The sequence below is a fragment of the Somniosus microcephalus genome, chromosome 1, assembly GCF_052327205.1.
Source record: "Somniosus microcephalus isolate GS21.2 chromosome 1, FLI_Smic_1.0, whole genome shotgun sequence".
NCBI lineage: Eukaryota > Metazoa > Chordata > Chondrichthyes > Squaliformes > Somniosidae > Somniosus > Somniosus microcephalus.
In genome coordinates this window covers 390,278,484-390,566,841 of record NC_140987.1, presented here as the reverse complement: position 1 = coordinate 390,566,841, position 288,358 = coordinate 390,278,484, and the positions used below count along the sequence as shown (strand labels likewise).

Sequence of the window (288,358 nt, the reverse complement as noted above, 5' to 3'; positions counted from 1 at the left end):
AAACAGGAAGGGGTATCATTCATTGAATGTAATGATATTATGTGATGCACACCTCAGGATCCTAAACGTGAATGCAGGGCACCGGGGAAGTAATCGTGACTCCTTCGTCCTCCGTAACTCTAAATTGTATGATGCTCTCAGCAAATTGCCTACAGGATCCGCATGGATATTGGGCGACAAGGGCTACCCGCTAAGACCATGGCTGATGACCCCCTACCGCAAGACCAATAATCAGTCTCAGGAGAGATACAACCATGCACACGTGTCCACACGTCAAGTGGTGGAGAGGACAATAGGACTTCTGAAATCACGCTTCCGGTGGCTGGATAGGTCAGGGGGGACCTTGCAGTACTCTCACCAGAAAGTGGCAAGGATTGTGCTGGCCTGTTGTGCTTTGCACAACCTTGCCCTGCAGGAAGGACTGACCCTTAACACTGCAGAACAGCTGCCTGTTGAAATGGAGGATGAAGGCGATGGCAATGTGCATGTTGCCAGGCCTCATGGGGAGGAGCCAAGTGCCGCCGAAAATAAGGCTGCTCGGGAACTGCTGGTAGCCAACACTTTCACGAGGTAGTGTCACCTTGTACCTACCCCTCCCCCCCGCAAGACAAAGACAGGAGCAGACACATATTAAAGTGAAACAATGACCTTTTATTGCATCATAAAACAGTTATCAGGGTCAGTTTTGATGTAGATTGTTTATAACTTTTAAATGTTAACTAGCTATTTCCTACTTTTCAAACATTTGTAAACATGAATAGTTCAGAAAAAAATGTGTTAACAGGTTAAAGTGACTTTTTCTGCGTTCTTACTGCAATAAAGACATTCAAGGTGGAAACTAGCTATGTTCTAATTTTCAAACAGTTGTAAAAATACTTTGGCTACAATAAAAGTTGCAAATTTTTTTCAAAGTGACTACAGGCTACACTGTTAAAAGGAAAAGGTTACATATCCTTTCAGTCACAAATAAACATTTCAATGAAAACAGCAAACAACATTTTACATGTCAATAAAATGAAAAATTTAACAATTGAACGATTTGCCCCCTCGCATCTGCGACTGAGGGTCCAAGGAGGTGCATTGCGCAAGAGGTCGTCGTCGTACATGTCCTCACACTGTTCCCTTTGGGGAACTGTATGAAGTGGTGGAAGGATTTCTGGCCACATTAACGCTCCTTCCATGACCGTAACCATCTTCATACCGGCCATTAGGGTGGTTAGTCCTATGGCGGGAGGGTTTTACGGGCTCCCACAACCCATACGGGGGGTGGGGGGCACCCACACCCACGGACGCAAGTATCCCGCTGGATGTCCAGCCAGAATTTATAGTCAGAGCTCCCACTCCACTTGCCGGGTCTGTCTGGAGCGGGGTTCGAAACCCTACTCCTTCTGGCCCAGCGGCGGGGATGCTTACTGCTACACCAAAGGCCCACTCCGCGCACAAGATGACACCCATACGTTTCCTGCGCCTTTTCCCTCCCCATGACTGGAGCCCTATGCTGCCACTTGAAAGACCAAGCTATCATCTGTCCTTTTCGCGGCGCTTTGGAGTTCTCATTCCCAATGATGCGCAGGCGCTGCGCCTCCACCTCGTTGAGGAAATTGCTGAGGTCATCATCAGTTAAATTGTGAGTTCTTTTAATGACGTGAATTGTGCTCATTCCAGCCATTTCACGTTGCTAATTAAATAAATTGAATGAAAAAATGATTTCAGGGCTTCTATAACTCTTTAAATTGCTTTAATTCTGTTTAAAACTACTTCAGACTCTTCAAAATAATGTAAAAGTATTTAAAAGTTTATAAAAGTTACCAAACGATTCATAAAAATACAAAGAACCTATTTAAAATGCTGCTTGGCCCATGGTCAGGGACAGAAGGGTGTGACTACAAGCAAGACAGGTATTGGGATCCAGGAGGTAGTGGTGGAGGAGCCTCAGCCCTTGGCCTTGTTCCAACAGGTACGAGATTCTTGCTCCTTGTGTGGATGAGGCCAGGGACTGCAGGGAGGATGAGCAAACTGACTACAGCACCGTGGTATGGGGAGCCATTCAAGTGGGGGGAGCAAAAAGAAATATTGTAGTGATTGGGGACAGTATAGTGAGGGGGATAGATACTGTTCTCTGCAGCCAAGAGCATGAGTCCCGAAGCTGTGTTGCCTGCCCAGTGCCAGGGTTAAGGACATCTCCTCTGGGCTGGAGAGAAACTTTGAGTGGGAGGGGGAAGATCCAGTTGTCATGGGATTGGGGGCAAAGTATTAACGTGGATAGAGAACTGGCTGGCGGATAGAAAACAGAGAGTTGGAATAAACGGCTCGTTTTCGGAGTGGCAGGCAGTGACCAGCGGGGTGCCGCAAGGATCTGTCCTGGGACCCCAGCTGTTCACAATATATATAAATGATCTGGATCAGGGAATTGGATGCAATATTTCCAAATTCGCTGACGACACTAAACTAGGAGGAGGGGTGGGCTCTGATGAGGATGTCAGGAGGCTACAGTGCGATTTGGACAGGTTGGGGGAATGGGCGGATACGTGGCAGATGCACTATAATGTGGATAAATGCGAGGTTATCCACTTTGGGGGTAAAAACAGGAGGGTAGATTATTATCTAAATGGCAATAGATTGGGAGATGGGGAAGTGCAGAGGGACCTGGGTGTTCTTGTGCACCAGTCACTGAAGGAGAGCATGCAGGTGCAACAGGCGATTAAGAAGGCAAATGGTATGTTGGCCTTCATATCAAGGGGGTTCGAGTATAGGAATAGGGATACCTTACTACAGCTGTACAAGGTGCTGGTGAGACCGCATCTGGAGTATTGTGTACAGTTTTGGTCGCCCCATCTGCGGAAGGATGTTCTTGCCATGGAAAGAGTGCAACGGCGATTCACCAGGCTGATACCTGGAATGGCGGGAATGACCTACGAAGAGAGATTAAATAGTTTGGGCTTGTACTCACTGGAGTTTAGAAGATTGAGAGGGGATCTCGTCGAAACATATAAAATTATGGCAGGCCTGGACAGGCTGAATTCAGAGAGAATGTTTCCAATGGCCGGGGAGCACAGAACCAGGGGCCACAGTCTAAAAATAGCGGGCAAATCATTTAAAACAGAGATGAGGAAGAATTTCTTCACTCAAAGAGTGGTGAGCCTGTGGAATTCCCTGCCACAGAGGGCTGTGAAGGCTAATTCAATAAATATTTTCAAGAGAGAATTGGATATATTTCTGAAGGCTAAGGGGATTAAGGGTTACGGAGAAAAGGCGGGGACGGGGTACTGAACTGGTAAGATCAGCTATGATCTCAGACGAAGATCAGCCATGATCTCATTGAATGGCGGAGCAGGCTCGAAGGGCCGAATGGCCTACTCCTGTTCCTATCTCTATGTTTCTATGTTTCTCTATGTCATAGTCTGTGTAGGTACCAATAACATAGGTAGGACAAAGAAAGAGGCTCTGCTGAGAGAGTATGAGCAGCTAGGGGCTAAATTCAAAAGCTGATCCACAAAGGTGATAATCTCTGGATTACTGTAAAGTCCGCGCCTCAATAATACACGGACTTCGGGAGAACAGTTTAACAGGTACTTTACTGAACAAGAGGCAGCTTGAAACTGAAACTACAGAAGCCTGCTAGGGCCTTTTATGCAGGGGTGGTCACTGCCGGTACTGCAGCCTGAGACCAGTTATTCTCTTAAAGGTACATACACAACAATTCCTCCCCTTTTAGATAAACAGTACATAACATTCATTTAACAACTAATGATAACTAGTTACAATTACAATTACTGTTGCTAGGTACATTGGTTAAATTTAAGCAATTATATGTTCAGTCTTTGAGGAGGCTTCCTGATTCTGTCTGGATAACGCCTCTTTGGGGTATCAGGTTCTCCTGGCAATGTTGAGTCGGGATCAATGTCGTTGTTTGGTTCATCTGCTTCCAATATTACCGGTTCTGCGGTAGCTGCAATTGGAACGTCGATTTCATTACCAGGTGTATCAGATCGTGGTGTGGAGTTGACGTTTTCCAGTGACTCTAGAATCTGGTCAGCATGGCGTCTTACAATGCTCTCCCCAATGTCCACGGTATACATGAGAGGTCCTTGTCGTGTACAAATCGTTCCTGGCTGCCATTTCTCAGTGCGGTAGTCCCGGGCCAAAACTGGTTGACCTATCTTAAAACTCCTGGTCGGCCTTTCATTCATATTCTGAAACTGCCTGTTCTCCACATCTCTTCGGACGTTTGGCTTAACCAAATCCAAGCGGCATCGTAGTCTTCGATTGAAGAACATCATGGCTGGAGTTTGGTTGGTAACCGCATGTGTCGCATTCCGGTAGGCAAACAAGAAGTTGTCCACCTTGTGTTGTAGGGGTATATCTTCATTACACATTGCCTTGATAGCCTTCTTGAATGTTTGGACAAACCTCTCAGCCAATCCATTAGTGGCTGGATGATATGGGGCAGATGTGTAATGCTTAACACCATTGTTCTTTAAGAACCTCCGGAACTCTTCAGACACAAACTGTGGTCCATTGTCAGAGCAAATCTGTTCAGGCAGCCCATTCCTGGCGAATATGGTTCGTAAAACTGTGATAGTTTTTTCCGTGGTGGTTGAGGACATTTTTATTACCTCTGGCCACTTTGAATGTGCATCCACCGCAATTAAAAACATCGAGTCCATGAAGGGACCAGCAAAATCAATGTGCACCCTTTGCCATGGAGATAAGGGCCACTCCCATGGATGCAGAGGAGCTTGTGGTGGGGCGTTTTGGACCTTCTGGCATCCTGCACAGCTCTTGGTCATCTCTTCGATTTCTCTATCGATTCCCGGCCACCACACAAACGCTCTGGCTAAGCTCTTCATTTTTACCCCACCCAGATGACCCTCATGAAGCTCATTGAGCACTCTATCCATCAACTTAGGTGGAATTACTACTCTGGATCCACACATCAAGGTTCCTCTGCACACTGACAGCTGTTCTCTTCTCGGCGAGAATGCTGGCAGCAGTGGTTCGCCATGTGCTGGCCATCCCTTCACTGTTAAATCATAGACCCGTGATAGTGTCGGGTCATTCCGTGTTTCCTTTTCTATGTTTGCATTCGTCACAGGGAGACATTCGACTATGGTCGAGTGGAATAACTCCATTGGATCCACTGCAAGGTCTTCTTCTTCCACCGTCGGCAACGGTAGGCGTGACAATCCATCAGCATTTCCATGCTGTTTAGTTCCTTTGTACTCGATGTCATATTGGTGTGCCCCTAGGAAAAGGGACCATCTCTGCAGCCGTTGTGCTGTCATTATCGGTACGCCCTTCTGAGGGTTGAAAATGGAGACAAGAGGTTGATGATCGGTTAGTAGAGTAAATTTTTGACCGTGCAGGTAGTGATTGAACTTCTTCACCCCCCACACTAGGCTGAGGGCCTCTCTGTCAATCTGGGCGTAGTTACGCTCGGCAGAAGTTAACGAGTGTGACGCAAAAGCTATCGGCCTCTCTAAACCATCAAGGAATTTATGTGACAGTACCACCCCAATGCCGTAGGGAGACGCATCACACGCCAGCCTGATTGGCAGTGCTGGGTTGTAGTGAGCCAATACTTCCCTTGAAGTGATTAAGTCCTTACCCTTCTGAAAAGCACGCTTACAATCATCGCTCCATTTCCATGCTACCCCCGTTCATAGCAGGGCGTTCAGTGGGTGCAGAATTGTCGACAAATTCGGCAAAAACTTATGATAGTAATTCACCAATCCGAGGAATGACCTCAGTTGCGACACATTTTCAGGCGCTGAGTCCTTAACAACCGCTTCAATTTTGTCAGGGGACTTATGTAACCCCTCTTCATCAATCACGTGGCCACAATATGATAGCTGTTTCTTAAAAAATTCGCACTTGGGGCGGTTGGTTTGCAGCCCATGTTCCCGTAGTCTAGTGAGCACCTGTTCTAGGTTGTTAAGGTGTTCACTGTCATCTTCACCTGTTACAAGGATGTCGTCCAAGTAACACTGAGTCCCCGGAATCCCTTGCAGGACTTGTTCCATCACTCTTTGCCATATCACCGTAGCCAATGCTACTCCGAATACCAATCGATGATACTGGTAAAGACCTTTGTGAGTGTTTATCGTGAGATACTTCCTAGAGGACTCCTCAACCTCCATCTGCAAATATGCTTGTGCTAGGTCAATTTTTGTAAAACGCTTCCCTCCAGACAGTGAGGCGAAGATGTCTTCTATCCTTGGAAGAGGATATTGTACTGTGTGAAGGACTGGGTTCACCGTCACCTTGAAATCGCCACAGATGCGAATCTTCCTTGGCTCCCCGGACTTATTGCTTAATGTTTTCTTCATGACAGGAACAATGGGTGTCGCCCACTCGCTCCAGTCGACCTTAGACAACACACCCGCCTTCTCCAGATTCTCCAGCTCTGCCTCGACAGCTGGGCGAATTGCATATGGTACCGGTCTTGCTTTGAAAAACTTGGGAACTGCATTCTTTTCTATTTTTATCGAGGCGGTTATGCCTTTAAGCGTGCCCAGTTCTTGTTGAAATACCTCTTTGGCGTTAGCTAAGATTGTTGACAATCGTCCAGGAGTGACGTCTTCATCTTTTTTACCGTCCACCGTCATTGCATGAATGGAGTGCCAATCTAAGTTTATCTTCCTGATCCATTCCCATCCCAATAACGGTGGTCCACCATTTGGCAGTATGTAGAGATACAATTTCCGTATTTTCTTGCCGTTGTATTCGACAGGCACCCTTATTTTTCCTCTGGGGTATACTTTTTGCCCCGTATACTTCGTCAAGACGATGGATGTCTCTCTCAAGGGTATGTGTGAAAATAGCCGCTCGTAGTCTCGTCGATTCATGACGGTTAGCGCTGATCCTGTATCCAATTCCATTTTAACTTGGGACCCTGCTATCGTGAGGGTGACCCAAATGGTTCGGTGATCCTCTTTTGCGATTACATTGTGAAGTTTGAGACAGCTTAGTCTCCTGTTCCCGGATTCACTATCGCTCATCTGGTCTTCGGAACTACTGTCCGTCATCTTTTGTACTTTCTTGTACGGTTCCTTAGTAGCCTTTTTGTTGTCGCTGGTCTTCTTCCCAGACCTGCAAACTCGTGCAATGTGTCCCATCTTCCCGCATTGCCTGCATATTTTGTCTTTGGACCAGCAGTCCTTCTGGTCATGATTAGTTCTGCCGCAGCGATAACATTTTGCAAATCCCCGTGTCATTTCGTGGGTGCCGTATTCCTGTGGTTTTTGTTGAATTTCTGCAGCTCCCCTGGCTGCTGCTTCATACGATACTGCCACGCTGAAAGCCTTATCTAGCGTCAGCTCTTTCTCTGAGAGTAACTTCTTCTGTGTTCCTTCACTCAGGAGTCCACAGACAAATTTGTCCCGTAGGGTATCTGCCAGTCCTGCTCCGAACTGGCAGTGCTTTGATAGCTTGCGTAGTTCCGTAAGATATTCAGCATTGCTCTCATCTTTGTGCTGAGTTCTCCTGTGGAATTTAAATCTTTCTGCTATCAACAGCGGTGCAGGGTTTAAGTGTTCCTGTAGGACAGCAACAATTTCGTTAAAACTCTTTGCCTTCGGTTTGGCTGGAGTAATCAGGTCCCGCAATAGGCCGTACGTTCTAGCACCCATTAAGTTTAGCAATATCGATGCCTTTTTCCCCTCCGCTATTTCGTTTGCCTCGAAATATACCTCGACTCTTTCCACATACGTGGTCCAGTCCTCTATTGTATTATCAAAAGCAGTGATACAGCCAGCCTTCGGCATCTTGCAAATCTAAAATGGCGCCTCCCGCGCTTTGCCTTCTTCCCCGATTTAACAAAATGGCGCCTGCCGCGCTTTGCCTTCTTCCCCGCTGTTGTTAGCACTGCTTTCCACGGTTTCTTGCGCGTTTAATATTGATTTTTTTTCTTTTATTATTTTCCTGTCGTGGAGCGGACCCTCTGGGACACTTCCCTCCCGCTTCTTAGGTCCGAACGCTGCCCAGCTTCGAAGCACCGGCCGCGCCCTGTGTGCTCCACCCTCTCTCTCTCTCTTTGCTTCCCAACTCGCTGCCCGGCCCCGTTGAAAAGCCACCCAAGCGAGCTCTAGCCCGCCGCAGCCCAGGAAGGATCAGTGCACTACCTGCCACCAGCCCGATTAGCTGGGAAACCACAGACCGAGGAACCAAGCCTGGCTCTGGACAGTCTCTCCTGCAAGTTTTCAATCCGACGATTTGGAGGGCGGTTGCCCACGGTCGACGCCCGTTTCTCGAGGTTCTTTGGATTTTATTTTTTTTTCTTTCTTCTGGCTTCGACCTTCAATAACGTCGTCTGAGGTGCTGCCGAGTTGCAGGTAAATTCGTTTCTTACTCGTCGCCAGTGTTACGTCCGTGAATAATTGAGACACGGACAGCAGGAGTGAACAAAATAAGTCTTTACTGGTGGAAGTCAATAGTGAAACTAAAAACACAGAGGCTCACTAGCGCCTTTTATACAGGGGTGGTCACTGCCGGTACTGCAGTCTGAGACCAGTTATTCTCTTAAAGGTACATACACAACAGGTGCGCTTACTTCTGCTGACGCTGCGCCCTCAGAGGTTGGAACTTCCTCTGAGGAGTCTGGCTGCACAGCCTCTTCCTCCTCCACAGTGAGGATGGGGGATCTGGATGGTACTGTAGAGGAGTTAAGGAAGGAGTTAGAGATGTGATGCCAAGGTTCTTCTGGTGACTCCCAGCGAATTGGCATCTGCTGACACCTGCATCCATGCAGCATTGGTCTCAGTGGGAGGCCTCTTCCTCCCTGACCTAGGGAAGAGGACCTCCCTGTGGGCCCTAACCCCATCCAATAATGCCTGCAGTGAAGCCTCGTCGAATTTGGAGGCAGCTCGGAGTCTGGCACTGCCCACAGCTGCTGCAGGCTCCTCTGCCATCCTGTATGGCTTGTTTGGAAGCCTTCAGAGGATGCAGTGCTTGCTATGGACCTTGAAAGCACCACGAATGATGACATCATACTGTGGGGATTTCTGACTCGAATTGGACAATTAGCAAGGCTTCCCACATGCTGGGAATTAATTGGCCACTTGAGGGAAAATTGCGTGGAGCTGGCTGACACTTTTTTATGTGTGTCAGAAACCCCACATTCAGGGAAATCCGACCATTCCCCACACAAGCCGAAAATCGGGGCCTTGGCATTAGCCAACTCATAGGGCTGGACGTTTCTGCACATTATTACCCTTCTGCCAGTGACTGTAGCCATTTATCATTGCCATTTTGTCTACCTCACTTGGCATGTTGCAGTTGAGTCGGAGCAGTTTCTGGGTGGTTCCTGCTGGTACGGGTCACCTTTGGACAGCCCACAAATAGGTTGAGTAACCTCAAAGGCACACATATGCCTGCTCAGTTACTGAACAATCCATTGTCCTTGACGGTCATTATAAATCAGTAATTGTGCTAGGTTTGTTCTTCATTTATAAACGTCCTTCTGAACACACCCTGGCCAGCGTGAACACAGACGTTTCCATGTTAAGAACTGGCAAGGATAGGGGGAAGGAGATGTTCATTAAATCCTTCACTAAACAACCTCCATTGGCACACCCATCATGTTTACTCAAATGTGTCATGACAAACCTCAGGATCCTTGCAGTGGACACAGGAGGAATTTCGCACTGTCCTGCTCCTCCTCCACAATACCACCTCTTAAGATCCTCATCCTTAAATAGATCTGGGATAATTCCTCTGGCCACACTCTGCAGGAGGTCACTCAAGGCCTGGGGTACATACAACCCATAAGCACAGGGTTGCCAGCTTTGGTTGGTTGTATCCCTGGAGGTTTCATCTCATGTCCTCTTGCCTCGAACCACCCCTCCCGCTATTGGTCTGTCCTCCAGGTGCACTGCTTTCCCACAGCCAATAGGAAAGGGAACAGACTCTTTGGGCTGGATTTTGTCAATGGGGACATGATGGAGGCGGGACTCCCACTTTTTGGGTTGTAGTCCCGCCTCCATCGATTTGTGGCCAACCCACGCGATTTTCCCTTGATTGACCTTGTTGAGCCAGCTCAGCAGGCTCAGCAGGCCAATTAAGGGACACCCGGTTACAGGTGACGTCAGGGATTGACATTTCATCTGTCAAGGGCTTTTGACAGATGAAATATCAGCGTTTGACATCTCTGTGAAGCTGTCAAACACTGACAATCTGACTTCTAACTTGAGTCCTTCTCCACAGACTCAGTTAGAAATCTCTCCAGAACAGAAAGCAGAATGCTGCAACTTTTGACAGCCCGCGGCCATTCTGCTTTCTGTGCCGGTGAGATGAGGGACTCCCGAGACCTGAAGGAAGGAAGCCTGCATTAGTAAGTAAAGGTAAGTAAAACTTCTTTAAACATTTTACACACACCAAACACACTTACCTCTGCACTCATGCACCCATCACTCACCTGAACACCGGACATCTCGAACCCTCCAAGCCCTTCAGCCCGACGGTCCGCCTCGCTAACTTGCCGTGATTTGGAGCCATCAGGAAGCCCACACTTCAGGGCTAAAAATAGGGATTAGGCCAAAATCTGCCTGTTAACTACCTGTTAACAGGCAGTTAATTGGCACTAATCCCCTTCCCGCCTCGGGGAGGCGGCTCCCAGCACAGGCCAGGTACCCGCCTCCTGGGAAATGGACATGGAGGCGGGTTGGGGGCGGGAAGGGTTTGTGCCCCCCGATTCTGCAATTTTCCCCCCACTCCTGCCTCCAAACCCACCTCCACGGGGCTTGGAAATTCGAGCCCTTTGTTACCCAATTGGATTAATCTTGACTGTCAGTCAAACAGCCTTATTTTGATCTCCAATATTTTTATTAACTAATTAACGAAGTGTTCAATTAAAATTTAAAAAATCACAATTTTGTTTAATGCCCCTATGATGTTTCTCCTGGGTTGCTCGGAGCAGTGTCCAGGAGATTAAACTTCAATTCCTGGCGACCTCAGGACATCCCTGGGTGGTTGGCAATCCTACATAAGGAATACAAATGACAGTCGCTGCTAATTTTTGGTTCTTTGCTTTCTTTCAGTATTATCTCATTGATTTTATTTTGTGTCTCATTGAACAAGTTAGCAATGTCATGCATGTTATACACCGTATACCGTTCTTCCTGTGCTCATCCACTAATCTCTTGCAATATAAGCCTTATGACACTGTTGGCAAGGCGGTTCTCAGAACAATATTGGTCTCTTTATGGTCTCTACATTCATCCGGTTCCAGACTGACACTCCATGCCAAATAATCCTGACACAGCTCCTACTATCCCTGCTGCATCTCTCTTCAACCTGTCTGAGCTAACCCCCGCCCCACTCCTCCTGTTGACCATCTTCCTTGGCCCACTAGGGGATCCATAACTTCTCAACATATTCGGGCTTTTAAATTACAGAAGTAATCCAAGGAAATGGTTTCCTTTACTACTTCTCAGTCTTAATCTCCAACAGCCCCTGGTAAGCCCGTCAGGAAAGTAAAACATTCATAAGTAACACTTCAACTTGCAGGACCAACAGGCATGCCTCATTTCATAACAGTCTCTTTAGATCTAGTTTGTGTTCAGTTAATAAGTGCAGTTGCTGGAGAGCCCACAGAAAAAATATTAGAACTATAGCTGATGTAGTATAATTGCCTAAGTAATGTTTATTGACATAATCATCACAAATGTACAATGAAATAATTTATACATAACTTCCTTCATACAAGAAACAGAAATCTAACACAAAACCTTCACGTATTACTTTATCAAATCTTCATCTTTTTATCCTTCACTTTCTAGCAGAATTCATAGTATTTGGTATTCAAGTGGTTTTGACAAAATCAGACATATTGCTTTGATTAAAACCAAAGCCATACCTACACAAATAATAAATATGACCATTCAACTAAGTTACTCCTGGGCAGAGACAATGATTTATGAGCACTGTATCTGCAGTTATTTGCTTAAAAAGTTCTTAAAAAACAAACATAAAGGCCCAGAAATTCAGGTCCCAACGCGTGAGTACGGACGGAGTACCCACGCGTGGACCCGATGGAAGTGCCGGTTTCTTGCATGCACTACGCATGCGCGGGAAACCGGCATTTCCGATCCTCTGAACGAAGGGGTTAAGAGGTCGAACGCATGCGTGCAGGAGTCTGCGTGTGCGCGTTGAACTTCCTCTTTTTTTACAGGTTTGCCCGTGCGTGAAGGCCTCTACTTTTTGCACATTTAAAAACCAGACGTAAGGACTTCATTTTAAAAGGTAAGTGGTCAATTAATTAAAATTAGAACATTTTTTCCACAGGTTTATTATTTTTAAATACTTTACAGTAAGGTAAGTGTATTTTTAGCCCCGATTTTTTATAAAATTATTTTTTTCAAAAATGTAAATTATTGTTTAAAATAGTTATTTAATGTTATTTATAGTTGATTTAAATAGTGTGATGTTTTTTTCAAAATTATTTTAAGGTTAAGTACTGTTTTGGGCGCCCGGAGTTTTCATGAGTTTGACAGTTCTTTCTGTCAAACTCATGAATGGACTTTTCCCTCCTCCGATTGGTTGCCCAGTGCTCACGTGATCCCAGCCGACGCATCGTACTAACTACGCCGCTGGAACATGCAAGCACAGCGCGCCGGGAGCTGGAGCGGGCCACAGACCGGAAATGCACGCAGGCCCAGGCCTCAACGGCCGGCGCGCTGGGTAAGTGCAGGTCGGGGGCTTGCACCCGCGGGAAGCACCCGACCCAAATTTCTGGGCCAATATATTTTAATCTTTTGTGTAAAATAGCTAAAATTTAAAGATTAATATTAATATACAGTAATATCTCTATACATAGAATCATAGATTCTTACAGCACAGAAGGATGCCATTCGGCCCATTGTGCCTGTGTCGGCTCTTTGAAAGTGCTATCCAATTAGTCGCACTTCCCTGCTCTTTACACATAGCCCTGCAAATTTCTCCTTTTCAAGTATATATCCAATTCCCTTTGGTGTACAGGTTATTGTTTCAACAAATATGATTCCAATAAATAATTTTGTACTCGGCTTCATAAAATTACAAGGTAGCCTAAGCTGATTTATTTCACATTGATATGTACAATGCATCATCCTTTGTGACAACCTTTGTGAGTGTGACAAAGGTAAACTATCCCTCCTCGTCCTTCTTGAATTGTCTGCAGCCTTTGGCACGGTTGACCACTCCATCCTCCTCCAACGCCTCTCCACCGTCGTCCAGCAGGGTGGGACTGCACTCGCCTGGTTCCATTCTTATCTATCTAATCGTAGCCAGAGAATCACCTGCAACGGCTTCTCTTCCTGCTCCCACATCGTTACCTCTGGTGTCCCCCAAGGACCTATCCTTGGCCCCTTCCTAGTTCTCATCGACATGCTGTCCTTGGTAACATCATCCGAAAACATAATGTCAGTTTGACGACACCCACTACCTCTTCTTCCAACCCCTCTACGGTCTCTAAATTGTCAAACTGCTTGTCCGACATACAGTTCTGGATGAGCAGAAATGTTCTCCAATTAAATATTGGGAAGACTGAAACCATTGTTTTCGGTCCCCGCCACAAACTCCATTCCCTAGCCACTGACTCCATCCCTCTCCCTAACATCAGTCTGAGGCTGAATCACACTGTTCGCAACCTTGGTGTCATATTTGACCCTGAAATGAGCTTCTGACCACATATCCGCAGCACAACTAAGACCGCCTATTTCCACCTCCATAACATCGCCCATCTCCGGTCCTGCCTCAGCTCATCTGCTGCTGAAACCCTCATCCATGCCTTTGTTACCTGTAGACTTGACTATTCCAACACACTCCTGGCTGGCTTCCCACATTCTACCCTACGTAAACTTGAGGTTATCCAAAACTCGGCTGCCCGTGTCCTAACTCGCACCAAGTCCCATTCACCCATCACCCCTGTGCTCGCTGACCTACTTTGGCTCCCGGTTAAGCAGCGTCTCGATTTCAAAATTCTCATTCTTCTTTTCGAATCCTCCATGGTCTCGCCCCTCCCTATCTCTGTAATCTCCTCCAGCTCCACAACCCACCGAGATATCTGCACTCCTCTAATTCTGCCCTCTTCAGCATCCCTGATTATAATCGCTCAACCATTGGTGGCCGTGCCTTCTGTTGCCTGGGCCCTAAGCTCTGGAATTCCCTGCCTAAACCTCTCCACCTCGCTACCTCTCTTTCCTCCTTTAAGACGCTCCTTAAAACCTACCTCTTTGACCAAGCTTTTGGTCACCTGCCCTAATTTCTCCTTATGTGGCTCGGTGTCATTTTTTGGGCTTATAATACTCCTGTGCAGCACCTTGGGATGTTTTACTACGCTAAAGGCGCTATATAAATACAAGTTGTTGTTGTATTCTGTGTAGACAATCTTTCATTTTCAATGTACTGTAATATGACTATAGTAGGGGTAGTATCAGACTTCACAGATGAGTCATGCAGGGGTCACCCAGATGTTTACTAGAGCTATATCTCACAATTGATGATGCAGTTTCAGATCTTCAATTAATGAATTCAATGGTTACATTGATGTAGACTAATTTTATTACTGTTATTTGTATTAAATATATATTTTATTACTTTTACTTTATGGCATCAGAATGGTAGAATTATTGAAACTGACATTTCATTATATTTTCATTCATTGCAGTGTTATAACTGCTGAATGTATATCAGTTGGGTCAGCAAACTTCATCTCAGGTTTTTGCACTCCTGCAAAATAAAGTGATAAGGTGAACCAATAACTATTAAAAGTACAGAAAATCACGGTCTCCCATATTCTCTGTATTGAAAAGAAACTGTTATACGTCACTGCATTATATCTACTGCCACATGTATCAATGGCAATGGGAAATTATCCACACACGTAACCAATTTATTGTTTGCATTCTGTGACTATCCGTAGTTGATCTATGTATCTTCATTACATGTCAGTTCGGAAAGTTTCTATCAGTTGAGGTTTGCTATTAGTCAAGTTTGTTCTTCACTTGTTCAAAAAGTTGCATGACTCTCGCCGCTGGGACACAGCCTTCTCTTATAATGGTGATTCCTTCTGAAGAAAGTAAATAATTTCTGTTAGAAACAGATTAATCATAGCAGAAGCCCAACACAATTACTGCTGAAGTGGTCTTTAGAAAGCATTAATAACTGAATTATTGAAAAAAGTCATATTAAAACTAACAGCTTATTTTAAAATCTCATACATATATAAACATTGGAGGCTAATCTAATGCCAGTTATTGGATAAAATCAGTTTACAATTGTACTTCCTCTCTGAACCTCACAGGTGTCAACATGAGTTGCATCTGGCTGATCTGCACAAGTGTTAATAATGCATTCATTAATGTAACAAGTGCTATGACAGAAAATGCTCAGCACTAAATGAGACTGCTATGTGTGCAGTCAGGCCAACTGCAACCCTACTTCAACTACCACTGTGTTAACATGTTAAAACTAATATATAATTTAAAGAAATACACATATATATAAACCTTAGGGGCTAAACTAGTGTAGGAGTTATTAGATCAAATCAGTTTTAATCAGTTACCAAATGAGTATATCAGTAATATATTTGAACAGAATGCTGTAATACCTTCATCAATCTTGGTACAGTTGATGACAGTGGATGCAACCAATTCATTGGAGGTTCCATCACATAAAACACCATCAATCTTGTGCCCAAGACGCCTGTCGATAAACATTATAAAACACACGTTGAAAAAGGCTTATACTATAAGGTAAAAGAACAATTAGTTCAATTGTAATTTTTGAATACATACGAGATAACCATGTCATGGTGGATGCTATCAGGCTCTCCGCTAGGGTTCGCTGAAGTAATGGCTAGTGGTCCAGTCATATTCACAAGATGGGCTGTCACAGTGTGGTCAGGAACACGGATCATGATGCTGTCCTTTGTACCAACACGATCATAGGCAGCACCAACACCTTTAATAAAGGATACAATCTGATTGCCAAAATTTTCTTAGAATCTAATCTCATTCCCATTAATGCTGACTAACTGATACAACTGGTAGTTTGAATAGGAATCAATAGATGCTTCAAAATGTTCTACATCACAATGCATACCTAGTCTCCTCAGCCATTCTCCTTTCTTCACAATACAGCTGATCCCTCCAGGATAGACTTGGTTCATGAACTCCCAGAGCAAGGGGCTGAATGGAGGATGCACCGCAGAAAGCTGGTCCAGATTGGAGATACAGACACAGATAGGCTTCTCTGCAGGACGCTCCTGGAAGAGCATGGACAGCAATCGTGTGTTAAAAGACTGAAAAGTGCACTTTGTGGTAAATGACATTACTGGGTAAGAATAAAAAGATGTAAGAGTCATGTCTAATGTACAGTGTTTAAGTCTCACTGGTTTTGGCATCCTTACCTTTATGCCATAGATCCTTTCAACAGCCTCTGGGCATTTACAGGAAGCTGCCAGGGCATACACAGTATCCGTTGGGATCCCACACACATGGCTAGAATCCAAGATCTTTGCAATAGTTTGTAAACTACTAGTCTGGCGTGAAGAAGCAATGGGACAAGGCGAAGGGGTTTGGTCTTTCTTTCTGTTTTTTTCTGCCTGTGATTTATGAATAAAAAGTATAAGGTATTTCAGAAAAATATTTTGTTTTTAATTGATGTATGAAAATAATCCTTTAGGTTCTTCTAAAATGAATCATCAACACACAAGATCTAGACTGTAGTCTTCAGAAACCAAATAAAAAGTATGCTACAGAACAATGTAGATTATAGTCAAGATGTATTATGTAGGTTTTTCTGTCCATGAAACAGGCTTCAATATTGTTTGCATTTACATAAATGAGCACAACCTTTCTCCACTGTCCTTTGTTTAATGAATGGACAAGACATTTGTAAACAAAAATAGCAGAAAATTCATGGAGCATTAGAAAGCTATAGGAGTTTGGATGACATCCCAAACCATAAATAGTGTGCTTTAGCAGTTTATAAACTATCAAGAATATTAAAGACGTGAATATGATCGTAGGTAGTTTACTTCTTAACTAGTAGGTCTCTTGTGGTGTTGCTCACAGAAACTGAGATAATGGGCTATTTCATAATGACAGGAGCATTATAACATGCAATACACAACGTATTACTCTGCTGCTATAGTGGAGCTGTATTTAAGTGCCCCACATTCAAGGTTACAAAATTTAGCTACTTTAAGTAAACAGGTCAATCAGAGTTTAATTGCTGTTTGGTGACAGAAGTTTGCAAAGTTGTAGGTGCTTGTAAATTTCAGCTCCATGTAAGGATAAAAAAAGCATTAAATTATTATTTTAATTTTTGTTTACATATTTTTGTGTGACATCGGAAGTATAATGAATTCTATCAAAACCTATATGTCAAATAATGCATAATATTGGCATTGTATCACTGTTAGACCCCACATTACAAAAGACATACTTTTTCCAAAGCAAGTTTATGATCTAGACCAGCAAGTTTTACTAAGAAACAAAATATGTGAATTTATCACGTTATAGGAGAGTGTTGTGCTTCTTACAAAATACCTGCACATTTATAGTATTATTAAAATTCTTTATATCTGTGTGCACGTCCTGTCAACATGTTCCATTATAAATTCGCATGTCCACATTTATAATGGAAAATTCTCAATGTAAACTTGTCACACAATAATCATGCCCTCCTGCCAGAGGTGGCATTGTGTCACCCAGCTCCTCAGCTTGTACTGCACAGAAACTCCTATGCTTCAACTAACTTCACTGTTTGTTCCCAAACTGTAGTAAGTTGGGTTATTTAAATATAAATAATAATATAAAATTGAAATATATAAAAATAAGAACAGAATGTATGACTTTAAAATAGCAACCTGAATTATGTCTACATGCCCCGGTCCAATTATCCTCTGCCCTGTAATCATGCTCCACTTGAAGACAAAATTTAGTCTGGATGCCCAGTGTGCAATATATTGGAAAGCAATTAATATTGGATGTAAATAGATATCATATAGCATTTACCTTGAAGAGAGGTTCACCCAAAGGAATTAGTTGTTTTCCAAACATATGGTTAGCAAAAGAGGCAATTGCTCCATAAACACAGACAAGACTGAACAAAGCCAACATCACACCTGTGGGGTTAACAGTGGAGAGAAATAGTCCTTAGTGCTCACATGGCTATAAAATAGACATTTTTCAGAAATTAAAAATAACTTGAACTAGTGATTGACCTTCCAAAGGAAGAGGCAGTCGCTCTAGGGTGAAGAGTAGAAAGCAGATGATTATCACTTCCATGATGACTGTGGCTATGACCAGCACTATATTGATATAAATAGCTGTGAGAGAGAGCACACAAAAAATTAATTCCTCATGGATGGCAGGTATTGAAGTACACAAACTGAGCAGAATTGCAACTAAAATACTCACCTAAAATAACTAGAAACATGTTGACTATAAGGAAAGCTATGGCTCCTGCAGTGAATCCACCATCAGAACTGGGATCAATATTTAACAAATGACCTGCATAAAAATACATATTTATGAAACTCATTATAAACAGTTATGAATATAAGCACATAATACAATTGTCAATACAAAGACTAATTTGAAGCAAGAAATGATGGCTGGGAATTTCCAGTGAAGGTTTGGTGGCAAGGAAATTTGCAGCCTACTGAGAATTGATTGAGAGTTGGAACTTACTGTGAGAGATGCTTTTGTGTGAAATTTTAATACACATGTAACAACTTCCACTCTTTGCTATTTTGACAGAGGTGTTAACCTATGGTAACATGAGTTGATGCCACTGTTAAAATAGTGAAGCGAAACATAAGATATACGTTGTTAAGCATTCATAACATTTCCAGGATAAAGAAAGAAGTGCTCATTCAGATAGCTGTGTAGCAGAATGGTAGTACAATACCAAAGCACCTTCCTTCTTGTACTTGAATCCTGAACACATAACGCTGGACCAGGGATCCAGGGATCAGCACACAGGGAATAGTGACACAATCTTAAGACTTTGTCTGTGTATACTTAATATGTTATCTTATTATATCAGAACTGAGAAAAATAAAATCTGTTTTCCAAATCTGAATAATATGCAGTAACATATTTTATAGTTGTATGACATTGCATTGTTTCTGTTGTATGAGATTTTTTTATAAGCTGGAAGTATGACGTGCAAAAGTAAATAATAGATAAATCTGTTATTTTGGGGTTAGTATAATCACAAGTGTAAATTTAAGTTCCAAATGAATGGGGAGCGCATACATGCCTATAGTTCATTCCCTTGACTGTCTATTATTTTAATAATAAAGGAATATTTTTGTTAAAAATGGCCATTTTCAATGGGTAGATTGACAACATAAATGGGGACGCTCCTGGTAACAAAGAATAATCTGATTTTTTTTAATGTAATATAATTTTTAGAAAAACAATAAATACCTGCATATATACTGAAATCCCAGTTACAAAGTGAGATACAAAAATACTTTCATTTGTATATATATATATAAATCATCTTTAGAGGATTGCTTGTTCATGGTAATATTGCATTGACAAATATACCTGCAAATCGAAGCCAGGTCCAAGTTGCCCAGATAGCTGCATAGCAGAAGGGTAATACAGAACCAAAGCGCCTTCCTCCTCGGACTTGCATCCTGGACACGTAGAGTTGGATCAGTGTTCCAGGGATCAGCACCCAGGGAATAGTAACATGAGCTTGGACCTGGTCCAAGTTTGCACTCTGGATAGCAGACAGGGCTGCTAGTCCATTGCAGATGTAGAACAGGGCATCTGGAAGCTGCACAGTAGTAAAGGATGGGAGCTCCTCAGCTTTGGTGAACCTTTGTTTCAGGGCAAATAGAACATTCTGAAAGGTTTTTGAAGAGAGGAGTTGAGTTCCAATAGGAATCAGTGCCTTTTCTGCTATGGAGTTGATTAGGCTGGCAAATGTTACATAAAGGGATAGGACTGTATACATAGAGCAAACGGCCCCAAAAAATCTGTAATATGATACACTGTTGATCTGAGGAATGGTGGAGATGGTGAGAAGAACAAAAAAGCCGTTATGGATTATTTCAAGTTTGTTTCTATTCAGAGACATCAGACACAAAATCAAAGCCGTGACCAAGAAAAACCAATCTCCTGTCATCCTGGTTCTGCTGCTATCTAAAATATCAACATTTATGAGGACAGTTAAAATGAACTCCTCCCAGGACTTCACAAGCCAGTACATACTATGGACACCAAATTTAGTGCCAAAGTAGACATCACTGCGCAAGTAACCATAGTAGCTGGCACAAAGCTGTGTGATAGAATTGATGCTGACCCACACAGCTCCCACATAAAATGATTTCATGTACCCAAAGCAGTAAAAAGCAAAGATGAAGGGAGAAATTACACTGCACAAGTTACCAAGGGCCATTGGCTCAGCATATTTGGTGTTCTTCTTCTTCTCTTCACCAATGCTTTTAGAAGATGATTTGTTAGCTGCTCCTAGAAGCAGCACATTGAATAATGCATTGCCAAACCCAGGAAGGATGTATCTCTGGGTGACTCCCTTTAAAAGCAAAGAAGTGGCTCCATAAAGCCCAAAGACAACTATCACTAGTTCAAAGATTCCGGATACTATTAAAGCCCATTGGCTAAAGAGACCTACAGCCTCAAAAATGAGTGTAAGTGTTATGGCCCCAAACACAAAAGGCATGATGTAATTAGTTGTAGCTGAACAGAAGGACAAAATAAATGCTACACTGATATAGGCTACTAACCCTGCAACAGCTGATTCACTAATAGGAGGCAGAGCCATGCTTGAACTATTATTTACAACACTGGCATTTTTTAGATTCTGAGTGATGGAGGTGGCATTAAGAGGGGAGTGTGCTCCCAGAATAATCCGAGTTGCCCCAAAGCTGCTCCACAAAGCTGAGAATGCTATAAAGGCTGTGCCACCAAGATGGTCGTACTTTCTGAAGGACATTAGCCCAGCAACAAGTTGTGTCAATCCACCAATCAATATAAGGTGAACACCTAGAAAACAGACAAATGAAATTCTTTAATAGCATAGGTTCTTTCAAAAAACTTCTTATGATAGGATTTCAAATATATGGCCCTGAATTTGCGGCTGGAGGCTTGCCGCGGGGAAATGCTTCCGATCCGCAAATAAAATGCCCGCGTACCTTGTGGTCCGGGAGGTATGGAGATTCGCAGTCCTGGGCCTCTCCGGGTACCCACGGGTAGAGGCCCATGTATCTCAGGGTTGCACGTGGTTCGCAGTACCACTGGGATCACATGGGTCAGCACAACCAATAAAAGAGAATCCCCATTCATGCTTATGGGGATTCTGTATGTACAGAAACCCCATAAGCATGAATAGAAATACTCCAAAAAATACATCTACACTTCAAATAAATAAATAAATAAATTACATATTTAAAATTAATTAAAATGGCATTTAATTCAATATTTAATTTTTTTTTTAATTTTTTGAAAAATAAATTTACATGTTTTAACAGGGCTAAAAATAAACTTATCTTATTGCACAGGGTTTTTAATGTATAAATGATTGATAAAATTTTATTTTTATGTTTTTAAAATTCTTATGCCTGCTTTTACAAAACAGATAATGGCCCAGTAATTCGGATCCCAACGCGTGAGTAAGCACCGTGTACTCACGCGTAGGCCCGATGGAAGTGCCGGTTTTCAGCATGTACAGCGCATGCGCGGAAAACCAGCATTTCCTTTCCTCTGAACCAAGGGGTTCAGAGGTGGAATGCATGCGCGCAGGAGTCTGCGCGTGCGCGCTGAAATTCCTTTTTTTTTACAGGGTTGCCCGTGCGATAAGGCCTCCAGTTTTTACGCGAGAAAAAAGCAGACGTAAGTACTTAGTTTTAAAAGGTAAGTGGTCTAGCAATTAAAGTTAGAAATTTTTTTCCACAGGTTTATTATTTTTAAAGACTTTACAGTAAGGTATGTGTATTTTTAGATCCGATTTGTTAAAAAATTATTTTTTTCAAAAATTTGAATAATTGTTTAAATTAGTTTTTTACAGTTATTAATAGTTCATTTAATTAGTGGGATTTTTTAAAACTTTTACTTGAAGTTTAAGTACTGTTTTGGGCACCCAGAGTTTTCATGAGTTTGACAGTTCTTACTATCAAACTCATGAATGAACTTTTGCAACCTCCGATTGGTTGCCCAGTGCTCACGTGATCCCAGCCGGCTCATCGAACTAACTACGCCGCTGGATCACGCAAGCACAGCGCGCCGGGAGCTGAGCTGGGCCACTGACAGGAAATCCACGCAGGGCCAGGCTTCAACTGTCGGCGCGCTATGTAAGTGTAGGTCGGGGGCTTGCACCCGCGGGAAGCCCCCGACACCAATTTCTGGGCCAATATTTCATATCAGAGTTATGAAATCCTGTCATCCTAAACCTTTTTCCTGAGTAATATTATTACAACAAAACATCTCAAAGTTTTTCCACATAATTGAAGTTTAGTGTTGTTATCTAAGCAAAATAAGATGATATTTTATATTGTTGTCCTTATCAGTGAGCAGACCACAAACTACAGCTACAGCACACTGCCATGCTGTTACTAACCTGCCAAGATGTTTTCAGTTCCATTAGCCAAAATGTTTGTATTGACTTGAGCGAAATTCTGCAGAGCTACAAGGAAGGCACTGACCATATTGGCCAGGAGCCCCAGGACGCCTGGCTCGCTGTAAAATATAGCAGCAAAACCTTCTGAGCTAGACATTTTCTTTAAATCTAGAGTGAATGAAGTTATGTATGAATTAAACAACATATATTTCAAGAACTAAACATTGTCTTTAAATTTAAGATGAATTAATTATGAATGAAACACAAAGCCCATCAAGGACTTCACATCTCCTTTCATGACAACATATATCACATACAAAAATTACCTATGGTTTAGAAAAATATAGCATAGCAATAATTGATATGGAGGGACTAGATAAACTTATTATATATAGTAACATATAAACTTATGCACAATAACATATAAATGTAGACACAGAAATATATAAGAACACAGATATGGTATCAAACAGAGGAGTATCACCCTTTAATGATTAGACATGCTTCTGCAAATTTAGTAGCGTTTGGTGATGTGTGAGCCTGTGATTTTTACTGAACACAAGCTATTTCATGGAAGTGATTTAAAATTACTTTAACTTGTTTTATAAAGTATAATATTCTTACTACAGCAAAATACAAAACTGTGAATCAATTGTGTGTGCATTTTGGTTGCCGCTCCAGACCTGAGCCCTTTACTTCTATCTCCTTTTCTCTTTTTTCTTCACCCTGATCCAGCCTTTCTCTTCTGTCTCCTCCTCTTCCTGTCAACCAGTCATATCACCATTCATTTCTCCCCCTTGCCTACTTTGCCTCCCTAATTTCACCCCAACCCATCACTTCTCTGCTTTCTTGTTTTCCTACCACCATCCCAGTCTTGAATCCCCCTTGAATAAGCCCACAACTACACTCTGTGCCTCTCTTGGCATTCTCTAAAGAGCCCATTGAGGTCCCCATTCCTTTCCTTATGAGCAACAACCACAAGTGCCCTATCCTCTGCTCTCATTGACTTTCTTTCCCAGCACACCCACTGGGGGCTAACCTCAAAAACCCCCTTCCCATCCCGCTCACCCCACCCTGCACTTCCTCCTTGGACTTAGCCAGAGGATCAACAATCACCGTCCCGCTCCGCCTTTCCCACCACAATATTGGTTCACTTATGAACAAGGCCCTTGCTGTTCATGATTTTTTTTGGATGCTTGTATTGACATCATAGCTTTGACTGAAACTGGGTCAAAGTTGACAACACCTTGGCCCTTACTGAAGCCTCTCCAGCTAGCTATACTTTCCACCATCTGCCCCATTCAAACTGCCACAATAGTAGTGTGACTCTTACCACCAATTCGCACCTTGATCTCTCCCACTACTCTTCTAATACCTTCTCCTCTTTCGAACACCTCACCTTGTTTCACCAGTCTCGCCTCTCTTATAAAGTCCTTGCTTTCTACTGCCCGCCCACCCCCCCCCCCCCACCCCCCACATTGGTTTTCTTCCTGAGATTCTCTCCTTCCTTTTCTCACTAAGCCTTTGCACTGAGCCTTGGTCATTTTCATCTCCATCTCAGCTCCCCTTGCCTTCTCTTCTCATGGTGCTCCTGTCCTCCCTAAACTTTTCCCTCCATATAAATTCTCCTACCCATATTCAAGGCCACCCTCATGACCTTGTCATCTCCTATGGCCTCTCTACTCCGATGGTCTTGGTCCCTGACAAGTTCATCTCCAACTACGTTCTTATTTGCCCCACCACCCACATCCCTAATTCCTTCTGTGTCTAGTCCTTGGAAAGTGGTCCCCGCATGTCACAGCACTTTCAAACTCCAAATTGCCTAGCCTTTGACCTTCCATTCACCGTGATACTAATGCAGCTGTCGATTTGCTCAACCACTATCTCACTTCCATCTTTGAAATGCTAGTCCCCAGCAAAACCTATACTCTCTTCTATCATAATCATTCTCCCTGTTATGGCCTCCACCTTTATTCTCTCAAGTCCAAAGGGTACCGGCTTGTGTGCACCTGGTGCACAGCTAATTTAGCCATCCATCACCAGATCTGGCTGGACTATATCAAGTGCTATCGGGCTTCACTCTTCTCTACCAAACCACCTGCCACTCCAGATCAAACTGGACAGCAAAAGTAACCTATGGCTTCTTTTCTTCACTATCAATCCAGCCTTATCCTTAAAACCCGCTCCCCTGCCCCCTCCAATAAAAAGAACAAGAAGCTCATGGACCTCTTTGTCACTAAGATTGAGACCACCCATTCAGCTGCTTTTGCTTCTTCCCTCCCTGCTTCTTGTTTATCAAGCCAATCCCTATCTCTGAACCCATATCTTTCTCTGGTATATCTCCTGTCTCCCTTCATGCCCTCTCCGAGCTCATGTCATCCATGAGACCCACTTCCTGCTCCTGTTCCCGCTAAACTGCTTAAATGGTGACCACCCAATTTCCCTTCCTGGTCCCCATGCTGGCTGTCATTGAAAATGATTCCCTCTCCTCAGTACTGTCCCCCTCCCTTTCAAAACTGATCATCACCATCCTCCTCAAAAAATTTGACCTTACTATGTACCTTGCCATTGATTCTGTTGCTCTCCCCAGCCACTGTCTCAGGCTGAGCCACACTGTTCACAACCTTGGCATCTTATTCGACACAGAGCTCAGCTGCTGACCCCATGTACTAACCATCACACCTTTCCTGCTTCCACCTCTGTAACATTTCCTGCCTATCTCAGCCTATCTTCTGCTGAAACCCTCATCCATGCCTCGATTACCTCCACACTCAACTATTCCAGTGCTTTCGTGGCTGGCCTCCCATCCTCCACTTTCTCTAACCTTCAGCTCACCCAAAACTCTGCTGCCCATATCTTAGCCCACACAAAGTCATTCATCACTGAATATCAATGGCTCCTGGTTACCCAATGCCTCAGATTTAAAATTCTCACCCTATTGTTTGAATCACTTCATGGCCTTGTCCCTCTCTATCTCTCTAACTTCCTCCAGCCCTACAATCCCCCTCCCCGTCCATACTCTCCGCTCCTCCAATTCTGGCATCCTGTGCAACCCCCCTCCCCCCTTTCGTCCCACCATTGGCAGCCGCACCTTCAGCCACCTAGGCCCCATACTCTGGAATTCCCCCTTTAAACCTCTCCACCGCCCTCTCCTCCTTTAAGACTCCTCAAAAGCTCACCTCTTTGACCAAGCTATTGGTCACCTCACCTAACATATTCTTCTATGGCTTGGCATCCATTATGAAGTACCTTGAGACATTTTTCTATTTTAAAGATGCTATACAAATGAAAGTTGTTGTTAAAATATTCGGATTCTAGTACTTATTGGAGAAATTAGCTCAATCTACTCTACATTTGGTTTTAATGATAATTAATCTACATCTGCATTACACAAATAGTGGCTGTATTGAAATTTTCAAAGGACGTTCAGTAACTAGAGGGTTCAAAAGAGGGAATTTACCCACAATTGAAAACCTACAGGTATCTCGATGGCTTTACCCTTGTGAATGTGGCGCCATCTTTCGGTAATGAAGAAAGTACAGTATCCACACAAGTTTTTAAACTTTTCTGATATTGCTAGGGATCCCCAATCCCATCCCTATCTTCCCCAGAACAATGTCAGCAATCACAGGAAAACAGTGCTTTAATTGCATAAAACGTTTTATTTAGCACATTGCAACAGTACAACATGCAATACAAAACAATTCAGAAAATTACTACAGGTACTGGAAATCTGCGGAGAGAGGAAGGTAGGGAGGGCTACGGCAGACGCTGTCTGACCTGCTGGGTGTTTCCAGAAAAGTTCAGAAATCTGACCATTTCTGTGACCCATTCTTGCGGAACCCCGGGAGTCCATGGAACCTCATTTGAAATAGTGTCACCAAATCACTGAATGACAGTAGCGGTCTCCGAGAGTGATTCGCGCTACTTGCTTTCAGAACTGTGTCAACACTTGTTTTAGAAGCGGAAATTAGTCCCCATATATTAGCACAAATATTAGATTTATTTTATTTGATCTTCTCCCTGAAATTGATAAAGTATCATTCGTCAATCTTTATTGAATATGATCCACAAATATTTTAAAACTAAAAAGGTATTTCGAGTACATTATCATGAAATCGGATCATTGCATAGTTAATATCAAGGTATCTAACGATTTTGAGCTGTCTTTTCATACACTAATCTCCGACCTACATTTCAGTTTGTTTCTCTGCTGGAGAAGTATTGGGATATCGAAGCCCATGATTTTACATATATATATAATAAATGTATTCAATTATGGCAGATTTATCTTCCTTTAAAACTATATATCCTTTGCTCTAGGTTTTTGGGTCACTGAGCTGTTTCTATATTAACAAATAGCATCATCTAATCGAATGAACTGAACAATGAAATGTTAATGCTGCTTACATGTAGTGTCCCTGGCGAGCACCTTCCTCGCTGTTACTTCAATCCGTCGCGCTCCCAGTTTTATATGAGCTGCCATAGAAAGAGGAAATAGCAGAGATTGTATTCCATAATGTAACCACCTCCTGGAGCAGATTTACGGACAACATTTTTTCACATCTTACGATATCTAACAGCCAACTTCCTTGTTCGTCATACTTTATGTGCGAGCGTGTACACAAATTACAGGGATAACATCATCAAAAAGATACCCCAGGAACTTGGAATAAGGAAAACATATGTTCACTGCAATTCTCCGAGTGATCATTCTTCGGTTTTTAAATCTTATTCGCGGGTATATCATATCTTTTATCTTAATATTAAGGTTATATTTCCTCCTCTGGCGGATTAAAATAATCTGAAATTTGCTATATTAAACTCTGAAGATGTGTGGAGCCTGCGGCATGCAAAATGATGCTGTTGCTGTCGTCAAGATCATGAATAATCCATCAGCTTGTTACCCGCCTTAATTCATTCCGAAACCGTATTAAAACATTGTTTACAAGACAATAAAAAATATTTCATCTAATTTTGTTAATGAGCGGGGAATATATTGTCACACAATACATATACATGATATTTATATTATTGCGAACCCCCAGGTAACTTCTGCAAGATACCGACGACTAGGAGAGTTATCTAACCACTATTTCTTGATTTACGTCGTTTACACCAAGCGTGGGGTTTAAACATTTACCAATGGCACGTCATGGGGAAAATTAAGGAGTCGCACAGTTTTTGAGGTCCTTGGAAGCATTAATTAGTAAGAGACTGTGGTATGGCTCTTGATTGCAATACAGTGAGCGACGATGCACGGTACAGGATCAAAGTATGGCATGGCAGATTCTGAAGATCCGGAGGAACAAGATAGAAAAGATAGGAGAATAGAAGGCTAAGTACCAGGGAGAGATACCCCCACATAAGCTTCGTAAATACTGTCCCTCTCTGTTGGATGAAAGCTGAAGAGGATATGCCATTGTACATAGAGTCTAGCTCTGCCTCCAAAACCAACCATTTTCAAAGTGATCTGAGGTGCCAGCATTAGCATCCCCTCACACTCACCTCTGTCCTCATGGATAATAGGTCCACCTGAGATGTACAGATTAGCATAACTCAAGTAGCCATTAGGCCCCGCCTCTCCCACTTAAGCATCTGTGGGACTAATGCTGGTCACAGCATATGATGTATGGCATCTACCTGAAACTTGGAAAATATCAGTCTGGAACCCCAGGTCTAAGCAACAGGTCAATTCTCACAAGTCCCACAAAACACCCCCGTAGAAGGGAAGGTTAAGTTGATGGCAATGACAGCAAATTAACAATGGTCCTCAGCTAAGCAGAAAGAGTGACCCAACTCAAAAACAGCCCTAGCAAAGATGGAATTGTCCGTGTACCCCTTTCCAGCTTTGGCACCCCCATCACATGTTCATCCTGATCCTGAAGGTCCTAAATCACCCTACAAATTTGCAAAACTATGCTGTCAATGTGATGTCTGGTAAATACCATGCTGAATGTATATACCGCAAACTATATCAATGCAGAAACTGGTAAACTGGGGTACAACTTTCCACCTTCTGTAAATAATAAATGTTAATTTTTTTACAATGTTTGGATTTTGACTGTAATTATGCAATATTTGCCAGTTTTTCTGTTTCAATTTGCAATCTAATTTTTTGCAATGATTTGCATCATAGCCTACATTCTAGGGTTCTAAAAGAGGTGGCTGCAGAGATAGTGGATGCATTGGTTGTGATCTTCCAAAATTCCCTAGGTTCTAGAATGATCCCAGCGGATTAGAAGGTAGCAAATGAAGATTTACAAGGATGATACCAGAAATGCGAGGGTATACATATCAGGAAAGGATGAACAGGCTGGGTCTCTTTTCTCTTGAAAAAAGAAGGCTGAGTGGTGACCTAATAGAGGTCTTTAAAATTATGAAAGGTTTTGATAGAGTGGATACAGAGAGAGTGTTTCCACTTGTGGGGAAGAGCATAGCTAGAGGCCATCAATATAAGGTAGTCACCAAGAAATCCAATAGGGAATTCAGAAGAAACTTCTTTACCCAAAGAGTGGTGAGAATGTGGAACTCGCTACCACAGGGAATTGGTTGAAGCGAATTGTATTGATGCATTTAAGGGGAGGCTAGACAAACATATGAGGGAGAAGGGAATAGAGGGTTATGCTGATAGATTTAGATAAGGAAAGGCACAAGGAGGCTCGAGTGGAGCATAAACACCGGCATGGACTGGTTGGGCCAAATGCCTTGTTTCTGTGCCATATATCCTATGTAATCCTATGTAAATGTAACCCCGTTATTCAAGAAAGGAGGGAGAAAGAAAACAGGGAACTACTGGCCAGTTAGCCTGATTAGTTGTCGGGAAAATGCTGGAATCCATTGTTAAGGAAGTGGTGACAGGGCACTTAGAAAATCATAACATGATTAGGCAGAGTCAACATGGTTTTATGAAAGGAAAATCGTGTTAACAAATTTATTAGAGATTTTGAGGATGTAACTAGCAGGGTAGATAAAGGGGAGCCAATGGATGTAATATATTTGGATTTCCAAAAGGCATTCAATCAGCTGCCACATAAAAGGTTGCTATGCAAGATAAATGCTCATGGGGTTGGGGGTGATATAGTAGCATGGATAGAGGATTGGTTAACGGACAGAAAACAGAGAGTAGGGATAAACAGGTCATTTTCCGGTTGGCAGGCTGTAACTAGTGGGGTGCCGCAAGGACCAGTGCTTGAGCCTCAGCTAGTTACAATCTATATTAATGACTTAGGTGAAGGGATTGAGTGCAATGTATCCAAGTTTGCAGATGATACAAAGCTAGGTGGGAAAGTAAGCTGTGAGGAGGACACAAAGAGCCTGCAAAGGGATATAGCCAGATTAAGTGAGTGGGCAATAAGGTAGCAGATGGAGTATAATGTGAGGAAATGTGAGGTTATTCACTTTGGTAGGAAGAACAGAAAAACAGAATTTTTTTAAATGGTGAGAAACTATTAAATGTTGGTGTTCAGAGAGATTTGGGTGTCCTCGTACAGGAAACACAGAAAGTTAGCGTGCAGGTACAGTGAGCAATTAGGAAGGCAAGTGGCATGTTGGCCTTTATTGCAAGGGGGTTGGAGTACAAGAGTAAGGAAGTCTTGCTACAATTGTACAGGGCTTTGGTGAGACCGCACCTGGAGTAGTGTGCACAGTTTTGGTCACCTTATCTGAGAAAGGACATAAATGCCTTAGAGGCGGTGCAACGACGGTTCACCAGATTGATCCCTGGGATGAGAGGGTTGTCCTATGAGGAGAGATTGAGTAGATTGGGCCTGTACTTTCTGGAGTTTAGAAGAATGAGATGTGATCTGATTGAAACATATAGATTCTGAAGGGACACTAATAAAAAAGCAAAATACTGCGGATGCTGGAAATCTGAAATAAAAACAGAAAATGCTGGAAATACTCAGCAGGTCAGGCAGCATCTGTGGAGAGAGAAACAGTTAACGTTTCAGGTCGATGACCCATCGTCAGAACTGGAAAAAGCTGGAGATGTAACAGATTTTAAGCAAGTGTTGGGAAGGGAAAGGGGGGAGGGGAGGAAAGAACAAAAGTGATAGGATGGAAGGCAGAAGAGATTAAGGGACAATAAGAGAGATTAAGAGATGGTGCAAGGCAAAAGGAGATGGTAATGGGACAAGTTAAGAAACAAAAGATGGCTCTAGATGAACTGTAAATGGCACAGGCAGAATGAAAGACAGCTGCCATGTGTGAGATAGAAAAAAAAATGGAAAAAAAGGATAGGGGCAGAGGTTATGGTCTGAAATTGTTGAACTCTATGTTGAGTCCAGAAGGCTGTAAAGTGCCTAATCGAAAGGTGAGGTGCTGTTCCTCGAGTTTACATTGAGCTTCATTGGAACAGTATAAGAGGCCAAGGATGGTGAGGTCTGAGTGGGAGTGGAGTGGAGAATTAAAGTGACAGGTGACCGGAAGCTCGGAGTCAGCCTTACGGACTGAAGGGAGGTGCTCCGCAAAATGGTCACCCAATCTGCATTTGGTCTCCCCATTGTAGAGGAGACCGCATCATGAGCAGTGAATACAGTATACTAAATTGCAAGAAGTACAAGTAAATCACTGTTTCACCTGGAAGGAGTGTTTGGGGCCCTGGACAGTGGGAAGAGTGGAGGTAAAAGAGCATGTGTTACATCTACTGCACTTGCACAGGAAGGTGCCGGGCGAAGGGGAAGGGGTGTTGGCAGTAATAGAGGAGTGGACCAGGATGTCGCGGAGGGAGTGGTCCCTTCGGAATGCTGAAAGGGGAGGTGAGGGGAAGGTGTGTTTGGTGGTGGGATCACGCTGGAGGTGGCGGAAATGGCAGTGCTGCACAGCCCAGTGTGCAGCGCTGCTGAAGTCTCCAATCCGCTCTCCAATGTTAGCGCCCTAAGAAGGAAGTGGATGCTTGATTTAGCATTTCACTTCCCTCTTGGGGCGCTAAAACTCAATTTCGCAGTCGCTGGCGCTAATTAGCACCCAGGCGATGTTGGCGCCCCAAAATGGTCGATACCAAAAATTTCCCTCCTAATGCCTGTTTGAGAGCTCCTTCTGACACCACATTTTAAGAATGCGCCCTCCGATCCCCCCTCCCTGGCCCCCTATCTCCCGACCCCTAACCTCTGATCCTCACCCTGGCCTCACATATGTATGAAGCATCTGTGGGACATATACATTTCACAGCATGTGATGTATGGCCTCTGCCTGAAACTGGGAAAAAATCAGTCTGGACTTGCTTCTTGCACATCTATGCAACAGGTTCCTTCTCACAAATCTCGCAACACATCCCTGCAGAAGGGAGGGTTAGGTTGATGGCAATGACAACAAATTAACTTTGGTGCTCAGCTGTATAGAGTGATCCAATTCAAAAGCAGACCTAGCAAAGATGGAATACCCCTGTGTACCCATGACCTACTGTGTCACCCATCGTGTGTCCATCCTGGTCCTGCAGCATGCTAAATTGTGCTAAAAATATACAAAAATATGCTGTCAGTGTACTGAATATTTGTACCACTACTCCATGTAGAGACAAAGGCCGAGATTTTCTGGGGGATCAGCGGGCGCGATCGGTGGTGGGTCGAGTGGGAAAGTGTTTTTTTTCCCCAGCAGGTCGGGATCCCGCTGTGAACCCGCTGCCACACGTCTTTCTCCAATGTCAGGTCTGTCAGCGCTGAGCAGACACGACATGCAGTGGCGGGGGACCCAATTCGGGTAATTATGACCTTGTTTAGAGATCATTAAGAATGCATTTGAGCTCATCTTTTGATTTTACTTGCTCGCTCACGGGGTCCTCACTGCTCTGGGATCACGTCTGTTAAGCTGAGGTGGGAGTTCAGTGGCCATTGAATCAGTTGATGAGTTGACAGCTTCAAATGTAAAGTAAAAGCTCCCACCTTACAGAGTTATCTTCCCTCAGCCACAAACTGTTCCTCACTGCATTTGCACAACACATTCAGGATGCTGCAAATCTTTACACAAGTCTCCATCCAATCTGACCTCATTACCTCTCTCACCATTGACAGATCACTTCTGTCATCTTTACTTCACCTGCCATCTATTCCATCAGCATGGGTGACCTTTATACTCTCTCACCTTAGTCCTCAGAATCCAACTACGATCAGCCCAAACACTAGCATCACCAGGCACACCAGCAGCACCAACAACAACACCAACCTTCTCCGCAATCAACTGATGCTGCACAGGACACAGGGCATCAGCACCCAACCACATTGTTACCCAGAGGCTAGCGATGGCATCACCATGGCCAGATTTACTTCACTTGATGCTGTACACCCTGGCTGTCACATGAAGGTTGGCCCTACCCCACACCAACACCATAAAGCATCCCTACAATGCCCAAGCCATTCCTTTCACACTCATCACCATTGCGGGGGGTACCGTTATGTCTCACCATTCACTGCAGCTCACTAAGACACTTCCAAAGGTGCACACAAATCTGTCCAAGAACGCAAAGTTTTGAAAATAAAGGTTTCAATGTTTGAGACCACATTAACAGAAACTTTACATGACTATTGCATAAAACACCCAAGTGCCTACCCTTGTGTGTTGTTAGTTGGTATGATTGCACTAGGATGAGGGTGAACATGTGGGGTGGCTCGTGAGATGGGGATGTGATAATATAGATAGAGAGGGATGGGTGGAGGTCCAAGGTAAGTTGCTGTGAGTAAGGATGTGCAGGAGTAGGGTAGGGAAGGCAGAGTGATGGGGATGTGATGAGAGGCACAGCAGGATGAGGTTGAGTGTGGCTTTTAACTAACGTTTCATGATCTACTGAAATCATTGAAATGTTTGCTGCACTGCACTCAGGTCTTCCTGACCACAGCCTTGCTTATGCCCTCCTCTGCAATGTGCAACTAGGCTTTGTTGATCTCCTGTGGAGGTCTCTTCTGCCCATGGGAATGGAAGAGGGCCTCCCTGTGTGCTGTGACTCCCTCCATAAGCATATGGAGGAAGTCATGGGAGAGCCTGGGTACAGCCCTGCACCTCTGTGCAGTGATTGTCAATGTTTGCAGCACCTCATTGCTGTAGAAACTGACAGCACAACTGTCAAAATAAATTTGGCCATGGTCCCTTTATGGAAACTGGCTGATGATGCGTCATCTAATGACGTCACCAGACCCGCTTCCTCTGATTGGCCGGGAAACGTGCTGGGCGGGCATAATAAGCCCAAGCAGGGGAAATTCATTTCATTGTACGGGCTGGAGCCACCGACGTCGCCTGCCACTGACCCGCCGAGGTTAGCAAAATAGCGGCCACAGAATTGTAAGAAATTTATGGGGAAAAATTTGGTTGATTTGCGCCTCCCATTGGGCGCAAAGCAACTAGCGCCTGGGCTCAGTGCCACTAACGCCTCCCTCAAAATTCAGCTGGAGGTTAGCGGTGGCGGTAACCATTAGCGCCCCGCAGCGCCTCCAGCGATGACGTCATCACTGTGCGCAACGCAGCACCCCGCTCGCGCCCCGGCCGCGATCTTCAGTAGTGCCCCCTGACTTACCGCCAGACGCTATGGCCGACAGAGTTGGACCCCACCTAATAGCTTACTAGTTCTTACTTGAGTGCTTTCTGCCTCTCACAATCCTTTGATCACTTTATTTCCCCTTTTTAATGTTACATCCTGGTGCCCATCCCCCTGCCAAATTAGTTTAAACCCTCCCCAACAGCACAAGCAAACCTCCCTGCGAGGATATTGGTTCTGGCTCTGTTATGGTGCAACCCGTCCGGCCTGTACAGGTCCCACCTCCCCCAGAACGGGTCCCAATGCCCCAGGAATCTGAAGCCCTCCCTCCTACACCATCTCTCCAGCCATGCATTCATATGCTCTATCCTTTGAGTCAGAAGGTTGTTGGTTCAAGTCCCACTCCAGGGACTTGAGCACATAAAGCTAGGCTGACACTCCAGTACAGTGCTGAGGGAGTGCTGCAGTGTCAGAGGTGCCATCTTTTGGATGAGACATTAAACCGAGGCCCCGTCTGCTCTCTCAGGTGGACATTAAAGATCCCATGGCACTATTTTGAAGAAGAGTAGGGGTGTTATCCCTGGTGTCCTGGCCAATATTTATCCCTCAATTAACGTAACAAAAAACAGTTTATCTGGTCATTACCACATTGCTGTTTGTGGGAGCTTGCTGTGCGCAAATTGGTTGCCGTGTTTCCCACATTACAACAGTGACTACACTTCAAAAAAAAAGTACTTCATTGGCTGTAAAGCGCTTTGAGACGTCTGGTGGTCATAAAAGGCACTATATAAATGTAAGTCTTTCTTTCTTTTCCTATTTCTGTACTCACTCTATTTCATTACTCTATACTTGATGGGAGGTTGTGATAGGTTCCTTGTCAGGGTTGCAGTTTGACTTCAGCAATCTCTTTCCTTACCATACTACTACTGCCACCCTCTGGAATGGGTGGTGTTACCTTTGAGTAGTAGACTAACATTAGGGCTGTGTTATTATTAGGATGGGCACGAAAAAGGAAACATTTTGGACCAGCGTTTTGGCTCTCACTGGTTTGGGTTATTTGCCCCTGATTTACTTTTTTTTGGGTTGAAGCTTCAATCAGATTCATAGATTGGAATCTGTGAGGCAAAATGTCATTCATATTGACATGCAATATATTGGGATAGGTTTTTAAGTACTAGTTACACTTAAAGACGTTGGGGATGGGCAGCCCGTTTTATACACCGCCCATTGAAGTCAATAGAAAAGCAAAAGTAAAACAAGATCACCCTCACCCCGCCCCCCCCCCCCGGTATTTCCCTGAAAGTAGGGAATTGCTGGAAATAAAGGGCAGTCCTAAACAATGGGCGACTTGTGTAAATTCAGTCTTATCTGATGGACAATGTCGAAAACAAGGAAATTCCAATCGATTCTAATATGCAAATCTTTGGCAATAGCAGCTGATGGGTGTCCGGGGCGGAGATTGAGTGAGTGACGTGGGGTTTCGGCTCGCCAGCTGCGAGTTGCTATATAAATATCCCCTTCCAGACAGCAGAATTAGACAATTCTCTAAGTAAAAATTGACCCCATCGCAAGTACAGCTACAAAGAGAAAAGCACCACAATGTTTTCCAAACAGAAGGTAGATATTCTCGTAACTTTGAAAAATTAATGTAACTTTTTCCCATATTTGTAATCTTTTTTATTGGTTGTTTTTTAAAATTATATATATTTGTATTTTTTGAAAGATTTGTTACTAACACTGTGACTCATTATGTTCCTTTTTAGAAAATGCAGTCCTGCTTAACAGTTGGAAAGCGGCTGTACCATAACATTTCCCGCAAAGGTAAATATCCTCCTTTCTGTCTGTTATCAGGTGTAGAGTGCAGATGTGACACTGAAGGTGGGAAGGACAGTACCGAAATCTCAGTACTTCTGCTTGCTTCAACTCAAAGACTATGCACTAAAATATCGAGTTGAAATCCGTTCAAACCACACAACAATAGCACTAACAGTAGAACTAGTGCTATTCGTTGAGAATTAAATTCCAGATACATTTATAGAGCGGCGGGTCAATAATGAAGTGACTAGTGACTAAAGCTTGTTGGATAAATCGGTTAGATTATTTCAGCCCATCTCGCGGATTCTGTAGTGAAACCTAAGAAACAAAAGATATGAAACCGGTTGTGATTTTTTCCTTTCAATGTTAACATGCGAGAGCGCTATTAATTCGAAATATTAACCTTGGCGGGGAAATGTCTCATCTATTTCCAAGTTATTTTTCTGTTACAGTTCTATAGAACACGTTCTGGAGGAGAGTATTTGGCGGTTTCAATATAATGTGTTTTCACAAAGAAACCCGTCACACACACAACTTTATAACAACGATGTTTTTTTCTGTGTTAGCTTTCGAGGCACCGGATTGGAAAGAGACGGTAACAAGCAGTTTCGGTTCATTTCTCTCCGGGGTTAAAGCTGATCATCTCTCAGATACGGTTCTACAGCGGAGTAAACGCATGATCCTGGATAACATTGGAGTTGGGGTCCTGGGCAGCACCAGCCACGTTTTTGATATCTGCCTCAATTACTGTCAGGTAATGTGCACATGAGCTAATTTCAAACACTCCGCGCTGATCGAGTACTCCATACTGCATTGGCCAACCGCATTGATATTCCTGCATTAATATCTGTGTCCGTTTCCGCCAAGCAGCCAAAGTGCCGGAGTTCGCTTTAAATATAACTGCCATCGCCGGCTTCAAAAACAACACCGCATCGCCTACGTTCATTTTAGGCTGCGTTTATACAGCCACTTCCGTGTTTATGTAACGAATGCAAAAGTGACTGTCTAACTTGGAGACCGTTTCAAGCTGATTCCCAAAGTTTATGGGATAAATCTAAGGGGATAATTTTGACTGTGAGAGTGTGTAAAACAGATGATGGCGAACCGCCAGCCCGGCTTACATCTCTCCCGATTTTTATTTCCATTGACTTCAAGGGAACGCCAATGCACACGGATTGGCAGCTCCAGTCTACAGAATCCAACGATTGCTCATTAGCGCACGAATTCTACCAGTGACAGTCACTGTCTGAGCCAACTGACTCCGCACGGCAATTTCTTAAAGCAAGCCGCCCAGTTCCATACCTTCTAACCTGTTCCCCTTTCTTCCTTCTAACAGCAAACGTTTGCCCCAGACCCAGTCAGCTCGGTGTATGGACGCAATGGATTAAAACTTTCTCCCACTCTGGCTGCTTTTGCCAATGGAGTCGCGGTGAGATATTTGTACTCTATCTACTGCCGCGTGACTTTCAGCTGGGCTCCCCAAACCAAACAAATAACAGACAAATGTTAATGATAAAACTCTCCTTCTCATCGCAACGGACTCTTCTGTCAGTTTCTTGTTGTTTCCATACAGTTAATCTGAGTGTTGCCTCTTGTTCACCCTCAGGTCCACTCGATGGATTTCGATGATACCTGGCACCCTGCCACCCATCCCACGGGAGCAGTACTGCCCGCCCTCCTAGCTGCTGCCCAGATGTTGCCTGCAAACTCCAAACCCAGTGGTCTTGACCTCTTGCTGGCCTTTAATGTGGGCATTGAAATTCAAGGCAGGTTAATGCGCTTCTCCCAAGAGGCGAACAACATCCCGAAGAGGTAAGATTCTGACAGTAAACTCAAAACCTCGGTGCAGCAACTGCTAAAGTTGTCGCCGATTAGATCAAACGGTGTCGTTTAAGTGTTCGAAGTCTCTTTTTCAATACAGTTGCGCGTGGAACAACTTTTTTAGGATAAATGTGAGCGTTAGTGTTGAGGAAGGAGCAGCCCTTTAGCTCCAGATTAGCAGAAAGGGTAGACTTGATTTCTGTTAGTTTTGACTCTAGATCCAGGATATTGTTTTTTAAAAAATATTATTTGAAGCAGTAACCTACACCTAAATGCTGATATCTACCTGAATGATCAATGTCAGGTCGGATTTTGCAGCCAGCCAACGAGCGGCGCTACCCGTTAGAATCCAAAACAGTGCAGCGCCTCTACAGGGGATCTGGGACCTGTGTGAACCTCCTTAACCAATCAGATTGAAGAATCCTTACTGCGACACCACAGAGTCTGAACCAGGAAGTGTAAATTAGAATATTTAATTCATGCCAAATCATGTACAGAAAGCAAAAGACAGATGGGATTAAGAGAGAGAGAGATAAAAGAGACAGAAAGAAAATGTTAAAAAATTAAATTTTTTAAAAGCTTCAACAATATTTAAAATCTGAAGGAATGAGACTCCCAATTGTAAAAGTTAATTTTCAGTGCCAGAGAGGATGTTTGGCAGTAATTAAGACTTATCACGCTGTTAAAAAATTACTTAGACTGGAATGGACAAGCCTAACTTTTTCTGGCGTGTTTAGTGGATATCTAATGGGGGGGGGGGCACGGTGGCATAGTGGTTAGCACTGTTGCCTCACAGCGCCAGGGACCCGGGTTCAAATCTGGCCTCAGGCGGCTGTCTGTGTGGAGTTTGCACATTCTCCCGGTGCTCCGGTTTCCTCCCACAGTCCAAAGATGTGCAGGTTAGGCTGATTTGGCTATGATAAATTGACCCTTAGTGTTAGGGGATTAAATACGTGGGGTTACAGGGATAGGGTGGGATATGTGTCGGTGCAGGCTTGATGGGCCGAAATGGCCTCTATCTGCACTGTAGATTCTGTGATTCTGTGAAGTATTGCAACTTCACGCCCTTTATGCGTTTGAATGCCAAGCCTCTTGGTGTGGTACCAGTGTAGCGAAGATTGTGGAGAAGCAAAGCAAATCAGACAGCAACTTCCTAATTTCCATGTTTAACTGCACATGTGCGGATGCCGTAAGTTGCTGTCTGATTTACTCCATAATAGCGGTGAGCGTGATAGCCTTACTGTTATTTCTACTGCAGAACTCAGGCCAATAAAACAGCATAAAACACTCTAGAGAACAGATTTTAACCTTTGGGTTAAATCCACAAAAAGTGTTTTTATTACAATTCATTAGAAGCATTCATATACATGGCCGATTAATGGGCAGTGAGGTCACTTGGAAGCTTTAGCAGAGGATCTGACCTGTAAAAGAACACTTTGTAGAAGTATTAATCACAACAAAACTGTTAATTCTGTTGGATTAAAGTGTTACTGTGCAATAGCAAGAAATAAGCAAACGGATCAGATGCTTGAATATATATTTTTTTATTTAACAGGTTCCACCCTCCCAGTGTGGTTGGGACAATGGGCAGTGCTGCAGCCATAGCTAAATTGCTATCACTGAACCCCAATCAGTGTGTCAATGCCCTGGCTATTGCAGCTTCACTCTCAGGGGCACCAATGGCCAATGCAGCTACTCAGGCAAAACCCATCCATATTGGCAATGCCACACGGCTGGGCTTTGAGGCAGCCCTCCTTGCCTCTCACGGAATGGAGGGAAATACTAAAATTCTAGACAATACCCCTGGCTGCTTTGGATTTTCTGCTTTCTATGATGATTATCAACCTCAGGAGATAGCACCACTTGAGCAGACACGTTTTCTGCTAGAGGACCAAGACATTGCATTTAAGCGCTTCCCAGCTCATCTGGGCATGCACTGGGTGGTCGATGCCGCTGCCTCAGTTAGGCAGTTGGTGACTGCCAATGATGGTGCCTTTTCACCCTCTATGATTGAAAGAATCATTCTGCGCGTTCCCATTTCTCGATACATCAACAGGCCATTCCCAGAGACGGAACATGAGGCTCGCCATTCCTTCCAGTTTAATGCATGCTCTGCATTGTTGGATGGAGATGTGAGCATTGAATCATTCAGTGAAAGTAAACTCCAACGCAATGATCTCAGTGAGTTACTCAACAAAGTGGAGCTTCAGCATCCTGAAGATAACTTGGCTAGCTTTGAGAAGATGTACGGAGAAGTGGTTCTGGTCCTCAAGAACAGAGATGTGCTCAGTGGAAAATGTGAAACCTTCTATGGACACTGGAGAAATCCACTCTCTAGAGAATCACTGCTCAAAAAATTCAAAAATAATGCTTCATATGTGCTGGAGCAGGACAAAATAGAAGCTATTATTGACACAGTTGAGAACCTTGAACAAGTGAAGGATAGTTCCACTTTAACTTCTTATTTGCAGTGAAAACCTTCAAAATCTTTGCACTAATGTCTAAATGTAATTTAACACATTGATCATAGGTTTGATAGGTGATATGTAATCTATGCTATAAAGATTGAAACTCCTGAAGCTATTGGGGCTGAAATTGCTGGTATTGCAGTCTACCACCCGAAGTGCAGTGGGGCGAGACTTCCCTCAACTGACTGGCCAAGCCTGTGACTCTGGCCAAATTTCCAGGAATGGGGTCATTTTAATGTTTGGGATGGCAGTCCACACCTATGGAGGTGCATAGGAGACATCTGCCCCTATGAAGTGTGGGAAAACTGGAGTGTTACCTTGCAAAATGCAGCAAGTTGGTAAAAAAAAATGATCACCACAGGGAACAAAGAGGCTGCAGGCATAAGGTAATCTATTCCTCAGGGAGATATCACCTTTCACTTTTGAGGTCTTTCATAGGCTCATAATGGAATCCATGGGATCAATTTTAATTTCCCAAAATTGGTGGTAATCGAGAGATGAGAAAAGTGCCTCTGCAGGTGGAGAGTTGCGCTATTTGCTCAACTTCCACCTGCTGAAAGGCCACAGAATTCTTAGGCCTGGTAAAAGCGGGCGTAAGGCCTGCTTTTACCAGCATAAGAGTTTTGAAAAATAGAAAAATAAGATTTTATCACTCACTTATAAATTAAAAATCCTGTCCAATAAGGTAATTAAGCCCCGTTAAAACATATATAAAAACATTTCAACAAATTAAATTTTTGTTTAAATGCCATTTTAATTAATTTTATATATGTAATGGTTTTTCTTTATTTCAATATGTTAGTGCATTTTTGTAGTCATCCCCATCCATGGATTCCATTATGGGCCTATGAAAGGCCTCAAAAGTGAAAGGTGATATCTCCCTGAGGAATAGATTACCTTATGACTGCAGCGTACGGAACAGTCAAAAGTATGAAGGGAGATTCCCTTCTTCCATTGGTTGAGCTGACCCACATGATCCTGGGGCACTTGTGAACCGCATGCGCCCCTGGGATACGTGGGCCTCTGCGCATTTCCAAGGGAAGGCCCAGGATCGGAAGCCTCCGTATCTCCGGGACCAGCTGGTAGGTTCGTAGATTTTTTGCTGATAAGAGGCATCTGCCTGCAGGAAATTCAGGGCCAATAATTGACTGTAAAATATGTAATTTATTTAATAGGCATGATTATTGAAATATTTAGGAAATATTGGTTCTGGATTCTAACATGTTTGTTACATGATGCGCTGATAATTATGTCATTAAAACCTACACATTCTAAAAGAACACTTTACATGACATGCACAGCCATGAAGTATGAAGTGATTGGTAATGGTTTTTACCTCAGAACATGTGATGATGCTTGATCTCAGGGTACATTTACGGTACAAGTTTAGCATTGGTGCAAAGCAATTTCAGCTTCAGACTGACACTAAACTTGCGTAAAATTGGGTGTTAAGGCTTGAATGGACTTCAAAATGAAGTGGAGCAAGACTTCTTCCTTCAGGGAGTTTCATTCCACTTTGTCTATCCAGGCCCTGGCTCCAGATTAAGGCTGCATTCACACTATAACTGCAGCATGGGTGCAAAGCAAAGCTGCTTTGAACTGACACTAGTTATACTGTAAATGCATCCTTTCTGTTCCAAAGTTGTCACATCATAGATTAGGCTATGGAGCTTAGCTATTTTATGCCATTGTGTTTGTTTAAAATCAGTACTGCCTGGTTCTGATTTAAAAATATGTTTACCACGTAGTTCAATACATCTTAATTATTGAGTTGTTTTGATTAACCAATAACCTATTGTACTTTAAATATTTGGTGTTTTTGGTAACATTGCATTAAAGAATGTGATTTAATTATTTGTTGGCTTATGTTGATTACATGCACATTTTCCAACTGCACGCTTCTGATGCAGAAGGTTGCTCACTGGAAACACATATTGGGAAATCACAGGCACTTCAAATGCCTGACTAACGATGATGTTGGATGTTCCCTCAGATGCAACCCAATCACAGAATGTCCAGCTTTCAGTCACACTACATAAAAAAAAGCATGTCATGGTTCTCAACAGCTAGTATAACAGGATAACCTGCAGCTGCCAAGTTGCCACCTACCGTATCTGGGGGCCCTGGGACACCTATCTGGCAATGACCACAGGGAACTGTCTATGCAAGATCTGGTTCAGCAAAGTGCCAGATAAAAAGCTGTGCCATCTAATGCAAAGATAAATATAGCTCTCATATAGAATGGAGTTGGAAGATCCAGTGAAGCTAACAGTCAGCTCCAGCCTGAAAATTGCAGGCATGCTGCTTGTGCTAATTTATAGGAAAGTTGTCATGGAGTAACCCAGAGGACCATCATTCGCACAACCACCTCTTCCAGCAGCCTTCAAACAGGGGATCAAGTGCTGGGCTGCTTTATCACTTGCCTGCAGACTTGTGTATGCACCTTGGGTTTCCTTTTTCTTCATTTCTGCCTATCCTTTCAGTCTTAGGAAAGCCTGCTCATCAGCTGGCATGCCTTTTGAGCATTTACAAAAGCTTTCAGAATTTTTGTCCCCCTACTGTAGCACTCCCCTTTAATTGGCTCTCTAACCACTTTCATACTTCCCTGGCTGGTCTCCAATATTCTACCCTACGTAAACTGTAGTGCATCTAAAGCTCAGTTGCCCACATCCTATCTCGCACTGTCCTGCTCACCCATCAACTCCTGGTCTATTTTTTATTCATTCATGGGATATGGGCGTCGCTGGCAAGGCCAGCATTTATTGCCCATCCCTAATTACCCATGAGAAGGTGGTGGTTAGCCGTCTTCTTGAACCTCTGCAGTCCGAGTAGTGAAGGTACCCCCACAGTGCTGTTAGTGAGGGAGTTCCAGGATTTTGATTCGGCAATGATGAAGGATCGGTGATAGACTTCCAAGTCAGGATGGTGTGTAACTTGGAGGGGAACCTGCAGGTGACGGTGTTCCCTTGTGCCTGCTGCTCTTGTCCTTCTAGGTGGTAGAGGTTGCGGATTTGGGAGGTTCTGCCGAAGAAGCCTTGATGAGTTGCTGCAGTGCAACTTGTAGATGGTACACATTGCAGCCACAGTACGCTGGTGGTGGAGGGAGTGAATGTTTAAGGTGGAGGATGGGGTGCCAATCAAGCGGACTGCTTTGTCCTGGATGGTGTTGAGCTTCTTGAGTATTATTGGAGCTGCACTCATCCAGGCAAGTGGAGAGTATTCCACCACACTCCTTACTTGTGCCTTGTAGGTGGTGGAAAGGCTTTGGGGAGTCAGGAGGTGAGGCACTCTGATCTGCTCTTGTTGCCACAGTATTTATGTGGCTGGTCCAGTTAAGTTTCTGGTCAATGGTGACCGCCAGGATGTTGATGGTGCGGGATTTGGCGATGGTAATGCCGTTGAATGTCAAGGGGCGGTGGTTAGATTCGCGCTTGTTGGAGATAGTCATTGCCTAGCACTTGTGTGGTGCGAATGTTACTTGTCATTTATCAGCCCAAGCCTGAATGTCATCTAGGTCTTGTTGCATGCGGGCATAGACTGCTTCATTATCTGAGGAGTTGTGAATGGCAGTGAACACTGTGCAGTCATCAGCGAACATCACCACTTCTGAACTTATGATGGAGGGAAGGTCATAGATGAAGCAGCTGAAGATGGTTGAGCCTAGGACATAGTTGGGTCTTCCAATGCGTCAACATTTAAAATTCTCATCATGTGTATTTAAATCCCTTTATAGCCTCCCCACTCCCTATCTTTGTAACATCCTCCAGGTGTACAATCCACGCCCCCAAACTCTCTTCCTCTGACTCTGGTGCATTCCTTCCCCTTTGCCCCACCGTTAGCAGCAGTGCTTTCAGCCACCCAGCTCATGTTCTGGCATTCTCCCCCTAAAACCGTTTGCCTCACCATCTACCTCTCCTCACTCAAGGAACACCTTAAAACCCATTGCTTTGATCAAACTCCAAACATCTCCTTCTTTGGTATGGTGTCCATTTTCTGATTTCGCCTATGTGAAGCACATTGGGCCATTTTTCTACATTAAAGTTATTATATAAATGTAAGTTGTTCTTGCATCTGCCTTTTTACTGTGATTAGCAGACACAGCCCCTGATTACCCGAGTCTAGTGGGAATCATTTGATCTGCCTTCCTGTTGAACAATGCAGAGCCGGAATGTGGGCCCTAAAGCAGTACGACAGCAATCTGCCCAGGTTATGATGTTCTATCTCAGGATAGCAACATATGTAAACCTTCCAGCCAACCCTCATGTAGCAGAAAGGAGGGAGGGCCAAGCCACCAAGGAAGTAACAGTGATGCAGCGTGCAGCAGATCCAAACCAAGACTTAGCTAATTTAAGACCAAGGTCACCTCAGTTCCAAGAGGCTCTCGGTCCACATTTGCAGCCAACCATCTCTCGCAACACTAGACCTTTTACCCAGACATAGCATTAGAATAGGCTACAGGAAGGCACTCAGGAAAGCACTGTTATAAACTATACAAAGAACTGTGGATCAAAGGGAACATAGCATTAACATTCATTTGACTTATGAACTGATCATGGTCTTCATTCATGTCTTTGGATTATGGTATTATGGATGAAAAAGCTTGTGTATGTCAGAAGCCTTAGTTCTGTAGGTAGAACCCTGAGAGTTTGCATCTGGTGCATAGGTACTGGTAATTGGGGGAGGCGGGGGGGGGGGGCACGTGTGGGGTGAGGTAGAGAGGACAGTATCAGCAGGAGAGTGATGTCAGTCTTAGAGAAGAGCTCCATCGAAGTATTTCTCTTGCAGCTTGGGCTCCTGGTTCCACTGATTCTAGGTCCTACCACAATAACAGTTTGGCCTTCCTCCTCTGGAGCCTCCAATTCTTGTCCCTTCTGAAAGGCAAAGTTGTGCAGTAAACAGCAAGGCACCACAATGTGTGACACCTTCTCAGAGGCAAACTGTAGTGTCCCTCCAGACATTTGAAGTGACCCTTTAAGTATGCTTTTACTCTCTGACTACTCGAGTGGCTACGTGTTGAAGTTCAGCTGCAGAGACAGTCACTTGCAATGGTGTCATCAGTTAGAGAAACAAAGTGAAGTCTTTGTTGCTAGTAGTTATTTAAGCATCTGATTTGAAGAGCAGGGGAGTTCCCCACAGTGTCCTGGCCAATATTTATCCCTCAACCAACATCACTAAAAAAACAGATTATTTGGTCATTATCACATTGCTGTTTGTGGTCTTTGGTGAGAGCAAATTGGCTGCTGTGTTTCCTACATTATAACAGTGACTAGATTTGAAAAGTACTTCATTGGGCGCAAAGCGTTTTGAGACATCCAGAGGTCATGAAAAGCGCTGTATAAATGCAAGTCTTTCTTTCCTATATTTCATCACATCAGCTTTCAGCTAACTCAAAATTCCCCCTTTCACAATTTGAAAATGTCTATATCACAATTAGGAAATGAGTAAGAGTCATCTGTTCTGGTACATGTGATAAACATTACAGTCATTGCTTTTTGGCCACACGATACCTACCCATATCCAAGGAGCATTGGGACAGGCTGACAGAGCAAAGGCTTGGTGCTCTCCAGGTGTAAGCAGGGATATTGCTGGAATTAACCAGTTAAAACCACAAAGAGCACTGGTAAGTTTCCCAGGCCGGCCTCCCTACCCATTAGGGCATTGAGGTAATCTTGAGCTAAATGGGTAAATTCCCAGGCTCCAGTGGCAGAGCCATAGGGGTCAATCATCACACTGCCTGGAGTAATGCACACAGACACACACCTATCTTGTGGAGATTCATATGTCTGAACCAACAGTAAAAGATTGTGTCACCCTCTGTAGTTGCTGGAGATAATGGGCAGGAAAACCCATGGTGCCGACCTCTCGGAATAATTGCTGGGATGTATCTGCCTCTGACCTCTGGCACTGACCTCGCCAAAGATTGTAGAGTGGGGGTAGGGGCGTCACTTAATTTGAATAAAGTGGGCAGCTGCCCGAACAATTAGTTGCACATTTGTAGCGCTTGTCTGCCTCAAGAGGTTACAAACAGTGGATGAGGAGGTGCCAGCGACACCCCCCCCCCCTCCAGAAAGATCAATTTTGTACCCACTGATCTCCTTTGTACGGTGAGCGGGGGATGGAGATAAAAATAAAAGTCGCCTACAGCTTGCAGGTCCAGGTTGTAGTACAGACCTGGACCCTCAAGATGGGCCCCAGAACTACTGTTGGATGGTCCAGTACCCGAGCCCCTTTTGACATGCCACTGTTCTTCTAGGGATGTGTTCTTCCTGGCCTGGTAGTTACCCTCCTGAGCCACGCCCCTTCCTCCATGGCTGGCCAGGAAGAGGTTCTCTACCCTTCAAAAGGTCCCACAGAAACTCCGAGGGAAGGCCAGGTCCCAGCATATCAAGGGCAGCGTCACTGTGCTTGATCCTCTGTTTGGATGACATCCAGTTCATTTGTATGTGTTCAATTTTCCCTAATTTCTGTTTGATCTATTCTTTCCTGGTCATTGCCCACCCTGTTCTTCTGCCCTGTAAAGTGATGTGAGACATTATTTGTTTTGTAAGCAACACTATAAAAATGTAAATGCTGTTATTTTGTTATTGACATTGAGCTTAAACAAATGAAGCTGAATTGTTTTAACACTAAACTAGTTGAGGTTTCAGAAATACAGTCTCCTCCCCTTAATTCAATCACTTAATTCAAATGATCAGATTCAATTCTTTTTGTACTAAATTCCTACTTTCCTTTGTTACTTAAGCCATCTAATTTGAATTACTGGATGAATTAAATATTTAGTACAAAAATAATCTCAACTACCAGGAGTAGACTGAATGTGACAGTCTTGCCACCAGCTGTCCACATTGTTAGATTTCTGCATTATTAGAGAACCAAGTTTTCAGGATTTTCAGAAATTACATATTTCATGAAAAAATGAGCTGAGGCCCTAACTAAATACCATGTTTAACCATTGTACTTTAAATGTTTGGTGATTTTGGTAACTTTGCATTAAACAATGTGATTTCATTACTTGTTGGCGTATGTTGACTACATGCTCATTTTCCAAATGCATGCTTCTGACGCAGAGGCCTGGCCACTGGAAACACATAATTGGAAATCACAGGCACTTCAAATGCCTAACAATGATGTTGGATGCTCCCTCAGAAGCATCCCAATCACAGTATGTCCAGCTTTCAGTCATACTTGACACAGTGCTCAACAACTAGTATAACTGGATGGCCTGCACCTGTCAAGATGCCACCCAACATATCCTGAGGCCCTGGAATACCTGTCTGGCAATGACAACAGGAATAACAACAGAAAATGCTGGAAAAACTCAGCAGGCCAGGCAACATCCGTGGAGAGAAATTAAAAGTCGACGTTTCGGGTGAACCCTTTTTCAAAACTGGAAAGGAAATAAAATAGATCGAAGGCAGGGCTGCGATAGAACAAAAGAGAAGTAAAGAGACATTAAGAGGTATTCAAAACCAGACGAGATGGTAATAGGACAGAGGAGACAAAGACGGCTCAGATTAGGTATGAAGTGTACTGGCAGGATGAGAAACAGCTGCCATGTGGGAGAGAGAAAAAAAAGGAAAGGCGGGGGTGGCGGGGGGGTGGAAAGGGAAGACCCAAAACAAAGGGGTGGAAAAAAATATATAAGTAAAAATGTAATAGGGGCCGAGGTTATGATCTGAAATTGTTGAACTCGATATTGAGTCCGGAAGGCTGCAAAATGCCTAATCGGAAGATGAGGTGCTGTTCCTCGAGTTTACGTTGAGCATCCATGGAACAATGCAAGAGGCCAAGGACGGTGAGGTCCGAGTGGGAATGGAGCGGTGAATTAAAATGACAGGCGACCGGAAGCTCGGGGTCACCCTTACGGACTGAATGGAGGTGTTCCGCAAAGCGGTCACCCAATCTGCATTTGGTCTCCCCAATGTAGAGGAGACCACATCATGAGCAGCGAATACAGTATACTAGATTGCAAGAAGTACAAGTAAATCGCTGTTTCACCTGGAAGGGGTGTTTGGGGCCCTGGACAGTGGGAAGGGGGGAGGTGTAGGGGCAGGTATTACATCTCTTGCGCTTGCATGGGAAGGTGCCGGGCGAAGGGCTGTTGGGGGTGATAGAGGAGTGGACTAGGGTGTCTCGGAGGGAGCGGTCCCTACGGAATGCTGAAAGGGGAGGGAGGGGAAGATGCGTTTGGTGGTGGGATCACTTTGGAGGTAGCGGAAATGGGGGAGGATGATCCGCTGAATGTGGAGGCTGGTGGGATGAAAGGTGAGGACAAGGGGAACCCTATCGTGGTTCCGGGAGGGAGGGGCAGGGGTGAGGGCAGAAGTGCGGGAGATAGAACAGACACGGTCGAGGGCCGTGTCAACCATGGTAGAGGGGAATCCTCGGTTGCGGAAAAAGGAAGACATGTTGGAAGCACTGGTGTGGAAGGTGGCATCGTCGGAGCAGATACGGCGGAGACGGAGAAACTGGGAGAATGGAATAGAGTCCTTACAGGAGGCGGGGTGGGAGGAAGTGTAGTCCAGGTAGCTGTGGGAGTCAGTGGGCTTGTAGTGAATATTGGTCGATAACCTATCCCAGAGATGGAGACGGAGAAGTCGAGGAAGGGAAGGGAAGAGTCAGAGATGGACCATGTGAAGGTGAGGGAAGGGTGGAAATTGGAGGCAAAGTGAATGAAATTGTCTAGTTCGGGGCGAGAGCAGAAAACGGCACCGATACAGTCATCAATGTATTGGAAAAAGAGGTGAGGGAGGGGACCTGAGTAGGACTGGAACAAAGAGTGTTCCACATATCCCATGAAAAGGCAGGCATAGCTAGGACCCATGCGGGTACCCATAGCAACACCTTTGATTTGGAGGAAATGAGTGGAGTTAAAGGAGAAGTTGTTCAATGTGAGAACAAGTTCAGCCAGGCGGAGGAGGGTGGTGGTGGATGGGGACTGGTCCGCTTCTTCCTTGAATCGCCTCCTTTTCACCATGGACGTACAATCCCTCTACACCTCCATCCCCCACCAGGATGGCCTGAGGGCGCTCCGCTTCTTCTTTGAACTCATCTTCAATGACAACAGGAAACTGTCTATGCAAGATCTGGTTCAGCAAAGTGCCAGATAAAGAGCGGTGCCATTTAGTGCAAAGACAAATATAGCTCTCATGCAGAATAGAGTTGGAACATCCAGTGAAGCTAACGGTCAGCTGCAGCCTGAAACTTGATTTACCTCTTTGCAGGCATGCTGCTTTGCTAATCTTTCGGAAAATTGTCATGGTGCAGCCCAGAGGACCATCATTCTCACAATCACCTCTTCGAGCACCACCTCCACTTCAGCAGCCTTCAAACAGGGGGTCAAATGTTGGGTTGCTCTGTCGCTTCCCTGCAGACTTGTGTATGCACCTTGGGTTTCTTTTCTCTTAATTTCTGCCTGCCCTTTTTGTGGTGTATGTAACCTGTTCCACCTTAAGTGAACTTAAGCCTGTTCCACCTTAAGAGATGTACTACTTTCTCTGGCTGCTGTATACGTAATACCGGTGGTGACCACCGGTATATAAGTACTGTGTAGTGATATTGCTGTTAGTATAGCCCTGACCTCCAACTAGTAAAGACCTGTTGAAACGTTATTCTTGTAGTCTGTGTCAGTAATTAATCTTAAATACAACTAGAACACACAGACTTAACAGTGGCGACGAGTCCGATTCTTGCCCTGCGGCAGTTTATATCCACGGCGGCTTCGTCCACAGAACGGGCGTCGAAGAGAGGCATCCACCCTCATCACCCTGCTGGAAGACACGTCGCGTGGCAGGCATCGAGAACCCGGAGTGCAGAAGATATCCTGAACTCGAAGCCTCCATCAGCGGCAGTCAGCTATCTTCCTTCTACCTCGGTGGTGGGTAAGCCGGTCAGCGACGCGAGCAGAAAGTCGGCCGCGTTGGCTGTACAGACGGGGAGGGAAGACGGAGGAATAAGGGCGGTGAGATCGATCGCGACCGGAGATAAGGGCCGGGCCGCATTCGGGCCGAAAGGCGCAGCGCGGGGACATCGATCGCGGCTGGTGATAAGGGCCGGGCCGCATTCGGGCCAAAAAGGCGCAGCGTCTGGGGCGACTGAAGGCGTGAGAGCCGCGGTGAAGGCGAACGCAGCCGGTGCTAATAGCCGGGCTGCAAGAAGGGCTGCGAGGCGCGACATCGGGGAAGCGCGAATGCCCGAGGGAGCCGCGGTGAAGCGGAGACAGCGTTGGGGGAGTTACTAACCGCTGGGAAAGGGGAGCAGCAGCGGCACGCCAAACGCCATTGCAGCCAGCGGGTGAAGAAGGCGAGCGCGGGAAAGACCGCCAAGTGCGGGAAACCGCCATTTTGTAGGCGGAGGACGAAGACAAGAGCGGGAAGCCGCCATCTTGGAAAAAGGGAAATCACTAAAAAAAAAAAAATTGCAACGATGCCTAAACATGGGAACATTAATACCTTTGATAGCGACATCGAAGATTGGGCCACGTATGTAGAACGCATACAAAATTATTGTAAAGCAAATAAAATCCCAAATGATGAGAAAGCACTAACTTTATTAAACTTAATGGGTGCGAAGACATACGGGCAATTGAAACACCTTTTATCACCAGATGAACCGGCGGAGAAGACGTTCGAGGAGATTGTTACTGTCCTGAGAAATCATCTAAACCCCACACCGCTGATGCTAGCGGAACGATTTAAATTTTACAGCAGAAAGCAGCTGAAAGATGAAAGCAATGCTGAATATTTAATGGAATTGCGTAAGCTAGCAAAGTACTGTCAGTTTGGAACGGGACTAACAGATGCGCTAAGAGATAAATTTGTGTGTGGATTATTAAAAGAAGATACACAAAAGCGACTGCTCGAGGAGAATGAGCTGACGCTTGAGAAAGCGGTCACTATGGCAGCATCACACGAAGCCGCAGCGAGAGGCACGGCAGTAATGCAGCTACGGTCACCGGAACTCAGTACAAATCAATTGGTTTTGAGTACTGTAAAATGTTATCGTTGTGGAAAGACAACGCACGATCAGAACCAGTGTTGGTTTAAAAACCAAGAATGCAGAACGTGTGGCAGGCTTGGCCACATAGCTAAAGTATGCCGGTCAGGAAAGAAGACCAGCAACAAAAAGTCACCGCAAGGAAAATACATAAAGGTACACAAGGTGACAAAGAACAGTTCGAACGAACAGAAGTCAGATTCAGACGCCAGCAGTAATGAACTGGGTAGCTTAAGAGTACACAACGTTGGTAAGGATGCAGATCTCCAGACAATTTGGGTCACTCTTCAGATAGCAGGAGTCCAAGTAAAGATGGAATTGGACACTGGATCGGCATTGACGGTCATGAATAAGAAAGATTACAAAAGGTTATTCCAACATATTCCCCTACGGGATACAGAGATTATATTGAAAACATACACGGGACAAAGAGTGTACCCCATCGGAAAGATAGAGGTAAAAGTGGTCCACAAGGGCAAAGAAAGCCAAGTAATAGACTTATATGTGCTACCTGAAGGAGGTCCACCACTACTGGGATGGGAGTGGATTAGGAAAATGAATATGGACTGGCACTCCTTAAAGGCACTAACGGTAGATTCCGGGGAAACAGATGTCAAACCTAAACGATTGTCCAGAATATTGGATGATGCTAAAGAGGTGTTCCAGCAGGGACTGGGAACACTGAGAGGAATTACGGCAAACATCAAGATTGATGAACATGCACACCCAAAATTTTTCAAAGCCAGACCGGTACCCTATGCAATACGACCTGCTGTAGAAGCGGAACTGGAAGCGCTAGAACGTTCAGGTGTACTGTCTAAGGTAGATTGGAGTGAGTGGGCTACGCCCATTGTTCCCGTTATGAAACGTCCTTCGAGCAACAAGCCAGGAGAACCAGGGAAGGTTCGCATCTGTGGAGACTTCAAGATCACCGTTAATCCGGTGCTTCACACGGTGCAGTATCCGCTTCCGCGGATTGAGGATATTTTTGCTTCGTTGTCTGGCGGGAAACACTTCACCAAGATAGACCTGGCGCAGGTGTACTTGCAGATGGAGGTTGAAGAAGAGTCACGCCAGTACCTCACGATCAACACGCATAGAGGTTTGTACCGGTATAATAGGCTGGTTTTTGGAGTGGCATCGGCTCCAGCAATTTGGCAGAGGGCCATGGAGCAGGTATTACAGGGAATTCCAGGCACACAATGTTACCTGGACGATATTCTGATTACAGGAGATGGTGATGAAGAACACCTCGCAAACTTGGAACTGGTGCTCAACAGACTGAAAGAGTATGGACTTCGAGTTAATCGGCAGAAATGTGAGTTCTTTCAGAAGCGGATCTCGTACTGTGGTCATGTCATTGACCGGGAGGGGCTTCATAAGTCTCCTGACAAGATACAGGCAGTTGTAAAGGCTCCCGCTCCGGATAATGTCTCTCAGTTGAGGTCGTTTCTAGGATTGATTAACTATTACCATAAGTTTCTACCGAATCTATCCACGGTACTGCACCCGCTGAACGCTCTTTTACAGAAGGGGGTACCATGGGAATGGAGCGAAAACTGTAAGAAGGCATTTCGCAAAAGCAAAGAATTGATCACCTCAGAGGAAGTGTTGGCTCACTTCAACCCGACACTGCCTATTCGGTTGGTGATGCGCTATCAATTACTCATAAAAGACTGAGAGTTAAGAGAGTAACTAAAGGCTTTTATTAACAAAAGAATGAAGGTCTGCCTCGAGTGGTCGACCGGTCCAGAAATACAAAGGGCTGGGGAGCAGTCACCTTTATACTAGGACTTGTGGGAGGAGTCAGCCGAGGCATGTCCAGGCATGTACACAGTGGAATACAAACAGTGGTTTACCACAGTTGGCTTGTGATGCTTCTCCATATGGTATTGAGGCAGTACTCTCACACAAGTTGCCAAATGGCACGGAAAGGGCAGTCGCATTTGCATCCAGATCATTGACCTCCGCTGAGCGCAACTATGCGCAGATCGATAGGGAGGCTCTCAGCCTTGTATGGGGAGTGAAGAAGTTTAATCATTACCTGCAGGGCCAAAAATTCACACTTCTAACAGACCATCAGCCGTTGGTATCCATTTTTAACCCTAAGAAGGGTGTTTCGGTGATGACAGCACAGAGACTCCAGAGATGGTCCCTTTTCCTAGGGGCACATCAATATCAAATAGAATTCAAAGGTACAAAGCAACATCGCAATGCTGATGGGCTGTCGCACCTGCCACTACCTGAAGAAGAAGAGACGACGAAAGTTGACCCTGTTGAGTTATTTCATTCGACCATCATCGAGTGTTTACCAGTCACCAATGCAAGTATTGAAAGAGAAACCAGGAACGACCCGACACTGTCCCGAGTCTACGAGGTGACAGTGAAAGGATGGCCAACACATGGTGATCCTCTGTTACCGGCATTCTCGGCAAGGCGAGACCAGCTGTCCGTCTGCCATGGTACTTTGATGTACGGGACAAGAGTGATTATTCCTCCCAAGTTAAGGGAAAGAGTGCTAAAGGAACTGCATGAAGGTCATCTGGGGGGAGTTAAGATGAAAAGTCTTGCTAGGGCTTATGTATGGTGGCCGGGTATTGACCAACGGATAGAGGAGTTGACGAAAAGCTGCGCTGGGTGCCAAAAAGTGCAAAATGCACCTCCGATCGCACCGCTACACCCATGGGAATGGCCTTCAGCCCCATGGCAACGCGTACATATTGACTTTGCTGGTCCATTCATGGACTCCATGTTCCTAATTGCGGTGGACACACATTCCAAATGGCCAGAAGTGATCAAGATGAATACCACTACTTCAGAAAAGACAATTGCGGTGTTAAGAACAATATTCGCAAGGAACGGATTGCCAGAACAGATATGTTCGGACAACGGACCACAGTTCGTGTCGGAAGAATTCCAAAAATTCTTAAAGAAGAATGGGGTGAAACATTATACCTCTGCCCCATATCATCCGGCGACAAACGGGTTGGCCGAGAGATTTGTCCAAACATTCAAAAAGGCAATAAAGGCCATGAACGATGATCAGATTCCGCTACAACACAAGGTGGACAATTTCCTAATGGCATATCGAAACGCCGCTCATGCAGTAACTAACCAAAGTCCTGCCATGATGTTTTATAACAGGAGGTTGCGGTCCAGGTTGGACTTGTTAAAACCAAATGTGCGGAGGGAAGTGGAAAACAAACAGTTCCGGCATATTAATTGTAAGAGCCATAAAAGCTTAAGAAAATACTTTAAAATATTGGTTAAATAGCATAATACAGTTAATTTACCTGATTGACTTATTGTATTAAGAAACCCCCTATTTTCTTGCTCCAGTAGTATAGTCCGAGACACCCCCTTCATTCTTGCCACAATGGTACAGTCCTTAAGCCACACATGGTATGCAGCCATTTTACAGTTTAAACTCCACGTGGCTGAAGGAGGCAGAAGTTGTGAGGTTTGGAGCAATACAGTTTTTGACCGTGTTCGTTTATACGTGTTTGCTTTGTAATTCTGTTCGTAAAGTGTTATAGTAAACAGTTTAAAAGACAAAGCTACGTTTGGGAACGTTTTATTTCGACACGCGTCTACTCGTTGTTAAAAGCCCCACAGCTCAGTGGCTGCCTGTTTGGAAACTAAGAAGCGCCACTACATTAATAACAAGACCACTCGAAGTTTCGACGTAGGACAACCAGTGTTGGCAAGGGACTATGGAAACGAAAAATGGCAGTCCGGAACAATTCGGGCCAGACAAGGACCTCTGATGTACACAGTAGATATTGGTAACAATGTGATAAGGCGTCATGCGGATCAACTGGTAGAATCGAGAGCAAGGGTCGAACCCATGGTTGCGACAGAGACAACTGTGGAAGACGTTAATGAACCTGAAGCATCTACCTCGGCAGGGAATGTACCTGATGATGACGTCCAATACATAGGAAACCAACTAGAGGAGTCACCTCAGCAACAAGAATCAGAGACCACTGAAAGGCATTATCCAACCTGAATCAGAAGGCCTCCTGAGAGACTGAACCTTTGAACTGTTTATACCTGAAGGTATATATGTTATTATGTTATGTTAAATGGGGATATGACTGTTAAGCTAAAAAGGGAGGATTGTGGTGTATGTAACCTGTTCCACCTTAAGAGAACTTAAGCCTGTTCCACCTTAAGAGATGTACTACTTTCTCTGGCTGCTGTATACGTAATACCGGTGGTGACCACCGGTATATAAGTACTGTGTAGTGATATTGCTGTTAGTATAGCCCTGACCTCCAACTAGTAAAGACCTGTTCACACGTTATTCTTGTAGTCTGTGTCAGTAATTAATCTTAAATACAACTAGAACACACAGACTTAACACTTTTAGTCTTAGTAAAGCCTGCTCATCAGTTGGGATGCCTTTTGAGCATTTGCAAAACCTTTCAGAATTTTTGTCCCCTTACTGTGGCACTCCCCTTTATTTGGTTCCCTAGCCACTTCAATAGTTACCTGGCTTGCCTCCAATCTTCCACCCTATGTAAACTGCAGTGCATCTAAAGCTCAGCTGCCCACATCCTATTTCGCACAATCGTACTCACCTAGCAACTAACCTTAGTGACCTACATTGGATCCTGGTCTTCCAATGCGCCAACATTTAAAATTCTCATCATGTGTATTTAAAACCCTTCATGGCCTCACCCCTCCCTATCTTTGTAACCTCCTCCAGGTGTACAACCCCCCCCCCCCCGAAAACTCTCTTCCTCTGACTCTGGTGCATTCCCTCCCCTTTACCCCACCGTTGGCAGCTGTGCTTTCAGCCACCCAGCTCACGCTCTAGCATTCTCTCGCTAAAACCGTTTGCCTCGCCATCTTCCTCTCCTCACTCAAGAACCTCCTTAAAACCCATTTCTTTGATCAAACTTTTGGTTACCCCTCCAAACATCTCCTTCTTTGGTATGGTGTCCATTTTCTGATTTTGCCTATGTGAAGCGTATTGGGACATTTTTCTACATTAAAGGTACTATATAAATATAAGTTGTTCTTGCATCTGCCTTTTTACTGTGATTTGCAGAAACAGCCCCTGATTACCAGAGTCTAGTGGGAACCATGTAGCTTTCAAAAGCTCTTGTAATAATTTGTCCATGACTACACAAACCACTCTGGGTACAGGTATATTGTGTATCAGTAAAACAGGTTTATTAAGCATTAAACATCCAGTACAAAGAAGTAATACTTAACAAGGAGATAGTCACAGTCTTGTTCGTTTGAGCCTCGGCGTTCCTTCCGAGTGACTGTGGCGTGGTCTCTTTATTCTCTTGCTGTGTTCTGTTGACTGAAGCTCGCTTCTCTGGGTTCTTGCTGTGTTCTGTTGACTGAAGCTCCTTCAACTCTGATTACGTGGTGCGCGCTGCTTTCAGTGTTCAATATCTGTATCTTTATACCCTTTCTCTTCTTTTTGGCTATGTGACAGTAATCAGCTCTCTGACACCCGGTAAATGTCCCCCCTTTCCTTGTCAGTCACCTCAGGACATTTTATGACTTTGTTGATTCCACTAGGTCTCCCTTTGTGCATAACAAAGTGCCCTTATCTTTAGATGTTCTCTTTTCAAAGACCATTTCTCAAGATGTTATCTAAACACTCTGTCCATCTTATAGTGGTATCACTGAGGGATGCCTACAAATCCTATCTCTCTTTAACTCTTATCTCTTTCCCATAACATTACTGAATACCACGTCCCTGACAGTCTCTGTAGACTTAGCACTACATTTCATTACTTCAGTAATTGAAAATAGAGGTTTTTAGTCAGGTTGGCATAATTTTCCCATCCTGCCTTCTTCTCAGCCATTCGCCATTTTCTACATGCTTTTAGGTTTTTAACAAACAATTTCACATATTATAGTTGTACAAAAATGATTTTAGAATCTTAGGCCTAGAAATTGGGTAGAGGCGCCAAACTGGCGCCAAGTTCGCCTGGGCGCAGGTTTTTGCGCAGCGTTCCAAGCTGTAGCGATCGTCAGAAATTCAGTTGAAGTGCCCCTAGAGGGAGACGGGGCGAGGCTCGAGGCGCTCCGCGTCCCTCTTAGGGCGCTGAAACTGAATATCGCAGCGCAACGTGCCACAGCGCCACACGCTGCGGCACGGCATGCTGCGGTACTGCAGGCCTTCCTCCCACTGTTAAGGGGGAGGGGCCTGCAACAGCGCGAACCCCGATCGCGAGTGCCGGCAAAAGAGCCTGGCACCAAGGAGAAGTGCCGGGCTCTCGGGAAACAGCCAGCAATGCCGCGGGGGGGGGGGGGGGGGGACCAGGAGGCCGGGGACGGAGGTGCTGGCAGGCGGCCGCTGAAAATGCGGCCGCCCCGCACCTCCACCTTAACTTGCGCCTCTGCCGGCACAGCAAGGCCCCATGAACCAGGCGCGGGTAGTGAACGGCGCTACAGCGGCGTTCGCTACCAAATATCGCGTTCGGGGCGCGAATGGTGCACTGCGCACACTGATGACGTCATCGGTGGTGGCGCAGCGCAAATGGCTAATGCTGAATATCGCGGGAGGCGCAGCCAGTGGCGCAACAGCCACTGACTGCCTCTTTAGGCGCTAACAGGTGGCGCTACTCACCCAATTTTTCCCCCTTAATGTTTACTAAATCATACAGATACACCCTATCCTGCAAGCATTTGATCTGCCTTCCTGTTGAACAATGCAGAGCTGGAATGTGGGCCCAGAAGCAGTACGGCAGCAATCTGCCCAGGTTATGATGTTCTATCTCAGGATAGCAACATATGTAAACCTTCCAGCCAACCCTCATGTAGCAGAAAGGAGGGAGGGCCAAGCCACCAAGGAAGTAACAGTGATGCAGCGTGCAGCAGATCCAAACCAAGACTTAGCTAATTTAAGACCAAGGTCACCTCTGTTCCAAGAGGCTCTCGGTCCACATTTGCAGCCAACCATCTCCCGCAACACTAGACCTTTTACCCAGACATAGCATTAGAATAGGCTACAGGAAGGCACTCAGGAAAGCACTGTTATAAACTATACAAAGAACTGTGGATCAAAGGGAACATAGCATTAACATTCAATTGGCTTATGAACTGGTCATGATATTCATTCATGTCTTTGGATTATTGTGGTATTATGGATGAAAAAGCTTTTGTATGTCAGAAGCCTTAGTTCTGTAGGTAGAACCCTGAGAGTTTGCATCTGTTGCATAGGTACTGGGAATTGGGGGTGGGCACGTGTGGGGAGAGGTAGAGAGGACAGTATAAGCAGGAGAGTGATGTCAGTCTCTGGAGAAGAGCTCCATCTAAGTATTTCTCTTGCAGCTTGGGCTCCTGGTTCCACTGATTCTAGGTCCTACCACAATAACAGTTTGGCCTTCCTCCTCTGGAGCCTCCAATTCCAGTCCCTTCTGAAAGGCAAAGTTGTGCAGTAAACAGCAAGGCACCACAATGTGTGGCACCTGCTCAGAGGCAAACTGTAGTGTCCCTCCAGACATTTGAAGTGACCCTTTAAGTATTATTAATTCAAATTATCTGATTCAATGCTTTTTGTACAAAATTTCTACTTTGTTTTGTTACCTATGCCATTTAATTTGAATTGCTGGATGAATTAAATATTTAGTACAAAATGACTTCAACTATCAAGAGTAGACTGAATGTGACAATCTCGCCACCTATTGGCCAAAGAATGATCTGCATTATTAGAGAACCACATTTTCAGCATTTTCAGAAATTAAATATTTCATTATAAAGTGAACGGTGGCCTTAGCTAAATACAATTTTTAACCATTGTTTTGTTGCATTCTTGCTTTCAGTTTTGTAAAACTAATTTCAGTTTGTTCCATTGTAATGACTGGAATCAAGTCATGGGGACTAAATTCGATAACCTCCGAAAATGGGCGTGGGGATCGCGATTAACCCGTGCCCGGTCAATGTAATGCAGGCAGCATGCCAACTTTGTGCTGCCTGCTCATATCAATGATTTACGCATCAGTAGGGGACCCAAAATTGTGAGAGGCTAGCACCAGTTAAAGCTAGGTCGCACTGCATAAAGCTATCCTGCACCTCTTAAAGGGGAGGTGCATTTTGGCTGGAGCAGGTGCTGTAAGTCATTTTACAACTGAATCTGACCTGGGAAACAATGAAGAATGGCACAACATGGGAGAGAGTGGGCTCCAAAGTTTTCCGACACTGCTTTGGAGGTCTTGGTGGAGGAGGTGGAAAAGTGGAGAAATGTGCTGTATCTGCAGGGGGCGAGGAGGTCATCCAGACACATGCTCAGAAGGCAGTGTGAGCAGATAGTCATGGCGGTCAATGCCAGGAGTCAAGCTCCGAGGACCTGGATGCAGTGCTGCAAGTTCAATCACCTCACACGAGTGGTCAAGTTCAGTGAATGCAAATGCCATATCCTACCAACTGCACCACTAGCCTCAGCCACTGCTCACTCACCTATCAACAATCTCAATCAATCAGGACTCAGACCTAACATGCATAGCTATGCCTAATGTAGAGGATAGCATAGAGGCGGGATCAGCACGTGGTGAGACACTGGGCACGAGTTGCCTGCAGACAGGTCTGGGGGCAAGGGTAGCGCAGGTGCCAGCTCACCGGAGGGCGAGTTCGCACACGAGTTCTGCTGCAGAGGACTCAGATGAGCACTTCGATGGGGCAGGCTACAGATGGGTATGCACAATGAAATGCTATGTGCACTGGGAAGCCGGCCAGAAAGACTATGCGCAATGTAAAGGAGCATGGAGGAGTCCGGCACCAACTTGGCACAGGATTTTGTGCAGAGTTTGGAGCCCACCCTTTCCAGCATGGAAGTGGCGGTAAACACCATTAGCACACTTGCAGACCCAACCATGATGCAGTGTCCGATGGCTGATGTCTCAGCTTCCACTGCAGCACAAGCAGAAGCCACCCAACTTCTGGCTGCAGCAGTGGATGCTCAGACTGATGTCATACAGGTCAGTTTGCTGCCATGTAAACTCAGACTGCTGCCATCATGACTGTGGATTAGTGTTCAAAGGGGCTTGCAGAGTGTGACAGCAGTCCAGCAATTTGTCTTCCAACAGATTACTAGGATTGCTGAGATGCCATCCTGGGGGAGTGGCAGTGGCTCCGTGGAGCACGAACCTGCTGTGCTCTCTCAGGCTGACAAGATTAATCCTCCCAACACTGCCACTCTGCCAGTGCCATGGCTGTTGCCGGTCAACCAGCCAGCTCATACTGCTGCCACCCATGCCGAGATGGTGCAGTTCGCAATCGAGCCTTCTAGGCCCAGAGCTGCTCGAGGTTGTCCTCCAAGGCCATCTGCAGTCTCCTCCACTGAAAGTCAGCAGCCTTCCACCAGCCATGCTGCAGCTACTGGGGTAGCACCGCATAGGAGCACTAGAACAGGCAAAAGCACCTGGAAGACAGGCACTAAGGGAATACACAAGAGTGATTAATTTACGTTTGTATGCAATATGGTATGATTAGATTTGAGTAAGTAGCACGGAGTCCAGTTCGACGGAGTACTGCTTCTATAGAGTATTAAACTTGGAATTTGGTGACTGAGGGAATTCAGAGCATTGAGGGAATTGGTGCTGTTCTGGTATTTTAAAAAAACAAGGAGCGGTCCGAGAGAGGGAGCATGAGACAGCGATACCTGAGAGCTGAGTTCCAGAGACATTAATTCAAATTAAGTTTAAACAAGATACTAATTAGCTTCTGAAAGAGGGAATAGACATTTTTTAGATCATGAATGGGCAGCTGATACCTGTTGCTTGCAATTCCTGCGCCATGTGGGAACTTCAGGACACTTCATGTGTCTTGGGGGACCATGTGTGTAGGAAGTGTTTCCAGCTGCTTGAGCTCGAGCTTAGGGTTTCTGAGCTTGAAGGGCAGCTGGTGTCACTGCGGAGCATCAGGGAGGCTGAGAGTTTCCTGGACCGTACGTTCCAGGAGGTGGCCACCCCACAGGCAGAGAGAGTTCAGGATAGTAAATGGGTGGCCATCTGGAAGAGTAGGAAGAGGCAGGAAGTGCAGAAGTCTTTGGGGTGTGTGTCACTCTCATACTGCAGCATTGGAGACTGCTGGGAGTGACGACACCTTGAAAGAGTGCAGTCCAGACCATGGCACCAATGGGCAAGGGATTGCACAGAGGGCAATAGCAAAGCGTAGAAATGCAGTCGTTATAGGAGATTCCATAGTTATGGGGACAGACAGGCGTTTCTGTAACCGTCACCTTGAGTCCTGCATGGTGAGTTGCCTCCCTGGTGCCAGGGTAAAGGACATCACGGAAAGGGTGCAGAATATTCTGCAGGGGGAAGGGAGTAGCCAGAAGTTGTGGTACACTTCGGTACCAACGACATAGAGAGGGCAGGTATTGAGGTCCTGCAGTCAGACTTTCAGGAGCTAGGAAGGAAGTTAAAAAGTGGGACCTCAAAGGTAATCTCTGGATTACTCCCAGTGCCATGCGCCAGCGAGAGTAGAAATAGGAAGATAGGGAGGATCAATGCGTGGCATGAGGCATGGTGCAAGAGGGAGGGCTTCAGATTCTTGGGGCATTGGGACCAGTTCTGGGGCAGGAGGCACCTATTCAAAAGGGTTGGGTTGCACCTCAACAGGCCGGGGACCAATGTCTTCATGGGGAGGTTCAAAAGTGTGGTTGGGGAAGGTTTAAATTAAATTGGCAGGGGGGTGGGCACCAGCATATAGAAGTAGAAAAGAGGATTAAGGTGCATAAAGGAGGGAGAGTGTCGGATAGTACTAGAGAAGGAAGTAGTAGCATATTAGATAGGAGCAGACTAAGAAGGACTACAAGGTTTGGAATGCATGTATGTAAACGCACAAAGTGTGGTGAATAAGTTTGGTGAGCTACAAGCACAATTAACCGTGTGGGAATATGATGTAGTGGCAATAATGTGGCTTAAAAATGGTGAGGACTGGTTGCTTAATATTCACGGATACAAGGTGTTCAGAAAAGATAGGGAAGGAAAAAAGGGAGGTGGGTGGCAGTGCTGATTAGGGAAGACATTGTAGTGTTGGAAAGAGAGGATGTCCTTGAAGGGGCAAGGACAGAATCCATTTGGTTAGAGTTGAGAAGCAAAAAGGGTATGATCACGCTATTGGGGGTATTCCATAGGCCTCCAAATAGTGAGAGATAGAGGAGCTAATCTGCAGGGAAATCACAGAGATGTGCAAGAACTATAGAGTGGTGATATTGGGGGACTTTAACTACCCAAATATCGATTGGGATAATGTTAGAGTAAAGGGAAAGGAGGGGGAGGAACTTCTGAAATGTGTTCAGGTGAACTTCCTTGACCAATATGTTCTTGGCCCAACTAGGAAGGAGGCATTGCTGGATCTGATGCTGGGGAATAAGGTGGGCAAGTGGACCAAGTATCTAGGGAGAACACTTGGGTAAGAGTGATCATTGTATCATAAAGTTTAGATTAGTAATGGAGAAGAGCAAGGAATAATTTAAAGTAGAACTTCTAAATTGGAAGAGGGCTAACTTCAATGGGATGAGAGGGAATCTAGCCAGGGTAAAATAGAACCAAAGATTGACAGGAAAAACTGTAACGGAACAATGGGTGATCTTTAAGGAGATGTTTCACGTACAGACTAGGTACATTCCAACAAGAGGGAAAGTTAGGGGAACCAAAACCAGGGCTCCTTGGATAACGAGGGAGATAGAGAATATGATGAAACAAAAAATGCTGTATGATGCATGTCAGGTGAATTCTTCAAGCGAGAACCAGGCCAAATACAATAAGTTGAGAGGGGAAGTGAAAAGGAAAAGAAGACTGGCAAAGAGAGAATATGAGAATAGAATGGCAGTTAACATAAAAGGGAACCCAAGAATCTTCTACTGGCAAGTAAATAGTAAGCGGGTATTAAGAGGCAGGTGTGGGGCCTATTAGGGACAAAGAAAGTGATATATGCTTAGAGGCGCAGGGCAAGGCTAGAATACTTAATGAGTACTTTGTATCAAATTTTACTGAGGAAGAGGATTCTGACAAAATATCGGTAGAAGCGGAGATGGTAGAGGTAATGGACGGGGTGAAAATTGATAGGCAGGATGTACTGGAAAGGTTGGATATGCTTACACTGGACAAGTTGCCTGGTCCGGATGGCTTGCTTCCCAGGTTTCTAAGGGAAGTGGGGGGGGGGTGGGGAGATAGCAGAAGGGCTTGCCATAACCTTCCAATCTTCCCTAGATATGGGGGAGGTGCCAGAGGATTGGAAAGTGGCAAATGTGACACCCTTGCTCAAAAAAGTGTGTAAGGACAATCCTAGTAACTACAGGCCAGTCAGTTTAACATCAGTGGTGGGTAAGGTTTTAGAAACAATAATCAGGGAAAAAATTAACTGGCACTTGGAAAGGCTTAAGTTAATTAAGGAGAGCCAGCACAGATTTGCAAAAAGCAAATTGTGTTTGACTAATCTAATTGAATTTTTTGATGAAGTAACAGAGAAGGTTGATGAAGGGAATGCAGTGGATGTTGTCTATATGGATTTTAAAAAAGCGTTTAACAAAGTATCACATAAAAGGCTGGTTAACAAAATTGAGGCTCATGGAATAGGAGGGTCAGTGTCAGCTTGGATAAGAAATTGGCTTAAGGACAGAAAACAGCGAGTCGTGGTAAATGGTTGTTTTTCAGACTGGAGGATGGTAGGCAGTGATGTTCTCCAAGGGTCAGTGCGAGGACCAATGCTTTTTTTGATATATATAAATGACTTGGATATTGGAATACAGAGTAAAATTTCAAAATTTGCCAATGATACCAAACTTGGAGGTGTGGCAAACAGTGAGGATACCAATCGACTGCAACAGGACATAGATAGGCTAACAGAATGGGCAGACAAGTGTAAGGTGATGCATTTTGGCAGAAGGGATAGGGAGAGGCAATATAGATTTAATGGCACACGTCTAAAGAGTGTGCAGGGACAGAGGGACCTGGGGGTTCATGTGATTAGATCTTTGAAGGTGGCAGGACATATTGAGAGAGTAGTTAGCAAAGCATATGGGATCTTGGGCTTCATAGAGGTATAGAGATCCTTCATCATCACTGGGTCAAAATCCTGGAACTCCCTCCCTAACAGCACTGTGGGAGTACCATCACCACACGGACTGCAGCGGTTCAAGAAGGCGGCTCACCACCACTTTCTCAAGGGCAACTAGGGATGGGCAATAAATACTGGCCTTGCCAGCGATGCCCAGATCCCATAACTGAATTTAAAAAAGTACAAAAGCAGGGAAGTTATGCTGAACCTTTATAAAGCTCTGGTTAGGCCACAATTAGACTACTACATCCAGTTCTGGTCACCACAATTTAGGAAGGATGTGAAGGTCCTGGAGAGGGTGCAGAGGAGAACCAGAATGGTTCTGGTTCTCCTCCGCACCCAAGGACCGGATGACCTACATCCTAGGGTTTTGTTAGAAGTGGCCATTGGGATAGTGGATGAATTGGTTGTCATCTTCCAAAATTCTATAGACTCTGGAACAGTTCCTGCAGATTGGAGGATAGCAAATGTAATCCCACTATTTAAGAAATGAGGGAGAGAGAAAACGGGGAACTACAGACCTGTTAGCCTCACATCAGTAGTTGGGAAAATGCTGGAATCTATTATAAAGGATGCACTAACTAATAGGAAGATTGGGCAGAGTCAACATGGATTTATGAAAGGGAAATCCTGTTTGACAATCCTATTGGAGTTCTTTGAGGATGTAACTAGTGGAGTAGACAAAGGGGAACTGGTAGATGTGGTGTATTTGGATTTTCAGAAGGCCTTCGATAAGGTCCCACACAAGAGGTTGGTGAACAAAATTAGGGCACATGGAATTGGGAGTAATATACTAGCATGGATTGAGAATTGGTTAACAGACAGAAAATAAAGAGTAGGGATAAACGGGTCTTTTTCAGGATTGCAGGCTGTGACTAGTGGTGTACCACAAGGATCGGTGCTTGGGCCCCAGCTATTCATAAGCTACATCAATGATTTGGACGAGGGGACTAAATGTAACATTTCCAAATTTGCTGATGATACAAAGCTAGGTGGCAGTATCAGTTGTGAAGAGGATGTGAAGAGGCTTCAAGGGGATCTCGACAGGCTCAGTGAGTGGACGAGAACATGGCAGATGGAATATAATGTGGATAAATGTGAAGTTATCCACTTTGGTAGAAAAAAACAGAAAGGCAGAGTATTTCCTAAATGGTGAAAGATTGGGGAATGCAGATGCTCAAAGGGGACCTGGGTGTCCTTGTACATAAGTCACTGAAAGTGAATGTGCAGGTGCAGCAAGGCATTAGTGTGGTAAACCACTGTATTGTATATTGCCACCTCTGGGTGGCGCTGTGTATGGAGGCATGCCTCAGCTGACTCCACCCACCACTGTGTGGGTTTCGTTCAGACTTGTTCAGTCACTCACGAAGAAGCATGGTCTCTTCTTAGCTAATAAAAGCCTTATTCATCTCTTCTTTCGACTCATCATCTCTTCTTCGACTCATCACCTTTTATGAAGTAATTGATAAGCGTATCAATTTTATTAGCTAAAAGTTAAATGGCGACACCTGAGGAGCAACAACAGCAACGGATACAGCAGACATTGCTGAGAGCCCTCAGACCACCACGCCTGGACCTCGACCCTCAAGATGTGGGTGCATCAGCCAAGTTTGAACACTGGCTGAGCTGCTTTGAATCCTTCCTCGCAATCTCACAGGTTACAGAGGAGGATCACAAACTGAAAATTTTGACCGCCCAGGTGAGCCATCAAGTATATATGCTAATCCGGGACTCTAATACGTACGTGGCGGCCCTCGAGCTACTAAAAGGGCAATATACGCGCCCAGTGAACACAATTTACGCCCGACACCTCTTGGGATCCCGCAGGCAGCAACCGGGAGAATCGGTAGGGGCATTTGCACGGGCGCTACTGGCACTCTGCAGAGACTGCGATTGTAAAGCGGTAACGGCTGTGGAGCACGCGCAGGGACTCGCCTGTGATGCCTTCGTCAGGGGCCTCCAGTCAGACCACACCCGGCAGAGACTGCTAGAAAGCAAGGAACCCGACCTGAAGACGGCCATTGCCCTTGCGCTCTCGTTAGAGGAGGCCCACCGAAACCTCGAGGCATACCCCCGTAACGGCGCCGAGACATGGCAATCGAAACCGTGGGACACGGGACCGCCGCCCCCGGCACCAACCGCTGCAGCGACCCAACCGAGACAGCAGCCTCCGGTAAGAACTGCTTCGATGCCCAGTAACCAGGCCCAAAAATGCTATTTCTGTGGCCAGTTAAAACATCCCAGAGCGCACTGCCCAGCTAAGACAGCTACCTGCTCGGGCTGCGGGAAGAAAGGCCATTACGCTAACGCCTGCAAGGGGAAGCCAGCCAGCAGCGCAGCGTGCGGGCCGTGGGAGCAGCCATCTTATCTGCCATTTTGTGTACCCCCGGCCGCATGGCATCCGCCGCCATCGTATCCAACGCACTCAACCGCCATTTCGTCACCGGAACCGACCACCGTCTCGGCGGATGACTATAGTGACTCACTAAGCCACATACTGGCCTCCGTGACGCTGGATCAAGGCCACCCTCACCATCTATCCAGCTCCATGATGGATATCGCGGTAAACGGCCGCGCCACCAGTTGCCTGATCGACAGCGGGAGCACAGAGAGTTTCGTCCACCCCGACACGGTACGTAGCCACTCCCTCACGATTCTGCCAACGCACCATCGCATTTCTATGGCGTCCAAGTCCCAGTCAATGGACATCAGCGGCTACTGTGTGGTGACCCTGTCAGTAGGGGGCACTGAATATCAAAAATTTAAACTGCTAGTCCTGCCCCGTCTTTGCGCTGCCGTCCTGCTAGGGTTGGATTTTCAGTGCCACCTTAAGAGTGTCACACTAGCATACGGTGGACCCCTCCCCCCACTCACAGTCTGCAACCAACAACTTTTAAATCGCCCGCTGCAAACCACCTGCAGCCTTTCCACATTAAAAGTCCCCCCCCCTCCCCTGTTCGCTAACCTCACCCGCGACTGTAAACCCATCGCTACCAAAAGCAGGCGGTACAGTGCCGGGGACAGAGCTTTTACCAGCTCTGAGGTGGAGCGGCTCTTGAAGGAGAGCATTATCGAAGGTAGCACTAGCCCCTGGCGAGCCCAGGTTGTAGTCGTTAAAACCACTGCAAAATGCCGCATGGTAATCGACTACAGCCAAACCATAAACCGGTACACCCAGCTGGACGCGTACCCCCTCCCTCGCATATCTGATATGGTCAATCAGATTGCGCAATACAAAGTATTCTCCACCATCGACCTTAAGTCAGCGTACCACCAGCTGCCCATCCGCCATGAGGACCGCCAGTATACTGCCTTCGAGGCAAACGGCCGCCTCTACCACTTCCTTAGGGTCCCCTTCGGCGTCACCAACGGGGTTTCGGTCTTCCAAAGGGAGATGGACCGAATGGTTGACCAGAACGCGCTGCGGGCAACCTTCCCCTATTTGGATAACGTCACCATCTGCGGCCACGACCAGCAGGACCACGACGTTAATCTAGCAAATTTCCTCCGTACGGCCCAACGGCTGAACCTAACGTACAATAAGGAAAAATGTATGTTTCACACCAAGCGCCTGGCCATCCTCGGCTGCGTGGTGGAGAACGGAGTCATCGGGCCCGACCCCGACAGAATGCGCCCCCTAATGGAGCTACCCCTTCCCCACTGCCAAAAAGCACTGAAGAGATGCCTGGGGTTTTTCTCCTACTACGCCCAGTGGGTGCCCCTCTATGCAGACAAAGCCAGGCCCCTCATCAAAGCCACCTCCTTCCCCCTGACACCAGAGGCGTGTGCAGCCTTCACTCTTATCAAGAACGATATCGCGAAGGCCGCAATGCACGCGGTGGATGAGTCCATCCCCTTCCAAGTGGAGAGCGATGCCTCCGACTTCGCCCTAGCCGCGACCCTTAACCAGGCGGGCAGACCCGTGGCCTTTTTCTCAAGGACCCTCCAGGGCCCCGAGACGAGACACTCCTCCGTCGAAAAGGAGGCCCAGGCTATTGTAGAAGCGGTGCGTCACTGGAGGCATTACCTGGCCGGGAAACGATTTACCCTGCTCACTGACCAGCGTTCAGTAGCTTTTATGTTTAATAATAAGCAGAGGGGTAAAATCAAGAACGACAAGATCTTGAGGTGGAGAATCGAACTCTCCACCTACAATTATGATATCTTGTATCGGCCAGGGAAACTCAATGAGCCCCCAGATGCCCTATCACGTGGTACATGCGCCAACGCGCAGAGTGATAGGCTGCAGTCCCTCCACAATGACCTCTGCCACCCGGGGGTCACCAGGTTTTTCCATTTTATCAAATCCCGTGACCTGCCCTACTCCATCGAGGAGGTCAGGACCATGACCAAGAGCTGCCAAATCTGCGCCGAGTGCAAACCGCACTTCTATAGGCCGGACAGAGCAAGCCTGATCAAGGCCACCCGCCCCTTCGAACGCCTGAGCGTCGATTTTAAAGGGCCCCTCCCCTCCGCTGACCGCAATGTGTACTTCCTCAACATAGTTGATGAGTACTCCCGTTTCCCCTTTGCCATCCCTTGCCCAGACATGACCAGTACCACGGTCATCAAGTGTCTGAATGACATCTTCGCTCTGTTCGGGTTCCCCAGCTATATACATAGCGACAGGGGCTCATCGTTCATGAGCGACGAACTTCGGCAGTACCTGCTAACAAGAGGTATCGCCACGAGCAGGACCACCAGTTACAACCCCCGGGGGAACGGCCAGGTGGAAAGGGAGAACGCGACGGTTTGGAAGGCAGTCCTCTTAGCACTAAAATCTAAGGGCCTTCCGACCTCCCACTGGCAGGAGGTCCTCCCTGCAGCGCTTCACTCCATTCGGTCACTGCTTTGTACTGCCACTAATGCGACCCCTCATGAGAAAATGTTCGTTTTCCCCCGGAAGTCTACATCGGGAACCTCGCTACCGGCATGGTTGACTTCTCCTGGGCCCGTCCTACTGCGGAGGCACGTGAGGACGCATAAAACGGACCCCCTGGTCGAGCGGGTGCACCTCCTACACGCCAACCCCCAGTATGCCTGGGTGACATACCCAGACGGGCGGGAGGACACGGTCTCCATACGAGATCTCGCACCCTCGGGTACCCCTGAATTACCACCGTTATCCCCCTTACCACCGTTATCCCCCTTACCACTGTTATCCCCCACCACCCCTCCCAACCCAACCCCTGCAGACGGCATGCCAAAGCCCCAGGAATCTTCGCCAACCACCCAGACACTAGACCCGACGTCGGATGCTGCAACACCACCGCCGCCACCACGACGATCAGGACGTCAGACAAGGCCTCCTGATAGACTTAACTTGTAGTACCCTTCACCCCGCCGGACTTCACATTAAACAAGGGGTGAATGTGGTAAACCACTGTATTGTATATTGCCACCTCTGGGTGGCGCTGTGTATGGAGGCATGCCTCAGCTGACTCCACCCACCACTGTGTGGGTTTCGTTCAGACTTGTTCAGTCACTCACGAAGAAGCATGGTCTCTTCTTAGCTAATAAAAGCCTTATTCATCTCTTCTTTCGACTCATCATCTCTTCTTCGACTCATCACCTTTTATGAAGTAATTGATAAGCGTATCAATTAGGAAGGCAAATGGTATGCTGGCCTTCATTACAAGTGGATTTGAGTACAGGAGTAAAGAAGTCTTACTCCAATTATATAGGGCCTTAGTGAGACCACACCTGGAGTACTGTGTACAATTTTGGTCTCCTTACCTAAAGAAGGATATACTTGCCATAGGGGGAGTGCAACGGAGGTTCACGAGATTGATTCCTGGGATGGCGGGACTGTCGTATGAGAAGAGATTGAGTAAACTAGGCCTGTATTCTCTTGAATTCAGAAGAATGAGAGGGGATCTCATTGAAGCATACAAAATTATTACAGGGCTTGATAGGGTGGAAGCTGGGAGAATGTTTTCCTTGGCTGGGAAGTCTAGAACCAGGGGCCACAGCCTCAGGATAAAGGGTAGGCCATTCAGGACTGAGATGAGAAGCCATTTCTTCACACAGAGGGTGGTGAATCTTTGGAATTATCTACCCCAGAGGGCTGTGGAGGCTCAGTCATTGGGTATATTTAAAACAGAAGTCGATAGATTTCTGACTAGTAAGGGCATCAAGGGATATGGCGATAGGGCCGGTGAATGGAGTTGAGGCAGAAGATCAGCCATGATCTCATTGAATGGTCAAGCAGGCTCGAATGGCCTACTCCTGCTCCTATTTCTTATGTTCTTATGGTTCCAGGGATGAGGGATTTTAGCTGCAAGGTTAGGTTGGAGAAGCTGGGGTTGTTCTCCTTGGAGCAAAGTATGTTGAGGGGAGATTTTATAGCGGTGTACAAGATTATCACGGGTTTGGATAAGGTAGATAAAGGCTGTTCCCATTAGCTGATTGTACAAGGACTAGGGGACACAGAGTTAATGTTTTGGGCAAGAGATACAGGGGGGATGTGAGGGTGGTGGAAGCGGAGACAATCAATGATTTCAAAAGAAAATTGGATAGGCACTTGAGGGAAATAAACTTGCAGGGCTACGGGGATAGAGCGGGAGAATGGGACTGACTGGATTGCTCTACAGATAGCCGGCATTGGCTCGATGGGCCGAATAGCCTCCTTCTGTGCCGTAATGACTCTATGGGCTGGATTTTGTCAGCCCCGAGGAGGCGGGATTGCCGGTAAAGTTGCAGGATTTGGGGGCAGCTGGCAAACCCGCCCCCAACCTGCCCCGTGTCCCGTCTCCTCGAGGCGGGAAAGGGATTAAATCCTATTAACTACCTGTTAACAGAAAAAAGGATTATCCTTATTTTTAGCTCCGAAGTGCTGACATTTCTTCTTCCAAGAAATCTTGACAGATGGCACGTCAGACGTTGACGTGCTCTGTCAGTGACTTCCCCCTAATTGGCCTGCTGAGGCCGCTGGGCGGACTTAACAAGGTCAATCAGGGGAAAATCCTGCTGGTTGGACAGAAGCTGATGGAGGCAGGATTGAAAGCAGGCAAGCAGCTTCCCATTGACAAAATCCAGCCCAATGACTCTAAATTTGGTGTGGAATGTTTATATTGTATTGGCTTTTATTTTTGCATTGTGGTCAGGCAGAAGCTGTGCTGGTCAGTGACAGAGGAAAGGTAAGGTGTTGGACTGTTGGTGAATGGTGAATTGAAGTTGCGGTTACTGGTGTCGCACTCAGATGAGTTTTTCACGGACAGCCCTGCCAGAAAGGGGCTGTCTAGGTTGCCTCCTCCCTTCCTCTTTCTCAGCTGCTTTCATGTGGCAGCATGGCTTTCATTATATGCATGCTGTGCACGTGTGCGTGGGTTGCACATCGGAGTCATCAGCCATATCATCAGCGGATAACCCTTGTCGCCCAGTAGCCACTCTTTGGTTTGCCGTGGTGGCTGAAATGCAGATGGCACAGCGGACTGCTGCAGAATGAAGGCATCATTACTGCTGCCAGTAAATGGGGCATCGACCTGCATGATTTGCTGCCTATGATTGCACACCAGCTGGACATTGAGGGAGTGGAATCCCTTTCGCTTTCAGTATATGGCAGAGTTGACATGCGGCGCCCACAAAGCAATGTCCGTGCAGTCAATGGCAGCCTGCACCGTTGGGGAGTCTGCAATCCTAGTGAAGCCATGTGCTCACTCCGCCTGCTGCTCTCTGGCAAGAGAAAATGAAATGTAGTTAGCGCTCTTTGAATAGAAAGCCTCAGTGACCTCCCTTACGTAATAGTGGACGACAAACTGCGAGATGTTGCAAGTATCTCCAGCTCCAGCCTGGAAGGAGCCCGACACATGAAAGTTCATCGCTACGGTCACTTTCACAGCCACTGGCAATATGGTCCTTTCCCTGCTGTGAGGTTGAAGTTGTGGCTGCAGCAGGTGGCAGATTTTAGTGAGGACATCCTTACTGAAGCACAGACGTCTCACACATTTTTCTTTGCTGAGGTTTAGGTAGGAGAATTGCTCCCTGAACACCCAGGGTGGATATGCTGAAAGCCCTTCTCCCCATCCTCCTCCTCCCTCTTCCAGCAGCTTGTCCTGCTCTGCGTGCCCTCTGTTCATTTTCCAAGTCGTGCTGTATTACAAGGGGAATTTCGACTAGTGCGCTCATGTCTGGCACAAGCTTGAAGTCAGGAAAAAGTCCTTCAGCAGTTGCCACACCACTGCCTGCAGACTTTGGAAACGTTAAACAACTATAGAAAGCACCAAACACTTGTAGATACATACTAACAGCCACAAGAAATCAACCAGCAACTAACCTGTAAGTAGTTGATGATCCCTTTAAATAGCGCTGGTGGGGTGTCCTTCCTGCTGCTGAATGATGTGCGAGGTTAAGAGATGGTGTCAGATGGAACACTGAGCTCCAAATTAGCAGTGCTGATGTCAAACCAGTGTTGCATGCTGATTGACGTCACAATTTGCCTGCTCTGCACGCTTCCGGTGGATTTTCCCTGCTCTCATCAATATGGCTTCCTTCATAATTCACCCCACAAGTGCACGTGTGCTGTGGCTGTCATTTTGGAGCTCTAAGGGCACTCATAGGGTGAAAAGAACAGGTGCTACAGATCCACATTTTGCGCCTATAGACTGTAAAAAACAAATTAGCCTAAAGTTTCTGCTCCCAGGAACGAACAGATTAGAAAATGCCCTTTCTCAATGCAATGATAACGTCCGATAAGGGTCGGATTTTTCCTTAATATGCAAATGACACCGCCCTCAAGATGTGGAAGAAAACAGTGGGCAGGAGATCCCCCCTGCTATATTTCCAGAGGTACATTGACACCCACCAGGATTTCTATGCTATTGTCTGAAGTGCAATATGCTTAACTTTATTGTAATATACTAAATTGTATTTCATAGACGGTTTTGGTTTTAGAAGTTATTTTACAACTTCTTCCCCCCCCCCCCACTCTTTAGAGGTCTTATCTGTTTACAAATTCTATCCCAGCAGGGAGGGGATCTGCTCTAAGGACTCTGAAACTGCTACTCTAAACCTGGCTTCGAGGAAAAATCTACCTTTAGTCTTCAGCACAAAAATCTAGGCTGACACCCCAGTGCAATACTGAAGGAGCGCTGCACTGTTGGACCTGCCGTTTTTCGGATGAGACATTAAACCGAGGCCCCGTCTGCACTCTCAGGTGGATGTAAAAGATCCCATGGCACTATTTTGAAGAGCAGTGGAGTTATCCCCGGTGTCCTGGCCAATATTTATCCCTCAATCAACATCACAAAAACAGATTATCTGGTCATTATCACATTGCTGTTTGTGGGCGCTTGCTGTGTTCAAATTGGCTGCCGTGTTTCCTATATTACAACAGTGACTACGCTTCAAAGGTACTTCATTGGCTGTAAAGCACTTTGGGATGTCCTGAGGTCATGAAAGGTGCTATATAAATGCAAGTCTTTCTTTCTTTTCCTTTTTGTAGTGACGATGTGCTTGGCACCCAATGCTATAGCTGAGTTCAAAACTCATCATATATGGAGTCGTAGCTAGGCCCATATCCTACCGCAAAACAAGACATTTAAAAACATGAACATACCGTCTATGCATTTTTCATGGCGTGTTAGAAGTTATGTTGTTACAAGGGGACAGATGCTTTGGAGTGGGCTTGGACAAGAAGTGCATTGAAAGGATTTATAAATAAGTTTGGGAGAGATATGCTCAGTGACAGTGAAGAAAATATTTTTTGATCAGCTCCTGGAAGACAAATAGGCCTAGAAATTCAGTATCGCCACGTTTGGGGCGCTACAGTCGAGCGTGCGCTAAATTTAGCGCCCGGCGCAACTTAGCGCCACCTTCAGCGAAATTGAGTTGCTTCGCCCCAAGAGGTCCTTGCTGCACTAAAGCAGGCGATGCACGACTATCCTAAGGCACTAAGCCGGAGAGGTGAGGTGCTCCCACTGAGGGCGGGCGCAGTACAGGTGCGGCCAGTTAGCGATTGCAGGCAGACACGCTGGCGCCGGTCACCTCTTAAAGGGGGAGGGTCGATTTGGCTTGCAGCCACGCCCTGCACATTGGAGCCCTGATTCTCGGCCTGGACAGACCTGCTGCGACATCGTTACGCCTACGACCATGGAGAGGGCCAGGGAGCGAGCGCAGCGCTTCAGTGAGGGGGCCCTCAAGGTTCTGGTTGGCGCAGTGGAGCGCAGGCGACCTATCCTCTTTCTGGACAGTGGCAGGAGGCCGCTGCCCAACAAATATCGAAAAGCTTGGAGGGAGGTGGCACACAGAGTGACCTCCAGCAGCATGGTACCTAGGACCCCAACGCAGTGCAGGAAGAAGTTCAATGACCTCACTCGGGTTGTCAGGTTGAGTACCCTTTCCAGTATCCTCTTCATCCCTGCATGTGCACCTCACTTTATGGCGAAAGGGTCCTGAAAGCCCCAAAGCCCAGCCCTCATCCAACACCTATGGACCTCTCATGAAAATCACATGCCCATTCACCACTTTACACACTGTAAGGGCTATTCGACCATGGGAGGCAGTGCAGCCAAGATCAGGGCTTGACACTGTAAGGGCTATTCGACCATGGGAGGCAGTGCAGCCAAGATCAGGGCTTGACAATGTAAGGGCTATTCGACCATGGGAGGCAGTGCAGCCAAGATCAGGGCTTCACACTGTACTCAGAGCCCGTCCTTTCTCTTGCAGGGCAAGCTGGCCCACAATAGGAGGCAGCAGCAATGGACCGGGGGAGGCCGTCCTGAACTTAAAGACCTGAGCGATCTGGAGCAGCGAGTGGAACGGATTATGGCAGGCCGGCTGATTGGCCCCATCGCCACTAGAGATGCCGACCCCGTTCTGGACAGCAATGGTAAGGTCATCACCTTTTTGACCTCTCTCTTTCCACTTGTGCTTCACGCCAGCATCCTTTGCCACTATCGAACCAATACAGTGCATTGCAGCACTCATGCCTCCCTCGCTGCCGCCCTGTCCTCGCGCTTAAGCAACTCTTGTACCTCCCTGCTTTCAGATGCGGATTCGCGAGGTGAGGAGGCGGGCCCTCAAGCTGCCACTGTGAGTGAATCGGAAGGCGAGGAGGAGGAAGAGGAAGCCGGAACATCAGTGCCAGCCTCAGCCGAGGCAGCCCATGGCCATAATGGGGACACGTCTTCCCTGGAGGGGAGCAGGGGGGAAGGGTCTGAGGAGGGTGAAGCTCCGGAGCCCAGCGGGCTGCAGCAATGTGGGGGGGGGGGGGTAGGGAAGCTCGGCGGCCTTCTCCCCGGAGGGAGAGTGTGGCCTCCAGTCCTGCTACAGTGAGCGCAGAGGAGGTGCGGCTCCTTGCTGAAATGGGCGCCCAGGCGGAGCGCAGGCACACTGAACTCATGGTTGCAGTGGCAAGGATGCCTGACTCCATAGAGTCACTGGCAAGGAGAGTACAGGAATTCAGGGCAGCACAGGCAAGGAGTCTGCAGGACTTCAGTGCAGCACAGGTGGCTTCCAGCCAAGTGCTTAGTCGTGCCATGCAGTCACTGGCTGGTCTGATGCAGACACAGATCAGGGCCACACGAGCACTAACTGCTGCCACCCTCGCTGGATCGGGCAGGATTCGCCGGGGCCCTCGCCGCACCGCAGCAGGCCAGCAGTCTGTGCTTCAGCAGATTGCTGCGCATGGTTCGGCGCTGCCCCGTGTGAGTGCCAGTGTCTCGTCCGACCAGGGAATGCCTGTGCTCTGTCAGGTTGGCAGCATGCCAACACTGTCACTCCTCCACTGCAGCTGCCACCACCCATAGGACAGACTGCTGCCGCCCAAGCAGAGTTGGAGCAGTCAGCAGCCGGGCCCTCCAGGCCCAGAGCTGGTCCAGGCCGTCCCCCAAGGGCATCTGCCGACTCACTATCTGACCCTCAGCAGCCATCCCCCAGCGTTGCTGCAGCCACTGGGGTCCCATTGCGGAGGAGCTGCAGGGTGGGAAGGGGTCAATCTCACAAGCGAGGCAGATCACCCTCGCAGGCCAAAAAGTAGGAGGTGTGGCAAAATGCTGTTTTTTTTTTGTGAAGGCCGAGGATCATGGTCATTTTTGTTTAACTCTTTTGTTCATTGTCTCCAGGTTGTGAGAGCCAGTTATGTGTCTGACTGTTTTTTGGGGGGGTTCTCTGTATTTGTTTGTCATGCGGGAAGGGCACAGAGTTTGTTAAATAAATGTCTTTATTCAGATTGTGCATGTTTGCACTTTGAACTATTTGTTGCCTTGACCGGCTCAGGGTTTGCGGAGTGGGTCCATTCATGTTCTTTCAATGGCACAAGCCATTCCCTGAGAGGGGGCCGAGAACCGACTTGCAATAAGCCGCTGACGGACGGCCCTTGCACTTTGTGCCTCCCTCCCGTCTTGGTGCTCCTCCTCCTCTGGTGGTCCTCCAATGTCTGCTGGCAGTGGCTGAGTCCTGAGGATAGCCAGGTTGTGCAGCATGCAGCACACTACAACGAAATGGGAGACTCGCTCAGGCGAGTACTGAAGGGCTCCCCCGGAATGGTCCAGACAGCGGAACCGTTGCTTTAGTACGCCGATTGTGTGCTCAATGATGTTCCCGGTCGTTTGATGGCTGTCATTGTATCGCTCTTCAGCAGGGGTGCTGGGCGCATGGAGCGGGGTCATCAGCACAAAGGATAGCCCTTGTCCCCGAGAAGCCAGCCTCCTGGGTGAGCCGGGGCTTCGAAAAGGTCTGCCACAGAAGTCTGGCGCAGGATGAAGGCGTCGTGGCTGCTGCCTGGAAAGCGGGCATTGCTGCATCCGCCAAGTCACGAATGCCCTCTTCAAAAGGAGACGTCAGTACATTTCCTACCCCATGACCCTAGACAAGCAGCAGGAGCGCGCAATGGGATTTGCAAGAATAGCTGGCTTCCCCATGGTCCAGGGCGCCATTGACTGCACGCATGTGGCTTTGCGGGCGCCTCTAGAGAATGCCGAGGATTACCGCAACCGGAAGGGGTTCCATTCGTTGAACGTGCAGTTGGTGTGTGACCACAGGCAGCTGATACTAGTGAATTTCTGGGCCATAATGTTTTCCTTACTCACTGCAGCTGGATTACAAAAATGTTCCTCTCGCAAACCAGTTGCCAAAATACATTTCTGTATGTCATACTAGGGAACAGCTCTACTTTTACTGTCCATCTGTTTAAGGTGTGAGCTTATATACCAAGGACCAGGAAATATATAAACCTGAAAAAAATTGAATTAATTTACAAACCTTCCTTCTTTACCAAATATCTCTATAACAGTACTTAGTGCTACTAAAATAAACATGTTTAAATTCAGGAATCATATTCTGAACCTCCCTTCAAGCTTGAATAATGGTACTGTGGCGGAGCCACCAAGGGTCTCAGAACAATTAGTAATAATCCCTTTAACTACAGTGTAGTGCAGCCGCGGACTGCACCTTTAAACTGCCTGTTAACTGTACTGTATTGTGTTTTCCTGCACTCCACGTGATGACGTCATGACGCCGATCACGTGACCACCAGTGGCGCGAAGAACGCGATGACGTCAGCTTCCAGAATCTTCCAGTAGTCGTCGAGTGCCCAGCAAGCTGATTAGGCCTGTGTACCGTTTCTCCTGTAGTTTCCCTGTTAACTTCGTTGTTCATTAAAACCTGTTGATTTGATTCATCGAGTCGAATACCTTATTCAGATAGGAACCTCCGTTCCTACATTGGTGACCCCGATCTCGTCGGACAACTTTCGTCGAGGATGAACACGAACGCCGTCGCCCTTAAACTGCCGCAGTTCTGGGAACAGCAGCCAGCAGCATGGTTTTTCCAGGCAGAAGCACAGTTCGCTCTCCGGGAGGTCACACCGGATTCGACCCGTTATTATTATGTGGTTGCCGCTCTCGACAGTGCCACGGCCTCGCGGGTCGTCAGCATCCTTGGAAGCCCACCGGAGGAGGGCAAGTACGAAGTGCTTAAAGCCCGTTTGCTACAGGTATTTGATCTTAATAAGGCGGAGCGGGCACGCAAGCTTATTTCCATGCCCGGCCTCGGGGACTCCAAATCGTCAGAGCTGATGAGTCAAATGCTCACGCTGTTGGGCGCGGAACCCCAATGTTTTTTATTCCGTGAGCTTTTCCTCTGCCAGCTACCCGAACCGGTTCAGGCGGCCTTGGCCAACACTGCCATCACAGATGGTGCTGAACTCGCTGCAGAGGCAGACAAGATATTTACTGTTACTCAGCAATGTTGTGCAGCCACGAGGCGCCTTTCCCCCACGCGAGCGAAGCCCAGCCCTCCCCCAGCAGGATGGTGCGCGTACCACGCCCGTTTTGGCACCAAAGTTCGATGCTGCCGGCCTCCTTGCAGTTTCCCTCAAGAAAAAAAAACTCCAACAAGCCCGCGTCCTCCCGGACGGACGACAAGGTCTGAAAAGCACGGCAAGTTAGCTATGGCGGCGGGCTCAGCGGGCAAACTCATTTACGTTACGGATTCCGTTACGGGCCGACGATTCCTGTGTGACACTGGTTCACAGTGCAGCATCCTGCCAGCTTCAAAGCTGGACCTACTATCCGGCAGCCAGGGGCCTTCCCTCGTGGCAATAAACGGCGCTGCCATGCGTACGTTCGGTAAACGGACGGTAAACTTAACCTTCGCCGGTCAGCGTTTTGTCTGCAACTTTATTACAGCTAAGGTCTCACAGGCCATCCTGGGAGCTGATTTTTTGTGTGCCAACGGTCTGCTGGTCGACGTCCAACACTGCCGACTCATTAATGCGCCCACTTTTCACGCAGTGCCCTGCCACCGCAGCACCGCCGTGTCCTGGTCGGTGACCTGTGCGGTTCCGTCGCAAGACGGGTTTACGCGCCTGCTCGGCGAATTCACGGAGCTCACCAGGCCTACTTTTTCGGCTGCAGGCACATGGCACGGGGTGGAGCACCATATCTCCACGACCGGAGCACCCGTTTACGCTCGGGTGCGGCGATTAGAAGCCGGCAAGCTGGCAGCCGCAAAGGCTGAGTTCCAGACCATGGAGCGCCTCGGGATCATCCGGCGTTCGGACAGCCCTTGGTCCTCCCCACTGCATATAGTACCCAAACCAGGCGGCGGATGGCGACCTTGCGGGGATTACAGACGCTTAAACGACGCCACGACACCGGACAGGTATCCTATTCCCCACATCCAAGATTTTTCGGCACATCTGGCTGGCAACTCTATATTTTCTAAAGTGGATCTCGTTCGTGGATATCACCAAGTTCCGGTGCACCCTCCAGACGTCCCCAAAACGGCAGTCATCGCTCCGTTCGGCCTTTTTGAGTTCCTCCGCATGCCATTCGGTCTGAAAAACGTAGCTCAAGCATTCCAGCGGTTGATGGACTCTGTCTTACAAGATCTGCCCTTCATTTTTGTATATTTGGACGACATCCTAATAGCCAGCAAGGATACGACAGCTCACATGGCCCATTTACGTACACTTTTCGCCCGGCTCAGCCAACACGGCCTTATTGTCAATCCGGCCAAATGCACGTTTGGAGTAACCAGTATTGATTTCCTGGGACACAGGATTACCCCAGAAGGCGCCGTCCCGCTAGCCACCAAGGTAGAGGAAGTTACCGCATTCCCGCTGCCTCACACAGTCAAACCCCTGCAAGAATTCTTGGGGATGGTAAATTTTTATCATCGTTTCGTCCCCAAGGCGGCCTGGTTAATGCAACCTCTGTGCGAAGCACTAAAAGGAAAGTCGGGCAAGGATGTTCTCACTTGGACACCACAAATGGACCAGGCGTTCCGCGATACCAAGGCGGTGTTGGCGGATGCAACTATGCTAGCACACCCACTCCCGGGCGCGACTGTTGCCCTCATTACGAATGCCTCCGACTACGCCATCGGAGCAGTTCAAGAGCAGTGGGTCGACGGGGGTTGGCAGCCGTTAGCCTTTTTCAGCCGCCAACTGCGCAAGAACGAGCGAAAGTATAGTACTTTTGACAGAGAGTTGCTAGCCCTGTTTTTGGCCATCCGGCATTTCCGTTTCCTTCTAGAAGGCCGTCCGTTCACTGCATTCGTGGACCACAAGCCGCTCACCTTCGCCATGGCCAAAACGGCAGAACTTTGGTCAGCTCGGCAGCAGCGCCACCTCACGTTTATATCCGAATTCACAACGGGTTTGCGGCACGTGTCAGGCAAGGATAATCTCGTGGCAGATTGCCTTTCCCGGGTTCCAGTCCAAGCAGTCCACCTGGGCATCGATTTCGTCGGACTGGCAGAGGATCAACTGGCAGACCCAGAGGTACAAGCGTTTAGGACCACGCCTTCCAGTTGGCAGGTTGCAGACGTGCCGTTTCAAGCGGCAGGAACCACGCTCTTGTGCGACACATCCATGGGAGTGCCCCGGCCCATTGTGCCGGTCGAATGGCACAAGAAAGTATTCCAGGCAATCCACGGGTTATCTCACCCGGGGATGCGGGCTTCTCAACGGCTTATGTCCCGCAAATTTGTTTGGAAAGGCATGCATTTGGACGTCCGGGACTGGACAAACAATTGCGTCGATTGTCAAAAATCCAAAGTCCACCGTCACGTCAAGGTTCCGGTGGCCAACTTCCCGGTGCCTGAGCGCCGTTTCGACCACGTTCACGTGGATTTAGTAGGTCCCCTTCCCGGGTCACGTGGATTCACACACCTCCTGACGGTGGTAGACCGGACCACCAGGTGGCCAGAGGCGATTCTCTTGGCCACTACCACCGCAGCAGACGTCGCCAGGGCATTTCTTTCGTCGTGGGTGGCTCAGTTCGGGGTGCCATCGGATATCTCCTCGGTCCGCAATTCACATCAGAGCTGTGGAACGCAGTGGCACAAGGCCTGGGTACCAAGCTGCACCGTACCACCGCGTATCATCCGCAGGCGAATGGTCTGTGCGAAAGGTTCCATCGGTCTCTCAAAGTGTCCCTCCGTGCCAGTTTGAGGGGACCCAACTGGGTGGACAGGCTCCCATGGGTGATGCTGGGCCTCCGGACAGCCCCAAAGGAGGATCTTCAGTCTTCATTGGCTGAGCTGGTTTATGGCCAGACACGAGTGCCAGGTGACTTTCTCCCTCCACACACCGAACCATGGTCTGCAGCTCAACAGTTCCTGCTACATCAGGAGGCGGCTAGGAATTTCCTGCCCATCCCAACCTCGCAGCATGACCTGCAGAGGCCTCACGTCCCGACAGAGCTCATGAGTTCGGACTATGTCTTTATTAGACAGGACGGTCACAGAGACCCACTCAAGCCGCCGTATACCGGACCTTTTCGTGTCATCTCATCAGGGGAAAATTTTTTCACAGTCGAAGTTGGTGTAAAGTCTGATACCATCTCTATCGACCGGCTCAAACCAGCCCACCTAGATCGGAGTGAGCCTGTCGTGGCTGCCCAACCGCTTCGCCGCGGCCGACCGCCGTTGGCCGCCAGACCAGCCGTGCACCAGCCCACCGTCGAACAGCCCAATTCGGGCTCAGACGCGCCTGCACCTCTGACTACCGTTTCGGCCTCGCCCGAGACGCCGCTTCTGCCGCAATCCGGCACTGGTTCTTCTACTAACGCCCCGTTTCCGCTGCCTGAGTTTCGTCGCCGTTCGGCCAGGATCATTAAACCTCCTACTCGGTTGACAATGTCCGTTAAAGTGGATTCTGGGGGGGCGCCTGTGGCGGAGCCACCAAGGGTCTCAGAACAATTAGTAATAATCCCTTTAACTACAGTGTAGTGCAGCCGCGGACTGCACCTTTAAACTGCCTGTTAACTGTACTGTATTGTGTTTTCCTGCACTCCACGTGATGACGTCATGACGCCGATCACGCGACCACCAGTGGCGCGAAGAACGCGATGACGTCATGATGTCAGCTTCCAGAATCTTCCAGTAGTCGTCAAGTGCCCAGCAAGCTGATTAGACCTGTGTGCCGTTTCTCCTGTAGTTTCCCTGTTAACTTCGTTGTTCATTAAAACCTGTTGATTCGATTCATCAAGTCGAATACCTTATTCAGATAGGAAGCTCCGTTCCTACAGTAGTCTTTCCAAAATTAGCCACTTATATTAACTGTTGCTTTTGAGTTTTGTCTCAATACAGATAAATAAAAGAAATGCAGCTGCTATAACTACTTAGAGTGTATTATAAAACAAAAATTGCAATGTTTAAAAGTGCAAAGTTTCACTTGTCTCTTGTCTAACATGTTGCATTTTCTAAATAAACAACCTTCGAAGCAACCCTGCAACAAGTTCAAAAGTTCGTTTTTTTAACTCAAGGATTTCAATATACTTTAGATGCATATGAACAAAAGCAGTTCTTAGTTGCTGCTTTTCAAGCCTATAAGTTCAAGTTGGACCCGAGAGCAGAGGGAGCAGGTAGGGGGCAAGGTATGACCAAGGAATGGAGGGAATGGATGAGAGGCATCATGGGGCCAAGAGTGGGCTGTTTTTTAATTCGTTCATGGGATGTGGGCGTCGCTGGCAAGGCCAGCATTTATGGTCCATCCCTAATTGCCCTTGAGAAGGTGGTGGTAAGCCGCCTTCTTGAACCACTGCAGTCTGTGTGATAAAGGTACTCCCATAGTGCTGTTAGTGAGGGTGTTCCAGGATTTTGACCCAGCGACAATGAAGGAACGGCGATATATTTCCAAGTCAGGATGGTGTGTGACTTGGAGGGGAACTTGAAGGTGATGGTGTTCCCATACGTCTGCTGCCCTTGTCCTTCTAAGTGGTAGAGCTCACAGGTTTGTGAGATGTCCATCTTGCTCTCCAGCCCCTCTCTTCCTTCCCTTGTTTCTCTCCCTCGCTCATCCTTTCTGTTTCTCTTCCTTCCCTTATGTCTCACTTGCTCTCACTCCCTTCAGTCTTTCCTACTCTCCTCTGCCTTCATCGCACTTCTTCCAGGATGCTGACCTGTTCTTCTTCTTCTTCTTAGGCAGTCCCTTGGAACTGAGGATGACTTGCTTCCACATTAAAAATGAGTTCACAGGTGGCTGATGAGTCCAATGCGGGACCTACAGTCTCCGTCACAGGTGGGGCAGACGGTGGTTGAAGGGGCGGGTGGGTGGGGTGCGTAGGTTGATGTACGCTCCTTGCGCTTGCTCCCGGCGAAGAGACTCGAGGTGTTCGGCGCCTTCCCGGATGCTTCTCCTCCACTTGGGCCAGGGATTCCCAGGTGTCGGTGGGGATGTTGTACTTTTTCAAGGAGGCTTTGAGGGTGTCCTTGAAGCGGTTCCTCTGCCCACCTGGAGCTCCCTTGCCGTGTCGGAGCTCCGAGTAGAGCGCTTGTTTTGGCAGTCTCGTATCGGGCATGCGGACGATGTGACCTGTCCATGGAACCTGATCGAGCGTGGTCAAACCTTCGATGCTGGGGATGTTGGCCTGAGCGAGAACACTGACGTTGGTGCGCCTATCCTGCCACTGGATTTGCAGGATCTTGCGGAGGCAGAGTTGGTGGTACCTCTCCAGTGCTTTGAGGTGCCAGCTGTACATGGTCCCTTGCAGTCAGAATCAGGGGAATTTATGATGGGGAACAAAGAAATGGCAGACCAATTAAATACATACTTTGGTTCTGTCTTCACAAAGGAGGACACAAATAACCTCCCAAAGATGTCGGGGAACATAGGGTCTAATGAAAGGGAGGAACTGATAGAAATCAGTATTTGTAGGGGAATGGTGTTAGGGAAATTGATGGGATTGTGGGCCGATAAATCCCCAGCGCCTGATAATCTACATCCTAGGGTACTTAAGGAAGTGGCCCTAGAAATAGTAGATGCATTGCTGGTCATCTTCCAAAATTCGATAGACTCTGGAACAGTACCCATGGATTGGCAGGTAGCTAATGTTACCCCACTGTTCAAAAAGGGTGGTTGAGAGAAAACGGGGAATTACAGACCAGTAAGCCTGACATCGGTAGTGGGGGAAATGCTAGAGTCCATTATAAAGGATGTAATAGCAGAGCACTTGGAAAAAAAGTGACCGGATCGGACAAAGTCAACATGGCTTTACAAAAGGTAAATCGTGCTTGACTAATCTACTGGAATTTTTTGAGGATGTAACTGGTAAAATAGATAAGGGAGAACCAGTGGATGTGGTGTATTTGGATTTTCAAAAGGCTTTCGATAAGGTCCCGCATAAGAGATTAGCGTGTAAAATTAAGGCACATGGGATTGGGGGCAAGGTATTGACTTGGATAGAGAACTGGTTGGCAAACAGAAAGCAAAGAGTTGGAATAAACGGCTCTTTTTCCGAGTGGCAGGCAGTGACTAGTGGGGTACCGCAGGGATCGGTCCTTGGACCCCAGCTATTCACAATATATATTCATGATCTGGACGAGGGAACTAGATGTAATATCTCCAAGTTTGCAGACGACACAAAGCTGGGTGGGCGTGTGTGCTGTGAGGAGGATGCCAAGAAACTCCAGTATGATTTGGACAAGTTGGGTGATTGGGCAGAAGCATGGCAGATGCAATATAACGTGGATAAATGTGATGTTATCCACTTTGGTGTCAAAAACAGGAAGGCAGATTATTATCTAAATGGCAATAGATTGGGAGAAGGGGAAGTGCAACGAGACCTGGGCGTCCTTGTGCACCAGTCGCTGAAAGTAAGCATGCAGGTGCAGCAGGCGGTTAAGAAGACAAATGGTATGTTGGCCTTCGTAGCGAGAGGGTTTGAGTACAGGAACAAGGATGTCTTGCTGCAGTTGTACAGGGCCTTGGTGAGACCACATCTTGAGTATTGTGTGCAGTTTTGATTGCCTTAGCTGAGGAAGGATGTTCTTGCCATGGAAGGAGTGCAGCGAAGATTCACCAGGCTGATATCTGGGATGGCAGGAATGACGTATGAGGAGAGATTGGGTCGATTGGGCTTATACTCGCTGGAGTTTAGAAGAATGAGCAGGGATCTCATCGAAACTTATAAAATTCTAACAGGACTAGACAGACTAGATGCTAGAAGGATGTTCCCGATGGCCGGGGAGTCCAGAACCAGGGGTCACAGTCTAAGGATAAGGGGCAAGCCATTTAGGACAGAGATGAGGAGGAATTTCTTCACCCAGAGAGTGGTGAACCTGTGGAATTCTCTGCCAAAGAAGGCAGTAGAGGCCAATTCATTAAATATATTCAAAAAGGAGTTGGATATATTTCTTAAGGCTAAAGGGATCAAGGGATATGGAGAGAAGACAGGAACAGGGTACTGAATTTGGATGATCAGCCATGATCTCATTGAATGGCAGAGCAGGCTCGAGGGGCCAAATGGCCTACTCCTGCTCCTATCTTCTATGCTTCTATGTCTCTGAGGCATACAGGAGGGAGGGTATCACTACTGCTCTGTAGACCATGAGCTTGGTGCTGGGTTTGAGGTCCTGGTCTTCAAACACTCTCTTCCTCAGGCGACCGAAGGCTGCACTGGCACACTGAAGGCGGTGTTGGACTTCGTCATCGATGTCTGCCCTTGTTGACAGTAGGCTCCCGAGGTATGGAAAGTGGTCCACGTTGTCCAAGGCCTTGGTGTGGATTTTGAGAATCGGGGGGCAGTACTGTGTGGTGGGGGCAGGTTGGTAGAGCACCTTTGTCTTACGGAATTTTAGTGTAAGGCTCATGCTCTCGTACGCTTCGGTGAAGGTGCTGACGATGGTTTGGAGTTCGACCTCCGAGTGTGCGCAGACGCAAGTGTCGTCTGCATACTGTAATTTGACGACAGAGGATGGGACAACCTTGGATCTGGACTGGAGGTGACGGAGGTTGAACATTTTCCCGTTTGTTCTGTAAATTAGCTCCACTCCAGCGGGGAGCTTACTGAAGATGAGATGAAGCATTGCAGCAAGGATGATCAAGAACAGCGTTGGTGCGATGACACAGTGTAATGAAATCTGTTTGTCTTGATCCTGTATTTGTTTTGCACTCATGTATATTACCCTCCCCCACTGTGTATAGTTTCACTTCCTCTTTCCCGACTAACCTGGGAGGTTCCAGGACTTGGCTCTTGGCTCCGCCCCTGACTTCTCTTACATAAAGATCCCAGGATCTGTATGACTCATTCCTGTGAACCAGTCGGCGTGTTGAGATGTTAGCTCTGATCTTAGTGATTAAAAGCCAACTTGTTTAAGTCTATAACTTCTAGTTTTGTGGTTATTGAAGGCCCATCAATTTTAATCACTAAAGAATACTAGGATGGATCGACTCCTAAAACCAAAGCGTCTGGACTTGGATCCACATTCTGCTGAAGCATCAAATCAATTTGGACACTGGCTCAAATGCTTCAAACTCTTCGCGGGGGCCTCATCCGCTAGCGAGGTAGATAAACTGAGTCTACTGACTACTCGCGTAAGTCATTGGATTTATTTGTTCATCCGGGACGCCACCTCCTACACGGAGGCCATCACTATCCTGAAGGCCCAATACCAGAGGCCGGTAAACGAAGTGCACACCAGACATCTGCTGGCTACACGCAGGCAGCGACCAGAGGAATCAACGGACGATTTCTTACAGGGCCTAAAGGACCTGGTCCGGGACTGTAACTGCAAGGCCGTGACGGCCAACGCGTACTCTGACGAATTGGTCCGCGATTCCTTCATCATGGGCCTCAAGTCGAATTATATCCGGCAGAGACTGCTGGAGAAGGAGGTCCTGGACTTAAAAAAGGCAGTGGCCACTGCGCGATCGCTGGACGTGGCCCAGAGAAACTCTGACTCTTATTCTTCCGGCCATGCGGCCCTCACCACCTCGTGCGCGCCGAGGGGGCCGCCATCTTGGAATCAGCCATCTTCCCCATCCAGGTCTCAGACCAGCTCTACGCCGCCGGAGTCCCCACACAGAAGTTCACCCAGGAGTCCTACTACAGCGGCAATGTCTCGAGGCCCGAAATGCTACTTCTGCAGCTAGGCCAAGCACCCCAGACAACGATGCCCAGCGAAGGACGCTACATGCTTCAAATGTAAGAAAAAGGGGCATTTTAGCAAAGTCTGCAGGGGGAATACGATTTCCAACTCCATCACCGTCTCGTGCGTGCTGTGCGGGCCGCCATCTTGGGATCCGCCATCTTTTCCCGACTCAACGGCCGCCCAGGGCCCAACAGTGGCTTCGATCACGGTGGATCAATCCAGGCCACACCCGTTGACAAAATCCATGATGGACATACAGGTAAACGGGAATTTAACGAAATGTTTAATTGACTGTGGGAGTACCGAGAGTTTTATCCACCCTAGCCTGGTACGGCGGCACTCATTAACGGTAACCCCTACACGGAGCAGAATTGCTATGGCTGCTAAGCCCCACACTTCGGACATTTTGGGCTACTGTGTGGTAACACTGACTGTAAAAGGCACGGACTACAAGGATTTTAAATGCCTCGTGATGCCAGAACTCTGTGTTAATGTAATCTTGGGCCTGGACTTCCAGTGCCACCACGAAAGTGTCACGCTAGCATATGGCGGGTCCCAGCCGCCACTCACAGTCTGTGGCCTATCAACCTTAAAAATCAGCCCGCACTCTTTATTTGCTAATCTCGCTCCGAACTGTAGGCCCAAAGCGACCAAAAGTAGACGGTACAGTCTGGAAGACAGACACTTTATCAAGGCGGAAGTGGACAGACTCCTGCGGGAAGGCATTATTGAATGCAGTACCAGCCCGTGGCGTGCCCAAGTAGTCATAGTTAAAAATAGCGAAAAGAAACGGATGGTAATTGACTACAGCCAGACTGTTAATATTTATACCCAGCTGGACGCCTACCCTTTACCCCGCATATCAGAAATCGTCAACCAGATCGCGCAATACCGAGTCTTCTCGACTATCGACCTCAAATCCGCGTATCACCAGCTCCCCATTAGAACGGAGGACCGCCCATACACCGCCTTTGAGGCGAACGGACGCCTCTACCATTTTCTCAGAGTGCCCTTCGGGGTAACAAATGGGGTCTCGGTCTTCCAACGTGAGATGGACCGCATGGTTGACGAGAATAAACTACAAGCTACCTACCCCTATCTGGACAATGTCACTATCTGCGGGCACAACCAGCAAGACCACGATCTAAATCTTGCGAGATTTTTAAAAACTGCCCTAAAGCTGAATCTAACCTACAACGAAGACAAATGTGTCTTCAACACAACCTGTCTCTGTATCCTCGGCTGTGTGGTGGAAGATGGGGTAATTGGACCGGACCCTGACCGATTACGCCCCCTAAAGGAACTGCCCCTGCCACACAATCCCAAAGCTTTAAAAAGGTGCCTGGGATTTTTTTCGTATTATGCCCAATGGGTGCCCAATTACTCTGATAAGGCCCGACCCCTCATTAAATTGACGTCCTTCCCACTATCAGCTGAAGCTAGGGAGGCTTTCACCAGTATTAAACAGGACATTGAAAGGGCTGCAGTGTGTGCAGTGGATGAATGCATTCCCTTTCAAGTCGAAAGCGATGCCTCAGACTTTGCCTTAGCTGCGACCCTCAATCAGGCTGGGAGACCTGTGGCCTTCTTCTCCCGAACCCTTCAGGGACCTGAAATCAGGCACTCTTCTGTCGAGAAGGAGGCACAGGCTATAGTGGAGGCAGTGCGGCACTGGAGACACTACCTAGCCGGCAAACGTTTCACCCTGCTCACCGACCAGCGGTCGGTGGCTTTCATGTTTAATAACAAACAAAGGGGGAAAATCAAGAATGACAAAATACTCAGGTGGAGGATCGAACTATCCACGTTCGACTATGATATTATGTACAGGCCGGGAGCCCTTAATGAACCCCCAGATGCCCTATCGCGGGGAATGTGTGCCAGCATTCATACGGACAAATTACAGGGTCTCCACGACGACCTCTGTCACCCAGGGGTCACCCGACTATACCATTTTATAAAGTCCCGCAATCTGCCCCACTCCATCGAGGAGGTCAGGGCAATGACCAGAGCCTGCCGCATCTGTGTGGAATGCAAGCCTCGTTTCTACAGGCCTGACCGTGCACACCTTATCAAAGCCACACGGCCATTCGAGCGCCTAAGTCTGGACTTCAAGGGACCCCTTCCCTCTGCCGACCGTAACGTATACTTCCTCAATATCATTGATGAGTATTCCCGCTTCCCCTTCGCCATTCCCTGCCCAGACATGACCAGTGCCACGGTCATCAAGTGTCTCTGTAATCTATTCTGCATGTTTGGCATGCCGAACTACATACACAGCGATAGGGGGACATCATTCATGAGTGACGAGCTGCGCCAGTTCTTGCTCTCGAAGGGGATAGCCACTAGCAGAACCACTAGCTACAACCCCCGGGGTAATGGGTAAGTGGAAAGGGAGAATGCTACTGTTTGGAAGGCTGTCACGTTAGCCTTAAAGTCAAAAGGCCTTCTGACCTCCCACTGGCAGGAAGTCCTCCCAGACGTGCTCCACTCCATAAGGTCTCTGTTATGTACTGCCACTAACGCTACCCCTCACGAAAAGATGTTTGTTTTCCCCCGGAAATCCACCTCGGGCATATCTCTACCCGCATGGCTGACGTCTCCGGGGACAGTACTATTGCGGAAGCACGTGAGAGGGCATAAAACGGACCCCCTTGTGGAAAAGGTACAGCTCCTCCATGCAAACCCTCAGTACGCCCATATCGAATACTCTGACGGGCGAGAGGACACTGTTTCCATAAAAGACCTCGCTCCCTCGGGGAGCAGAAAGAACGATGGGAGACTACCCGATGAAGACCTACACTACAAAGAGACAGGACGCCCAGAGGTATCAATACCCAACTTTAACCTGGAGGACACTGCAGATAACCTGGAAGACACTGCGGAGGCCCGGACAGCGGAGGAACCAGAATCCACTCCCCTAGAGGCACCCCAACCGGCTTTGCGCCGATCACTGAGAACTGCAAAACCTCCTGACAGACTCACTTATACCAACTTTTAAGAAACATCACCCTGATGGACTAAATCTATAGAAGGGGTGAATGTAATGAAATCTGTTTGTCTTCATCCTGTATTCGTTTTGCACTCATGTATATTACCCTCCCCCACTGTGTATAGTTTCAGTTCCTCTTTCCCGACTAACCTGGGAGGTTCCAGGTCTTGGCTCTTGGCTCCGCCCCTGACTTCTCTTACATAAAGATCCCAGGACCTGTATGACTCATTCCTGTGAACCAGTCGGCGTGTTGAGATGTTAGCTCTGATCTTAGTGATTAAAAGCCAACTTGTTTAAGTCTATAACTTCTAGTTTTGTGGTTATTGAAGGCCCATCACACAGCCTTGCTTGACCCCGGTCCATACGTGAATTGGGTCTGTGGTGGAACCGTTGGTCAGAATCACAGCTTGCATGTTGTCATGAAGCAGGCGGAGGATGGTGACAAACTTTTGAGGGCAGCCGAATTTGAGGAGGACACTCCATAATCGCTCACGGTTGACAGTGTCGAAGGCCTTTGTGAGGTCAATGTGGATGACTGTATATATACCTTGGCTCTGGTTGAAAACTTAGCTCATAGGTGATATCACCTTGCTCCTGTGAAGGATCCCCACCTGGCTATACATTTGAGTACCTGCCCCAACCAAACCTCCACGGTGATTCTGTAGCCCTTATCATCAAGTCACACCTTGGTCTCTGTCCCCTAACTGCCTTGGCGCCTTAATTTGCTCAACCATTCTCTCACCTTCACCTTTGATGCTATTGTTCTCAGCAAAACCTTCACCATTTTTCATCAGTCAGTCCCCTGGTAGCGTGCCCTTCTTTGCCCCCTTAAGTCCAAGAGGTGCAAACTTGTGTGTCCCTGGCACACAACTTGCTGAGCTATCCATCACCAAAATTGGTGCGATCACATCAAGCTCAACTGGGTTTCTTTCTCTTTTGCCAAAACTACCACTACTATAAGATATCCTAGAGGGAAAACATAATGCCAGAATCCTTTTCTCTACTACCAACACCTCCTTTAACCCCTCTCCACTGCTCCCTCCACCCTCAAAGACAAGTGCAAGAGCACATGGATTTCTTTATCACCAAGATAAATGCTATCCATTCAGCTTTGACCAAGCTTTTGGTTACTCCTCCTAATCTTTTCTTCTTTTCTCAGTATCCATTTTTCCTTATGCCTCTGTGCAACACCTTGGGACGTTTTTCTACATTAAAGAGGGTCAAGTTGTTACTGTTGTTCAGGTCAAAGGAGGGGAACTGGAAGGTTACATCTTCCTGCTAGTCCTGCCTCCTCTTCTGACATTGGCATGGGAAAGTGGGTGTAGATGCAAGCATTTTTTTTGAAGTTGAAAGAAGTTCTGGTCGAAACCAGATCCCACCCAAATTCCAAACCCCCTGCCTGGCTTATAATCTTGTAGTGCCCTCCTAGGCCCAGAAATTTCAAGCCCATTGTTTCGGGTTTGCAACTCAAAATATTATAGGACATCCTGCAATGAAGAACCAAATAAGGCATACATATCAGTACAATTTCCTTTCTTTCCCAAACAGTATTATCTTCAGGCGCTGGAAATTTCTTATGGAACACATGTATAAACTACTAAACTCATTAACTGTAACAAATTTTTTTATTTAACAAATACATATTAGATTGCAACAACTGGAAGGAAAAAAATCTTTTAGAATGTAAATAGTTCAAAAAGTATCAGTGTGGTTCAGGATTTTGACAGTACAGCAGGTTTTCTCTATTTGAACTAGGTGGGATTGTGAGTTGTGAGGAGGATGCAAACAGGCTTCAAGCCGATTTAGACAAGTTGAGTGAGTGGGCAAATACATGGCAGATGCAGTATAACGTGGATAAATGTGAAGTTATCCACTTCGGTAGGAAAAACAGAAAGGCAGAGTATTATTTAAATGGTGATAGATTTTGAAATGTTGATGTACAGAGGGGCTTGGGTGTCCTTATACACCAGTCACTGAAAGCAAACATGCAGGTGCAGCAAGCAGTTAGGAAGGTAAATGATATATTGGCCTTCATTGCAAGAGGATTTGAGTACAGGAGCAAGGATGTCTTACTACAGTTATACAGGGCCTTGGTGAGACCACACCTGGAAAGGATATACTTGCCATAGAGGGAGTGCAGCGAAGGTTCACCAGACTGATTCCTGGGATGGGAGGACTGTCATATGAGGAGAGATTGGGTCGACTAGGCCTGTATTCACTAGAGTTTAGAAGAATGAGAGGGGATCTCATTGAAACATATAAAATTCTGACAGGGCTAGACAGGCTGGATGCAGAGAGGATGTTTCCCCTGGCTGGGGGGTCTAGAATGAGGGGTCAGTCTCAGGATACAGGGTAGGACATTTAGGACTGAGATGAGGAGAAATTTCTTTACTCAGAGGGTGGTGAACCTGTGGAATTCTCTACCACAGAAGGCTGTGGAGTCCAAGTCACTGAATATATTTAAGAAGGAGATAGGTAGATTTCTAGACACAAAAGGCAGCAAGGGGTATGGGGAGCAGGAATATGGTATTGAGATAGAGGATCAGCCATTATCATATTGAATGGTGGAGCAGGCTCGAAGGGCAGAATGGACTACTCCTGCTCCTATTTTTCTATGTTTCTATGAAATGTATTTCTGAATACTGGGCCCAAAATGCACTGGCTGACCCAAGTACTGGGATGTACCCCAAAGTTTGTAGGTTCAGGCAGAGGAAAGGTGGGCCTTTGGCATCTGATGGTTACCTCCACCATCAGGAGAAGCTTCATAATGAGGTGTAAGTAGCCAGCCTTGGTCGGGAAAAAAAGGAAGATGCCAGCCTTCATGTCCATGGGAACAAAATGAGGGAGCTCCCTTTGTAAGGGAGCTGCTCCTATTTAAAAAAAAAGTGACCATCATCTTTGGAGTCAAGGTGCCAACCCAGCTTAGATTCCAGATCTCTCCTGGCAGTAATTTGTGCTGGGACTTGAGGCCGGTATGCCCTTGCTTCTCCCTTGGTGTGTCAGCCTTTGATTTTATGCTGGGTCCCCTGTAGGCTGAGGTGTCTACAGGAACTTCTACAGTTAGTGGGAGAGCAATAGTGATAGGGGATTTTATCGTAAGGGGAACAGATAGATGTTTCTGTGGCCGCAGATGTGACTCCAGGATGGTATGTTGCCTCCCTGGTGCCAGGGTCAAGGATGTCACTAAATGGCTGCAGGGCATTCTGAAGGGGGAGGACGAACAGTCAGAGGTCGTGGTTCACACTGATACCAACGACATGGGTAGAAAGAGGGATGAGGTGCTGCAACAAGAATTTAGGGAGCTAGGTAGCAGATTAAAAAGCAGGACCTCAAAGGTTGTAATCTCTGGATTACTCACGGTGCCATATGCTAGTGAGTATAGGAATAGGAGGATAGAGCAGATGAATGCGTGGCTAAAGAGTTGGTGCAGGGGGGAGGGCTTTAGTTTCCTGGATCATTGGGTCTATTTTTGGGGAAGGTGGGACCTGTACAAGTCGGACGGGTTGCAGCTGAACCGGAACGGGACCAAAATCCTTGCGGGGAGGTTTGCTAGTACTGTTGGGGGGGGGGGGGGTTTAAACTAACTTGGTAGGGGGATGGGATACAGAGTGGAGCTATAGTAGGGGGTGATGCACAGCCAAATATAGAGGAAAAAACAAGTCAGCCTGGAAGGTAGAGCAAATATGTAACAGCACAAGGGAGTATGGCAAGGCTGGATGGCATTTATTTTAATGCAAGGAGTCTTGCGAGTAAGTCAGATGAATTGAAGGTGTTGATGAACACATGGGAGTATGAAATTGTTCCTATCACAGAGACATGGTTGAGGGAGGGGCAGGACTGGCAGCTCAATATTCCGGGGTATAGAATCTTCAGGCGAGACAGAGGGGGGTGTAAAAGAGAAGGGGGTGTCGCAATATTAATCAAGGAGTCAATTACTGCTGTAAGGAGGGATGATATCTTAGCAGGTTCCTCTAATGATGCCATATGGGTAGAATGTAAAAACAAAAAGGGGGCAAGCACTTTGCTGGGAGCGTACTATAGGCACCCAAACAGTCAGGGGGAGATAGAGGAACAGATATGTAGGCAAATCTCAGAAGCGTAGAAGTAATAGGGTAATAATAGTAGGGGATTTCAACTTCCCCAATTTTAACTGGGATAGTCAGAGTGTGAAAGGCTTAGAGGGTGCGGAATTCTTAAAGTGCATCCAGGAGAGCTTTTTGAGCCAGCATGTAGAGTCCAACAAGAGAGGGGGCGGTACTGGACCTAATTCTAGGGAATGTAGCCGGGCAAGTGGTAGAAGTGTCAGTAGGAGAGCATTTTGGTGACAGTGACCATAATTCGGTGAGATTTAAGATAGTCATGGAAAAGGACAAAGATGGACCGGAAATAAAGGTTCTAAATTGGGGGAAGGCCGATTTTAATATGATATGGCAGGATCTGGCCAAAGTGAACTGGGATCAGCTACTTGTAGGAAAATTCACATCAGAGCAGTGGGAGTCTTTCAGAAAGGAAATAGAGTACAACGCCAGCATGTTCCTGTAAGGGTCAAGGGTGGGACCAACAAGCCCAGGGAACCCTGGGTGTCAAGGGATATACAAGAATGGATTAGGAAAAAAAGGGAGGCTTTTGGCAGATACAAAGGACTAAAAACAGTGGAAGCCCTAGAGGAGTATAGAAAGTGCAGGGGGGTACTTAGAAAAGAAATTAGGAGAGCGAAGAGGGGGCATGAAAAAACTGGCTGGCAAAATAAAGGAAAATCCCAAGGTGTTTTATAAGTATATTAAGGGCAAGAGGATAACCAGGGAAAGAGTAGGGCCCATTAGGGACCAAAGTGGCGATGTGTGCAGAGCCGGAAGATGTAGGTGAGGTTTTAAATGAATATTTTGCATCTGTGTTCACTATGGAGAAGGACGATGTAGGCATAGAAATCAGGCAGGGGGATTGTGATATGCTTGAACAAATTAGTATTGAGAGGGAGGAGGTACTAACGGTTTTAGCGGGCTTAAAAGTGGATAATTCCCCAGGCCCAGACGAGATGTATCCCAGGCTGCTGTGTGAGGCAAGGGAGGAGATTGCATGGGCTCTGACACAAATTTTCAGAACCTCTCTGGCCACAAGGGAGGTGCCAGAGGACTGGAGGACAGCTAACGTGGTACCTTTATTCAAGAAGGGTAGTAGGGATAAACCAGGGAATTACAGGCCAGTGAGCCTAACATCAGCGGTAGGGAAATTATTGGAAAAAATTCTGAGGGCCAGAATTAGTCTCCACTTGGAGAGGCAAGGATTAATCAAGGATAGTCAGCATGGCTTTGTCAGTGGGAGATCATGTCTGACCAATTTGATTGAATTTTTTGAGGGGGTGACTAGGTGTGTGGATGAGGGTAGTGCAGTTGATGTGGTCTACATGGACTTCAGTAAGGCTTTTGACAAAGTCCCGCATGGGAGACTGGTCAAGAAGGTAAGAGCCCATGGGATCCAGGGCAATTTGGCACATTGAATCCAAAATTGGTTTAGTGGCAGGAGGCAGAGGGTGATGGTCGAAGGTTGTTTTTGTGACTGGAAGCCTGTGTCCTGTGGTGGGTCCTTTGCTGTTTGTAGTGTACATTAATGATATAGATAAGAATGTAGGAGGTATGATCAGTAAGTTTGTAGATGACACGAAAATTGGTGGAGTGGTAAATAGCGAGGAGGGAAGCCTCAGGCTACAGGGCAATATAGACGGGTTGGTCAGATGGGCAGAACAGTGGCAAATGGGATTTAACCCTGAAAAGTGTGAGGTGATGCATTTTGGGAGGACTAACAAGGCAAGGGAATACACAATGAATGGTAGGACCCTAGGAAGGACAGAGGATCAGAGGGACCTTGGTGTGCATGTACATAGATCCCTGAAGGCAGCAGGACAGGTAGATAAGGTGGTTAAAAAGGCATATGGGATACTTGTCTTCATTAGCCGAGGCATAGAATATAAGAGCAGGGAGATTATGATGGAGCAGTACAAAACACTAGTTAGGCCACAGCTGGAATACTGTGTGCAGTTCTGGTCGCCACACTATAGGAAGGATGTGATTGCATTGGAGAGGGTGCAGAGGAGATTCACCAGGATGTTACCTGGGCTGGAGCGCTTCAGCTATGAAGAGAGACTGGACAGGCTGGGGTTGTTATCCTTAGAGCAGAGAAGGCTGAGGGGGGGACTTGATTGAGGTGTACAAAATTATGAGGGGCATAGATAGGGTAGATAGAAAGGAACTTTTCCCCTTAGTACAGGGGTCAATAACCAGGGCGCTTAGTTTCAAGGTAAGGGGCAGGAGGTTTAGAGGGGATTTGAGGGAAAACTTTTTCACCCAGAGGGTGGTTGGAATCTGGAACTCACTGCCTGAAAGGGTGGTACAGGCAGGAACCCTCACAACATTCAAGAAGCATTTAGATGAGCACTTGAAACGCCATAGCATACAAGGCTACGAACCAAGTGCTGGAAAATGGGATTAGAATAGACAGGGCTTGATGGTTGGTGTGGACACGATGGGCTGAAGGGCCTCTTTCTGTGCTGTACAACTCTATGGCCTAGAAATTCAGTGGGCTGCGCCACCAGTTAGCGCCTAAAGAGGGCACTCAATGGCCTTAGCGCCACTGGCCGCGCCTCTCGCGATATTTAGCGGGGCGCTAATGACGTCATCGGTGTGCGCAGCGCCCTGCTACCGCCCCGATCGCGATATTTGGTCGCGCCCGCCTCTGTAACGCCGATCGCAAATCGCGCCCGGTTCACGGGGCCTACCTGTGGCGGTAGTGGCGCAAATTAAGGTGGAGGTGCGGGGCGGCCATTTTTTCGGTGGCCGCCTGCCAGCACCTCTGTCCCTGGCCTCCTGATCCCCTCCCTCTGGGCAGTGCCTCGAGAGCCAGGCACTTCTCCTCGGTGCCGGGCTCTTTTGCCGGCACTCGCGAACGGTCATCGCGCTGGTGCAGGCCCCTCCCCCTTAAGGGGAGGAAGGCCTGCAGTACCGCAGTGTGTGGCGCTGCGGCACGTTGCGCTGTGATTTTTAGTTTCAGCGCCCCAAGAGGGATGCGGGGCGCCTCGATCAGCGCCCCGCGTCCCTCTTGGGGCGCTCAAGCTGAATTTCCGGCGGGCGCAACTGCTCCGTTCGCAGCGGTAATTCCGGCGCCCAGGCGAGCTTGGCACCCCGTTTGGGGCTCCACCGAATTTCTAGGCCCATGACTCCCACCCTCGGTCCTGCTTCCTTCGGCACAGGTGCTCAAATTAGGGGCGGAACCACATACTAGGCTACTAAGGAACTTCCAGAAGCAACAACAACCTGGCACAGCTAGGTGTCTGCCATTTTCTGGGGTGGGGCAGGGGGTTCACTGGTGTCCCAAGTGGGAGACCATCAGAACCCCAAAAAGTTTCATCCCCATTGTATTTAAGCAACCAATACTGATTTTAAATGGATTAATGTCTCTGCTAAGAGAGGAATTTCAGACAACTGCCAGTATTCAACAGTGTAATTTCAGAGCCATGGTGCCCTTAGCTACTATGATGCTTTATAGATTTGCAAGGATTGATTTTGCACTTTTAAGTGATCACCAAAAAGAAATCCTCAAGGAAGTTGTTTTGTAATAATTAAAAATGATTACATTAGGCTGGTGTTCTGATTTTAGTTAGGTAAAATCTCAACTTTGGTTCGGCATAACTTGAAAGTCTGCATAACTAAACATGTATAAGTGAAAGATTCCAATTCTATTATGACATTTTGACCCATTTAAGTTTGAATAGGAGTTGTATAAAATATTAACCAGTTTATTGTTAGTTTGACTTTGTTATATCCAAGAAATACTGCAGAATATCCTCTATACTGAAGTTCATGGTTATGCCAGAGCCAGGGTAACACCGAGCGATCATTTCTTCAAACTCCTTGTACTGGCGAACAAACTCTCCTTGCATAGTACACCACACTACCTGTAAAATTAATAAGTTATGCATTTAGGCATCCTGTCTCTTCTGGGGCCACTGTCGAAACCATATGGTGGTTTCATTGAATAAGCAGTGGCCCTTAATAATCACATAGGTGCCTTTTTCACTATTCATAAATACAATTTATTCCACTCTAAGAAAAATAAAGTAAAATAGGGATAGAGGAGAGAACAAAGGCCTGGAGTTTCCGCTCAGTTGCGCTGTTTTTTTCAGCGCAATTCGCCCAAAATCAGTGAAACTAGCGCAAAGGGTCACGGAATTTTGGTGCAAATTACGTTCAGCGCAAACTGAGTTTCGGCAATCTCGTGCTAATTTTAAAAACACTGCACTAGAAGTGAGCACCGCCCACAAAACTGGCCACTCCCCTAGATCAAATTAATCACCATTGGGAGTTTCCGCTAATTGCGCTTGTTTGCAGGCCTTCAAGGAGGCTCTAAAAATCGGGCGCAAGAACACTAATAGGCACGTTTTAAAAGCTGTTGAATATATTTTTATTTAAATTTACTAACGAGCTAACTACTGTAGCCCAATATAACTAGCAAATGGTTCTGTATATTTTTGTAAAGTTATTTTCAGTTATTTAAGATCAGGTTAGTCACAGGTAGTGGACCAGACAGTCTGATTAAAATGCTTATTTTTTGTAATAAACCCATTTTCAGCTGTAATCAAACTGCACCAAGTTACCACTCTGAAATGTATCAAGGAGTATTTTTTAAAAGCAAAACTGTAAAAAAAAATTACACTCCAAAAGCTGCCTGGTTCATGGCAGATTTTGCATTCGCTGATATGCAAATGAGTTTGAGCAGAAACTTGAGGGGAAAAAAAACACTTCTCAAAACTAGAGTAATTTTGTCGATTACGCCCAAGCGGAAACCCAGTGTTTTATACATGTATTAATGATCCATTATTCTCTCTTTACTGATTTGAAGATTTATGGGGGAAAAATTCGTTAGTGACCATTTTGGATTTTCCTTGAGCTAACTGGTCGTAGAACTCAATATATTATGACAAGAAGTTAATGCATTTTCCCTGACCTAAGTCTTAAAATCTGCATTGTTGTAAGACACAAAACATTGCAATGACATTTTAAAACTATCAGGAGGACTAAATTCGGTTGACTTGCGCCTCCCGTTAGTGCCCTAAGAGGGGTGCTGGCTGTTCTCCGTGAGCCCAGCACTCCTCTTGAGTGCCGGGCTCGTTTGCCGGCACTCCCAATCCCTGGTGGCCCAGCTGGGCGCCGGGATGTGCTGCACCAGGCCCCTCCCCTTTAAGGAGAGGAAGGCCTGCAGTACCGCGGTGCGACGTGCTGCAACGCCGCAGTTTTGGCTCGCAGCACTGTTTTGGCGCTTCCAGTAGCGCCCCTCCTCCCTCTCGGGGCACTACCTGGGAAAATTGGCCGTGAGGGCGCTAACTTTTTCTGGGCGCTAAAATTAGCACCCCGGCGAAGCTACCGAATTTTTACCCCCAAATGTCTACTTTGAATATAGTTTGTATGTGCACCCTATTATAGCCTTGTACTTAGTTGTGGAGGATTTAACATTTGAGATACAAGCTATTGTTCAGAGAACACAAAAGAGTGCACAATATTAAGCAGACAGAAAACAGACAGAAATCTTTTATCTAGCAGTGAGTTACCAGTTAGTTCTCTTCCAATAAACCTACTAATTAACCCATATTTGTATTCTGTGCCAGCCTGTACCTTGTGTGAGTGCATTCCAATACAGCATGCATACAGTTTCTGGTGGCACTGTTGTTTCTGAGTGCACCTTTCATTTATGTGCCACAGTGCAAGCTATTCATGGGTCCCATAAAAATGTGTCTTACAGTTTTTCAGCAGTAAAAGTATAGCAAAGGGGGAAAGGCATCTCCATGTCTTGTATTAAAAGTTTCTGAGGGTACTTAACGTTTAATTTGTGTCATATGTTTTGTGCCGCAATAGTAGTAATGTGTGGAGAATAGGGTACACTTACTTTGGCACCCAAACTTCTCCTCATTTGCTCATAGGACTCTATGCACCTGGGAGATTATATTCAATTTATGTGCTACATCTATTCAGGCAGTTTGCATCTCTGATTCTACAGGAAGATGCCTTTCCTTTGCTGCATCTACAGCAGCAGGGCTTCCAAAGGTATTCTCCATAACCATGAGTCTTCCTATAATTCCTACATGTACACTCCAGGGCACATGTTTACAAACTCTGGAAACAGCAATCATTAGTTGTTGTACAGGCAAAACAGCTTTGTAACCCCTTTAAGATTGAACAGTTGTCATTTAAGGGCTACTGCCTGAATTTGTCCTACCCATCCTGCTGCTGGCTAGGCTCCCTGCACTCACTTTGTTTTTGTATAATACATATTAAAATTAGAATGGTACCTTAACCTCAGAAAAACCGGCAAGGCTAGCCCTCACTGTTGCTGGCACTGAGGTATCTGATCCATGCATGGGCACAAATTCAATTTGAAAAATTTATGGCTGTAATGTTGTTAGATATTCTACTTTTAATAGCAGTTCTATGAATTGTACCAGTCACTAAAAAGCCACAGCAGAGTCATCCTACTTATTGCATTACTGGGCTCACTTGCAGGATTTCAGTTTTGATTTTCCACTTAACTCCCATTTACCTGTAGCAGGTTTCCTTCTTCACTTAGATGCTTGATGACTTTTTTGTAGAGGTTTTCCAGAGCCTTCTTCACCTCTTTACCTTGATATTTCTCAATCACCTTCCTCAGCTCCTGTTTGCTGAATGCCAGTTGATAGCTAACTTCATCCTCTTTTACACCCTGTGCAATACGAGCCTTAACCCCATCAAAGAAGGTCTGTAAATTAAAAATATATCAGATCTACGATCAATCGAACTTCTCAATACAAACAGCTTTATGCTGTCAAAACAGTTGAGAGAAACATATTAGAGAATTCAACAAATATTTCAACAAAGAGAAAGTATGCTTAATCCTATTGATTTTCAAAATGATCAGATTTGAATTTTTAATGTGACATGTAAAGTTGTGGTCAGGTCACAAACAATTAAAATATTTCTCTGTTTAAGAGGCATCTACCTGTCACTACCCAATTGACATCCATCCACCAGTAATCCACACCAGAATATGGAGGCACAGGCGCATAATGCCTCTAGACTTCAGTTTACCTGGGAAGCCATCACGGAGTTATGCCACATGCTGCAACCAGACTTGCAGCCAAACTCCATGATAGGCACAGTTGTGTCAATTAAAATTTTCAAGACTTTTTTTATTCAATCACGGGATGTGGGCTTCACTGGCAAGGCCAGCATTTATTGCCCATCCCTAATTGCCCTTGAGAAAGTGGTGGTGAGCCACCTTCTTGAACCGTTGCAGTCCGTGTGATGAAGGTACTCCCACAGTGCTGTTAGGGAGGGAGTTCCAGGATTTTGACCCAGCGACGATGAAGGAACGATGATATATTTCCAAGTCAGGATGGTGTGTGACTTGGGAGGGGAGCTTGCAGGCGGTGGTGTTCCCATGAGCCTGCTGCTCTTGTCCTTCTAGGTGGTAAAGTTTGCGGTTTGGGAGGTGCTGTCGAAGAAGCCTTGGTGGGTTGCTGCAGTGCATCTTGTAAATGGTACACACTGCAGTCACATTGCGCCGGTGATGGGGAGAGTGAATGTTTAAGGTGGTGGATGGGCTGCCAATCAAACGGGCTGGTCTGTCTTGGATGCTGTCGAGCTTTTTGAGTGTTGTTGGAGCTGCACTCATCCAGGCAAGTGGAGGTTATTCCATCACACTCCTGACTTGTGCCTTGTAGATGGTGGAAAGGCTTTGGGGAGTCAGGAGGTGAATCACTTGCTGCAGAATACCTAGCTTCTGACCTGCTCTTGTAGCCACAGTATTTATGTCGGTTGGTCTAGTTAAGTTTCTGGTCAGTGGTGACCCCCAAGATATTGATGGTGGGGGATTCGATGATGGTAATGCCACTGAATGTCAAGGGGAGGTGGTTAGACTCTCTCTTGTTGGAGATAGTCAGCGCCTGGCACTTGTGTGGCACAAATGTTACTTACCACTTATCAGCCCAAACGTAAATGTTGTCCAGGACTTGCTGCATGTGGGCACAGAATGTTTCATTATCTGAGGAGTTGTGAATGGAACTGAACACTGTACAATCATCAGCAAACATCCCCATTTCTGACCTTATGATGGAGGGAAGGTCATTGATGAAACAGCTGAAGATGTTTGGACCTAGTACACTGCTCTGAGGAACTCCTGCAGTGAAGTCCTGGGGCTGAGATAATTGGCCTCCAACAACTACAACCATCAAACTTTGTGCTAGGTATGACTCCAGCCAGTGGAGAGTTTTCCCCTGAAACCCACCGACTTCAATTTTACTAGAGTTCCTTGATGCCACACTCGGCTGCCTTGATATTAAGGGCAGTCACTCTCACCTCACCTCTGGAATTCAGCTCTTTTGTCCATGTTTGGACCAAGGCTGTAATGAAGTCTGGAGCCCAGTGGTCCTGGCGGAACCCAAACTGAGCATCGGTGAGCAGGTTATTGGTGAGCAAGTGCCACTTGATAGCTTGATTCCATCACTTTGCCGATAATTGAGAGTAGGCTGATGGGGCGGTAATTGGTCAGATTGGATTTGTCATGCTTTTTGTGGACAGGACATACCTGGGCAATTTTCCATTTTGTCGGGTAGATACAAGTGTTGTAGCTGTACTGGAACAGCTTGGCTAGAGGCACAGCAAGTTCTAGAGCACAAGTATTCAGCACTGCAGCCGGGATGTTGTCAGGGCTCATAGCCTTTACTGTATCCAGTGCGCTCGGCTGTTTCTTGATATCACGTGGAGTGAATCAAAGAGTGGAGTGAATCGAACTGAGATCGATAAGAATTTGTCAGGTAAGGGTATCAAGAGATATGGATCAAAGGCGAGTAAATAGAGTTGAGGTGCAGATCAGCCATTAGCTGAATGAATGGTGCAACGGGCTCGAGGGACCGAATGTCCTACTCTTGTTCCTATGTTGAAAATGAACCACTGTTTTAACAGCCTTGATACCTTTACCATGCCCTCTGCACATATTCCTTCATCTGCAATGTTCTTCCATTTTAAGACCACTCGCAAATCTGCCACTAATGCAATCTTATGAAACCTTCTCCCAAACTATGCCAAGAACACACTCTACAAAAAAATAGTGCAGCAAATTTTAATCTCCAAACATTGTGTGCATGTATCTAATATTTTCTAACATGTTGCCCTTGGTGACTGCGAAGTATGTCCTCCTGACCTTGATTTGGTACTTTACCTAGGTATTACCTCAATAGCAGATGTGTATGATATGGCTGGCTGCAGTATGTCAATAGAAGCCTCTTGGGATTCAGGTGGTCCTCGCCTCATGGCAGCCGACTCTTGAGATGGACTTGCCGTGTGACGGAATAAGCCATATTCCAAGAGATACACCATAGTATGAACAGATTTCTGACATTATTAATACATGATATATTGGGTTTAAAAATCTAAAGCCTCGGCGACACAAGCTGTGTCAAAACAGGCTTCTGAAATGGGTTGGTTTGATAACACAAGCTGTAAAAACCACACAAGCTTTGAAATGGGAATTGATTGTTAATGCTAAGACAAAGGCCCGATTGAAATAGCAGTTTGGCGCTTCCAAAAGGTCTGGAGTTTGGGAGAAACACAATGGAATGACCCAAGTAAAGTGTTAAAAGCTAACACTCAGGGAAACAGAAACTGAATATTAAAAGAGGCATGTGCCTTTGAAAAGATGACATCAAGTAAAAGAAACTTTGAAGATATGACTTCAATAGATGCACCAAGCAATTACATTGTTTATGTATTGAACTTGGAGCAGTTAGGAGTCATGACGTCTGCTAAAACCAGTTAAGCCAATATTAAGAATTGAATGAAAGCTCTTCGATAAGAATGGCATCAAAGATGTAGCCATTTTATGATAACTATTGAACACTAAAGGTAGAGACAGAAGTCTGAGGCTTGGCAGCTGAGATGGCAATAAGAATAGAAAGAAGTCAACACAAAGAATGAATAAAGATAATTAGCTTACATCAGCAGAAAACTTCAAAGAATAAACCACTAAAAAAAGTATAAAAGATAGGATTTTCAAATGGGAAAACAGAAGTCGCTGGAGACGGGCAAGCGATTCTCGGCTTCAGAACCACTCTGTAAGCCTACAACTTTGAGTCTCGGGTAATCAAGGTATTTGATTTTGGTGGATATTCTGGATTAAGAATAAGTAGAAGTGTGGAAATTTAACGGAGTTAAGATTTGAGAATTAGGATCTCTGATAAGAAATGTAAGCTACAGGAAACTTTGTGTTATCCGGAGGCTAAATGTCCGGCAAGCTCGAGCCACCGGCAAAAATCAGGAGCCGTTTTGTTAGGTTTTTTTTTCTTCTCGTGGCTTTTTTTCCCCAACATTCAGGCTCCGCAAAGTCTCTGTAGCTTAGCAACAGCTTCAGAGAGACGCTTCCAAGGTACGGGCTGACTGTTTAGAAGCTGTTGCTAAGCAACAGTGTTTGTTGTCAGATACGGAGATGAAAAGCTCCATATGCTTCAACATTAATGCTGGTGTGTCCGGCAGTTTTGAGGGAACGGCAACAGCTCGGTCCCGTCGGTGCCGGATAGCACAAAGTTTCCTATATTTGTATTTTGAATTGTTAATGTTGCGACTGACTCAACAGCTGTTAAATGAATGTCGGCTCTTAAATAAATCTATATATTTTTAGAATTGTCTTACAGAGTGTTTCTGTATCAATCTCGTGAACCCAATTTCTGTACACTCTTTTGTAAGGAGTTGCAGAATTCTGGGAGGTATTCCGGACCCTCATAATATCCGGAAGGTTACAGTCTAGTTAAACTTATTAAAAGTGCTATCCGGAGGACGGTAACATCTTCACGATGTTCCTTTCCTTTAGGGAGAGATAGTCTGAACCTTTAGACCTATTTAAGCGTCTTATAAAATTCGGCTATCTCTAACTTTAGTTGAAGGTGAATGTCTGGGGAATACGCCTGATCTGGGGTAGCCCGAAAAGGGCTAGGACTTGTAATTATCCCTTCAGCCGCAGGCAGCAGCACCTCTGCCACTGCTGGTGCAAGCTATCTGACACCTGTGAAGGGATTGGAGGGGGGTTGCGGGAGGGTCCGGCTGTGTTTCGCTCTGAGAGATGACACCATTATTCATGCCCATCCCAGCATCTCCATGTCACTAGCAACTCCATGTCACTGACCAGGATGACAGCAGACCTAATACTGAGAGTGAAATCAATGAAGCTCTGCCTCTGAATTCTCTCTACCTAATTGACAGGCTTGTTTAAAGCTGGAACAGGTAGCATATTTCACCCTGCCACTCCAACCATATAAGGCAGCAGTCCAAGTTTCCGTTGGAGAAGCCCCGACTGCCTCAAGAATTTCCAGCTTGGGGGAACCGCTGCAAATGTCCTGGAGTTACCACAGCCTCCATGGTGGACTGCAGTGTTGTATAGCTGCCCAGAATGGTACTGCACATGCAGGCAGTGGACTCCTCCACCTCAGCCACCATCTACAGCATACCATTTAGCTTGGTCTCCAATATGCACACTCTTGATGCTGAGTTAATCTACCAAGGCACAATACAAGCTTGGCCTCCAGACAGCAAGCTTTGCCTCCTCTTCTGCCATGACCAGCGCTCTTGCTCATTCATGCTGCATCTCAGGCCCAGTGCAGTCCCCTCTGGCTTAGTGATGGTTACATTAGACCTGGGCCTAGAAATTCAGTATAGCCACTTTTGGGGCGGAAAAGTCGGGCGGCCGCTAAAGTTTGCGCCCGGCGCAAAGTCGAGACCACTTCGCCGATATTCAGTAGCTTCACCCTAAGAGTTTGCTCGAGCGCTAAAACTGGCGTTACACAACTATCTTTAGGCGCAAAGCCGGCGGTGCTGAGCTAAACCGCCGAGGCCGGGCGCAGCGCAGGTGCGGTCATTTCTTGATTGACAGCAGACACCCTGGCGCCGGCCAGCTCTTAAAGGGGGAAGGGTCGAGTTCGTCTGCTGCCACGCCCTGGACACTGCAGCCCTCCAGCTAGGCCTAAACACTGCTGCTGAACAGAAATAGCGCCGGGAAAGATGCAGAAGGCCCGTGAACGAGCGCAGCGCTTCACGGGCCATGATTTGAGGGTGCTGGTTAGGGCTTTGGAGAGGAGACGCAAACTCTTGTTCCCGGACAGTGGCAAGAAGCCTGCCACCAGCGTCTACAGGAAAGCCTGGAGGGAGGTCGCCCACAGGGTCACATCCAACAGCGAGGTCCCCAGGAACGCTGTCCAATGCCGGAAAAAGTTCAATGACCTCACAAGGATTGTCAGGGTGAGTCCCCTTTCCAGTGTCCTCCTCATCCTTGCATGTGCACCTCACATTATGGGCAAAGGGACCTAAAAGCCCTAATGGCCAGCCCTCATCCAGCAGCTATGGGACTGGCATGAACATCAATTGCACATTCTGCACTTTACACACTGGCCAAGCTATTCGACCATGGGAGACAGTGCACACAAGATCAGGGCACCACACTGGCCAAGCTATTCGACTATGGGAGGCAGTGCACACAAGATCAGGGCACCACACTGTACTTAGAGGCCGTCCTTTCTCTTGCAGGCCAAGCTGGCACACAATCAGAAGAGCCAGACTGTGACCGGGGGAGGCCGTCCCCAGATCCAGCAACTCAGTGACCTGGAAGAGCGCGTGGGTAGCCTCATGGGTGCCCGGGTGATTGGCCCCATTGCATCTGGAGATGCCGACCCTGTTCTGGGCACCAATGGTAAGGACATCACCTTTTGGACCTCTCTCGTCCCACTTACGCTTCAGATCTACATCCTTTGCCACTGTCCGACCAATGCGCTGAATGCCTCCACTCATGCCTCCCTCGCTGACGCCCTCTCCTCACTCTAAAGCTACTCTTGTGCCTTCCTGCTTTCAGATGGTGAGGAGGAGGTCCCTGAAGCTGCCAGTGACAGCCCCTCGGAAGAGGAGGAGGAGGAGGAGGAAGAGGAAGGCGGCCCATCAGGGGAACACTCAGCCGCACCAGGGGATGCCAATGGAGGGGACACGTCTTCCCTGGAGGAGAGCCAGGGGGAAGTGTCGGAGGGGAGTGTAGCTCCTGTGCCCAGTGGCGTGCAGCAACGCGGGAAGGGTCGGGCAGCTCGGCGGCCTTCTCCCTAGAGGGGGGAAGGGTCGCAGGGGAGTGTAGTTGCTGGGCCCAGTGGTATCCAGCAACGCGGGAAGGGTCGGGCAGCTCGGCGGCCTTCTCCCCAGAGGGAGAGTCCGGCCTCCAGTCCGGAGACGGTCCTCGCCAAGGAGGTGCGCCTCCTCGATCAAATGTCCGTGGACTCGGATCGCCGGCACACCGAGTTCATGGGGGTTGTGGCACGGTTGCCTGAGGCCATCGAGTCCCTGGCTCATAGTGTGGCCGATTTCGGCGCCTCACAGGCCAGGAGTTTCGAGGAATTCGAAGCAGCACACGCCGCGAGTCGGGCCGAATTCGGGGCAGCACAGGCAGCGAGTTGGGTGGAATTCGGGGCAGCTCACGCAGCGAGTGGCCAGGTGATCAGTGGTGCCGTGCAGTCACTGGCTGGTCTGATGCGGGCACAGACCAGGGCAGTACGGGCACTCACTGCTGCCACACTCGCTGTGTCAGCCAGGCATCGCCAGGGCACCCGCCGCGCTGCAGCAGCACAGCGGTCTGTCCTTCAGCAGATTGCTGCGCATGCTGCAGTGCTGGCCCGGGCAAGTGCCAGTGTCTCAGGCGAGCAGCGAGCGCCTGCCATCAGCCAGTTTGCCCCCATTCCTGCAGCCGCCACTGCCACTCCCCCAGTGGAGCTGCGACGAGCTGCTGGAGAGACTGCTGCTGCCCAGCCACAGCTGCAGCAGTCACCAGCCGGCCCCTCGAGGGCCAGAGCTCGTCTAGGCCGACCCCCAAGGGCATCTGCCGTCACGCCATGTGCCCCTCAGGAGCCATCCCCCAGCCTTGCAGCAGCCACTGGGCACACTTTGAGGAGGAGCAGCAGGGCGGCCAGGGGCCGCAAAAGGCTGGACAAGGAATCGCCCTCGCGGGCCACAAAGTAGAGGGTGTGGGCAAATGTGTTTTTATATGGGGATGGTTGTTTTTATATGGGGATGGTTGTTGTGTTTATGGGGATGGTTGAAGGCCGAGGATGAAGGCCATTTTTGTGGAAATGTTTTGTTATTCCTCCCCAGGCTGTGGGAGTGAGTCATGTGTGTGACTGTTTTTTGGGGGTGTTGTCTGTTTTTGGGTTTCATGTGGGAAGGGCCCTGAGTTTGTTCAATAAAGCATTTTATTTATTCAGCTTGTCCATGTTTGATGTTTGAAGTGGTTGTTGCCTTAACCGGCTGAGGGCTTGCGGAGCGGCTGCATTCAGGTCCCTTCATTGCCACAAGCCATTCCCTGACAGGGGGCCTAGAAGTGACATTCAATAAGCTGCCGACGGGCGGCCCTTGGACCTTGTGCCTCCCTCCTGGGCTGGTACTCCTCCTCCTCCTCATGCTCCTCCTCCTGAGGTGGTGCTCCAGCGTGAGGTGGCAGTGCCTGAGTCCTGCGGATAGCCAGGTTGTGCAGCATGCAGCAAACGACCACGACCTGGGAGACTCTCTCTGGCGAATACTGCAGAGATCCGCCGGAACGATCCAGGCAGCGGAACCGTTGCTTGAGGACGCCAATCGTTTGTTCTATGATGTTCCTAGTGGCTTGATGGCTTTCGTTGTATGCCTCCTCAGCAGGGGTCCTGGGCGCGTGGAGCGGGGTCATGAGCCAGGTACACAAAGGATAGCCTTTGTCCCCGATAAGCCATCCTCTTGGGGGAGGCTGTGCCTGGAACATGTCAGCCACAGTAGTCTGTCGCAGGATAAATGCATCGTGGCTGCTGCCTGGAAAGCGGGCATTGACAGCTAGGATGCGCTGCCTGTGGTCACACACCAGCTGTACATTGAGGGAATGGTAGCCCTTCCGGTTGTGGTAATCCTCGGCATTGTCGATAGGTGCCCGCAAAGCCACATGCGTGCAGTCAATGGCGCCCTGCACCATGGGGAAGTCCGCGATCCTTGCAAATCCGACTGCACGCTGCTGCTGCCTCTCCAGGGTCATGGGGAAGGAGATGAATTGGTGTCTCCTTCTGAAAAGGGCATTGGTCACCTGGCGGATGCAGCAATGCACGGCGAACTGGGATATGTTAGCAATGTCCCCAGCAGCGGCTTGGAAGGAGCCGCTTGCATAGAAGTTCAGAGCCACCGTGACCTTCACTTCCACCGACAGAGACGTCCTGCACCTCAGCTGTGGACGCAGATCTCTGTGAAGCAGCTGGCAGATCTCTGCAACCACCTCCCTTCTGAAGCGCAGCCTCCTAACACACTGCGCGGCAGGCATGGTGAGATAGGGAATACCGCCAGCAGGTGTCCTGAGTGGGTAAGGCCTACGTTGCCGACGCCTGTTGCCCCCTCTGCGTCTAGCCAGGGCTGCCCCTCTCACACAGCGTCTGCGAGCCCTTCGCACATAATGCTGAAACTGAGGGTTGGCACCCCATGCAGCCCCCATAATATACTGGCAAACAATGACCTCACAATGAAGGCGAATTGCCAAGCTCTGGCCTGAAGCCAAAAATACCTCTCCTATGTTGGGCCAAAGCAGTAAGCTCTCTTCCTTGGTCTCTGTCCAGAAATCCGTTGCACAAGAGTGATTGCTGCAAAATGGCTGGCCTTTACAGTTCAGGGTAAGTGCCCTTTAATTTGCGCTCCCCGCGGCCCGCATGGCCTCTGCTGCGTTCCATTTCACAGTTCTTAGGACCGCCACGCCCACATTGGGCGGCCGCGACTGAAGTTCTGGATTGGGGTGCACAAAGGGCGTTGCACGAGGAAATGACGTCATAATCTGCGTGCGCAGCTGAGCGCGCACAAACACTTTGCGCCGGCGCTAAATGTCTACTGAAGTTGGGCGTAGGCGCAGATCGCGCTGCGCCCGGCCGCTAAGTGCCTAGCGCTCGAGATCTACTCCTCCTAAGGCGCTAACGGCTGGCGCACGCAACTGAATTTCTAGGCCCTGGTGCCTGGGAGGGAGAAAGTGAGTGATGCTGTGAAGCATGAAGTGTTTGCAGGGCAAGCTATACCAAGCTGGCTGTTCTTCCTTAGGCAAATCTAGAGGAAAGGAGTTAGACAGCTTACAATGGTGTTCTGTTGAGCAGATTTGATATCTAACTTACATGAAGAGTGACAAGGCATAAAGTTTCATAATATGCTTTGCTAACACTTAATGATACAGTAGGATGAGAAGGCTGGCGGGAAGTCCCTCACAAACCTGTAGGTGGCTCCTGCTCTCCTACTTCCCCATCTGTTGCAACCACAATGGACAATTGATAGGCAGGATGTACTAGAAAGACTGGGTATGCTTAGAGTGGATAAGTAGCCTGGTCCAGATGGCTTGCATCCCAGGTAGCTAAAGGAATTGGGGGAGCAGGTAGCAGAAGGGCTTGCCATAAATTTCCAATCTTCCCTAGATGCGGGGAGGTGCCTGAGGATTGGAAAGTGGCAAATGGGACACCATTGTTCAAGAAAGGGTGTAAGGACAATCCTAGTAACTACAGGCTGGTCAGTTTAACATCAGTGGTGGGTAAAGTTTTAGAAACAATAATCAAGGAAAAAATTAATGGGCACTTGGAGAGGTTTAAGCTAATTAAGGAGAGCCAACATGGATTTGTAAAAGGCAGATCATGTTTGACTAATCTAATTGAATTTTTTGATGAAGTAACAGGGAGGATTGATGAAGGGAATGCAATGGATGTTGCCTACATGGATTTTCGGAAGGTGTTTGACAAAGTACCACATAGAAGGCTGGTTCACAAAATTGAGGCTCATGGAATAGGTGGGTCAGTGGCAGCTTGGATAAGGAATTGTCTAAAGGAAAGAAAACAGCGAGTTGTAATAAATGGCTGTTTTTCAGACTGGAGGTTGGTGGACAGTAGTGTTCCCCAAGGGTCAGTGCTGGGACCACTGCTTTTTTTGATATATATCTAAAATGACCTGGATATTGGAATACAGAGTAAAATTTCTAAATTTGCCGATGACACCAAACTTGGGGGTGTGGCAAACAGTGAGGATGATACCAATTGACTGCAACAGGACATAGCAGATCCAAGCTAGCTAGCAGAATGGGCAGACAACTGGCAGATGGAATTTAATACAGAGAAGTGTGAGGTGATGCATTTTGGCAGAAGGAACAGGGAGAGGCAAAATACACTTAATGGCACAGTTTTAAAGAGTGTGCAGGGACAGAGGGACCTGGGAGTTAATGTGCATAGGTCCCTGAAGGTGGCGGGACATATTGAGAGAGTGGTTAGCAAAGCATATGGGATCTTGGGCTTCATAAATAGAGGTATTGAGTACAAAAGTACAAAAATTATGCTGAACCTTAATACAGCGCTGGTTAGGCCACAACTCGAGTATTGCGTCCACTTCTGGTCACCACACTCTAGGCAGGATGTGAAGACACTTGAGAGGGTGCAGAGGAGATTTACCAGAATGGTTCCGGGGATGGGGGATCGTAGCTACAAGGACAGGTTGGAGAAGCTGAATTTGTTTTCATTAGAGCAAAAGCGGTTGAGGGGTGATTTGATAGAGGTGCACAAGATTATGACGGGTTTGGATAGGCTAGACGGGGAAAGACTGTTCCCACTAGTTGATGGTACAAGGACTAGGGGACATAGATTTAAGGTTTTGGGCAAGAGATACAGGCGGGACATGAGGAAAAACTTTTCTACGCAGCAAGTGGTGAAGACCTGGAACTCACTGCTGACAGAAGTGGTGGAAGTGGAGACACTCAGGCCTAGAAATTGAGTTTGTGCTGCGCCGGGGCTTAACGCCGGAAATTTAGCGCCGGTGCTAAGTCGCGCTGTGCGCGCCAAAAATTCAGTAGCGCCGCGCCCAAACAGCTGCCGGCGCTACTGAAGGCTGTTTGCACCTGAAAACTGGCGCTACACGCCGCATTGCGGCGCTATTCCGGCGCTGCGGCGCCCGATGCGGTGCGGCAGGCTCGGGAAGTGCAGGCCTCCTCCTTCAGTTAAGGAGGAGCTGCCTGCACCCGCCCGCTGGCCGGTTAAATCGCCACAAAAATGAGCCCGGCACCTCGGGGAAGTGCCGGGCTCGCAGCCGAGAAGCATCTGTTCCGCGGGGGGGGGGGGGTGGGGGAGTCCGGGGAAGGAGGTGCGGGCAGGCGGCCGGCGGGAAAGCGGCCGGCCGCCGCTCCACCTTTATGCGCCGGCGCAAAGTCGTGTAAGACTCTGTTGCCAGAGTCTTAGTTGCGGCTGCCACGGGCGAGGCGGCCGCAACTGAATTTCGGCGCTGGGGCCCGTCACCACGGCAACCGGGACGCTGCGCACACCGATGACGTCATCGGTGCCGGCGCAGCGCTACCGGTGTAACGCCGATGTTGGGCCCTAGTCAATTTCAAAACCGGCTGTAAGTCCAGCGCAATGCCCTCTAGCGCCGCAAAATGGGCGCTAAGCCCACTCAATTTCTAGGCCTCAATGTTTTCAAGGGGAGACTGGATAGGCACTTGAGGGAAATAAACTTGCAGGGCTAAAGGGATAGAGTGGGGGAATGGGACTGACTGGATTGCTCTACAGAGAGCCGGCATGGACTCGATCGGCCGAATGGCCTCTTTCTGTGCCGTTATGACTTTATGGGGGAAACATTCAGTTGCTTTGTGCCTCCCGTGAGAGCGCTAATAGGCTGCAAAGCAACTAGCGCCCAGGCGCGGTGGTGTTTGCGCCACTCGCGAAATTGACCAGACATTTTGCGGCGGCGCTAAACACTACTGCCACGATCTCCTGTGCCCACAGATTGTGACATCAGTCGAGCGTGCAACGCCCCGGACCGGATATTGAGAGACGCCCCCTGCCTTTCCGCCTGCCGCTAGCAACGACAGGTTGAGGGGAACGTTTTGCAGTCGGGAAGGGACTGGAGGAGCGCTATAAAAGCGACCGCTTCCTGCCTTTTTTTGTCGGCGACAATTTTGCACCACGCATTCTGAGAGAGAGAGAGACTTCTGGAGAGATTCTATGCTGTTTGAAGGAGTTTTGGGTACTGAGCAGCACTTTGCAGGTTCATTTTGATTTGACCTTCCTTGCATCGATTTAGAAGAGACTATGGGGGCTGCACTCTATGTTCCTGCCCTGGGCCTCTCCATTGTTCTTTCCAGTAGAATTGATGTACAGGTCTCTCCAGGCCGAGATTCAAGGCTGCAATGAGCAGGGTGTGGATGGGCAGCAAGATCGACCCTCCCCTTTAAGAACTGGCCGGCGGCAGTGTGTACGTGTTCCATTGCTGACTGACATCACATGAGCTTCGCCAGCGCTCTGAGTTAGCACCTCGCTCCTCGGCGTTAGCACCTTAAGAGAGGTGTGTAACACCTGATTTAGCGCTCCAATCACCTCCAGGGGCGACAGAAGCCAAGTTTGCAGTCGGAGGCGATAATTAGCGCCAGGCACGAAACTTTGCGCCCGGCCGATAATTGCACCTCAAACGGGGCGATCCTGAATTTCTCCCCCTATGACTCCCTCCCTGAGATTTTCAGAAATTCTTCCTCATATGGGGTAAATGGTTGCAGGTTTGTTGGGCTACCATCTGTCATCATTCTCTCCCTCTCTTGTTTTAGGTTGTCTTTCCCTTAAAAAAACTACAAAAAGTGAGAACTATTGTTACTATGACATGCAGTATACCCAAGTGTCAAGATGCAGCCCATAATGATTGTAATAATAGGTACATACAACACATTACATGGGAGGCGTCTTTTGACTAAGTTCATGTGAAGATGTGAGCAAAAGAACAGTTCCAGGTGAAGGCTGAGGATTTAAGAGGCATCCTGCTGCCTAATAGATAGATATTTACAGTAAGCATTTAAAACATTTAAAATCAATGTGAGGTAAAGTAATTGTAAGTGACAACCATGTTTTGTAAAGTGCGTTAATGGAAGTCTAGATGATTTCTCTTACCTTGCCTGACCTAGTAACATCACTAAGTTTTATCCTGCAATTTTTCCATATATGTGGAATGGTGGCATTAGCAGTGGCAGATCTAGCAACTTCCTTCCATTCACTCCAGGCAGTTCTCCTTGGGGACCTGTGCCTCTCCATACCAATGGTGGTCCCTTTTCAGTGTTATTTCTTCTAGGAGAACTTGAACAGCTTAATAATAAAATTTTGCTGCTCTATGGGCTCCGGCTCTACTTCTCGACACATCAGCCTCCTTAATTGTTGCTTAACTGTTAAATAAAAGCCGCACAATGCCTGCCCCTTTAAGCCTCCCACCTTCCCTCAGAGGTAAAATCACTATCAAAGGCATCTCTGACACCTACATTTTATGGAGCTTGACCCTAGAAACTATGGTAGAGTTAGTGCCGAGTGCGTATAGCAGGTGTGAATTGTGCATACTCTTATTACTGGTCAGACTCATTCCTGATTGGAAGACCTATCTTAAAGATTCAAATACCCTCTTAGTTTGGCATCAGTTGTCCCTTAAACTTGGACCAACAGTAGCATGGAGATGAGGCCTGAACTTTGATCTCACTATAGTAGGCCACCAATGTAATTTTAAACTGCCAATATCAGTTATTCATGTTGCTTTTAGAGATATATAATGATAAGATACAAACATTTAGTTTCTCCAAAGGCTGTCCCAGGTATTTAGTAACATAGAGGTCACGATGTTCCGAGTATTGTTGGTAGGCTTCCTTTTTTCTATCTTCAAGACTGTGGATTTTCAATTCGGAAAGGAAGCAGTAGATGTGGTGAAAATTCTCCATTATAACTACATCCGGAGGGGTCTTCAGATTCATTGAGGCAATATTTTTAACTTGAAATAGAAGAAAAATTAAACATTAGGCGAAAGCTATTTCTTTCGGTAAAAATCTGATAACAGAAAAGTACTTTCAGATATAAAATGACAAGAGGACAGATTCAAATGACTGGATTTTTTTCAGAAGCAGGTAATAGATGAAGGATTTCATATACTGAAAGGTGAGAAGCAGCGTTATTCTGATGTGTGAATGATCAAATACTTTATGGATGAATGAATCAATCAATCTAGCTATGCACATCAAATAGAAGTTGTATGTCATTCAAGATAGGCTTTCTTGTTTATAAATTTATATTTTAACAAAAATAGAAACAGATTTTCAAATAAAGAATGTATTATTTTCCTGTATTAGATTATCATAGGTATGCAGAATGATGTATGGTGGCAATCTTGAGTCCATACATATTAAGGAAGTGACAACTGCTGTTTGCAGGGGCCAACAGGTTCATCATATTTCCTGTGGAAAGGAGGCAGGGCTCCTTCGAGTACAAAGAAGCACACATGGACCCAGTTTTAACATCAGGGCTCTTCATATTAACCCCTTAGCTTTTATGAAGAGGAAACATTTGCACTTAGTTAATGCTCAGGTGGTATCAGAACACAGAAACATCATTTATCTCTGTGACCATTAGGCAGGAAGCAGCTATGGTGCCCTCATTGTGCGATAGTCCACAGAGCCTACATTATTTGTGGGAGGAGAAACACTGAGGCCTAGAAATTCAGTATAGCCGCATTTGGGGCGTTAGTCCTGGCGATGCGCAAAGTTTAGCGCCAGGCGCAATTTAGCACCACCTAGCGCGATATTGGGTTGCAGCGCCCCTAAAGGTGATTGCGGTGCTAAATCAGGCGCTGCACGCTACTCTTAAGGCACTAACCCGGCGGCGCAACCCAATTTCGCGGCAGCGGGGCGCAGCGAGGGTGCTGTCAATAATCACTTTCCCTGAGACACAGTGGCGCCGGCCAGCTCTTAAAGGGGCAGGTCAATTGGCATCACCAGACACACTCACTGCCTTGTAGGCCTTCAAAGCGGTGGGAGCCTACCTGTGGCGCACCAGCCTAGCAAGACATGCAAAGGGTGAGGCAGAGGGCAGAACGCCTCACTGATGGGGCATTGGATGCTTTGGTTGGCGCAGTGGAATCAAGGCCAAGGAAGATGGTCGCAATGTGATTTATGTTTTGGACAGTATCCCGGGTGTCAGAGGCAGTTATGTGTCAGTGTATTAGTTTTGCTTTCTGTTGCCATAGCTTTCTCATGTTTGAAGGAACCACATTTTGTGTAATGAAACACTTTCTTCATTTACAATGGCCATGCCTGCTATTTACATGCATCTTGCCCTTCACAGGCTTGGGGGTATCAGACCGGTTCCATTCCTGTTCTTGGAATGGCAGCAAGCATTCCGTGAGAGGGGCCTGGAAGCTACTTTTGATCAGCCTCTGACGCGCAGCCTGAGAAGAGCCGCTCGCGTAGAAGTTCAGGCCAGCAGCCATCTTCTCAGCCGCCGACAGAGATGTCCTGCACCTTATCTGAGGCTGCAGATCTGACTGAAGCAGCTGGCACAGCTCAGTCACCACCTCCTTTCTAAATCGCAGCCTTCTGACACACTGTTCCTCCGGCATGTTCATGTAGGAAAACTGCTGTCGGATAACCCTGCCAGCGTAAGGTCTGCTGTGGCGACGTCTGTTGGCCCTCCTCCGTCTGGCCATGCCCGCCCCCCTCTCCCTGTGTCTCAGTGCCCTTTCCAGATGATTCAGCAGCAGGACGTTCCCCTCCAATGCAGCCCCCATAATAAGTGCCCACAGGAAGGTTCCCCGTTGTCAAGGCTCACCAACAGCAAGGTGATGGTCAGAAGGCTGAAGATCGTCTGCCTGCGCTGGCTCAGTGGTCAAATGGCTCTCAGTGTGCAGCTCAGCAACTCTTTGTAGCTCTCGAGGAAGTTGTGATCCAAAAATGGCTGCCGCTTTTAAACCACACCAGTCCCCTTTAAATAACGCTCCTCCAGCCTGAGAGCGACTTGGTAAGGCCCAGGTAAGCTGTCACTATTAGCGCCAGGCGCTACGGAAGGGGGGCACCATTGAATTTCCGGTCACGGGCACCCAAAAGGCGTTGCACACTCAAATGACGTCATAATCAGCCTGCGCCCATGAGCGGGTGCTAAGATTTAGCGCCGGCGCTAAATGCATGCTCAATATGGGGCGAGGGCGCCTCGCGCCCACCCGCAAATTGGCTAGCGTCCCACTTCTCGGCCTCTTTAGGCGTTAATCGGTGGTGCTATCAACCAAATTTCTCCCCCTGAGTCTATGACTGTTAGAAGAACACGGCTACCCTCTGAATCAATAGCTGCTGATCCCACAGAACGTCTTTCATAGCTGAAGAGTAGCTCTGTCTGGACACCTTAGCATCTGTTTGCAGTTACTTGACTGCAACCTCACCTTCAAGAAAGTATGCCATATAGCTTAGGCACAATGAAAGAGTGTACAGAAAAGGGTAATGGTTGTGCACAATGCTTCCAATGGTAGCTCCCAGGGGATATGGGAGCTCACGTTTATTTCTGCTATGCTTGATGGGGCTCCCAAGAATATGTACTAAAATGAGAAGCAAACTCACCTTTGTACAAGGGAGCTGGGTGACTACATTGACTTGGGTGTTGATCTCTTTCCATGAAGCCAACACCAATGTTTCCATTGGAGGGTAGCCTTCAGCCCCAAATAAAGTCTTTGGTGTACCTCCTGCAGCAAGATCTCCAACTTCTCAGCATTAAATGGAGAAATGGTGACCATAGCTCGTTCTGTACCAACTGGTCCACTTTTCTGTCATCATAATTTCTCCTTTTGTAACAAGCTGCAGCCCTTTAAAAGCTGCTTCCATGCTGAATTTTGTAAACCACAGCTACTTGTGCTGTACGCTAAGCTCTTTGGGTAAGCTCTTTTTGTGCTTGTAGCAAATGAAGGAGGTAAGGCTTATATTGTAGTATATTTTGCAAAACCCACTCCTAGTTATGGACACAGAAGCATCTGCATTTTTGGCCAACACAATCCCATTTTTGCCAAGATTGCAAAAATGAGGACTTATAACTCAAACATCTGCAATCTTCTTACTTCAGTTTCCAAGATCCCATTTTTTCATCTGTACAATGCTATTGACTATGTATAACAATTATAAGTATTCCATGTCTTATCCCCAGCTTGACTTTAGAGTGCCACAGAAACATCTTAATTTTGGTAAATGTTTCTTTTGCAGAAGCTATCCTCTGTTGCTTGAGCAATCCAAAACGACTCCCACTGTCACACTCTCCCCATGGCCTTGTAGTTTTCTCTGCTTCAAGTATTTATCCAATTTTCCTCAACCATTCCCTGTGGCAGAGCTCTAACAAACTTCTGTGCAAATAAATTTCTCCTAACATTTCTCCTCACTCTCAATTTTAAATTGATAACGTTTCATCATCATAGTTACCAAGCACTGCCTCATCACCCTTTTTAAAAATTGGAACTATATTAGCATCCTTCCAGTCTGAGGGAACAGTCCCTGACTCCAGCGAGCTATTAAAGATACGAGCAAGGGGCTCGTATCTATATACCAACTATTGCACTTTGTTTTCATCACAATTAAATTATATTTTTGATAGATTCAAATCACTATATTCAACTTCATGAATTCATTCTTTATAAGCAAGTCAATAGTATAGTGATAGCTTATAAATTATTCACAATGACTAGGGCAGTGTACGTAATAATGTCATATGAGTGAGACCAGAGATTGTAACACTTTACATCCTCTATTTATGATATATAGGAACTCACTCTCATTATAGCATTAGAGGGTTCCATGTCCCTCCAATGGCATACAATAACATCCTGTAATAATAGTTAGTGCAGGATCACCCGTGTGGTAAACCACTGTTATCGTTCACAACCGTTCACTATTGTTACACTGTTGTTATCACTGTTTACACTGTTATCACTACACAAGGTTACCTCTTGCCACGCACGCTGTTATACCTAGGCATACCTCAGCTGACTCCGCCCATGGCTCCGCCTGCTTGCCCAGGTATAAAGGTGACTGATTGGCTAGTATTCTTCCTTGTTGGAACCGATCACCCACGAGGGTGGGCTCTGTTATTTAGCCAATAAAAACCTATAGTTACTATCTTAACTCGTCGCTTTTCATGGAATGAATTGATAGGTATATCAATTTTATTGGCTAAATTTTGAAATGAATGGACTGGAGCAGCCAAACGACCAGCCAAACGGCCAGCTACAACAGCCCCAGCAGCCGACTTGGCTGCGAGCCCTCCGACCGCCGTACCTGGATCTAAATCCACAGGCAGCGAATTCAGCCCTCGACTTCGATCACTGGCTGAGCTGCTTTGAATCCTACCTGGTAGCCTCCGGCGTGCCATCGGAAGCCGACAAACTAAGAGTTCTGACCGCCCAGGTGAGCCCTAAAGTATTTGCACTCATCCGGGACCTTGCTACATACGAGGAGGCCGTCGACCTGCTAAAAGAGCAGTACCGGAGCCCAGTAAATTCAATGTATGCCAGACATCTCCTAAGATCCCGCTCGCAACAGCCAGGAGAGTCTGTAGATGAATTTTTACGGGCGCTACAAACACTCGGCAGGGACTGTGACTTTAAAACTGTATCGGCTGCACAACATGCTGAAGGAAATATCCGTGATGCCTTCGTGAAAGGCCTTCGGTCCGACTACTCACGGCAAAGACTGCTCGAATCAAAGGACCTCGGCTTGAAAGCAGCTGCAGCCCTCGCTCGCTCCCTGGAAGTGGCCCATCGGGACCTCGAGGCGTACTCCGGGTACAGTGCTGCGCGACCCTGGGACTCGGGCCCGACTTCGGCCGCAATACCCCTCGCACCGCCGCCCCTGGGACCTACTATGGCGTCGGTGTCCCGGAATCGATCGGGACCGCCACCCTCGGGACCTGCTGCGGCAGCGGAGCCCCACGATCGGGCCGCCAGCTGCTATTTCTGTGGCCAGGCGAGACATCAAAGGGCGCGCTGCCCTGCAAGGAACGCGACCTGCTCCGGATGCGGAAAAAAAGGCCGCTTCGCAAATGCCTGCAGGGGGAAAGCCACAGACGCCGGCAGTGCCTCATGTTAGTCGTGGGGGCGGCCATCTTTGATCAAGGCCACAGACGCCAGCAGTGCCTCATGTGAGTCGTGGGGGCAGCCATCTTCTCTGCCATTTTGTCCAACTTCGACCTCGTGGGGATCCGCGTCATGGGCGCCGCCATTTTGTTCGCTGCACTCGGCCGCCATTTTGTCTCCAGACCCGACCACCGCCTCACCTGCCGACTACAGCAGCTCACTCAGCCATACACTAGCCTCCGTCACGCTTGACCAAGCTCTCCCGCATCATCTGTCCAGGTCCATGATGGACATCGAAGTAAACGGCCACGCCACGACCTGCCTGTTCGACAGCGGGAGCACGGAGAGTTTTATTCACCCAGACACGGTGCGCTGCTACTCCCTCACTGTCCGGCCAACGCGCCATCGGATCTCGATGGCGTCGAAGTCCCATTCAACAGACGTCAGTGGCTACAGTGTGGTGACCCTGTCGGTTAGGGGCACGGAATATAAAAACTTTAAACTTCTCGTCCTGCCCCAGCTCTGCGCTGCCGTCCTACTAGGGCTGGATTTCCAATGCCACCTTCAAAGTGTCACTTTGGCATACGGTGGATCCCTCCCCCCACTCACAGTCTACAACCAGCAGTTTTTAAACCGCCCGCCGCGTACCACCTGCGGCCTCTCCACTCTCAAAGTCCCGCCCCCCTCCTTGTTCGCTAACCTCACCCGCGACTGTAAACCCGTCGCTACCAAGAGCAGGCGGTACAGCGCCGGGGACAGAGCTTTTATTAGCTCTGAGGTGCAGCGACTCCTGAAGGAGGGCATCATCGAGGGGAGCACCAGCCCCTGGCGTGCCCAGGTCGTATCGTTAAGACCAGCAATAAACACCGCCTGGTCATCGACTACAGTCAAACCATAAACCGGTACACCCAGCTGGACGCATACCCCTTTCCCCGCATATCTGATATGGTCAACCAGATTGCACAGTACCGGGTATTCTCCACCATCGACCTTAAGTCGGCCTATCACCAACTCCCTATCCGCCCTGAGGACCGCCAGTATACCGCCTTCGAGGCGAATGGCCGCCTCTACCACTTCCTTAGGGTTCCCTTCGGCGTCACCAACGGGGTTTCGGTCTTCCAAAGGGAGATGGACCGGATGGTTGACCAGAACGCGCTGCAGGCCACGTTCCCTTATCTAGATAAAGTGGCCTCCTCTGCGGCCACGACCAGCAGGACCGTGATGTTAATCTGGAGAAATTCCTCCGTACGGCCCAACGGCTGAATCTCACTTACAAGGAGAAATGTATGTTTAACACCTCGCGCCTTGCCATCCTCGGCTGCGTAGTAGAGAACGGAGTCATCGGCCCCGACCCCGAAAGAATGCGCCCCCTCATGGAGCTTCCCCTTCCCCACTGTCAAAAGGCACTGAAGAGAACCCTGGGGCTCTTCGCTTACTATGCCCAATGGGTGCCCAATTATGCGGACAAAGCCAAACCCCTCATGAAGTCCACCTCCTTCCCCCTGACAGCAGAAGCATGCGCAGCCTTCTCCCTCATAAAAGGAGACATTGCGAAGGCCACAATGCACGCAGTGGATGAGTCCATCCCTTTCCAAGTGGAGAGCGCTGCATCCGACTTCGCCCTAGCTGCAACCCTTAACCAGGCGGGGAGACCTGTGGCCTCCTTCTCAAGGACCCTCCAGGGCCCTGAGATCCGACACTCTTCTGTCGAGAAGGAGGCCCAGGCGATTGTGGAAGCGGTACGACGCTGGAGGCATTACCTGGCAGGCAAACGATTTACCCTCCTCACCGACCAGCGTTCGGTTGCTTTTATGTTTAATAACAAGCTGAGGGGCAAAATCAAGAACGACAAGATCTTGAGGCGGAGAATTGAGCTCTCCACCTACGATTACGGTATCTTGTACCGGCCTGGTAAGCTCAACGAGCCCCCAGATGCTCTATCACGAGGTACATGCGCCAACGCGCAAGTTGATAGACTGCGGACCCTCGACAACGACCTCTGCCACCCCGGGGTCACTAGACTTTACCACTTCATTAAGGCCCGCAACCTGCCCTACTCCATCGAGGAGGTCAGGACCATGACCAGGAACTGCCAAGCCTGTGCCGAATGCAAACCGCATTTCTATAGGCCGGACAGAGCAAGCCTGATCAAGGCCACCCGCCCCTTCGAGCGCTTGAGCATCGATTTTAAGGGGCCCCTCCCGTCCTCTGACCGTAATGTGTACTTCCTCAACATTATTGACGAGTACTCCCGTTTCCCCTTTGCCATCCCCTGCCCAGACATGACCAGTACCACGGTCATCAAATGCCTGAACGACCTCTTCGCCTTGTTCGGGTTCCTGAACTATATACATAGCGACCGGGGCTCATCCTTCATGAGCGAGGAACTTCGCCAGTTCCTGCTCGCGAGAGGTATTGCTGCGAGCAGGACCACCAGCTACAACCCCCGGGGGAACGGCCAGGTGGAAAGAGAGAACGCGACAGTTTGGAAGGCCGTCCTCTTAGCCCTAAAGTCTAAGGGCCTCCCAACCTCTCGCTGGCAGGAAATCCTCCCGGCAGCGCTCCATTCCATCCGGTCACTGCTTTGTACTGCCATTAACGCCACCCCTCATGAGCAAATGTTTGTTTTCCCCAGGAAGTCGACTACGGGAACCTCGCTACCAACATGGCTGACTTCTCCGGGGTCCGTCCTGCTGCGGAAGCACGTGAGGACCCATAAAACGGACCCCCTGGTCGAGAGGGTGAACCTCCTGCACGCCAACCCCCAGTATGCCTATGTGGCATACCCAGACGGGCGGGAGGACACAGTCTCCTTGCGAGACCTCGCACCCTCGGGCACCCCTGAGATACCACCGTTATCCCCCACCACTCCCCCAAATCCAGCTCCTGTAGGCGGCATGCCGGAACCCCAGGAGCCTTCGTCGACCACGCAGACACCAGCACTAACATCGGATACTGCACCACCGCCGCCGCTGCTGCGCCGATCAGAAAGGCTTACGAGGCCTCCCGATAGACTGACATACACGAACTGGTAGTACACTTCACCCCGCCGGACTCAATTTTAAACAAGGGGTGAATGTGGTAAACCACTGTTATCGTTCACAACCGTTCACTATTGTTACACTGTTGTTATCACTGTTTACACTGTTGTTATCACTACACAAGGTTACCTCTTGCCACGCACGCTGTTATACCTAGGCATACCTCAGCTGACTCTGCCCATGGCTCCGCCTGCTTGCCCAGGTATAAAGGTGACTGATTGGCTAGTATTCTTCCTTGTTGGAACCGATCACCCACGAGGGTGGGCTCTGTTATTTAGCCAATAAAAACCTATAGTTACTATCTTAACTCGTCGCTTTTCATGGAATGAATTGATAGGTATATCAACCCGATCCATCTGTTTGAAGTGCATTTAGAAGATATTGCCAATATGATGGATTGGGTGATCCTGCACTTACCCTGTCATTATAGGCTTTTATCTAGCAAGGCTCTACAGTAGCAGTGAAGTTTTTCAATTTCTGCCCTTATAGCTCCTCCTGGAAAATGTTTACTTACCATTGGTGAAGACTGCTAAAATTACTTTATTGTAAGCTTTATCCAGATCGCCTCTTCTCTCAGCATTCTTAAAGATAGCTTCAGCAACAGTTAAGAACTCCTCAAATCCAACGACAAATGACAGAATACCAATCTTAGTCTTCTTTGGGACCTTAGCTTCTTCTATTTGCTTGCACAAAGCGGACTGAATTAAAATAAAAAAAAACAATTTTTGGAGCTGTGGAAGACTCAAAGAAATGATATACTGTAAAAACAAGTCACCATAAGTAGCTTTCTCAAATGTTTAATGCCTCTCTTGCAACATACCTTAATTTCAACTTCTATTGCACCAGTATAACATTCATGGGGGGAATTTTCCCAGCTGTGGGGAGGCGGGTATGGAGGCGGGACTGCCGGGACAATGGCAGAAACTGGGAGTGGGTACCGAACCCGCCAGCGTGCCATCTTCCCGGGAGGTGGGAAGGGGATTACAGCCAATTAACTGCCTGTTAACAGGTAGTTAACAGACAGTTTCGAGGCTTATCTCCATTTTACCCCTGCAATTGTGGGCTTCCTGATGTTGGGAAACCCTGCCAGGGTCAGCGAGGTGAGCAGTGGGTCTGCGGGGGTGAGAGGGATCGAAAAGTCCACTGTGGAGGTGAGTGATGGGTGCAAGTGTGGAGAGAAAAGTATGAGGGGTGATTGTAAAGTGTTAGAAAAAGTTTACATACCGTTGCTTCTTCCTGCAGGCTTCAACCCCTGGGGATCCAGAGGTTCCTCATCTGAACGGCAGTGATGACAGAATGGCTGCTGCATTCTCAGATGCAGCAGCCATCTGATTTCTGCTGAGGAAATATGTTTTGGTAAGCCTTCAGTGCAAGGGCTCACCATAGAACAGAGATTCAGTGTTTGACAGTTTCTCTAAGCTGTTAAACGCTGACAATTCATCTGTCAAAAACATTTTTGACAGATGAAACGTCATACGCTGATGTTCTCTGTCACCGGCTTTCCCTTAATTGGCGGCTAAGCCTTTCCACCATCTACAAGGCACAGGTAAGGAGTGTGATGGAATACTCTCCACTTGCCTGGATGAGTGCAGATCCAACAACACTCAAGAAGCTTGACACCATCCAGGACAAAGCAGCCCACTTTATTGGCACCCCATCCACCACCTTAAACATTCACACCCTCCACCACCGGCGTACTGTGGCTGCAGTGTGTACCATCTACAAGATACACTGCAGCAACTCGTCAAGGCTTCTTCGGCAGCACCTCCCAAACCTGCAACCTCTTCCATCTAGAAGGACAAGGGCAGCAGGCGCATGGGAACACCACCGCCTCCAAGTTCCCCTCCAAGTCACAAACCATCCTGGCTTAGAAGTATATTGCTGATCCTTCATCGTCGCTGGGTCAAAATCCTGGAACTCCCTCCCTAACAGCACTGTGGGAGTACCATCACCACACGGACTGCAGTGCTTCAAGAAGGCGGCTCACCACCACCTTCTCAAGGGCAACTAGGGATCGGCAATAAATGCTGGCCTTGCCAGCGATGCCGATCCCATAAATAAACGGAAAAAAAAATCAAGGGAAAATAGCGTGGGTTGGTCGGACGTCGTTGGGGGCGGGACTTAAACCCAACAACCAGCAGTCCTGCCCCCAACGTGCCCCTATTGACAAAATCCAGCCCTCTGTTTCTTACATCAACCATTCCTACAGCTGCTCTGATAGTTTAGTGCCCAATTACGTTTCAAAAGTCATTTTATGTAAGACCCTTAAAGCCATTAAAATACTTTCATCCAATCAGTTAAGACAGAATTTTAACCTCAGAACCAGAAGTGAGCAAGTATAAAGGGATCACTAAAGTCACTTTTTATCAACTTCTACTGATAAATTCCCACTTTTTTTTTTACACTGAATGGGGGTGGTGGGGGATTTTCTCCTGAATTTGACGGAAATAACTTGGTTTAGAAGAAAAAATGGTGGCCGCCTCGCTTTCCGCCCACTTCTGGCAACCGCCATTTTGGGCAGCTCGCAACGCTGCCGTTGCCTGTGGTCGCTTCTTATATTTAAATGATCCAGGTCGTGACGTCAATTGGCATGCAATGCTGAATTGACGCACGATCTAAGATTTTGGACATCGTCGCTCTTAATAACGCCCTCTCCCAAACACACACGGAAGAACGTGCGTGCAACAGTAAAAAGGAGCTGCTGCCAGCGCTTCTTAAAGGGACACACACAACTTTCAGATAAGTTTAGATTTTTGCTTTTGGACTGATTTCTTTACATTTTATTGGAGTAGTGGCTTGGTGCAATACATTTAAGAAGTTTGCAGGGTGTGCATTGTGTGCTGCTGGACCTTTGCAGGGCTTTGGCTCTTAAAGGAAGGCCACTGAGAACACCATTTGCTCCCAATCCTGGGGGCTCTAGCTGCAGTCTCCCTTGGGCTGCAGCATGACATGGAGATGGAGCAGAAGTAGCAAAGCAGAAGAGGAAAAAGCAGAAGAGGAGGAAGCGGAAGGAAGGAGGCAACCCAGACAGCCCCTTTCTGGTCGGGATATCCGGGATTGAATCATCTGCCTGCGGTACCAGTGAACACAACCCCAATTCCCTTTTCAACATTTGTCCCAAACCTTACTTTCTCTCTGTTACTGACCATCACAGCGTCCTCTTGGCCACAATGCTGAAATAAAAGCCGCCACAAAGCAAATGTTCCAATCTAACTTCATCCATCTATGCATCGAATATTACATCAAAAAATCAACTATCACCCTTGTGCATTCCATTAGTGACTGTCTTGCGTGTGCCTTTGCCTATCCTAGTGCTGTTACGCAGTGCTACCCGAGTGGTTGCAGCATGGCTGGTGGAAGGCTGCTGACTTTCAATGTGGGACACTGCAAACGGCCTTGCAGGACAACCTCGAGGAGCTGGTGGCTGGGAGTGTGAAATCGAGTGACGTTGTTTCTTCCTCTTCTTGACTCTCCTCTCCCACTTATTGTTGACCCACTGGCTGGGCAGACTGGATTTCTTGGGAGTATGATATGAGGAAGGCACAAGGGTAAGGTCGTGGTGAAGGGAAGGGGGTAAAGCAAGAGGTGCATGCTTACATCATGTGCAGCTTGTAAATCAGACGAGATTGTGGGATGAGGGGGAAGTGGGATGTGAAAAGTAGGGTTAGGTATGAGCATTCCATCATCAAAAACTAATTTTCTTTGAAATTACCCTGTTTTTGTGGTCTTTCCGGCTCCCCTCCACTTATTTTCTCTCTTTTTTTACATTAACAATAAACCTAAACAACCTCAAATTTTAATTGGCAATATAAACTGTGTCAATGAATCTTAAGAATATATTGGGCCAATGCTGCATGTGGAATGATTAACTATAAAACCTGGATAATTAAATTAAGCTGAAAATGTAATCTTTGTGGGCTTTTAGTAACAGTTATAGCAAACTTCAAATAAAATTTCAGTTAAAGTAAACTGAAATCAAAAAGTATTCAGTTTACTCAATGCATCATAGCTTGTCTTTAAATTGGAGTCTCAAGGGCAACTAGGGATAGAACCATAGAAGATAGGAGCAGGAGTAGGCCATTCGGCCCCTTGAGCCTGTTCCGCCATTTAATGAGATCATGGCTGATCATCCAAATTCAGTACCCTGTCCCTGCTTTCTCCCCATATCCCTTGATCCCTTTAGCCTTAAGAAATAGCAATAATGCTGGCCTTGCCAGCGATGCCCACATCCCATGAACAAATTTAAAAAAATCAAAACTAATGGTTACCAAGATCATGACCACTGATTTGTAGTTTACACAGAAAAATGATGGAAACACAGAATACTATCCTCAACATACCAATTAAAAATCTAAGAAATCCTGTAATCCCATGTAATAAAAAAACAAATTTGATTCTTTCAGCCACCATACATCAGTGGGGGCTTAATTACAAAAGGATGGAATCATGGGAAGTGATCACCAAAACACCAACAAAATTGCTGGAGTCCCATGTAATAAAAACCAAACTTGACTTGTGTAGTCACCATGAAATGTGTCCCTAACTCTTGGGCCTAGAAATTGTCCCACTTACCACCACGAGTTTTTGCCGCGATCTGGCCTAAAAATGGCAGCCGCCACTCTAGCGCCCTTTTCTGGCACGAGACTCGGTGAGGGCCTTGGTGCTGCCGATAGCAGTGCTGGCCCTTGAAATGTAAATTAAGAGAGGGTGACATCACGTCGACTTAATGTCACCTTAGCGAACTTGGACCTTAGCGCTGAGTTCAGCGCTGGGTCCTAAGCTCGCCATGAAAATCCAACGTTCAGCATACTGACAGAGACACTGTCAGCACCTCTTAAAGGGACACACACATCTTTCAGGTAAGTTTGCATTTAAGCTTTTGGACTGAATTTTTTTTATTTTATTGAAGTAGTGGCTTGGTGCAATACATGGTAAAAGTTTTTTAAGTGTGCAGGGAGTGCGGCTGGATACTTACAAGGCCTTGGATGGTAAAGGAAGGCCTCTGAGAAGACAGAAAATGCTGGAAATACTCAGCAGGTCAGGCAACATCCGTAGAGAGAGAAACAGAGTTCATGTTTCAGGTCGAGATGCTGCCTGACCTGCTGAGTATTTCTAGCATTTTATGCTGGGATTTCAGATTTACAGCATCCACTCGCAGAGGGAAGAGGAAGACACTGAAGAGGAAGAAGCAGAAGAGGGAGATGCAAAAGAGGAGGAAGCAGAGGAAGGATGCAAGCCAGACAGTTCCTTTCTGATTGGGATATCCCGGATGAAATCATCCGCCTACAGTATCAGTGACCACACCCTCAATTCCCCTGTCAACATTTGTCCTACGCCTTATCTTCCCTCTGTTACTGACCATCACATCGTCCACTTGGCCACATTGCGGAAATAAAAGCCACCACAAAGCAAACTTTCCAATCAAATTTTAACAACTATCCATCCATTATGACATCAAGAAATCAACTCATCACCCTTATGCATTCCGTTACTGACTGTTTTTGGTGTGCCTTTGCCTATCCTACTGATGTCACGCAGTGCTTCCTAGTGGCTGCAGCACGGCTGGTGGAAGGCTGCTGACTTTCAGTGCCGGACACTGCAAATGACCTTGCTGGTCGACCTTGAGGAGCTGGTGGATGCAAGTGTCAAATCGAGTGATGGTGTTTCTTCTTCTTCACTCTCCTCTCCCTCTTCTTGGCCAACCACTGGCTGGGCAGGTTGCATTTCTTGGGTGTGTGAAATGAGGAAGGCACAAGGGTGGAGTTGTAGTGAAGGGAGGGCAGGAAAGCAAGAGGTGCATGCGAGGAGGAGGATAACGTATGGTGATACCAGCATCTTTTACCCTTTCAGCCCCGCCGCTGACCAAGGGCTGAGCCATGCCCCTGCCAAGAATGGGCAGCACCATTTCCTCCAAGGAGGTGAGGTGAAGCTAGGAATGGGAGGTGTGTCTTGTGTTTGGTACAGATTGTTGGGAGGTGAGTGATGGTGAGAGGTGTGAAGGAGTCGTGCATTGAGAAGTGTGTGAGGCTAGTGGTGCAGTTGGTAGGAGACGGCTTTTGAAGATGCATTTACTGACCTTGACCACTGGTCTGAGATCATGAGGCTTCTTTGGGCACTGGAGCCAGGTTGTTGGGGGGTGTCACTGCTGGCAGTGATGGCCTCGGTGATTTGGTCCCACATCGTTCTTTCTGGTGGTTAGAGGACCTCTCCTGCAGTGTTGACCCCCTGCACAAAGCTGGAGTGTTGTGTGCGAGACCCTGGGTGCCCCTTCCCTGGCTTGCTGAACCATTTGTGTTAGTGCTGAAGCACTTTTCCCATTTGAGCTGTAAGGGCTAAAAATTGCCTATTTTTATGTGATTTTTATTTTTTTCATTTCAGATGGCAGTTCCCCTTTAAGAAACCGACAATGGTTTCTGAAATCACAGCCTCGCTTTCAGAGCAGGCTATTCTAGCTGCACTGACGCTGCAGCCACGTTACATTGGGGCCTCCTGCCGGGCCCAACGCCACCAGGATGGCGTTGCAGTGAGTTTAGCGCTGGGCTAATGTTAATTAGTCCCAAGTGCCAGTCCTGCCAGCACCACCATTTTTGGCGGCAGTTAACACCGGCCCGCGGTGGCACCGGGAGGTTTTTACCAGTATCGAGTTTCTCGGCCTATATGTTTAAATGAAATCACCTCTCATTCTGATAAACTCCAGAGAATATAGGTCCATTCCACTCAATCTCTCTGCATAGGACAGCCCTCTCATCCCAGGAATCAATCTAGTGAACCTCCGTTGCATCCCCTCTAAAGAAAGTATATCCTTCCTTAGGTAAGGAGCCCAAAACCGTACACAGTTCTCCAGGTGTGGTCTCACCAAAGCCCTATATAATTGCAGCAAGACTTCCTTACTCTTATTCTCCAACCCCTTCGCAATAAATGCTAACATACCATTTGCCTTCCTAATTGCTTGCTGTTACCTACATGTTAACTTTCTGAGATTCATGTACAAGGATCCCTGAATCTCTCTCAATACCAACATTTGTTCGTCTCTCACTTTTTAGGAGTATGTGACCTCCTTATTCTTCCTACCAAAATGTATTACCTCACACTTATCTATATTGAAATTCATTTGCCAATTACTTGCCCATTCTGCAAGTTTAGTTGCAGTTTTGGGGTGTTTGTGGGAAGAAAAAAAATAAGTGAGTCCTGGGGAATAGTGGCACCTGTGCAGGGAGATCTGGGGGTCTGGGAGCATTAGGGAAGAGACACATGTGTCTGTCAACACTGGCGGAGTTGGGGATAGAGGATCCCAGCATGAGAGGAATGATAGGGTCTGGAGCACTGTGAAAAATGGGGAGGAATCCTAGGTGTGTGTGAACTTAGGGTGTGGGGGGGGGGCGAAGTACAGACAGTTCCTGGGGTCTGGTAGTAATGGGAAATGAAATACTGGGGTATGGTAACAGTGTGGTAGGTGAGCATCGGGCATAATGTAGAGCGGTGTCAGGTTCTAGGAGCAATGGGGAGTAGGTTACCAATGTCTGCGAGCATTGGGAAGAAGCTCTGGTACCCATCAGTACTGGAGGTAGAGAGTCACAGAATGTGGCAAAATCAGAATGGGGGTTCTGTGATTTGGGAGCACTACTTTAGTAAAAATACAGCGAATGCTTTGAGGAACTTAAGCCGGTTTCCAAGGTTACAGCCAGAGATCCAACAAGGGGCCTTTATAAGCGATGGGGCAGGTGAGTGTGTTAGGAGGAAATGGGACTGGCACTTGAGGTGGCGGGGGGAAGCAGCAAAAGGCCACCACTATTTGGGGTGGGAGAGGCAACAGGAAAGTGTGCGAGGGAAAGGGGTTGATGATTCACAGGGAGAGACATCAGGAAACAGCATCAGGCAAGAGGTATGATTTGCACAACCCACTCTGTGGCACTCTGGAGAACTTACCACTTACCTTGGAGATGTAATTCTGGAGTTGTGAAGATTCTTAGCATGACAAAGAGATGTGACAGAGGTCATGGAAAAGTGAAGCAGGAGGTTAAGTGTTACACTTACAAGAAATATGCACTATATATAAGGCTTTTATGTGTATACTAGTGGATCTTCACTAGCATTGCTCACCTACCGCACTGTTACAATACCCCAGTATTTCATTTCCCATTACTACCAGACCCCAGGAACTGTCTGTACTCCCCCCCCCACACCCTAAGTTCACACACACCTCAGATTCTTCCCCACTTTTCACAGTGCTCCAGACCCTATCATCCTCTCATGCTGAGATCCTCTATCCCCAACCCCGCCAGTGTTGACAGACACATGTGTCTCTTCCCTAATGCTCCCAGACCCCCAGATCTCCCTGCACAGGTGCCACTATTCCCCAGGACTCACTTATTTTTTTTCTTCCCACAAACACCCCAAAACTGCTAATAAACTTGCAGAATGGGCACTAGCAGGTCTCAGGATATGCTTTCTGTCTCACCTGTCTCAATTGCCTCATATTGGTGGTTCATTCTCTCAAAGTTGGAGGGTGGGTGGGTGCCAGTTTTACATCTTTTGTTTCTTTCTTTTTTTCTGTGTGCTGTTCTTCTTTCTCTTGTTCTTTCTCCTTGTCTGTCTGTTCTTGCTTTGTCAGTGAGAGCTGTGGGTTCTCATTGTTAGGAAGTAGGGCATTGGTGGGGGCAGGGTTCCAGCTCGAGATATAGGCAGGTTTTGGTTTGCAGATAAAGGGATCCGACAATGCCTGAAGGCCAGCTTTAGGGTGGTTGGTGGTAGGCCATAAGTCCAAATGGAAAGGAAGATAAAGCAGGTGGTTTTCCACCTCTCTTGTGTGATGTCTATTCCCTCAACTCCACATTCTATGCGCTCCCATTTGTCTTCTCTGCATGCCCTTGCTTTGCAGCAACCCACTCACCCGATGGTGGTACTCTTATTTAGCGTCCTGTCGCCACATCTGAATCGCTGACCTATCCTAAAGCACTAGATATGAACTGTCTCCAGAAATACCCAACTCAACAGGTGGTTTCGCCCAAACATTTTTGAAGCAGCAGTGCCAGCAAATATATAGACTACCACTGGCCACCAGTGATTTTGCCTTAAGCAGGTAGAGTGTTCAAAATACCCATACAGACCAGTGACTTATCACTTACTGGCACAGACTTTCCCCAACCACTGAGAAAAGTTCAGTGGCTAGAAAACAGGCTGCAAATCATGACTTTCAAACAAGTGTGCAGAGACTGTTGACCATATCTTGCTGCTGATGCTGTAGATTCAGCCTCACAATGAAAATGGGATGCATTCAACAGTATCAGGACCTTGAAGCATTATAATAGGGGTATAAAACACATTTGAAGTGCATCATATACAGGGAGGATGTGGAAAAGTGCCAGATACAGCAGAGTACCTTTTAAGTTGGATTAGTATTAGATCATTTAAATACATATAAGTTACACAAGAATCAAGAACAAAATTTCAGTGACTTACAATGCATTTGTCGAAGTTGCGTTTGACATGCACTAGCATGTTTCCGAATGTAGATTTGAGAAAAGAAGAAGGGTCACAATCTTGAACAGTCAGTGCACGCTGGCTCACTATTACCAGTAAATGCAAGGAGTTGGAAGGGTTGATCTTATCGCATAGGTTTACAAATGCCTTTAGATCTAGTTCAAGAGTACTGAAGATTTCACTCATCATTTTTCGTTTATTGCTGATACCAGGATCTTCCTGCCTAGTAGAAAGCAAAATAAGTAAAAATTGTAGTATAAATATTTTAATCACAAAGTGCATCTACTTGAAACTGTATATACCTTCACAGTGAAAGATAAAAATACAGTGTTAATGCAGTGGAAAGATCATCAGGAGTGTAAGAATTATCTGTTTAGTTATTCAGGTTTCAAGAATTACATAGAGTCATAGTCATAACGGCACAGAAGGAGGCCATTCGGCCCATCAAGTCCGTGCTGGCTCTCTGAAGAGCAATCCAGTTAGTCCCATTCCCCCGCTCTATCCCCGTAGCCCTGCAAGTTTATTTCCCTCAAGTGCCTATCCAGTCTCCCCTTGAAAACATTGGGGGGAATTTTGCCAGCCCTGGGGAGGCGGGACTGCCGGGAAAATGGCAGAAACTGGGAGCGGGTATCAACCCCGCTCCCAGCCTGCCTCCGTGCCATCTTCCCGGGAGGCTGGTCCCAACTCGCTCAGAGACCAGTCTCCTCGAGGCGGGAAGGGGATTACAGCCACTTAACTGCCTGTTAACAGATAGTTAATAGGCAGTTAAGAGGCTTATCCCCATTTTACCCACACAAGTGCGGGCTTCTCGACGGCTGCGAACCTTGCCAGGGTCAGCAAGGTGAGCAGTGGGTCTGCGGGGGTGAGAGGGGTCGAAAAGTGCGCTGTGGAGGTGAGTGATGGGTGCAAGTATGGAGACGTCAGTATGAGAGGTGAGTGCAAAGTGTTAGAAAAAGTTTACTTACCTTTGCTTCCTCCTGCAGGCTTCAACCCTTGGGGATCCAGAGGTGCCTCATCTCAATGGCAGAGATGACAGAATGGCTGCTGCATTCTCCAATGCAGCAGCCATCTGCTTTCTGCTAAAGAGAGAGGTTTGATGAGTCTTCAGTCCAAGGGCTTACCTTAGAACAGAGATTGTCAGTAAAAAAATTTTGACAGATGAAACGTCATACGCTGATGTCCTCTGTCATCGGCTTTCCCTTAATTGGCCGGCTAAGGTCAATCAAGGGAAAATAGTGTAGGTTGGCCGGACGTCGTTGGGGGCGGGACTGAAGCCTGACAACCAGCAGTCCCGCCCCAAACGTGCCCCCATTGAGAAAATCCAGCCCATTGAGTGTCTCCGCTTCCACCACTTCCGTCGGTAGCGAGTTCCAGGTCCTCACCAATCACTGCGTAAAAAAGTTTTCCCTCACATCCCCCTATATCTCTTGCCCAAAACCTTAAATCTATGTCCCCTAGTCCTTGTACCATCAACTAGTGGGAACAGCCTTGCCCCGTCTAGCCTATCCAAACCTGTCATAATCTTGTGCACGTCTATCAAATCACCCCTCAACCTCCTTTGCTCTAATGAAAACAAATCCAGCTTCTCCAACTGTCCTTGTAGCTAAGATCCCCCATCCCTGGAACCATTCTGGTAAATCTCCTCTGCACCCTCTCAAGGGCCTTCACATCCTTCCTAAAGTGTGGTGACCAGAACTGGACGCAATACTCCAGTTGTGGCCTAACTTTATAAAGATTCAGCATAACTTCTCTACTTTTGTACTCAATGTCTCTATTTATGAAGCCCAAGATCCCATATGCTTTGCTAACCACTCTCTCAATATGTCCTGCCACCTTCAGGGACCTATGCACATTAACTCCCAGGTCCAGCATATTAACAAAACACAGAAATTGATGGGAAAATGAGTTGTAATCTATTTTTGAATGTGAAAATCTTTATACAGTTCTGAGTAAATAACGAATTTGGTATTTATATAATGCCTTTTACAACCTCAGGACATCCCAAAGTGCTTCACAGCCAATGAAGTACTTTTGAAATGCAATGCAAGGAAATGCAGCAGCTAAAATATGTACAGCAAGGACCAACAAACAGCAATAAGATAAAGGAGCAGATAATCTGCTTTTTTTGGTGGTGTTGGGTGACGGATAAATATTGGCAAGGACATGGGGATAACTCTCCCGTTCTTCTCGAATAGTGCCACAGGATCTTTTATGTCAACCTGAGGGCAGATGGGCCTCAGAATGTCTCATCCAAAAGACAGCATCTCTGACAATTCAGCACTGCCTCAGCCTAGATTGTGCGCTCAAGGCTCTGGAGTGGGGCTTAAACCTACGACCTTCTGACATTGAAGTATTTTGAAAATTACTTTTTCTGATCAATTTTAATTCTTTTCATGAGGTTAACAATTTGTGGCATTGACAGGTGTTAGTGAGGGGTGAAGAAGAAGACATTTTTAGGTTATGGAGGGTTAAATCTGATATACACACAGGAAGCAATGATTCAATGTATTACCATATAGTAACAACCTTTTCTCCTCTAATTTTCCCCCTCATGGTGTTTACTTTTATTATTTCTTATTAAATTCTTCCGCTAGTGTATACACACTAAAGTCAATCTGTTGGCATAGTTGTATCTATTTCAATGGTGTTTCACATTTGAATATCACCAGTGACTTACATTTATCTAGTCCTCCTCACATGACTGAACATTGTGTACTTTAGGTGGGAGGGAAATAGACCCAATAAATTGGTGATCAAAGAGGACCACCAGGACGCCACACTCTGCCCCATGAGAACTATGAGACCACTTTCAGCATTCTGTACTGCTCTTTTAGTTGCATTTGAAAAGGTGGGATGGAACACTGCATACTAAAGCCTGATGAATAACGGGAGGAGTCATTGGGTGAGAAATTGGGCTCGGTAGCGGCCATTGTTTGGGCGCTATGAGTGCCATTACGAATCCAAAATGGTGTCCGTCGCACGCACACTTCTGACGCGAAGCGCACTGGACACCATCTTGGTAAAGGCATTAACGTGCGCACAGAGCAGGCAGATCATGATGTCAATCAGTGTGTAACTCTGATTTGACGCCTGTGCTGTCATTTTGGAGCTCCAGCCGACACCCTCTCTTAACCTCGCACAACTGAACACATGTTAAGCAGCAGGAAGTACTCCACACCAGCACTATTTAAAGGGATCATCGACTACTTATAGGTTAGTTGCTGGTTGATTTCTTCTGGCTGTTGCTACAATTCTACATGTTTTTGGTGCTTTCCATAGTTGTTTCAAGTATCAGAAGTCTACAGGGATTAGTGTGGCAAGTGCTGAAGTACTTTTTGCTGACTTCAAGTCTTCTACACAAACCAGTTGCTCCCAGACATGGATGCACAAGTAGGCCTTCCTCTTGGAATCGAGCATGACTGGGAGAATGGGCAGAGGCCACGCAGAGCAGGACAAGCTGCTAGAAGAGGGAGGAGGAGGAGAAGGGCTCTCAGCAGGAGGCCATATCCGCCCAGGGTGTTCAGGGAGCAATTCTCCTAACTGAACCTCAGCGACGACCAATGTTTGAGACGTCTGCGCTTCACTAAGGGGTTTGTCACTGAAATCTGCCAACTGCTGCAGCCACAACGCCAACCTGGAAGCATTTCCAGTGACTGGGAAGGTGACCGTGGCTATGAACTTTTATGCGTCTGGCTCTTTCCAGGCTGGTGCTGGAGATATTAGAAGCATCTCGCAGTTTGCAGTCCACTGTTGCATTAAGGAGGTCACTGAGGCTCTCTGTTCAAAGAGATAATTTCATTTTATTCCCTCTTGCCAGAGACAAGCAGGCGGAGCGAGCACGAGGGTTTGCAACATTTGCAGGCTTCCTCATTGTTTTGCGGGCGCCGCATGTTAACTCTGACCAAAAGGGATTCCACTCCCTCAATGTCCAGCTGGTGTGTGACCATAGGTAGCGCGTCATGCAAGTCAATGCCCGGTATCCTGGTAGCAGTCATGATGCTTTCATTCTGCGGCAGTCTGCTGTGCCAGCTGTATTTAAGCCACCACGGCAAACCAAAGGGTGGCTACTGGGTGACAAGGGCTATCCACTGACGACATGACTCATGACTCCGGTTCACAACCCACGCACATGTGCGCAGTATGCAATGAGAGCCATGCTGCCACAAGAAATGTGATAGAGCAGATCATTCGCGTGCTGAAGCAACAATTCCGCTGCCTGGACCGCTCAGGAGGAGCCCTGCAGTGGGTCTCAAGATTCATGGTGGTATGCTGCATGCTGCACAACCTTGCCATCATGAAGGAACAGCCCTTTTCCCCACCTATCAGGTGAGAAGCTGAGAAGCAAGAGCACAGGGAGGAGGAGGAGGAAGAGAAGGACATGGCAGAGGAGGAAGAGGGAGGGAGGCTGCAACCTAGACAGCCCTTCACTGCCCGGGCTGTATGTGAAGAACTAATTCAAGTGCAATACCAGTAACCTCAACCTCAATTCTCCATTCACTAACAGTCCCAAACTCCTTCCCTTCCCTCTGTCACTGACCATCACATCGTCCGCTTGGCCACAATGCAAAAATAAAAGCCAACACAATATAAACCTTCCAAACGAAATTTATAAATTAAATCATGCCATATTGCATACAAACTTAAACTAATCACTCTTGTGCATTCCCTTAGTGCCTGTCTTCCATGTGCCTTTGTGTAAGATTCGAAAATTTTCAGCAAAAATCAAGCAAGAAAACTGGATAAAATAAGACTGTTTATTGACCAAAGTAAGCTTGCACAGAAAAACCTTTGATAAAAGGGCATACAAAATGGCCGCCAGGCCCCGTGATCAGTTTCTGAACCAGTTTATTTCTGTTACTGCAAGCTAGACAGGCTTGTGGATTGAAGACAGTAAACCCGCGAAAGCCAGTATCTGGGAACCGAAACTCAGAGCAACAGCATACATATTCAATGGATTATAAGTACAGGATGGGGCCCATCAAGATATGGGCGGACAATGTAAAAACACTTATACCCATTTATTGTACAAAGGAAAAACCGTTTAGCAGCCATCAAGGAAAATGTCCGGACCGATCAATATGCGAACCGAGCCGCGGTGACAATGCAAAGGACATTAACAGACATTATCGGCCAGGAAGGCCAGTTCAAGTTATCACCGGCTCCGTTACAAGACAAAGCGCCCCTGCAGAGATCTCTGCCCGCCAAAATTAATACAAAGACAGGACTATGATTTGGCGGGAGATAAGACTGTCCCAAAAGAGTATAACTATGGATTGAAAGTCCATCTAAGTTACTTCTTCACTGCTACGGCTTCTTGTTGGGCGACTTCAGGCTTCCATTTCTTCAAGAACTTTCTTCTACGAGGAACGAACGAAGGGCGGACGGTGCCCGGATCGGCGCCTCTTCCACTTCGGCAGATCGATGAAAACGTTTTCGTCTTTTTAAAGACGGACGGTTTCGGAAAAAGGACAACGTGGCCGGTGTTCAGCCAAACAAGGCTCGGCCACGACGAGAAGACGACAAGGGTGGCCCGGGTACTGGGGTCGGGAGATCATCGACGACCCAGGCCGACGGAGAAGAAACCCTCTGGAGAACCGGCGATCGATGCCACAAGATTCTCCCATGTGCATAACCTGCATCTAGGTCTACTCCACGAACAAAAATCCACGACAGGCCTAGTGGATCTCAACCTTGACGAGCGCTCAGCGAGGCTGGGTCTACCCCACCGCCTCGAGGGAGGAGAGAATATCGACTGCGCCAGAAGCTTCCAATCCACGTGACGACGGGAAGCGGTGTCAAAAAGGCTGCGAACCCCTTTTCGCGATTTCGAGAGTGGTGAGCATGATCCCAAGTTCCCCAGGTCAAAACTTAGTTTAGGTATAGGGGAGGGAGTTAAGGGAAATCGTAATGTGTTTCCCCTTTTACGATGTGCCGTGTGTTCCCCATTTCCATAGAGTCAAGTTCATAAATTTGTGCATGATTGTAGTTACTTTAATCTGTGCCTATGACATGTATTTTGTAATGCTTCCAACTGTTCAAAAATAAAAGCATCCATTTCGTGCTATTCAGCCTGGTCTATTGAGTCCTCTTCTCTGCATTACTGTTCTCTGCATCTAAGTCCAAGGTCGAGAACCGTAGGGGGGGGTGGGTCGAACCACTCAAGGGTAATTCTTGCACGAAGCCTGGCAGGGGGCCAGAACGGGCAAGAGAGCAGGAAAAAAAACCCTACATTTGCCTGTCCTAGTGCTACCCCAGTGGCTGCAGCATGGCTGGTGGAAGGCTGCTGACTTTCAGTGGAGGAGACTGCAGATGGCCTTGGAGGGCAACCTCGAGCAGCTCTGGGTCTAGAAGGCCCGGCTTCAGACTGCAACATCTTGGCATGGGCGGCAGCAGTCTGGGCTGGCTGGCTGACAGGCAACAGCAAGGGCACTGGCAGAATGGCAGGGGTGGGAGCAAGAATGCTGTCATCCTGAGAGAAGACAGCAGGCTCATGCTCCATGGAGCCACTACAATACTAGTAATCTGCTAGAGGACAGACTGCTGGACTGCTGTGAAACCTTGCAAGCCCCTTTGAACACTGGTATCCACAGCCATGATGACAGCAGTCAGAGCTTGCATGGCAGCAAACTGACCTTGCATGACATCAGTCTGAGCCTCCACTGCAGCACTCAGACATTTGGGGGGAAAAATCCAGTTAGTTGCGCCTCAAGAGGGTGCCAAGTGGGGCGCAAAGCAACTAGCGCCCGGGCGCGGCGATATCTGCGCCTCTCGCGAAATTGACCGGACATTTTGCGGCGGCGCTAAACAATACCGCCCGATCTCATGCGCACACAGATCTTGACGTCATTCGAGAGTGCAACGCCCTTGTGACGCCCCGGAATGGAAATTGAGTGGCGCCCCCTCCTTTCCGCCTGGCGCACCCAAAGACAGGTTGGCTGGAACGCTTCCCAGTTGCTGTGGGGCTAGGGGGACGCTATTTAAAGGGGGCCTCTTCCTGGCTTCTGTGTGGTAGCCATTTTTGCACCACTCGTTCTGAGAGAGAGAGAGAGAGCTTTTGAGAGAGACAAAGAGAGAAAGAGAGACTTCTGCATTGAGTCAACGCTGTCTGAGGTAGTTTTGACTTCTGACCATAACTTTGCAGGTACTTTGGTTTTTGACCTTCATAACTTTGATTGCCTAGATACTATGGGGGCTGCAATGGATGGGAACGTCGTCCTTCTCCATCACTTTCGGAGGGCACAGAGACGTAGAGAGAGAGAGAGTGTGCCAATCATGGCCAGACGGAGGAGGGCCAACAGGCCTCTGTACAGGAGACCTTACCCTCCCAGGGTTTTTCGCCAACAGTTCTACATTAATATGTCTGAGGAGCAGTGTTTGTGAAGGCTGCGCTTCAGCAAGGAGGTGGTCACTGAGCTCTGCCACCTGCTTCAGCCAGATCTGCAGCCTCAACTGAGGAGCAGGATGTCTCTGTCGGTGGCAGTGAAGATAACAGTGGCTCTCAACTTTTAAGCCACTGGCTCATTTCAATCAGCTACTGGGGACATCGCCAATATCTCCCAGTTCGCGGTGCATTGCTGCATCCGTCAGGTCACAAATGCCCTCTTTAAAAGGAGACGAGAGTACATCTCTTTCCCCATGACCCCGGATAAGCAGCAAGAACGCGCAACGGGCTTTGCGATGATAGCGGGCTTCCCCGTGGTGCAGGGCGCCATTGACTGCACGCATGTGGCTTTGTGTGCGCCGCAAGAGAATGCCGAGGATTTCCGCAACCGAAAGGGTTTCCATTCCTTAGACGTTCAGTTGGTCTGTGACCATAGACAGCTGATACTCGCTGTCAATGCCCACTTTCCTGGCAGCAGCCACGATGCCATCATCCTGCGCCAGACTTCTGTGGCAGACCTTTTCCAGGCACTGCATCACCCAGGAGGTTGGCTTCGCGGGGACAAGAGATATCCTCCGTGCACCTGGCTGATGATACCGCTCTGTACGCCCAACACCCCTGCTGAGCTGCGATACAACGAGAGCCATCAAGCTACCAGGAACATCGTTGAGCACACAATCGGCGTGCTCAAGCAACGGTTCCGCTGTCTGGGCCATTCTAGAGGAGCCCTTCAGTACTCGCCTGAGCGAGTCTCCCACTTCGTTGTTGTGTGCTGCATGCTGCATAACCTTGCAATCCTCAGGACCCAGCCAATGCCACCAGGCATTGGAGCACCAGCAGAGGAGGAGGAGGAAGAGGAAGAGGAAGATGAGGATGATCATCAGCAGCACTAAGGCGGGAGGGAGGCACACAATGTACAAAGTGGAAGGGCCGTCCGTCAAATGCTCATAGCAAGTCGCTTCTAAGCCCCCTCTGAGGAAATGGCTTCTGCCATTCAAACAACCTAAATGAAACCATCCCGCAACCCCTAAGCCGGTCAAGGCAACAATGATTGCAAAGACCAAACATGTACATTTTGAATACAGAAACTTCTTTATTTGACAAACTCTGTGTCTCATTTCCGCATGACAAACTAATAGAAAGAAACACAAAAAAAAAGTCATTAACAGAACTGGCTCTCACAACCTGGAGACAATGTCCAAAACAGTTACACAAATTTGACCACGAACCTCGGCATTTAATAAAACAATGAAAAACATTTTGTCACACCTCCTACTTTTTGCCCTTCGAGGGTGATCTGCCTCGCTTGCGAAATTGCCCCCTTCCCACTCTGCAGCTCCTCCGTAATGGAACCCCAGTGGCTGGAGCAAGGCTGGTGGAAGGCTGCTGATTGTCACAACCTGAGACTGCAGATGCCCTTGAAGGACGGCCTGGACGAGCTCTGGGCCTGGAGGGCCCGGCTGCAGACTGCACCAACTCTGCATGGGCGGCAGCAGTCTGTTCTCCAGGCAGTGGCAACTGCAGTGGAGAAGTGCCAGTGGAGGCAGCAGGAATGCTGTCATCTTGTGAGAGGACAGCAAGTCCCTGCTCGACCGACACACTGGCACTCCCACGGGGCAGCACTTCAGCATCCAGAGCAATCTGATTGAGTACAGATTGCTGGCCTGCTGCAGCGCGGTGAGAGCCCCGGAAAATGTGCCCGATCCAGCGAGAGTGGCAGCAGTCAGTGCTCACGTGGCCTCAATCTGCGTCTGCATGAGACCAGCCAGTGACTGCATTGCAGCACTAAGCATTTGCGTGGCAGCCGCCTGTGCTACACTGAAGTGCTCCACACTCCTTGCAGTGATTCACTGGATTCGGGCACTCTTGCCACTGCACCCATGAGCTCAGTGTGCCTGCGCGCCGCCTGGGCGCTCATTTCAGCGAGGACCCGCTCCTCCTCTGCGTCCAGTGCAGCAGGACTCGATGGCATACTCTCCCTCCAGGGAGAAGGACCCCGAGCTTCCCTACCCCCATCGCGTTGCTGCAGCCCGCTGGGTCCTGGAGCTTCACCCTCATCAGACCATTCCCCCCCACTCCCCTCCAGGGAAGGCGTGTTCCCAGTGTGGGCATGGGCTTCCTCAGGAGAGGGTGGCGCTGATGCTCCGGCTTCCTCTTCCTCCTCGCCTTCAGCTTCACTCCCACTGGCAGCTTGAGGGCCCGTCTCCTCACCTGGTGAATCACCATCTGAAAGCAGGGAGGTACAAGAGTGGCTTTAGCGTGAGGACAGGGGGGCAGTAAGGGAGGCATGAGTGCAGCGATTTAGTAATTTGGATTGAAAGTGTCAAAGGCTGGTGTTGTGAGGAACAAGTGGAAGGAGAGGACAAAAAGGTGATGACCTTACCGTTGCTGTCCAGAATGGGGTCGGCGTCTCTAGTGGCGCCGGGGCCAATCACCCGGCTTGCCACAATCCTCTGGACACGCACCTCAAGATCGCTGAGGGGTTGCAGCTGAGGCCGCCCTCCACCAGTCCGTTGCTGCTGTCTCCTATTATGAGACAGCTTGGCCTGCAAGAAAAAGGATGGCGTGTGAGTAAATATACAGCCATGGTCTTGCCTGAAATGCCTGCCATAGTTGAATAGCCCTTATTGTATGCAGCCATGGTCTTGCCTGATGTGCCTCCCATAGTTGAATAGCCCTTACTGTATGCAGCCATGGTCTTGCCTGAAATGCCTGCCATAGTTGAATAGCCCTTACTGTATGCAAAGTGTGGAATGTGCGTGTGTGTTTGATGAAAGGGCCATAGGTGTTGGATGAGTGTTGAGCATTGGGGCTTTTAAGACCCTCTGGCCATAAAGTAAGGTTGAGATGGAGGGATGGAGAGGTTTTGAAAAAAAGGCACTCACCCTGACGACCTGAGTGAGGTCGTTGAACTTTTTCCTACATTGGAGATGGGTCCTAGGCACCATGCTGCTTCAGGAGACTCTCTGAGCCACATCCCTCCACACTCTTCTGTACTTGCGTGGCAAAGGCCTCCTGCCACTCTCTGGGTACAGAATAGATCTTCTGCGCTCCACCGTGCCAACCAGAGCCTCCAAGGCCCGCTCGCAGAAGCGCTGTGCTCGCTCCCTGGCCCTCTCCATAGTCCTTGGCTGCAAGATTTAGCCACAGGTCTGCCCAGGCTGAGATTCAAGGCTCCAATGAGCAGGGTGTGGCTGCAGAGCAAGATCGACCCTCTCCTTTAAGAACTGACCGGCGCCAGTGTGTCTGTGTTCCATCGCTAACTGACAGCACCTGCACTGCGCCCGCCCTCTGAGGTACCACCTTGCTCCTCGGCCATAGCGCCTTAAGAGAGGTATGTAGCGCCTGATTTAGCGCTCCAATCACCTCCAGGGGCGATAAAAGCCAAGTTTGCTGTTGGAGGCGATAATTAGCGCCAGGCGCTAAACTTGGCGCACCGCCAATAATGGCGCCCCAAATGGAGCGATACCGAATTTTTCCCCCTTGGTGTAAGCTGCTTGTGCTGCATTGGAAGCTGAGACATCCGCCATCGGATGCTGCATCATGGTTGGGTTCACAAGTGTGTTGATGGAGTTGGCCACCACTTCCATGCTGGAAAGGATGGGCTCCAAGCTCTGCGCAAAGCCCCCTGCCAAGTTGGTGCCGGGCTCCTCCATGCTCCTTGACATTGACCGCAGGCCTTCTGGCAGGCTTCCCAATCCACCAAGCATTTTGTTGTGTACACCCATCAGCCTTCTTCTGTAGCCTGGCCCTTCAAAGTCCTAATCTGAGTCCTCTGCAGCAGAACTTGTGTGCAACCTCGCCCTCTGGTGAGTTAGAACCTGCACTATGCTTACCCGCTGCCCTAGCTGCAGCACACTTGTGCCTCACCATGTGCAGATCCCGCCTTTATGCTACCCTCTAAAATACGCACAGTCTCAGTATCTAAGCTGGTGGCTGTGAGTGTGAAATCAAGTTGACAGTGTGCCTTCATCATCATTCTCTTCTTGGTCTTCCTCCACTGCCTGGGCAGGTTGCAGTTCTTGGGTATCAGAAAGGAAAAAGGCACAAGGGTAAGGTTGTGGTGAGGGGAGGGGAGGGGAGAAAGTAAGAGGTGCATGCTTACACCATCTGCAGCTTGTAAGTCAGAAGGGATTGTGGGATGAGGGGGAAATGGTATATGAGAAGGAGGATTAGGAATGAGGATACCGTTATCTTCAATGGATTCAGCTCCGCCACTTGCCACGGCCTCAGCAATGGCGCTTCCGATAATGGCCAGCACCATCTCCTCCATGGGGGTTAAAGAATGCAGGCCCGCTTCTCCACCTCTGGTTAGTTCCTGCTGCCTCCGGTTATGCGCCACCTTCTCCTGCAAGAGTGAGGGAAGTGTGTCAGCGAGAGTCGTGGAATATATTTGAGTGATGTGGCTGTCATGGTTGAATAGTTGGCAGTGTGTGCAAGCTGTGAGATGTGGGTGTGAGGCTTGAAACAGTGCTAAGTGTGTGAGGGTGAGGTGAAGCATATGAGTCCTGATTGATTTAGATGGTTGGTAGGCAAGTGACAGCGGTGTCGTGATTTGAGCAGTGGCTGAGGATAGTGGTGCAGTTGGTAGAATATTGCATTTGAAGATACATTCAGTGACCTTGACCACTCATCTGAGGTCATTAAATTTCTTGGGCTCACGTCCATTTGCAACACAAGTGGGCTGTACCAGATTTCTGATGGGTGTATCTTGACCTCCAAGGAGACCAAACAGTTCGTTTTGAATGTGTAATTTGATCCTTTCTGCGGCAGAGTAATTCAAGGTCTCTGCAATTTGTAATTTGATCCAGTCATTGTCATTGTCAAGCAGGCTATAAAGTTCAGACAAGGCATCATTACTGCTTTCAAAGAACACACAGCGCTTACACTACCGAGTTCAGAGAACACACAGCGCTCATGCTAACGAGTTCAGAGAACACACAGCGCTCACGCTACCGAGTTCAGAGAACACACAGCGCTCACGCTAACGAGTTCAGAGAACACACAGCGCTCACGCTAACGAGTTCAGAGAACACACAGCGGTCACACTACCGAGTTCAGAGTACACACAGCGATCACGCTACCGAGTTCAGAGACACACAGCGCTCACACTACCGAGTTCAGAGAACACACAGCGCTCACGCTACCGAGTTCAGAGAACACACAGCGCTCACGCTACCGAGTTCAGAGACACACAGCGCTCACACTACCGAGTTCAGAGAACACACAGCGGTCACACTACTGAGTTCAGAGTACACACAGCGCTCACACCACCGAGTTCAGAGACACACAGCGCTCACACTACCGAGTTCAGAGAACACACAGCGCTCACACTACCGAGTTCAGAGAACACACAGCGCTCACGCTACCGAGTTCAGAGACACACAGCGCTCGCACTACCGAGTTCAGAGAACACACAGCGCTCACACCACCGAGTTCAGAGAACGCACAGCGCTCACACTACCGAGTTCAGAGAACACACAGCGCTCACACTACCGAGTTCAGAGAACACACAGCGCTCACACCACCGAGTTCAGAGAACGCACAGCGCTCACACTACCGAGTTCAGAGAACACACAGCGCTCACACCACCGAGTTCAGAGAACACACAGTGTTCACACTACCGAGTTCAGAGAACACACAGCGGTCACACTACTGAGTTCAGAGTACACACAGCGCTCACACTACCGAGTTCAGAGTACACACAGCGCTCACACTTCCGAGTTCAGAGTACACACAGCGCTCACACTACCGAGTTCAGAGAACACACAGCGCTCACACCACCGAGTTCAGAGAACACACAGCGCTCACGCTAACGAGTTCAGAGAACACACAGCGGTCACACTACCGAGTTCAGAGGACACAGCGCTCACACTACCGAGTTCAGAGTACACACAGCGCTCACACGACCGAGTTCAGAGAACACACAGCGCTCACACCACCGAGTTCAGAGAACACACAGCGCTCACGCTAACGAGTTCAGAGAACACACAGCGGTCACACTACCGAGTTCAGAGGACACACAGCGCTCACACTACCGAGTTCAGAGAACACACAGCGGTCATACTACCGAGTTCAGAGAACACACAGCGCTCACACTACCGAGTTCAGAGAACACACAGCGCTCACACTACCGAGTTCAGAGAACACACAGCGGTCACACTACCGAGTTCAGAGAACACACAGCGCTCACACTACCGAGTTCAGAGAACGCACAGCGCTCACACGACCGAGTTCAGAGAACGCACAGCGCTCACACTACCGAGTTCAGAGAACGCACAGAGCTCACACTACCGAGTTCAGAGAACGCACAGAGCTCACACTACCGAGTTCAGAGAACGCACAGCGCTCACACTACCGAGTTCAGAGAATACACAGCGCTCACACTACTGAGTTCAGAGAATACACAGCGCTCACACTACCGAGTTCAGAGAACACACAGCGCTCACACCACCGAGTTCAGAGAACACACAGCGTTCACACTACCGAGTTCAGAGAACACACAACGCTCACACCACCGAGTTCAGAGAACACACAGCGTTCACACTACCGAGTTCAGAGAACACACAACGCTCACACTACCGAGTTCAGAGAACACACAGCGCTCACACTACCGAGTTCAGAGAATACACAGCGCTCACACTACCGAGTTCAGAGAACACACAGCGCTCACACTACCGAGTTCAGAGAACACACAGCGCTCACACTACCGAGTTCAGAGAACACACAGCGCTCACACTACCGAGTTCAGAGAACACACAGCGGTCATACTACCGAGTTCAGAGAACACACAGCGCTCACACTACCGAGTTCAGAGAACACACAGCGCTCACACTACCGAGTTCAGAGAACACACAGCGGTCATACTACCGAGTTCAGAGAACACACAGCGCTCACACTACCGAGTTCAGAGAACACACAGCGCTCACACTACCGAGTTCAGAGAACACACAGCGGTCACACTACCGAGTTCAGAGAACACACAGCGCTCACACTACCGAGTTCAGAGAACACACAGCGCTCACACTACCGAGTTCAGAGAAAGCACAGCGCTCACACTACCGAGTTCCGAGTACACACAGCGCTCACTACCGAGTTCAGAGAACACACAGCGCTCACACTACCGAGTTCAGAGAACGCACAGCGCCCACACTACCGAGTTCAGAGAACACACAGCGCTCACACTACCGAGTTCAGAGAACACACAGAGCTCACACTACCGAGTTCAGAGAACACACAGCGCTCACACTACCGAGTTCAGAGAATACACAGCGCTCACACCACCGAGTTCAGAGAACGCACAGCGCTCACACGACCGAGTTCAGAGAACACACAGAGCTCACACTACCGAGTTCAGAGAACACACAGCGCTCACACTACCGAGTTCAGAGAATACACAGCGCTCACACCACCGAGTTCAGAGAACACACAGCGCTCACACTACCGAGTTCAGAGAACACACAGCGGTCACACTACCGAGTTCAGAGAACGCACAGCGCTCACACATACCGAGTTCAGAGAACCCACAGCGCTCACACTACCGAGTTCAGAGAACACTCAGCGCTCACACTACTGAGTTCAGAGAACACACAGCGCTCACACTACTGAGTTCAGAGAACGCACAGCGCTCACACTACCGAGTTCAGAGAACGCACAGCGCTCACACTACCGAGTTCAGAGAACACACAGCGCTCACACTACCGAGTTCAGAGAACACACAGCGCCCACACTACCGAGTTCAGAGAACACACAGCGCCCACACTACCGAGTTCAGAGTACACACAGCGCTCACACTACCGAGTTCAGAGAACGCACAGCGCTCACACTACCGAGTTCAGAGAACGCACAGCGCTCACACTACCGAGTTCAGAGAACACACAGCGCTCACACTACCGAGTTCAGAGAACGCACAGCGCTCACACTACCGAGTTCAGAGAATGCACAGCGCTCACACTACCGAGTTCAGAGAACGCACAGCGCTCACACTACCGAGTTCAGAGAACACACAGCGCTCACACTACCGAGTTCAGAGAACACACAGCGCTCACACTACCGAGTTCAGGGAACACACAGCGGTCACACTACCGAGTTCAACACACAGCGCTCACACTGCCGAGTTCAGAGAACACACAGCGCTCACACTACCGAGTTCAGAGAACACACAGCGCTCACACTACCGAGTTCAGAGAACACACAGCGCTCACACTAACGAGTTCACAGAACACACAGCGTTCACACTACCGAGTTCACAGAACACACAGCGCTCACACTACCGAGTTCAGAGAACGCACAGCGCTCACATTACCGAGTTCAGAGAACGCAAAGCGCTCACACTACCGAGTTCAGAGAACGCACAGCGCTCACACTACCGAGTTCAGAGAACGCACAGCGCTCACACTGCCGAGTTCAGAGAACACACAGCGCTCACACTGCCGAGTTCAGAGAACACACAGCGCTCGCACTACCGAGTTCAGAGAACGCACAGCGCTCACACTACCGAGTTCAGAGAACCCACAGCGCTCACACTACCGAGTTCAGAGAACACACAGCGCTCACACTACCGAGTTCAGAGAAAGCACAGCGCTCACACTACCGAGTTCCGAGTACACACAGCGCTCACTACCGAGTTCAGAGAACACACAGCGCTCACACTACCGAGTTCAGAGAACGCACAGCGCCCACACTACCGAGTTCAGAGAACACACAGCGCTCACACTACCGAGTTCAGAGAACACACAGCGCTTACACTACCGAGTTCAGAGTGCACACAGCGCTCGCACTACCGAGTTCAGAGTGCACACAGCGCTCACACTACCGAGTTCAGAGAACACACAGCGCTCACATTACCGAGTTCAGAGAAAACACAGCGCTCACACTACCGAATTCAGAGTACACACAGCGCTAACACTACCGAGTTCAGAGTACACACAGCGCTCACACGACCGAGTTCAGAGTGCACACAGCGCTCACACTACCGAGTTCAGAGAACACACAGCGCTCACACTACCGAGTTCAGAGGACACACAGCGCTCACACTACCGAGTTCAGCGAACACACAGTGCTAACGCTACCGAGTTCAGCGAACGCACAGCGCTCACACTACCGAGTTCAGAGAACACACAGCGCTCACACTACCGAGTTCAGAGAATACACAGCGCTCGCACTACCGAGTTCAGAGGACACACAGCGCTCACACTACCGAGTTCAGCGAACACACAGCGCTCACACTACCGAGTTCAGAGAACACACAGCGCTCAGACTACCGAGTTCAGAGAATACACAGCGCTCACACTACCGAGTTCAGAGAAAGCACAGCGCTCACACTACCGAGTTCAGAGAACACACAGCGCTCACACTACCGAGTTCAGAGTACACACAGCGCTAACACTACCGAGTTCAGAGTACACACAGCGCTCACACGACCGAGTTCAGAGAACACACAGCGCTCACACTACCGAGTTCAGAGAACACACAGTGCTAACGCTACCGAGTTCAGCGAACGCACAGCGCTCACACTACCGAGTTCAGAGAACACACAGCGCTCACACTACCGAGTTCAGAGAATACACAGCGCTCGCACTACCGAGTTCAGAGGACACACAGCGCTCACACGACCGAGTTCAGAGAACACACAGCGCTCACACCACCGAGTTCAGAGAACACACAGCGCTCACGCTAACGAGTTCAGAGAACACACAGCGGTCACACTACCGAGTTCAGAGGACACACAGCGCTCACACTACCGAGTTCAGAGAACACACAGCGGTCATACTACCGAGTTCAGAGAACACACAGCGCTCACACTACCGAGTTCAGAGAACACACAGCGCTCACACTACCGAGTTCAGAGAACACACAGCGGTCACACTACCGAGTTCAGAGAACACACAGCGCTCACACTACCGAGTTCAGAGAACGCACAGCGCTCACACGACCGAGTTCAGAGAACGCACAGCGCTCACACTACCGAGTTCAGAGAACGCACAGAGCTCACACTACCGAGTTCAGAGAACGCACAGAGCTCACACTACCGAGTTCAGAGAACGCACAGCGCTCACACTACCGAGTTCAGAGAATACACAGCGCTCACACTACTGAGTTCAGAGAATACACAGCGCTCACACTACCGAGTTCAGAGAACACACAGCGCTCACACCACCGAGTTCAGAGAACACACAGCGTTCACACTACCGAGTTCAGAGAACACACAACGCTCACACCACCGAGTTCAGAGAACACACAGCGTTCACACTACCGAGTTCAGAGAACACACAACGCTCACACTACCGAGTTCAGAGAACACACAGCGCTCACACTACCGAGTTCAGAGAATACACAGCGCTCACACTACCGAGTTCAGAGAACACACAGCGCTCACACTACCGAGTTCAGAGAACACACAGCGCTCACACTACCGAGTTCAGAGAACACACAGCGCTCACACTACCGAGTTCAGAGAACACACAGCGGTCATACTACCGAGTTCAGAGAACACACAGCGCTCACACTACCGAGTTCAGAGAACACACAGCGCTCACACTACCGAGTTCAGAGAACACACAGCGGTCATACTACCGAGTTCAGAGAACACACAGCGCTCACACTACCGAGTTCAGAGAACACACAGCGCTCACACTACCGAGTTCAGAGAACACACAGCGGTCACACTACCGAGTTCAGAGAACACACAGCGCTCACACTACCGAGTTCAGAGAACACACAGCGCTCACACTACCGAGTTCAGAGAAAGCACAGCGCTCACACTACCGAGTTCCGAGTACACACAGCGCTCACTACCGAGTTCAGAGAACACACAGCGCTCACACTACCGAGTTCAGAGAACGCACAGCGCCCACACTACCGAGTTCAGAGAACACACAGCGCTCACACTACCGAGTTCAGAGAACACACAGAGCTCACACTACCGAGTTCAGAGAACACACAGCGCTCACACTACCGAGTTCAGAGAATACACAGCGCTCACACCACCGAGTTCAGAGAACGCACAGCGCTCACACGACCGAGTTCAGAGAACACACAGAGCTCACACTACCGAGTTCAGAGAACACACAGCGCTCACACTACCGAGTTCAGAGAATACACAGCGCTCACACCACCGAGTTCAGAGAACACACAGCGCTCACACTACCGAGTTCAGAGAACACACAGCGGTCACACTACCGAGTTCAGAGAACGCACAGCGCTCACACATACCGAGTTCAGAGAACCCACAGCGCTCACACTACCGAGTTCAGAGAACACTCAGCGCTCACACTACTGAGTTCAGAGAACACACAGCGCTCACACTACTGAGTTCAGAGAACGCACAGCGCTCACACTACCGAGTTCAGAGAACGCACAGCGCTCACACTACCGAGTTCAGAGAACACACAGCGCTCACACTACCGAGTTCAGAGAACACACAGCGCCCACACTACCGAGTTCAGAGAACACACAGCGCCCACACTACCGAGTTCAGAGTACACACAGCGCTCACACTACCGAGTTCAGAGAACGCACAGCGCTCACACTACCGAGTTCAGAGAACGCACAGCGCTCACACTACCGAGTTCAGAGAACACACAGCGCTCACACTACCGAGTTCAGAGAACGCACAGCGCTCACACTACCGAGTTCAGAGAATGCACAGCGCTCACACTACCGAGTTCAGAGAACGCACAGCGCTCACACTACCGAGTTCAGAGAACACACAGCGCTCACACTACCGAGTTCAGAGAACACACAGCGCTCACACTACCGAGTTCAGGGAACACACAGCGGTCACACTACCGAGTTCAACACACAGCGCTCACACTGCCGAGTTCAGAGAACACACAGCGCTCACACTACCGAGTTCAGAGAACACACAGCGCTCACACTACCGAGTTCAGAGAACACACAGCGCTCACACTAACGAGTTCACAGAACACACAGCGTTCACACTACCGAGTTCACAGAACACACAGCGCTCACACTACCGAGTTCAGAGAACGCACAGCGCTCACATTACCGAGTTCAGAGAACGCAAAGCGCTCACACTACCGAGTTCAGAGAACGCACAGCGCTCACACTACCGAGTTCAGAGAACGCACAGCGCTCACACTGCCGAGTTCAGAGAACACACAGCGCTCACACTGCCGAGTTCAGAGAACACACAGCGCTCGCACTACCGAGTTCAGAGAACGCACAGCGCTCACACTACCGAGTTCAGAGAACCCACAGCGCTCACACTACCGAGTTCAGAGAACACACAGCGCTCACACTACCGAGTTCAGAGAAAGCACAGCGCTCACACTACCGAGTTCCGAGTACACACAGCGCTCACTACCGAGTTCAGAGAACACACAGCGCTCACACTACCGAGTTCAGAGAACGCACAGCGCCCACACTACCGAGTTCAGAGAACACACAGCGCTCACACTACCGAGTTCAGAGAACACACAGCGCTTACACTACCGAGTTCAGAGTGCACACAGCGCTCGCACTACCGAGTTCAGAGTGCACACAGCGCTCACACTACCGAGTTCAGAGAACACACAGCGCTCACATTACCGAGTTCAGAGAAAACACAGCGCTCACACTACCGAATTCAGAGTACACACAGCGCTAACACTACCGAGTTCAGAGTACACACAGCGCTCACACGACCGAGTTCAGAGTGCACACAGCGCTCACACTACCGAGTTCAGAGAACACACAGCGCTCACACTACCGAGTTCAGAGGACACACAGCGCTCACACTACCGAGTTCAGCGAACACACAGTGCTAACGCTACCGAGTTCAGCGAACGCACAGCGCTCACACTACCGAGTTCAGAGAACACACAGCGCTCACACTACCGAGTTCAGAGAATACACAGCGCTCGCACTACCGAGTTCAGAGGACACACAGCGCTCACACTACCGAGTTCAGCGAACACACAGCGCTCACACTACCGAGTTCAGAGAACACACAGCGCTCAGACTACCGAGTTCAGAGAATACACAGCGCTCACACTACCGAGTTCAGAGAAAGCACAGCGCTCACACTACCGAGTTCAGAGAACACACAGCGCTCACACTACCGAGTTCAGAGTACACACAGCGCTAACACTACCGAGTTCAGAGTACACACAGCGCTCACACGACCGAGTTCAGAGAACACACAGCGCTCACACTACCGAGTTCAGAGAACACACAGTGCTAACGCTACCGAGTTCAGCGAACGCACAGCGCTCACACTACCGAGTTCAGAGAACACACAGCGCTCACACTACCGAGTTCAGAGAATACACAGCGCTCGCACTACCGAGTTCAGAGGACACACAGCGCTCACACTACCGAGTTCAGCGAACACACAGCGCTCACACTACCGAGTTCAGAGAACACACAGCGCTCAGACTACCGAGTTCAGAGAAAGCACAGCGCTCACACTACCGAGTTCAGCGAACACACAGCGCTCACACTACCGAGTTCAGAGAACACACAGCGCTCACACTACCGAGTTCAGAGAACACGCAGCGCTCACACTACCGAGTTCAGCGAACGCACAGCGCTCACACTACCGAGTTCAGAGAACACACAGCAGTCACACGACCGAGTTCAGAGAACACACAGTGCTCACACTACCGAGTTCAGAGAAAGCACAGCGCTCACACTACCGAGTTCAGAGAACACACAGCGCTCACACTACCGAGTTCAGAGAAAGCACAGCGCTCACACTACCGAGTTCAGCGAACGCACAGCGCTCACACTACCGAGTTCAGAGAACAAACAGCGCTCACACTACCGAGTTCAGAGTACACACAGTGCTCACTCTACCGAGTTCAGAGAACACACAGCGCTCACACTACCGAGTTCAGAGAATACACAGCGCTCGCACTACCGAGTTCAGAGAATACACAGCGCTCACACTACCGAGTTCAGAGAAAGCACAGCGCTCACACTACCGAGTTCAGAGAACACACAGCGCTCACACTACCGAGTTCAGCGAACGCACAGCGCTCACACTACCGAGTTCAGAGAACACGCAGCGCTCACACTACCGAGTTCAGCGAACGCACAGCGCTCACACTACCGAGTTCAGAGAACACACAGCAGTCACACGACCGAGTTCAGAGAACACACAGCGCTCACACTACCGAGTTCAGAGAAAGCACAGCGCTCACACTACCGAGTTCAGAGAACACACAGCGCTCACACTACCGAGTTCAGAGAAAGCACAGCGCTCACACTACCGAGTTCAGCGAACGCACAGCGCTCACACTACCGAGTTCAGAGAAAGCACAGCGCTCACACTACCGAGTTCAGCGAACGCACACCGCTCACACTACCGAGTTCAGAGAACACACAAATCAAATCAAATCAACTTTTATTGTCATTGTTAGTGCACAAGTGCAGTACAACGAAATGCAGGCTTGCGGCTCCCGAGAGTGTACATTTAGATTAAGACATTTAACCATTCAACATACATTTGGCTTGTAATACATTAACATAAACATAACCATAATAAAGTGCATTGGCAGATGTGCAGGCTTTAGAGTTTATTTGTGGAGTTCAGTCGGATGACAGCCCTGGGAAAGAAGCTGTTCCTAAATCTGGTCGTACGGGTGCGAATGCATCTGTAGCGTCTCCCAGATGGCAGGAGGGTGAACAGACTGTGGCTGGGGTGGGTAGGGTCTTTGATGATGGACCGTGACCTCCGTAAACAGCGTTTCTGGTATATGTGCTCTATGGTCGGTAGCCGGTAATGCGTTGGGCAGTTTTGACTACCCGCTGCAGGGCTTTCCGGTCATAGTAGCTACAGCTGCCATACCATACTGTGATACAGTTTGTCAGGATGCTCTCTATTGTGCAGCGGTAAAAGTTAGAGAGGATCAGGGGTGACAGGTTACATCCCTTCAGCCTCCTTAGGAAATATAGGCGCTGCTGGGCCTTCTTCACCAGAGAGGAGGTATTGAGGGACCAGGAGAGGTCTTCCGTGATGTGGACTCCGAGGAACTTAAAGCTGTCCACCCTTTCCACCACAGCCCCATTGATGTGGATGGTGGTGTGACTTCCGCCTTTAGACTTCCTGAAGTCCACAATTTCTTTGGTTTTCTTGATGTTAAGGGCCAGGTTGTTATCGGCGCACCACTTCACGAGATGCTGGACCTCCTCCCTGTAGGCTGACTCATCGTTGTTGGTGATCTGGCCTACTACCGTGGTATCATCCGCAAACTTGACGATGGTGTTGGAACCATGAACAGCGACACAGTCGTGGGCGAAGAGGGAGTAGAGGAGGGGGCTCAGCACACATCCTTGTGGGGCCCCCGTGTTCAGGGTCGGCGGGGGGGGCGGTGGGGGAGGTGTGGTTACCTAATTTGACAGACTGGGGTCTGTTTGTTAGGAAGTCCGGGGTCCAGTTGCAGAGGGAAGTGTTCAGGCCAAGAGTTTGGAGTTTGGTGGCCAGCTTGTTGGGGACGATAGTGTTGAATGCTGAGCTGTAGTCTATGAACAGCATTCTGATGTAGGTCTCCTTACCATCTAAGCGATTCAGTGCCGAGTGCAGAGCAGTTGTGATTGCATCCTCCGTTGATCTGTTTGCACGATAGGCAAACTGGTGTTGGTCAAGAGAGGCGGGAACACTGGCTTTGATGTGAGCCAGGACCAGTCTCTCGAAACACTTCATTATGATGGGTGTGAGTGCGACAGGTCGATAGTCGTTCAGGCACGTCACAGCCGTTTGTTTTGGCACAGGAATAATGGTAGCGGTCTTGAAGCATGTAGGGACTACTGCCTGGGCCAATGACAGATTGAAGATGGCGGTGAAGACATCAGCCAGCTGATCAGCACATTCCTTGAGTACCCGTCCAGGGATGCTATCCGGTCCAGCAGCCTTTCGTGTGTTCACTCCGCGTAGAACACCCCTTACGTCGGAGGTCGACAGAGTGAGCACCTGGTCTTCTGGGGGTGGCAAGGCTTTGGTAGCCGGCTCCTTGTTGTCCCTGTCGAAGCGAGTGTAGAAGTTGTTAAGCTCCTCCGGAAGGGAGGCATCGCTAACCGGGGGGCTGGTGTTTTTGCCCTTGTAGTCAGTGATGGACTGGATGCCTTGCCACATGCGCCGGGGGTCCGAGTTGTTGTGGAAATGATCCACTATCCGCAGTGTCTGTTTCCTTTTGGCAGTCCTGATACCCTTTTTTAGGTTGGTCCTAGCTTCACTGTAAGCCGCCGCTTCGCCAGATTTAAATGCTGCGTCGCGTGCTTTCAACAGTGAGCAGACCTCTCCGTTCATCCAGGGTTTCTGGTTGGGGTATGTCCTGACACTTTTATGGGTCGTGACGACCTCGACGCAGCTGTTAATGTAGAATAGCACTGTGGATGCGTATTCCTCGATGCCATTATGGGCAAACATGCCCCAATCAGTGCGTTCGAAGCAATCCTGAAGCTCCAATACTGCCCCCTCTGGCCATACTTTCACTGATGTTCTCCCTCTTTTGATGAGCGGTTTGTATGCCGGGGCTAGAAACAGGGAGAGGTGGTCAGACTTCCCAAGTTCAGAGAACACACAGCGCTCACACTACCGAGTTCAGAGAACACACAGCGCTCACAGTGCCGAGTTCAGAGTACACACAGCGCTCACACTACCGAGTTCAGAAAACACACAGCGCTCACACTACCGAGTTCAGAGAACACACAGCGCCCGCACTACCGAGTTCAGAGAACACACAGCGCTCACACTGCCGAGTTCAGAGTACACACAGCGCTCACACTGCCGAGTTCAGAGTACACAAAGCGCTCACACTACCGAGTTCAGAGAACACACAGCGCTCACACTGCCGAGTTCAGAGTACACACAGCGCTCACACTGCCGAGTTCAGAGTACACACAGCGCTCACACTGCCGAGTTCAGAGTACACAAAGCGCTCACACTAACGAGTTCAGAGAACACACAGCGCTCAGACTTCCGGTTTCCCCTCCAGTCAGCTCTCCAGAGTCAGTCTAGGTGCACAGGCGACCAAATGAGTGCGCATGCAAGGTCCCAGCACAGTGTTCAGGCTTCCCCATACATGTTCGCATGCATAGAAGGACTCATATTTTTTACCAGCAGTCACAGCAAACTTCACCAGACTGTTACCTGGGATGGCAGGAATGATGTATGAAGAGGGATTGGGTCGATTAGGCTTATATTTGCTAGAGTTTAGAAGAATGAGAGGGGATCTCATTGAAACTTATAAAATCCTAACAGGACTTGACAGACTAGATGCAGGAAGGATGTTCCCAATGGTGGGGGAGTCCAGAACCAGGGGTCACAGTCTGAGGATAAGGGGTAAGCCATTTAGGACTGAGATTAGGAGGTATTTCTTCACTCAGAGTGGTGAACCTGTGGAATTCTCTACCACAGAAGACAGTTGAGGCCAATTCATTAAATATATTCAAGAAGGAGTTACATATATTTCTTAAGGCTAAAGGGATCAAGGGATATGGGGAGAAAGCAGGGACAGGGTACTGAATTTGGATGATCAGCCATGATCGCATTGAATGGCAGAGCAGGCTCGAGGGGCCGAATGACCTACTCCTGCTCCTATCTTCCATGTTTCTTGCGGCACTGCATCCAGGTCCTTGGGGCTGTACTCCTGGCATATACCTCTGCAGCTATTTGCTCCCAATGCCTTTTCGCCGTGTGTCTGGAGGGCTTCTTGGTCCCCTGCAGATATAGGATGTCTCTTCTCCTTTCCACCTCCTCCATCAAGACCTCCAGCGCAGCGTTGGAAAACCTGGGTGCCTGCTCTCTCCCATGTTCAGCCATTCTTCTGTCTTTCCCAGGTCAGATTCAGCTCACAAAGAACATCCAGCACCTGCTCTAGCCACAATGGTCCTCCCCTTTAAGAGATCCAGGATAACTTTATGCAGTGCAGGCTAACTTTAAGTAGTGCTAGCAAGTTATGGTTTTGGGACCCCTACTGATGCATGCAGCCAATTAACAGTGTGGTTAGCACTGGCTGCATGCAGAAATCATGATAATGAGCAGGCAGCATGAAGATGCCGTGCTACTTGCATTACATCGAATGGGCGCGGGGTAATTGCGCATCGCGATCCCCGCGCCTGTTATTGGGGGCTACACAATATAGCCCCCCTAGTTTTATATATCCATTGTAAAACCATATTTTTAAATGGGAGGAAATTCCTCTACAGAAACCTAATTGCAAATATGCTTGTGCAAACAAGGATCTGTGCGATACCCGAGGCCTAGATATTGGCCCAGAAATTCGGGTCGGAGGCTTGCCGCAGGTGCAAGCCTCTGACCTGCACTTACCTAGCGCGCCGGCCGTTGTGTTGTGGGCCCGCGTGGGATTCCGATCCTGGGCCTGCTCCAACTGCCGGCGCGCAGTGCTTGCGTATCCCAGGGGCGCAGTTAGTTCGAAGCGTCCCCTGGGATCACATGGGCCATGGAGAGCCAATCGTAGCAGGGAATCTCTATTCATAGATTTGACAGGAAGCCCCAAAACATAACTAAAACTTGAAATAATTTTTTTTTTTAAATCACATTTTTAAAATAACTATAAATTACATAAAATAACTATTTTAAAAAATAATTTAAATTTTTGAAAAGATTAATTACAGTTTTTAACAGGGCAAAAAATAAACATATCTTTCTTTAAAGTATTTAAAAATAATAAACCCATGGAAAAAATGTTTTAATTTTACTTAATTCTCCACTTACCTTGTTAAAAGCAGGCCTTGTGACTGCTTTTTAAAAGCGTAGCTGCTGTAGACTTACCCTCCCGGAGAAACCTGCAAAAAAAACAGAAGTTCCAGGCGTACGAGCTGCGTCTCCGGTGCACGCGTTCGACCTGTGAACCCCTTCCTTTAAGGGAACGGAAGTTCCGGTTTCCCGCACATGCGCAGTGCATGCACGTAACCGGCACTTTCGTTGGGCCTACGCGTGAGTACCCAGTGCATACTCACCCATGGGGACCCGAATTTCCGGCCCAATATGTTTCCTTATATCCTTTAGCAAGGAAATCAACACCATCTGATGAAGGGTGTTATTAATTGCATCACCTCAATTAGTGTGCAAGTGGAAAACATCCACCTTGAAACCGTTACTTTCTTGTGCAAATTAAATGATAAAGCTGAATTAGTATTACATGTTGGACATGAAAAGAGTTTTCAACCTACAAGTACAAGTTGTTTGGACCAGAGTTTCCCTTTATTAGGACTGATGATGACATCAGATAACTGCTGCAAGTGGTTTTATCATGCAGGTGGCCTTTTAAGACATTGTAGTAAAAATATTTGCGTGCAACAGTTTAATTGCTTTAAAACATGATTATCAAAATCAAATAATTAAGTAAAATAAACAAATTATAATAAATTTAAGCTTATTGCAGAACTTTCCTATAAATAAGAGCTGGAGGATAACTGATTCTTTGACTTCTTTGATCTCAATTCATTAACCTACCTAATGAATGGGCAAAAAAGTATAAAGGAAAACAAAAATGTTAGTAATGTTATCCTGTTGGGAAATGATAACCCCAAGCAACACACTACAATACAATATATGTTACATACTCTGCAGCACTCCGATAAATCCGTACTCTCTCTGCTGAGTCTTGGTTCACTGCAAGAACAAGATCACTCCTACTCCCCAGCAACTAGAATAAAACAAAGATTGAATTTGATTTAGAAACCTTCAAACCTGTACCGCTGCTAGTCAGCCAACCTCACACAGCTATAAAATGATCATGTGCTGTTCAGCGTTACCAGACTACTTTCCAATTGGTATACAAAATTACTTAGATATTTCTTACTTGTTAAGAGAAATCTAAGTTATAATCGTCTGTTCACATTGTCTCAAAGATGTACCATTTTGGGTTTGATGCTCAAGAACTGCTCAGCTAATGTCAGTGATGAATCAATCAATGAGCAGCTCTTATAGATTAGTGGCATTCAGAATCTCTTTCAGACCTGGTTACTGATCAGGAGACAGCAATATCTGGATGCCATTGATTTTAAAAGTACAGCAACTGTGTTTGCTGGCTACATTCAGCACCAAAAAGAATGTTGATCACCTCTAATGTTATGAAAATTTTAAATAGATTGATGGATATAGAAGTGCAGAATTTTAAATTGCAATCATAAGAGCAAATACCATCACTACTATTTAAACTGTTCAATGAGTAATATCCATACTTTTTCAACATAAAGATTTTATTAAGTTTTTGCTGAGGATATGTGAAATTCTAAAAGTGCTTTGTATTTTAAAATACTGAAGTTAAGCAAATTTAAAGGAAATCATTTATAGCCTTAGAAGTCAAAGCAATTTGTATTAAAAAAAAACTTTGTTAGGTCATAAAGGAGCTGAGCTACAAACTGTTTGAAAATATTGAGAACATTACTACAAAACCTGTGGTGTTTCACTGCATGTGTCTTCTGTCAACATAAAGAATTTGCTGATAAACTCTTCCTCTGCAATGCATATGGGTTCCAGTTCTGCTAATACCTGGTCTGTGATCTTAAAACAGAAGAAAAAAATGACAGTAACAAACCAAAGTAACAAACAAGCCACATATTTTCATAATAATCATATTAACATTTAACAGATAACTGGTAAGGAAGACCTGCTACTGACCTCCTTAACTGCTTTGGGATATAAAATAAAACAAAAACGTTTGAATTCAAAATGGTATTCACCAGCTAAATGCAATAATAAAAATAAATTCATGTTAGGATTGACACTTTGAAAATATATTCAGTGTTAAGTAGTTACAAACAGGCCAGACCAGGTAGGGGTGAGAAGTTTTCTTCCCTGAAGGATATCAGTGAACCAGTTGTATTTTTATATAACAATCCAGCAGCTTTCATGGCAATTTTACTGGCCCACAAATTACTAGATTTATTGAATTCAATTTCACAACTTGTTCTAGAGGGATTTACTAGTCCAATACCATAATGACTACACTACTATAACCTGTCTATGCATATATCTATTTTAATTAAATAAAGTCAGATGAATTAATCACTCTTCAGGTGCGGCTTCATTACAGATGCAAATTTATTTGCCACATTTAAAAAAAAACTATGAAAGAACAGAAGAAATGTCAGTCATTTTTAATCCAAAGAGAAACTTCCCCAGGAGCAAAAGAGTACTTTCTATTCGACAGGATTGTTAGCCTTTTATTGACCTTAGGATGTAACAGCAATTAGACCATGTGGCCTTAAAAGAACAAACAGTTGTCCCTAAGCAGCAAAATAATAAATTGTGTTCCATGTTATAATGTTTCTAGCCTTATAAATCAGCATCTCTTCTAATTTACAGTGAGCAATGCAGACTGAAAATCCACTAGTCTCGCAGCAAAGGAGGGGTGTAAACAGGGAAGGTAAGTTTAAAGGCTCAGAAGAGTAAGTTAGCAGTTTTGAGACCATTTCATGCCCATTTTTTTCTCCTGGCACTTGTTTTACATGATTACGACTATCAACGTCTTTCCCAATGGGAATCCCCCTATAAGGCATTAGGGAGATGAGGCCCATTGAAAGGGTGCCAGGCAGGTCAAGCTGCATGAGAGGTTCTCTGTGCTCACCTAAAGGTATGTGCACATCTGCAGCCGCAAAGGCACTCAGCTCCAAATTTGAAAGTAGGTTGTGACAGCAAGCCTGATGTTAAAGATACATATATGAAGGCCTGACCAACCATAATGCTAGATGATTATTCAGAAGCATCGATCAAAGAGTGTTATTCTGTATATGGTACTGTAGACAAAGAAGTCAGGCAAGGTCAATGATCAGCCAGCACAGCCTGGTTGGCCACACCTGACAAAATACCACCAACCATATTTTCAGGCATTGTCACACCTGCCTGTGGGGAAAGGTCACAAGGTCTAGGTCAACAGAGTCATTTGCAGAGTTGTGTCATCTGTTGTAAAGATACCTGTTGCTATGGGTCCTGACAACATTCCAGCAATAGTACTGAAGAATTGTGCTCCAGAACTAGCTGCGCCCCTAGCCAAGCTGTTCCAGTACAGCTACAACACTGGCATCTACCCGGCAATGTGGAAAATTGCCCAAGTATGTCCTGTCTACAAAAAGCAGGACAAATCCGACCCGGCCAATTACCGTCCCATCAGTCTACTCTCAATCATCAGCAAAGTGATGGAAGGTGTTGTGGACAGTGCTATCAAGCGGCACTTACTCAGCAATAACCTGCTAACTGACGCCCAGTTTGGGTTCCGCCAGGGCCACTCAGCTCCTGACCTCATTACAGCCTTGGTCCAAACATGGACAAAAGAGCTGAACTCAAGAGGTGAGGTGAGAGTGACTGCCCTTGACATCAAGGCAGCATTTGATCGAGTGTGGCATCAAGGAGCCCTAGCAAAACTGAAGTCAATGGGAATCAAGGGGAAAACTCTCCATTGGTTGGAATCATACCTAGCACAAAGGAAGTTGGCTGTGGTTGTTGGAGGTCATTCATCCCAATCACATGACATCACTGCAGGAGTTCCTCAGGGCAGTGTCCTAGGCCCAACCATCTTCAGCTGTTTCATCAATGATCTTCCCTCCATCATAAGGTCAGAAGTGGGGATGTTCGCTGATGATTGCACACTGTTCAGCACCATTCGAGACTCGTCAGATACTGATGCAGTCCGTGTCCATATGCAGCAAGACCTGGACAACATTCAGACTTGGGCTGACAAGTGGCATGTAACATTCGCACCACACAAGTGCCAGGCAATGACCACCTCCAACAAGCGAGACTCTAACCATCTCCCCTTGACATTCAATGGCATTACCATCGCTGAATCCCCCACTATCAACATCTTGGGGGTTACCATTGATCAGAAACTGAACTGGACCAGCCATATAAATACTGTGGCTACAAGAGCAGGCCAGAGGCTGGGAATTCTGCAGCGAGTGCCTCACCTCCTGACTCCCCAAAGCCTTTCCACCATCTACAAGGCACAAGTCAGGAGTGTGATGGAATACTCTCCACTTGCCTGGATGAGTGCAGCTCCAACAACACTCAAGAAGCTCGACACCATTCAGGATAAAGCAGCCCGCTTGATTGGCACTCCATCCACCACCTTCAACATTCACTCCCTCCACCACCGGCGCACTGTGGCTGCAGTGTGTACCATCTACAAGATGCACTGCAGCAACTCGCCAAAGCTCCTTCAACAGCACCTTCCAAACCCGCGACCTCTACCACTTAGAAGGACAAGGGCAGCAGACGCATGGGAACATCACCACCTACAAGTTCCCCTCCAAGCCACACACCATCCTGACTTGGACCTGTATCGCTGTTCCTTCACTGTCGCTGGGCCAAAATCCTGGAACTCCCTTCCTAACAGCATTGTGGGTGTACCTACACCATCTGGACTGCAGCGGTTCAAGAAGGCGGCTCACCACCATCTTCTCAAGGGCAATTAGGGATGGGCACTAAATGCAGGCCTAGTCAGCGACGTCCACATCCCATCAATGAATTTAAAAAAAGCACCTTAAGACTGGCACAACCAGTGACAGAGTCAGTCAGTTGTGATCTAAAACCTGCACATAGGATTTCTTTTTCCTTTATTTTTGGCTGTCACCTCTTAAGCCCATGCACATTTAGCCTTGGCAAAGGCTGAAATTCTTTTTGATGCCATTCTAAAGGCTTTCAGAATTTGCGTACCTCCATTGTTACTTCCCTTTAATTGTCCCCAGCCCTTTAAATTTCAGTTGCACAGAAATTTCTGCCCTCACCAGTACTGTCCAAGTTAGCCTAGTCCTAATTTGTAGCCTATTGATATATTTTTGACTATGATATGGAACTGTATGCCATTTGTCAAAGGTTAACCTACACATAACCCATTTAAAAAGCACTGAAGAAACATATTGGTACAATAAAACTTAAGATTTTTCACTGAGATTGGGTCATACCTGCGTACAAAATGTAGAAATGCTCCATTCTCTGTCCTGTTCGTCCTTTGCCTTGACAATCACACAAATAGAGGGAAAAGGACATCTAAAGTCAGTGCATTACAGATTAGTGCTGTGAACAGAGGTACATGTGGGTTTTTATTGGCTAAAGGTGATGTAAGATTATGTCACAGAAATACCCCAATTTTTCATAAAAGTATGGAGAGAGCACTAGAAAATAAATCTATTGAGGTCACTGTGTATGTACTTAGACAAGTACATATTTTAATAAAAATGGTACATCTAGCATGTGATATATCAGTCACATTTTTAATTGATTAACTCAAATCCTGCATTCATAAAACAGCAACAAACAATTGAATAGATTGGCAGCCATTCCAATCAAATGTGAGCTGAAGTAGCCAGCTAAATTTCTGATGAAAACAACTACTAGGGCTTATTAAAACAGCCAATCCTGATCAGCCAGTCAGGAGAACCTACTAATTAAATGAAGGAAAAGGTGAGCCAATCAAATTGCTCAAATATGTCAACATTTTATCATCGATTATTGTTTTTCTTTTGGCCTTCTAACTATATACAGGTTGAATACTACAATTTATAACATAAAAATGTAATAAATTTGCAAAAAAAAATGTCAACTTACCCAAAAACTGTGCAGCTCATATTATAAATGGCCTCTTAGAATCATTGCCAGCCTAAAGCCAGTTTTCAGTGGAGTGCTTTATATTGTATTTGCTGACGGTATAAGCACATATAGTTCTGAAGAGCAGCTTTGAGTTAATAATGAACCCTGATCAGTGTTGGGGCTAACCACTGGAAAAAAGGTAGAAGGGGACAGGACTGCCGGCCAATGTGGTTCAGTACAGTTTTCAGCCTGTCTTCCCACAACCAGTGTTGCCGAACCCCATGACCTAATCCTCTCCAGTCCTGCTAAACACCAGGATCCTACCTTGAACGTGTAACACATCTTAACATAAAGTAAAATACTGCAAGTGCTTGAAATCTGAGAACAAGAACAGAAAAAGCTGGAAATACTCAGCATGTCAGGCAGCATCTGTGGAAGAACAAGTCAGTCACTTAGCGAATCAGCTCTAAGATCCTTCCTCAGGACTGAGTCTGGGTCTTGGATCTGAAATGTAAATGAGTCCTGAGGAAGGGTCTTAGACCTGAAACATCGACTAACGTACTTCTGTCTCTCCAGATGCTGGCTGACCTGTTGAGTACTTCTAGCTTTTTTTGGTTTATCTTGCCAGTCATCTTGCTGTTTATACTGAGTTTTAAAATAGTAAGAGATAAGAAGAAAAAAGACTTGCATTTATATAGTGCCTTTAATTTCTTCTGGACTTCCCAAAACATTTCACAACCAATAAATTGTAATGTAGGCAAATGTGGCAAACAATTTTTCTATTAATCACTTTTTTTGATTTATAATGGGCCAGAAATTCGCGGCCAAAGGCGTGAGTGCGCTCGGGGTACTCACGCATCTGGCCGTTGGAAATGCCGGCGTTCAGCATGAACAGCGCATGCGGGGAACGCCGGCATTTCCAGACCTCGAGCGCGTGCGACTGCACAGGCAGCGCTTGCGCAGTGAACTTCGTAGATTTCATTCATGAAATCCGTGAGGGTAAGTCCTCAGAATTTACACTTGAAAAAAGCAAGTGTAAAGTGGTTCATTGGCTGCGGAGGAAGAAACATTTTATCGTGGAGCTTCTAAAATGCAATATTTTTGTTTGGGAAAGGGAGGGAAGTTATTTTAAGAAATTTTAAGTAAGTTTTAAAGTTTAAATTTTTTTTTTTTTTAAAAAGGGTTTTCAGAACGGTAGGTAGAAGGAGCAATTGTGGCTGTGTGAATGGAATGTGAGAATGAGTTATGTATGTATGTCCACATATATTCCTTTACGTATATTTATGTATGTTTTATATTCCTTTACTAATGTGTATGAATGTATGTTTTTAATTATGATTTTCCAATAAGTTACTTTCTCTGAAAGTCATAATTAAATAATACATTCATACACATAAGTAAAGGAATATATACATAACACGCAAAGGAATATATACAGACATACATACTTTCAGAAGCTCCACGATAATAAATATCTTCCTCCGCAGCCTCTGGAGCAACTGTACCCATGCTTTTTTCATGTGTAAGTTGTAATGACTTGACCTCACTGAAAGCATTAATGAAAGCGGCGAATTATACTGCGCACGCGCTGCCTGTGCAGTCGCACGCGTTCTGCCTCTGAACCCCTTCGTTCAGAGGACAGGAAATGCCGGTTTTCCCCACATGCACTGTGCATGCTGAAAACCGGCATTTCATCCAGCCAGATGCGTAAGTACCCCGACCGTACTCGCGCATTTGGAAGGGAATTACTGGGCCAACATTTTACATGTCAATAAAATGAAAAATTTAACAATTGCACGACTTGCCCCCTCGCATCTGCGACTGAGGGTCCAAGGAGGTGCATTGCGCAAGAGGTCATCATCGTACGTATCCTCACACTGTTCCCTTTGGGGAACTGTATGAAGTGGTGGAAGGATTTATGGCCGTGATTAACGCTCATTCCGTGACCGTAACCATCTTTGAACCAGCCATTAGGGTGGTTAGTCCTATGGCGGGAGGGTTTTACGGGCTCCCACAACCCATCTGGGGGGGGGGGGCCACCAACACCCACGGACGCAAGTATCCCGCTGGATGTCCACCCAGAATTTAAAGTTGGAACTCCGACTCCACTTGCCGGGACTGTGTGGAGTGGGGTTCAAAACCCTACTCCTTCTGGCCCAGCGGCGGGGATGCTTACTGCTACGCAAAAGGCCCACTCCGCACAAAAGGTGACACCCATACGTTTCCTGCGCCTTTTCCCTCCCCGTGACTGGAGCCCTATGCTGCCATTTCACGTTGCTAATCGGATTGGGCCTTTGTCATAGCGGTAGGATCCCCGCCGCTGGGCCAGATCAGGGTAGGGTTTCGAACCTCGCTCCAGACAGTCCCGGCAAGTGGAGTCGGAGCTCCGGCACTAAATTCTGGGTTGACATCCAGTGGGATATTTGCGTCCATGGGTGTGGGTGGCCCCCCCTCCTTGTATAGCTTGTGGGAGCCCGTAAAACCCTCCCGCCATAGGACTAACCGCCCTAATGCCTGGTTCAAAGATGGTTACGGTCACGGAATGAGCGTTAATCATGGCCATAAATCCTTCCACCACTTCATACAGTTCCCCAAAGGGAACAGTGTGAAGACACGTATGACGACAACATTGCTAAATAAATAAATGGAATTTAAAAAATTCTTTTAGGGCTTTTAAAAGTCTTTAAATTGCTTTAATTCTGTTTAAAACTACTTCAGATTACTCAAAATAATGTAAACATTTTAAAAAGTTTATAAAAGTTACCAAAATCTTCAAAAAACTTCCAAAAACCTATTTAAATTGCTGCTTTGCATGTAAAAATGGTTAGCAGCTTGACAGAAACATTGGGGGCGTGTCCAGTGAAACTGAGACCTCAAGGGGCGTGTCTCACTTGCACTGCACGCTCCTGGCTTCGCGCTGGCTGCACTCCTGGGCGGCGTGACGTCATACGCTGCCCGGGATTCTTCTTCTGGAAACACCAATTCCAGGCGTCCCTGGAGCTGATCGGCAGTAGCGCGGGGTAAGTGTAAATACGGGGCTTGCACGCGCTGCAAGCCCCGTTCTGGAATTTCTGGGCCATTTATTTTTCTCAGTCTTTTCTCATATCACAAGTGTTTTTTTGTTTCACAACAGTTGAATTTTGAAAGCATTTCAGGTAGATGCAAGGCTTTGTCTATCATCATAAATAAAAACAGAAAATGCTGGACAAACTCAGGAGGTCAGGTAGCATCTGTGTAGAGAGAATTAAAGTGGCAAGCGAACGGAAGCTCAGGGTCAAGCTTGCGTGCGAACTGAATGGGGGTGTTCAGCAAAGTGATCACCCAATGTGCGTTTGATCACCCCAATGTAGAGAAGGCTGCATTGTGAACAGCAAACACAGTATATTAAATTGGAAGAAATACAAGCAAAACACTGTTTTACCTGGAACAAATGTTTGGGGCCTTGGACGGTGGGAAGGGTTCATCCCAGCTGCTTGCCTCTGAATAAAATGGCAGGTAGCAACCAACTTCCCTGCTATCATTCCTCAGCCTGACTTTATTTTAATTCTTGGTACTTGTTTCTAGTCTTGCCAATGGAGGGGAGCATGAGGCCTATCAGCGTGTGATTTTCTGAAGCAGGACTTTCTTCACTTGACAGATTTCTGTGGAAGTGTGAGGTCATCCACTTTGGACCCAAGAAAGACAAACTGGAGTATTTTCTAAATAGTGAGAAACTAGAAACTATGGAGGAGCAAAGATATTTGGGTGTCCATATACACAAATCACTAAAAGCTAGTGGACAGGTTCAAAAAGAAATCAAAAGGCTAATGGAATGTTGGCCTTTATCTCAAGGGGACTGGAATACAACTTGAAAGAAGTTATGCTTTAGTTTTATGGGGTCAGACTTCATCTGGAGTACTGCATTCAGTTCTGGGCGCCGCACCTCAGGAGGATTTATTGGCCTTGGAGTGGGTACAGCGCAGATTCACCAGAATGATACTGGGTGTTAAAGTGTTAAATTATGAGGACAGGTTGCATAAAATTGGCTTGCATTCTCTTAAGTATAGAAGATTTAAGGGTGATCTAAGGTCTTTAAAATGATAAAAGGATTCGATAGGGTAGATATAGAGAAACTATTTCCTCTGGTGGGGAAATCCAAAACAAGAGGGCATAATCTTGAAATTAGAGCCAGGCTATTCAGGAGTGAAATCAAGAAGCACTTCACACGAAGGGTAGTACAAATCTGGAACTCTCTTCCCCAAAAAGCTGTGGATGCTATGTCAATTGAAGTTTTCAAGACTGAGGTAAGGGTATCAAGGGATATGGGTCAAAGGTGGGTAAAAAGAAAGACTTGCATTTATATAGCGTCTTTCACGACCACCAGACATCCCAAAGCGCTTTACAGCCAATTAAGTACTTTTATTGAAGTGTAGTCATAGAATCATAGAATGGTTACAGCACGGAAGAAGGCCATTCGGGCCGGCGAACCCATGTCGGCTCGCTGCAAGAGCACTTCAGCTAGTCCCGCTCCCCTTCTCCGTAGTCCTGCAAATTTCTTTCTTTCAGATACTTATCCAACTCCCTTTTGAAAGCCATAATTGAATCTGCCTCCACCACACTTTCAGGCAGTGCATTCCAGCTCTTAACCACTCGCTGTGTAAAAAGTTTTTTCTTACGTCGCCTTTGGTTCTTTTGCCAATCACCTTAAATCTGTGTCCTCTAGTTCTCGACCCTTCTGCCAATAGGAACAGTTTCCCTCTATCTACTTTGTCCAGACCCCTCATGATTTTGAACACCTCTATCAAATCTCCTCTCAATCTTCTCTGTTCCAAGGAGAACAACCCCAGCTTCTCCAGTCTATCAACGTAACTGAAGTCTCTCATTCCTGGAATCATTCTTGTAAATCTTTTCTGCCCCTCTCTAAGGCCTTCACATCCTTCCTAAAGTGTGGTGTCTAGAATTGGACACAGTACTCTAGTTGAGGCTGAACCAGTGTTTTATACAGGTTCATCATAATTTCCACACCTTTATACTCTATACCTCTATTCATGAAGCCTAGGAACCCGTAAGCCTTTTTAACTGCTTTCTCAACCTGCCCTACCACCTTCAACGATTTGTGCACACATACCCCCTGGTCTCTTTGTTTGTGCACCCACTTCAGGACTGTACCATTTAGTTTATATGTCCTCTTCTCATTCTTTCTACCAAAATGTATCACTTTACACTTTTCTGCGTTACATTTCATCTGCCACGTGTCCGCCCATTTCACCAGCCTGTCTATGTCTTCCTGAATTCTATCACTCTCCTCCTCACTGTTCACTGCACTTCCAAGTTTTGTGTCATCTGCAAATTTTGAAATTGTGCCCTGTACACCCAAGTCTAAGTCATTAAAATATAGTAATATATATCAAGAAAAGCAGTAGTCTCAGATCTGAGCCCTGGGGAACACCTCTGTATACCTTTCTCCAGTCTGAAAAACAACTGTTCACCATACTCTCTGTTTCCTGTCACTTAGCCAATTTCATATCCATGCTGCCACTGTCCCTTTTATTTCATGGGCTTCAACTTTGCTGTTGAGCCTATTATGTGGCACTTTGTTGAACGCCTTTTGGAAATCCATGTACACTATGTCAACCGCATTACCCTCATCAACCCTGTTACCTCATCAAAAAACTCGTCACTGTTGTAATGTAGGAAATGTGGCAGCCAATTTGCACACAGCAAGCTCCCACAAACAGCAATGCAATAATGACCAGATAATCTGTGTTAGTGATGTTGATTGAGGGATAAATATTAGCCAGGACAATGCAGTTGAGGTACAGATCAATTGAATGGCGGAACAAGCTCGAGGGGCTGAATGGCCTACTCCTGTTCTTATGTTCCCTTGCCTTTGGAGAAGAGCACAGAAGTTGAGAAAGGTAAAGGTTGAGCTTCAAATCTAGGGCCTGGATGTAGTGCAGTAAGCACTTCAATTATCTCACAAGAATAGAAAGTGTGCATGCAGCTCCTCATTTCTCCATATCTGTCAGTAACTGTTCTTTCTTCCCTCCCCAGCACGGTCAACAATTCCCTCTTGCCTATCGTATCATTCACCACCCATCACAAGAGCATACAATACCACCTCTCATTCTCATTGCAAATACACACTCACTTCTTCCTTGCTCTCTTTACAGCAGTCAGTAGCAGCAATTTCTTCTCACTTTACAGCCTTTGCAGAATCAGCAACCTCTCTCATGACTCCTTCCTTACTTCACACTCCAGACATGTGCTTTTCATTCAACAATTCCTCATCCTGCATGCATTTTGCTTCTTCTCCTTCTCAGCATGTGCACAATAAGCAGAAACCCCACTCGTGTGCACTCTCCTTTGTGGAAGCCACCAACTTTCGCCCTCTCATTCTGTAGGACAAAACTGTGCACAACATAAGGGAGTGCAGCAAGACGGGGAGGAAGGTCAGCCAACATCATGAATCGCTCCGAGCTGAAGCAGCAAGCGCTGGAAATCAGTGGCCCCTCACAAGCTGTGAGAATGGGAGACTATGAGGCTGGAAGGATTATCTGCATAGGGTCTCTGACTATTACTTGTATTTCTTCATAAATCTCAGAAAAATGCACAATAAGGCAGCTTGACAACATCAAGCTGCATTGTTATGCCAGTCATGTGCTAATGGCCAGACTATCAGTGCTAACCCTAACGCTTGTCTCTTTTCTCTAGATCATTCTCAACAGCCACAATCCACAAAAGAAGTCAACTCTGATGATGCACTGTCACATGGTGCAACACTCCCAAGCATCAGCATAGAGATTGGTAGCCTGGCTGGGTTAGAGAGTGAGTTAGAGGAGTCTTCACATAGTGAAGCAGCCAGAACTAAAGTGCAGCAGCAGGTACTGGTGGCAGGGACACCTGTTGTGAGAGCCCGGCTGCAGCAACCTTAGAGTGTGGCCACCGCCAAGGATACTGCAACTGGGCTCTCACAACAAGACTCAAGCCTTTGCAGCTGTGGTAGAAGCTGAAATGGCTGCCATCCAGGATCTAGGCTCCACCTTGGAGAGACTGGTAGACTACATGGAAAGGGGCTTTCAAGGAGTCACTCATCTTCTGCAGTCTACTCTCCCCCAGATCAGTGGCAGTGATAAGCTGTAGCCTCATGGGAGTAGCAGTGGCAAAATTGGATTGGCACATTCTGCTCTCTTAGGATGTCAGCATGTCTGTTGCCTTGCACCCACTCAACCAATACCCACCACGGTGCCAGAAAGACAGCTGGATCAAACTGCCCTAGTAGCAGCTGAAGCTGGGCCTTCAGAGGCTGGAGCACTGAGAAGTCACTGGCCACAGGCATCTAAAATGTTGCCAATTCAGCAACATTAGCCTTCCACCAGCTCTGCTAAAACCACTGGGGAAGCAGACCGTAGAAGTAGTAGTTATAGCGGGAGAAATTTGGTTGGTTAGCACATGGGGGGGGGTAAGGGTGCTAACAGGGCGTTAAGGGGTTAGCGACTGGGCGCAGCGAATGCAGCGACGCCCATTAAATTAATTTCTGGTTTAGCGCCGGCATTACCTCTTACCGCCTGGGTCTCGAGTGCCTCACAGATCGTGACATCATCAAGTGCACAGTGCCCCATTGCCGCCCCAGATGTGAAATTGGCTTCCGCCCCCTGCTGTATCGCCGGCCGTGAACAATGACAGGAAGAGGAGTCGTTGTCAACTCGGCTGGCTGCTTCGGGAGCGCTATTTAAAGGGAAGGGTTTTCAGGTAGGCCAACCTTTAATATTTCCACCAGTCTGGTTCCAGCTGAAAGTTTGTGGTTGCTTCATTGCTACAAGATGTCCAAGACCTCCACATTGTAGTGTGTTTGGGGCTGTAATGTCAGTCGCGCAGGTCGCCTTGCAATGCAGACCTGCCAACAAGTGGGTTGTGAAGCATCACTGGCCCTTCCCTTTAAACGAGGGAAGCAGCCTCTGATGCCATTAGCGATGCGCTCCAAATTGTTCAGCGCTTTGCCGCTACCGCCCCGCTCCCGGACTTTAGCACCCTAGGAGAAGTGGTTATCACTTGATTTAGCGCTCCACTTCCCTCTTGGAGCGCTAAAGCTGAATTTCCCATCAGGAGAGAATCATTAGCGCCAGGTGCTACTTTTCAAAAGTTAGCGCCTCGACCAGGGCGATACCCAATTTCTAACCCTAATAAACTTTGTTTAAAGAAAAGCACTATGGGTTGATCACTTGTGTCACAAAATAATTCACTACAATATTGTGTTTTGAATTAAAATCATCACCGTTCTCACATTTGGGACTTTGGTCCATAGTTTCTTTTTATTGCAGCTTGTTAGTTTGCATTGTCAGAATGTTATTGATATAAAGCTAGGAAGAATGGTTTCAACGTTCCTTAATACAGAATCAAAGGAGTGATAAAGGGGTGGACAAGGACCCTTAATGCTAAAGGGCTTTTTGTCACTTTTCAGGTAAGGGGTTTGAGCAGGTCACCAAAAGCACTGATATTTCAACTGCACTCTAGCTTCTCTAGCTGTAATATTTGGTGCTGGCCCTCCTTCTTCTGCTTCACCCTTGCTTTCGCCCAATTCTTCTGCATCTGATGATACCACTTCTTGTTGCTGTGCCTCCTCCCACTCCAATCATCTTTGCATTGCAAGGTTGTGTAGAATGCAACAATCTACAATGATGCTTTGTCTGGACCATAGTGTAGGGAGCCCTCTAGAGTGATCAAGGCACCTGAACTTGTGCTTCAATATGCCGATGGTATGCTCTATGATGTTCCTGGTGGTCTCATGGTTCTCATTGTACTTGAACTGCTTATACATGGTGGGGCTGCAGAGGGGGTGTCAACAGCCATTGCTGTAGGGTCTACCGCTTGTCCCCTAGCAGTCATCCCTTAACATGCCTGGATGAGTGGAAAAGTGGCGGAATGGATGAGTGTTGCAAGATGAAGTCTTTGTGGCAGCTGCCAATGAAACTGGCACACACTTGCATTTCCCTTCTGAGGTGATCACACACCAGTTGCACATTGATGGAGTTCTGTTCACAAAATCTCCTGGATCGTCTTCTGGTGCCCCAATAGCTACAAATACTGTCTAGTATGCCCTAGACATGAGGGAAGCCAGCCACTTCTGAAAATCACAGAGCTCTCTCATTCTGGGTCTTGACATCCATTGGGAAGATAATGTACTGGTTTACTCTGGCAAGGCAGGCACTGGTGACCTGCTTGATGCAGCTGTGCACTGTAGACTAAGAGATACGGAAGGAGCCTGAGGTGAAAAAGTTGAAGTGCGGTGATTTTAACAGGCACTGGTAAAACATGGCCTACTGGTCCAGAAGGCAGCAGATGCTGCTGCAGGAACCTGCATAGAAATGCAACAGTCTGCTTGGTGAAGCACAGCCTCCTGATGCAGTACTCCTCAGAGATATCCAGGTAACTGACTCTTGGCCTATAGACCCTATGGGCTGGGTAAGGCCTTCTAAGAGCAGGTACCTTCATCTGCTGTCTTCTAACAGGCCCACCTGCTGCTTGTCCTCATTGTTGAGATTGCTGCTGCTGATCCTCTTCCTGCAACTGCTGCTCCATCCAAAGGAATGAAGCAATTATAGCACCCATTATCAGTGGTGAGTGCTTAATCAGGGTACATAAGGGAAAACAAAAATTAGAAAAAAACAATCTCCAACAGTACCCATGGATTGGCGGGTAGCTAATGTTACCCCACTGTTCAAAAAGGGTGGTAGAGAGAAAACGGGGAACTAGACCGGTAAGCCTGACATCGGTAGTGAGGAAAATGCTAGAGTCCATTATTAAAGGATGTAATAGCAGAGCACTTGGAAAAAAGTGACCGGATCGGACAAAGTCAACATGGATTTACAAAAGGTAAATCATGCTTAACTAATCTACTGGAATTTTTTGAGGATGTAACTGATAAAATAGATAAGGGAGAACCAGTGGATGTGGTGTATTTGGATTTTCAAAAGGCTTTCGATAAGGTCCCGCATAAGAGATTAGCGTGTAAAATTAAGGCACATGGGATTGGGGGCAAGGTATTGACTTGGAGAGGGAACTGGTTGGCAGACAGAAAGCAAAGAGTTGGAATAAATGGCTCTTTTTCCGAGTGGCAGGCAGTGACTAGTGGGGTACCGCAGGGATCGGTCCTTGGACCCCAGCTATTCACAATATATATTAATGATGATCTGGACGAGGGAACTAGATGTAATGGCCTAGAAATTGGGTTGGGGCGCCAAAGTGGCGCAAAAGTCGCCTGAGCGCAGGATTTAGCGCAGCGTTCGAGGCTTTAGCGATCGTCAGATATTCAGTTTCATTGCTCCTCGAGGGACACAGGGCGAGGCTCGAGGCGCTCCGCGTCCCTCTTAGGGTGCTGAAACTGAATATCGTAGCGCAACGTGCCGCAGCGCCACACGCTGCGGCACAGCACGCTGCGGTACTGCAGGCCTTCCTCCCACTGTTAAGGAGGAGGTGCCTGCAACAGCGTGATCCCCGCTCGCGAGTGCCGGCAAATGAGCCCGGCACCAAGGAGAAGTGCCGGGCTCTCGGGAAACAGCCGGCAATGCCGCGGGGGGGTGGTTAGGAGGTCGGGGACGGAGGTGCTGGCAGCCCGCACCTCCACCTTAACTTGCGCCGCTGCCGGCACAGTAAGGCCCCGTGAACCGGGCGCGGGTAGCGAGCGGCGCAACTGCGGCGTTCGCTACCAAATATCGCGAAAGGGGCACGAATGGGGCGCTGCGCACACCGATGACGTCATCGGTGGCGGCGCAGCGCAAATGCCTAATGCCACCATTAGCGCCCCTACTGAATATCGTGGGAGACGCAGCCAGTGGCGCTACAGCCACTGACTGCCTCTTTAGGCGCTAACAGGTGGCGCTACTCACCCAATTTCTCCCCCAATATCTCCAAGTTTGCAGATGACACAAAGCTGGGTGGGCGTGTGTGCTGTGAGGAGGATGCTGAGAAACTCCAGTATGATTTGGACAGGTTGGGTGATTGGGCAGAAGCATGGCAGATGCAATATAACGTGGATAAATGTGAGGTTATCCACTTTGGTGGCAAAAACAGGAAGGCAGATTATTACCTGAATGGCAATAGATTGGGAGAAGGGGAAGTGCAACGAGACCTGGGCGTCCTTGTGCACCAGTCACTGAAAGTAAGCATGCAGGTGCAGCAGGCGGTTAAGAAGGCAAATGGTATGTTGGCCTTCGTAGCGAGAGGGTTTGAGTACAGGAACAAGGATGTCTTGCTGCAGTTGTACAGGGCCTTGGTGAGACCACATCTTGAGTATTGTGTGCAGTTTTGGTCGCCTTATCTGAGGAAGGATGTTTTTGCCATGGAAGGAGTGCAGCGAAGATTCACCAGGCTGATACCTGGGATGGCAGGAATGGCGTATGAGGAGAAATTGGGTTGATTGGGCTTGTACTCGCTGGAGTTTAGAAGAATGAGAGGGAATCTCATTGAAACTTATAAAATTCTAACAGGACTAGACAGACTAGATGCTGGAAGGATGTTCCCGATGGTCGGGGAGTCCAGAACCAGGGGTCACAGTCAAAGGATAAGGGGTAAGCCATTTAGGACAGAGATGAGGAGGAATTTCTTCACCCAGAGAGTGGTGAACCTGTGGAATTCTCTACCTAGAAGGCAGTAGAGGCCAATTCATTAAATATATTCAAGAAGGAGTTGGATATATTTCTTAAGGCTAAAAGGATCAAGGGATATGGAGAGAAGGCAGGAACAGGGTACTGAATTTGGATGATCAGCCATGATCTCATTGAATGGTGGAGCAGGCTCGAGGGGCCGAATGGCCTACTCTTGCTCCTATCTTCTATGTTTCTATGTTAAGCGGGGTGATGAAGGGGATTGGGGGGGGGGTGGGGAGGAGGAGAGCTACCAAGAGTACCACTTTTCAGAGTGGATGGGAATGAACAGATAGTGACAAATGCATTAATGTATTTATCAGCAAAAATTCAAGCAACCAGTTATAAATGCTATTTCACAAATACCTTTTTACAAAGACAAAAAGGAAAGCTGATTATATATTTCAATATGCACTGTACCAATGCATTATTTTATAATATCACTATTTAAAAGCTATCTTCTCTGATTGTACCTAAAATATTACTAAATGAAATTATCCAAATAAGGACAAAGACAGTTGCCGCACCTTGTCCATCATTCCTCGCTCTGTAATGTCAGTTTCTGATCCTAAATGCTCATATAAAGAACTTCTGAAAAGTGTTTTTTGCAGATTGGATGTGGAAGCAGTCAGCTTTTCAAAACTTTCCTGAATTCCTAAAAATCACAGCACAAAAAACAAAAAGAATGTATATTAAATATTTGATGGTAAAATATAGATTCCACACTATGTGGGATCATCTTCCTTCTTCAAATAATTATCCTCCACATACTACAGGAGTTTAGCTCTTGATAAGTTATACAGATATAACTACACATAAAAATGCCATAATGTTTCCCCAATGTCATCTCAACAACAACTTACATGTATATAGTGCCTTTAATGTAGTAAAACATCCCAAGGTGATTCACAGGAGTGCAATCAGACCAAAAAAAATCTCCTACACCTATGTGCTATAAAGTTCCAGGATCACACCTTTGTGCCAGTTCGTTCTGACATGAAGATAAACTGAAACTAACCAGCCACTTAACACAAAGCCCCAAGGTGCTAACCTATGCAGGTACTGAAAGGTGGAATCACGGTATATTGAAGACACATTGGGTGGCCTTGGAGAGCTAACAGAACGATTCCTAGCTTAAAGAACCTTAGTTGCTCAGATAGCCGCTTGGATTTGGTTAAGCCAAACGTCCGAAGAGATGTGGAGAACAGGCAGTTTCAGAATATGAATGAAAGGCCGACCAGGAGTTTTAAGATAGGCTGCAAAGTGCCTAATCGGAAGCCTTCCGGACTCAATATCGAGTTCAACAATTTCAGATCATAACCTCGGCCCCTATTACATTTTTACTTATATTTTTTATCCACCCCTTTGTTTTGGTTTTTCCCTTCCCCCCCTTTCCTTTTTTTTTCCTCTCCCACATGGCAGCTGTCTCTCATTCTGCCAGGACATTTCACACCTAATCTGAGCTGTCTTTTGTCTCCACTAGTCCTATCACCATCTCGTCTCGTTTTGAATACCTCTTAATGTCTCTTCACTTCTTATGTTCTGTCCCAGCCCTGCCTTTCGATCTATTTCATTTCCTTTCCAGTTTTGAAAAAGGGTTAGACCAGAAACGTCGACTCTAATTTATTCTCTCCACGGATGTTGCCTGGCCTGCTGAGATTTTCCAGCATTTTCTGTTGTTCTTTCGGATTTCCAGCATCTGCAGTATTTTGCTATCGTACAATTACCTGGATTTGCCTATTTAAGAGCAATGGCTTTAAAGGGACAAGCTAAATTAACAGCTGAACATTACAACTGTGTTTCAGACCCCAAGCAACCCATGAGCAAAGTCACACAAACTATTTTTTGCGCGCTTTATCATATGGCGATATAAGTATGAGTTTTCAGTCTTGTAATTGTCACTTCAATAATACTTACTGAATCTCATGCCTTCTTTTGTTCCAGTCAGTCTAAACTTCACTAGATCAAAAAATTCTTTGATTTGTTTGTCATAAAGTTTTCTAATGCTTTCAGCATATACCTGATACAAAAGCAACAGTGAATTAAAATTGTGAGAAGGAAGAAAAGATTGCAACATCAATAGCAATTTCAAATGTAATTTTACAGTATTTCACCCTTTTCTTGTACTTCACCCAAGTCACATTATGGATCTGCCTAGATATCAATCATGCAAGGAATTCCAAATGCAGTCTTGATGACCCACGTATTAGATGTTCTTTCCATCCAGTGGTATGAACAGCTGTTGCCAGCATCCCACCTGAACTGTTAAGGTGCTTCGGTGCTGGCAGCTCCTTAATTGAGCTTCTCTCATTTGCAATTATATCCATGGCCATCCATTGCTCAAATTTACTTTGTGGACTCCTAGATTACTCTGCTGGACTACACTGTAAGACTAAGCAACCATGACTCTGCTCTGCTATTCAGTCGCTTCAAGTTTTAAGGTAACCTTTTCTAGCCTACAGCCCACACCTGCTTTTGTTACCTGCTGAGCTTCTGACTGTACTTCAGTGCACTGCTTATTTCTCAGCTTTACTTTTCTGCTGTGTAGGTCCTGGATGGAAATCCACCATCGCCTGTGCCAAAGTCCATTCCTCCACTGGCTTCTGGACATTATTGTGACCTCCACCATCGCTGCTATTTTCAACAGAAATTGTACTCTCTGCTGGCTGTCTCTATTCTAGTACCTGACCTGTTCCTGCATCCTCAATTTCTGCTCCTAGGACAGGAAATTTTCACTCTAAACTCATCTGCTCCTGCTGGTTCCCATCCTGCTCTGGATTTTTCTCCGAATGACTTTTGATTTGCCTTGCTTTCCGCTTGCTGGCTGCTGACTCCACTCATCCTTCAGAGCTACTGTGTCACCCTTCATTGCCTCTCAAGCCCCTACTGCTGCTCAAGATCTTGTGTTCCTCACCTCCCGATAGCTGTTCCTCAAACCAGCTCAAAGGAGATTCCATTTATCTTCCACCCCTTTTTCCAGAGGAAATTCACTTGTTGACCATTAGACAACTAAAGATGTATAAGCTAAACCCCCTGACTTGCTCGGAGGTGTTAATTTCTCTCGAAATTGAATTTATCTGAATGATAGTATAGTCCTAGAAGATGGTTTGTAACCTTATAAGATGATCATTTTGAGCTTGAGGAGCAATAGAGGCAGGCACTACATGTAATCATGTTGTGTTCTGATAAAGGCAGGACAAGCACTGGGAATGATCATTAACTTTGAAGAAAGCCCATTGGCAATTTGTAATCTGTTTTATTTATAAATTTGGTTGTTTATAGGAGTCAATTCATGTCGCTCACTATTTTCCCCCAACATTTAATAACTTATCTGGCAATATATTAGTAATTTTCAATAGTGATTTACATGGCGAATAATTGCACATTTAAGAAAATCAATTATAATATATATGGCTAGAAATTACTGTTGGCAAGATTCGTGGATGAACACCTATTGGGTCGGATTTTGCGATCAGTGGTTTCTTACAATTGCAATTGCCCATAGAAATGTTATGGGCTTTTGCATTGGAAGTTCTGTTCAGCCAACTATGGAAAAAGTGCATCTGGGACCTGTGTGAACAGGGAAAGCAACTATGTATTTCCTTAACCAATCAGGTTGAAGAATCGTTAATGAGCAGCACTGAGTCTGAACCAGGAAGTGTCAGTTGGAATATTTAATTCAATGTCAAATGAGGTACAGAAAATGAAATAAAGAGAGGAAAAGAGCGATTGGATTGAGAGAGCGAGATAAAAGAGAAAAAGTAAAAAATATATTTTTTTTTAATCTCCAAACTATAATTAAAATTTGAAGGAATGAGACTTGGTTAAAGTTAATTTTCAGTGTCAGAGTGGTTGTTTGGCAGTAATTAAGACTTATCATGCCTTTAAAAATTTACTTACACTGGAATGGACAAGCCCTAACGTTTTCTAGTGAGTTTAATGTGTATATATCAGGTAAGTACAGCAACTTCACGCCATTCCATGTATTTGAATGGTGAGTCCCTTGGTAAGATACCATTCTCGCACAGCTTTTGGAGGAGCAGGGCATCTCGCACAGCAACTAACCTGATTTATGCATTTAACTGCACATGTGCGGTCACTGTAAGTTGCTGTCTGATTTACATGTTAATAATGGTGAGAGCTATACTGCAAAATCCGGCCCAATGTGATAGTATGAATGTCTTCTGTTTTAACAGAGGCATTAACCAGTTTATTACAAACCAGTCTGTGTTAAAAAAGGGGAAATTCAAATGAATAAGTTAAGTAATCGTGCATCAATAATTGCCAACAAAAATTCCTAGCATGTACACCTTACAGACCACTTTTTGACAGCCAAGAATCATCATACCTTAGATAAATCAGTAAAAATAACAGGACTGTTGTTTTTTAGCCAAGCCATTAGAGAGCTATATGGCAATAATTCATCTTGATAAAGCTTATGGTTGGGGAAGATTAGCTCTCCTGACTGTTGCATCAAGCTAACGCTTTGGTCATTTCCCTTAAAGGCAATAGAAAAAGTACTTTTAAGGCTACAGAACATTTAACAACAGAAATTAAGTCACTCAATTCCCCCTCCCAGGATCTATGAATATTTAAAGCCAAACTACTAGATTGCATGAATGAAAATACCAAAACAGTGACACTTGGCTTAGTGGGTAAATACACCCTTTGGTTTGTTACTAAGCATACAGATCAAGAGGTCCCAGCTTTGATTCCTGACATGTACTGAGTTAGTTGGTCTCTGCCAGGGCAGCAAAAGGGGTACAACAATTGAATTCAGGACAGCACCTCTAGGGGAAAGAAAAAAATATCCATGGTTCCTGTTCACGAGTGATATTCAATGATTTGTGTTGGAAACTGTCCAAGAATTAGACACTGCTGTGACATTCACAAGACTCAAACACTAAGAATGGCCATTTGGTGAGGGCTGCCGGCATCTGTGGACTATACCCCAGAATTATTCTGCACCAGTTAAAAAAACGTTGTTTATCCAAATGAGTACAGGTAGCTGAACAATACAGATCAAGAAAGTTCCAGGTTCAACATCATGTCTGGAGTTGCTGATTTCAGCCTGGTTGGATATCACAATTGGCTTTAGTACCATTAAATTAAGGAAGGTAAAAAAAAAAGAGCATGGGTACCTTCTATTAAAAAACACCTGCTGGAAGTGTGTGTGTGTGTGGACAACAGGATCAAGCTCAACTGTGATGACCCTACTCGTGAATAGCCATTGTCAAGGCTACCACGAATATAATGCTCACAGGGGTTAGCTACTAGAGGGTGATCGACAGTCTTTGGAACCATACCCCAGCAAGGAGTCAAGTCTTCAGGAGGGGAGAAAATCGGTGGGAACATTTGATGAAGAAAAAAAGACTGGCCTTAGTCTATCACATTTAGTACCTTGGTGCAAGAATGAAGTATTATCTGTAGATACTAATGAATATTGTTACTAATTGTGTAGGCCTGTCTACGTTGAGCCAATTTGTCTGCTTGAATCATTGCTATAATCAGGGAATGAACTGATGTTGACCATTTAATCTAAGTTATTCCAAATGATTAAAAATAACATGCAGGTACTTATTTTTTTTAAATGTCAGCTGAATGTCTGATGTAGAATATTTAGTCAAACTGTCAGCAGTTAGACTGCAAATTACTGACTATACACTTAAGTTAGGACTCACTCAGCAAGAAGAAACAAGCAGCATTTCATTAACAGAAGACAAAGCAAAAGGATTCCAGATACAGTCAAATTGTGACGAGCTTACCTACACATCTGCATCTAGTCAATTTAAGTTAGGTCAAGCTGACATTCCTGATCGATACAACCAACTACCGGAGTACCAACAACCGAACTATCTCCCAAATAAGTAAGGACAAATGGATATTATCATACCCTTAAAACTATTCTGTTATTATCACAGTAAGCTTTACAAAGTCTTTCTCACCAGATTTTATTACAAGAAACCAACATGTTACATTATTTACCATTGCACTTACCTGTAGTACAAACATACTGTTAATATGTCGTATGAATCGACTTTCAAATAGCTGCCGCAAATTCTCAAACTTTATTAATTGTTCTACCACACTTTGCAGTTTTCGATGGCCTAATAAAACCAGAGTTTTAAAGGGAAGTCAAATTAATGTTAACAACTATATGTATAGATAATAAAGTTTCACAGTTATTTCACTAATATAGGCTCTTTTTTGGCTCAAAGACTGGATTAAAGATGAATGCCAGGCTTGTCTAATGTTAAACATCAGCCTACAGCATTGCTTATCTGGATATCGCAATCCTGTGACAATTGCCTATTGAAAATCTTCAAATAGGAGCTACTGGTAAATGGAAAAATTCCTTTTTTATCACATCAATGAAATTATAAAGATGAATTATTGTGAAGAATCAGTATTGTGTGTGCTTTTTATTAACTGTTTACAGTTTAGAGTCAGGAAAATAATTGAACAAATTTGGATTACATCAGTGTGCACTGCTTTGTTCTACAGCTTGTACTCCACTCTGCAAAGTTGTAATGACAATATCACAGGCGATATGTGTCCATTGACAGTGGCCAGCAACAGGTTAACCTATCAATACCAGTGGGGGTATGATTTTCCCACCTTGGAGCTGCAAAAATGATGGAAGAAATGTGTGGGATGGCAGTAATATCAGCCTATCTTATTTTTCATTTCTATGATGGTGCTGACAACAGAGATAAGACCAGATAAAATCTAGTCTTATTTCCACCATCACTAAAAAAGTCAGCTCCGATTCACAATTGTGAAAAAGTCACTTTTGGAGTTCTGTCCCAGTGAGAAGAATGCAGACGAATAATAGAGGGGAGATCTATTGATGATTGGTCTGTATTTCTGTCCTCAGTGGGACAGCATTCCACCTGTGAATATGGAAAGAAATGAAATATGAAAATGGGTAAAACATGGAAACTTACTGCACAGGTCACATTAATGTTTGCAGTTCCCTCGCAACCAAACAAAATTATAGTCATAGTACATAAAGAATATGTTGCAGATGTATAGTCTACTATCACCCATAAATGGTCACTAAAGCTGGTAATCTAATTTATGTTACAAAAAGCAATGCTGCAATAACTGAAAATACTACTACATCTAACCCCTATTTTATTCAGCAGTGTTTGGTGTGGCCAGTGGAAAACGATTCCATTCCCCAACACAATCATCGTTTACCTTGACTGGCATACAAAAGCCCACCAAAATATTGTGAAAGGTACATCAAATGTCTTTTAATTTGTAGTATCTACTCCCACCAAAACTGATTAATACCGATTAATTTAGATATTCCTGAGAGATTTAGGACTCAATGAATAAAATATAGTAAAAAATCGAGGCCTGTACTTCCCTGGCCTGTATTCAAAATTCTTTTTAAATGAACGATGGAAGCTGCTGGAAGCTGAAACTAAGTGCCAATAGGTTATATATCTATGCATAGCCTTGGAAATGTTAAGAGGTTGGCTGCCTCAATCAGGAAGTGAGCACTTTGTGAGAGCTTTCTGTGCAATTTGTGTTCATTGAGGTGAGGGCATGGAACACTTTTTGTATCAGACACCCAGTGCTGACATCAAGCATTCCCAGGTCAGGTGCAAGATAAAGTTACCACTTCCCCAGCAAGGTACCGAGGACGAGGGAAGAGATAAGAAATAACTTTTATTTATATAGCACGTTTCACAACCTCAGGACATTCCAAAGCACTTCACAGGATTTATTTTAAACCCAAGTCCCAGATCTGAAAGGCCAGTGACTGACTCACTGCATCTCCCAGTTCTCCCAAGTTGGTTTTAAAATATATGGGGCTAATTTTGAATAACAATTAGAGAGTTATGATAGTTTCCTATAATGTTTTGAAAGGTTATCCAGCTATGAACAAAGTTGGAGAGCACAACCCTGACTCAAGAAGGTACCTGAATTTTTGAAAGTGGTACAAAGCTGGGTGAGTAGTATTAATAGCACTTAAGCATACATTAGTTCAAGCATCTATTTGGGCTATAAGCTACATAAAGGAAAGCAACAGGGGAGAGAAAATATAACCATACCTGGGAATAACTTAACATCCATACAATTACTCAGAGCTTCAACAGCAGCAATGCAAGCCTGTAAGCTCACAGATGTGGACAGATCACCACTTCTTAATGCATGTTCATGTTCTTTAGCAAGGTCCAGCTTGTGCTATCAGATTAACAATAATTATTATGAAGAACCAAGCAGGATATTTACATTAGATACAGAAACATTAAAAAAATCAATTTAAATGCTATAAGAAATTAAAAACAATGATCAATTTAGAGTAATGTAACAATATATTAAGTCTACATCAAATATTTATTGAATAATAACAAGAGAAGAGGGATAAGGAAGGATTGTGGGATCTCATGATACATCAGAGAACCAGGAAAAGCATCCCTGCTAGTAATTCTGCAGGCATGGAGAAGGTTTATGCTCTTCCTCCTCCTTTTAAATTGTGTTACTTTAATATGCTCCAATAGCGTGTGGAGAATTTCCATTGAAAAAATATTACCTCATTTGGTATGGATTTCTTCATTCCTTGAATTAAAAGAATCTCCACACATAGGTCGGAATTTTCTTTACCTGGGCGGGTCCAGTGCGAGCGGTCGCCATGGCGGGTCGCGACCCTGTTCTTGCTTCCATCCTGCTGCAGTAATCGACTTTGCGCTAATGGGGCCTATTAAGCCCGCCCTGCGCGTTACCTGGCCCTAGTAAATGGTGCGGGTCTGATGACATCATCCATGACGCGTTTTCAGCTGGGATATTTAAAGGAGCCGTGGCCACATTGCATTTGAAGGTTCATCTAGGAGTGTGCAGTCACTGCACTGGAGAGTTTGATTGTTCCAAAAACTTGGAAACATGACTGCATAGAGGCAGAGGGCTGCACCCAGATTCTCAGATGACTCCCTCCATATGTCTGTGGAGGGAGTCAGAGCACGCAGGGAGCTCCTCTTAACTTCAAATGGGTGGAAGAGACCTCCCCAGGAGACAAAAAGTACCTGTCTCCAAATTGCAGAGAGGTCACAAGCAGGTCAGGAGGACCTGGGTGCAGTGCCGGAAACGTTTCAATGATCTCATTAGATCAGGAAAGGAGAGTAGAAAGCTACACTCAACTTCATCCTGCTGTGCCTATCATCACATCCCCATCACTCTGCCTTCCCAACCCTACTCCTGCACATCCTTACTCATACCAACATACCTTGCATATCCACCCAACCCTCTCTCTCTATCTACATTATCACATCCCCATCTTACTAGCCATCCCTCACACTCACCCTCATCCAAATGCAATCATACCAACTAACAACACACAAGGAGGCCATTTGGCATTGCTACCCCACTCCATTATAGTCTCCCTCTAAAGATGAAACCCATCCATTCCTTACACTCATTCCATCACTCTCACTCAACTTTCTCTTCTTTCCCTCCTTGCAGGAAAAGAGAGCCCACAATAAGAGGGAAAGGGAGAGAACTGGAGGTGGCCCTCCATCATTGGCCACCTTCACAACAGCAGAGGAGGTTGTGTTAGAAGTACAGGTAGACTATCCTTTATCCGAAAACCTCGGGACCAGCCAAGTTTCGGATAAAGGAGAATTTCGGATTTCGGAAGGTGGGTCGGCAGGGGTCCGCGGGGGGGTCGGCGGGGGGTCGTGCGCACGACTTACGCTGACGTTCAGCGTAAGTCAGTCGGGGTCGGCGGTTGTCGGGGCCGGCGGGGTCCGCGGGGGGGGGTCGGCGGGGGGGATCGGCGGTTGTCGGGGTCGGCGGTTGTCGGGGCCGGCGGGGTCCGCGGGGGGGGGTCGGCGGTTGTCGGGGCCGGCGGGGTCCGCGGGGGGGGGGGGGGGTCGGCGGGGGGTCGTGCGCACGACTTACCCTTTATCCGAACTTCCGAAACCGGAACCCTCTAAAAACGGAAGGTTTTTTCGTTCGTACGCACGACTTACGCTGAACGAAAAAACCTTCGGTTTTTAGAGGGTTTCGGTTTTCGGAAGTCCGGATAAAGGGTAGTCTACCTGTATTGGGAGTCACCGAGCAGCTGGAAGTGGGAGACGGAAAGGGGGAGACATCTCAGCAACTTGGTGACAGAATTACATATCATACAGCTACATGACATACAGCAGTCACTCATATGGGGACTGATGTCAGCAGCCAGTGAATGTTCATTATGTGCATAATGGTATCTGTACCCATTCTTCATATGACATATCTAACTCATCTCCTTACTCTCCCACAGGTTCATCAAGAGCCCCCCCCACTGTCCAGGAGGAAGAGGAAGTCAACTCCTCAGAGGAGCCTCCAGCCTCTGAGGGTGCACTGTCACCAGACATAAGCGCACCCAGCACCAGCGCAGAGATGCAGACCTCGGTGGGTCTCATGCAAGATAGAGTAGTGTTGTTACCTGGTGCGTCACAACTCACAAGTGAGCAAGAGCAGATGGTGGAGACAAGGACAGCAGTGCAGACTCCTCGTTGGAGGGCGCAGGACCCTCCCAGCTCTGCTCAGCTGCATGCAGATGCTGAGCCTCGGGGGCCATCAGAAATAGGGTGATCCTGGAGGTGCAGGAAGAAGTGCAGGTTTTGCGGCCGCGATGTCTACAAATTTCAGAGAATGGAGGAGTCCATCTCCAAAATGAGCACCACCGTGTCGCAGGCGATGGTGACTATAGGCTCTTCCATGGAAAGGATGGCCACCTGCATGGAGTAGCTAATCCGCCACTTACAGGAGCATATCTATGGAGAATGACGACAAATGATGGAGGGCCACCTCCAGTTCTCTCCCTCTCACAGACCTCCTCTCTAGGAGGGATGTCAGCATAGATGTGGATCCTCATGGCCCCACTGATGTGCAGCAAGGTGCTCTCCAGCTCCTTGCTAGCAGGGAAGTGTGGGTGGCCCATGAAAGGGATGATGGAGAGAGGGGACATGGAATTGTGGGCCCCTCTCAAAGCGCTTACAATTCTCCCCCGTTGTCATCCCCTCAGTAAGAGCCGCAGATACCTCCTCAGACAGCGATGGCCGAGTCTGCCCCTGTACAGCCGCAGGAGGAGCAGACTTTGGCAGGGCCATCAGAGGCTCCAAAACCTAGAGGATGTCTGCCAAGAGTGTCTAAGCATTCGCAGCAGGGAAGTGAGCAGGCTGCCTCTACCTCTGCTGAAGCCACAGGGGTAGCACCTTGTAGAAGCGCGCGTAAGAGAAAGATTCACAAGGGTGTTTTATTCAATGTTAATGTCAAGTTTCCGTTAATGTGATCTCAACCATAAAAATCTTAATTTTCACCACTTTCCGGTCTTGGATAAATTTGTGTGCACCTTTGGAAGTGGCTTATTGAGTTGCAGTGAATGGTGAGACATAACGGTACCTCCACCAATGGTCATCAGTGTCAAAAGAATGGCTTGGTCATTGTAGGGATCCCTTATGGTGTTGCTGTGGGGTGGTGCCAACCTGGCACAGCATGTGGCAGCCATATAGGTGTAATGCGTAAAGTTAAGTAAATTTGGCCATGATGGGGCCATCCCTTGCCTCCCGAGTAGCAATGTGCTCAGGTGCTGGTGAGATCTGACCCGTAGGTTCCTTCAGCTCCTGCTCCTCCTCGATTTCCAATTGATGCTCCTCCTCCTACTCCTCCTCATCTGAAGAGGTTGTGCGCTCAGTGCCTTGCTCCTTATGCAGCGCTAATCCTCGCTGCTGCACTATGTTGTGCAGGGCGCAGCAGACCACGACAATTCTGGAGACCCTGGCTAGTGTGTATTGAAGGGCTCCTCCAGATCTTTCGAGGCATCTGAAGCGCATTTTGAGCATGCCTATTGTCTGCTCTGTGACACATCTGGTGGAAATGTGGCTTTCATTATATCTCTCCTCGGCCTCACTACTTGGCCTCCTCAAGGGTGTCATGAGCCGCATCTTCAGTGAATAGCTCTTGTCTCCAAGCAGACAGCCAGAAAGTCTCTTTGGAGGAGTGAAGAGCTGAGGGAAGGTGGACTGGCGAAGGACGAATGAGTCATGGCAGCTGCCAGGGAATTTGGCACACACATGCATGATGATCTTCCTATGGTTGCAGACCAGTTGCACATTGAGGGAGTGGAAGCCCTTGCAGTTGACAAAGACTCCTCGGTTATGATGGGGTGCCCTGATGGCCACATGTGTGCAGTCGATGACGCCCTGAACCTATGGGAAGCCAGCCAGAGTGGCAAAGCCGAACGCCTGCTCAGTAACACTGGCTTCATCAGTGGCAAAGTTGATATAATTGGCTGACTTGTCAAACAGGGCATCGGTGACCTGTGTGATGCATCTGTGCCTGGCCGACTGCAAGATGCCGCAAATGTCTGCTGCAGATCCCTGGAAGGAACCTGAGGCGAAGAAGTTGAGGGCGTGGGTGACTTTGACAGCCACTGGTAAAGCATGTCCACCCGCTCCTCTGGGTTGCAGGTCTTGCTCCAGCAATGTGCAAATGTCTGCGACGACCTGGCGCGATAGCCTGAGCCTCCTTTGGCACTGCTGCTCAGTTATGTTGAGGAAGCTCATCCTCTGCCTGTATAACCTGTGTTGGGGTACTGCATCCGGTGCGGTGCAGCCCTGCGCTGATGCCCTCTGTCCTGTGCAGCCTCAAGTGGTTGAGGAGAAGGTTGGTGTTGTGCCTGATGCTGCTGGTGTTGGGGCTCATCGTGGTCCGATTCTGAGGACCAAGGTGAGACAATATAAACAGCACCCATGCTGATGGAATAGATGGCAGGTCAAGTAGAGATGAGAGAAGTAATCTGTTAATGGTGTGATCGATGAGGTGAGACTAGATGGCAACTTTGCTGGAAACACTTGCAGCCTCTAGAAAGCTAAATCTGTGCTGGGAATGCAGTCAGCAACAGCTTCTGCCTGAGGAAAGTGATCAGCTGTGCGGTGGGAGCTTTAATAGTACATTTCATGCTGTCAACTAATCAGCTGGATCAATGACCACTCAACTCCCACCTCAAGTTGACAGACGTGGTTCCCGAGCTGACATGAATCCCGTGGTCATGCAGGGAAATTTGAAAGGAAGTCTAAAAAAGATGCTTAAGGGTCTGAAAACAAGCTGATAATCACTTAAATTAGGTTGCCCGCCTCTGCCATTCGGGTCGCTGCCGCACCGGAAAATGTGCCCGAGGGAAAGGCGCGTGGGGGCGGGATGAAGGCGGGTTCCCAACCCAATCCAACTTATTTCAAATTTCCCACCCGACCCGCCTCCGATCGCGCCCGCACGTACCCCAGAAAATTCCGACCATAGTCTTACCATATATTTTCACAGGCCCTGCTGAATGCTTAATCATCTCGAGTTAGGAGAATGTTAAATAATTACTACAGCCTAGGTCAAAAGAATTGGTGCATAGGGTTTGCCTTTCTAAGAAATGGGAACAGCAGATCGAATGTTGTCACCAGTACTGATGTTTGCTCCCCAGAAACCAATCAAAAATACAGAATTTGGAATGAAGACGAATGTTATTGCTGTTGGATGCTGAGTGACACATAGTTTAGCATACTGTTTTTGTGCTTCGATTGAAGGAATAGTTTCCTCTCTCTCAGGCTAAACAGGGCCTATGTGAAAGGAGACTAGCTAGTTCCAAAGCGGTTTCTAGTGTACATGAGTCTACGATATAAAACTGCTCACAATTCGCCATCAGTTATCAGTCTCAATCAGAAAAAAAGCAAAAATGGTTGGTGCAACAAACAGAAATGTCCTACTGGAGCGACAGTTTATTTTCTACAGTAAAATTAAGCCAATTTGTTAGGGAAAAGTACAGAAAGCTTTAACTAGTGCTATATCTACACCATGAGTACAATGCTGGATGTAAAATGTGAGAATTATTATTACCCAGTAATGAGACCTCTAATCTTGATGTGGATCAAAATTCATTAAAAAAAAATGTCACAGACTTGTGGGGCTAGAAATTCGTTACAGCCAAGAAACAGGCAGTGTTTAGACTAAAAATGGTTAAGTAGTGCCACCTGAAAATCGTCTAGGCTGCACGCAAAATCACGGGCAGCACTGTGGTGCCCAGGACCCACACACAGTGCAGGAAGAAGTTTAACGAGCTCACACGGGTGGTCAGGGTGAGTGAAGGCTTCAACAAATGCTACATAGCAACATCTGTACCACAAGCTACACACAATGCTCAATGCACCACACCCCCAGCACTCACCCACCAACAATCTCTACCTAGCAACACTCACACCTACATCTCACATCTTGCACACAATGACAGCTATTCAACTATGGCAGACACAAGGGTCATTAGTTATTAGAATTCAAGTGATATGTGTGATATGTTTATAGATAAATGTATTAATTGTGTTTGGAATATTTTGTGGTCTCTCTCATTTCACCTTTGCGCCCAGGAGGACGCTGTAATACACCATGAGACAGGGATTGTATGATGGCAATGTGGTGAGCTACGGGGATCTGGGGCTTCATTCATGCGAATCGGAGTCTGATAAGCCGGTCACGGACAGCCTGTTCAGAAGGCCAATTGTCTTACTGCCTCCGCCCTCCCTCCTGCTCCCCCTCTTCCACCTCCTTCTTCTTCTGCTCCTCTGCCTCATTGTCCTCCTAATGTGGTCCCGCAATCCCTGATGGCAAGGGCTGCGCCCTCATGATGATCAAGTTGTGAAGCATGCAGCAGACCACCACGAAATGGGACGCCCGCTCCAGCATGTACAGGAGGGCTCCTCCCAAGTGCTCAAAGCAGTGGAACAGTTGCCTCAGTAGGCCGATGGTCTGCTCGATGGTGTTCCTGATGGCAGCATGGCTCTCATTATATGAATGCTGGGCACGAGTGTTGGGATTGTGGAGGGGAGTCATGAGCCAGGTGGAGAACGGATAGCCCCTGACTTCGAGCAGCCAGCCGCTAGCTTGATGTGGTGGTTGGAAGAGTGCTGGCACACCAGTCTGGCACAGGATGAAGGCAGCGTGGCTGCTGCCAGGATAGCGGGCATTGACATTGCGAATTCGTTGTGTGTTATTGCACATAAACTGCACATTAAGTGAGGGGTAGCCTTTGCGATCTCAGGATTGTTAGCGGTACCCACAAAGCCACGTGGGTGCAGTTGATGGCACCCTATATCATCGGGATGCCAGCTATCCTGGTAAAAGCCACATGTACGCTTGTCCTGCTTTTCTCTGGTGATTGGGAAGCCAATGCAGTCTCTTCTCCTGATGTAGAGAGCCTCAGTGACTTCCCAGTTGCAGCGATGGATGACGAACTGTGAGATGTTAGATATGTGTCCTTCTGTAGAATGGAAGGATCTGCTGGCGAAGAAATTGAGGGCTACGGTGACCTTGACTGCCACTGGGAGAGCAGTGGTCGCCCTGATCTGAGGCTGCTGGTCTGGTTGCAGGAGGTGGCAGGGTTCTGTGACCCTAGGTGGCTAAGGCCTCCTGTTGAGAGCCCTGATGGCTCTCCTCCCTCTGTGCACATGTTTCCGTCTTTCTCGCTGCCTCCGGTCCCTCCACCGTAGATCCTGGAGGGCGAGGTCGACTGCCAGTACAGCCCCAATGACTGTGAGGAAGTGTTGTAAGTAGAAGCCTTTAGCAAATAATGAATGACATCTGCCCCTGAATCAACACTCCCTGTCACCAAAAAAACTTATAATAACTAAAGAAAGCTCTTTCAGTTGCAGGGAGTAGTACACAGTCACTAAAACTGCAAAACCCTGTCAGGTGCAGCTGATTGGGGATGGTGCCTTTACAGATTGCTGCTGCTGCAGCCTGCTTCCTGTTTGGTAGACAACAGCTCTCCCGGTCATTGTTCTGCGTTGCTGTTAAGGTAAGTGGCTAAATCCAATGTTGGCGATCGGGCGTCCAGTGAGCGTTACACATTCATTGACGTCACAATCTCTTTCATTTAAATCGCCCTGGCGCAAGTCATAGAGTTATACAGCACAGAAAGAGGCCCTTCGGCCCATCGTGTCTGCACCGGCCATCAAGCCCTGTCTATTCTAATCCCATTTTCCAGCACTTGGTCCGTAGCCTTGTATGCTATGACGTTTCAAGTGCTCATCTAAATGCTTCTTGAATATTGTGATGGTTCCTGCCTCTACCACCCTTTCAGGCAGTGAGTTCCAGATTCCAAGCACCCTCTGGGTGAAAAAGTTTTTCCTCAAATCCCCTCTAAACCTCCTGCCCCTTACCTTGAAACTATGCCCCCTGGTTATTGACCCCTCTACTAAGGGGAAAAGTTCCTTTCTAACTACCCTATCTATGCCCCTCATAATTTTGTACACCTCAATCAAGTCCCCCCTCAGCCTTCTCTGCTCTAAGGAAAACAACCCCAGCCTGTCCAGTTTCTCTTCATAGCTGAAACGCTCCAGCCCAGGTAACATCCTGGTGAATCTCCTCTGCACCCTCTCCAATGCAATCACATCCTTCCTATATAACAACAGAAAATGCTGGAAAAACTCAGCAGGTCAGGCAACATCCGTGGAGAGAAATTTGAGTTGACGTTTCGGGTCGAACCCTTCTTCAAAACTGGAAAGAAAAGAAAATAGATCGAAGGCAGGGCTGCGATCGGACAAAAGAAGTAAAAGAAACAAAAGTAGTAAAAGAGACAAAGGTATTCGAAGCTGGACGAGATGGTAATAGGCTGAGATTGGGTGTGAAGTGTACTGGCAGGGCAAGAGATAGCTGCCAGGTGTGAGAGAGAAACAAAAGGAAAGGGGGGGGGGGAAAGGAGTGGAAAAATTACAAGTAAAAATGTAATAGGGGCCGAGGTTATGATCTGAAATTGTTAAACTCGATATTGAGTCCGGAAGGCTGCAGAGTGCCTAATCGGAAGATGAGGTGCTGTTCCTCGAGTTTACGTTGAGCTTCCGTGGAACAATACAAGAGGCCAAGGACGGTGAGGTCTGAGTGGGAATGGAGCGGTGAATTAAAATGACAGGCGACCGGAAGCTCGGGGTCACCCTTACGGACTGAACGGAGGTGTTCCGCAAAGCGGTCAACCAATCTGCGTTTGGTCTCCCCAATGTAGAGGAGACCGCATCGTGAGCAGCAAATACAGTATACTAGATTGCAAGAAGTACAAGTATATAGTGTGGCGACCAGAATTGCACACAGTATTCCAGCTGTGGCCTAACTAGCGTTTTGTACAGCTCCATCATAACCTCCCTGCTCTTAGATTTTCTACCTCGGCTAATGAAGGCAAGTATCCCATATGCCTTCTTAACCACCTTATCTACCTGTCCTGCTGCCTTCAGGGATCTATGTACATGCACACCAAGGTCCCTGTGATCCTCTGTCCTTCCTAGGCTCCTACCATTCATTGTGTATTCCCTTGCCTTGTTAGTCCTCCCAAAATGCATCAACTCACTCTTTTCAGGGTTAAATTCCATTTGCCACTTTTCTGCCCACCTGACCAACCCGTCTATATCGTCCTGTAGCCTGAGGCTTCCCTCCTCGCTATTTACCACTCCACCAATTTTCGTGTCATCTGCGAACTTACTGATCATACCTCCCCACATTCATATCTAAATCATTAATGTACACTGCAAACAGTAACGGACCCAGCACCCATCCCTGTAGTACACCACTGGACACAGGCTTCCAGTCACAAAAACAACCTTCAACCACCACCCTCTGCCTCCTGCCACTAAGCCAATTTTGGATCCAATGTGCCAAATTGCCCTGGATTCCATGGGCTCTTACCTTCTTGACCAGTCTCCCATGCAGGACTTTGTCAAAAAGCCTTACTGAAGTCCATGTAGACTACATCAACTGCTACCCTCATCCACACACCTAGTCACCCCCTCAAAAAATTCAATCAAATTGATTAGACATGATCTCTTCCTGACAAAGCCATGCTGACTATTTTTGATTAATCCTTGCCTCTCCAAGTGGAGACTAATTCTGTCCCTCAGAATTTTTTCCAATAATTTCCCTACCACTGATATTAGGCTCACTGGCCTATAATTCCCAGGTTTATCCCTACTACCCTTCTTGAATAACGGTACTACGTTAGCTGTCCTCCAGTCCTCTAGCACCTCCCCTGTGACCAGAGAGGTTCTGAAAATTTGTGTCAGAGTCCCTGCAATCCCCTCTCTTGCCTCACACAGCAGCCTGGGATACATCTCGTCTGGGCCTGGGGATTTATCCACTTTTAAACCCTCTAAAACCGCTAGTACCTCCTCCCTCTCAATACTAATTTGTTCAAGTATATCACAATCCCCCTGCCTGATTTCTATGCCTACATCGTTCTTCTCCATAGTGAACACAGATGCAAAATATTCATTTAAAACCTCACCTACATCTTCCGGCTCTACACACAGATTGCCACTTTGGTCCCAAATGGGCGCTACTCTTTCCCTGGTTATCCTCTTGCCCTTAATATACTTATAAACCACCTTGGGATTTTCCTTTATTTTGTCCGCCAGTGTTTTTTCATGCCCCCTCTTCGCTCTCCTAATTTATTTTTTAAGTATCCCCCTGCACATTCTATACTCCTCTAGGGCTTCCACTGTTTTTAGTCCTTTGTATCTGCCAAAAGCCTCCCTTTTCTTCCTAATCCATTCTTGTATATCCCTTGACATCCAGGGTTCCCTGGACTTGTTGGTCCCACCCTTGACCTTTACGGGAACATGTTGGCGCTGTATTCTCTCTATTTCCTTTCTGAATGACTCCCACTGCTCTGATGTGGATTTTCCTACAAGTAGATGATCCTAGTTCACTTTGGCCAGATCCTGCCTTATCATATTAAAATCGGCCTTCCCCCAATTTAGAACCTTTATTTCCGGTCCATCTTTGTCCTTTTCCTTGACTACCTTAAATCTCACCAAATTATGGTTACTGTCACCAAAATGCTCTCCTACTGTCACTTGTACCACTTGCCCGGCTACATTCCCTAGAATTAGGTCCAGTACTGCCCCCTCTCTTGTAGGACTTTCTACATGCTGGCTCAAAAAGCCATCCTGGATGCACTTTAAGAATTCCGCACCCTCTAAGCCTTTCACACGCTGACTATCCCAGTTAATATTGGGGAAGTTGAAATCCCCTACTATTATTACCCTATTATTTCTACACTTCTCTGAGATTTGCCTACATATCTGTTCCTCTATCTCCCCCTGACTGTTTGGGGGCCTATAGTACACTCCCAGCAAAGTGCTTGCCCCCTTTTTGTTTTTAAGTTCTACCCATATGGCCTCATTAGAGGAACCTGCTAAGATATCATCCCTCCTTACTGCAGTAATTGACTCCTTGATTAATATTGCGACACCCCCTCCTCTTTTACACCCCCCTCTGTGTCGCATGAAGATTCTATACCCCGGAATATTGAGCTGCCAGTCCTGCCCCTCCCTCAACCATGTCTCTGTGATAGCAACAATATCATACTCCCATGTGTTCATCAACACCTTCAATTCATCTGCCTTACTCGCAAGACTCCTTGCATTAAAATAAATGTCATCCAGCCTTGCCATACTCCCTTGTGCTGTTACATATTTGCCCTGCCTTCCAGACGGACTTGTTTTTTCCTCTATATTTGGCTGTGCATCACTCCCTACTATTGCTCCACTCCATATCCCATCCCCCTGGCAGTAAGTGTTTACTGGCAGCGTTCCCGGCAGCTGGAAAATGGCTAGCACCGATGGATCTGCCACCAGCTGGCGGAAGAGAGCCTGCCGCCATCTTTTCGCCATTTTATGGTGGTAGCGACCGGCGCTAATGCTTCCAATTTCTCCCCCACAGAAACTAAGACCAGTTATAAGACAGCATGGAAGTTTCATAGAGGAGATGGCACTCACTGGTTGTATATGCAGTCAGCTGTGGCTCAGTTGGTAGCACACTTGCTTCTGGGTCAGAAGGTTGTGGGTTCAAGTCCCACTCCAGAGACTTAAGCACATAAATCTAGGCTGACACTCTGAGTGAGTGCTGCACTGTCGGAGATGCTGTCTTTCGGATGAGATGTTAAACTGAGGCCCTGTCTGTTCTCACAGGTGAATGTAAAAGATCCCATGGTACTATTTCGAAGAGCAGGGGAGTTATCCCTGGTGTCTTGGCCAATATTTATTCTATTTCATTAAATATATTCAAAAAGGAGTTTTCTTAAGGCTCAAGGGATATGGAGAGAAGGCAGGGTACTGAATTTGGATGATCAGCCATGATCTCATTGAATGGCGGAGCAGGCTCGAGGGGCCGAATGGCCTACTCCTGCTCCTATCTTCTATGTTTCTATGTAACTCCAATGAGCTGCATCACAGAATACCACATTACATATAATTCTTTTTCTACATATAAATAAAAACTTCCATTGTCATAGGAGGAGGAAGAAAGGAATCTTGTATGGATACTGTTTATCAGAACTTTACTCCATGCACCTTGTTCTGATGAATAAATGCCCGATTTAATTGTGATCTCACTCAAAATACTTACTCACTTTGTACCTAAAAGCAATTTCCCTTCACTGTAAAAGTCTTTCATTACTTTCATTCATTCAGCACGGAGCAGCATAGGAATTTTGTCAGATTGCAGCCTTTTGGGTCTGCCCATTTTCCCTAAGAATTATTATTTTTAAAAGTGAGAGTTAACAGGTCTGAACATTTCTTAGTAGTTATTGGCAGCTACTTATAATCAAGAAGAAACTGCTCTTCTAATTCCTATACTGCCTTTAAATCTGCATTATTTTGACTGTATACATTCAAAAGAGAAATTTAGAGAGGTCCTCTGTTCATCCAATTGATGCTGACAGTCCTATAAAGAAACAGGTCACCAAGAAAGTTTGAATAATATTCCCACGTAAAATATTTTGATAGCAGAGAAGGACTGATCATTTTAACCTACTCTTTGACAAAACAATTCATGGGAAGGGGATGCTTCAATGAGGGGAATAAACAATTCAGAAGTAGGGTAATTAAATACAAAAATGAAAAACCTGGTCTTTCATTTCACACAAGGTCACTATTTGTCTTTTGTGATAGGGCATTATTACATTATATTACATTCTGACAACACTTTTTGAAGACTCTGGGCTGGATTTTCATTGGGCCATTGAGGCGGGATTGGAGGCGTGTGGGGGGTTAAAATTGCAAAACCTGGCGGGCGGGCCCAACCCCGCCTCCAAGCAATTTTCAAAAAATCCCGTCTCCGTCCTGCCTCCAAGAGGTGGGATAGGCCGTTAAGGCCCTTAACAAGCACTAAATTGCCTCTAACGCCATTTTGATAGGCCTTTGTGATTTTAGCCCTTTTCCCATGTGAAGCATGCCTGTTCTGAAGCACGACGGTGAAACCTGGTGGGAGCACAATTGGATTGCTGACTATCAGCTACAGCTCAACCATTAAATAGGAGATTTGATCAGCCATCATTTGCAGGTGGCAGGACTTTGTTGTCTCAGGTCTGGGGGAACTTTTAGAAGGCATAACCACAGCTGTGGAAGTTTGGAGCCTGACACCCATCTCCAGTGTGACCACCTGGGAAACCCTTCTCGCCACCTTGACTGAGCGCTTCCTCAACTGAGGCATATACCAGAAGCATGGGAGCCATTTATTTCCTTCCCTTCTGGACATTAGATGAGGACGAAGACCAGCCACGGCACCAGCAGAACCATGAATAACAGCAGCATGAACAACAGCAGCAGCACCAACAGGAGCGCCAAGCTGCTGCTCACCCACCTGAAGCTGCACAGGCCAGAAGGGGCCAGCGCATGGAAGCCTGTCGGTGCAGGAGATACCCCCCAAACAGGGTCTACAGACACAGGGTCAGCTATCTCAACATGTCTGAGCAGCAGTGCCAAAGGCGGCTCTGACTTCGTAAGAGGTAGTGGGTGATATCTGCACAATGCTGCAACAAGACCTGCAGCCCAGAGGACCAGGTGGACAACCCTTACCAAAGTCACCACCGCACTCCACTTTTTTGCCTCAGGCTCATTCCAGGGATCAGCAGCAGACATCAGCAGCATCTCCCAGGCGCCCCCCACACACTAGCATCACGCAGGTAACCAATGGCCTCTTTGCCATCGCGCACAATCACATCCATTTCACCAAGGATCAAGCAAGTGTCACGGCGTGTGCGGTTGGATTAGCTAATCTGGCAGGCTTTCCAAGGGTGCAGGGCGTCGTTGACTGCACACGTGGCCCATAAAGCACCCCATCGCAATCCAGGTATTTTTGTCAACCGCAAGGGCTTCCACTCCCTTAACGTTCAGCTGGTGTGTGACCACAAGAAGGAAATTTTGCATGTTTGTGCCAAGTACCCTGGCAGTTGCCATGACTCCTTCGTACTGCGCCAGTCTAGTGTGCCTCCGCTATTCAGTCCGCCAGACCAACTTAACAGATGGCTACTTGGAGACAAGGACTATCCCCTGAAGACGTGGCTAATGACGCCGTTGAGGAGCCCATCCAACGAAGCTCAGGAGAGCTACAACTCCAGCCACATGTCCACCAGAGCTAATAATTGAGCAAACCATCGGTTTGCTGAAGATGCGCTTCAGATGCCTGGATAGATCAGGTGGAGCCCTACACTACTCAGCAGCCAGAGTCTCCAGAATTGTCGTAGTTTGCTGTGCACTTCACAACATGGCACAGCGTCGTGGCTTGCAGATTCCTGAGGACCAAGTGGCTCGTCACATATCCTCCTCAGATGAGGAGGAGAGCGAAAACGAACATCTTGCAGTGGCCCATCAACCAGCGGCAGCAGTACGCGAGAACATTGCTGCCCGGGATGCAAGGAACGCACTCATCTTGGCCAGATTTGCTTAGCCTAGCGAATCAAGCACTTTTGCCTCACAGCTTCTTACCTGAGCATCGACAATGGCCAAGAACCAACGGATTCCTAGCAATTTGACCACCATACTGACAAATGCAAGTAATCCTAAGCCCTCAATGTGGAAGTCCCATTCGCGAAATGACACACGCCACAATTACAGCAGTAGCCATCAGATTTTTTATTTACAGTAATCATCTGATGGCTTTTTAAAATAAAACATCAAATTTCACCCAACTGACTACACTTGTGACTATTTGTGCAGTATCTTTCGCTTACGCGTGCTCCTACGTGGTGCTTCCCCTGTGGCTTCAGCAGACGTGGAGGCCCCTTGCTCACTTTCTTGCTGCTCCTGTCTCGACACTTTTGGCGGGCGTCCTCTGGGGTTGCGAACCTGTGAGGGCTCGTCAACAGTCTGCTGCTGCTCCTGCGGCTGTGCAGGGGTTGAGACGCCGATCTCAGTTGGGTGTGGACTCTGGTGGGGCTCTGACCGAGGGCTCTGCAGTGGCATGGAAGTGTGAGTGCTTGGAGAGGAGCCCCCACTCCCTTGATATCTGCCACCAACTTCCCTCTCATGTGTCAGGTCCCCCTCAGTGCTTGCAAGTGGCTTGAGAGCACCTTGCTGCACATCAGGGGGGCCATGGGGACCCGTATTTGCACTTGCAGTGCTACTCAGAAGGACTTCCATGAAGGTCTGGTTTCTCTGTTCAATAGATGACCATATCTCTGGAGGAGCGGTCATTCTATTCAGAACACTCAACATGTTTTCTGCACTTTGGCAACTTATCACCTCCATGGAGGTTGCCATCCTTTCCATGGTGATGCGTTCACATGCCAATGACTCCACAAAGGCTCTGCTCATGTTCGCAATGGACTCCTCCATTCGCTCCACACTCGCAGCGACCCTGGAGACAAAACCTGCCAGAGACTCCTGCATCTGTTCCTGGAGTTCCAGCACCGCTGATCTTATGGATGGACCCAGAGGCAGAGGCGAGCTGGCAGAGTCCTGCGCCCTCCAACTAGGACTCTCCACTGCTGTACCTGTCTCCACAATCTGCTGATGCTCACTTGTGAGCTGTGATACACCAGGTGATAACACTACTTTATCTCGCGATGATCCCACCGAGGTGTGAGTGTCTGCGCTGGTGCTGGGTGCGCTGAATTCTGCTGACGCTGCACCCTCAGAAGTTGCAGCTTCCTCTGAGGAGTCTGGAAGCTCAGGCTCTTCCTCCTGGCTAGTGGGGATGGGTGCTTGCGATGGTCCTGTAGGGGAGGAAAGGAAAGAGTCAGAGATGTGATGCCAAGGTTACATGCACATTGCATATGATCATAAGTCCATCTGTTAGAGCTTCAGAATCATTATCAGCGACTCATGCAATGTCAATGAGGGAGATGGAAAATTATTCTGTCACCAGCTTGCTGTGATGCACCCATCTGTCTGTCCCCCACTTGCGCATCGTCCTCCACTCCCATGATCTCCAGGACCGCCTCCTCCCAGGGGGTGAGCTGGGCTACTGAGGGTGGCCCTCCTCCTGTCCTCACTCTTCCCCTTTTATCGTGAGCTCTCTTTTCCTGCAATGAGGGAGACAAGTGGAGTTTGAGTGAGAATGAAGGAGTGGGTGTAGAGAATCCATAGCATAGATGCTTAGAAGGAGACAAAGATGGAGTGAGGTTGCTAGACCAAGGGCCCTCTCTGTGTGTTGTAAGTTGTAATTGCATCACAGTGATAGGGAGTGTAAGGGCTGCATAGTCGAATAGTTAGGTGAATGTGACCATACAGAGAGAGGGAATGGGTAAGGGTGCATGGATGTCAGTGTCAAGTGGGATGTGGAGGAAGAGATTGCTAAAACTGAGTGCTGGTGAGGAGAGGCAATGGGGATCAGATTGAGGGTGATGGGAAATTCATACTCACTTTTCCAGTGCGCAGGTCATGAAAGCTCTTCCTACACTGAAGCCAGGTTCTGCGGGTTACTGACAAAGAGTTGACCGCCTCTGCCACCTGGATCCACACAGCCTTGGCTTGCTGGGGAGGCTTCTTCCTCCCTGAAGAATGGAAGAGCACCTCTTTACGTGCCCTTGCTCCCTCTACTAAAACCTTCAGGGTAACGTCATCGAAGCAGGGTGCAGACCTAGGTCTCTGGCTGGCCATTCTTCCTGCAGGTGCCAAAGGCCAAAAGGTTGGCAGTCTGCAGAAGAAACAAGGCTTGTTGCAGACCTTAAATGCAGCAGCAATGATGACATCATCGGAGGCGACTTTCAGACTGGAAAAACTCATTGGCCATGGGTTCCCACACGTTGGAACTCAATTGGCCAATTAAGTTAAAATCACATCATTCTCCCACATCGATTTAGAATCGGGTGGCTAACACGAAATGCGGATTACACGACCTCAGCCCGCCCCAGTATCAAAATCCAGCCCTCTAAGGCACTTGAGTCAATAATTTATGGCTGCAGTGGGAAGAAGGGGAATATAGACATATACACAAATACAGACATACCAAGTAACGTTCAAATTACCAAGTCACTTAGTCATTACCACCCCACCCACCTTTAACCTGACAGAGCTTACTTACCACAAGAAAAATGACTTCCTCTAAAAGTTTTTGTTGGTTACAATCAATGACTTGTAACTGATAATTGCTTTGGTGAATATGATCCATCTGTTCTTTAACACTCTGCAGCAGTTCTTCATAGGTTTGAAGGGTCTCCTCAATGCTTTTCACTTCAATGAGACCCACATCAATCAGCGCCATCATTTCAGTTACTTGCTTCTCAGACACAATGATTGATCGTATGTTTGCCTGAAGGAGAATCACAATGCAATCACTTGTACTTACAACAACTTGTATTTATATAGCACCTTTAACACAGTAAAACATCCCAGGGTGCTTCACAGGCGTATTATAAGACAAAAAATTTGAGCTACACAAATATAATGTGTACTGTGACTGGAAACTATATATACACACACATATATTCCATTAAAAAATGGTGAATTATTCTTTGTTCCATGAATTATACTTTTTAGTGATAAAACAGAAGAAAGTGTTGTGTGTTGTACTGAAAAGCAGAAATTAATTCACATGCCTTCTCTAGTGCATAGTGAATAATTGCTGATGTTTAGTTGCAGCATTAAATTCTTTTTCTCTTCTTGAACATATTCAATGATCAAGGTTCAGATTTTAAAATCAAATAAAATGAAATTGCTAGAAATTCACAGGAACTATTAAAATAGGTCATCTGAGTTCACATTCAACAGCTCTCTAGTTTTAATGGTGCTTCAAGTTGAGACGATTTAAAAAACATATCTACATGATATATATTGAGAGACAAGGGGCTTAATTTTAACTCAGCTGTCAGGCGGGCTTTGAGGCGTGTGGGGGGTTAAAATCGCAAAACCTGGGGGTCGGGACCCCCCCGCGCCTGGTTCCCGACACCTAGCCATTTTAACCCAGGTGTGTCTGATGGTCCCAAATCAGTCCCGCCTCCAACAGGCGGGACTGCTCTTTATGGCCCTTAAACAGCACTCATTGGCCTTTATAATCCCATTTTAACAGGCCCTTGCCTGTTTAACCCTTTTCCCACGTAAAACACGCCTGGTGGGGATCACGCCTGTGAGCACTATTGGCTTGCTGACTATCAGCTGCAGGTCAACCATTAAAGAGGAGATTTGATCAGTCATCATTTGCAGGTGGCAGGACTCTGTGGTCTCAGGCCTGGGGCAACTTTTACCAGGCCTAACCACACCTGTGGAAGGTTGGAGCCTCACAATACAATACAAATCGCTTTATTGGCATGATAAGGTACATCTTATGTTGCCAAAGCATCAAAATACATTTATGGTTGAGCACATAAACGCGGTTCCCTTCATACAGTGTATAAACAGGTATATCCCTGAGTTTATAAATATATTTTCGCCTTGTTTATATATACTCTTGTCTTAGTTTACTGGTTGTCCCTCTGTTCATGGCAAGCTGTAACATAGTGTGCCGCCAGTGTTACACAGCTTCTCTCCTCCCCCAGTAGGAATGGGAGTTTTTGGTTGTCAGTCAGATTTCTGAATTCAGGGCATATTTGTGAGAATTTTTGATAGAAATTCTCTCTGATGCCCTGATATTTTCCACAGGCTGTGAGGAAGTGCATCTCTGTCTCAACTACTCCCTGACTGCAGTGAGAGCATATCCTGTCTTCTCTTGGCAGCCTGGTCTGCCTGTGTCTGCCTTTTTCGATCGCTAGGCTATGTTCGCTAAGTCTGTACCTTGTCAAGGTTCTTCTCAGTTTGTTATCCTTTACCATGGTCAGGTAATCAGCTATGTTGTATTGTCTGTTTAGGGCCAAGTAGCAATTGAGTTTGCTTTGGGTTTTTGTTGTTTCTGCCCAATATGACAGATATTTTTCCTTTTGCTTAGCGACGATTGTGTTGGGTCGAATTCTTTGTGTTACCCTGTCACTGTCCTGGGGCTGGTTATTGTTAGTATTGTTATTAGTTACTTTATTGAGTCCCAGGACTAGTTGACTGAGGGTATTCTTCTTTATGGTCAGCTCTTGGCATTTCAGGGCGTCGTAGTGATAGCATTGGGGGTTGCTCATTTGTAGGTGATTCCAAAATTTGGTGGCTCTTTTTTGGATAGTGATTATTAATGGGTATTGGCCTAGTTCCGCCCTGCATGCGTTGTTTACTGTTTTCCTTTGAGTCCGGAGGATACTTTTACAGAATTCCGCATGTAGGATCTCAATTGGGTGTTTGTCCCATTTTGCAAAATCTTGTTGTGTTAGTGGTCCCCAGACCTCACTGCCATAGAGTGCAATTGGTTCAATTACTGATTTGAAAATTTTGAGCCAAATGCTAATTGGGATTTCTATTTGGATTGATTTTTTGATGGCATAGAAAGCCCTTCTTGCTTTCTCTTTCAGTTCATTCACAGCCAGTTTGAAGTTTCCCGTAGAACTGATTTTTAAGCCCAAGTATGTGTAGTGAGTGGTTTGTTCAATTTTGGTTGTTCCTACTGTGAAATTTATTGTGGGTCCATGTTGTTTGGATCTTTGCTGGAACACAAGGACTTTGGTTTTTTGGGGATTTATTGTCAGGGCCCAAGTCTGGCAGTACGACTCCAGCAGGTCCAGGTTCTGCTGTAGACCCTCCTTAGTTGGTGACAGCAGAACCAAGTCGTCGGAATAGAGGAGGAATTTAACCTTGGATTCATATAGGGTGAGGCCGGGTGCTGTAGATTGTTCAAGTAGTTTTGCCAATCCATTAATGTAAATATTAAAGAGTGTCGGTGAGATTGGCGAGCCCTGCGTCACCCCCCGCCCCTGTGGGAAGTATTTTGTTTGTTTGTCTCCAATTTTAACTGCACATTTATTGTTTGTATACATTGATTTAATTACATCATATGTTTTACCTCCTACCCCGCTTTCGATAAGTTTCAGGAATAAACCGTCATGCCAGATGGAGTCGAAAGCCTTCTGGAAATCTACAAAGCATGCGTAGATTTTGCTTTTGTTATGGTGAACGTGTTTGTCAATTAGGGTCTGTAGGGTGAAGATATGATCGGATGTTCTATAGTTTGGCAGGAATCCAATTTGGCTTTTACTCAAGACATTGTGCTCTTCAAGGAAGTTTCACACACTTCTCCAGTGTGACCTCCTGCAAAACCCCTCTCGCCACCCTCACTCAGCGCTTCCTCATCTGAGGCATCTACCAGAAGCATGGGAGGCCTTTTTTTCCTTCCCTTCTTGGCATTAGAGGACCTCCAGCCCCATTCACGAAATGACACACGCCAGAACTGCAGCAGTTGCCATCAGAATTTTTATGCAAAATAAACTGATTGCATTTTTACAAAATACACATTTCACCCAAGTGACTACCCTTGTGACTATTTGTGCATTATTTTCCTCTTACGCGTGCTCCTACGTAGTGGTTCCCCTGTGGCTTCAGCAGATGTGGAGGCCCCTTGCTCACTTTCCTGCTGCTCCTGTCTCGACACCTTTGGCGGGCGTCCTCTGGGGTGGCGAGCCTGTGAGGGCTCGTCAGCAGTCTGCTGCTCCTGCGGCTGTGCAGGAGTTGAGACGTCTATCTCCGTTGGGTGTGGACTCCGGCGGGGCTCTGTCCGAGGGCTCTGCAGTGGCATGGAAGTGTGAGCGCTTGGAGAGGAGCCCCCACTTCCTTGAGGTCTGCCACAACCTCCCTCTCATGGGTCAGGTCCCCCTCAGTGCCTGCAAGTGGCTTGAGAGCACCTTGCTGCACATCAGGGGGGCCATGGGGACCCGTCTCTGCAATGGCAGTCCTACTCAGAAGGACTTCCATGAAGGTCTGGTTTCTCTGTTCAATAGATGCCCATCGCTCCTCAAGAGATGTCATTCTATTCTGAACATTCACCATGTTTTCCATATCCTGGCAACTAACCTCCTCCATGGCCGTAGCCCTCCTCTCCTCTACCGTAGCGCTCCTCTCCTCTACCGTAGCCACCCTCTCCTCCACGGAGGCAGCAATCATTTCCACATAGGTAGCCATCCTTTCCGTGTTGATGCGTTCATGCGCCACTGACTCCACAAAGGCTCTGCTCATGTTCGCTATGGACTCCTCCATTCGCAGCGACCCTGGAGACAAAACTTGCCAGAGACTCCTGCATCTGTGCATGGAGTTGCATCACCTCTGATCTTATGGATGGACCCAGAGGCAGAGGGTCGACATGCAGCTGAGCCGAGCTGGCAGAGTCCTGCGCCCTCCGACGAGGACTCTCCACTGCTGTCCCTGTCTCCACAATCTGCTGATGCTCACTTGTGAGCTGTGATACACCAGGTGACAACTCTACTGTATGTCCCGAAGGACCCACCGAGGTGTGAGTGTCTGCGCTGGTGCTGGGTGCGCTTATTTCTGCTGATGCTGCGCCCTCAGAGGTTGCAGATTCCTCTGAGGAGTCTGGCTTCTCAGGCTCTTCCTCCTGCACAGTGGGGACGGGGGCTCTCGATGGTCCTGTGGGGGAGTCAAGGAAAAAGTTAGAGATGTGATGCCAAGGTTACATGCACATTGCATTTTGCAGATGATCATAAGTCCATATGATGTAGCTTCAGAATCATTATCAGCGACTCATACAATGCCAATGAGAGAGATGGAAAACTATTCTGTCACCAGCTTGCGGGGATGCACCTGTCTGTCCTTCCCCAACTTCCGCATCTCTGTCAGCCCCGACAATCTCCAGGACGGCTTCCTCCCAGGGGGTGAACTGGGCTAATGAGGGCGGCCCTCCTCCTGTCCTGGTTCGCTCTCTCCTGTTGTGAGCTCTCTTTTCCTGCAATGAGGGAGACAAGTGGAGGTTGAGTGAGAATGAAGAAGTGAGTGCAGAGATTGCATAGCATAGATACTTAGAAGGAGACAAAGATTGAGTGAGGTTGCAAGACCAAGGGCCCGCCCTGTGTGTTGTCAGTTGTGTTCAAAGCATCAGAGTGAGAGGGAGTGTGAGGGCTGCATGGTGGAATAGTTACATGAACGTGAGCATCGAGAGAGAGGGAATAGGTAAGGGTGCATGGATGTGAGTGTCAAGTGGGACGTGGAGGAAGAGATTGCTAAAGCTGAGTGCTGGTGAGGAAAGGAAATGGGGATCAGATTGAGGGTGATGGAAACTTCATACAGTACTTACTTTTCCAGTGCGATGAAGGTCATGGAATCTTTTCCTGCACTGCATCCAGGTGCGCCGTGTGAGCCCCAAGTTGACTTCACCAGCCACCTGTAGCCACACAGCCTTGGTCTGACTGGGAGGCCTCTTCCTCCCTGAAGAAGGGAACAGGACCTCCCTGTGGGCCCTAGCACCATCCAGCAATGCCTGGAGTGAAGCCTCATCAAATTTGGGGGCAGCTCTTGCCCTCCCGCTGGCTTCTGCTCCTGCAGGCTCCTGTGCCATCCTAATGGTAAAGTTTGGAAGCCTGCAGAAGATGCAAGGCTTGCTGTGGACCTTAAAAGCAGCAGCAATGATGACGTCATATTCTGCGACTTTCTGACTGGAAATACTCAATTGCCAAGGCTTCCCACACGTTGGAAATCAATTGGCCAATTGAGTTAAAATTGCATCAATCTCACAGACCCATTTGGATTCGTGTGGGAAACACTAAATTCGGTGAACCTGACAATTCCCCGCACCTGAGTTAAAATCGACCCCAAGAGATGGATTATATATAAATCATTTTTTTATATGAAAGAGTTAAATTAACTACTTTGCGACAGTACATAGCTAATTTTCTATTCTATATCTAGTCCATTCTGGTCTTGCTCCTTCACTGACAACAAATGCTTCAAAAGCAAATGTGTGCAAATATTTTCTATGCAATACAGTAATGCCAAAATATTTAACATTGCAAGTTTCTGTACTGGGTATTCTGCCTTCTACCTTAGCTAACATTGCTAACTAGATACAATAAACTGAGGCTGGTGGTTGAATTCTGAATGTCAAATCTACAGTCTTGACTACAAGTAGAAGTCTGAAACTGCCTTCAAAATTACTAGTTGTGAAACATTTTCATAACACGGGATTTGATATATTTTATTTTTTGTATAATGCTGTTCTTTCCCTTCCACGCAAGAATCAGCAGTATTAGGCCATTTAGATACTTACAGGTCTTCAGTAACTAAAGTACTAGAACAGTCTGTATTGTAGAAGCACCTAATGTAAAAACTGCAGCTCTTTAGGGATGAAGTCTATTTTTGTAATACCGTCACTGTACCTGTACTAAAATGAATTCAATTTATAGTAGACCACCCAAAAATTCAATTTTTAAAAAATTAATTCACAGGATTTGGACATCGCTGGATATTGTCCATCCAATAATTGCCCTTGAGAAGGTGGTGGTGAACTGCCATTCTGAACCGCTGCAGTCCGTGTACTCCCACAAGTGCTGTTAGGTAGGGAGTTCCAGGATTTTGACCCAGCGGTAATGAAGGAACAGTGATATATTTCCAACTCAGGATAGTGTGTGACTTGGAAGGGCACTTGGGGGTGGGGGTGTTCCCATATCAACATTCTTAATTCAGAAATATACAACATTCTAATTGTAACAATGTACAGGAAACTTTCGTTTAACTGGAGGTTAAAAGTCCGGAAAGCTCTATCTACCGGCAAAATTCAGGAGCCGTTTTCTATAAGTTTTTTAACTTCTCGTTGCTTTTTTTTTTCCCCAGTCAGGCTCTGCAAGGTCTGTAGCTAAGCAACAGCTTCAGCTAGAGACGCTTGCAGCTGCAGCCGACTGTTTTGAAGCTGTTGCTAAGCAACAGGGTTTGTTGATTCACACGGAGCTGAAAAGCTCTGTATGTTTTAACATTAGCACTGGTTTATACGGCAGTTTTGATCTAACGGCACCAGCTCGGTCCCGTCAGTGCCGGATACCAGAAAGTTTCCTGTATTTTGTCTTCCTAAGGTTACAAAGCATGTTCAGTTAACACAAGAGGGTAATCTTATTCTTTCAGGAATGAGGTTTCTTTCTATGCAATTTTCTGTACCTACATTTAAACTTAATTACATGGCACTTTAAACCCATCCTAAGTACCAACACAATCATGCCAAAATTAACACAGCTACATGTCTGTGCATAGTTGGGTTATTAATTAGTCCTGCCTTTAGCACATTATGCAGTCATTCTATATTACATTAACCTACAATTTACTGCTGGTAATATTAGTGGATAAATGGTTAATATGTTCGGATCATATTTTCTGTCCACTGTGTTAGTGGGGGGTCATATCTCATTTAAAATAAAATAAGTTAATGCTTGCTTTAAAATAGCAAACTGAGGAATGTCATACAAAGCAATTAAACATTTGTTCATTAATATCAGCAACTAATTTCCAGGATCATATGTCCACATCTTACTTTTGACCATGTATTGTAGAATTATTGAAAGTAGTAGTTATTTGTGAGTGTTTTGTGCACCAAGTAACAAAGTGTACACAAGGTTCATCCATTTGTTTATATTAAATGGCATCCACTAAAACAATACTGCTCTACTTCACCTATATTACACAGAACATGAAAATTAAATTTCATTTAGCAAGTCTGTAAACAAAAGTCATTCAATCAAAACAGTCAAGTAGTAATTCAATTACTAAACTACACAAAGGCACAATCTATTTATTAATAAATAAAACTGTGTCCATTCCTTTTTGGAGATCTAATGGTTTCAGAAAACCAAATGACCATTGAATCGGAGTGGAACATTTAGCAACTACATTTGTGATTTTGGACGACAAGTTTTTTTTTAATTACCTCATCTAAAACGTGGAGATCTTTGCTCATTTTTTCTGCAAAAGCTTCTGAATTGGAAATAGACTGATCAAACTGTTCCATTAATTTCTCAATGTCAAATGCCTCTTTTGATGTCAGTTCTTGATAAACACCGATCTCTTCTTCCTCCTCCTCTTCAATTGGCTCACTTGCTCGCTGTTCCACTGGAGGACGTAGGCTTTCTGGAATGCAATAATAATTTTATTTCTTCCCATTATGTTATGGAGCCAAAAATGTTATCATTCAAACCCAATCTTATTACTTGATGCAAATCCACACTGTAAATCTTAACTGAACAGATTGGAAATGTGCAGGTGAAACCGAAAAGCAAAAGCTCACCAATGGAAAATCAAAGACTAAAACAATAAAAATAGCTGAGTGGGTTATAGGATTATAACTCATGATTACTGTAATCTGCTAGAGCTTCATTTGAGCACTTAAGCTCAAATTTGGCTGCCCTCAAAAGTTTGTCACCATCCTCCGTCTGCTTCACGACGACATGCAAGCCGTGATCCTGACCAACGGTTCCACCACAGACCCAATTCATGTACGGACCGGGGTCAAGCAAGGCTGTGTCATCTCACCAACGCTCTTCTCGATCTTACTTGCTGCAATGCTCCATCTCACCCTCAGTAAGCTCCCTGCTGGAGTGGAGCTAATTTACAGAACAAATGGGAAACTGTTCAACCTCCGTCGCCTCCAGTCCAGATCCAAGGTCGTCCCTTCCTCTGTCGTCGAATTACAGTATGCAGACGACGCTCGTGTCTGCGCACACTCGGAGGTCGAACTCCAAACCATCGTTAACACCTTCACCGAAGCATACGAGAGCATGGGCCTTACACTAAACATCCGTAAGACAAAGGTCCTCTACCAACCTGCCCCTGCCACACAGTACTGCCCCCCGATTATCAAAATCCATGACAAGGCCTTGGACAATGTGGACCACTTTCCATACCTCGGGAGCCTACTGTCAAAAAGGGCAGACGTCGATGACGAAGCCCAACACCACCTTCAGTGTGCCAGTGCAGCCTTCGGTCACCTGAGGAAGAGAGTGTTTGAAGACCAGGACCTCAAACCCAGCACCAAGTTCATGGTCTACAGAGCAGTAGTAATACCCGCCCTCCTGTATGCCTCAGAGACATGGACCATGTACAGCAGGCACCTCAAAGCACTGGAGAGGTACCACCAACGCTGCCTCCGCAAGATCCTGCAAATCCATTGGCAGGATAGGCGCACCAACGTCAGTGTTCTCGCTCAGGCCAACATCCCCAGCATCGAAGCGTTGACCATGCTCATTCAGCTCCGATGGACGGGTCACATCGTCCGCATGCCCGGTACGAGACTCCCAAAACAAGCGCTCTACTCGGAGTTCCGACTCAGCAAGAGAGCCCTAGGTGGGCAGAGGAAACACTTCAAGGACACCCTCAAAGCCTCCTTGAAAAAGTGCAACATCCCCACTGACACCTGGGAATCCCTGGCCCAAGACCGTACAAAGTGGAGGAGAAGCATCCGGGAAGGCGCTGAATACCTCGAGCCTCTTCACCGGGAGCAAGCGGAAGCCAAGCGCAAACAGCGGAAGGAGCGCATGTCAACCCAAGCACCCCACCCACCCGCCCCTTCGACCAACGTCTGCCCCACCTGTGACAGAGACTATAGGTCCCGCATTGGACTCATCAGTCACCTGAGAACTCATTTTTAATGTGGAAGCAAGTCATCTTCGGTTCTGAGGGACTGCCTAAGAAGACGACATTCATTGTTTTGAACGACATCAAAACTAATGATTACAGGGAAAGAAGGAATATGTATTTACATAATGCCTTTCATGTCCTTAGAACATCCTAAAGCGCTTCACCGCCAATGAAGTACATTTAAAGCTAATCATTGTTGTAATGCAGGCAAAGAGCCTTATGAACATACCTTATCCATTTCTTTATTCATTCATTATATGAAAATATGAGTAGAGTATTCAATGCCCTGGTTACTATACAAACAGTACAACAGGTTTTAATTTACAGACTGCAATACAAATCTGACAGTGAGTGCAGCAAACATCCTGGGGAATAAAGCTGGAAGAATCCCCTTTAGCTCGTTCTCTCCACAAAATGTGAATTCTAGTTTACATAAGTTTTAACAAATATGCAGCTACCCGGGTCAATTATTTGACCAAATGAATAAAGTCTGTTTATTATGCATTGATTGGACAAATGAAACAATCTTTATAAGGTTTGTAAATTATTTCTGCTTGTTGTGCTCTGGCTCCCTTGTCCCCAACATGATTACAGTTCCTTGGTCTGTTTAAATGCTCACAACTCATTCTTGTGTAGACCCATTGTCCTTCCCCTTCAATAAGTGCCACACTTCACAACATCACACTTCTGTTGGTCAAAAATTAGTGATTGGTAATTTAACAAATGTTAGTACTTATTTCAACCAAACAAATATCGAGGCCGGAATTTTGCCTACCTGGGCGGGTCCGGTGCAGGCGGGGTCCGTGACGGGTCACGACCCCGCTGCTGGCTCCATCCCGCTGTTGAAAATGAACTTACCTTAATGGGGCCTATTAAACCAGCTCAGCACATTACCCGACCCAATGAGATGGAGTGAGTCTGGTGACGTCATTCATGACGCGTTTTCAGCCGGGATCTTTAAAGGGACCAGGGCCACATTACATTTGTAGTTTAATCTAACATAGTGCAGTCGGTGCACTACAGTATTGGAGTGCTGCAAACACTGACAATGACTGCACAGAGGCTGCATCCAGGTTCTCCAATGACTCCCTCCATATGCTTACGGAGGGAGTCAGTGCACGCAGGAAGGCCCTCTTCTTTTCCGATGGGTGGAAGATAACTCCCCAGGAGACCAACACCGACTGGTTGCAGATTGCAGAGGACGTCACAAGCAGGGATGTGTTCAGGAGGACCTGGGTGCAGTGCTACAAACATTTCAATGATCTCATTAGATCAGGAAACGTTAGTACAAAGCCACACTCAGCTGCATCCTGTTGTGCCTCTCATCACATCCCCATCACTCTGCCTTCCCTCCCCTACTCCTGCACATCCTTACTCACACCAACATACCTTGCACATCCACCCATCCCTCTCTCTCTAGCTACATTATCACATCCCCATCTCATTAGCCACTCTTCACACTCACCCTCATCCTAGTACAATCATACCAACTAACAACACACAAGGGGTAGGCACTTGGGTGTTTTATCCAATGTTTATGTAAAGTTTCTGTTAATGTACTGTCAAACATAAAAATCTTTATTTTCAACACTTTCCGATCTTGGACAGATTTGTGTGCACCTTTGAAAGTGACTTAGTGAGTTGCAGTGAATGATGAGAGATAACGGTACCCCCAGCAATGGTGATGAGTGTGAAAGGAATGGCTTGGGCATTGTAGGGATGCTTTATGGTGTTGGTGTGGGATGGTGCCAACCTGGCGCATCATGCAGTAGTCAGGATGTACAGCGTAAAGTTAACCAAATCTGGTCATGATGAGGCCATCCCTCGCCTCCTGGGCAGCAATGTGCTTGGGTGTGCATCATCAGGTGATTGCGGAGAAGGTTGGTGTTGTTGTTGGTGCTCATCGTGGTCGGATTCTGAGGACCAAGGTGAGACAGTATAAATGGCACTCATGTTGATGGAATAGATGGCAGGTGAAGTACAGATGACAGAAGCATTCTGTTAATGGTGAGAGAGTTCTTCCAATGAGGAGACACAGGATGGAGACTTTGCTGGAAACACTCACAGCCTGCAGAATCTGTGCTGGAAATGGACTGAGCAACAGCCGGAGGAAAGTGATCATCTGTCAGGTGGGAGCTTTTACTGTACATTTAATGCTGTCAAATAATCAGCTGGAGCAATGGCCACAGAACTCCCGCCTCATATTGACAGAGGTGGTTCACGAGCTGTGTGAATCCTGTGGCCATGAAGGGAAATTTAAAAAGTGAAAAAAGGCTCTTAAGTGCCTGTAAACGACCTGATAATGATTTCAATTGGGTCGCCCGCTGCTGCAGGTCGGCTTTGCGATGACAGACGTGCCTGGGGGAAAGGCACATGGCCGGGATGGCAACGGGATCCTGACCCGCTGTCAAAAATAACAACTTTCCCACCCGACCCGCCACCAATCGTGCCCGCTTCCACCCCGGAAAATTCCGGACTGAGTGTGTGATGGATTAAATTTGTGACAGGAACAGTATTATGGGGAGAGTATGGCCTGCAGTCCTTGGCAGCTTCCTACAATCCCTCATGGTCACTCTTGCTTCCCATCCACCTGCTGCTCATTGCCATTGCATCTCCTCACTAACCTTTCCTCCTTTCTCTTCGAATTATCCAATTAACTACCCATTTAATTTTGAGAAACCAGTTCAAGGAAAGTATGGTAATAGAGACCGGGATGGTGAGCAAGTAAAGCCAGGCAACAGAAAGCCCAGGTGAATGAGGGAGTGAAGATGGAGACAGCTGGAGGCCAGAACATTCTATGGCATCATATGAGCCAGCACCTTTTATGAACAGGAAGGGGTACTGTCAATATGCAGCTGGCATGTGACCATTGTCTACGAATTATGCAAGTGTGTGCACGGTACCCTTAGCAGCCATAATGCGTTCATCCTGTGTCAGTCCAACATCTCTGCACATTTTGACCAAGAGCAGCAAGTCCAAGGATGGCTATTAAGGGACAAGGCCTACCCATTATGACCATTGCGGATGACACCGGTCTGGCAGCCACAAACACCAGTACAATGATAGCTGTGGAAGGACATTAATCGATTGGTGTGTTGAAACAGCATTTCAGGTGCCAGGATAAATGTGGGGGTTTCCTTCAATACTGACCCCATCGTGACTTCTGTATTGTGGTCGTCTGCTGCATCCTTCATAACCTCGTCTTGTAACCTCTCAAGACGCTGATCACCATTTACCACCTGCCATTGAAAGCTGGAAGCTCATTGTAACGCTTGCAACAGACAAACTGCACAGTTAGACTGTTATAATTTTAATGCCTTCTCAGACTGGAATTACAGAATAATTTCAATACAGTGTTACCCCATCATGATCTTCTTAAGCATTCTCCTTCATGACTTTCATGCACCATGAGAAAGGGCAACATGGGTCACTCCTATTGAGCCACTGCCACTCCCATAGGCCTACAGGACCACATTCCTATTGATCTGCAGGAAAGCAGACCGTAGGAGATCAGCAACGCGTTGAAATTCCAAATCAATGTGTTCCACCAGCATTTTGAAGCTAGTGATGCTGAGGAGGCTAGCGACTGAATGATGCCAGTCTGAGCTTTCATCCAAGTTCCCCGAGCTGATGACAGACTCCTGTAGAGATCCTGGCTGCAGGGTAAAGAGAGATGACCAACACTCCATGAAAGACTGCAGACTGCATGCGCCACTGGCCAGAATGCCGCAGCCTCCATAGTCTCAGACATGTTGCGGTAACTCCTAGGCAAGCAGTCTAATACCGCCAACAACTGCTGGTGCTGGGCCTCTGAGGTCTGCAACTTGATCCTCCATAACAGAGCTAGGACCCAGGCTTGCCCTCAGGCAAACGATGTCCTGGGTTTCCCTTTCAACTGCCTCTGCTTCTGCTCCTAAATGCTGTGCAAATCCCATTGTGCTACCGCACTATCTATTCCAACTGGTGTGCCGATCTCTGAACTGGTGCTTTGAAGAGGCAGTGTTTGATCAGGAGGGATCCCTCCTTCCAAGGCTACTGCTTGATCTGCCGAAGGATGAGGAGAACCAAGAGAAGGGACAATGGCTACTATGGAGGTAACAGTTAACAAAGCAGTGGATGACTGCCAGTGCTGGACAGCACCAAAGTGCAACACAGTCTACATGCAGGATAGTGAGAGGAATGAGAGATTGTTGTAATAAAAGCAGACACCCTGCTGTGGGTTTGCGCCAGCGTCGCCATCTCTGATGCTTCTGGCTATTCTTTGCCCCAAGATCTGCATTGCATCTCCCTCCCTGCAGCCAGTTCAGGTTTTCACCCCTTCTCCCTCTTGTTGTGGGTGACCAATGGAGCAATGGGTGGCCTCTAAAGAGGAGATAGTTCAGGCACAGTCTAGGTACATCCTTACAAGGGAGGGCAACCAAAGCCAGAGCTCCCTAGACGACGAAGGAGTTAGAGAGTAGGATGAAGCGGAAAAAGGGGGAGTATTACAGATGTTAGCTTGAGAATCAGGCTGAATATAAAAAGTACAGAGAAATGAAAAAGGAAATAAGAGGGGCAAAGAGACAATACGAGAATAGATTGGCAGCTAACATAAAAGGGAATCTAAAGGTCTTCTATCAGCATATTAACAGTAAAAGAATCATAGGCCGGAATTTTCCGGGGTGTCAGCGGGCGGGATCGGTGGTGGGTTGGGTGGGAAAGTTTTTTTTAACCCACTGTCAACTTGCCGCAATGCGCCTTTCCCAATGTCTGGTCTGTCAGCGCTGAGCAGACCCGACAAGCAACAGCGGGCGACCCAATTAAACTAATTGTAATGTACTTACCAGACCTTTGACGGGCTTTTTGTTAACATTACTTTTTACTTTTAAATTCATGGCCACGGGAACCACGTAGTTCGGTGACCACATCTGTCAACCTGAGGCGGGGGTTCAGTGGCCATTGCTCCAGCTGATTATTTGACAGCTTCAAATGTACAGTAAAAGCTCCCACCGGACAGAGACTACTTTCCTCGGCCACAAGCTGTTCCTCACTGCATTTCCACAACAGATTCAGCATGCTGGAAGTCTTCCCACAAATCTCCATCCAGTCTCACCTCATTACCTCTCTCACCATCGACAGATCGCTTCCGTCATCTGAACTTCACCTGCCATCTATTCCATCAGCATGGGTGCTGTTTATACGGCCTCACATTGGTCCTCAGAATCGGACCACGATGAGCCCCAACATCAACATTCTCTGCAATCACAGGACAGAGGGCATCCCGAGCACATGGCTGCCCAGGAGGCCAGGGAAGGCCTCATTATGACAAGATTTAGTTAACTTTACGCTGTACACCCTGGCTGCCACATGATGCACCAGTTTGGCAGCGCACCACACCAACACCATAAAGCATTCCTACAATGACTAAGCCATTCCTTTCACATTCATCACCATTGCGGGGGCTACAGTTATGTCTCACCATTCACTGCAACTCACTAAGCCACTTCCAAAGCTGCACACAAATCTGTCCAAGAGCACGAAGTGTTGAAAATAAAGATATCAATGTCTGACAGTACATTTAAAAAAACTTTACATAAACATTGGATAAAACATCCAAGTGCGACCCTTGTGTGTTGTTAGTTGGTATGATTGCAGTAGGATGAGGTAAGTGTGAATGGTGGCTAGTGAGATGGGGATGTGATAATGTCAATGGGTAGAGGTGCAAGGTAAGTTGGTATGAGTAAGGATGGGCAGGAGTAGGGTAGGGAAGGCAGAGCGATGGGGATGTGATGAGAGGAACAGCAGGATGAGGTTGAGTGTGGCTTTGTACTAACGTTTCGTGATCTAATTAGATAATTGAAACGGTTGCGGCACTGCACCCAGGTCCTCCTGATGACATCTCCGCTTGTGCCGTCCTGTGCAATGTTCAACCAGGCTGTTTAGGTCTCCTGGGGAGGTGTCATCCGCCCATCGGACCTCCCAGCATGCTCTGGCTCTCTCCATAAGCATATGGAGGGAGTCATTGGAGAACCTGGATGCAGCCCACTGCTGCTGTGCATTGTCAGTGTTTGCAGCACTCCAATGTTGTAGAACACTGACAGCACAAATGTCAAAAGAAAGTTGGCCAAGGTCCCTTTAAGGAAATCGGCTGATGACGCGTCATGAATGATGCCACCAGACCAGCTTCCTCTAATTGGACCTGGAAATGTGCTGGGTGGGCTTAACAAGCCCTATCGATATAAATTAATTTTAGGCAGTGGGATGGAGCCAGCAGCGGGGTCGCGACCCGCCACTGACATTGCCCGCCCCGGATCCACCGAGGTGAGCAAAATCCCGGCCACAGAATGGTTACAGCAGAGAAGGAGACCATTCGGCCTGTCGAGCCCATGCCAGCTCTCTGAAGGAGCACTTCAGCTAGCCCCTCTCCCCCGTCCTTTCCCCGTAGCCCTGCAAATTTTTTTCCTTCAGGTACTTATCCAATTCACTTTTGAAAGCCATGACGGAATCGGCCTCCACCACCCTTTCAGGTAGTGCATTCCAGATCCTAACCACTCGCTGAGTAAAAAAGTTTTTCCTCATGTTGCCTTTGGTTCTTCTGCCAATCACCTTAAATCTGTGTCATCTAGTTCTCGACCCTTCTGCCAATGGGAAGTTTCTCTCTATCCAGACCCCTCATAATTTTGAGCACCTCTATCAAATCTCCTCTCAATCTTCTCTGCTCTAAGGAGAACAACCCCAGCGTCTCCAGTCTATCCACGAAACTGAAGTCCCTTATCCTTGGAACCATTCTTGTAAATCTTTTCTGCACCCTCTCTAAGGCCTTCACATCCTTCCTAACGTGCGGTGCCCAGAATTGGACACAATACTCCAGTTGAGGCCGAACCACTGTTTTATAAAGGTTCATCATAACTTCCTTGCTTTTGTACAGGGCTAGAAATTCGGTATCGTCCCGATTGAGGCGCTAAAATGAAAAAAGTTGAAGAATTAGCACCAAGCGCTAATCATTGTCGACTCCCGCAAAATTCATTGTTAGCACCCAAGAGAGAAGTGGAGCGTTAAATCAAGCGTTACACTCCTAACTTAGGGTGCTAACTTCTGAGAGCGAGGTGCTAACAGGAGAGCACTAACCAATTTCAGGTGCACTCCAATCGGGACTCAGCATTCACACTGGCTCCTTCCAGTTCTTAAAGGGGAGGTTCAATCATTCTGCACAACCTCATTCTCAACATTGCTGGCTCTTAAGGCGACCTCCAAGTACCTCTGCAGCTACACCTCTGATCCGAATGGCTGATCCCAGTCCCAGGCAGACAGCTCGCCGTTTCAGTGACCAGGCATTGGAGGCGGCAGTGGAAAGGAGGCCAGTGCTGTTCCTGACCATTTCCCCAGATCTTAAGGGCAATGTAGAGGAAAGTGACCCAGTACGTCTTGGCCAGCAGTGTGATCCTCAGGACCCTCACACAGTGCCGCAAAAATTCAACGACCTCACTCGGGTGGTCAGGGTGAGTACATGCTTCAATAAGTCCTACATGCCAGCATCTGAACCTCAATCTGTACACACTGCACAAACCACCAAAACCCCACCACTCATCCACCAAGCATCTCCACCTGTTAAAATTCACATCCACATCTCACACCTTGCCTACAATCACAGCTATTCAACTGCGGCAGGCACATCTCACAAACACATAGCTGCACACTCACTCACACTTTCCTTTCTCTTGCAGGCCAAGCAACGAACAGGCGGGGTGAAGCGGACATCCAACAGCTTTCGGACCTAGAGGAACGAGTGTCGAGTCAGTGGGCGCCAGGTGGTGGGTGCCATGGCCGTCGGTGACATTGACCCCCTTGCGGGCAACAATGGTATGTTCATCCCCTGTCCTTCTCTCATCCCACTTCCCCCTCACAGCACAAGCCTTTCCCACTTTGAAGCTCATGATACTGTCTGCATTCCTTGCTCCCTTCCTGCCCCCCTGCCCGCACCTGAACACGAGTCTTGTGCCTTTATGCTTTCAGGTAATCAGCAACCAGATGACCAGCCTGTCCCTGAGCTTCCCAGTGAGAAGTGAGGCAGCAGAAGAGGAGGAGGAGGAAGAAAGCACCGCGTCACTGCATGTCTCACCCGCAGGCACCACCTCAGATACTGAGACTACGCGATGTTTAGAGGCAAGTTTATTAGAAGGGTCTGCACTGGGTGATGCACCGGGGACGAGTGGGCTGCAGCAAGGCCAGGGGAAAGGGTAGCTCAGGAGTCAGCTCCCCGGAGGGAGAGTTCGTGCGCGAGTTCTGCTGCACAGGACTCAGATGAGGACCTCAATGGGGAGGCATTCACAAGAAGGGTGATGGGCATGCACATGGAAATCATAGGTGCAATGGCAAGGGTGCCCGAGAGCCTCTCGGCAATGGTAAGGAGCATGGAGGAGTCCAGCTCCAACATTGCACAGAGCTCTGCGCATACTATGGAGCCCATCCTTGGCAGTCTGCAAACGATGGTGGACTCCCTGAGAGACCAAGGGGAACCAGAACTCACGCCGCATGTCATGGGCGATGTGGCAGCATCCATTGCAGCACAGGCGGAAGCCAGGCAACGTCTTAGTGCTGTAATGCAATCAATGGTTGCTGCCAACGAGTCTCAGACTGCTCTCATGCAGTCTCAGCTTGATGCCACGCAAGCTCTGACTGCTGCCATTGTTGCTGGGTCCACCACAGTCCAATGAGGATCTCAAGGTATCGCAGCAGGCCAGCAATCTGTGCTCTAGCAGATTGGTAGGGATGCTGAGGTGCTGACTCGGGGGAGTGGCAGTCGAGCAGGAACCTGCTGTCCTCTCTCAGGATGACAGCATTCCTGCTGCCACTCCGCCATTGCCCTTGTCACTGCCCGTCATCCAGCCAGGCCAGGCGTAGGCGCTACATATTATCGGCAGCGCTAAATCGTGGGTAAATTTCACGTGCGGCGTTAGATTCACCACGCCCCACCGCAAACCCATTAGCACCCCCTCAGGCGCTAACCAACCAAATTTCTCCCTATGCCTCTATTTATGAAGCCAAGGATCCCGTATGCTTTTTTAACCGCTTTCATAAGAACATAAGGAATAGGAGCAGGAGTAGGCCATTTGGCCCCTCGAGCCTGCTCCGCCATTTAATGAAATCATGGCTGATCTGATCTTGGGCTCAGCTCCATATCCCTGCCCGCACCCATAACCCATCACTCCCTTATTGTTCAAAAATCTGTCTACCTCCACCTTAAATATATTCAATGATCCAGCCTCCACAGCTCTCTGGGGCAGAAAATTCCACAGATTTACGACCCTCAGAAGAAATTCCTCCTCATCTCAGTTTTAAATGGGTGATCCCTTATTCTGAAACTATGCCCCCTAGTTCTAGATTCCCCCATGAGAGGAAACATCTTCTCTGCCTCTACCTTGTTGAGCCCCCTCAGTATCTTATATGTTTTAATAAGATCACCTCTCATTCTTCTAAACTCCAATGAATATAGGTCCAACTTGCTCAACCTTTCTTCATAAGTGAACCCCTTCGTCTCAGGAATCAACCTCGTGAACCTTCTCTGAACTGCCTCCAATGCAAGCATATATCTCCTTAAATAAGGAGATCAGAACTGTACACAGTACTCAAGGTGTGATCTCACCAATACCCTGTACAGTTGTAGCAGGATTTCCCTGCTTTTAGACTCCAACCAAGGCCAACATTCCATTTGCCTTCCTGATTACTTGCTGTACCTGTATGCTAACTTTTTGTTTCATGCACAAGAACACCTAGGTCCCTCTTTACTGCAGCATTTTGTAATCTCTCTCCATTTAAATAATAATTTGCTTTTTTATTTTTCTTACCAAAGTGGGTAACCTCACATTTTCCCACATTATACTCCATCTGCCAAATGTTTGCCCACTCACTTAGCCTGTCTATATCCCTTTGCAGATTCTGTGTGTCCTCTTCACAACTTGCTTTTCCACCTAGCTTTGCATCATCAGCAAATTTGGCTACATTACACTCGGGCCTAGAAATTCAGTTGGGCGCGCCAGCCGTTAGCGCCTTAGGGGGAGTAGATCTCGAGCGCTAGGCGCTTATCGCCCGGGCGCAGCGCGATCTGCGCCTCTCCCCAACTTCAGGACACATTTAGCGCCGGCGCAAAGTCTTAGCGCGCGCCCTGCTGCGCGCGCAGATCATGACGTCATTTAATAGTGCAACGCCCTTTGTGCGCCCCAAACCGGAACTTCACTCACGCCGGCCCATTGTGCGCCGGGCGTCCCGAGCGACTGTGAAGTGGAACGGTACACAGGCCAGCCGGGCCGGGGGGGAGCGCTAATTAAAGGGCACTTACCCAGCAGTATAAAGGCCAGCCATTTTGCAGCATTCACTCTTGTGCAACGGTTTTTTGGACAGAGACCAAGGAAGAGAGTTTACTGGTTTGGACCAACACTTGGACAGGTATTTTTGGCTCAGGCCATGGCTTACCAATTATCTTAGCCATCATTCAGAGCTCAGTGTTTGCCAGCATATAATGGGGGCTGCATTGGGTGGCAACGCTGAATTTCAGCCTTATGCCAGAAGGGCTTACAGACGCCGTGAGAGAGTGGCAGCCCTGGCTAGATGCAGAGGGGGCAACAGGCGTTGCCAACTGAGGCCTGACCCACGCAGGGTATACCGCCAGCAGACCTCCTATCTGACCATGTCTGCCGCGATGTGTGTTAGGAGGCTGCGATTCCGAAGGGAGGTGGTTGCAGACATCTGCCGGCTGCTTCAGAGAGATCTGCAGCCACAGCTGATGCGCAGGACGTCTCTGTCGGTGGCAGTGAAGGTGACGGTGGCTCTCAACTTCTATGCCTCCGGCTCCTTCCAATCCGCTACTGGGGACATCGCTAACATCTCCCAGTTCGCCGTGCATTGCTGCATCCGCCAGGTGACCGAAGCCCTTTTCAGAAGGAGACATCAATTCATCTCCTTCCCCATGACCCTGGACAAGCAGCAGCAGCGTGCAGTGGGGTTTGCAAGAATAGCGGGCTTCCCCATGGTGCAGGGCGCCATTGACTGCACGCATGTGGCTTTGCGGGCACCTCTTGAGCATGCCGAGGATTACCGCAACCGGAAGGGCTACCATTCCCTCAATGTACAGCTGGTGTGTGACCACAGGCAGCGCATCCTAGCTGTCAATGCCCGCTTTCCAGGCAGCAGCCACGATGCCTTTATCCTGCGACAGACAACTGTGGCTGACATGTTCCAGGCACAGCCTCCCCCAAGAGGATGGCTTATCGGGGACAAAGGCTATCCTTTGTGTACCTGGCTCATGACCCCGCTCCGCGCGCCCACGACCCCTGCTGAAGAGGCATACGAGAGCCATCAAGCGACGAGGAGCCTCATAGAACAAACAATCGGCGTGCTCAAGCAACGGTTCCGCTGTCTCGACCGCTCCGGGGGAGCCCTCCAGTATTCGCAGGATCGAGTCTCCCAATTCGTCGTCGTTTGCTGCATGCTGCACAACCTGGCTATCCGCAGGACTCAGGCACTGCCACCTCACGTTGGACCACCACCTCAGGAGGAGGAGCAGGAGGAGCATGGGGACGACGAGGACGAGGAGTACCAGCCCAGGAGGGACGCACAAGGTCCAAGGGCCGCCTGTCGTCGGCTTATTGAACGTCACTTCTAGGCCCCCTGTCAGGGAATGGCTTGTGCCAATGATAGAACATGATTGCAGCCGCTCCGCAAGCCCTCAGCCGGTTAAGGCAACAAACACTTCAAAGATCAAACATGGACAATGTGAATAAATAAAATGCTTTATTGTACAAACTCTGGGCCCTTCCCACATGAAAACCAAAAACAGAGGAAACCCCCAAAAAACACTCAAACACATTACTCGCTCCCACAACCTGGGGAGGATTAACAAAATAGGGCAACTAAAATGGCCGTCATTCTCGGCCTTCGTCCAAAACAAACATCACATCATCGGCCTTCAAAAAACAAACATCCAATTCTCGGCCTCAAGAAACAAACACAAATGGCCACACATTCGACTATTTGGCCCGCTAGGGCGATGCCTTGGCCATCTTTGGGTGGCCCCTGCCCGCCCTGCTGCTCCGCCTCAAAGTAAGGCCATTGGCTGCTGCAAGGCTGGGGGCAGGCTCCTGAGGGGCACATGTCGTGACGGCAGATGCCCTTGGGGGTCGGCCTAGTCGAGGTCTGGGCGTCGAGCGGCCGGCTGTTGATTGCTGCAGCTGTGGCTGGCCAGCATCAGTCGCTGCAGCAGCTCCTGGCAGCTCCACTGGGGGAGTGGCAGTGGCGGCTGGTGGATGGCAGGCGCTCGCTGGTCGCCTGAGACACTGGCACTCGCCCGGGCCAGCACTGCAGCATGCGCACCAATCTGCCGAGGGACAGACCGATGTGCTGCTGCAGCGCACCGGGTGCCCTGGCGATGCCTGGCTGACACAGCGAGTGTGGCAGTGAGTGCCCGTGTTGACCTGTTCACTGACCGCAGCAGAGCAGCCAGTGACTGGACGGCACCACTAATCACCTGGCCAGTCGCTGAAAGATCTGCCCGGTATTCCGCCCGACTGGTGGCCTCTAAGGGCCCGAACTCGGCCACACTCTGAGAGAGGGAATCGATGGGCTCAGGCAACCGTGCCACTGCCGCCATGAGCTCCGTGTGCCGGCGCTCCGAGTCCGCGGACAAGTCTTCGAGGCGTTCCATCTCCTCGGCGAAGAGCATCTCCTGACTGGAGGCCGGACTCTCCCTCTGGGGAGAAGGCCGCCGAGCTGGCCGACCCTTCCTGCGTTGCTGGAGGCCGCTGGGCCCAGCAATTGGACTCCCCTCCGACGCATCCCCCCTCTGGGGAGAAGGCCGCCGAGCTTCCACCCCCCTCCCGCCTTTCTGCAGCACGCAGGTCCCAGGAGCTCCCCTCCCCTTCGACACTTCCGCCACGCTGCCCTCCAGGGAAGACGTGTCCCCTACATTGGCCTGGGTGGCCGCGGCTGAGGGTTCCCCTGATGGGCCGCCTTCCTCTTGCTCCTCCTCCTGCTCCTCCTCAGAGGGTCTGTCACTGGCAAGTTGAGGGACCTCCTCTTGACCATCTGAAAGCAGGAAGGCACAAGAGTAGCTTTAGAGTGAGGAGAGGGCGTCAGTGCGGGATGCATGAGTGGTGGCATTCAGCGCATTGGTCGGACAGTGGCAAAGGATGTAGATCTGATGCGCAAGTGGGACGAGAGAGGTGCAAAAGGTGATGTCCTTACCATTGCTTCCCAGAACAGGGTCGGCATCTCCACATGCAGCGGGCCCAATCACCCGGCCACCCATGAGGCGCTCCACGCGATGTTGCAGGTCGGTGAGTGGCTGGATATGGGGTTGTCCTCCCCCGGTCACAGTTCGGCTCTTGCGATTATTCGCCAGCTTGGCCTGCAAGAGAAAGGACGGCCTCTAAGTACAGTGTGTCGCCATGATCTTGTGTGCACTGCCTCCCATGGTGGAATAGCCTGGCCAGTGTGTCGCCATGATCTGGTGTGCACTGCCTCCCATGGTGGAATAGCCTGGCCAGTGTGTCGCCATGATCTGGTGTGCACTGCCTCCCATGGTGGAATAGCTTGGCCAGTGTGTTCAGTGCAGAATGTGCAATTGATGCTCATGCCTGTGCCATAGCTGCTGGATGAAGGCTGGCCATTAGAGCTTTCAGGTCCCTTTGCCCATAATGTGAGGTGCACATGCAAGGATGAGGAGGTCATTGGAAAGGGTACTCACCCTGACAATGCGTGTGAGGTCATTTAACTTTTTGCGGCATTGGGCACCGGTCCTGGGGACGTCGCTGTTGGCTGACAGCTTGCTGGCGACATGCCTCCAGGCTCTCCTGTAGACGCGGACCGTCGCCTTCTTGCCATTGTCCGGGTACAAAACATGGCGCCTCTTCTCCACAGCAGCAAGCAGCACACTCAGATCACGCTCTGAGAAGCGCTGCGCACGTTCACGGGCCTTCTCCATGTCTTCAGGCGCTATTTGGGTCCAGCAGCAGTGTTCAGGCCTAGCTGGAGGGCTCCACTATCCAGGGCGTGGCAGCAGACACAGTCGACCCTTCCCCCTTAAGAGCTGGCCGGCGCCAGGGTGTCTGCTGTCAGTCACGAGATGGCCGCACCTGCGCTGCGCCCGGCCTCGGCACTATCGATCACCACCTCCGGCTTAGCGCCCAAAGAGAGGCGTCCAACAGCAGTTTTAGCGCTCGCCCGAACTAGTAGGGCGAAGCTAATGAATATCGGAGAAGTGGCCTAGATTTGGCGGCGGCTGCAAACTTTAGCGGACGCCCCACTTTAGCGCCCCAAAAGTGGCGTCAATGAATTTCTAGGCCTCGGTCCCTTCATCCAAGTCATTAATATAGATTGTAAATAGCTGAGGCCCCAGCACTGATCCCTGTAGCACCCCACTAGTTACCATTTGCCAACCGGAAAATGGCCCATTTATCCCAACTCTCTGTTTTCTGTTAGTTAGCCAATCCTCTATTCATCATGTTAATATATTACTCCCAACCCTGTGAGCTCTTATCTTGTGCAGTAACCTTTTATGTGGCACCTTATCAAATGCCTTCTGGAAATCCAACTGCACAACATCCACTGGTTCCCCTTTATCCACCCTGCTCATTACATCCTCAAAAGAACTCCAGCAAATTTCTCAACCTGCCCTGGCACCTTCAACAATTTGTACACATATACTCCCAGGTCTCTCTGTTCATGCATCCTCTTTAGAGTTGTACCCTTTACTTTTCTGCATTAAATTTCATCTGCCACATGTCCGCCCATTCGACGAGCCTGTCTATGTCTTCTTGAAGTCTATCACTATCCTGCTCACTGTTCACTATACTTCCAAGTTTTGTGGCATCTGCAAATTTTGAAATTGAGCCTTGTACACCCAAGTCCAAGTCATTTATATATATCACAAAAAGCAGTGGTCCTAGTACCGACCCCTGGGGAACACCACTGTGTACAATAGCAAAATACTGCGGATGCTGGAAATCTGAAATACCAGAAAGTGCTGGAAAAACTCAGCAGGCCAGGCAGCATCCGTGGAGAGAGAAACAGAGTTAACGTTTCAGGTCGAAGACCTTTTGTCAGAACTGGAAACAAGAAGGAAAAGGAACAGATTTTAAAGCAAGTTTAGCGGCTGGGGAATGGGGGAGGGGATGAAAGAACAAAAGGTACACCACTGTGTACCTTCCTCCAGTCCAATAAACAACCGTTCACCATTACTCTCTGTTTCCTGTCACTTAGCCAATTTCATATTCATGCTGCCACTGTCCCTTTTATTCCTTGGGCTTCAACTATGCTGGCAAGCCTATTATGTGGCACTTTATCAAACGCCTTTTGGAAGTCCATGTACACCACATTAACCGCACTGCCCTCATCAATCCCCTCTGTTACCTCATCTAAAAACTCAATCAAGTTAGTTAAACACGATTTGCCTTTAACAAATCCATGCTGGCTTTCCTTAATTAATCCATACTTGTCCAAGTGACTGTTAATTTTGTCCCGGATTATCATTTCTAAAAGCTTCCCCACTACCGAGGTTAAACTGACTGGTCTGTAGTTGCTGGGTTTATCCTTACACCCTTTTTTGAACAAGGGTGTAACATTTGCAATTCTCCAGTCCTCTGGCACCACCCCCGTATCAAAGGAGGACTGGAAGATTATGGCCAGTACCTCTGCAATTTCTACCTTTGCTTCCCTCAGCATCCTAGGATGCATCTAATCCGGTCCTGGTGACTTATCTACTTTAAGTACAGCCAGCTTTTCTAGTACCTCCTCTTTATCAATTTTTATCCCATCCAGTATCTCAACTACCTCCTCTTTCACTATGACTTTGGCAGCATCTTCTTCCTTGGTAAAGACAGATGCAAAGTACTCATTTAGTACCTCAGTCATGCCCTCTGCCTCAATGCGTAGGTCTCCATTTTGGTCCCTAATTGGCCCCACTCTTCCTCTTCGTACCCATTTACTATTTATATGCCTATAGAAGACTTTTGGATTCCCTTTTATGTTACCTGCCAATCTATTCTCTCTCTTTGCCCCTCTTATTTCCTTTTTCACTTCCCCTCTGAACTTTCAATATTCAGCCCGGTTCTCACTTGTATTCTCAACCTGACATCTGTCATATGCCCCCTTTTTCTGCTTCATCTTACTCTATCTCTTTCGTCATCCAAGGAGCTCTGACTTTGGTTGCCCTTCCTTACTCCCTTGTGGGAATGTACCTCAACTGTACCCGAACCAACTCCTCTTTAAAGGCAGCCCACTGTTTAATTACAGTTTTGCTGCCAATCTTTGATTCCAATTTACTCAGGCCAGATCCAATCTCAATCCACTGAAATTGGTCTTCCTCCAATTAAGTTTTTTTTTAAACTGTAGATTGCTCCCTGTCCTTTTCCATAGCTAATCTAAACCTTATGACCCTATAATCACTGTTCCCTCAATGTTCACCCGACACTTGCTCCAGTTGACCCACCTCATTCCCCAGAACCAGATCCAGCAATGCCTCTTTCCTCTTTGGGCCGAAAACGTACTGATCAAGAAAGTTCTCCTGAACACACTTTAGAAATTATTCCCCCCCACTGCCCTTTACACTATTACTATCCCAATCTATATTAGTATATATATCACTACTCCATAGTTCTTGCACCTCTCTGTAATTTCCCTGCAAATTTGCTCCTCTATATCCTTCCCACTAGTTGGTGGCCTAGTAGTGTAATGGCACCGAGTAGTGTAACGGCACCTCTATTGTTTCTTAACTCTAACCAAATAGATTCTGTCCTTGACTCCTACAGGACATCCTCTCTCCAGCACTGTAATATTCTCCTTCATCAATACTGCCACTTCACCTCCTTTCTTCCCTTCCCTTTCTTTCCTAAACATCTTATATCCAGGAATATTTAGTACCCAATCCTGCCCTTTTTTGAGCCAGGTCTCCGTTATCGCCACGACATCATATTCCCATGTGGCTAATTGTGCCTGCAGCTCACCAACCTAATTTACCACACTTCGTGCATTCACACACATGCACTGTAAACCTATCTTAGATCTTCTTGTATTCTCTTAGTATGACCCCACCTAATTCCATACTATTTCTTACTCTAGTGCTATTTGTCTCCCCCCATCCTTTGTGCACATTGTTTCTCCTTTTTAATGCTACATCCTGGTGCCCATCCCCTGCCAAATTAGTTTAAACCCTCCCCAGCAGCACTAGCTAACCCCTCCACGAGGACATTGGTCTCAGACCTTTGAGGTCCTGCTTTTTAATCTCTTTCCTAGCTCCCTAGGGTTGTCAGAGGAGCAGTGGGACCAATTAGGGACCAAAATGGAGAACTATTAGCAGAGGCAGAAGGCATGGCTAAGTTACTGAATGAGTTTTGTTGGTACCAAGGAAGAGGACTTTGCCAAAGCTATGGTAAATGAAGAGGTTGCTGGGATACTAGGTGAGATAAAAATAGATAATAAGGAGGTACTAGAAAGGCTGCCGTTAATTAAAGTGGATAAATCATCCAGTCCGGATGGGATGCAGCCAAGGTTGCTGAGGGAAGCAAGGGTAAAAATTGCAGAGGTGCTGGCCGCAATCTTCCAATCCACCTTGGATACAGGGGTGGTGCCAGAGGGCTGGAGGATTGCAAATGTTACACCCCTGTTCAAAAAAGGGAGAAGGATAAACTTGGCAATTACAGGGCATTCAGTTAAACGTCAGTGGTGGAGAAGCTTTCAGAAACAATAATCCGGAAGAAAATGAACAGCTACTTGGACAAGTGTGGACTAATAAAGGCAAGCTAGCACAGATTTGTTAAGGGCAAATCGTGTTTGACTAACTTGATCGGGTTTTTTGATGAGGTAACAGAGAGGGTGTGCAGGATTTTCCCTGCGGAGGCGGGATGGCAGCGGGAGAACTGGTTGGTGGGTTCCGGACCCGCTCCCGTCTGCAGCCGCTCTCTGAAAATGAATTTCCGTAGATTGGCCTTGTTAAGCCCGCCCTACGGGGTTAAGCCCGCCCTACGGGGTTCCTTTCCAATTAACAGGAAGCGGGTCTGATGATGTCATTTGATGATGCGTCATCAGCCGGTTTCCTTAAAGGGACCACGACCACATTGATTTTGACAGTTGTGCTGTCAAGTGTTCTACAGCATTGAGGTGCTGCAAACACTGACAAGTACTGCACAACGGTGCACGTCTGCACCCAGGCTCACGCATGACTCCCTCCATATGCTTATAGAGGGAGTCACAGCACGCAGGGAGATTCTCTTCCCTTCCCATGGGCGGAAGAGACCTCCCCAGGAGATCAGTGCAGTCTGGTTGCATATTGCACAGGAGGACACAAGCAGGGATGTCGTCAGGATTCCCTGGCTGCAGTGGCACCAATCTTTCAATGATCTCAGTAGATCACAAAACGTTACTGCAAAGCCACACTCAAACTCACCCTGCTGTGCCACTCATCACATCCCCATCACTCTGCCTTCCCTACCCTACTTCTGCAGATCCTTACTCACACCAACTTACCTTGCCCCTCCACCCATCCCTCTCTATCTACATTATCACTTCCCCATCTCACTAGCCACCCCTCACACTCACCCTCATCCTACTGCAAGCACACCAACTAACAACACACAAGGGTAGACACTTGAGAGGTTTAGCCAATGTTTATGTGAAGCTTCTGTTAATGTGTTGTTCAACATTGAAATCTATATTTTCAAGACTTCACCTTATTCGACAGATCTGTACGCACGTTGAGAAGTGTTTTAGTGAGTACCAGTGAATGTTGAGACATAACTCCACCACCCCCCGCTATTGTGATGAGTGTGAAAGGAATGGCTTGGATATTATAGGGATGCTTTATGGTGCTGGTGTGGGATGGAGTCAACCTGGTGCATCATGTGGCAGCCAGAGTGTACAGCATCAAATGGAGTAAATCTGGCCATGGTGATGCCATCTCTGGCCTCCCGGGCAGCAATGTGGTCAGGTGCTGATGCCCTGTGTCCTGTGCAGCATCAGGTGATGGTGGAGAAGGTTGGTGTTGTTGTTGGTGATATTAGCGTGCCTGGTGATGTTGATATTCCGGCTGATTGTGGAAGGATTCAGAGGACCAAGGTATGATTTTTTCAAGGGCACCGATGTTGCTGGAATAGATGGCAGCTGCAGGTGAGATGACAGAAGCGATCTGTCAATGGTGAGAGAGGTTGCTCCAATGAGTTGCCACTGGAGAGAGAGTTGGCTCCAAACACTTGCAAGCTAAAGAAAGCTCTATGGCCTAAACATTCGGTTGCTTTGCGCCTCCCGTGAGCACCCTAAGAAATTGAGCGGGAGGTTAGTGGCGGCGCTAACCGTTAGTGCCCCGCGGCGCTGCGCCACTGGTGATGACGTCATCGCCGCGTGCAGCGCCCCGCTCATGCCCCGGCCTCGATCTTCGGTAGCGCCCCCTGACTTACGGCCGGACGCTATGTCCGACGGGGTCAGGGGGGCCTACCTGCGGCCAGGGCGGCGCAAATTAAAGGCGAGGTGCCAGGCAGCCATTTTTGTTGCTGGCCACCTGCCAGCACCTGCCCCCTCTGCCATCCCTGGCCTCCTCTGCAGCCCCACCCCCGCGGAGTGCCGGCTGCGCTCCATGAGCCCGGCACTTCTCGAGTGCTGGGCTCTTTTGCCAGCACTCCGATCCCTGATGGCCCAGCTAAGCCCCGGGTCGCACTGCGCTAGGCCCCTCCCCTTTAAGAAGGGGAGGAAGGCCTGCAGTACCTCGGTGCGACGTGCCGCAGCGGATATTCACTCGCAGCACACCAAGAGGGAGGCGGGACGCTTCCAGTAGCACCCTGCTTCCCTCTTGGGGCATTACCGGTGAATTTCGGCAGCGGGGGCGCTAGTTTTTTTCAGGGCGTTAAAAGTAGCGCCCTGGCAAAGTTAGCGCCCCAAAGGGGGCGAGACTCAATTTTTCCCCCTATATGTCTTACAATGCAGTAACCAACAGTTTCTGAGCTCTGAAACTGAACATCTGCAACATGGTATCCTTTATACCACTTCTGCAGCTGTCAGGTTATCAGATAAATCAAAGCACTCAGCTCATGCCAGGGTGAGCTGGCGTGTTCCCCGAGCAGCGGGTAACCTGTGGGGGAGCACGTAAAATTACAAGGTAGGTTCAAAATAGCATTAAATTGGCTGTTAACAAGCCATTTAATTAACTAAATTGTCTTCCATGCCGCTTGGTGTCGGGTCAGTTCTGCGCAGACAGACCCGACACCTGGGAGACTCGCGTGGAGGTGGGTTGACAGTGGGTTTCCTACCTGCTGTCAATCTTTGCTATTTTGACAGCGGACCTGCCTCCAAACCTGCACTCAACGCCAGCAAAATTCAGCCCGGCGGATCAGGACAGTACAGCTGATATTGTGTATATCGACTTTCAAAAGGTGTTTGATATAGTACCACATATTAGGCTCGTTAGCAAAATTAATGCCCATGGGATAAAAGTGACAGTAGCAGCTTGGATACAAAATTGGCTAAGGGATAGAAAACAAAGAGACATAGACAGGCTGGTGGAATGGGCAGACACATGGCAGATTAAATTCAACGCAGAGAAGTGTGAGGTACTACATTTTGGTAGGTAGAATGAGGCGAGACCATACATACTAAATGGTACAATTTTATAGGGGGTGCAAGAACAGAGACCGGGGGGTAATTGTGCACACATCTTTGAAGGTAGCGAGACAGGTTAACAAAGCTGTTAATAAAGCATATGGGATCCTGGGCTTTATAAATAGAGGCATGGATTACAAAAGCCAGGAAGTTATGCTAAATCGATCTAAAACACTAGTTCGGCCCCAGCTGGAGTATTGTGTCCAATTCTGGGCACCACACTTTAGGAAGGACATGAATGCTTTGGAGAGGCTACAGAAGGGGTTTACTATAATGGTTCCAGGGATGAGGGATTACAGTTATGTGGAGAGACTAGGGAAGCTGGGGTTGTTCTCCTTGGAGCAGAGAAGGCTAAGAGGGGATTTGATAGAGGTGTTCAAAATCATGAAGTGTTTAGGTAGAGTAAATAAAGAGAAACTGTTTCCAATGGCTGAAGGGGCGATAATGAGAAGGCACAGATTTAAGGTGATTGGCAAAAGAACCAGCAGCAACATGAGGAAAAAATGTTTTACGCAACAAGTGCTTAAGATTTGGAATGCACTGCTTGATAGGGTGGTGGATACAGATTCAATAGTTGCCTTCAAAAGGGAATTGAATAAATACTTGAAGGAGAAAAAGTTGCAGGGATAAGGGGAAAGAGTGGGGGAGTGGGACTAACTGGATTGCTCTTCGAGAGAATTGGCTTCCTTCTGTGCTGTACTATTCTATCTTTTCCTGTGGAAATAGTGCTTCTTTGCTGTAAACTGCTCTTCAGCTGTTTGAGGCTTCTTTATCTAGATCATCTAGATGGCATGCCGAAAGGGAGAAGCATCAAGTTTCAAGAAGGGTGTGGAGATGCTCTTGTGGAAGAGAGTAGCTGGAGTGAGAAAAGATGGAAACAATTAGCAGAAGAGTGAAAGGCCTTCAGTTGTAACCAGCTGAACCCAGACTGCTATTTATGATAGTTGTGAGGGCAAGAGCAGCAGGTGAGTGTTTATTTGTATCAAGGAGAGAAGGAAAATTCTAACCAGTAGGTAGGTAGCTACTTGCTTCAGAGAAGCAAATGTCCTTTTCTTTTAAGAAGCATTTGAAAAGAAAGCCAATCAAAGGAACTCAACTGATGGGCCTGTCTGTTTAATGTTTTCATGTACCAGTTCAAAGTTGCTGTTAGTTGGCAGTAACCTGCTGTTACTGCTTGCTTCTGTAAAAATGATTATCTGTGACTAAACCTGTTTGATAATTTTGTCTACTAAAGAATTGTTTGGCATGGCAGATACTAATTGCCTTCCGATGTTACATAGGTACATAGTGAAAAACCTACATGTAATTCAGAGGGTGCAATATCCCAGATAATTGCACATTCTTGCTGCAGTGTGTAGGTAACTTGGGCTTGTCTACTGTTGCTACGGTGGCTGATTTTGATATTGGGCACTAGAAGTAGCTGAAGAAAGCCAAACTGCAAGGCATATGTCCTAAGAATCCACTGTGCAAGGACTATGCCAAAAGGATCTCCAACCGGGAATTTTTTTTGTTTAAAATAATCACATTTATGAGATACTTCTCCTTTACGAAAATTACTATACAAAGAGAGAGTCAGGCTAAAAAATTTGATTTTCAAAATATGAAATCAGTCCTGTAAAAGAGCATTGGAAATATAATGCAGTATTCTTTTCAGTGTGTGTACTACAGGAAACAAGTCAGGTTCCACCCAAGCTAGCTTCCTCTGCAACAAAAAGCTGAAATATTTATGCTGCTAGATAAATACTTCAAACACATTATTATGGCAATAAACGCATACTTGCTATTTCCTGTGCTCCGATTCTGGCCAACAGAAGGCTGTCTTACATATTGTACCTATGTAAAATGACGTACAAGCCTGCAAACATCAACACAATACACTGTAATTTGTTAAAAAAATTAAAGCTATAATTTAAGGTTTTATTTCTTCCTTGACAATTACAGAAAATGTCTTGGAAGGTAGGCAATGTACTATTTCTAACTGCAACAAATACAGTACATTTGACCCATCGTGCCTGTGCCAGCTCTTTGAAAGAGCTCTCCAATTAGTCCCACTTCCCTGCTCTTTCCCCATAACCCTGCAAATGTTTCCACTTCAAGTATTTATCCAATTCCCTTTTGAAAGTTATTATTGAATCTGCTGCCATAACCCTTTCAGGCAGTGCATTCCAGATCATACCAACTTGCTGTGTAATTTTATTTTCCTCATGTCACCTCTGCTTTTTTTGCCAAATAACTTAAATCATGTGTTGTCTGGGTACCGACTGTTCTGCCACTGGAAACAGTTTCTCCTTATTTACTTCCTCAAAACCCTTCATGACTTTGAACAACTCTATCAAATTTCCCCTTAACCTTCTCTGCTCGAAGGAGAACAACCCCAGTTTCTCCACGTAACTGATGTCTTTCACTTTAGGTACCATTCTAGTAGCATCCGCTGCACCCTTTCTAAAGCTTTGACATCCTTCCTAAAATATGGTGCCCAGAATTGGAGAAAATACTCCAGCTGGGACCTAACTAGTATTTTATAGTTTTATAACTTCCTTTTATACTCTATGCCTCTATTTATATAGCCAACAATCCCGTATGCCTTTTTAGCAGCTTTCTCTACTTGTCCTGCCACCTGTGTTTGTACACCCCAGGTGTCTCTGTTCCTGCACCCCCTTTAAAATTGAACCATTTAGTTTTTATTGCCTCTGCTAATTCTTCCTACCAAAATGAATCACTTCACACTTCTCTGCGTTAAATTTCATTTGCCATGTGTTTGCTCATTTCACCAGTCTGTCCATGTCCTCCTGAAGTCTGTTCTTCTTAGGCAGTCCCTCGGAACTGAGGATAACTTCCTTCCACATTAAAAATGAACTCGCAAGTGGCAGATTAGTCCAATGCGGGACCTACAGTCTGTGTCACAGGTGGGGCAGACAGTGGTTGAAGGGGCGGGTGGGTGGGGTGCTTGGGTTGACGTGCGCTCCTTGCACTTGGCTTCCGCTTGCTCCCGGCGAAGAGACTCGAGGTGTTCGGCGCCTTCCCGGATGCTTCTCCTCCACTTTGTGCGGTCTTGGGCCAGGGATTCCCAGGTGTCGGTGGGGATGTTGCACTTTTTCCAAGGAGGCTTTGAGGGTGTCCTTGAAGCATTTCCTCTGCCCACCTGGGGCTCTCTTGCCGTGCCGGAGCTCCGAGTAGAGCGCTTGTTTTGGGAGTCTCGTATCGGGCATGCGGACAATGTGACCCGTCCATCGGAGCTGATTGAGCGTGGTCAGAGCTTCGATGCTGGGGATGTTGGCCTGAGCAAGAACACCGACGTTGGTGCGCCTATCCTGCCAATGGATTTGCAGGATCTTGCGGAGGCAGCGTTGGTGGTACCTCTCCAGTGCTTTGAGGTGCCTGCTGTACATGGTCCATGTCTCTGAGGCATACAGCAGGGCAGGTATCACTGCTGCCCTGTAGACGATGAGCTTAGTGCCAGGTTTGAGGTCCTGGTCTTCAAACACTCTCTTCCTCAGGCGACCGAAGGCTGCACTGGCACACTGAAGGCAGTATTGGACTTCGTCGTCGACGTCTGCCCTTGTTGACAGTAGGCTCCCGAGGTATGGAAAGTGGTTCACGTTGTCCAAGGCCTTGTCGTGGATTTTGATAATCGGGGGGCAGCACTGTGTGGCGGGGGCAGGTTGGTAGAGGACCTTTGTCTTACGGATGTTTAGTGTAAGGCCCATGCTCTCGTATGCTTCGGTAAAGGTGGTTACGATGGTTTGGAGTTCGACCTCCGAGTGAGCGCAGACGCAAGCATCGTCTGCATACTGTAATTCGACGACAGAGGATGGGACAACCTTGGATCTGGACTGGAGGCGACAGAGGTTGAACAGTTTCCCGTTTGTTCTGTAAATTAGCTCCACTCCAGTGAAGAGCTTACTGAGGGTGAGATGGAGCATTGCAGCAAGGAAGATTGAGAAGAGCGTTGGTGCGATGACACAGCCTTGCTTGACTCTGGTTCGTACCTGAATTGGGTCTGTGGTGGAACCGTTGGTCAGGATCATGGCTTGCATGTCGTCGTGAAGCAGGCGGAGGATAGTGACAAACTTTTGAGGGCCGCCAAATTTGAGGAGGACACTCCATAATCCCTCACGGTTGACAGTGTCGAAGGCCTTTGTGAGATCAAAGAAGGCCATGTACAGTGGTTGGTGCTGTTCCCTGCATTTCTCTTGTAATTGACGTGCGGTGAAGATCATGTCCATTGTGCCCCTTAATGGGCGGAATCCGCATTGCGACTCTGGGAGGAGCTCTTCGGCCACTGGGAGAAGGCGATTGAGGAGGATTCTTGCGATGACTTTCCCTGTGGCAGATAGCAGGGAAACTCCTCTGTAATTGCCGCAATCGGACTTGTCACCTTTCTTGAAGATGGTCACAATTATGGCGTCTCCGAGATCCCCTGGCATGCTCTCCTCCTTCCAGATAAGAGAAATTAGTTCATGAATTCGCGCCAGTAGTGCTTCTCCGCCATGCTTTAGTGCCTCGGCGGGGATTCCATCTGCTCCTGAGGCCTTGTTGTTCTTCAGTTGTCGGATGGCCTTTCAACCTCATGCCGGGCTGGGGTTGTGCTGAGAAGGTGGCGGGTAGCATGCTGTGGGATGGAGTTGAGGACACTCGTGTCGAAGACAGAGTCGTGGTTAAGGAGATCTTTGAAGTGCTCCTTCCAGCGGGCACTGACTGCTTCCCTGTCCTTGATGAGTACCTCTCCGTTCTTGGCTCGCAGTGGGGAAGGGCCTTGGGCCGTAGATGGTCTTGACTGTGCTAAAGAATCCACGCACGTCGTGGTTTTCAGCTAGCTGCTGGATCTCCTGCGCTTTCTCCACCCACCATCTGTTCTTTAGGTCGCGAGTTTTTTGTTGGACCTCGGCCTTCAGACATCTGTAGACCCGCTTTCTTGCTCTCGAGTTCTGTTGCTGTTTCCAGATCAGAAATGCCTTGCGCTTGCGACTTATTAGCTCCTGGATCTCCTGGTCATTCTCGTCGAACCAGTCTTGGTGTTTCCTGGTTGAGTGACCGAGCGTCTCTTCACAGGTGCTGATTATGGAGGCCTTGAGTGCAGACCAGACGCTGTGGGCACTCTGTGTCTCTGCATCACTGGGAGTCGTCAGGTTGTTTGTGAGGCGCAGGCTGAATAGGGCTTTCTTAGCGGGGTCCTCGAGTGCTCCAGCGTTAATTTTCCTGCGGCATTGTTTCTGTTGCCGCCGCTGTTTTGGGGCTACATTGATGGAGATGACAGAGCGGATTAGGCGGTGGTCTGTCCAGCAGTCATCAGCTCCTGTCATGGCGCGGGTGATGCCGACGTCCTTGCGGTCCCTCGCTCGGACGATGACGTAGTCCAGCAGATGCCAGTGCTTGGAACGAGGGTGCTGCCATGAAGCCTTGTACTTGTCTCTCTGATGGAGCAAGGTGTTGGTTATGACGAGGCCATGTTCTAAGCATTTCGACAGGAGGGTACCGTTGGAGTTGGCTTTCCCTACCCCCTCTCTGCCGATCACACCTCTCCAGAGGTCTGTGTCCTTTCCAACTCTGACGTTGAAGTCGTCAAGGAGGATCAGCTTGTCGCCCGTTGGGAATCGGGACAGGGATTGTTCGAGGCTGGAGTAGAATTCCTCTTTGGTCTCGTCTGTGGCTTCCAGTGTTGGGGCGTACGCACTGATGATCGTAGCGCACTGGTTTCGGGCTAGGGTGAGTCGAAGAGTCATGAGGCGCTCGTTTATACCACTAAGGAGAGTCTCTGAGACGCCCGACCAGCTCATTTTTTATGGCGAAGCCTATCCCACGGAGGCGGCGTTCTTCTTCGGGTTTGCCTTTCCAGAAGAAGGTGTAACCACCGCCGTGCTCCTTGAGCTGGCCTTCCCCTGCCCGCCACGTCTCACTTAGGGCGGCGATGTCAATGTCGAAGCGTCTGAGCTCCCGGGCAACGATAGCAGTACGGCGTTTCGGTCTGTCACTGTTGGGGTTGTCCATGAGGGTCCTGACATTCCAGGTCCCGAACTTCATTTTAAAGGGTGGAAGATGCCTGTGCGTGAATTGGGGTGGCCGTTGCACACCAGCTACCACACGGGCTTGACAGAGCGAGGTCTTGGTCCAATGGCAAGGGATCCAAGATGATTGGAGACCAGGCTCTGCTACAACAGCCTAGCACACACACACACACACAAACATACTGCTACTGTCCTCCTCCCTCCTTTCCGCAGGTCCTCTCTGCCTGGGTTTCGTAGGATGCATTGTGGTCCTCCCGGCCTCGCTGTTGGCCCGTGCCGCACCTTCGCTGGGCCCCGACCCCGCTGCTGGTCCACGCTGCGCCACTCCTGGGCCTTGACCTCGCTGCTGGGCTCGTCCTCGCTCCTGGGTCCCGGCCTCGGACATGAATGATGTTGTCTCTCACAGGATCAAATTAGCATTAGTCTGTTACTATCCTCCTCACTGTTTACTACATTTCCGAGTTTCATGTCATTTGCAAACTTTGAAATTATGCCCTATATACATAAGTCTGGGTCATTAATATATATCAAAAAGAGCAGCAGTCCCAACACTAACCCCTGGGGGTACACCATTGCACACTTCCCTCCAGTCTGAAAAACAACCATTTAACATTACTCTCTGCTTTCTGTCCCTTAGCTAATTTTGTATCGATGTAGCCATTGGCCCTTTAATCCTATGGGCTTCAGTTTTGCTAACAAGTCTATTATATCGTACTTTAACGAACGCTTTTTGAAAGTCCATATATACATCAACTGCATTACCCTCATCAATCCTCAATTTTGTCCTGGATTAATGGCCTAGAAATTGGATTATGCCCGAAAACAGGCTGTGTCAAGGGGCAACGCTATTTGCCTGCACCCGGTGAAAGTGGTCCAGGCAGCATGCAAAATTTGTGCTGCCTGTTCATTATAACGATTGTAGCACTGGTCTCAGCGCTAAACACGCTGCAGACTGGCATAACTGTGGGGGGGGGGAGGGGCAATATCAGGTGCAGTCTAATGGCCAGTAATGTTTGGCCTAGGCTCTCTACACTACTTAAAGGGGAGGTGCTTCGTTGCAGCAGCACCTCATCAGCAGTCTAGATGAAGACATGGCTCAGCAACCAAGGGAGTGAGCATGAAGGTTCTCGGATGCTGCACTGCAGGCCTTGGTTGTGGCTGTTCAAAGAAGATGGGCTGTCTTGTTCCCACAGGGTGGCAGGAAGCCATCAAGGCCACTTGCAGAAGGCTCTGGGAGGAGATATCTAACACCATCACGGCCACCAGTTTGGTCCCAAGGACATGGATCCAGTGCCGAATAAAGTTTAATGACCTCACACGGCAGGTCAATATGAGTGAAGGCTTCAGCAAATGCCATATCCCACCATCTGCACCACAAGCCACACACACTACTCAATGCACCACACCCCCAGCACTCACTTACTAAAAATCTCTACTCATCACCACTCATGCCTCACAATCATGGCTTAATTTCACCCTTACCACTGCTGCAACACTCACACCCACATCTCACACCTTGCACACACTGACAGCTATTCAACTATGGCAGGTACATCACCCAAAAATATTGCACTCCACTCACTGACACACTTCCCTTTCTCTTGCAGGCAAAGGTGGCACAGGAGGGAGCAGCGGCAGAACCTCATCGACCTGGAGGAATCCGTGCTCGACATAATTGGAGAGGCAGTGATGGTGACCGTGGCAACGGGATAAGTTGAAGCTGTTGCTGATAATGGTCATACCTAATCCTTCTCCTCACATCCCACTTCCACCTCATCGCACAATCTCTTCTCACTTACAAGCTGCTGATGGTGTATGCATGGATATCTTGCTTTCCCCCCCTCCCCTCACCACAACCTGACCCTTGTGCCTTTCTGCTTTCAGATAGCCAAGAACTGCCAGCAGGCCAGTCTGTCCCTGAAGATGTGGAGGAGAGTGCTGGAGGAGAAGACACACTGTCATTGCATCTGACAGTCATATACACCAGCTCAGAAAATGGCAGTGTGTGGAATTTAGTGGGCAGTATAGAGGCAGGATCTGCACATGATGAGGTACTGGGCACGAGTGTGCTGCAGCAAGGCCAGGGGTAAGGGTAGCTCGGGTGCCAGCTACCAGGAGGATGAGTTCGCGCACAAATTCTGCTGCACACGACTCAGATTATGACCTCGATGGGGCGGCCTTCAGAAGGGTGATGGGCCTGCACACGGAAATACTAGGTGTAATGCCAAGTCTACCACAGAGCCTCTTGTCAATGTCAAGGAGCGTGAAGGTGTCCAGCTCCAACATTGGACGGGGCAATGCGCAGAGCTTGGAGCCCATGATTTCCAGAATGGAAATGATGGACAACTCCCTTGTGGACCCAGCCATGATGCTGCGTGTGATGGGTGATGTAGCGGCTTCCATTGCAGCACAGGCGGAAGCGATCCAACATCTCACTGCTGCACTGGCGCAGACTGCTCTCCTGCAGGCTCAGCTTGCTGCTACGCAATCTCAGACTCCTGCCATCATTGTTGGGTTTACAAGTGTCGAAAGGGGCTTGCAGGGTTTCGCAGCAGGCCAGCAATCTGTCCTCCAATAGATTGCTAGGAAAGTTGAAGCGCCGCCCCGGGGGAGTGTCCGTGGGTCTGTGGAACAAGAACCTGCTATCCTTTCTCAGGATGCCAGCATTCCTACTCCGCCATTGCCCTTGTCTCTGTTCATCAGCCAGCCAGCCAAGACTGCTGCTACCCATGCCGAGGTGGTGCAGTCTACAGCCGGGCCTTCTAGGCCCACAGCTGGTCGAGGTCATCCTGCAAGGCCATCTGTACTCTCTCTCACCTGACGAAGGAGCAGCGCTCCGAAAGCTTGTGATTTCAAATAAAGCTGTTGGACTATAACCTGGTGTTGTGTGACTTCTTACATTTGTCCACCCCAGTCCAACACCGGCACCTCCACATCATGGCCACTGAAAGTCAACAGCCTTCCACCAGCCTTGTTTCAGCCACTGGGGGAGCACTGCATAAGAGCACTAGAGTAGGTAAAGGCAAACAAAAGACAGGCACTAAGGAATGTACAAGGGTGATTAGTTGATATTGTAATGTTGATTGGATTCAGATAAATTTATGATTTTTGTTTGGAATGTGTGTTTTGTGGTGGCTTTCATTTCAGCTTTGTGCCCAGGAGGATGCTGTGATATTCTGTGGCAGAGGGATGATATGAATGGAAGTGGTCAGCAACGGGGACCTGGGGTTTCATTCACTGGATCAGTGTCTGATGAAGCGTTCACGGACAGCTCGAGCGCTCAGGGCAGCGGAACAGTTGCTTGAGCACCCTTATGGTCTGCACGATGATGTTCCTGGTGGCAGCATGGCTGTCATTATATGATTGCTGTGCAGGAGTGGTGGGGTTGTGGAAGGGAGTCATTTGCCAGGTGCAGAGCGGATAGCCCTCGTCTCTGAGCAGCCACCCTCGGGTTTGACGTGGTGGTTGGAAGATTGCTGGCACACCGGACTGGCGTAGGATGAAGGCATCATAAGTGCTGCCAGGATAGCGGGCATTCACCATCATGATGCGCTGGGTGTGGTCACACAACAACTTGCACATTAAGTGGCTGGTAGCCTTTGCAGTTACGGAACATCTTAGGATTGGTATACGGTGCCCGCAAAGCCATGTGTGTGCAGTCGATGGCACCCTCCACCATGGGGAAGTCCTCTATCCTGCCAAAGCCACAGGCGCACTTGTCCGTCCTGCTTCTCTCTGTTCAGAGAGAAGACAATATAGTCCCTTTTCCTGGAGTAGTGAGCCTCAGTGACCTCCCAGATGCAGCGATGGATGGCGAACTGGGAGGTGTTTGCTGTGTTTACTGCTGCAGACTGGAAGGATCTGCTGGTGAAGAAATTGAGGGCTACGGTTACCTCGAGGGCTACTGGGAGAGCCGAGCTGAGGCTGCAGGTCTGGTTGCAGGAGCTGGCAGAGTTCTGTGACCACCTGCTTGGTGAAGCAGAGCCTCCTAATACACTGCTCCTCACTTAAGTGGATATAAAAGAAGTGCTCTCAGAAGAACCTAGGTGAGTAAGGCCTCCTGTTGAGAGCTCTCCTTCCCCTCCCTCTGCATGCGTCTTCTCCCCTTCTTCGCTGCCTCCTCTCCCTAAGATACTCAAGCGTGAGGACGACTACAAGAAATGCCCCATGACTGTGAGCAAGTGGTGTGAGCAGAAGCCTTTTAATGAGAACGAAGGCGTTCTCGACTTGCAACAACACTCCCAGTCAACTCAGGAACTTTAAAGAAGTTTAGAAAGCTGGAAGAGGTGCAGAAAGTTACACAAAGCCAGACAAACTGAGAAAGCATGTCAGCTGCAAGTTGTTAATGATGATCCTTTTAAATAGCACTGCTGGAGGCTCCGTCTTGCTGCTGAATGCTTGGTCAGCTGGTCGTGATTAAGAGAGGGCGGTAAGTGGAGCGGTGACAGCGAAAATGGCAGATCGTGCGTCATGAGAGTTGCACACTCAGACTTCACGATCTGCCTGATTTCCATTTCTGCAGCGAGCGCAAGCAATGGCAGCGCTGCTGAAAATGGTGGCCACTGCGAAACCCGCCGGAAGCGAGGTGGCCTCCAATTTGTTTGCGAAACGGGCCTTAACAGCTGGTGCTAAACCCCCAAATTTCTAGGCCAGTGTCTCTAAAAGTTCCCCCACGACCAACATTAGGCTGACTGGCCTGTAGTTGCTGCGTTTATCGCTCTCTTTTTTGAACAGGGTGGTAACATTTGCCACCCTCCAGTCCTCTGACACAACTCCCATATCCAAGGAGAATTGGAAGCTTACTGCCAAAGCCTCTGCAATTTCCACCCTTATTTCCCTTAGCAACCTAGCATTCATCCTATCCAGACCGGGTGACTTTTCCACTTTGAGCACTGACAACCTTTTTAGTACCTCCTCTATCTATTTTTATCCTATCCAACTTCTCTACTACTTCTTCCTTTACTGTGACTTTACATAGTTTTCCTAACTACACCAACAGAAGTATAGCGTGAGCAAATTTTTAGTCCTTGTTCCATGACAAAGTGATGGACAAAAATGTGCGAGTGGATGAATTTTCTGGGAATTTAGTACCACTCCATAGCATGTCATGGCCAGGGCTGAATTCACTTCTGGAGGAATGATAAATAAATCATTCGCGTACCATGTTTACCCAGCAAAAATCTTGAAGCAGTCTGATTACAAAACAGAACTCAATTGGCCAAAATCAAAGAAAAGGATAGATCAGAGTCTCACTCCTGAGCACTCTCTAGTGACCCTGCTGGAAAAGCACATATGTGGATGTCAAATTAAGACGATCAGGATCGCCTGTGATGATCACCAGAGTCAAATTTCCAGCCACATTGTCCAGTGTCAAATATGATGAATTGCCACTTGGGTGAGATACCAGCAGGTTATCAAAGAAACAAAGAAAACTTGACAATGAAAAGAAAAACAATGAAAACTCTAGTGGCATAGTGGTTCAAACTATCCTTTCACATAACTCCTACTAAAAAGAAAATAGGCATTGCAACTTAATGCATTTTCTAATGTAATAACAATGAAGCAGCTTACACACTAATAAAAATTTTAAAAATGTATTGCCCCTAAACTGACTGGCTTAAAACAATGAAGTGACTCATACATTCAATTTAACAGTTCCTACAGACACACCTTGGACAGGGAGGTGAAAGTATTTTTTCTGTTAAGGTCCTAGATGAAGTGACTTAAGTATAGACACTGGGGTCAATTTTCACTACCATCACCTAGCGTTAATGGGGTGGTAATGACCTCAAAATAGGGTCAATAGCCTTTAGTGATGCGGCCGGCACCATTGTAAAAGGGGCCTATATCTGGGTATGCAAAGCACCTGTCTGTTTCAGGCGATAGGCCTCTATTAATATGGAAATCAGGGTCCTATGATGTAAATATGACCCAGTTAACATTTTAGGTAGTGAAAAAAATTAAAAACAACATTTTAGGTAGGAACTGGTTGGAGCCTGTCCAGTGCAGGCTTCGACCAGCTCTATGGGCAATGGAAGAGGCCCAGCAAAGATAAGTCAAACTATTTTTGTGGGTCTCGAAGGAGCAGGAATGCACCTCCAAGGACCACAAAAATAAACTGGGCCGCTGCCGCCCTGGGATCCCAATCCCCCACGATCGCGACAACCCCGTTCCCCCCACGACTTACCTTCCTGGCCGCAGCTCTGGCCAGTTTTCCTGTGCTGAATTTCGTGAGCTGCGTCCGGACACCTGTTTGGCACCCTGCAGGTCACCATGTAAATGAAGCCAGGGCCTCAATCACAGGTGTCACTTTGCTGATGGAATGGATTGCCAACTAAATCATTCTGCTGATCGGTTGCCCAAAAGTCAAAATAGACCCCACTGTGTTTAGTTTGCTATACTTCACATCAACCCTTGTAAAACTAATATAAAATAAAAATAGAAAATGGAAATACTCAGCAGGTCAGGCAGCTTCTGTGGAGAGAGAAAAGAGTTAACATTTCAGGTCATTGACCTGTCATCAGAACTGGCAAAAGTTAGAGATGTAACAGGTTTTAAGCTTGTAAAACTAAGCTGGCTTGACTCATTACAGAAGCAGTGACAGAACACTGCAGAAAAACCATTTTGTTAGCTGTGGGTAAATAAAGTTATTACTCAACTTAATCTGTTAATACTTCTACAACAAAATGGCATAAACTCCCTCCTGTATTTTTTGAGATGGTAGGAGGAAGATACAAGTTCCAATTTTGTAAAAGTGCCTACTTGTGGTATAGGTGCTCAGTGCCGGTACCAAAGAGAGTTGGCTTCATCAAATTTTGTGAACAAGGCCCTCTCCTTCATTTGAAAAGGCTCCCTACATATGGAAAAGCTGTGCAGGGAGTCTGGCCAGGCATGCTATTGGCTAGGAGTCACAAAATCTAATCAGGTAGCAGTTCTTAAAAAAGCAGCTGCTGGCTCTTGAAGGAGAGCGCAGTTTTGGGCAACACGCCTGCCAAAAAGAAATGAACACAAATGGCTGCAAGGTAAAATATGGACAGAATAACTCCATTCAATGACGGCACCTTGAAGGCCCTGCTGCTGGATGTGCTGATACAGGAGTAGTGCCGGAGGACTAGAGGGTTGCTAATGTTATACCAGGTAGACTACCCTTTATCCGAACTTCCGAAAACCAAAACCCTCTAAAAACCGAAGGTTTTTTCGGTCAGCGTAAGTCGTGCGCACGACATGACCAGAGTGGCGCACGACCCCCCCGCCGACTTACGCTGAGCAGAGGGTCAGCGTAAGTCGTGCGCACGACCCCCCGCCGACCCCCCCGCGGAACCACCTGACTCTCTTCCAAAGGCTTGAAAGCAACGAGAGCTCTGAGCCCGCGGCGGTGCCGGCCCCTGTTCCGACCGAGCACGACGACCTGTTGGTGGAAATGCGGAACTTCATTGCATTCCAGGCTAGCAGCGACGGACAAGCCACGACTGCGGACCCCCCCCCGCGGACGCCGACCCCGACCCCCGCCGCGGACCCCCGCCGACCCCGACCCCCCCGCCGACCCCCGCCGACCCACCTTCCGAAATCCGAAATTTTCCGAAAACCGAAACACGGCTGGTCCCGAGGTTTTCGGATAAAGGATAGTCTACCTGTACTATTATTCAAGAAAGGGGAGAGGGAAAAACTAAGATACTACAGACCAGTCAGCCTAACATTAGTGATGGGGAAGTTATTGGAAACCGTTATCAGAGACAAAATAAACTTTCAAGTAGCAGTGATGAGGATAGTTATAAGCTTCAGGATGACATCGATAGGATGGTGAAATGGGCAGAAGCATGGCAGATGGAGTTCAATGCAGAGAAGTGTGAAGTGGTGCATTTTGGGAGGACTAATATGGAAAAACAGTAAACTATAAATGGCACGATTTTGAAAGTGTAGACGAGCAGAGAGACTTTGGTGTCCATATACACAAATCCGTAAAAGTGGCACAGCAATTTGATAAGATGGTTAAAAGAGCATATGGATTACAGGGAACTTTGTGTTATCCGGAGGCTAAATGTCCGGCAAGCTCGAGCCACCGGCAAAAATCAGGAGCAGTTTTTTTTCTTTTCGTTTCTTTTCGTTGCTTTTTTCTCAACAGTCAAGCTCTGCAAGGTCTGTAGCTAAGCAACAGCTTCAGCTAGAGATGCTACAGAGACGCTTGCCGACTGTTTAGAAGCTGACAGGGTTTGCTGATTCACACGGAGCTGAAAATCTCCGTATGTTTCAACATTAGCGCTGGAGTGTCCGGCAGTTTTGAGGGAACGGCAACAGCTCGGTCCTGTCGGTGCCGGATAGCACAAAGTTTCCTGTACTTAGGTTTAGAAATAGAGGAATAGAATATAAAAGCAAAGAGATCATGATAGAATTTAATAAATCACTGGTTAGGCCTCCACTGGAGTATTGTGGACAATTCTGGGCACCACACTTCACGAAAGATGAAGAGGTCTTAGATAGGATAAAGAGGTTTACCAGGATGTCACCAGGGATGAGGGACTTCAGTTATGGGGAGAGGTGGGAAAAGTTAGGACTGTTCTCCTTGGAACAGAGAAGGTTAAGAGGTGACCTAATTGAGGTTTTCACGATGATGAAAGGTTTTGATAAAATAGATGGAGAACAATTATTCCCTCTGGCATGTGGGTCAATAACTAGAGGTCATCAATTCAAAATCATTAGCAAAAGATCTAGAGTGGATTTTTCATTCAGTGTTGGGATCTGGAATGCTCTACCTGAAAAGATGGTGGAAGCTGATTTTTAAATATTTTTAAAAGGGAGTTGGTCAGATACTCGAGGATGAGGAACTTACCAGGTTACAGACAAAAAGCGGGGATGAGGGACTTAACACGACTACCCTTTAAAGAGCCAGCACAGGCACGACGGGCCGAATGGCCTCCTTCTGTGCTGTAAGTTTCTATGATTCTATGAAAGGAATGCGGCACTATTTGAGGCAGCAGGTTACCTTCGTGTCAAAACAAACATTGTACCTGGGAGAAAACAAAAAGTTTGCATCAGGAAAAGTTCCAAGGCAAATGTATCCCACCCCCCGCCCCCATTATATACATGTTTGTTCTTAGCCATGGAAGGTATGGCATCTGTGGAAAGGTTTCTCTCCTGCACCCTTATGAAGGTAACATGAAGAGATCATTGACTCCTCGCAGTATTCTTTCATACAACAGAAAGTGCGAGGGCACAATCGGAGTGGGGCACAGTTATGCATTGCAAATAGCAGTTCAATGTTCAACTCACAAAGAATACTTCCACCAGAAACACTTTGATAGTTTATTTGAAAGACTTGGCTCTGAGAGCAAGGTGGTGGGCACAAAAGGGTGCTGTTTGTAGTGTTTACGTACTTTCCATCATCTTTTTAAATGACTTCTGCTTATAGGGCAAGCCTGCACACAACCACAGAGGACGGTGGGGGGGTGCGGGGGGAAGGCGAAACCAGTATTGTTAAGGCAGCGCACTAACCATGAATCCCTCGCCCTTTCAACCAAGAATCTACAGAAAGAATTGACAAGGGCAAGTTTAAACATATGGGAGGATAAATTCAGTATCGCCCCATTTGGGGCGCAATTATCGGCCGGGCGCAAAGATTAGCGCCTGGCGCTAATTATCGCCTCTGACTGCAAACTTGGCTTTTATCGCCCCTGGAGGTGATTGGAGCGCTAAATCAGGCGCTACACACCTCTCAAGGCGCTAAGGCCGAGGAGCGAGGCACTACCTCACAGCGTTGGTGAAGCTCATGTGATGTCAGTCAGCAATGGAACACAAACACACTGGCACTGTCCAATTCTTAAAGGGAAGTTCTGACGAATGGTCATCAACCTGAAACGTTAACTCTGTTTCTCTCTTCACAGATGCTGCTTGGCCTGCTGAGTTTCTCCTGCATTTTCTGTTTTTATCTTAAAGGGGAGGGTTGATCTTGCTCTCCATCCACATCCTGCTCATTGCAGCCTTGAAGCTCAGCCTGAATCTCAGCCTGGAGAGACCTGTGCATCAAATCTGCTGGAAAGAACAATGGAGAGAACCAGGAAAAGAGCTCAAGAGTGCAGACCCCATAGTCTCTTCTAAATCGATACAAGGAAAGGCAAATCAAAATCAACCTGCAAAGTGCTACTCAGTACCCAAAACTCCTTCACACAGCGTTGAATCTCTCCAGAAGTCTCTCTCTCTCTCAGAATGCGTGGTGCAAAAATTTCACCGACAAAAAAAGGCAGGAAGTGGTCGCCTTTAAATAGCGCTCCCCTAGTCCCTTTCTGACAGCATAACGCTCCCCTCAACCTGTCGTTGCTAGCGGCAGGCGGTAAGGCAGGGGACGCCACTCAATTTCTGGTCCGGGGCGCTAACAGGGCGTTGCGCACTCGACTGACGTCACGATTTGCCGGCGCAGGAGATCGTGGCAGTACTGTTCAGCACCGCCGCAAAATGTCTAGTTAATTTCGCGAGCGGCGCAAACATCGCTGCGCCCGGGCGCTAGTTGCTTTGCGCCCCACTTGGCACCCTCTTAAGGCGCTAACGGGAGGCGCAAACAACTGAATTTTTCCCCCATGGTGTTACCACTCAAAGAATTCATTTTAACCCTTCCCACACTCACTATTTTAACGATAGCAAAATACTGCAGATGCTGGAAATCCGAAATAACAACAGAAAATGCTGGAAAAACTCAGCAGGCCAGGCAACATCCGTGGAGAGAAATTAGAGTCGACGTTTCGGGTCTAACCCTTTTTCAAAACTGGAAAGGAAATGAAATAGATCGAAAGGCAGGGGTGGGAGACAACAAAAGAAGTGAAGAGACATTGGGGGAGAAATTGGGTATAGCCCTGTTTGGGGCGCTAGTTCTGGCGAAGCGCAAAGCCTAGCGCCAGTTGCGATTTAGCGCCACCTGGCGCGATATTGGGTCGTTGCGCCCGAGGGTGATTGCGGTGCTAAATCAGGCACTGCACGAGGCTCTTAAGGCACAAACCCAGGGGCGCAACCCAATTTAGCGGCGGCGGGGCGCAGCGCTTTCAATAATCACTGTCCCTGAGATACACTGGCGCCGGCCAGCTCTTAAAGGGGCAGGTCAATTGGCATCACCAGACACACTCACTGCCTTGTAGGCCTTCAAAGCGATGCGAGCCTACCTGTGGCGCACCAGCCTAGCAAGAAATGGAAAGGGTGAGGCAGAGGGCGGAATGCCTCACTGATGGGGCATTGGATGCTTTGGTTGGCGCAGTGGAATCAAGGCCAAGGAAGATGGTCGGAATGTGATTTATGTTTTGGACAGTCTCCCAGGTGTGAGGGGCAGTTATGTGTCAGTGTATTAGTTTTGCTTTCTGTTGCCATAGCTTTCTCATGTTTGAAGGAACCACATTTTGTGTAATGAAACACTTTTTTCATTTACAATGGCCATGCCTTCTATTTACATGCATCTTGCCCTTCACAGGCTTGGTGGTATCAGACCGGTTCCATTCCTGTTCTTGGAATGGCAGCAAGCATTCCGTGAGAGGGGCCTAGAAGCTACTTCTGATCAGCCTCTGACGCGCAGCCTGAGAAGAGCCGCTCGCGTAGAAGTTCAGGCCAGCAGGCATCTTCTCAGCCACCGACAGAGATGTCCTGCACCTTATCTGAGGCTGCAAATCTGGCTGAAGCAGCTGGCACAGCTCAGTCACCACCTCCTTTCTAAATCGCAGCCTTCTGACACACTGCTCCTCCGGCATGTTCATGTAGGAAAACTACTGTCGGAAAACCCTGCCAGCGAAAGGTCTGCTGTGGCGAGGTCCGTTGACCCTCCTCCGTCTGGCCATGCCCGCCCCCTCTCCCAGCGTCTCAGTGCCCTTTCCAGATGATTCAGCAGCAGGACGTTCCCCTCCAATGCAGCCCCCATAATAAGTGCCTACAGGAAGGTTCCCCGTTGTCAAGGCTCACCAAGAGCAAGGTGATGGTCAGAAGGCTGAAGATCGTCTGCCTGCGCTGGCTCAGTGGTCAAATGGCTCTCAGTGTGCAGCTCAGCAACTCTTTGTAGCTCTCGAGGAAGTTGTGCTCCAAAAATGGCTGCCGCTTTTAAACCACACCAGTCCCCTTTAAATAACGCTCCTCCAGCCCGAGAGCAACTTGGTAAGGTCCAGGTAAGCTGTCACTATTAGCGCCAGGCGCTATGGAGGGGGGCGCCACTGAATTTCCAGTCCGGGGTGCCCAAAAGGCGTTGCACACTCAAATGACATCATAATCAGCCTGCGCCCATGAGCAGGCGCTAAGATTTAGCGCCGGCGCTAAATGCATGCTCAATATGGGGGCGAGGCACTAGGCGCTTTGCGCCCGCCCGGAAGTTGGCTAACGCCCCACTTCTCGGCCTCTTTAGGCGTTAATCGGTGGCGCAACCAACCGAATTTCTCCCCCATTAAGAGGTATTCAAAACGAGACGAGATGGTGATAGGACTAGTAGAGACAAAAGACGGCTCAGTGGCTGCCATATTGGTCACCCCTTTTGTCCCTGAAAAAAACAATGGGGGCGTGAGGACGTCAGTCATCGTGCAACGCCGACATGTCACCTACGCGAACTTCGACCCTAGCACTGGGTCCTAAGCACACCAGGTTAACCTGGTGTCTTCCCTTCTTATCAGTCACCTGCAGCCGAGGGAATGCCCGAGTCCAATGCGGGACCTACAGTCTCTGTCACAGGTGGGGCAGACAGTGGTTGAAGGGGCGGGTGGGTGGGGTGCTTAGGTTGACGTGCGCTCCTTGCGTTGCCTGCGCTTGGCTTCCGCTTGCTCCCGGCGAAGAGACTCGAGGTGTTTGGCGCCTTCCCAGATGCTTCTCCTCCACTTTGTGCGGTCTTGGGCCAGGGGTTCCCAGGTGTTGGTGGGGATGTTACACTTTTTCAAGGAGGTTTTGAGGGTGTCCTTGAAGCGTTTCTGCTCACCTGGGGCTCTCTTGCCGTGCCGGAGCTCCGAGTGGAGCGCTTGTTTTGGGAGTCTCGTATCGAGCATGCGGACAATGTGACCCGTCCATCGGAGCTGATCGAGCGTGGTCAAAGCTTCGATGCTGGGGATGTTGGCCTGAGCAAGAACACTGACATTGGTGCGCCTATCCTGCCAGTGGATTTGCAGGATCTTGCGGAGGCAGAGTTGGTGGTACCTCTCCAGTGCTTTGAGGTGCCTGCTGTACATGGTCCATGTCTCTGAGGCATACAGCAGGGTGGGTATCACTGCTGCTCTGTAGACCATGAGCTTAGTGCTGGGTTTGAGGTCCTGGTCTTCAAACACTCTCTTCCTCAGGCGACCGAAGGCTGCACTGGCACACTGAAGGCGGTGTTGGACTTCGTCGCCGATGTCTGTCCTTGTTGACAGTAGGCTCCCGAGGTATGGAAAGTGGTCCACGTTGTTCAAATCCTTGTTGTGGATTTTGATAATCGGGGGGCAGTACTGTGTGGCAGGGGCAGGTTGGTAGAGGACCTTTGTCTTACAGATGTTTAGTGTAAGGCCTATGCTCTCGTACGCTTCAGTGAAGGTGTTGACGATGGTTTGGAGTTCGACCTCCGAGTAAGCGCAGATGCAAGCATCATCTGCATACTGTAATTCGACGACAGAGGATGGGATGACCTTGGATCTGGACTGGAGGCGACAGAGGTTGAACAGTTTCCTGTTTGTTCTGTAAATTAGCTGCACTAAGTTCGACCTCCGAGTGACCGCAGACGCAAGCGTTAACCTGGTGTGGAAGCAGGCTGACAAGAGGCAGTATCTGCAGCTGTTAAAGGGACACACACAATAATCAAGTAAGTTTGAATGGAAAGGTTTGGACTGGTTTTTTAAATTTTATTGAAGTGGTAGCTTGCTGCAATAGATGTGATAAGTTTTTTTTTTTTAAAGTGTTTTGGGAGTGCTGCTGGACGCTTGCAAGGGCTCGGATGGCAAGTGAATGCCTTTGAAAAGACAGAACATGCTGCAAATACTCAGCAGGTCATGCAACATCCGTGGAGTTCACGTCTCAGGTCAACATGCTGCCTGACCAACTGAGTATTTGCAGCATTTTATGCTGTCATTTCACATTTACAGCAGCTGTTTGCAGAGGGAAGAGGAAGACGCAGAAGAGGAGGAAGCCGAAGAGGAGCAATCAGACGGAAGGATGCATCCCAGACAGCCCCTATGCGGCCGTCATATCCGGGATGGAATCATCCTCCTGCGGTCCCACTGGCTGGGCAGGATGCATTTCTTGGGTGTGTGAAATGAGGATGGCACAAGGGTGGAGTTGTGCTGACAGGGAGCAGCTCGCAGGAGGTACTACCCGCAAAACAGGGTCTACTGGCATAGGCTGAGTTTCCTTGACAGGTCTGAACAGCAGTGCTTCAAGAGGCTCAGGTTGTTGAGTTAGGTGGTGGTAGCCTGCTAGAAGACTGGCTGCCTGCTGGACCTGGTGGCTACGCATTACCAATGGCAGTCAAAGTCACCACTGCCCTCAACTTATTTGCCTCCAGATCCTTCCAGGGCTCTGCCTAAGACATATCCAGGATCTCCCAGTTGGTGGCCCACAAATGCATAAGACAGGTGACTGATGGCTTGTTCGCCAGGGCTGACAATTATGTCAACTTAGCCTGCGATGATGTCAGTCAGAATGAGCGGGCACTTGGGATTGTGGCTCTGGCTGGCTTTCCACAGGTGCAGGGTGTCATTGACTGTACACATGTGGCAATCTGGGCACCCACAGATCACCCGGGAATATTTGTCAACCACAACGGCTTCCATTCCAATGTGCAGCTGGTGTGCAAACACAAAGTTATTTCGGCAGGTGTGCACCAGATTCCCGGGGAGCTGCCATGATGCTTTTGTCCTGTGGCAGTCAAAGCTCCATGATGTTTTTGGACCTGCAAGCAGACTTATGCAATGGCTACTAGGAGACAAGGGATACCCACTTCAAAGTTGGCTGATGACACCCGTCAGAAACCCGAGCAATGAAGCGCAACAGCGCTACAATGAATGTCATACGACCACCACATGTGAAATATGTGAAATCGAACAAGCCATCGGCGTGCTGAAGATGCGCTTCAGGAGGTGCCTAGATAGATCTGGAGGTACCCTTCAGTACGCACCAGCCAGAGTCTCCAGAATTGTCGTGGTGTGGTGTGCTGCGTTTGGCACAACATTGCGCAGCAGCGAGGTTTGGACCTGCAGGAGGAACAAGGCAAAGAGCTCAGATCCTCCTCAGACATTTCAAAAGGGGAGGAGGAGGAGGAAGACAAGGAGGTGGTGATGAGGGCAGTGCACCCCTAGCTGCTCACATTGCTGCCTGGGATGGCCTTATTAATGCAAGGTTCACTTCGGTTGCATCAGTGGACACATGTCAGAAGCACATGCAACGGCCACTCTTCCCTATCACCACCCCCCACCCCCCCAATGCCAGTCCTGCAAACAACCAAACACCCTTGAACATCCCCCCATTGGTCCGATCAATTTATGTCTTCCTATTCTTCATCAAACAAGTTCAAAAGCGACTTGCCACCCAGCAGCCAAGAATGGACAAGACGGGAAAGTCGTGCAAAATAATATTTATGTGACCTAACGAAACAACAGAAACTTAACACATTTTCTCATACACCGATGTGCATATCCTTATGCAACTACAAAGCCTTATTCTTCCTTTTCCTACTACTCCTATGTGGTGCAACCCTTGTGTCTTGAGCAGAGGTAGAGGCAGGCTGCTCAGATCCCTGCTCCGACTGCCGAGATGCTTTTGGCCGACGTCCTCCGGGTTTTGGAGCCAGTGAGCCCAGCCAAAAATTGCTCCAATTGCATCTGTGCAGGGGCAGATTCGAGAGATGAGGCAGTATGTGGGCTACTGACTGAGGGTGGGGGGGTGTCAATGGTTGAGAAGAGGAAGCGCTTGGAGTAGAGTCCCCACTTCCATATCTCCTTTCGCCATCATCCCTCTCATGGCCCAGCCACATTTCACTGCTACCACTGTGGTGCAGATCAGGGTAGCATTGCAAGGCCAAGGCTAAAGTATATGTCATTCTATTTAAGGTGGTCGACATGTTGGCATCTAGAGTCTACACAGCCGTGATGGACTCAGTGGATAGCTGTGTTTGATGTTCCATGCAGTAGGCCACTCTATCCATGCAAGAAGACATCGCAATGCCCTGCGACATCAACCCACTTATGCTCGAGGTGGACTCCTAAATTCTCTCTGCAATCGTGGTCTGTGTGCTTGGAATGCCAGTCAGTGCATCGCACATTGTCTGCTGCTGCTCAATGATTCTCCTTTTCATCGACAGCCTCCAGTGTACACCATCTGCGTTCAGCTGTGCAGAGCTTGGAGAGGGCTGCAGCTTCCAACATGGACTCTCCACTGCTGTCCCGGTCACCACCATCTGCTCTTGCTCACTTGTGAAGTGTGAGTCACCATGTGAAAACCTAACTATCTGCCTACATGGTCCCACCGAAGTATGAGTTTCTGAGCTGGTGCATGGTATGCACAAGTCCTGTGTTGGTGCAACCTCAGAAGGACTCAGCTCCTCTGAGGAATTGGCGGCGGTGACCTCCACTGACTTCTGCTGCACGTGTGAAGACCCCGTCAGAGATAAAAGACATGAATTAATCCTGGCAAGGTAAGAATGTTGCAAATTATCATTATGAAGATGATCATATTTCACTAACTGTTGAAATGAAGTTAACATGATGAGTACTGTATGACAGGTGGGTCGCTGATATTTAATTGTGTCACCAGGTAGCTGGGAGTACCCCATCTCAGACAGACAGGGACACTGAAATTACACTGATCTCCAGCGCCTCCTCTGCGTTTGTCAGTTGAGAGATGGTTGGAGGACCATCTCCAGGTCTCTCCCGCTCCCTCATGTTTTGTGCTCTCTTCTCCTGCAACGAGGGAAAGAACAGACCTATGAGTGAATATAATGGCATGTGTTCACCCGATAGATGGAGTGCATTTGGAGAGAAAGAAAAGACTTGTATTTATATAGCGCCTTTGTTGACCACCGGACATCCCAAAGCACTTTACAGCCAATGAAGTACTTTTGAAGTGTTGTCACTGTTGTAATGTGGGAAATGCGGCAGCCAATTTACACACAGCAACTCCCACAAACAGCAATGTGATAATGACCAGATAATCTGTTTTAGTGAGGTTGATTGAGGGATAAATATTGGCCAGGACACTGGGGATAACACCCCTATTCTTCTTCGAAGTAGTACCATGGGGTCTTTTACGTCCACCTGAGAGAGCAGACGGGGCCTCGGTTTAACGTCTCATCTGAAAGACGGCACCTCCAACAGTGCAGCACTCCCTCAGTAGTGCATTGAAGTGTCAGCCTAGATTTTTGTGCTCAAGTCTACTGAGCAGGACTTGAACCCACAACCTTCTGACTCAGAGGCGAGGATGCTACCAACTGAGCCATGGCTAACACCAGAAAGGGTGCGTCGAGGCATCAAATTGCATAAGGATGAGAGCGAGTAGCAGTGGTGGATGGATAGATGGGGATGTGAGGAAATGGAAAGACAGAGAAGGATGGGTGTGCGTGCAAGGTAAGTGGGTGTGAGGAGTGATGTGATGGAGTAGGTTTGACAAAGCAGAGTGAGGGGGGTTGGGCTGATGCACATAGCAGGCTGTAGGTGAATGTGCAACTGTACTCACTTTCCCTGACCTGGTTAGGTCATTAAACTGCTTCCTGCACAGCATCCAACACTACGCTCCTGCTGCTCACTTCCTGGGCAACCTCCAAACACGTCTTCTTCATTTCTGCCACAGGTTTTCTCCTCCCATTGCTGGGGAATAGTATGTCCCTCTGGCTCCTCACAGCCCCTAGCAGCACATCAAGGGAGGCATCAGTGAACCGGGGTGTAGGCTTTGAACATCTAGAATCCATTCTGGAACAACTTCTCTTGTTCCCAACTCCAACTCCTCCAAATTGCATCTTTGGATTGGCCCTTTAAATACTGGAGTTGAGATCATGCAGATTCTCAACACCTCCGCTTCCGCGGATTGGACGGCAAACCCGGAAGTAAAATTATGCGCTGAACATACTTCTGGGTTTCCCATGCGATGTCGATCTCCCCGCTCCCAGTGCGACTCCCTGTTAATATTGGGGCCATTGTCTCTCTGATAATCACACCTTGGAAAATTTGGCATGTAGTCATGTGACCAATTTTATGGCCCATACTGGTCGCAGAGCCTCACAAAATTCTGAACATTCTGAGAAACTGCATTTTACATTTTTGTAAGACGTGTTAACTCAAGAGAAAAAAGAACCATACATTTGTGGATTTTACCTTCTAAAATATGAGAACTGATGTTTACAAACTTAATTCTGTTGTGCAGATAACGTCGATTGAGCTTGAAGAGACAGGACATGAAGTTATTTTTCTCTCCAGAATTACTGGCAATCCACTTGTATACTTTATCAAACTGCAAATCGAATTCGGGGTTATCCTATAGGAAAAAAAGTGCAACATCAACTCTCGGGTACATGAAACATTTACACTGCTCAAAATATTCAACTGCCACATATACACAATTTTCAGTCTCATTCTAAATGCAGGCCTAGAGCATCTTCTTGGCAGTTCATATGTGCCAGCAGATTTACACTGTATACAAAAAAGTCTCTTTTCTTCTTGGACATGATTGCAATGTCTGCAAAAAATAGTTGTGGAAGGAAGGATATTTTTTCATTAACAACATAGTTAAAATTTGTAGAACTGAAATGAGGAATCTGAGTTGCAAAGTAGTAACTCCACAGGTAGGTCAGGTTCCACAAGGAGCTATCCATGAATGTCTTCTGAGCACACAGATGGACTTACTAGGGTAATTTCAACCCCCCAGAATGTGTGGAGGGTTAGAAATAAAAAGAATGCCTTCTTCCAGTCTTAACGGAGGTAGGACCGAGGGGCAGGCGACCAAGCCGCTCTCAGGAGACGGGTCAGTCAATAAATTCTTTTAAGGAGGCTGCGTGCTTCCATTTTAACTCAAGTTTTAATTTCAACACCTGCAGGCCAGAATTTCCAGGCCTCGGGAATTCCTGCAGATGAAAGGAAGCGAGAAGGGCCGGATCCATGAAGTAAGTGCCTTTACTGCATTGCTTGTGGGCCAGAAGGAGCAGGAGTGCTTCCCCTGGCCCAACAAGCTTACCTTTTTATCCCACGATGGGACCCCATGATTGGCCAACAGACCCCCCCCCCCTCCAATGTTCGACTCCCTCCACTCCACCGCGAAGTCCCATTCATCCCCCCCCATGATATCCGATTCCAATCACCACCCCCCCACCAGCGATGTGCGATTTACCTCACACCACCACTGCTACCCCCCACCCTCGCCGCGATGTCCTATTCCCCTCGCCCCACAATGTCCCATATTCACCACCACCACCCCCAAGATGTTATGGCAATGGAGCAGTGAAGCGATTTGGGTAAGGATAAGCAGAGTGCGACAGGAAGGGACAGAGAGTTTAACAGCAATAGTGCATCAGCGAATAAGGTGAAAGCAGGGAATAATGGTAAAAAGTTAAAATTAAAGCCTTTTTATCTGAATGTACAAAGCATTCATAACAAGATAGATAAATTAGTAGTTCAAATAGAGATAAATGGCTTTGATCTAATAGCCATTACAGAGGCGTGGTTGCAAGCTGACCAAGATTGGGAACTAAATATTCCAGGATACTTGACGTTTTGAAAAGACAGGCAGAATGTAAAAGGAGGGGGGGTAGCCCTAATAAAGGATGACATAAGGGCAGTAGTGAGAAAGGATCTTGGCTCGGAAGATCAGGAAGTAGAATCAGTATGGGTGGAGATAAGAAATAACAAAGGGCAGAAAACACTGATGGGAGTAAGTTTATAGGCCCCCAAACAGTATCTATACTGTTGGACAAAGTGTTAATCAACAAATAATAGTAACTTGTAACAAAGGTAATACAGTAAGTGGGGGACTTTAATCTTCATATAGACTGGCCACAGTATTTATGTGGCTGGTCCAGTTAAGTTTCTGGTCAATGGTGACCCTCAGGATGTTGATGGTGGGGGATTCGACGATGGTAATGTCACTGAATGTCAAGGGAGGCGGTCAGACTCTCTCTTGTTGCAGATGGTCATTGCCTGGTACTTTTGTGGGGCAAATGTTACTTGCCACTTATCGGCCCAAGCCTGGATGTTGTCCAGGTCTTGCTGCATGTGGGCATGGACTGCTTCATTATCTGAGGAATTGCAAATGGAACTGAACACTGCACTCATCAGTGAACATCCCCACTTCTGACCTTATGATGGAGGGAAGGTCACTGATGAAGCAGCTGAAGATGGTTAGGTCTAGTATAAAACCCTGTGGAATTCCTGCAGCAATGTCCTGGGACTGCGATGATTGACCTTCAACAACCACAAGCATCTTCCTTTATGCTGGGTATGACTCCAGCCAGTGGAGAGTTTTCCCCCTGATACACATTGACTTCAGTTTTACTAGGGCTCCTTGGTGCCACACTCAGTCAAATGCTGCCTTGATGTCAAGGACAGTCACTCTCACCTCACCTCTGGAATTCAGCTCTTTTGTCCATGTTTGGACCAAGGCTGTAATGAGGACTGGAGTGGTCCTGGCGGTACCCAAACTGAGCATTGGTCAGCAGGTTATTAGTGAATAAGTGCTGCTTGATAGCACTGTTGACGACACCTTCCATCACTTTGCTGGTGATTGAGTGTAGGCTGATGTGACAGTAATTGGCAGGATTGGATTTGTACTGCTTTTTTGTGGACAGGACATATCTGAGCAATTTTCCACATTGTCGGGTAGATGCCAGTTTTGTAGCTGTACTGGAACAACTTGGCTAGAGACACAGCTAGTTCTAGAGCACAGATCTTCAGCATTACAGCCGGGATGTTGTCGGGATCCATAGCCTTTTCTGTATCCAGTGCGCTCAGCCCTTTCTTGATATCATGTGGAGTGAATCGAATTGTCCAAAGTCTGGCATCTGTGATGGTGGGGGCCTCAAGAGGAGGCAGAGATGGTTCATCCAGTCGGCACTTCCGGCTGAAGATGGTTGTGAACGCTTCAGCCTTATCTTTTGCACTCACATGCTGGGCTCTGCCGTCGTTGAGGTAGAGATGTTCTGTTAGTTATTTAACTGTCCACCACTATTCACGACTGGACGTGGCAAGACTAAAGTGCTTTGATCAGATCTGTTGGTTGTGGCTTTGCTTAGCTCTGTCTATCGCATGCTGCTTCTGCTGTGTAGCATGCATAAAGTCCTGTGTTGTAGCTTCACTAAGTTGGCACCTCATTTTCAGGTATGCCTGTTGCTACTCCTGGTGTGCTCTTCTACACTCCTCAATGAACCAGAGTTGGTCGCCTGGCTTGATGGTAATGGTAGATGGAGGGATATGCCAGGCCAGGTTACAGATTATGGTGGAATACAATTCTGCTGCTGATGGCCCACAGTGCCTCATGGATGCCCAGCTTTGAGCTCCTAGATCTATTCTGAATCCATTCCATTTAACACCATGGTAGTGCCTTAAAACACGATAGAAAGTGGCTCAATGTGAAGATGGGACTTCATCTCCACAAGGACTGTGTGGTAGTCACTTCTACCAATACTGTCATGGACAAATGTATCTACGACAGGTAGATTGGTGAGGATGAGGTCATGTAGGTGTTTCCCTTGTGTTGATTCTCTCACCACCTGCGCAAGCCCAGTCTGGCAGCTATGTCCTTCAGGTACTCGGCCAGCTCAGTCAGTAGTGTTGCCATCGAGCCACTCTTGTTGATGGACGTTTTCATTCACAGAATTTCCTAGATTATATTTAGAAAAACTAACTTAAAACAAAAAAAAAATTCCCTAAATTTTAGCAAGTTCATCCTATGAGCAGCTGAGTCATATAGAGCAGGAAGATTCCCGGTTCAAATCCTGATACATGCTCAGTTTCCTGATCCCAGCTGAGTCGCCAATACTGTATAATTGCCCTGGGTTATGGAGGAGAAAAAAATTAGTCCCGTTTCCTCCTCTTGATCTCTATCCAGCGATCCCTACTAAAAGTACATTTGTCTAGAATCTGGGCAGACAGAGTTAGACTCAAGTGAGGTCTTTCAGACAAATAGCCTGCCGACAGTTATTGTCAAGGCTCACACATGAATAATATCCAATGGGGTGAGATACCAGAGGGCATCCAGGCTTGGGGAGGTAAACATCAGCAATAACACAAGACCTACAGAAGAGGAGAGAAACTGGAAAGAAGAAAACAAACACTTAACATTCCTTTACCTTCAACTCTCACATACTATTCTGATTTACAATTATGACAGTCAGAAAAACAATTAATAAAAATCAAGTCTCCTTCTACCTTGTCTGCATCCTTCCCGTCAACTACCAGTAGATCCTCAAATGACCACCATGCCACTTGTTTGTACACATCACCTTTATCAGCTTTTTTAAATTTCACAAGGGAAGCTTGATATGGACGATCAGTTGACACTGCACAAGAAAATAAATGTGGAATCATTACATTTTGTAGTATGTTGCCACTAGGAACAAACAAATTCTGTTCTGTTTGATTCACTCCAGCTCATCCAAATTGAACTTGGATCCAATGTTAATGGCATAGGTGAAAGCTTGATTCAGGTCAGCTCAATTTTGCAAGTTTGTATCTTGCATTTCACATATAATGTGATCCTAAATATAGGCAGACAGTTCAATCAGGCTTAACAAGCACATTAATATGCCAATACTGGGTTAGATTTTCTGCTCATTCATCATCAATGGTTGAAAATCCAGCCCATTCAGTGCCAACACTTCACCTTCAGTATTTACGGTCTTGATAATAACCCCTCCCCCGTCCCCCACAACAGGTGGGAGAGGGTTGGGTAAACCGACAAATGTGTGAAACGCGACCACAGCCCAATGCGCATATTGCCAATGTTACACCGGTGGGTTTTGTGGCGTCAAGAGTGTCCTGCCATGGAGAGGCAGGCCACTTCATTAACATGTTTAAATCGGACTCCCGCAGTGCAATTGGGAGCTCGATTTAAAATTCACTGCTGCTGTGCATGTTCCCAGGGGTCGTGAAACCAGTTGTGAAAGGGAGGCAAGAGCTGTTGGCTCTACAAGGTAAGTGCCTTTTTTAGCACTTCTTGTGGGCCAGGATGAGCAGGAGTGCTCCCCTCCGGCCACTCAAGGAAGCCTTCAGTTTACTCTCTACTGATTTCAGCCTCTCTTCTCCCATCCCCCACCCCACCCCTTTACCCCGCCAACTCCGAGCATCAACCTTCCACCCTCCCAGCCATGATTGGCGACCTTTCCCCTCTCCAGATTGCTGAGGACCATCTCCAAGGGTTCCTGGCTGCGCCCTCCTGCCGCTGGTTTTCCCTTGCAGCCACGGGCCAGGCCATCAATTTATCTGGCTGTTAGGCGGGAAACACATCCAAAAAAATTATAATGAGATCCTGCCGATAAGTTCAGCAGGACCTCCTCGTCCCCGATCTTGCCGGGTTCTTCGGCACTTTTCAGCCTTCCCTGCACCCTCCCCGTAAATATTGGGGCCCAAGTTTTATTGTAGAATTTAATACAGATCTATCACAAAGGTCCAAAATAAGAATGCTGCACTTTTACCCTCAACTTGATGAAGAAAAACTAGTCTTATCAAGAAACATTCTGACTAGTGCTTTGTGCACTTTAATGTTAAAGCAAATATTGTGATAATCTAGACAGGTGGGATGAATGCAGTGGCTTTTCCAGCCATATTACAGCACACAGATTGGGTGACCGCTTTGCGGAACACCTCCGTTCAGTCCGTAAGGGGGACCCTGAGCTTCCTGTCACCTGTCACTTTAATTCACCGCTCCACTCCCACTCAGACCTCACCGTCCTCGGCCTTTTGCATTGTTCCACAGAAGCTCAGTGTAAGCTTGTGGAACAGCACCTTTCTATTAGGCACTTTACAGCCTTCTGGACTCAACATAGAGTTCAACAATTTCAGATCATAACCTGGCCCCTATCATATATATATACACATATATATATTTATTTATCCACACTTTTTGTTTGTGCCTTCTGTTCTTCTCTCCTGCATGGCAGCTGTCTTTCATACTGCCAGCACAATTTACACTTCATCTAAAGCCATCCTTTGTTTCTTAACTTGTCCCATTACCATCTCCTTTTGCCTTGAATATCTCTTAACTTCTCCTTCCTTCTATCCTATCACAGACCTTCCCTTTTGTTATTTCATCCCCTCCCCCATTTCCCAGCCCCTACCCTTGCTTAAAAATCTGTTCCATTTCCTGCTTTTGTTCTGATGAAAGGTCATTGACCTGAAACGTTAACTCGGTTTCTCTCTTCACAGATGCTGCCTGACCTGCTGAGTATCTCCAGCATTTTCTGTTTTTATTACAGCACAGCATCTTGATTTCAGCAAGAGTAACTACATTTATACCTGGGATTAAACACCGAAGCTACAAAAAAGGGCTATGGAGATTGTGAATGTTTATGCTTTAGAAGAAAAGGCTCAGTTGACATTGTATTTAAATAAGATTTCTGATAGGAGGCTTCCCGCGTACGGATGCCGCCTATCGGAAAAGAAAATCTATGCCCTTGCCTGAAGGCTCCCGAGGTCCGGACACTTCCGCTCCTGGGCCTCTCCACAGTCGAAATGCGCAGGGCCCACGTATCCCAGGGGCGCATGCAGTTCGCAAGCATCCCTGGGATCATGTGGGCCAGGCCAGCCAATAGGAGAAGGGAATCTCCCTTCATACGTTTGACATAGACCTGTCAAATATATGAATGGAGATCACCCCAAAAAGACACTAAAACATTAAATAATTTTTTTTTAAACCATCACATTTTGAAAATGAGTTAAAATTACATTAAATTAAATATTTTAAACAAAAATTTAATTTTTTGAAAAAAATTAAAGTTTTTTACAGGGCTAAAAATAAACTTACCTTTTATAAATGTTTACTTTTTTCAACTCTTATGCTGGTAAAAGCAGGCCTTATGCCTGCTTTTACCAGGCGTAAGATTTCTAAGAGTTTTCAGCAGGCGGAGGGTCTCCAGAAAGCAGAACTCTCTGCCCACAGAGGCCCTTCTCTAGGGCAGGCATCCGATCTGTCAAGGAAATGCCGGTTTTCAGCGCATGCGTTTGGCATGCCTGAAAGCGGCATTTCCGATCTCCCTACGGGTGTGTACATAGCACGTACACACCCGTAGGCATTGGAAAATACGAGCCAATATGTTTGATATAGTCCCAAATTCTACAAGGGAGAACAGATTCAAGCTGAGAAGAGGAAAGGTATGTGAACTGAAAACAATATCCCTTTATATCTAAACATTTACATAGAGAACTAGCTGAAGTGCCTGGCGGTGCCGAGGCTTTTTCGAGGGCATGTTGTTGTTGGAAGAGAGAGAGCGAGCGACTGGGGGGGAAGAGAGAGCGCGCGGGTGGGGGGGAAGAGAGAGAGCGCGGGTGGGGAGAAGAGAGGGCGGGGGGGGAAAGGGAGGGCGGGGGGGAAGGGAGGGGGAGAGAGAGAGAGGGGGGAGAGAGAGGGGGGGGAGAGAGGGAGAGGGGGGGGAGGGGGGGGAAGGAGGGAGAAGGGGGGAGGGAGGGGGGAGAAGGGGGGAGAAGGGGAGGGGGAAAGGGAAGGGGGGAAGGGAAAGGGGGGGGAAGGGAGGGGCGGGGGGAGGGAGCCCCCCCGAGGGTCGCGCCCCCCCCCCCCCCGAGGTGAAGACCGCCGATTGCGGCTGTGCGAGACGGCCGGCGGGCCCGGTTGCCAGGGTAACTGTTGACGCTCAGCAAGCCCCGCCCCCCGGCCGAGCCACAGAGAGATGCCGCGTCTCAGCTCCTGCTGCGCGCGCACCCAAGGGTCGCGCCCCCCCCCCGCCCCAGGTGAAGACTGCCGATTGCGGCTGTGCGAGACGGCCGGCGGGCCCGGTTGCCAGGGTAACCGTCGACGCTCAGCAAGCCCCGCCCCCCGGCCGAACCAGAGAGAGACGCCGCGTCTCAGCTCCTGCTGCGTGCGCACCCTTTATTAAGGTAGCGGCGCTGGGCTGAGGCCGGCCCCTGCAGCCTTCGAGTGGGGCCGGGAGGTGCCTAGTTCGGGCATGGGTGCGGAGGAGAAGCCGAGGCTTCGAGGCCTACCTGGAAAAACGGGGAAAGGTAGGAAAATTAATGAGATTAGATAAGTTAATTCGTTTCTAAATCATTTTTTTTTAAAAACAATATGTGTTTTAAAAGCAACGTTTTTTTTTAAAGACGCAGAAAGCGGGAAAAAGAAAGGAAAAGTTTGGAATCAAGATGGCGGCGACTCACCTCGGTTCAGAACGATAAGGCCCGGCCACACACGCACCGACTGGCCCGGCGGCACACGCCAGCAACCCGGCGTACAATTGGTCGAGATCGAGGTCACTGTCGCTAATGAGCGGATAATGAGATGCTAATGAGCGGAATGTTGAAGGTTTTTGGGATACCGCGGGCGCGATTTTAGCCCGGCCGAAACGTAAATACGCTTAAAACCGTCTCGGAAGCGTAAGCTTTCTTTGGAGGTAACGCGCGCGTAGGTACGCCCTGTAACTATCGAGCGCATAGCCCGCCAGACGCACAGGCGATGATAGACAGAATGACAGACAGAATGACCGATTTATATATATAGTAGATAGATGATGAATGTGTGTGGCGGACTGACCACGGAGACAAATTGTATTGGAAAGTTTGAGAGAGCTGGCTGGATGGATATTTAGTGAAGGAATTGATTGAGGGGTATGATATTGAGTGTTGTATTTTCTTTCCAGTCTTTGGAAGTGGTCTGATGGACAATAATGGCCTTTTCTAGTACTGTGCATTCTTCTACATCAGTAGCTTGAGAATTTTTTCATCTTCAGAAAGAGTATGAAGAAAAATAATTCACATATTATCTGCCTTTGTAGTTTTTTTATTAGCTTTCTAGACTCACAAGAATAGGAAATAATCGGTGAATTAAAGTCAGTAAATTCAAGGTTTGCACTATAGTATGTGTTAACATTACTTCTTGAGTTTTCCCTGTGATGATTTCTGTTGTTACCTATTCCTGTGGTCAAGGCACTTAATAATATTTACCTATAATCCTGAAAGAAAGTTTAAGCACCAATACTTCCTAAGCAAAGCACACTTTCTACAACACATAGGTTTAAAGAAAGTCACAGATGATGGAATTTACAAAAAGATATTGTCAGAAGTGATTCATTGAGTTTTTCCTCAGGTAATTTAGGGTTTGCACACTCCATTCTCGCCGGGCATGCGAGGTTAAAGTCAGGGCTTCTCTCTTTCTGTCTGTCTGTATCTCTCTCGCTCCTTCCTCCATATCATCACTGACCTTTTCTAATCGTCAACGAAACACAGGCAAGATCATTAGATGGCTTCAAAATTCAACTGGTGTTTAATCAAAACATTATTATTTTACACACACCATTTTTTTTAACCTCGGTAAGGCTTTTGAAATTTGTCCTCTAGCTTTTCCTCAATTAATTCTGAAAAACTTAGCAGACACTGCTGGAAGCTAAAGAAAACAATACAGGAAACTTTCGATTTACCGGCACCTAAATAACCGGAAATCTCGGTTAACCGGCAAAATTCAGGAGTAGGTTCAGGTAAGTTTTATTACTTCCCTTCCTCGATCTGTTGCTGTGCAAGGGTGTGGCTGCAGCTGTTGCTAAGCTACAGAGACGCTTGGAACTTGTGGCCATTGTTCTGAACCTGTTGCTAAGCAACAGGGTTTGTTGCTTTATACGGAGCTCTCAGCTCCGTATCTTTTACTATAGCTTTCGGTTATCCGGAATTTTTGATGAACCGGCACCAGTCGGTCCCGTCGGTGCCGGGTAAAAAAAAGTTTCCTGTATATTTGTCCGCATAGCTGACTGATTGATACTGATGCATCCTGGAAAATTAGCTACAACGCATATGTCTGCATACAGTTTGCAGAATCTAAATTCACCTGACAGCATCGTAGCTCTGGGTAAAAATAACAACTCAAAGCCCAGGTTTTTGGGCTGAGGCCTTCAAGTAAAAGTTTTAATGAAGGTATTAAAAATCACAAAAGCAGTTTAATTAATAAATGTAATTCGGCTATTGTGAAATATGCATTTTTTTTTAGATTTGGTTAAAAATCTTATTTTGGACATTAGAAATGAGTTCCTGAGGAAGAAAATGGCAGATGGAAAAAAAGGCATTTTGGAGAGAACTGTGGGAACCTTTCAGCCAGATTGCAGTTAGAATGGGCTGACGTGTGTTTTTCTCAATAAATGTAGTCATAGGAATTTATAATGGAAAAATTTACAAAGTGTGACAAAATTGACAACAGGAAGTTAAATGGTGCACAGGAAGTGCACACAGACATAAGTTTTTAATATATGATAGATAAACATTTGCAGTCACATCATATTTATAGACTGACCTTTTTAAAAAAAATCAAAATACAGAAAATATCTGTTGACGTTTTCTTATTAGTGAGGTGCTGGCAACTGCAGACTGCCTGTTGCTATTAAATAAATCAGCTGAATTTCCACAGTTGAAATGTTAATGTCTGGATGTCCCAAAAAGGTCAGTAAATGCCTCAAGGGAATGACTTGTGTGTGATGAGTCAGTGTGCTCTTAGCTCCAGAAGATCAGCAGGTGGAACTTCTTTGACAGTTACTATAATAATTCAGCAGGGAACATCCTTGAGAACAGCTATTCAAAATCAATTAGATATTCAGTACAGATGCTAGTGCTGTAACTGGATGCAAAGTCTGTTTGACTTTCAGTATTGCCTTTTACAGTAATATTTATAATTAAGAAAACCATCAATAATATACTTATTTCCATTTCTACAAAGCAATATTTTATCTTAAATACAGACAATTCAGGCTCCCACGATGGCTCAGTAAATCTATCACTCAATGTAGTACTGGGCCACATAACATCAAGAGGGTTCAAGGCTCAATGCCTGGTTTGTGCTGTGTTAGTTCTGATTTGAGGCAGCTGTAGAATCACAACAATTGGCTTTAATGCTTCTGGCCATGTAGGAGAAGAGGGAAAATCCACCACAGTCTTCCATTTGGTTATTACTCAAGTGAACATTTCTAGTGGGAGGACATTAGGGGTGGCTGTGATACCCCATCCACAGACCAATAACCTCAAAGCACTCAGTCCAAAAACATCATTGTCTGGGTCCCCATATAAAGAACATTCACGTGAGTGAGGTGCCTGAGGAATTCTGTACCATTGAACCATTCCTCAGCATGAGTCAAAGTCTTCAGGAACCTGGAGGAGGAAAAAGAGAGACTCCCTGGATGAGGGGGTGGCCTATCAAAATTTGCTATTTCAAAAAAGTTATACAGTAATATGGATATTTTGTATTACACCACATTTGTTGTCAATGTTTTACAATTATTTCCACTCCAGGCAGTGACCAACTTAAACATACCCATGAGTTAATCACTTGAGTAATATAGTCAACCTCAAATGAAAATAAAAATTAGAACAAACTAGCAATCAAGTATCCTACTTAAGTGCTTGTAAAATTGGGGAATAAAAAGGAATGACTATTTAGGAATACGGCAAGATGATAGCAACCATAAAAGAGAATAAAAAATACTTTATCTCTGCACTGTAATCCATCAGTTTAATTCCTTAGAAAAATGTAGCTTTTCATCTCAAATTAGTGTTTTTTAAAACTTGAATTGGGGATCCCTGGAAATATGCATCCATTCCTGCGAATCCCTGCAAATACTGTCACATACTTAGGAATACCCTGTCCTATCTTCCAAAAGCAGGAGTACAAAGGAGTGTCATGGTTACAGAAAATTCTTTTTATTAACACATTAACAGCAACAGAAATAATGTGCTAGTAGATCAACAAATACAGAAAAATTCGCAAAACTGATGACTTGGGGACATTGAGATGTGTTTATGAACCCTTTGAAATAGGAGGATCCCAGTTTAAACATCTATGCTTTAAATGCTCCTGAATGGCCTAGGTGCATTTTTAAGATTATGCCCCCTTGTTCTTGATTCCCCTATAGGAAACAGTTTCTCCGTATCTACCCTATCAAATCCTTTTAACATTTTAAACACCTCACTGAGAATACAAGGGAATGCAAGCCAAGTTTATGCAACATGTCCTCATAAGCTAACCCTCTAAGCCCTGGTATCATTCTGGTGAATCTGCACTGCACCCTCTCAGAGTCCAATACAGGAAACTTTGTGTTATCCGGAGGCTAACTGTCCGGAATACTTGAGCCACCGGCAAAAATCAGGAGCCGTTTTCGTTAGGTTTTTTTTCTTCTCGTTGCTTTTTTCTCAACAGTCAAGCTCTGCACGGTCTCGCTGAAGCTGTTGCTAAGCTACAGAGACGCTTGGACTGTTTAGAAGCTGTTAAGCAACAGGGTTTGTTGACAGATACGGAGCTCAAAAGCTTCCGTATCTTTCAACATTAGCGCTGGTTTGTCCGGCAGTTTTGAGGGAACGGCAACAGCTCGGTCCCATCGGTGCCGGATAGCACAAAGTTTCCTGCATATCCTTCCCGAGGTGCAGTGCCCAAAACTGATCGCAGTACTCTAAATGGGCTCTGACCAAAGCTCTATACAACTAAACCATAACTTTCTCCCCTTTGTAATCTGGCCCCCATGGGATAAAGGCCAACATTCCATTAGCCTTTTTGATTGCTTTTATGTACCAAGACATGCACCTTAAAGAATTTTTTTTTAAACTTGCATTATCGTGTTTCCACCATGACTAGAAACAAACTAATGGAATATAAATTAAAACCAAATTAGAAACGTCTAGTGAAGGGTCCCAGACCTGAAACGTTAACTCTGTTTCTCTCTCCACGGATGCTGCCTGGCCTGCTGAGTATTTCCAGCATTTTCTGTTGTTATTTCAGATTTCCAGCATCCGCAGTATTTTGCTATTATAGAAACTTCTAGTAATCAACTACAAGCCCACACCCAACATTTCAGCAGCACCCCCGCCTGCCTCCTTACCCCCACCCCTGTCTGCACAATGCCAACTATGAAAGATCAGCATAGGAATTCTAATAATTGGACATCCTATTAATCTCATGACACACAAGAGATACTGAATCAAGGAAACAGCAGCTCCCATACCTGCCAATTTGCCGGTAACAATATCAGCAGACTGTTCTCTTTAGAGACCCAAAATGATAGGTCTTGACAGAAAGGGAAAATAACAAGAATTCAAGGGGGGGGGGGGATGTTACACTTTAACCAATATATTCCCTTCTACACTTTCCTTTGTCTTTTAAGCTGCCAAGATTCTGAAAAAAAATCTACCTTTTGGCAAGACATCAATCCCATCAAGATTCTAAAGGAATATAAAACTGCAATTCTGTTCAGCAACATCTTTGAATGTTAGTCATTATAAAGATATGAAAAAGGTCTCAGATGGTTGTCATTTTAAATGCTACAAACTTAGCTTTACAAGCGGACTATATTTCATATTCCTTGGTTTGTTCTTTGATTCTATCAGAGGCATCAAGGCATCAATTTATGTCAGAATGCTGGGGAATGGCATTGTACAAGACATTCCTATTGTATGCCAGTTGCATTTTCCATACAATCAATGTCCTTTCTCTTTGGTCTTTAGTGTATTACCCAAGTGATAGATAACACTATTCTATTGGTTAATATACTGAAGACCAAATCAATTTCTGAACACTGAAGCAGAAAACAAAGTATTGATTGGCAACTTCAACAAAAGAGTTTTTTCCCTAAATAAATTAGGGTATGGATCTATCTACAGTACTCCACAAATTACCTATCACCTGCTGAGAATACAGGGGGACAACTTGTTTTTTGTCAATAAAACTCTAACAGACAACAGAAGGAAAGTGACAGCAGCCCAGAAACAACTCTAATTTCAGTATAACACAATTGATTATTCATTGAGAGTCTCTGTCAGCTGCTTGATTGAAAAAACACCCAACAGTTCACCTATTTTGGTGTTTTTTTTTTTAATTGCTCTTGGCATGTAGGGAACATTGGTAAAGTGACATTTATTGCCCATCCCTGGTTGCCTTAAGGTGGTGGTGGTGGTGGTGAGCTGCTGGCTTGAACCAGTGGTGATGATGCTGCCACAATCAGGTTAGGTAGAGAATTCTAAAATTTTGACTCAACGACAATGAAGGAACAGCAATAAATGTTCAAGTCAGGATAGTGCGCTGCTTGGAGGTGATGTGTTCCTACAATGTTGATAGCATTGTCCACTATGATGGCTATTAATGAGGAAGTGAACTATAGAATCAGTCCTGCTGGATTAGTCATGACCAACCTTTCACAAAAGCTATGGCAAAACCTGCAGATAAGGATTAGAATCTTCTGTGGAACTACCAACGCTGCTATATGGCGCTAAAATCAAAACTCTCTTCAGGGCTCATCTTTAGCAACTTTCAGCTTTCTTCAATTGCCAATATCTCATAAATCTTGCCATCAGTGGAATGATCCAATACCTGCAAAGCTAGCCAACCGATCATCACCTCTCACAGGCCTTCCCTTTTGTTCTTTCATCCCCTCCCCCAAACTTGCTTTTTCATCCGTTTCATTTCCTGCTTTTTTCTCAGTTCTGACGAAGGGTCTTCGACCTGAAATGTTAACTGTGTTTCTCTCTCCACGGATGCTGCCTGGTCTGCTGAGTGTTTCCAGCGTTTTCTGTTGTTATTTCGATCATTATGTTACTTTGAACATGCTGCTCAATTGTCCCCCTGGATATGCTAGTTAACAAGATCATTTTTTCCAAACTGCGACCATTAGAGTGGAAGTATCACAAGTATATCACGTGCTCACTTGACTGATCAACCACTCTAGGGGGGTCAGATACACCAACAAAAATTATTCTGCAAGCTGCCCAGTATCATACAGAACAGATGCACCTGCTATAATCGCTAAGACTGTGTACAATAATACAATACATACCACTATATTCACATTGCAGCAAAAGCTGATCTTTAGCAATGCCTGCCTAACATGCTGTTATTTTAGTCTAGATATTGGGTCAATAGCTCAGATTTTCTCAGGAAAAGTGACTGTTATGCAGAATCCCGACAATTTTCTGCGTCATTTCCAGTGAACAGTGGAAGTATCTGTCCTAAAATGTGCAGGCGTGCACCTACACTGCAGTGGATTAGAAGAGCCCTGCTGGTATCAGCTACACCATCCGAAAGAGAGTCTCCTCACCTGTACATCATTTCTTCCACCAGAAATCGTATGGCCCCCAGAGAAACAGGGCATTCTAGGTCCTCCTGAGCTCCTGCCACTAAGCTGCTAGAAGCTTTTAAATCAGTGATTTCTCACCCATCCACAGCAAATTCCCACACCATTTCTCCCGAGATGATGCAAATGACACTGACCCCAGAAATATGTATGGCATCTGTGTATTACAGGCTGGGTGGGTGCTTTATGCACACCACCCCACTTCTGGTTGGACTGACACTCGATTGGCAAATGTATGCCCTCATGTGCACTCCTACCACATCATATATTGCAATTACATTTTATGAATGAATGGAATAGCATTGCAGCAGGTAGCACACAAGCACTACACAAACCACGGGCTGGACTTTGCTGTGAAAATAACGGTGTGGCTAACAGTGCTCACCTTTATTTATGTGCAAATCAGACAGCAACTTCTGGTGAGTGCACATGTGCAGTTAAACATGAATATCTAGAAGTTGCTGTCTGAAATGTGACATTCCTCCATAAGCTTCCCGGAAACGGCATCCCTCGCTGTCTGGCTCCCAATTCAAATGTACTGCACAGCGTAAAGTTCCTGTCCTGACATCATAGATATGGACTAAACTTTCCAAAAAAAAATTAGGGCTCATCCATTCCAGTCTTCTTAGGCAGTCTCTCGGAACTGAGGATGACTTGCTTTCACATTAAAAATGAGTTCGCAGGTGACTGATGAGTCCAATGCGGGACCTACAGTCTCTGTCACAGGTGGGGCAGACGGTGGTTGAAGGGGCGGGTGGGTGGGGTGCTTGGGTTGACATGCGCTCCTTGCGCTGCCTGCGCTTGGCTTCCGCTTGCTCCCGGTGAAGAGACTCAAGGTGTTCGGCGCCTTCCCGGATGCTTCTCCTCCACTTTGTGCGGTCTTGGGCCAGGGATTCCCAGGTGTCGATGGGGATGTTGCACTTTTTCCAAGGAGGCTTTGGAGGGTGTCCTTGAAGCGTTTCCTCTGCCCCCCTGGGGCTCTCTTGCCATGCCGGAGCTCCGCGTAGAGCGCTTGTTTTGGCAGTCTCATATCGGGCATGCGGACAATGTGACCCGTCCATCGGAGCTGATTGAGCGTGGTCAAAGCTTCAATGCTGGGGATGTTGGCCTGAGCAAGAACACGGACGTTGGTGCGCCTATCCTGCCAATGGGTTTGCAGGATCTTGCGGAGGCAGCATTGGTGGTACCTCTCCAGTGCTTTGAGGTACCTGCTGTACATGGTCCATGTCTCTGAGGCATACAGCAGGGCGGGTATCACTGCTGCTCTCTAGGCCATGAGCTTAGTGCCGGGTTTGAGGTCCTGGTCTTCAAACACTCTCTTCCTCAGGCGACCGAAGGCTGCACTGGCACACTGAAGGCGGTGTTGGACTTCGTCGCTGATGTCTGTCCTTGTTGACAGTAGACTCCTGAGGTATAGAAAGTGGTCCACGTTGTTCAAGGCCTTGTCGTGGATTTTGATAATCGGGGGGCAGTACTGTGTGGCAGGGGCAGGCTGGTAGAGGACCTTTGTCTTACGGATGTTTAGTGTAAGGCCTATGCTCTCGTACGTTTCGGTGAAGGTGTTGACGATGGTTTGGAGTTTGACCTCCGAGTGAGCGCAGACGCAAGCATCGTCTGCATACTGTAATTCGACGACAGAGGATGGGACGACCTTGGATCTGGACTGGAGGTGACAGCGGTTGAACAGTTTCCTGTTTGTTCTGTAAATTAGCTCCACTCCAGTGGGGAGCTTACTGAGGGTGAGATGGAGCATTGCAGCAAGGGAGATCGAGAAGAGCGTTGGTGCGATGATTCCAGTCGAAGTACCCTTTTAATGGCGTGCTAAGTGCCAAACAACCTCTCTGCCACTGAAGATTAATTCTATTTTGAGGATGAGACTGACCAATCGCAAGTATAATTAGCCCACTAACTGGGACAGAGCAACGTATTTATTATTTTTCTAGTTTATAAAAGGGGGAATGAAAGTTAAGTTGGAATGTGTGACATTTGGTATGACTGTTACTCAGTATGTTCACTTGCAGTTTGTAAAATAAAGCGGCGCAACCATTCATATCTCACTAAATGCTAATCAGTTTGCTTACTGAAATATTGGAGAAGCACATGTGAAGAACACAATATGCAGTTGAGATCCCAAGGGGATACTACTGTTACAACCCCACATTACACTATCATATAATTAGATATTGAGCTGTACAGGTAAACTCTTGAACATAAGAGATGCAGGGTCTGTTTATAGGAATGATGACTAGTACTGCCAAACCTGAGAAATTATGAAACCAAAATTTGTAACAATGCTTACAGGGAGGGGAAGAATCTAGAGGAAGTAGGCACACTATTATCCTTAAAGGAGAAGAAACTAGATAAAGTATTGCCCAAGTGTTAAGTTTTTTGGTATAGCACTAGATATTTTACTCAGGTTCACCATCAACAAACACTCCCACGAATGGATCGAACGTCCCCTGCAACCTGGATCATACCATTAACTTGTCTAATATCTAGATCAACAACATGACCCAGGGATTGAGCAGCAAACTCTTGCCACTGTACACCAGCTTACTGGAACATACCATGTCCTCACCTTCGGTAGGCTGAATCAGACCAAGACCCAGGCTATAAAGTAAGAGACAATTTATTTAATATAGGAACAAGTAAATGACCAGAATTAAGGACAAAACGTTTCAATAATTACAAACTTTACTATTCTCCTTAATATATCAAAGTAATAAAAATGATTTATCTGAGCTATCTTTCAAAATACAGCAAACATTGATAATAAAGACTTCTTACAGGGTGAATCACTGCCATGGAGTAAAACTAGCCCAGTTTCTCTGCTGGCTACAGATTGTAGGCTGATGAACTAAGCAAAGACAGTCCAATATAACAATGTAAAGGAAACCCCTGACCACACAGAGTTGTATGTCAAAAAGGATAACCCCAAAAGAAAAAATCAGTGGTCCAGCACCTGCTTACAAGTACTACCCATGTTATCATATCAGACATAGCTGTCAAACACTACAGCCTTAGTTGGCTTGGTGCTTTGGTGCCAGATACCTTGGCCAACTTATTTCAGACATATTATGAAGATATGTCAGAAGAAAAGCCCTTAACACAAATGTTCTCTCAAACATTCAAACAATGCTTTTAAAAATATATATGGAATACTAGTCCTTAGATTGAGTTGCCCCTGTAATAATCCAATTGACCTTTGCCAGCTTGCACAACATTTCTACAGTATCTTGCAGAAATACCCCCAGAAATTAGCCGTGTGTACAGGTATTAATAATAAAGGAATTCAAATCAATGACCAAATACAGACAAAAATACATTCTACCACAACACATTAAAAAAGACGTTCAAAATGTTTTTTTTAAATAAAAAGATAAAATGCTCCATCACTGTTTTGACTTTCCTTACCACTAGGCTGCTGCAGCGACAGTACCAACTGGATGATATCCTTCAGTGACTCCAGTGATTGAAGGTCAATCATCACAGCCCCAGGACATTGCTGCAGGAGGTCCTCAGGGCAGTGTCCTAGGCCCAACCATCTTCAGCTGCTTCATCAATGACCTTCCCTCCAACATAAGGTCAGAAATGGGGATGTTCACTGATGACTGCACAGTGTTCAGTGCCATTCACAACTCCTCAGATAATGAAGCAGTCCAGGCCCGCGTGCAACAACACCTGGATGACGTTCAGGCTTGGGCTAATATGTGGCAGGTAACATTCGCGCCACAGAAGTGCCAGGCAATGACAATCTCCAACAAGCGAGAGTCTAATCACCTCCCCAACATTCAACAGCATTACCATCGCCGAATCCCCCACCATCAACATCCTGGGGGTCACCATTGACCAGAAACTTAACTGGACCAACCACATAAATACTGTGGCAACAAGAGGAGGTCAGAGGCTAGGTATTCTGCGGCAAGTGATTCACCTCCTGACTCCCCAAAGCCTTTCCACCATCTACAAGGCACAAGTCAGGAGTGTGATGGAATACTCTCCACTTGCCTGGATGAGTGCAGCTCCAAAAAACACTCCAGAAGCTCGACACCACGACACCATCCAGGACAAAGCAGCCCGCTTGATTGGCACCCCATTCACCACCTTAAACATTCACTCCCTCCACCACCGGCATACTGTGGCTGCAGAGTGTACCATCTACATGATGCACTGCAGCAACTCGCCAAGGCTTTTTTGACAGCACCGCCCAAACCCAATGACCTCTTCCACCTAGGAGGACAAGGGCAGCAGGCGCATGGGAACACCACCACCTCCAAGTTCCCCTCCAAGTCACGCATCATCCTGACTTGGAAATGTATCGCCAATCCTTCATCATCGCTGGGTCAAAATCCTGGAACTCCCTCCCTAACAGCACTGCGGGAGTACCTTCACCACACGGACTTCAGCGGTTTAAGGTGGTGGCTCACCACTCGGGTTGCAAAATTCCGGGAATTTTTTTTAAAAAGAGGAAACTTTCCATGGGAATTTTCAGGAATTTATGGGAAGTTTGAGTTTTTTTTGCACACTGATGGTTTTTGTCTCTGACCCTTATATTATCTTTGTCATCAAAATAGACATACTGTTCCATACAAATAAAAACAGGCTTTCAAAACTTTATTTAGATTATAATTTTGAACTTTATTGAACCCCCACAAAAAAGACCCACCTAAAATAAAATAAAAAGAGCGTCAGCTTATTTAGCCTGTAATTTGTCCTTATTTTGTCCCTTTGAGTCTTCTACTCATGAGTCTTCTACTCATCATTGCTCCTCCTGATTCTCTGACTCTGGCTCTGACGTGTCCATTTCCTCCTCTGTCACTGTCTAGCTGTGTGGTGGACACTTCTGTATCTGGCTCAATAAGTTGTAGGTTCGCCCGGATAGCCACCAGTTTCTCCACTCTCGTTTGTCAGCCTGTTGCGCACCTTTGTATGCGTATTCCCAAAAAGTGACCAGTTTCGTTCAGAGGCCGCTGATGAAGGTGGGATTTGGAGTATCACCGATGCAATGGGTGACAGGGCCTCAGATGCACAAAGTCCCTTCCGCCAGGTATGTGCACGGATATGCTTGCATGGTTCCCATATCCCGTCCCCATTCCAAAGACCTTGGTAGAGAACTTTGCCAGACTTCCCAGAACTTTGCCCACGTCTAGATTGAGGTGGTGTGAGAGGGTAGAAATCACACTGTAAGCGCTGTTGATCGGTTCTCCAGGAAGTACTGGTCTCCCAACATGCTTTGGGTCCAGCACGTATGCTACAGCATGAATCGGCTGAACACAAAATTCTTGACGTGTCTGTATGAATTGAACAATTGCCTTCTCCTCTGCTTTGAGCAGCAGGGATGTGGGTAGGGCATTACTGATTTGTTCTTTTAAAATCAGCAAAAAGCCCGAGAACATCTGACAAGACAGCGTCATCTCCTTCAATCTGAGCAATTGCAGATGCTACTGGTGAGAGTAGTTTAAGGCTGCTAACCACTCTCTCCCAAAACACATCATCCAGCAGTATTTTCTTGATGGTGGTTTCCATATCCCCAGACTGGGATATTGCTACTTCCTGCAGCGACTCCTTACCCTCCAGAAAGCTGTTGTGCATTATGACAACGCCACTCCATCTAGTGTTGCTGGGCAGCTTCAGTGTGTTGTTCTTGTTCTTTGTCGTTTGCTTGGAGTTGTAGGTTGCTGCAACTACCTGTTTTCCCGACATACTTAACAACTTGCTTGGCTCTCTTGTACAGTGTTTCCATGGTTCTCAAGCCCATGATGTCCTTGAGGAGCAGGTTGAGCCCATGAGCTGCGCACCCAATAGACGTAATATGAGGGTAGGGCTCCTCCACTTGAGCCCAAGCAGCCTTCATATTCGCAGCATTGTCAGTAACTACTGCAAAGACCTTTTGTGATCCAAGATCGTTGATGACCGCTTTCAGCTCATGAGCAATGTATGTGCCTGTGTGTCTGTTGTCCTTTGTGTCTGTGCTCTTGAAGAACACTGGGAGAGGAGTGGAGATGATGTAGTTTATGATGCCCTCCCCTCATACATTTGACCATCCATCTGAGATAACTGCAACACAATCTGCCATCTCTATCATTTCTTTGAGCTTTCCTTGGACTCTGTTATACTCAGCCTCCAGCAAATAAGTAGACAAAGCATGTCTGGTGGGAGGACAGTATGCAGGGCGAGTAACATTGAAAAATGTCTTCCAGTACACACTGGCTGTGAGCATGAGGGGTGAGCCTGTCGCATATACAGCTCGAGCAAGGCACTTATCTGTATTCTTCTGGCTATGGTTATCCATTGTATCAAAGAACCTTCCAAGTGGGCCAGGAGTTGCTGATGATAAGGAGCCTGATGCTGAATGTGAACCATCATCTTCTTGAATGGAAGCAGAGGAACTCTGGGCTGACTGCTGTGAGCTTTGAGTGAAGTTGTTGCATTTGGATAAATGCTGCTGCATCTTTGTGGCATTCTTTACATATAGCTTTGTACAGTGTTTGCACATGTACACAGTCTTTCCATCTTTAATGCCTGGGGTAAAATGCTTCCACACATCCGACGGTAAACGTGGCATTGTTCTATGCAGAGAAATAAAGGGCATTCATCTCGGTGTCGAACTGCGGTCGATCAGCACGATTGCAACAGGGTGAGTAAATTTTTTCTGATGCTCCATGTGATGGAAGCATGATCTGTGCACGCACAATGCTACATCACCAATAGAGGAAGCTAATCGCTCATCCACTCATCTAACCAATCAGGACACATTTGTTCACAGTCACACACAAAACTTGTAATTATTAAAATGACCCAAGTAAGAAGATAAACATATATTGATTAAGAAATTCCTTAATAATTAAGATTCCATCTCAGTTAGTAATTTTAAGAGTGCACCTGTGAAAAAAAAGAAATACATACAAAAAAATATATAATGCTAGCATGTGCTTTTTTGGGCAAAATTCCCAAGATAAACTTCCCGTGGAAAATTTCCAGAAATTTCCCAGAAACTTTCCACCCCTTCGCAACCCTACTCACCACCACCTTCTCAAGGGTAATTAGGGATAGGCAATAAATGCTGGCCTTGCCAGCGACGCCCACATCCCTTAAAAACGGATTAAAAAAAATATATAGCATATACAGCCAGTAGGCTACTTTCCTCAGATTGATGGCTCTGGATCAGCTCTCAGACTGATTCCAAGTAACAGTCTGCATTACTTACAATGAAGTTTCTCTGAGAATCATGGGGATACTCCCAGCTAGTAACATCAGCATTCAGAACAGTCTAGTGGTCAGGAAACATTTGACATTTTTTAATTCCCAAAAAATATTCCATATAACTATGTATTTTTCAATATAAAATGTGTGGAGGAGTTGAGGTGATTTTAACAAAAATCACTCCCCTCCCCTAGACTTTCCTTCCCCTTTAAGAGACTGGTACTGAGTTAAGTATCTTGTAAGATACTTTACAAGGTTTACTATCATAGATCAAATGCCTCAACTAAGTTTGACAAGATAAAATCTAGCCAATCTCCCATGGCAATGCTCATTATAAATCAAGAATACACTTTGATAATGCTAATATTATGAAATGTATAATGTATCATTTTGCTGTTAGAAACATAGAAACATAGAAGACAGGAGCAGGAGTAGGCCATTCGGCCCCTCGAGCCTGCTCCGCCATTCAATGAGATCATGGCTGATCATCCAAGTTCAGTACCCTGTCCCTGCTTTCTCTCCACATCCCAGGTATCAGTCTGGTGAATCTTCGCTGCACTCCCTCCATAGCAAGAACATCCTTCCTCAGATAAGGCGACCAAAACTGCACACAATACTCAAGGTATGGTCTGACCAAGGCCCTGTACAACTGCAGCAAGACATCCTTGTTCCTGTACTCAAGCCCTCTCGCTACAAAGGCCAACATACCATTTGCCTTCTTAACCACCTGCTGCACCTGCATGCTTACCTTCAGCGACTGGTGCACAAGGACACCTAGGTCTCGTTGCACTTCCCCTTCTCCCAATCTATTGCCGTTCAGATAATAATCTGCCTTCCTGTTTTTGCCAGCAAAGTGGATAACCTCGCATTTATCCACATTATACTGCATCTGCCATGCTTCTGCTCAATCACCCAACCTGTCCAAATCATACTGGAGTTTGCGGCATCCTCCTCACAGCACACACGCCCACCCAGCTTTGTGTCGTCTGCAAACTTGGAGATATTACATCTAGTTCCCTTGTCTAGATCATTTATATATATTGTGAATAGCTGGGGTCCTAGGACCGATCCCTGCGGTACCCCACTAGTCACTGCCTGCCACTCGGAAAAAGACCCGTTTATTCCAACTCTTTGCTTCCTGTCTGCCAACCAGTTCTCTATCCAAGTCAGTACCTTGCCCCCGATCCCACGTGCCTTAACTTTACATGCTAATCTCTTATGCGGGACCTTATCGAAAACCTTCTGAAAGTTCAAATACACCACACCCACTGGTTCTCCCTTATCTATTCTACCAGTTACATCCTCAAAAAATTCCAGTAGATTAGTCAAGCACGATTTACCTTTTGTAAATCCATGTTGACTTTGTCCGATCCTGTCACTGTTTTCCAAGTGCTCTGCTATTACATCTTTTATAATGGGTTCTAGCATTTCCCCCACTACCGATGTCAGGCTTACCGGTCTATAATTCCCCGTTTTCTCTCTACCACCTTTTTTGAATAGTGGGGTAACATTAGCTGCCCTCCAATCCATGGGAACTGTTCCAGAGTCTATTGAATTTTGGAAGATGACCAGCAATGCATCTACTATTTCTAAGGCCACTTCCTCAAGTACCCTAGGATGTAGATTATCAGGCCCTGGGGATTTATCGGCCTTCAATCCAGTCAATTTCCCTAACACCATTTCCCTACAAATACTGATTTCATTCAGTTCCTCCCTCTCATTAGACCCTATGTTCCCCGACATCTCTGGGAGGTTATTTGTGTCCTCCTTTGTGAAGACAGAACCAAAGTATGTATTTAATTGGTGTGCCATTTCTTTGTTCCCCATTATAAATTCCCCTGATTCTGACTGCAAGGGACCTACGCTTGACTTCACCAATCTTTTTCTCTTCACATATGTATAAAAGCTTTTACAGTCAGTTTTTATGTTCCCTGCAAGCTTACTCTCATACTCTATTTCCCCCCCTCTTAATTAATCCCTTTGTCCTCCTTTGCTGAATCCTAAACTGCTCCCAATCCTCAGGTTTACTGCTTTTTCTGGCCAATTTATATGTGCTCTCCTTGGATCTTATGCTATCCCTAATTTCCCTTGTTCGCCACGGTTGAGTCACCTTTTTTGTTTTATTTTTATGCCAAACAGGGATGAACAAATTCTGTAGTTCATCCATGCGATCTTTGAATGTTTGCCATTGCCTATCCACCGTCAACCCTTTGAGTGACATTCCCCAATCAATCCTACCCAACTTGCGCCTCAGACCATCGTAGTTTCCTTTATTTAAATTCAGGACCCTAGTCTCTGAGTCAACTACTTCACTCTCCATCTTAATGAAGAATTCTATCATATTATGATCGCTCCGACCCAAGGGGCCTCGCACAAGATTGCTAATTAATCCTTTCTCATTACATAATACCCAGTCTAAGATGGCCTGATCTCTAGTTGGTTCCTCGACATATTGGTCCAGCAAACCATCCCGTATACACTCCAGGAATTCCTCCTCCACAGTATTGTTACTAATTTGGTTAGCCCAATCTATATGTAGATTAAAGTCACCCATGATAACTGCTGTGCCCTTATTGCACACAACTCTAATTGCCCGTTTAATGCCATCCCCAACCTCCGCATTACTGTTTGGAGGTCTGTATACCACTCCTACTAACGTTTTCTGCCCCTTGGTATTTCTCAGTTCTACCCATACAGATTCTACATCATCAGAACTAATATCCTTCCTTTCAATTGTGTTAATCCCCTCTTTAACCAGCAATGCTACCCCACCTCCTTTTCCTTTTTGCCTATCTTTCCTGAATATTGAAAGTTCGGGTGCAGTTGTGCTTAACTTGACCTATCCCTTTAAGTCACCAAGTCTCATTGTAAGTAGGCACGCCCTCAGATCAAATACAGCTAGTGAGGAAAGTTTTCAGGTTGGAAGATGCTTATACATTTCCAGCTCCAAGTCAGAAGAAGCCAAATGACTTCCTTTCTGACGAAGGGTCATTGACCTGAAACGTTAACTCTGTTTCTCTCTCTACAGATGCTGCCTGGCCTGCTGAGTATTTCCATCATTTTGTTTTTTATTTCAGACTTCCTTTCTTACATTTGACATCTGAAGCGAGGGTCACAACGCAGACACGAGTCAAAAATAGACAGATTAGCTAGAACACACGGCGCAATTGAAGCTACCAAGAATTTGGGCTTTAGGAAACTGGATGTATAAAGTTAAAACTTTTCTCAACAAGGATCGCATGATGCACCTGCTCCCAGCATAAAACCTCAAACCGGACAACAAAGCGCGTTTTTATAGTCCGATCCACCGCACTATTGCACAGCCCACGCACCTGCGGCACATAAAATAGAGTTTTTCCGCTTCTTTCCAGCTTTCCAGACGAACACCAAACCCAGCAGCCTCTCTTCCTGCGGTGTGAAAACATCTTTTTGCAAGTGGTTCCGAATGGCAATCATAGCAGATGCAGAAATGATAGTTTTCTTTCTTTTGCTTAAAACTCAATCCAGGAAGTCTCTGAAGATTAGATAACGTAGTGTTATACTGAGAGTGCAATCCTCACAACAACGATGGAAAATGTTCTTAAATATTTTGTTTTAGTAGCTGGAGATCGTATAATCCAAAAATATACAATTTATTACTGAAAAAGAAACCGTTCCTCTAACACATCCGGCCTGTACCTTTATTTCACCAACTGACAGACGCTTCCTGCCGACGGAAGCGCGAGGGAAATAATGCGCGTGCAGCTCGATTTCCTCAACCAAACCGAGGCTCGGCCCGCCCACTGATCCCATTGATTGACAGTCGTTTGCTTAGCAACGGAACTGCGCGAGGTGGTTCGATGCGCGCGCGCGCTGCTTCCGTTCGCTTAACGGTTTTTCTCCCCTCCATTTGAAATAAAGGCAGCAAAGGGCTCGTAGCTAGCACGGAGGGGTTGATAGTCTTTTGAAGGCGGCATCAGCTGTCAATCGTGAGAAAACCCTTTTAAACATCAGAGTGACTGCTGCCAACGGACCGTCGCTGCATTTAAACAAATACAGCTGTGTTCATTATTTTTTAAACCTCTGAGACATGTGCAATAGTTTAAAATATAAACAGAAAATGCTAGAAATACTCAGCAGGCCAGGCAGCATCTGTGGAGAGAGAAACAGAGTTAACGTTTCAGGTCGATGACCCTTCGTCAGTGTTGAGTGTTTCCAGCATTTTCTGGTTTTATTTCAGATTGCCAGCATCCGCAGTATTTTGCTTTTGCAATAGTTTAAGTTTTTTAAAATGTAATTAGTTGCTTTTCATCCGCTATAGATCAGACTTTGACAGGGTAGAAATTGGTTTAAGCCCTTTTCTGCTGCAACATGTGGACGTAAATACGGCCCCCTTACAACAGTGACCACTCCAAAAGTACTTCATTGGCTATATATCGCTTTGAGACGTCTGGTGGTCGTGAAAGGCGCTATGTAAATGTAAGTCTTTTATTAATTTCAAATAAAACAGGCGGCTACTGGTCGCTGCCTAATGGCCCAGAAATTTGGGTCCCAACGCGTGAGTACGCACGGGGTACTCACGCATGGACCCGATGGAAGTGCCGGTTTCTTGCATGCGCGGGAAACCGGCACTTCCGATCCTCTGAACGAAGGGATTCAGAGTTCGAACACGTGCGCGCGGGAGTCTGCGCGTGCGCTTTGAACTTACGTTTTTTTTACAGGTTTTTTCGTGAGGGTAAGTCTTTAGATTTTAGAAATGTAAAAACCAGGCGTAAAGCCTGCATTTTAAAAGGTAAGTGGTCAATTAATTAAAATTAAAACATTTTTTCCACAGGTTTATTATTTTTAAATACTTTAATGCAAGTAAGTTTATTTTTAGCCCCGTTTTTTTATAAAATTATTTTTTTCAAAAATTTAAATTATTGTTTAAAATAGTTATTTAATGTAATTTATAGTTTATTTAAAAAGTGTGATTTTAAAAAAAAAAAAAAAAAAAAAAATATTTGAAGGTTTACTGTTATTTTGGGGCCCGTATATTCATAAGTTTAGACAGGTCTTCCTGTCAATCTTATGAATGGGCTTTTCCCTCCTCTGATTGGCTGCCCATGGCTCACATGATCCCAGGGGACGCATCGCACTAACTATGCCCCTGGGACACGCAAGCACAGCGTGCCGGGAGTTGGAGCAGGCCCCGGAGCGGAATTCCACGGGAGCCCAGAGCTCAACTGCCGGCGCGCAAGGTAAGTGCAGGTCGGGGGCTTGTACCCGCAGGAAGCCCCCGACCCGAATTTCTGGGCCAATATCTGCTGACGCCAATTAAAGGCAACACCTTTTAAAGGGGCGGTGTACTATGGCTGTGGACAATGGCAGGCACAGGAGAAACTGTAAGTCCCCACCTGCTTTTCTGACACTGCTGGAGGTATTGGTGGAGGAGGTTGGCAGGAGGAGGGACATCTTCCAGATGGCAAGAAGACATCAAGACAAGCTGCCAGGTGTGAGGTGGCAGAATGGGTCAGTGCCAAAAGTATTGCCCCCCAGGACATGGCTGCCATGCAGAAAAAAGACCAATGACCGCACAAGGCTAGTTAAGGTAAGCCTCCTAACTCCTATCTCATTACTTTCTGCTTAGCCTTGCACTGCCTGTTGGCCCAGCACTTACAACCCTTCCCTCCCCGATTTACCAGCACTCTCCTCCAATCACTGCAGCACACTTTATGCCACCACCTTCTGCTCCTACTGTAGCACTCTGCTACTTTCCTCACTATTACTTCCTTACACCTCTGTCATTTTTCCTGCCCTGAGATGCAAGGCCTGAAAACTTCTCACTACTGTAACACTGACACATTTCTTTCATCCTTACAGGGCAAGCTTGTGTGCAGTAAAAGAAGCAGGCAGCCATAGTAGGAGAACCATGTTTTATCCATGTGTTGTCCCCACTTGAAGAACAAACAATGGTCCAGAAGCTCCACACAGCCCTCGGGAAGCAGAAGAAGAGGGCAGCACTACAAAACCGGTAACGTCACTCGACCTTACACTTGCAGACACCAGCTCAGAGATTAGGGCAGGGCACCCCATGTAGATCACAGGATAGGCTAAATGGGTCTGCACATAGAGATGCACCCAGCTGTAGTGAGCATGAGCAAGGGCAGGGTGATAAGCCAGCTCAGGAAGCAGCTCATTCAAGGAGAGCTCACATCCTAGCACTGCTGCACAGGGTACAGATGAAGACGTTGAGTATTCACCATACATAAGGGGAGTGATGAGTGCGAGTCAGCAGAGAGTGCTGTGAGTTTGGGTAAGTGTGAGAGTTCTTTAATTGTTATTTCTCTTTAAATCATTATTGATAAGATTACTTAAGCAGTTTAAGTAAAGGGGAAAAGTTAAATATTTGGGATTCTGTTGGTTTAAGAAGAGTAAAACAAGGTAACACTGCAGTAGGAGTAAATTGGCACAGCAGGCAGTGGAAACCAGTTCTCTAACCAATCAGCAGGGGTGACTCATTTGGCTGTAAACAAACAAACAGTACAAAAAGACCAGTGCTAGTGCGAGCAAGCACTGAGGGCGAGTCAGCAGAGAGTGCTGTGAGTTTGGGTAAGTGTGAGTTAGGGTAAGTGGGGTGTTAGGTGCTCTTTTCAAACTTTAACTCTGTGGGTTGTAGTTAATAAGGCCTTTCTGGTGCAGAGTGACTGTTGGTAAACCATTTAACTGGTGTAATTAGAGGGATTGATTTAATTTAAATCCTATTAATTAAAGGGGATACTAGCATCTATAATCGGGCAGAGGGAGCCCATAACTAACAATAAAAAATTTAATTAATTACATAGAATGGAGCAGGTGATGTGTTACTGTTGCGAGATGTGGGAGCCGGTGGACCCCATTGAGGCTCACGGTGATTATGTCTGTGACAAGTGTCTGCTGCTACAGGAACTCCAGCTCCGTGTTGATGAGCTGGAGTCTGAGCTTCAGACACTGCGACACATCAGGGAGGGGGAGAAGTACCTGGACTCTGTGTTTCAGGAGGTGGTCACACCTATGAAGTTAATTAATTCAGATGTAGCCCATGGTCAGGGACAGGACGGTGTGACTACGAGTGAGGCAGGTATGGGGATCCAGGAGGTAGTGTTGGAGGAGCCGCAGCCCTTGCTCTTGTCCAACAGGTTCGAGGTTCTTACTCCCTGTGGGGACGGGAGCACAGACTGCAGGGAGGATGAGCAACCTGGCCACAGCACCGTGGAACGGGGGGGCCATTCAAGAGGGGGGAGTAAATAGAAATGTTGTAGTGGTAGGGGATAGTATTATTAGGGGGATAGATAGAGTTCTCTGCAGCCGAGAGCGAGAGTCCCGAAGGCTATGTTGCCTACCCGGTGCCAGGGTTAAGGACATCTCCTCTGGGCTGAAAAGAAACTTGCAGTGGGAGGGGGTGGATCCAGTTGTCGTGGTCCATGTTGGTACAAACAACGTAGATAGGACTAGGAAGCCGGTTCTGTTAAAGGAGTATGAGCAGCTAGGGGTCAAATTAAAAAACAGAACCTCAAGGGTAATAATCTCTGGATTATTACCTGAGCCACGAGCAAATTTGGCTAGGACAAATAAAATTAGAGAGTTAAATGCGTGGCTCAAAGACTGGTGTGGGAGAAATGGGTTTTGCTTCCTGGGACACTGGCACCAGTACTGGGGCAGGAGGGAGCTGTTCCGTTGGGACGGGCTTCACTTGGCCAGTGCTGGGACTAGAGTCCTGGCGGATCATATAACTAGGGCTGTAGAGAGGGCTTTAAACTAACTAGTGGGGGGGAGGTTCCTAGAGAGCAAATAATAAAAATGACAACAGAGAAGGTCATAGACTTAGGTAGCAGTGGGGAAATTAAAAACCAAAGCGTGTCAGGAAGGGGAAGAAGGTATGGAGTAAAAGGTAAAGTAATAAAAAGGGCAAAAGCAGGAACTAAGTGTCTCAAAACATATTTGAAAGTTCTCTATCTGAATGCACGTAGCGTTCGTAACAAAATAGACGAGTTAATGGCACAAATAACTACATATGGGTATGATCTTGTGGCCATTACAGAAACATGGCTGCAGGGTGACAATGCCTGGGAATTAAACATACCAGGTTATTTAACGATCAGGAAGGACAGGCTGGAAGGAAGGGGAGGTGGGGTGGCTATGTTAATAAAGGAAGGAATCACTAATACAGAGAAATGATATTGGGTCAAAAGATCAGGATAATGAAACAGTTTGGGTGGAGGTAAGGAATAATAAGGGGAAAAAAACACTAGTGGGCGTAGTCTATAGGCCTCCGAACAGTTGCAACTCTGTTGGACGGAGTATCAATCAGGAAATAGTTGAGGCTTGTAATAAGGGAACATCTATAATTATGGGGGATTTTAACTATTATATTAATTGGACAAATCAAATTGGGCAGGGCTGCCTTGAGGATGAGTTCATTGAGTGTATTAGGGATGGGTTTCTTGAGCAGTATGTAACTGAACCGACCGGGGGCAAGCAACCTTAGATCTGGTCCTGTGTAACGAGACAGGATTAATTAAAAATGTCCTAGTAAAGGATCCCCTTGGAATGAGTGACCATAACATGGTTGAATTCCATATTCAATTAGAGGGTGAGAAGGTTGGATCTCAAACAAGCGTGCTAAGCTTGAATAAAGGAGACTATGAAGGTATGAGAGCGGAATTGAGTAGAGTGGATTGGGAAAATAGATTGAAGGGTAAGACGATACATGATCAGTGGTGTACATTTAAGGAGTTATTTTACAACTTCCAAAAAATATATATTCCGCTGAGAAGAAAAGGGTGTAAAAGAAAAGACAGCCATCCATGGCTAAGTAAAGAAATTAAGGATAGTATTCGACTAAAAACAAGGGCATATAAGGTAGCCAAATCTGTGGGAGGATAGAGGATTGGGAAAACTTTAAAAGACAGCAAAAAATAACAAAAAGATTGATTAAGAAAGGGAAGATAGATTATGAAAGTAAATTAGCAAAAAATATAAAAACAGATAGTAAGAGTTTTTATAGTTATATAAAAAGAAAAAGGGTGGCTAAAGTAAATGTTGGTCCCTTTGAGGATGAGACTGGGAAATTAATGGTGGGAAATATGGAGATGGCAAAAACACAATGAATATTTTGCATCAGTCTTTACAGTAGAGGACACTAAGAATATCCCAACACTGGACAAACCGGGGGCTATGGGGGGGAGGAGCTAAACACGATCAAAATCACTAAGGAAGTGATACTCGGTAAAATAATGGGACTCAAGGCGGATAAATCACCTGGACCTGATGGCTTACATCCTAGGGTCTTGAGGGAAGTGGCGGTAGGGATTGTGGATGCATTGGTAATAATTTTCCAAAACTCCCTGGACTCAGCAAAGGTCCCGGCAGACTGGAAAACTGCTAATGTAACACCCTTATTTAAAAAGGGCAGTAGACAGAAGGCTGGAAACTATAGACCGGTTAGCCTAACATCTGTGGTAGGTAAAATTTTGGAGTCCATTATTAAGGAGACAGTAACAGGACATTTGGATAATCATAATTTAATAGGACAAAGTCAGCATGGTTTTATGAAGGGGAAGTCATGTTTGACAAATTTGCTGGAGTTCTTTGAGGAAGTAACATATAGGGTGGATAAAGGGGAACCAGTGGACGTAGTGTATTTAGACTTCCAAAAGGCATTTGACAAGGTGCCACACAAAAGATTATTGCTTAAGATAAAAAAATCACGGGATTGGGGGTAATATTCTGGCATGGATAGAGGATTGGCTATCTAACAGAAGGCAGAGAGTTGGGATAAATGGTTCATTCTCAGACTGGCAATCAGTAACAAGTGGTGTTCCACAGGGGTCAGTGCTGGGTCCCCAACTCTTTACAATCTATATTAACGATTTGGAGGAGGGGACCGAGTGTAACATATCAAAGTTTGCAGATGATAATAAGATGGGAGGGAAAGTATTGAGTGAGGAGGACATAAAAAACCTGCAAGGGGACATAGACAGGCTAAGTAAGTGGGCAGAGATTTGGCAGATGGAATACAATACTGGAAAGTGTGAGGTTATGCACTTTGGCAGGAAAAATTGTAGAGCAAGTTATTATCTTAATGGCAAGAAACTTGAAAGTACTGAAGTACAAAGGGATCTGGGGGTCCTGGTGCACGAAACTCAAAAGGTTAGTATGCAGGTGCAGCAAGTGATTAAGAAGGCCAATGGAATGTTGGCTTTCATTGCTAGGGGGATAGAATATAAAAATAGGGAGATATTGCTTCAGTTGTACAAGGTATTGGTGAGACCGCACCTGGAATACTGCATACAGTTTTGGTGTCCATACTTAAGAAAAGACATACTTGCTCTCGAGTCAGTACAAAGAAGGTTCACTCGGTTAATCCCGGGGATGAGGGGATGGACATATGAGGAGAGGTTGAGTAGATTGGGACTCTACTCATTGGAGTTCAGAAGAATGAGAGGCGATCTTATTGAAACATACAAGATTGTGAAGGGGTTGGATCGGGTGGATGCGGGGAGGATGTTCCCGATGATGGGTGAAACTAGAACTAGGGGGCATAGTCTTAGAATAAGGGGCTGCTCTTTCAAAACTGAGATGAGGAGGAACTACTTCACTCAGAGGGTGGTAGGTCCATGGAATATGCTGCCCCAAAAAGCTGTAGAAGGTACATCATTACATAAATTTAAAACCGAAAT

The 288,358-nt window shown here is 47.2% G+C and overlaps 3 protein-coding genes across 4 annotated transcripts; 1 reads left to right on the top strand and 2 right to left on the bottom strand.

Moving 5' to 3' along the window:
• Window positions 1-11,624: 11,624 nt before the first annotated feature.
• Window positions 11,625-22,739, bottom strand: LOC147125088 (uncharacterized). The gene is made up of 10 exons (XM_085997217.1): window positions 22,579-22,739; window positions 19,545-21,008; window positions 18,405-18,497; window positions 18,209-18,313; window positions 18,000-18,109; window positions 16,388-16,582; window positions 16,081-16,243; window positions 15,774-15,939; window positions 15,587-15,681; window positions 11,625-15,046 (listed from the first exon to the last, which is right to left on the bottom strand). Exons 1-10 carry the CDS (start codon window positions 22,733-22,735, stop codon window positions 14,961-14,963), a joined length of 2,634 nt encoding a protein of 877 aa, XP_085853343.1. The 5' UTR covers window positions 22,736-22,739; the 3' UTR covers window positions 11,625-14,960.
• A 12,830-nt stretch (window positions 22,740-35,569) lies between these two features.
• On the top strand, window positions 35,570-41,987 carry irg1l (immunoresponsive gene 1, like). The gene is made up of 6 exons (XM_085997206.1): window positions 35,570-35,659; window positions 35,806-35,863; window positions 36,424-36,611; window positions 37,194-37,286; window positions 37,464-37,669; window positions 39,234-41,987. The coding sequence occupies exons 1-6, from the start codon at window positions 35,642-35,644 to the stop codon at window positions 40,150-40,152; spliced, it is 1,482 nt and encodes a 493-aa protein (XP_085853332.1). The 5' UTR covers window positions 35,570-35,641; the 3' UTR covers window positions 40,153-41,987.
• A 49,602-nt stretch (window positions 41,988-91,589) lies between these two features.
• Window positions 91,590-281,481, bottom strand: LOC147125086 (exocyst complex component 1-like). Of its 2 annotated transcripts, XM_085997193.1 has the most exons (19): window positions 281,358-281,481; window positions 281,012-281,193; window positions 259,591-259,721; window positions 255,550-255,709; window positions 208,954-209,153; window positions 201,274-201,501; window positions 184,020-184,152; window positions 181,951-182,060; window positions 180,302-180,451; window positions 177,871-177,973; window positions 176,481-176,608; window positions 163,708-163,758; window positions 160,202-160,309; window positions 159,367-159,449; window positions 132,432-132,675; window positions 123,487-123,670; window positions 114,629-114,828; window positions 100,568-100,762; window positions 91,590-97,931 (listed from the first exon to the last, which is right to left on the bottom strand). In XM_085997193.1, the coding sequence occupies exons 2-19, from the start codon at window positions 281,133-281,135 to the stop codon at window positions 97,779-97,781; spliced, it is 2,685 nt and encodes an 894-aa protein (XP_085853319.1). In that variant the 5' UTR covers window positions 281,136-281,193; window positions 281,358-281,481; the 3' UTR covers window positions 91,590-97,778. The 2 variants fall into 2 exon arrangements, with proteins under 2 accessions (XP_085853319.1, XP_085853309.1); XM_085997183.1 differs by lacking the exon at window positions 281,358-281,481 and having other exon boundaries at window positions 281,012-281,351.
• Window positions 281,482-288,358: the final 6,877 nt, after the last annotated feature.

Coding starts and splice junctions, on each gene's coding strand:
- LOC147125088 (XM_085997217.1), bottom strand. CDS start 22,735: ATGTCTAGCTCAGAAGGTTTTGCTGCTATATTTTACAGCGAGCCAGGC. Junction 15,682..15,773: donor CACCATGACATGGTTATCTC/GTATGTATTCAA, acceptor GTTTATCGACAG/GCGTCTTGGGCACAAGATTG. Junction 15,047..15,586: donor CTGTACCAAGATTGATGAAG/GTATTACAGCAT, acceptor TACTTTCTTCAG/AAGGAATCACCATTATAAGA.
- irg1l (XM_085997206.1), top strand. Junction 35,864..36,423: donor CCATAACATTTCCCGCAAAG/GTAAATATCCTC, acceptor TTTCTGTGTTAG/CTTTCGAGGCACCGGATTGG. Junction 37,287..37,463: donor CTTTTGCCAATGGAGTCGCG/GTGAGATATTTG, acceptor GTTCACCCTCAG/GTCCACTCGATGGATTTCGA.
- LOC147125086 (XM_085997193.1), bottom strand. CDS start 281,135: ATGATTGCCATTCGGAACCACTTGCAAAAAGATGTTTTCACACCGCAG. Junction 184,153..201,273: donor AGGAAGTCATTTTTCTTGTG/GTAAGTAAGCTC, acceptor TTAATCTGATAG/CACAAGCTGGACCTTGCTAA. Junction 123,671..132,431: donor GCAACTTCGACAAATGCATT/GTAAGTCACTGA, acceptor ATTTTAATTCAG/TCCGCTTTGTGCAAGCAAAT.